At 45.2% G+C, this 257,428-nt stretch overlaps 1 protein-coding gene across 2 annotated transcripts; it reads right to left on the bottom strand.

Moving 5' to 3' along the window:
• Window positions 1–97,466: 97,466 nt before the first annotated feature.
• FGFRL1 (fibroblast growth factor receptor like 1) lies at window positions 97,467–243,049 on the bottom strand. 2 transcript variants are annotated; one of them, XM_043971157.1, is made up of 7 exons: window positions 242,768–243,049; window positions 240,387–240,496; window positions 155,083–155,355; window positions 107,565–107,645; window positions 105,878–106,162; window positions 101,213–101,566; window positions 97,467–100,022 (listed from the first exon to the last, which is right to left on the bottom strand). In XM_043971157.1, exons 2-7 carry the CDS (start codon window positions 240,445–240,447, stop codon window positions 99,592–99,594), a joined length of 1,485 nt encoding a protein of 494 aa, XP_043827092.1. In that variant the 5' UTR covers window positions 240,448–240,496; window positions 242,768–243,049; the 3' UTR covers window positions 97,467–99,591. The 2 variants fall into 2 exon arrangements, with proteins under 2 accessions (XP_043827092.1, XP_043827093.1); XM_043971158.1 differs by lacking the exon at window positions 242,768–243,049 and adding an exon at window positions 240,745–241,004.
• Window positions 243,050–257,428: the final 14,379 nt, after the last annotated feature.

Raw genomic sequence — 257,428 nt, forward strand, 5'->3', positions numbered from 1 at the left:
GATGTTCTTTTGGAGGCCCGGGCAAACTAAGATGACCTTCCTTCCCCTTACTCACAACCTCTGAGCCTGCTGACCTTGTCTCTCCTGCTCTTTGGAGGCAGCCAGCTCTAGAGTGAGAAGGGCTTGGTGCACACAGCTATGAACATGAGAGTGGGAAGGGGAAAGAAGCCATCCTGGGCCCAAAGCAAAGGATTAGTAAATGGCCATTTCCTAGATTGATCGGACTTAGCTGTTCCAACTGGAGCGTCTGAGCCCACCCTCCTCTTCTCCTCCAGCTCCAGTGACCTGTCAACGTAAGGCAACAAGTTCTGCTGTGGTAGAGAATGCGGTCGGCCAATGCTTGCGTGCTAAGCCTTCGTTCAAAGAAAATTCTAGCATTTGGAGCCTTTAGGACTTTGGACTTCATCTAGCCCAACCCCCTCATTTTAGAGAAGAGGCTGAGATTTCAGTGACTTGTCCAAGGTCACACAGAAGGTAAACAGCAGACCTAGAGACCAGGTTCTCTGACTCCAAATCCAGTGATCTTTCCACTATACCATGCTGTTTCACTGTAGGGTCAGCAAATAGTATTAAAGTCATAACTAGTAGTTCTGGTGCTTGTTTGGGTAAGCAGCTCAAAAGGTACCTTCCCATCAGCTTTTTAAATATCAACTCAGTTGAACTGCAAAGGATGGGGGAAGGGGGTTGAGGAGAGACTTTGGACCCTGGGACACAATATTCTTTGGGGGGAGACCCTATCCCACTGTCCTGTATTGGAGAGACAGACTTTAAGAGATAAGGGAAGGGAGGGGGCAACTAGGTGGCGCAGTGGATAAAGCACCGGCCCTGGATTCAGAACTCCCTGAGTTCAAATCTGGCCTCAGACAATTGACACATAACTAGCTGTGTGACCCTGGGCAAGTCACTTAAACCTCATTGCCCTGCAAAAAAAAACAAACCCAAAATCCAAACAAACAAACAAAAAAGAGATAAGGGAAGGGAGGGGGCAGCTAGGTGGCACAGTGGATAAAGTACCTGCCCTGGATTCAGGAGGACCTGAGTTCAAATCTGGCCTCAGACATTTGACATTTACTAGCTGTGTGACCCTGGGCAAGTCACTTAACCCCCATTGCCCTGCAAAAAAACAAAACAAACAAACAAACAAAAGGGATAGGGAAGGGAGCAGTATAGAATCAGGGTAGAGAGAGTTGACCTTCGTTGTAGCTGCCAGGACTGAAGGATAGACAAGGGATATGCAATAGCTTCCTATCAACATTCTTTCTAGAGAGACAATGTGGCATATGGTAGAGAGACATCCTCAGAGACCTCATTCAAGTCCCATCTATGACACATACTGGTCATTTTACCTCTTGTAAAGAAGGTACCTACTTACATTGGTAGAGAGAGTTGCCTCACCTGGGAGTTCTTTATAGTAATGACATCACAAGTCTAGCCCCTATCCTTATTCTTGATAATCAGCTGCTAGGCGCAGTTGTTTCTACTTGCTGAAGTATTGCAAGTGATATTACAAGTGAGGAGTCCCACCCAGATGGGGCTCCTCAGAGTCAGGAAGATCTGAGTTCAAATCCAGACTCAGGAACTTACTAGCTGTGTGACCCTGAGCAAGTCACAAGTCTGCCTCAGTTTCCTTATCTATAAAGTGGTGGTGATAACAGAACCCTTTTCCCAAGGTGGTTGTGGGGATTAAGAGAGATTACATTTGTCAAGAGCTTCATAAAGCTTAAAGTGCTATATAAATGCTAACTATTATTATTCTTGTTGCCCTGAATTTGTCAGAGCTCTTAGGGTAAGTCACTGTTGGGTAGCTTGGCACCCACTCATTCCTAAGGAGAAGCACTGTTCTGTGCACATCATGCCTCTCTCCCTTGCTAACTCTGTGACCTTGGACATCTCGCATCACTTTTCTGGGCCTCAATTTCCTTATCTGTAAAATGAGGTGGTTGGCCAAGATGGCGTCTGAGAAGCCTTCTAGCTCTAAATCTATAATCCTATTAGCCTCTGCCTTTTGAACCCATGATTCCTGCCCTCCAAGAGTCTGAAAGAACAGTGACACATACACACTCATGTAAGCACATTCAAGTCCATTCAACAATTGCTCCTCCATAAATACATATTAATCTTTTTCTTCATGAAGGATGCAAACCAAGCAAGTCTGGCAGGAAGGGCGATTCCCTGTGATTTTTCACACAGAATCCTGGAATCTGAGAGGCTCAGGATGGGAAGGGACAGAAGAGGCCAGTGAGTTCAACCCAGACCTGGTCAGAAATTCCCTCAACAACATCTTCTCTGCTTGCAAACCTTCAGGGACGGAATGCTCGCTCCCTCCTAAGGTAGTCCATTTCATTTTGAAATAGCTCTGGCTTTAAGGGAGTTTTTTCCTTGCCTCGAACTGAATTCTGCCTCTCTTAACTTCCCGTCGTTGATTCCAGTCCAGATTTCTGGAGCCAAGCAGAATTAATTTAACTGTTCTTTCATATGGAAATCCTTCAGGCATGTGATAACTTTTCCAGATGAGGAAACTGAAGCAGAGAGAAGTTAGGTGACTTGTAAGGTGGAATTTGAACTCAGGTCTTGCTAACTCCAAGTCTGGCACTCTACCCATTACTCCACTTATATTCCTGACCAAGTGCTCACTCAGCTCTGATTGAAAATCCCCAATGAAGGGGAAACTACTATGTCCCCCAAGGCAGCACATTCCACTTTGGGACAACAGTTAGGAGGTTTTTCCTTCTGTCTAGCCAAAACCTGCCTCTCTGTACTTTCCACTCATTGCTCCTGGTTCTCTCCACTGGGACCAGGCCAATCCACAAAATCCTGTTAAACCCATAGCCCATTACCCTCCTTTCCACCCACCTGTCCAGTTTAAAAAAAAAGTTTTTTGCTCAATTGCTCCTCTGATGGTCCACTGTGATGTGGAGGTGAGCCTGGGTCCTTGAAGGACAAACCAACAGAGTTTCAGCTCTGGCAAGTCTTACCCAAGCTAGGAAGCCCTTGAGTCCTAGCCCAATGATGGGCTGTTTGTCCATCTTTCTAGGATCAGCTTCACCAAATGTGGAGCTGTTCATCTTCAGAGGTTTGCCACCAAATGATGAATATTTTCAGCCACAACAATTCAGGAAAACCACCTACTACTGTGGAGAGGTTGGGATCTATAATCAGGCAATTAGACTAGATGGTAGGAAGGTATTTTCTTCTCCAGGCTAGACACTCCTAGTTCCTTCAACTTATCCTAAAATAACATAGTGTCCATTTTTCTCACCATCCTAGTCATCCTCTTCTGGATGCACTCCAATTTGTCTATTCCCTCCTAAAATGTGGCTCTCGGGAATGAATACAACACTACAGATGCACTCTGACCAGGGCAAAGTACAGCAGAGCTATCATTCTGTATACTATATGTCTTTCTTAATACACTCTAAGAAATCATTAGTTTAGGTTTTTGGGTTTTTGGAGGTATTTTTGGTTTTGGCTGCCACATCACATTGAGCTTACAATCCACTAAAACATCAAGATTATTTTTTTAAGTCAGACTGCCGTCTAACTATGCTTGCCCTTGTCTTGTACCTATACCATTTACTTTTTGAACCCATCTTAAAATTTTACATTTAGGGGGCGGCTAGGTGGCGCAGTGGATAAAGCACCGGTCCTGGAGTCAGGAGTACCTGAGTTCAAATCCGGCCTCAGACACTTAACACTTACTGTGTGACCCTGGGCAAGTCACTTAACCCTCATTGCCCTGCAAAGAAAACAAAACAAAACAAAAATTTACATTTATTCCTCTCAAATTTTATATTATTTGATTTAATCCAATATTCCAGCCTATTGAGATCTTTTTTAGCCTGCTCTGTCATTTGCTAGGTTAGCTAACTCTTCCAGCTTGTATTGTCTGAATATTTCACACCTCTCCTTTGCTTACTTGCCTCTATCTCATTTCCTCCAATCTCTAATTAACCAAATGCTCCACATCCTTCAAGATACAGGTCTACATCAACTTCCTCCCTGATTCCTTTCTTTCTTTTTTCTTTTTTCGTGAGGCAATTAGGGTTAAATGACTTGCCTAGGGTCACACAGCTAGTAAATGTTAAGTGTCTGAGGTCGAATTTGAATTCAGGTCCTCCTGACTCCAGGGCCAGTGCTCTATCCACTGCACCACCAACTGCCCTCCCCCCACCCCTCAATTCCTTTCAAACCAAAGTGATCTATCCCTCCTCTGGATCCTCACAAATATTTGTGTGTACTTCCATTATGCATTTATATTCTAGCTGACATAATTATTTGCATATGTAATCTTTATTTCAAAGACTCCTTTGACCTACTAGTTTTTAAAAATTCTATTTTCAATTTCACTTTCTTTCCCTCTGCCTTTTCCCCATCTCATCCATTGATAAGACAAAAAACCCAAAACCTTTTATAAATATTTATAAATGTGTAAAGTAAATGTTTGAAAAAGCCATGTTGCTGGGGAATGAGGAGCAAGAAAAATGAATGGTATGACATGTTTCAAACTGCACTCTGAGTCCATCAGCTCTTTTACTATAGGTGAATTTCATGTTTAACTATGAGTCCTTTGAAATTGTGGTTGATCATTATGTTGATCAATTACTAAGTCTTACATAGTCGAATATCTGTATAATATAGCTTTTACGATGTAAATTGTTATACTAGTTCTGCTCACTTCACTTTAAATCAGTTCATACAGTTCATATAAATAAACCATCATATAAGTATATCATCATATCATCAGCAAGCCACAATAATTTTGTTTCCCCACTGCCTATGGTCAGAAAGATGCATTGAATATTTCAGCCTTTCTGCATTTGTTTGTGAGGTTTTACGCCCAAATACAGTCAATTTTTGTGAATTGCCAAGTACAGCTGAGAATAGATATTCTCATTCAATATTCTCCAGAGGTTTATCATATTCATTTCCTTAATTTTTTTCTTATTTTATGGTTAGATTTATCTAGGTCTGAAAAGGGTAAATGGAGGCTCCCCACTATTATAGTTTTACTGTCTATTTCCTTTTAAAACTCATTTAACTTTTTTCCTTTAAGAATTTAAATGCTATGGCATTTGGTGCATATGTATTCAGTACTGATATTAATTCATTAATACTGATATTAATTCAAGAGTCATGCTAACTCTAGGTAAAATGTAGTTTTCCTGTTCATCTCTTTTAATTATTTTTTATTTTGATTTGTCTAACATCATGATTGCCACCCCTACCTGTTTTACTTTGGCTGAAGCATAATAGATTCTGCTCCACTTCTTATTTTGACTTCATGTATATCTGCCTATTTGAAATGTGTTTCTTAAAAACATTTTGTTGGATTCTGGTTTCTATTATTTCTACCATTCTGTTATCCACTTATGTTTTACAAGTGAGTTTATCCTATTCCCATTCACTGTTATTATTGCTGTGTATTTCCCTCCATCTTATTCAATTATACATATAATGGTTTTTTTGCAAGGCAATTGGGGTTAAGTGACTTTCCCAGGGTCACACAGCTGGTAAGTGTTAAGTATCTGAGGCCGCATTTGAACTCAGGTCCTCCTGAATCCAGGGCTGGTGCTCTATCCACTGTGCCACCTAGCTGCCCCTATACATGTAATTTTTAACCCAGTTTTCTCTTTAAGAGTCTGTTTTGCTTCTGACCACTGCCTCCTTAATTTATCCTCTCTCTTATTCTTCCTCTGTGCTTTCTCTTAACTATGTTCGGTAAGATGAATTTCTGTACCCAACTGTGTGTATGTATATTCTTCCCTCCTTGAACTATTTCAGATATGAGTGAGGTTCATGAATTGCCCACTACCCTCTTCACTGTGTGCATGCTCTATTTATGTGAGATAATTTCCCCATTCTTCCTTTCCATTTCCCCCTCTCCCAATGCATTCCTCTTCCCCACTTTTCCATTCTTCTTTTGAGAGCATACAAACATAATAGAATCACAGCCAGGCTTTGTCTAGATTCCCTCTAAGACTCCTGATGATAAGAAAGTTCTGAGAAGTTACATGTATCATCTTCCCCACACAATTTGTAAACAATTTAACCTTATTTATTCCCTTATGATTTCTCATTCATGTTTACCTTTTTTATGCTTCTCTTGAGTCCTATGTTTGAATATCATATTTTCTATTCAGCTCTGGTCTTTTCATCAGGAATGCTAGAAAGTCCTCTACTCCATTAAAGGTCCCCACCCCAGTTTTGCTATATAGGTTATTTTTGGCTAAAATCCTAGATCCTCTGCCTTTAAAAATATCATATTCTAGGTCCTCTGTTCCTTTATCATGATAGTTGCTAAATCTTGAGAGATCTTAACTGTAGCTCTACAATACTTGAACTCTTTCTTTCTGGTTGCCTGAACCTTTGTTTCTTTTCCATCCCATGGCACTGGAATGTTCCCAATCTCACCATTGCTGCCACTATAGTACACTCCCAGTCAGCTCCCATTCCAGTGCCTACAAAGATTGCTCTCTGTCTTTCTAAGCTTCTCTGGGCCATAAAAAGGCTCGCTGTGACCTTTTGTTGACTTTCCTGATCAGAATTCAGTTTGGCATATTTTCTTGGTTGTTGTGGAGGAGGTATGTTGGGAGAGCTAGGCAAAAATGCTGACTCTCATTCTATCATCTTGACTCTGCCTCCAAGACCTGTTATTTATTCGATTTGAGAGTAAAATCTGATAACATCAATGAAGGATGCACCTTAGAAATAGCCATGCAGTAAAGGCCTCATCTCTAAAATATATAGGGAATTAAATCAAATTTATAAGAATCCAAGTCATTCCCCAATTGAGAAATGGTCAAAGGATATGAACAGGCAGTTTTCTTATGAAGAAACCAAAGCTATCTATTCCCATATGAAAAAATGTTCTAAATCTCTAGTGATTAGAGAGATGCAAATTAAAACAACTCTGAGGTACCACCTGACACCTATAAGATTGGCTAAAATGACAAAAAAGGAAGATAATAAATGTTGGAGAGGCTGTGGGAAAATTGGAACACTAATGCATTGTTGGTGGAGCTGTGAGCTGATCCAACCATTCTGGAGAGCAATTTGGAATTATGCCCAAAGGGCAATAAAGCTGTGCATACCCTTTGACCCAGCAATCCCACTTTTAGGTCTTTTGCCCAAAGAAATCTTGGAAGGGGGAAAGGGACCCACATGTACAAAAATATTTATAGCTGCTCTTTACGTGGTAGCAAGGAATTGGAAGTTGAGAGGGTGCCCATCAATTGGGGAATGGCTGGACAAGTTGTGGTATATGAATACAATGGAATACTATTGTGCTGTAAGAAATGATGAGCAGGAAGAGTTCAGAGAAACCTGGAGGGTCTTACGTGAGCTGATGATGAGTGAGATGAGCAGAACCAGAAGAACATTGTACACACTATCATCAACATTGAGTGTTGACCTACTGTGATGGACTATATTCTTCTCACCAGTGCAATGGTACAGAAGAGTTCCAGGGAACTCATGATAGAAGAGGATCTCCAAATCCAAGAAAGAAAAAGAAAGAAAGAACTGTGGAGTATAGATGCTGACTGAACCATATTATTTCTTTTGTTTTGGGTGCTGTTGGTTTTTTTTTTTCTATTTTGAGGTTTTGCATCACTGCTCTGATTCTTTCTCTTGTAACAGGATTAATGCAGAAATAGGATTAATGTTATTATGTGTATATATATATGTGTGTGTGTGTATATATATATCTCTATGTATATGTATAGAGATATATAGATATAACCTATATCAGATTACTTGCTGTCTAGGGGAGGGGGGAGGGAGGGGAGGGAGGGAGAAAAATCTGAAATTGTAAAGCATGTATAAACAAAAGTTGAGAACTATCTTCGCATGTAACGGAAAAAATAAAATACCTCATACATTAGAAATAGCCATGCAGGTTCAAACATTGAATAGATTTTATTTCCACAATAAAGAATACAGAAAGGACTTATATCTAAATGAGAAGATCTTCTTCCCCTCCAGTTGACCAATCCTCCCCCAGGGTCCTACACAGTGTGGTTGTGATTGTGACTCATCTCTGGTGACACAGCAAACAAGTATTGGTACTAAAATGTGAGCCCAACATTATTTCTGTCATACCACATTGTGCACATACACAGTCATTTATTTAGATTATATTGAATGCTCCTCCATAGTCAATGAGTGTATAGTGTCTGTTTGGTAGTAATAGTTCAGAATAGATTCCAGGCTGGGATCTCTGCTGTTTCTGAAGCCTTGAAGTGTTTTATTCTCTGTACCCTCCAGACCTGTGGCAACAATTCCTCACAATAGCTGCTTTCACAAGAACTGGAAGCTTAAACCAGTTTGAAAGACAGTCATAAGCTACAGCATCTGTAGTACTATTAGTTAAATATGCTGCTGGAAGATATATAATGCCTCCAGTTGTCTGCTTAGCAGCGACTCACATGCACAAAAGGAATTAATTACTCAGCATGAGTTTTAGGAGTACCCCTGTGCATCCAGCTGGACCCTAATGTGAGAGAAATAAAAGTGAAAGAGAGTTGGCCCCTGCCCTCAGGGAGCTTGTAGAATATAGGGAAAATAGATCCACCCAGATGAGAGAAAGAATAATCAAATGGTAAGTTTAGATCCAATATTTGTCTAGAAGAAATTGATAGTAAATGTAATAAGAGTTCAGAGAAAGGGGCAGCTAGGTGGTGCAGTGGATAGAGCACTGGCCTTGGATTCAGGAGGACCTGAGTTCAAATCTGACACTTGACACTTACTAGCTGTGTGACCCTGGGCAAGTCACTTAACCCTCATTGCCCTGCAAAGAAAAAAGAGTTCAGAGAAAAAGAATATCAGAGTGATCTGAGGAGGATCCTGGAAGGAATCTTTGTAGAAAGTCACATATGAACATGGTCTTGAAAGATAGTAAGTTATGGAAAAGGGGGAAACATTCTAGGGGAAAAAAGATGAACAAAGCTATGAAAATAGGATTGAATATGTTCTGTCTAGGGAATAGTGAGAAGATAGGTCTATTGGAAGTGAGGTTGCATTTAGGGAAGTAGCAGATCAGGTTGGAGAGGATATTTGGGGCTAGAGTGCAGAGGACCTTGAATACCAGATAGAGAAGTATGGATTTCATTCTCTAAGCAATCAGGAATTATGGAAGTTTCTTGAGTAAGGAAGTAATTGAAAAAGAAAGGAAGGAAGGAAGGAATTTCATGACCTAGACCCAGGAAAGCAAGTTTATTTTGAGAATATGGGCGGTGATCAAAGTAATGTAGTGACTAGAAGGGACTTTTTTGCTTTTTCAAGTGTATGTATTGAATCACCTCCTGTGAAAACTGATTCTTGGACCCTGTCAGTTTTATCTGCCATAGAAGGCCAATATGGTATCTCGAGGGAAGCAACTGGAGATAGAGTCTGAATCCAGGATCTCTGCAATTTACTACCTGTGTGACTCCAGAAAAATCTTGTTCCCTCTCTGAGCCCCAGTTTCCTTTTCTGTTAAATGAGGACATTGGGTTTGCCTGCTTCCTAATAGTTCCTTCAGTTCTAAAATCTCCACTTCCTCTCTCACAACACCTTAATTTCAGTCCTGGCCTGTGACTCCGGTTTAATAAATTCCTTATGAGGAGACTACTTCCACTGACTCAAACCAGACCTACTCTTTAATCTACAATCCTCAAGAGTTACCTGGGAGCAGTGAGGAATTCAGTGACTTGTCCAGGATCACACAACCATTTTGCATCATAGGCAAGAACCAAACCCACATCTTCCTTACTCTAAAGCCAACTCTTGCTATGCCTTGCTTCTTCTCCAAAAGCCTATGATCCTTTGAATGCCCATTTCTAAAATATGTGCCAAATAGGGTGGCCCAAGACTATATATATCACTGATGGTTTATTGTTTAGTATTGGTACCCCACTCCTCCCCCACCTACCCAGTCTTGAATGAGAATATACTACTCAGCTATCCAGAAGCTAGCCACATACAGGTAGCATTCCTTGGGGTTTCTTGGGAAAGACTTTGGGTTTTTCCAAACCCATGTGGGGCTTCTTCCCATACTTAGGGATTAGCGTCAATGCTTTGCTGGGAAGCAGTCAGATGAAGAGTTAAAAATAGAAATTGGCTGCAAAAGTGTTTCTTTACTTTTGACCTTCCAGGGAGTGGGAGAGGACTATTTCTCAGAATGGTAAGAGAGGTCTAGGCCAGAGGCATCATCAGGTGCTCAGCCATCCCATCTAGTCTGGGCTCCAAATAGAGAAGGAAAAATAGCATTACATAATAATGTCCTTTCCAGCCTCTTCAGCTCTGTCCTGTCTGCAGCATGCGCCAGGCGCTTTGGAATGCCAAATCACTTAGCAAGCTGAGTGAGCTGCTACCTTTACCACAGTCCATAGCAGAGTGTTGAGTCTCACCCTGTGAAGAACCCAAGATCTGGGTTCTGTGGCCATGCAGGACATGCTCACAGACTCAAACGGGTCTCAGAGGTCTTCTAATCTATTACATAATGGAATAAGGATGACTTCTATAGCAAATCCGGACAGCTGTTAATCTTGCCTTTTTAAAAATACCTCTGGTGGTGGTAGGGAACCCATCGCCTCCACTTTAGGACAGCTCTAATTATTATTAGGACATTTTTCCTTACATCGGGCTGAAATCTCTCTGAAATGTCTGTTCACACCCTCTGGGGCCAAGAGAAAAAAATCTAAGCCTCTTCCATGAGACAACCCTTCAAAAAAGTCAAGCGTGGCTACCATTCCTACCACATCTTCCCTCCTCCAGGCTCAACGTCCCCAATTCCTTCAGCTTATCCTCATGTACAGTGTGCACTTGAGGCTCTTCTCCATCCCAGTTGCCTTTCTCTTCATGTTCTCCAGCTTGTCCTTCCTAAAATGTGGCACCCAGAAACGAACAATACCCCAGACACAGCCTGACAGTGGCAAAGCATGGCAGGGCTATGAAGCCTCCCTAGTTCTAGGAACTGTGCTTCTCTTAAAGAATTCTGATATAATGTTCATTTATCTGGTGTCCCTCTCACACCTTTGACCCATGTTGAGCTTGTTGTCCATTAACATTCCCAGATCTTTTTTTTAGACAAACTGCTTTCTAGCCATGCCTTATCAGGTTGCACTTATGAAAATGATCTTTTAAGTTAAATTTTATTTTATTTTCATATCTACATTTTCTTCCTTTCATCTCCCCTAACTGAGAAAGCAAGAAAAATTAAATCCCCATTATAAACATGTATAATCTAGCAAAACAAATTCCCCTTCCCACCAAAACAAAACAAAACAAAACTTGGTCTGTAACTCTGAATCTATCACCTTTCTTTTTTCTTTTTTTTTTTTTGTGGGGCAATGAGGGTTAAGTGACTTTCCCAAGGTCACACAGCTAGTAAGTGTCAAGTGTCTGAAGCCGGATTTGAACTCAGGTCCTCCTGAATCCAGGGCTGGTGCTTTATCCACTGCACCACCTAACTGCCCCCTCTATCACCTTTCTGTCTGGAGGTAGGTAGCCTATTTCATCATGAATCCTCTGGAAATGTAATTATTGGTCATTGTACTGACTAGAGTTCCTAGGTTTTTCTAAGTTATTTGTCTTTATCATGTTGTGATTATTGCATAAATTATTCTCCCTGTTCTGCTCACTTTATTCTGCAGCAATTTATATATGTCTCCTAAGGTTTCTCTGAAACTATCCTCTTCATCATTTCTTATACCACAATAGTATTCCATCTCATATATATATGTGTGTGTGTGTGTGTGTGTGTGTGTGTGTGTATCTATAGTTATGTGTATAATTAGGTGTGTGCACACATATTTATAATATGTATGGGCATATATACACATATACATTACATATTCACATGCACATACATATACACATACATATAGATATATACACACATATGTGTATGTATGTGTATACCACAACTTGTTCAGCCATTCCTCAATTGATGCATATCCCCTCAGATTCCCATTCTTTGCCACCACCAAAAGAGCTGCTAGAAATATTTTTGTACATTTTTTAAAAATCCAAATGTGAGATTTTATGTTTATTTCCAACTAAATTTCATCTTATTATAATTAGCCCTGTCAGATTTTGAGAGGATCATGTCTCTGTCATCCAATGAGTTAACTGTTTCTCCTAACTCTTTATCATCTGGAAACATGACAAGCATACCATTTGTACCTTAATTCAAGTCATTGATGAAAATGTCAAGCAGTAACAGGCCAAGCATAGTTCCCTGGGGCAATTCACTAGGTTCAATAGTTAACATTGAACCATTAATGGTTCTAATCTGCCATCTTATCCAGAAGGATGACATGAAAAACTTTTCAAATGCTTTACTGAAATCTAGTTACACTAGGTTCACAACATTCCTCTCAACTACCAATCCAGTTATTCTGACAACAACAACAACAAAATAAAGTTAATCTGGCATAACTCATCCTTGGCGAATCCATGTGGTTCCTTATCATCAATGTTTCTCTTTTTTTTTAATTATTTTATTACTAAATTATAGATAATCTATTTTTTCTCCTTTCTCCCTCCCCAACGGAAAAAGAAAAACAAAATCCATGTTACAAATATGCATAATCAGGCAAAGCAAATTCCCTCATTGGTCAGGTCAAAAAAAAATAATGTGTTTCATTGTGCATCTTGAGTCCATACCCTTTCCTTTAAGAGGTGGGTACCATGTTTCCTCATCAGCCCTCTGGACTCATGGTCGATGACATATTGATCAGAATTGTTATGTCTTTCAAAACTGTTTTTATTCATGTTGTTGTCATTGCATAAGTTATTATGGTTCTATTCATTTCACTCTGCATCAGTTTAGCAAGTCTTTTCAGGTTTCCCTGACACCATCCCTTTCATCATTTCTTATGGCAAAATAGCACTGGGTTACATTGGTATACTGTGATCTGCTCAGCCACTCTCCAGTTGATAAGCATCTAACCCTTCCATTTCTAAATGTTCACAACTGATCTTCTTTATAAAATGACATAGAATTTTAACTCTCATGGTCTGGTGGAAAGAGGCCCAGCTCTGGACTTAGAGGACACGGGTTTGAATTCAGCCTCAGAGGACTCATGATGAAGCGTGCTACTCTGATGGAGACGTGATACACTCGAGGTTCAAAATGAGACATGCTTTTTGGATAAGACCAATGTGGAAATTGGGTTTTGCTTGACTATGCAGATTTGTTTACAAGACCTTTATTGTTGCTCGTTCTTTTTATTCCAATGGTTGGGAGGGGAGAAAGGAAAGAGATTTTAGTTCATTGAAATAAAATAAAAATTTTAAATGCACTCTCTGATACTTACTTTTTTTTTTTTTTTTGCAGGGCAAAGAAGGTTACGTGCCTTGCCCAGGGTCACACAGCTAGTATGTGTCAAGTGTCTGAGGTCAGATTTGAACTCAGGTCCTTCTGAATCCAGGGCCAGTGCTTTATCCACTGTGCCACCTAGCTGCCCCTCTGCTGCTTATTTTTAATAGGAAAGTCACTTAGCCTCCCTAGATCTCAGTTTTTTTATCTGTAAAATGAGAGGGGTTATCCCCAAAACTGATCACTGAGGTCTCTCCTAGTGCTGGATTGATGATACATTCTTCTGTTTTTGCCAAATGAGTGAACAGGCCAGCAGATGAGAAGGGCTGTTTATTCTGTGCTTACTATTGTCCTTGCTCAGCAAACCCCAAATCCCAGTGGCCAGGATCCCAGTCCCTGGGGACTAGTCCCACAGCTCCAAACACATCCGTGTCCCAACCCCAGGCAGAGGCATTTGGCCTGTGTTTGTCATTGCTCAACGAGAGACAGTTTAGGCAGCCTAAAGGAAGCTGCCGGGCATTTTCTTGTTTTTCCCTTCCCCACCTTTAGGTGCCTCCTACTGTCTGCTGGGAGTGGGTCCGTTCTGCCTGGAGAAGAGAGCTTGCTTTCTAAGTTGGTTCAAGGAGGTGCCTTCTGAAAGCCAATCGGGGGAGTTCCCCGGTGCCCTTCTGAATTTTCCATGGAGTCACCGCGGGCTGGCAGTGCTTGCTCTGGCTCGGGAAGCTGGGGGCTGCAGCCGCAGCTCAAATAGGCAAGTCCTTGTGTTGGGCTCGGCCCTTATCCCCCAAAGCTTTCCTTTTTTCCGTGAATGGCTCTGAAGAGCTCCGCTGCTCAGATTACAGGGATGCTTATGGGCTGCCTGACCGGCCTCTCCCAATTAATTTCCCCACGCTTGGGCTGACGAATATTCATAGCCTGGGACCATCAGTGGGAAAAGTAGCCAGGAGCCTAAGAGCCCCCACTTAGCCTTTGGACATTATTTCATAAAAGTACCCACTCCACCATCCAGGCCACAAGATGCACTTGTCTTGGCGGCTTAAAAAAAAAAAATCTCCATCGCCCGGACCTTGGGGAAATCAAGCCTCTTTGTCACAGTTGGAACAGACGGGATTCCTTCAAAGCTGTTCTTTCACCGAGACTCTTGGACAGAGCACACAAAAGCCAAGCGAAAAGATCTTTGTCGGGAAGGAGCTGCACTTGCCCGTCCCTCGAAGGCGTCAGTTACTCGGCCCCAATAATTTACTGCAGAAACGGTAGAAATGAGCACGGCCAGCCAAGGAGTTTCAGGGAAGGAAGGCCCAGTAATAAGGTCCCAGATGTGGGGATTGGAGGAGAAGACCCGGGCTGAAATCCGAGGCTTTGAAAATAAATAAATAAGAAGGCAAGGCCCCAGCAGGGCCAAAGAAAAGTGTTTGATGCTATTGGATCCTGGAGACTGACTCTGCCCTTGCTAACACAACCTTCATTTGCTCTCAAATTGTACATTTTTCCTCACCTGAATTTTTCTGACAATTTTCTGGAAATTGGCTCAAGAGAATAAGGCTGTGGCAGTGACATATTCTTCCTCTGGCTCAGGAAAGGAGAACAAGGTCGGGTACTTTTCTGGAAAGATCCCCAGGGTCTTGCCTGCTCCTCTCCTGTCTTGCCCCATTTGGGCCCTTTTGGTCCTATTGCTTTCATTCTCATTGGGAAATATCCTGGGGACAAGAGGAGGAGGAGGAGGCCCAGTGAGACTTGTCTGACCCAGAGATAGGAAGAGTAAAAGGGGAGCTTAGAACATGCAGCACAGAATGGCAGAACTGGAAGGGACCTTAGAACATAGACCATAGAACGTCAGCATCAAAGGAGACCTTACCTAGAAAGTGAGAACTGTAAAGAACCTTGGGGCACAACCTGAGAGCCAGAAGGGTCCCTAGAACTTAACATGCAGAACGTCAGCATCGCCAGGGACGTCAGGACACAAAATGCTAGAACCTGAAGGAATCTGAGGCAGCAGAACACAGAATGCTGAAGCTAGAACAGACCTTGGAAACCCCGTCATCCAAGCCCTTTGTTTTACAGGTGAGGAAACCAAGGCCCAGAGAAGAAGAGTAGCATGCTCAATGTCACACAACAGAAAACAAATCTGCCCCAACCAACAAATGAAAGTCGCCCCAAATGGACTCCCAGGCTAACATGTCAGTGGCTGGCTCCTGGGTACTAATCAAGAGGACAGGGAGCCTGAGCAAGGAGGGAGGAAGGAGGAAGGAAGGAAGGAAGGAAGTGTCATGGGGAAAATGGGGCAAGGGGGTTAGGGATAAAGGGTAGGGGTTTGGGGTTCTTATGAATTCCTCTTTAAAGAATTACACCCTCGGGGCAGCTAGGTGGTGCAGTAGATAAAGCACCGGCCCTGGATTCAGGAGGACCTGAGTTCAAATCTGACCTCAGACACTTGACACTTACTAGCTGTGTGACCCTGGGCAAGTCACTTAACCCCAATTGCTTCACCAAAAAAAAAAAAAAAAAAGAATTACACCCTCTTGCACACAAAAGCAATTAGAATAAGATGGTAGTTTATTTAGAGGAAGGGGAAGGGAAGGGAAACCATGAAGGAAGTCCTTCAACTTCTCATGGGGAGAAAGGCGTGGCACAGAGAGAGTGGCTCTGAGATACCAATCTCCTCGAGCAGGAGATTGGCAGGTACTTTTATAGAGGACTGATGGGGGTGACCATCTGACTGGAAAGTTCCTTTAGTGAGGGAGGACCATCCCCCACTGGTGTTGGCTGGAGGAATTGGGTGAGGGTTGGCTGCAGATCCCAAGCCATCTCCTCAGGACCCAAAGGAAGCAGCCACACCTAATCTTATCACCCCAGGGTTGAGGGAGACTAGAATGAAGGGTGGGGGTCATGGAGCTAGCTCAATCCAATCTGGCTCCACTTATCTCTTTAGGTGTGTCTGTCTTTTGGTTTAGTTTCTCAAGGAGAAGGTTCTTTGATGTACCCCCAGAGAACTTCCGGGGTGCCCTGGGCCCATAACAGAAGGAAGGAAAGGAGAGAGGGAGGAAGGGAGGACAGGAGGGAGGGAGAAAAGGAGGACAGGAGGGAGGGAGAAAAGGAGAAAGGGAGGGAGGGAAGAAGGGAGGGAGGAGGGAAGGAAGGAAGGAAGGAATAAAAGGAGGGAGGAAGTGAAGGAGGGAAGGAGGAAGAGAGCATTTATTAAGTACCTAGTAAGCACTAAAGTGCTAAGCACTTCACAACTATTGTCTTATTTGATAATAATATATCATATTATTATCAAATATAATATTTAATAATAATTTGATCATCTCATTTGAGCAGCTAGGTTGATTCAGTGGATAGCATGCTGGGCCTGGTGTCAGGAAGACTCATCTTCCTAAATTCAAATCTGGCCTCAGAAGCTTCCTAGCTGTATGGCCCTGGGCAAGTCACTTAATCCTGTTTACCTCAGTTTTCTCATCTGTAAAATGATCTGGAGAAAGAAATGGCAAAGCACTCTGGTATCTTTGCCAAGAAAACCCCAAATGGAGTCACAAAGAATCAGAAATGACTGACATGAGTAAACAACATCCCATTTGATTCTCATAACAACCTTGGGAAGTGGAAGCTGTTATTCCCACTTTACAGTTAATGAAACTGAGGTAGAAAGAAGCTTCATGATATGCCCAGGGTCATAAAGCTAGTCTGAGTCTGAAGCTGGATTTGAACTCAGGTCTTCCTGACTCCAGGCCCAGCACTCTATCCACTACACAACCGAACTCTCCTGGACAGCTTCTTCCACAGGAAAACCACTTAGACATATCCCTAGCCCTAAGTCAGACCTCAACAGAGCACCAGCATTAAGGCCACTGTGCACTTCTATCTCTGGCTGCTTCCTGGTTGCATCCCTTTCCTAAGCCTCAGGACCATCCATGTTCCCCTCACGATTGGGATGTGGCCAGTCCATCATAGTCCCTTCCTTGTTAGGAAGGAAGCACGGAATGTGGGCCCTGTCTTGTTCTCTCCTGAAACTTTCTGCTCCCGACCAACCGCTGCCATTTGACATGACACATCCTCCTTGAACACCTGCTCTCAAATACATCAAATCTTTTCTTGTCCACTTGCGTAATGCCCCCAGTCCTTATCACATCCAGCAAAACTGACACCACCAGCTGCTCCCCAGTGAGTCTCGTGTGGAGTTGGGAGGCCAAAAGGCCAGCCCGTACTTTTGCCCTTGAGTTTATTTACATTGATCTTGAACCCAGCTCCAGCCAATCCTTGAAGCTGAGAGCATCTGTGGGTACTCTACACCCCTGCTATTCCCTGCCACCTCCAGTGCCCAAGCTGGCTAGCCAATTACCTTTAGATCTTCAAAAGTCCATCCCTTTGGGACAAGGCCAGTTGACTTCAATAATTAAAGGGATCCTCTTTCTCTTGATCCCAAGATTTAAGGTTCTAAGGAACTTAGCATCTATCAATTCCAGGGATGCTTTACATGTGTGTATGTGTGTGTGTGTGTGTGTGTGTGTGTGTGTGATGTACCCCTTTGACAGTCTGGTGAAGCCTATGGACCCCTTCTCAGAATAATAGTTACTTTTTAAAATTATAATTGAAAGAAATGCAAATTTTCAATTAAAGATTAGTGAAAATACAGAAATAATTTGTTTCCCATCCAACCTCACAGATCCCCTGAAATCTGTTCTGTGGACCTCAAGTTAGAAAACCTTGCTTTAGTCCAACATCCTCAATTTATTGGGGGGAAAACAGACTCTGAAAAGTTGTGACTTGTTTAAAGTCATACAATAGCTCCTTCCTCAGAGAGGCTAGACTGAATTGTGAATGTTTAAATGAATGAATGATGTAGATGGATGGGTGGATGGGTGGATGGATGGATGGATGGATGGATGGGTGGATGGATAGATGGATGGATGGATGGATGGATGGATGGATGGATGGATGGATGGATGGATGGATGGATGGATGGATGGATGGATGGAACCACAAAGCTATAACACTTCACCTCTTAGTTGTACACACATTCAGTTTTGCTACTGAGACTCAGGACACTGGGAGTGACTTTGGCTGCTAAAAGACTAACTCAGAGGCCACACAGGGTGAACCCATAGGAAGACCAAAAATACCCCTCATGTTTTGTCACTTTCTAGTCATCAGTGTTATCTTCCAGTTACTACCCTGCAGGCACTGATTAGATTTAGGGGGAAAGTTCTTCCTGTCCAAAAAAAAAAAGAGAGAGAGAGAGAGAGAAAGACTAATTTGCACAAAATTATTTATAGAAGCTCTTTTTGTGGCAGCTGAGAAATGAAGATACAAGGGATGCCCATCCATTGGGGAATAGCTAAACAAGCTGTGATATATGATTTTAATGGGATATTATTGTACTGTAAGAAATGACAAGCAGGATGATTTCAGAAGAACCTGGAAAGACTTACATGAACTGATGTATAGTGAAGTAAGCAGAACCAGGAGAACATTGTGCACAGAGACAGCAATATTGTTTGATGAAGAGCTGTGAATGACTTAGCTATTCTCAGAAATACAATGATCCAAAACAATCCCAAAGGACTAATGATGAAGCATACTATCCACCTCCAAAGAAAGAACTGATATTGATGGATAACACACTGAAGCATGTTATTTTTCACTTTCTTTCATTGTTTTCTTTCATTTGAATCTTCTTATGCAAAATTACCAATATGGAAAAATTGTACATGCATAACCTATATCTGATTGCTTCCCACCTCAGGGAGGGGGGAGAGGAGGGAAGGAAAGAGGGAGGGATAGAATTTGAAACTCAAAACTTCAAACAAATGCGTTAATTTTGAAAGAGAAAGAAAGTACTTCCTGGTTCTGTCTACAAGATAGCAAAACCACCAGCTCATTCACTTCCATGATCCTTGGCTGATCTGGTCTCTGGAGAGCATACCCAACCCAACCTTAACTTCTCGCTCTGAGTCTGTCTAGGCTGGAGATTCATTCTACCATGGAGAAGTTTGATTATTCAGATGTTTCACATTTTCCTCAAATGTTTGTCATCACATGAACCAAACCTAGGAATCGTGGCCTGGATTCAAGGTGTTTGGGGCCAGGTAGACTTCAGCACTCTGGGGAATCTACGGTATATCAACTTGAAAGAGCTAGCACTTGGACAGATTGACCTTTGAGTTCCTAGGTCTCTTCTAGAACATGAGAAAGGATCAGAGAAGATCTTGGTTGAAAGAATACCAACTGAAGAAGAACAGCAAGTCGTAGTTTTCCTTGTTGAATGCAAAGGGCTGCTGGGAGGAAGGGGTGTGATCAGCCTCTCCACTTCCATTGTTAGTAGGCTTGTTACAGAACCAACCCATTCTTATTAAAGGTGAGAAAACTGAAGCCCAGAGAGGTTGTGACTTGTCCAAGGTCATACAAATATCAAGAAGCTGAGTGAGAATTTGAGCACAAAGTCTTCCGACTCCCAGGTTTGTCCTCTTGCCACTGAAACATGCTTTGAGCATTGAATTGTAAGGAATGGAATTCCTGTGTAGGCAAAACTCTGTCCATCAGTCTGTACCCTCTAGCAGGGTATAGTCTAAACTATGTGGAAAACTAAAGAGGAGGATGAAAGCTGTATGAAAATAACAAACCACAGAATCACAGAAGCTCAAGTTTGGAAGGGACTCCAAAGGGTGTCCAGTCCAATCCCAACCCAAGTGGAAAGCCTCTCTATAGTATCCCTGAAAATGGTCATTCAGCCTCCACTTGGAGACCTCCAGTGATGGGAGACTCACTACTTCCTGAAGCAGACAGTCTACTCCTGAATAACTGATTTCTCCGAAGTTGTCCCTAATATGGTGCTGAGTTGTGTATATAGACAATGCTTCCATACCCTTTTTCCACCACAGTCATTAAATTTTCTAGTAGGTCAGATAATTTGTTAATCCCATCAACATAGCTGTTGGACAAAACTGACTGACCAGGTGAGCAAAAGCAGCCCAGCAAGTGAGACTTTGCTCTATCATGGAAAAGTCTCTGAGTGATCCCCAAGATATCTGATTATTCAGATGTTTCACATTGCCCCAAAATACTTGACATCATATGGACCAAACCTTGGAATGGTAACCTGGATTCTAGGTGTTTGGGGTCAGGTAGACTCCAATACTGAAGAGGCTCTAAAGTATCCTTGATGTGGGTATACCCTCCAGCCATTCAGATCACAGCCCATCTTTGCCTGCCCATGCTATACTACTTATCCATGTCTTAACATAAGGTCACCACAGATAGTCCACATATAATCAGTGGTCAGCCTAGGAACTCCACTGCCCATCTGCTGTTTTCTGGTCATCAGTGTTATTCTCCAGCCTCCAACTGCAGGCACTGACTTCCTAGCCCAAAGCCACAAAGCCATTCAAATAATTTGAATTCTGGGGACCTCCCGAAATCTACTCAGAGATCCCTTGAAGTGTGGTGGGGGTGAGGAGGGAGGGAGTCTATTGATCCCAAATTAAGGATACCTGGACTAATTGACTTCTAAATTCCCATCTTGGATTCTAAGTTTCTTCAACCATAAAATGGATATAATGACTGACACCACATACCTTATAGGGTTGTAAAGGTCCACTAGAAATATGATAGGGATAAAGACTAGACCCATGGTTTCACTTATCTAGGAACTCCAAGATGAAGAAAATCTCTCCACCAATTCTGGTTGCCTCCCCTGCAACTTGAAGTCTTAGAGAAATGCCCCAAACATTGAGAGACTAAGTGATTTGATCAGGGTCACAGAGCCAATATGTATCAAAAAGAGAACTTGAACCCAGATCTTAGTATCTTCATGGCTATCTACTGTTCTACAATGCCTCCCATTGACTAGATATATGAAATAATTTGAGAATAATTGTGGCAATGTCTTTGAATACGGTTGGTCCCTCTGATCTCTTAACATTATTTCACATGCCACATTTTAAAGTTTGATTAAGAAAGTTTTGGCACTTTTGATTTCATTGATACTTTATAAACTCGGGCAATCAATTAATTATCAAGTATTTATTAAGCATATATACTATATGCCAGGCACTGTATTAGCACTGAGAATACAAATACAAAGTGAGACAGATACTTGCCATAAAAGACTTCACATTACCATATATTAAGGAGCATAATAAATACTTGTCAACTGAGCCAACTGGAAGAAACTACCTACATGGTTCATGATGGGAAAAACAAGACATCAGCCTTGCTTTACTGAAACTCTTAAATTATTCAAAAGATGTTCTCTTGACTGATTATTCTACAAACTTCATAAGATTTTTGAGCTAGAAGGGGATTTTGTCTTGTCCAGTCCCACACATTTATGAATTGATTTGTCTGTGCCCATCCATCCATTCATCAATTAACAAGCATTTATTTAAAAATTACTAATGTGCTAGGTCCCAGGGATATACTATTACAATCCAAGAAAGCACCTAGGAACCTGTATCCTAGTGGGGGAACCAAGCATATGTATACATATATTATATACATATATGTAGATATATACATGTATATACTATATACATATATTGCATAAACATAAAGTGAATAAATTTGTCTTGTTTTTCAGTCATTTCCAACTCTTTGTGACCCCATTTGAGGTTTTCTTGGCAAAGCTACTGAAGTGGTTTGCCATTTCCTCCTCCAGTTCATTTTCCATATAAGGAAACTGAGGCAAATAAGGTTTGGTGACTTTCCCAGGGTCACTCAGCTAGTAAGTATCTGAGATGGGATTTGATCTCATGAAGGAGTCTTCCTAGTTTCCAGGCCAGTGTTCTATCCACAGAGCCACCTAGCTGCTCCAAAGTGAATAAATACACCAAGTAGATAAATACAAGGTAAGTTAGAAGGAAAGGAACTAGTAGTTGGGGTGCAGAAGATAGGGCTTGAGCTACAGTTAAAGGAAGAGGGAGACTCCCCAAGATCAGCTACATTACAGAAATGTGGGATAGCCAGTGCAAAACTTGAGGGATGGAAGATGGATTGGGATTTGTGAGGAGCAAGGAGAAGGACAATTTTGCTGGATCACAGAACATAAGAGGGAAGTGATGTCCAGCAAGGCTGGGAAGATAGATTGGAGCCAAGTCGTGAAGGACTTTAAATGCTAAACAGAGGTTGTTTATATTTTATCCTATGGGCAATAGGAAATCACTGGAGTTGATTGAGTAGGGGTTCACATGGTCAGACCTGCACTTACAGAAAATCACTTTGGCGGCAATGTGAGGTTGGATTGTAGCAATGGGAGACTTCAGACGGGGAGACCAAATTAGGAGGCTATTGTGATTGTTTAAGAAAGGCCTTAACTATGGGCCTAAAACTATGGTAGTAACTATGGAAGGAGAGGGGTGGGTAGGTGGCCCTGGCCCTGGAGTCAAGATGACCTGAGGCAAATCCTGCCTCAGACATTTACTAGTTGTGTGATCAAGGGCAAGTCATTTAACCCCCTTTGCCTCAGTTTCCTCATCTGTAAGATGAGCTGGATAAGGAAAGGGCAAACCACTCCAGTATCTCAGCCAAAAAAACCCCAACAAACCCAAATGAGGTCACAAAGAGTCACAGCAATACCAACAATGTTAGTAGAGAAAAGGTGTAAGAAGCAAGAGATATTGTAGAGTCAGAAATGGCAAGGTTTGCCAACTGAATAGTCGTGAGAAGTGAGGAGTGAGGAGCTGAGCCTAATGCTGAGGTTAGGGCTGGAGGGTGGTGGTTGGACCATTTGGAAAAGGACAGGGTCTGGGGTTGCATGATGATAATAACCAAAATTTACATAGTGCTTGAAAGTTTGCAAAGCATTTTACATGAACAATCTCATTTGAACCTCATGACCATCCTATGAGCTTGGTTTTATACCTACTATTATCCCCATTTTGCAGGTGACAAAACTGAGTCTACTTGACTGGCCCAAAGTCACGCAGTTGCTAAGCATCAGAGGAAGGATTCGATTCATCCTTTCCAAATGCAGGACTCTAGGTCTCCTACCCCACTGCCTCCCCCCGCCCCCATGGGCCTGGGTGCATACACATGCATGCAGGAATGTCTCCGACTACATGTGTGTCTACATGAGTTAGCGTGTTTGTGTGATGAAAGCAGACATTCCAAAAATAATCACGGCCCCAGAGTTCTCAGAATGGAACTCTGCCTTTGTTCACTGAAATGTGTAAAATTTGAAAGCAAAGTGGCATGAACAGTTGACGACTCCCTGCTCCTTTGTCCTAAGGGAGAGGAGGAAGGTTGTGGATTGATCCATTTTGCAGCCCAGCCAGGAGCTATAAATATTCCCCTCCACGCTTGAAGTACTCCATCAATTAGGTTGGGCAGCGCTGATTAGATCAGATTGGAGTTGGCCCTCTTGGTAGCCCTGTAACAAGATAGAACATTTTAAAGGCTTTAAAACTCAGTCTGGAAATTGTACAGAAACGTGTGACTTTTATAGCAACAGTGACCTCAGACATAGGGACTTATTAAAGTTTCTTTCTGCCAAGATCCTGTCAGGGGAACTGAGTTCTGTGGGAAAGACAATGGGAGTCTCTGTGGCCTGAGCCATTTTCAATGGGCTAGGAAGCTGGGAGCCCACGTGGAGAAGCCCCAGGACCCAGGATGCTGGACGGAAGGAGAGCAGTAGAGGGGGAGAGGGAGGAAGGAAGGGGAGAGGGAGGGGCAACTGGAGTTGCCTGAAAAGCAGACAGGCTTCTCAGGGCATTGAGAGACAGTGGAGTAGAGTGGATAGAGTTCTATTCTTGGAGCCTAGAGATTTGAGTTCAAATCCTACCTTTCATACTTATTAGTAGGAGAAATCACCTGATCTCTTTGAGCCTCGGTTTCCTTGTCTGCAAAATGGGCATCATCAGACACATAGTAGCTATCTCACAGGGTTGGTAGGAGGGTCCGGTGATATAACATATGTAATGTGCTCTGCAGACTTTTAAACATTATGCACATGTCACATTTGACTTAAGGGTTAAGTGAGCAGCCTGGGAGGCCTGAGAACCAACTAAGGGCTCAGGCTGGCCTATGAACGTGCTCCTTGGAGTCTGAACTTTTGTCTCCCACAAAAGGAGAAGGGCGTGTGCCCATCCAGGTGAGAGCAGAGGGGACAGGAGGGGTGTGGGGAGTTGGGGGGTTGGTTGGTTGTTATTATTGTCCCAGGGAACAACCAGGGATCAGTTTCCCAGCACCTGGTGCAGTATAATAAGCAGGAAACTGAGCCCTGGAGGAGCCCTGGGAGCCAGAAGGGCTGCACAAAAGGGGGAGGAGTTGGGGGCCCCAACGGCTCAGCAGGAGGAGCCGAACACCCAGCGGAGCCGACGGGGCCTTGGGTCTGGGAGCCTGGCTGCTGGCAGGGAAGTGGGAAGAAGGACGTGCAGACTAGGTCTCTTCCCTGAAACCCAATAGGGGCCGGGCCGAGAGGGATCAGGGGATTGAGAGCTGGCAGGAGCCTCACACATCATCCCGTCCCACCCCTTCTTGTTAAAGAAGAGGAAATTAAGGTCTGGAGGGATTACGTGATTGGCCCTACGTCATACCAGGGGTCAGTCAGGGGGCTAGGAGAGGACCCCCTGGGGGCTGGGGAAAGAGGGGAGGACCACCTGGGGGAGGGAAAAGGGGAGGACCAGCTTTGGGGAGCATGGGGGGGACTCTGAAAAATGCCAGCGCCTGGCCTGGCTGCCAGGCTTGTTCAATGGCAGGCAGGTTGGCAATCACGGGACTTAAAAAGTCTTCATCGATCAAGATTGGAATTTCACAGTGTCACAGATTCCCTAAATTGGGACTGCACAAGGCATCTGGGCCAATCAATGGCTGATTACAGATCCCCACCCCACCCCCCAACCAGAGCATCCCCAAAGATTTTCTGCTCCACGACTTCCCCACGTTGCTTCTATTCCTGCTGTCTTGGGGGCAAACAGAACAAAGAACTCTCCCTCTTCGACCGGGCTGCCCTTTAGACATCTGAAGAAAACCCTCATGTCCCCCCCCCACACCCAAAATTCTCTTCTCCCTGTTAAGCACCCCCAGCTCTTCCAAACAATGTGTCCAGCTTAATCTGTTCAACCTTCCTTGCACTGGGCACCCACCTCTGCTTTTGCTCTGGCTTGCCCATGTCCTTCCTAAAATGTGACACCTCAGACTGTAGATGTCTATATTCAAATCCCTAATAAGGAATGATATACACAATAGGAACAAGGACAGATCCCTGTGGCATTGTACAGTAGACTTCTTTCTTGGTTGGTAAGCCTTTAAGAAGAGGCTCAACTGGGGCAGCTAGGTGGTACAGTAGATAAAGCACCGGCCTGGGATTCAGGAGGACTTGAGTTCAAATCTGACCTCAGACACTTGACAGTTTCTAGCTGTGTGACCCTGGGCAAGTCACTTAACCCTCATTGCCCTGCCCCCCCCCTTCAAAAGTAGCAACTTTGTCTCTCCAGTAGGTCAGTAACACAAAATTGTAGGTTAATTCAGGTGAAGTCAATAAGGACTTCAATTAATCAAACTTAGCAATTACTTCAACTACTTCCATTGGGGGAAAGGAAAATTATACCGGTCTTCAGATACCTCACTCTCCTAATAACTGCTATTCATCATTTCTGCTCTCATAAAACCATCCCCAGATAATTTTTTTTTGGTGAAGCAATTGGGGTTAAGTGACTTGCCCAGGGTCACACAGCTAGTACGTGTCAAGTGTCTGAGGCCAAATTTGAACTCAGGTCCTCCTGAAACCAGGGCTGGCACTCTATCCACTGCACCACCTAGCTGCCCCCCATCCCCAGATATCTTTAATAGGTAAAAGACATGTTTCTCTGGACATCTGCAGAGGCTCCTAACTCTGTGGCAATAATAATAATAATAAGTTTCTCTTTTTTTCAATTTTTATGCTTGGCTTTATTAATTCTCCCAATAGGAGGATTAGATTCCACTAATGAATTGATAATAGAACACTTTTTATAAGAGGGCCTCCAATACAAAAAATGGATTCATTTAAAAGTTGCCAGATTAACTTCGATTGTAACAAAAGATTCTGGGATGCGCTACATAAATACAGAGTAATGAATTTCAAAACAGTGCACATCAAGTAAGATTGAACCTATTTCTACAGGACTTTCAAGTTTGCATATGTTAAGTCATATAAGGAGTGTTCTCTCCATTTAACGGATGAGGAAAACAAGCCTCAGAGAAGTTGAGGGACGAAGCTTAGACATGTGGGAGTCAAGATGCAGATCCTGATCTCTCTGTGTGTCCAGCTTCTAAGTAACAGAGTTGGAAGCTCGAAGTCATGTCTTGTGACTCCCAGGCCAGCGCCTGAGGTCAGCTGGGAGGAAGGGGGAGGCAGCACAGGGTGGGAAAAAGGCTTTCCACTGCCCACACTGCCCCTGAGCTGATTGGAATGTGCACCGCTTCACCCTCTAAAGCTGGCAGACCTCACCATCAGTCTTCTGGGAAACAGCCCCTGGAACTGTCCAAGGGGGCTCGAGGTGTCACCAGCGGCCCCGGATCCCATCTTCCTTTCTAGAAGGCTGAAAGGGCTCCTTGTTTCTTCCAGCAGGGACTCACACCCTGGCAGCCCCACCTTGGACTGAGCCCCTGACCTCAGACGATGGCCTTCCCATCAGCCCTGGACACAAGGACACACCATGGAACTGTCTCCATGGAAGAAGGAAACATTTCTCCAGGGCAGTGTCATATCCAAACATTCCTCTCCTCTGAGTCAGAACCTGCACCGAGGCAAAGTTAGGAACTGCCAAGAGAATGAAGATTGGGAGAGAGAGGAGGGCATGTGTGTGTATGGAGCCGAAGGAAGAGTGTGCATAGACGTGTGGAGCTGAAGGGAGTGTGTGCACATGCGTCAGGGTCTGTGTGCAAAATCTGTATGTTTATGAGACTATGGAGTGTGGTGAGAGAGTATCTTAAATCCTAGTTTAAATCCTAGGTCTGACTCTTAGAGCTGGATGACCTAAAGCAAGCCAGTTCTCTTTGTTAAGCCTCAGTTTCCTTATCTGTAAGACAGAGGTAATAATATACTCCTTATCTGTTAATAATGATAGCTCATGGGGCAGCTAGGTGGCGCAGTGGATAGAGCACGGGCCTGGAGTCAGGAGGACCTGAGTTCAAATCCAGCCTCAGACACTTAACACTTACTAGCTGTGTGACCCTGGGCAAGTCACTTAAACCCAATTGCCTCACTAAAAAAATAATAATAATAATGATAGCTCATATGTATACAACAACTCTAAAGTTTGAAAAGCACTGTTCCTTGATGCATGACCAAGAGATTATTTATAATAACAGGCATTATTAGAGCTTATATTTGTATGATGCTTAATTTAACATTTGCAGAACAGTTTTTGTATACCATCTCTTTTCATTTGCAAAGCCAGCCTAAGCATCCATAGGATCAATGATTTAGAGAGGAAAAGTTGCCTCAGGGGCCATCCAATCCAACCCTCTCATTTTACAGATAAGGAAACTGAGGCTCAAAAATGAATTTCCCATGGTCACATACCTACCAGGCATCTGAATCTGTATTTGAACCCAAGTCTCCTGATTCCAACTTCAGCCTTTTTTCCACTGAACCACACACTCAAAAATGTATGTGGAAATGTGCATGGGAACATATGGGCATATAATATAATACATGACTTTTCCATTGCTCCTTAAGATTTACATTCTACAATCAGTGGGCATCTACTTTGTTTCCAGGATTTTGCTTTTACAGGAAAATGCTACTGCAAATAACTTGGTGCATATAGGCCCTTTTCCTCCCAATCTTCTTTTCTTATCTTTCCCTTGTTGGGATATATGCCTAGCTGTGGGATTTCAGAATTGGAAGGATATGGACATTATAGTAATTTTCTTACCATAATTCCAAAATGTTTTTCCTAATGGTTGGATCAATTCACAGCTCCACCAACAATGTATTAGTCCACCTATCTTTCCTGACTGTTCCTATCTTTTCGAATTTGCTAGGTCTGACACAAAACCTCACAGTTGCTTTAATTTCCATACTTTCATCATCATCATCATACTACAACCTTTCATATGATTACTATTAGCTTTCAATTCTTCTTTTGAGATACTTTAAGGATTAAAAAGAACTGTGTGAATTGTTTCATTTGATCCTCACAATAGTCCTCAAGAGATAGGTAGGACAAATACCATTATTTTACGGATGAAGAAACTTACACAGCATGATACAATGGTATGAGTACCGTTTGGGGGATCAGAATATCACAATTTAAATTCTGACTCTGTACGACTTTGGGCAAATCAATCTTTCTAAGTGTTAGTTTTCTCATCTGTAAAATGAAAGGTTTAGACTAGATGTTCAGTCATTTCAGTCATGTTCGACTCTCTGTGACCCTTCTTGGCAAAGACACTAGAGTAATTTGCCAATTCCTTCTCTGGCTCATTTCCCAGATGAGGCAACTGAAGCAAACACAGTTAAGTGACTTGCCCAGGGTCACACAGCAGTAGATGTCTGAAGCCAGATTTGAACTCAGGAAGATGAGTCTTTCTGAGTCCAGGCGTCTCCATCTATCCATTGCTCCACTTAGCTGTCCCTTAGACTAGATAGGTGGCCTCAAGGGCCCTATCTACCTGTAAATTTAGTATCCCGTCATCCTAGAAAGCAGGTAGGTGGCACAGTGGATAGAGATCCAGGCCCAAAGTCAGGAAGACCTACATTCAAATCTGGTTTCAGACACTAGCTGAAGGGTCAGGGTCATTTAACCCTGTTTGCCTCAGTTTCCTCATTTGTAAAATGTCCTATAAAAGGAAATGACAAACCACTCCAGTATCTTTGGAAAAAAAAACCCAAATGGGGTCGTGAAGAGTCAGACATGACAGAAACAACTGCACAACAAATCACTGTGGAAGGTTTATGGTGGTTAAGTGACTCATCTGTACTTCATCCTGAATCCAGGTCCCCAATCTCTAGGGAAACAAATCCACTCATCTTTGGAGCTCCCATTCTTCGGCGCAGCCCCTTTAACCGGTGACTGAGCATATGCAGACTGGCTCCCTTGGCCCATAATATCCAGTAGATATCATTCTTCAGCTTTAAATCCCATCTAGCATCCACCCAGGCTCTTACCATCTGCCTCCTGCACTGGGCGCATCTACACTCCCTGTCAGCTTTTCAACTCCCCAGAACAAAATTCCCATGCTTGCCTCTATGTGTTGCTCCTTGAGAGCAAAAGTCATCTGTCTTTTAAAAAAATTGTATCTCCAGCCCTTAGCACAATGCTTGGCACATGGTAAGCATTTAATAACTTGTTTTACTCATCGATTCATTCATTCCTTCACTCATTCCATAGCAGAGTTCTGATTCAAGTTCGGATTCTCTGACTCCAAATCTTGTCCATGTACAGTAATGCTGAGGGTACCGCACACAGCTCTAGGTTAGAGCTTGTTTTTGTGGACATTAGTTCTGCAGCCCTATGAGGGAGGCAGGACACAGTTACTAGACCCATTTCACATATAAGGAAACTGAAACACTGAGAATTAAAGTGTGAGTAGCCCATGGTTTCCCAGCTAGTCAGAGGCAGAACAGAGACTCGAACCCAATTCTGCTGACGTCCATGCTGGTGTTCTTTCCATTGCATTGTCCTGCCTTGTGTGTGTGTGTTCACATGTGCGTGCATACATGTGTGCACCTGTTAATGTGTGCACATGCATGCATGTATTTTAATGTATGTATGTACGTGAAAGTATCCATGTGCACACAGTTATGATAGGTAAGTATATGTGAGCTCTTGTGGGGGAGGACGAGTACCTGTGGGAATATACGTGTCTCTCTCTTGCTCTCTCTCTCCCTCTCTCTCTCATTCTCACTCTCGCTCTCTCTCTCCCTCTCTCTCTTGCTCTTTCTCTCGCTCTCTCTCTTGCTTTTGCTCTCTCTCTCTCTCTTGCTCTCACTCTCTCTCTTTCTCTAGCACTCATGCACACACACATACACACACACACACACACACACACACACACACACACACACGGCTCAGACATTTTGAAGGACACCATTGCCTCATACCATGCATGTGATCTGCAGGGATTGTTTCAGACAATTACAGGCCCATAAAAAGGCAGAGAATCCATGGGCCCTTCACGCCCTCTAAGGCTCTCACTAATGCACTTTGGTGAGCAAGCAGGTCCCTTAATAAAGTCCCTGGGATTAGTGGGGAACGTGATACAGAGGACACACCCTCTGAGCCAGCCACCCCCAATCTATGCAGGGACTTCCAGACCTCAGGCTCTCAAGGAGCAGCGGGTCCAATGGAAACATCAAAGGCAGCTCCAGCCCCAGCTGTCAGCTCCTGAGTAGTTCTGATGCAGTGCAAATGGAAGGGGGGCCTTGATGTCCCGGCTTCTGGAATGGCTGCAGGAGAATCCAGACTCAGCCTTCATTCCATTCCTCTTGCCTTTGGTCTGGAAGGAGAGCAGCCCATGGTTCCCACACTGCCCACTCGCCACTCCACCAATGAGGTTGGGAAATACTGGACCCCCACCCCATCCTCCCAGAGATGGGAGCAGCGATCAGATCCGGGCTGTGAGAGATTTGGGAGCTAGACAGATCAGGGAAGGATGAGAATCCTGGAATCTCAGAGCTAGACAGGACTTCACGAGGCTTCTCATCCAGCCCATACCTGAATAGGAATCCCCTCGCCACTCAAAAGTGTGCCCCAAAAGGGGGCATTCACAAAGGAACTTGGCAGAAGCAGCGAGGTGTAGTGGAAACATTGCTGAACTCGAGGGCAGGAGATCTGTGTTCAAATTCTGCCCAACACCGTGCAACTTTGGGCATATCACAATCTCTAAGCCTCAGTTCTAGAATCTGCAAAAATAAAAAATGATGGGAGTGGCACCCTACCTACCTCACACAGTCACAAGGAAGACATTTTCTAAATCCCACAGTGCTACCAAGATGTGTGAGCAAGCATGACAGCCCCTTCTGTATCTGGGCAGTTCGGATACTCAGGAAGTGGTTTTGTGGAGCTAAAATGTTTCTCTTCTACTTCTACCCACTATTCCTAGTTCTGTCCCCCACCAAGCAGAAGAGTCAATCAGTCCACAGGCATTTACTAAGTGCCCACTATTTTCCAGGTACTGTATTAGACTTGGTGGACACAATGGCAAAAAAGAAAGAAAGAAAGAATCCTTGCTCTCAAGAACTGTACATTCTATCAAGACACATGCACCTAAAATATTCTCTTGTTCAGTCATGTTCAACTCTTTGTGACCCCATTTGGGGTTTTTTTGGCAAAGATACTAGAGTATATCCTTTTCCAGCTCATTTTACAGACAAGGAAACTGAGACAAAGAGGGTTAAATGACTTGCCCAGGGTCATACAGCTAGTAGGTATCTGAAGCTATATTTTAACCCATGTGTTCCTGATTCGAGGACAGGCATTCTAGCCACTATACCACCTAGTCACCCTATCCTACAAGCTACTATTCTTTCTCTCCTGCTTTTCTCAACTAAACTGCCGGGGAAAGCTGTCTACACTCATTACTTCCTCTTCTTTTACTTTCTTCTAAACTCTCTGCAATCTGGCTTACAAATTCACCTTTAACAGAAACTGCTCTCCCCAAAGTTGTCGACAGTATGCTACTTGCCAAATATCAGAGCCCTTTCTCAGTTCTCATCCTTGACCTCTCTTCAATTATTGGCTGCCTTTCACCATCATCGTTTCAATATTCTCCCCTCTCATTGTCATGATGGTCCTCCCTCCTGGTTCCCTTTCTGCCTGTCTGATCTCTCCTCAGTTTTCTTTGTTGCTGCTTCATCCACCTCATGCTCACTGATTGTGGATACCCCCCCAAGTCTGTCCTTGACCCTCGGCTTTTCATTCCCTCCACTGCCACTCATCAGTTCCCACAGGGTCACCCATCATCTCTATGCAAATGTCTCCTCAATCTGTATATATCCAACCTCCAGTCTCCCATCATCTATTAGGTATTTCAAACTAGATGTCACTCAGACATCTCAAATCCCAAATGTCTAAGAAAAAGCTCACCTTCTTTTCCCCTCAAACCCACACTTCCTTTGAACTTTCCTCTTCCTGCTGAGGGCACCACCATCCTCTGTCATCCAGGTGTTATCCAACTTTGGTGTTGTCTTTTATTCTTCACTCACCCAACATATCCAGTCAGTTGCTAAGTCTTGCCATTTCTACCCCCTGCAACATTTCTCACATCCATTCCTTTCTCTTATCTTCCAGTCCCCCACCCTACTTCAGGCTCTAACCAGTTTTCACCTGGACTATTGTAATAGTGTCCTAATTGGTCTCTCTGTCTCAAGTGTCTCCTCATCAACAACACCTCCAAAGTGCTTTTCCTAAAAAGTATCAGTAGATTTGATCATCACACACACACACACACACCTCAGTAAACTCCAGTAACTCTTTATGACCTCTAGGATCAAATGTAAAGTTTTCCATTTGGCATTTACACAGTTGGCACTTCCCAACTTGGTACCATCTTACCTTTCCTGCCTTATTACTAATTATTTTCTTCCACAAAATTTACAGTACAGCCAAATTGGCATTCCTTATACAGGTCCTCACTTAGTCAATACTCCATCTCCTATCTCTCTACCTTTATAGTGGCTGCCCCCTGTACCACCACCCCCATGTCAGGAATGTAATTTCTATTCACCATCTTTCTTTCAAGACACATCTCTAAGGCTGTGTCCCATTAACTGCTTGTGCCTCCCCATACCCAAGGTTACCTTGTATCTATTTTGTATATGGTTGTATATATGTATGCAGCCAATCCCTTAAAGATGAGTGCTGGTTCAATTTGGTCTTTGTATCTCTAGCATCCAGAATGCTTGTTTTTGTTTTTGTTTTTGCTTTTGTTTTTGTTTTTGTGGGGCAATGGGGGTTAAGTGACTTGCCCAGGGTCACACAGCTAGTAAGTGTCAAGTGTCTGAGGCTGGATTTGAACTCAGGTCCTCCTGAATCCAGGGCCAGTGCTTTATCCACTCCGCCACCTAGCTGCCCCAAGAATGCTTGTTAACGGAATCCTCATCCTCATCCTTGCAATGGTACTTCCTAGTTTGTTGGAGAAATAATTAGCTTGGGTTTTTTACTATCTGGGTAGATGTTTGAGTCTAAGAGTGAGTAGAGATGTGACTGGTCAAACTTGAATTAAGAAGATTAGTTGGGCAGTGTGTGCACAGTTGACTGAAGAGTGATGGGGACACCAGTTAGGAGACTCCTACAACCATCTGGGTGAAAGGTGATGAGGTCCTGAACTAAGGTGGCTGCAACAGGAGCATAAAGGAGGAGACAGAGGCAAAAGGTACTGAAAAGAAAGATATGGTGAGTGATGGCAAGCAGAGTCAAAGGTAAATCTGGTGACTATAGAAATATGGAGACAGCTAGGTGGTTAAGTGGATAGAATGCTGGGCCTGGAGTTAGGAAAACCTGAGTTCAAATCTAGCCTCAAATGCTTACTAGCTGTGTGACCCTGGGCAAGTCACTTAATCTCTATTTGCCTTAATCCATCAGAAAAGGAAATGGAAAATCACTCTAGTATCTTTGCCAAGAGAAGCCCATAAAGAGTATTGGCATGCTGTGGTCCAAGAGTTGGATGGGACTGAACAATCAATCAATAGGAATATGGTAGTAATATTGACAGGATGGCTATAATAAAGATAATGAGTTGATGAATATGAAAGCACTTTGCAATTTGTAGCCATTGGCATTGGTAGCATGAAGGAATGGAGAGAAATTCAGCCTTAGTGTCAGACAACTATGTGTTCAAGTGCCACAAAGTGACTCACGTCCCAGTGATGTTCTGGTTTGCAGAAATGAAGAGACAGCATGATGGGAGTGCCCTTTCCCTCTCTCCTAGTCCATTTCAATCCTTCTCAGAAAGTTTTCCTTGTAAAATGTTCTCTCTCTGTCTCTATCTCTCTCTGTCTGTCTATCTGTCTGTCTCCTGCATCACACATGACTCATTTGACCCTGATCACATATTGTCCTGCATTTTTGTTATATATTCTAGTATGGGAGACCGGTCTCCTGACCCAGGTGGTAAGCTCCTTGAAGACAAGACCTGAATCTGTTACTTCTCTGGCTCCTCCACACCCTATGTCTGCTATGTACGGGGCATATCGTTCTCTCTACTATGGCCCTTGGAGCTTCCAAAAGGCTAGGAAATGAGAGGCTGAGCAGCTAATCATGAGGCAAGAGAAAGCAAGTAGAGGTCCCAGGATTGCGAAGGGCCTTATATATAAGCTAGTCAATTTGACAGAAAAGGAAAATGACCCCCAGGGAAAGTGAGTGATCTGTTCAAGGTCACATAAAGAGTTAAGTGACAGAGCAGAGACTTGAGTCTCTTCTAATTCTAAATCCATCCTGCTTTTTACTGAACTACATTGTCTGAGAGACAATCCAGCCTGGAGAACCGAATCCTTTTCAGTGACCAAATTGTAAGCAGGATGGATCGTTCAAGGCTTTTCCCCAAGGTGCCCAAATTTAGAGGTTGATAACAACATAGTCCCAAGGAAACTTAGTCTGGCCTCTACCAGCTCCCTCCCTCCCTCCCTCCAAAGACTTCACCCCAGAGAACTTACACTGCCCCAGCCCAAGGGGTTAAAAGCTCTAGTTACAACTCTGAACAACAGAGCCCTGGACAAAGCAAGTCAGCCTCATACCAGCTCATACCATTTCTGGCCCCAGGACCAAGAGGAAGGGGCAGGAGCCAAAGTGGAACAATGCAGACACTGTGTACACGTCTGCAGCTTCGGGAGATGGGGAGGCCCCGTTAGAACAGGAAATGGGGAAACCCTCATAAATCCTGGCCAGGGAACCCTTTTCCTCCCCTCTCTCTTTGAGAAAGTGTATGACTGGGGTTCAGATGCCAAGATGGGGGAGGGTAAGTACCCAAAAAAGTATCTTCTAGTAAATCTTGGCCAACGCAGAGTTTATGGGAGGAGGATCCCATCAGGATGCAGGCGATAGAGCTGGTGTTTCTTACCCCAGTCCTGCCACTTCTAGAGCAGCTTCTCCAACCAATTTCCTGTGCGTTTATCTAATTCCCCTGACCTTTCCAGGGGAGCCCAGACCCTCTCCCACCCCCACCTATTCCCAAGGACTGGTTCAGTGGGCCAGCAGCCAGAAGACAGAAGTTCTTTTGAACTTCCAAAAGACTAGGAACTTAGAGGAGCCATGCTTGAGGCTGGTCATAGAATTGAGAGGGACCTTCTGCTTCTAGTCTAATCCCTTCATTTTACAGATAAGGAAACTGAGGCCAAGGAAAGTTAAGTGATTTGCCTAAAGTCATATAGGGAATAAGTGGCAGAATAAGGATTTGGACTCTCTAGATAGATTAGTGGTCTGGCAGTCAGCATAGAATCATCCTTTCCTCTTCCAGAGAACCCAGGGCAGGGGGCCACACTCTCCTCCACCCTTCCATCCTCAGGGATAAAGGTCTAAGAGGAGTGAGATCTCCCAAGGGCATTGTGGTGCCAGGTAAAGAAAAGTGGACTCAAAGTCAGAAGACACAGGATACAGACCTAGATCTGCTTCTCATTTGCTGAGTGACCTTGGAAAAGTATCATCCCCTTTCTAGGCCCTGATTTCCTCAACTATAAAATGAGAAGGTGGGCTACTTCTCAGGGTCTCTGCCAGTCCTGACATTTCATGGCTATGAACAATTCCAGTTTTGACCACAGTCACATTGCCCAGAGAAGACTCTTAGTGTTCCCGTTCTTGTAATACCTGGAATACTGATTTCATATCCTCTCTTCCAGTAGTGACTCAAGTGTTGATCTGAGCAACAGCCTCCCTGAAGACAGAGGAATTTTCTCTCCTTCCCCCAAACCCAACAGACCTCTAGATCATTGAGCCTGAAGTCCTTTCCTCATCCCCCACCACTTAGACTCATAGTGTCTGCTACTTTTTACCTATGGCACCTTGGCTAACATGGCAGGGTCCTGCGAGAAATTGCCTGTGGTCTTAATGTTCAACCTGACCTAAATCTGGCAAGGGATGCTAAGGAGAATGAAAAACTAGGTGACTTGATTGAGATGAGATAGCTAGTAATAGTCAGGGCAAGGATTTGAACCATATCCACCAAAGGAGTTACTATACCACATTGTTGGACCTTTCCAACCAGATCCAGGGACATAGTCCTCAAATCAGACCATTTGATTCAATTAAATAAATGTTTATTTTTAAATTATCTCTATTCATAGATAAAATGATGGTTTACTTTGAGAATTCAAGCAATTCAGTAGAAAACTAATTTAAATTATTATTTACGGGGACGGCTAGGTGGCGCAGTGGATAAAGCACCGGCCCTGGATTCAGGAGTACCTGAGTTCAAATCCGGCCTCAGACACTTGACACTTACTAGCTGTGTGACCCTGGGAAAGTCACTTAACCCCCATTGCCCCACAAAAAAAAACCAAAATATTATTTACTTCAGTACAGTAGTAGGATATAAAATAAATTAACAGAAATTATCAACCTTTATATTTTTAACGACAACAACAAAAAGCAGGAAGAGATTAGACAGAGTCCATTCAAAATAACTACAGGGGCATCTAGGTGGCGCAGTGGATAGAGCACCGACCTTGGAGTCAGGAGTATCTGAGTTTAAATCCGGCCTCAGATATTTAATACTTACTAGTTGTGTGACCCTGGTCAAGTCACTGAACCCCAATTGCCTCACTAAAAAAAAAAAAAAACCCTACAAAATGGCCAAAATGCCTAGGACTCAATCTATCAAATTGCACTTAGGACTTATATAAACATAACTACAAAATATTATTTACAGAAATAAAGAAAAAGTTAAATAACTGCAGAGATTTTCATTGTTCATGGTTAGGTAAGAAAAATAATCACAGAATCACAAAATTTGAGAGTTGGAAGAGACTTCAGTGGCCATACATTAAAGGAATCCCCATTATAATATGCCAGACAAGTGGTCTTCTAGCCTCTGCTTGAAGATCCCTAAAAAAGGGGAACCCTGGGGCACAGTGGATAGAGCATCAGCCCTGGAGTCAGGAGGACCTGAGTTCAAATCTGGTCTCAGACACTTGACACTTACTAGCTGTATGATCCTGGGCAAGTCACTTAACCCCAATTGCCTCACTAAGAAGGAGGGGAGAACCCACCACCTCTTGAAGAGGTATATTCCACTTCTGTGCCATTCTAATTCTTAGAAAGTTGTTCCAAACACCAAGTCTAAATTTGCCTCTTTGCAACTTCCATTCATTGCTTCTGTCTCTTTTCTCTGTGACCAAACAGAACAAATTTTAATCTCTTCTCCACATGATAGCCTTTCAAATACCTGAACACAGCTATCTTGTCCCTCCCCCTTGCCTTTCAAATGTTCTCTTTTCCAGGCTAAATATACCCAGTTTCTTCAACTGAATCTCATATGACACAGACTCAAAACCCTTTGCTACCCTGATTGCTCTCCAATGGATATTCTCCAGTTTATCTTAAACCCTGGCACTCGGAAAAAACAGAATACTCCAGAGAGGATGCCTGACAAGGGTAGAGTACAGTGGGACTATCAGCTCCCTGTCTCTGGAAGTCATGCTCCATCTTAATACAGCCCAAGACCACATTCATTTTGGGATTTTTTTTACCACCTCATCACCCTGTTGATTCATACTAACCTTCCAGTCCACTCAAACCCCAAGATCATTTTTACACAACTGCTATCTATTCATATCTCCACATATTATACTCATGAAGGTGATTTTTTATAACCTAGTGCCAAATTTTATATTTGTTTCTATGGAATTTCATCTTATTGGATTCAGCCCAATTTAGCTGGTCAAGATCCTTTTAAATTCTGAATCTTGCCATCAAGCATATTAGCTCCCCCTCCCAGCTTTGCATCATCTACAAATTTGATGAGTATCCCATCTATGCCTTTCACCAAAATGTTGATGAAAATGTTAAACAGCACAGGGCCAAACATAGATTTTCAGGGCACTCCACTGAAAACTTCCAACCATGCTTACATTGAATATATATTGGTGGTCACTCTGAGTTCTGCCTTCTAACCAGTTCTAAACCCATCTGATTATATACATCCATATCCCCCTATCTTCTCTATAAGAATAGTATGAGACACTTTATCAGAAGTTTTGCTGAAAATCTAGGTCGCCCTATCCACAGCATCCTTTGTACTTAACTAGTTTCATAATCTTGTCAGAAAAAAAATCAAGGTTAGTTGGGGATCCTCTGTTATTGATGAATCCATGCTGGCCCTTTTAAATCACCACTTCCCTTCCTAGATTTTGTCAGGTACCATACCAACCAGACTACTGCGAGGTTACTTTATAAAACTAAACAAAATCATAATCTGGAGATATGAGAGGTCAAAGGAAATAATGAAAAAAGTGGGAATGAAGGGAAGCCTAACATTAACTGACCTCTAACTATGCTATTAAATGGTAATCATCAAAAGTATTTGGGGAAACTTCCGGGGCGGAGCCAAGATGGCAGAAGAAAGGCAGCGAGCTCTCAAACTCATAACACAATTGCCCAAAAAAACATCCAAATAATACCATAGGACAATTTCTGGAGCAGCAAAACCCAGAGAAGAATGTGTTGAAATCATCTTCCAACCAAGGATAGCTTGGAAGGTCAGAAGGAGGGACCTGCTGTGCTGAGACAGGAGTGGAGCCCAACTCCACAGTCACCCTAACACAGATCCAGTTCCAGGAAGTCCTCACCAGAGAAAGAGACCCCCCAGAGCCTCTGAATCAGCTGCAGCACCAGTGTCATCTGGAACTAAGCTCACAGTCTGTTGAGAGGGCTGAGCCCTTGGCAGGGGGGAGATTACAGGGTTCTATGCTGATGGTGAGGCAGAATTTGGGTTTTTGACCCCTGCTGGGAACCACAAGGTAGGTTTGAGTAGCAGTAGCCCAAGTGGGGGAGGGGCACAGGCTCCTCAGAGCTGACAACCACAACACACAAAGCTGGTTGATTAGCAAATTGGTCTGGGGTCATCTATGGACCAGGGAATAGGCCAGGCAAGTGAAGAACCTGCTCCTCCTTAAATCATACCACCTGGGACCTTCTGAAGTTTGGGATAGTGCAGCCTGGAAACAGTGCCCCACTTTAAGGAGTTAAAAGTCAAGTAAAAGAAAGGCAAGATGAGCAGACAGAGAAAGGTGAGGACCATAGAAAGTTTCTTTAGTGACAAGGAAGATCAAAGTGCACCCTCAGAGGAAGATGTCAATGTTAGGGCCCCTATATCTAAAGCTTCCAAGAAAAATATGAATTGGTCTCAGGCCATAGAGGCACTCAAAAAGGACTTTGAAGATAAAGTTAGAGAGGTAGAAGAAAAAATGGAAAGAGAAATGAGGGTGAGTCAGGAAAGACATGAGAAAAAAGTCAACAGCTTGAAAAGTCAAATTGGCCAAATGGAAAAGGAGGTACAAAAGCTCTCTGATGAAAATAATTGCCTAAGAATTAGGATTGAACAAATGGAAGCTAGTGACTTTATGAGAAACCAAGACACAATAAAGCAAATCCAAATGAATAAAAAAAAATAGAGGGCAATGTGAAATATCTTCTTGGAAAAACTACTGACCTAAAAAATAGGTCCAGGAGAGATAATTTGAAAATTATTGGTCTACCTGAAAACCATGATCAGAACTATTTGGTACAGGTTAACATACAGAAAAGTGGGTCAATGGAATAGACTAGATAAACAGAACCCAAAAGCAATCAAATATAATAAAGTAATATTCAGTAACTCCTGAGACACAAACTACTGGGAAGTAAGGACTCCTAACTCAATATAAACTACTGGGAAAACTGGCAAGAAGCCTTTAAGAAACAAGGTTTACACCAGCATTTATACTGTATAAAGCTCCAAATGTTGATATAACCTAAATGAAAAAGATCATATTTTTAAAAAATTAGAAGAGAATGTGAAGCAATTTGATATAGTGGCAAGAGCTCTGGACTCAGAGGTGTCCTGAGTTTAAATCCCATTTCTGATATTTACTAGCTGTGGATAATTCACTTAACTTGGATAATTCATTTAACCCCTCTAAGCCTCAGTTTCCTTATAAATTGTGCAATGAAGGGATTGCTCTAGAAAGCCTCCACCCAGCTCTGAGTCTATCACTAGAAGAGTAAACCTTTCACAAGTATGGCTAGGGGGAGAATTTTTAACTAAGTGAGTGATAGAAATAATTATAAAAAATAAAGAGGGTGATTTCTCTTATGTAAAATGAAAAGTTTTTATGAATAAAATCAATGCAACTAAAATAAGGATAGAAGCAGTTAATTGGGAAAAATCTTTACAGCAAATATCTCTAATAAAAGTTTGGAGCCAACATACATAGGGAATTAATGCAACTATATAAAAACAAGAATTATTCCCTAAAAATTGGAACACTAATGCACTGTTGGTGGGACTATGAACTGGTCAAACCACTCTGGAGAGCAATTTGGAGCCATGCCTAAAAGGCCATATATAAAACTGTGCATACCCTTTGACCCAGCAATACCACTACTAAGTCTATATCCCAAAGAGATCATTTAAAAAAAAAAAAAGGAAAAGGATCCACATGTATAAAAATATTTATAGCTGCTCTTTTTGTGGTAGCAAAGAATTGGAAATTGAGTGGATGCCCATCAATTGTGGAATGGCTAAACAAGTTGTGGTATATGAACGTAATGGAATACTATTGTGCTGTAAGAAATGATAAGCAGATGGATTTCAGAAAAATCTGGAAATGCTTACATGAATTGATGCTGAGTGAAATCAGCAGAACCAAGAGAACATTGTACACAGTATCAACAACACTGTGTGATGATCAACTGTGGTAGACTTAACTCTTCTCAGTAATACAATGATCCAAGACAATGCCGAAAGACTTAGAGTGGAAAATGCTCTCCACACTCAGAAGAACTATGGAGTCTGAATGTATATTGAAGCATACTATTTTCACTTTTGTTGTTGCTTTTTTGTTATTGTTCTTATTTATTCTTTCTTGCATTTTTTCCATTTTTTTTCCTGATTCTTCCCTCACAACATGACTAATGTGGAAATATGGCTAACACAACTGAGATGTATAACCTATAACAAATTGCTTGCTGGTCTCAGGAAGGGAGAGTGAGAGAAAAATTTGGAACTCAAAAAAATATCTTTACATGTAATTAGGGGAAAATTTTTAAATAAAAATAAAGTAAAATTTAAAAGATTTATTCCCTAATAGGTAAGGAGACAAATGATATGAACAGGCAGTTTTCAAAAGAAGAAATGCAACCACATTAGAGAACGCTCCAAATCAGTAATAATAAGAGAAATTAAAATTGAAGCAAACAAGAGTTTCATCATATATGCATCAAATTGGCATAGATAATAAAAAATGGAAAATGTTGAAGAGATTTTAGGAGATCAAGCAGTGAATAAAGTGCTAGACCTAAGGACAAGAAGACTTAAATTTAAATCCATCCTCAGATTTGTTAAAACATAAAAAACTTTGTTAAATAAAAATTAAAGTTAAAAATGAGTGGTGGGCTTGGAGTCAGGAAGATCTGGCTCGGATACTTACTAATGGCTTGTCTTTGCCAAGTCACTTCTCTCTGAACTTTAAAATAAATCATTATTAATAAAATGGAAGAAAGCACTTTTAAAATATTAAAGTAATATAGACATGGAAATCCTCACTATTGTTTGAAAGTATGTACCCCTAAATCTTCTCTTCTTTAAGAAAATTATTCCTTGGTTTTTCCCAATCCATTTTATAATGTCATGGTTTCCAGCCATCTAATCATCCTGCCCTCGTCTCCTCCCTTTGGACATTCTCCATTTTAATCAGTGTTCTTAAAATGTGGCCCCCAAAACTAAAAGCACTACTCCAGATGGAGCCTGCCCAGACAGAGCACATTGGAACCAAATTATATGTCTGACCATGTCACTGCTCAGCTCCCCAGATTCCAGTACCTCTCTATTGATCAAATAAAAACTTCTGTTGGGTACTTTTTAACATTTTATTTATTTTATTTTTCATTTATGGAATAAAACAAGCATGTTTGGTATTTAAAGTCCTCCACAGTCTGGCTCCAGCTGACCTTCTTTATTACACGTGATTCCCTTTTATGCACTAAACGGCCCAACAGAATTGACTTACTTGCTCCTTACACATGATGTTCCATCTTTCATCTCTATTCCTCTGCAAATAATTTCACCCATGTTGGAATGCAGCCGCTCCTCAATTCCATGCCTCAGAATCCTAGATCAACTCAAAAATGACTTTTTACATGGAGTCTTTCCTGATGCTCATCCCCACCAAAACTAGCAGTGCTTCTTTCTCTGCTTCCCTCAAAATGACTGTTTTAACTTTGTATATCTTTTATATTTAGATATATCCATTTGAGTTGTTTCCCCTGATAAAATGTAAACTCCTTCAGGGATTGTTGCATTTTCATCCTTGTATCTCTGACACCTACTATAGTATGTGCCCAGTACATAGTAGGTGCTTAATAAATGTTTGTTGATTGATTGACTCTAACCTCCCTGATCATAACAGCCTCATGATGCTCTCTTGGCCAGTTGAACCCACTGATCTTTTGGCTCCCAGAAACAAATCTATATAGGACCACCCCATAACTAGGGTGAGACAATGGAACTTCACCCAGATCACTGAAATCTCAAAAGTTACCAGTGTCAATGGATCTCTTAGTGGCATGAAATGTACAGCTAAGCTTAGCACTGAATTAGCAAGAATAATTAGTTGAAATAGGAAGCTCCCAAATGGCAAGCCTCTTCCCCTTAGCCCTCACTCCCTAGTGTGGCTGTGCCCCTGCATCCAGGTGAGGCAGGAGATAGAGCTCTAGAGCTGGAATCAGGAAGATCCGAGTTCAAATCTAGCCTCAGATTTAGTAGTTGTGTGATGCTGGTCATCTTACTTAAAGTTCTGTCTGCTTCAGTTTCCTCAACTATAAAATGGCGATAATAATAGCACCATATCTCACAGGGTTCTTGTGAAGATCAAATGAGATAGTATTTGTAAAGTGCTTAGCACAGTGCCTGGCATATAATAAGTACTTAATAGATACTTGTTCACTTCCCTTTTTCACCCTCAGTGGTCTTACAAATGACCCAGAACCTCTGCCCATGGGAATTGGTATCCTGAGCTATCTCATCTCCCTATCACAGGACCTTATGTCTCAGTGTCCCATCTCATTTTACTAAATGGTTGTATCTTAAAAAGCTGAATTGAGTGGAAACGTTTCCTGCCTAGTACACAAAGCACCAAAATTGTTGATTAAGGCTCTAACCCCAGAATGCCCATGAGCAGCCTTGGTCACTATCACCCAATCCAGAATCTTCCTGATGGTATAGCAGGTTTGGGGGTACTCTGCTTAGAATCTTGTTTCATCGCTATGTTACTTCCCTTTTCTACAACCAAGGTGAAGATAAAGAAACACACATGGGCATGGACATTAGACCCCTAGGATTTAGAATTCATAGGGTTTAAAGCTAGAAGAAACCTTAGCCATCATACACAGTCAAGGACCTCCATTTTCTAAAAGAGGTAACCAGGGACCAAAGAGGGTCACTGAATTTCCCATAGGCACAGAGATAGTAAATAGCAGAACCAGGATTTGAGCTCAGGTCTTCTGACCCCAAATCCAGTGTTCTGGCAGTCTCGTAATCCCAGAATTGTTCAACCCTTGACTCCTAAGTCACACCCAAAGTTTTCCAGAGTCCCTTTCCTTCCAGCTCCTCAGCCCCCAAAGGTTATAATGGAAGACCCCAATCATTCTTCCTAGAGAAGAAAAGAGGAGACTTGGTGGGAAAGGAAGCGTTCCAAGATGAATTCTTTTTTGGCCTCTCCAAGACAAGGCTGAGTAACGAATTAGAGCTGAGTTTCTGCAGACCACTGGCCTGCTGAGGATTGACTCCTGTGGACAGCTCACCATGAGTAATCAGGCTTTGGCAGCAGAGCCAGCTCCCACTGGTCTTCCTGCAGACCTTACTCCAGTGCCTCTTTCCATCAGCCTTTCTTCTTAAGATGCCAGATACATTCCTTTCCATTTCCAAAGACTCTTTCCTTGAAGAATAAAAAAAAAAAAGAAAGAAAAAGGGAGGCCAGTGGGAAGAAGGGTCTGTCACTGCCAAAAAATGCACACTGGAAAATATATTGGTGAAATAGCAGAACCCCAGATTGCCAGGTAGCCGTGGAATGGCATCCAGCCTAGGGCGGCCCTCCTGGGCAGAGACTGAAGGACCAAAAAACCACCAGGGCTGCTTCAAATACTTTCATCACTGTCGCTTTCAAAGCTGATAGAGGTGATCCCAGGAGATGGAATCCAGAAAAATTCCAAGACATGAACTTGAGTCCTCTCCCAGAGTACTCAGCAATCTTTGTGCTCAGCTCCAAACCCACCTTAGCTGGGGGTGAGGAGAGGAGCACAGAGAAAGGATGAATACACTTATGTCCTGCCCTCAGGTAGCTCAAAGTCTGGGGGTGAGAAAGATCCCTGCCCTCGGAAAGCTCATAGAGTAAAGGAGATGAGACGTCCACATTTGGGACAGTGAAAATAAGGACAAAAACAATGAAAAAGAGCAAGTCTTTGAACAAGCAGGACTCGATGCAATCAGAGGAGTTAAGCCAATTCCCTTCCTCCTCTAGTCCCTGATGCTGTGTAACCATTACCCCAATGATCACCCCCACAGTGAAAAGAGCATAAACCTGGGTTGACTACACAGAGAACCTACAACAGCCTATGTGGTATCTTGCTGTGTGTCAGAGGGGCTGCCATTTATTGGGATGATATCAGGATGCATGACCTATGAGAAGCTCCATCCTGGGAATGGCTAGTGAGGCCCACCAGCCCACCAAACCCCACCTGTGGGGTGACCAAGACGCCGGTGTGCATGTTCCACACTTCTGCAGAATGTAAGCTCCCTGAAGACAGGGGCTCTTTCATTTCTTCATATTGCCCCCTCAAACATATGAGGTAAATTAATCAACTGAGTAGTTCTTTGGGTTGGGAGAGAGGGCACATTTCCCTGCCCCTCTGAGTAGCCCTAAGCTTGGTGTGGGCAGGAGCTCTGTTATGACTTGACTTGTATGAGAGGGAAACAGTGTGAACTCTGGACCTGGAGTCAAAGCCACTGAGTTCAGACCCTACTTCTGATATTTACTATCTGTGTGACCTTGGTCAAGTCACTTACCATACCAAGGCCTCAGTTCCCTCCTCTATAAAATGAGGTAAATGGGACAAGATGGCCTCTGAGGTCCCTTTCAGCTAGAAATCTGATCCGTGTATGTACAACTGGCTGTAGGGTTCAGACTCTGCCTGTCCCCAAGCTGTCCTTCTTCACCCCCTGGGGCTAGAGAGAGACCAATTCTTCACTTCCTTAAGGACTTCTCCTTGGTATAGCTGAAGCCTCCTAGAGATTTCCCCCCTCTCCAGCTCTGCCCACCCCCTCAACCTTTCCCAGCTACGGCTCCCCCACAGAGCTGAAGCCATTGACATCCCAATTTAGCATCTTTTATCTTCCTCTTCACTCAATCTTCGGACTTCAGCCTTGGCCAGCTCCTCCCATCTGGGCAGGGGCCAGACAATCAGCCTCTCCAGGCTCGGCTAAAGGGCAACTAGCCCCAGCTGCTCTTCCCTAAGGTCATTTTATTCTGACCACTGCCTCCCAGAGCCCTGGGCTTAGACTTTGGGTGGCCCCTCTGGAATGTCGGAGATCAACATGTCTGAGGGCTGCATACACTAGGACTCCCTGTCAGAGGCCAAAGAATGGTTCTAAAAAATTGCCCCCCGTCTCCCTACACAACCACAGGGAGGCTGTGCCTCCCTTAAGGTTTCCTTTGGGTAAATACAATTGACCTAATCTTCAAAACTTCCCTTCGATGCCAGCTTCTCCTCGTGACTAAAGCTAACTATGATCTTTCTCCTCCTAGGCTCCCTGCCTCCTTCTACTGATTGTCTGGCTAAGCTACACATTTTTCAATCACTGGGCCACTGATTTAAAGCAGGAAGGGACCTCTGAGTTCATCTATGCCAAGTCCTCCATTTTATAGAGGAAGGAACAGGGCCCAGAGAACTTAAGTGACTCAGTCAAGGTCACACAGGCAGGAAGTAGCAGACACTACATTTGAACCCAGGTCTTCCAATTCATTCTTTTTGTTTTTTTTAGTGAGGCAATTGGGGTTAAGTGACTTGCCCAGGGTCACACAGCTAGTAAGTGTTAAGTGTCTGAGGACGGATTTGAACTCAGGAACTCCTGAATCCAGGGCCGGTGCTCTATCCACTGCGCCACCTAGCTACCCCTTCCAATTTGTTCTCATCCCTGAACCATGCTGCACTCAGTTCTATTCTGTTTAGCACATTAAATCATATAGACTGTCTGTCAGAGTAGGAAGGGCCCTTGGAGACCATCTGGTCCAATTCTTCTAAATACTAGAAAATTGAGGCTCAGAGAGAAGAGACCTCCCCACGGTCATAGAAATCAGCCAAACTCAGGTCTCTTGAATGTAAGACCAGTGCTTTCCCCACCATGGTTATCCCCACACTATTTGGCTCTAATAGCATTTTATAGAGAGTGGGGTGAAGCTGTCTTGCTGTTCCAGGTGTGACAGTCCCATGGGTTTTCCAGATGCAAAGCTTCCTCTATGTTCCCCAAACTGTGAGCTCCCCGAGAGTAAAGCCTTGGCTGCCCCTTCTCTACCTCATCCACTCACTCAGGGGTGCTGGGGGCTGAAGGGATAGGGGCCTCATCGATCCAGTTGGAGGTCGGCAGTCTCAGAAGCTGCCCAGTCATTGGCTTCAGAGGGGTGGGTCCTGGGCACAGGGCCCTCAAGCTCAGCCATGAGCACATGCCACCTCCCAACTTCAAAGAGATGCCCTAGCAGGCTTTCTAGTGCAGGGATCAGTGCTGGGGATCAAAGGCTGCAGCTGGCTATCCAGCCCCTGAACATAGCTTAGCTCTGCAGGCTGGGGGAGAGGCGGGGGAAGGACAGATCTAATGCCAACTTGTCTTCAGGCCCACCTTGGGCAGGGGCCCAGATAGTTCCCCTTTGGGGCCACCAGAGTCTGCAGACAAAAAGAAAAGGGAGCTTTACTTTTCTTCCTTGGCATCTCATGCAATGGAAAGAGACTTAGTCTAGTGGGCAAGAGACTTGGGTGCTAAGATTGAAGCCGCCCGGGATGTTTAGCCCAAAGAAGAGAAAAACTGGGATGGACAATATTTGTTTTATTACATATGGAGGGTTGTCTTGTAGGAAAGGGATTAGCTTTGCTCTACGTGGCCCCGGAGGGTGCGATGAGAAACAATGGGTAGAAAGAGTTTACCTTGATGTAAAAACCTCATGGTTATAGCTACCCTCAAGTGGAATGGGCAGGTTTTGGAGGTACTGGGTTCCCCTTCATTAGAAGTCTCCAATAAAAGCTGTATTTTGGTTTTTGGGGGTGTTTTTGTTTGTTTGTTTGTTTGTTTTTGCAGGGCAATGGGGGTTAAGTGACTTGCCCAGGGTCACACAACTAGTAAGTGTCAAGTGTCTGAGGCTGGATTTGAACTCAGGTACTCCTGAATCCAGGGCCGGTGCTTTATCCACTGCGCCACCTAGCCGCCTCCAAAAGCTGTATTTTGTTGATGGAAATTTGTAATCTAGCTTGAGATAGATGACGACAACGATAGATAGATAGATATAGATAGATAGATAGATAGATGATAGATAGATAGATAGATAGATAGATAGATAGATAGATAGATAGATAGATAGATAGATGATAGATGATAGATATAGAAAGAGGGAGATGGGTGGAAAGAGATGGTAGAGAGAGGTGATACAAAAAGACAGAGAGAGATACAGAGAGAGGTGGGGATAGAGAAAGATGATAGAGGTAATAGATGGATAGATAGACAGGTAGATAAAGCATTTATGAGCACTTTTATGTATCAGGCACTGTGCTAAGTGCTGGGGATATAAATACAAGAAAGCAGGCTAACCCCTGCCCTCAAGGGTCTTCCTTCTGATGGGGATCATATAAAACGGAGATGAAATTGGACAGGATAACCTCCAAAGTTCTCTCAAACTCTGAAATTCTTCAATTCTTAGTCCTAGTTCTACCACTGATTCTCAGTTTCCTCATCTGTGAAATGAGGATATTAAGCTAACTGGTCTTTTTTGTTTGTTTGTTTGCAAGGCTACAGGGTCACAAAGCTAATAAGTGTCAAAAGTCTGAGGCCAAATTTGAACTCAGTTTCTCCTGACTTGAGGGCTGGTACTCTATCCATTAGGCATTAGTCTTGTAGTCAAGAGGTCTGGGAGTCCAATCCCAGCTCAGACACATACTCCTTATGAGCTCTTGAATAAGTCAGGATAATAGGATTTGCAACAGAAAGGGACTTGAGAGAGAATTTAATGCGATCCTCTCATTTTTCAAAGGAGGAAATTGAGGAAAGGGAAGTGACTTGTCCAAGGTCACACAGGTAGGAAGTAGCAGAGCTGGGGTTCAAACTCATTTTATCTGATTCCAAATACGGTATTGTTTTTCACGCCACCACACTTAGCCTCTCTAAGTCTCAGTTTCCCTACCAGGTATAAAACAGGGGAATAATACTCATGTTTCCTGCCTTAAAGATAGACTGTGAGATCCTCCAAGGCAGACTGATTTTTTATTTTTGTATCCACAGTTCTTAGCACAGTGCCTGGAACAGGGTAGATGCTTAACAAAGGTTTGTTGATGTAACTTGTAAGCCTTTGAAATCACAGAATAATCTACATAATTATTATTATTACCATATGTAATCACCTTGCAAATTCCTTGAGGGAAGCATGACTAAGGGACGGATTAAGAGCTAAGTGGGACAAGGGCGAAAGGGAAACATTAACAAATTGGAGGGAAATTCAATCATTGTGCAAGAATTTGCTGCACACACACACACACACACACACACACACACATATGCCCAGGCACGTGATCCACACGTCCTTGGGGGCAGGGGGGGGGTTGCTCACTCACCACGTGGTCACTTGGGTAAATCACTTCCCCTCTCTGGGACTCAGTTTCCTCCTCTGTCAAATGTGAGGTTGGACAAGACATCTAAGATCCTGGCTAGTTTTTAATTCTATGACTAATTTGAATAAGAGTCATATCTATAGAACAGGAAGAGAGCAAAGCCCTTTCTATAGGAAACTGTTTGGAACAGGTTACCTACAAGATGGTGTTTGCCAAATAGAGAGAGAGACACACAGAGAATGGGAGAAAGACAGATGAGGGGGAGCGGGTTGCAGGGTGGGAGAAAGAGAAATAGAACAGAGAAGGAGAGTCAGGGTGGGGAAAATGAAGAAAGAGAAGAGGAAGATAGAGAAGGAGGAGGAGATGGCAGAGGGAGGGGAAAAGGGAAGAGGAGGGGAGAGGCAGAGAGAGAGAAGAAAACGAAGAAGGAGAAGGAAGAGGAGGAGGAGAGGGGAGAAACTGAGGGGCAGAAAAAGGGAGGGAGAAAGAGAGGGGGGAGGAGAGAGGTAAAAAGAAAGAAGGAGGGAGAGAAAAAGGGAGGGAGGGAGAGAGGAAGGGAGAGAGGGGAGAAAGGGAGAAAGAGAAAAAGGAGATAGAGAAAGGAAAGGGAAAGTGGGAGAGAAAGGAGAGACAGAGACAGAGAGAGGAAACAGAGGAAAGGGGGAAAGAGGGGAGAGAGGGGAGGGGACGAGAGAGAAAAAAGACAGAAAGAGAGGAAGGGGGAAGGAAGAAGGGAAGAGGGAGAGAGAGAGATCTATTCTGAAGGCTAAAAGAGCAAGCTCAGAAAAAAAGAGTGAATAGGTGAGTAGTTACCAAAGGCTCCCTGGAAGAGGTGGGTCTGAGGTTAGGCCTTGAAGGATGAGTCTAGAAAAGTCATCCATAGGGAAAGGTGAATCCAGGGGCTGGCCCTGGGTTCTACACTGTGGAACACCCAATCTGAACTGCTGGTAGAATAATAAGATAATAACGCTAGAATTGAAAGAGACCTCAGAGTGCCCAAAGAAATCATGGAAGGGGGAAAGGGACCCACATGTACAAAAATATTTATAGCTGCTCTTTATGTGGTAGCAAGGAATTGGAAGTTGAGGGGGTGCCCATCAATTGGGGAATGGCTGGACAAGTTGTGGTATATGAATACAATGGAGTACTATTGTGCTGTAAGAAATGATGAGCAGGAAGAGTTCAGAGAAACCTGGAGGGTCTTACGTGAGCTGATGATGAGTGAGATGAGCAGAACCAGAAGAACATTGTACACAGTATCATCAACATTGAGTGTTGACCTACTGTGATGGACTATATTCTTCTCACCAATGCAATGGTACAGAAGAGTTCCAGGGAACTCATGATAGAAGAGGATCTCCAAATCCAAGAAAAAAAAAGAAAGAAAGAACTGTGGAGTATAGATGCTGATTGAACCATACTATTTCTTTTGGTTTGGGTGCTGTTGGTTTTTTTTTTCTATTTTGAGGTTTTGCATCACTGCTCTGATTTTTTCTCTTGTAACAGGATTAATGCAGAAATAGGATTAATGTTATTATGTGTATATATATGTGTGTGTATATATCTATATCTATATGTATATGTATAGAAATATATAGACATAACCTATATCAGATTACCTGCTGTCTAGGGGAGGGGGGGAGGGAGGGGAGGGAGGGAGAAAAATCTGAAATTGTAAAGCATGTATAAACAAAAGTTGAGAACTATCTTTACATGTAACGGAAAAAATAAAATATCTCATAAAAAAAAAGAGACCTCAGAGGTCATCATTTTACAGATGAAGAAATCGAGGTTGAAGGACTTTCTGTGATTTGTCGGAAGTCACACAGGTAGTTAATGAATTTGAACCCAGGTCCTCTGATCTCATTTTCCTGAGTTCAGATTCAGCCTCAGACACTTCCTAGCTGTGTGATCCTGGGCAAGTTACTTCACCCTGTTTGCCTCAGTTTTCTCATCTGCAAAATGAGCTGGAGAAGGAAATGACATACCGCTCCAGTATTTTTGTCAAGAAAACTCCAAATGAGACATGACTGAAAGGACTGAACAACAACCTCTTATACCAGAGCCAACACTCTTCCTATCATTAGGTCAGGACCCCCAGAGGCAACTGACCAGACTGGAAAGGAAAGTGAGGTTCATTGAGGTTTCAACTGCAACCAGGTGGACATCTTGCCCACCAGCATCCCCTTCTATCTGCCCAAGATCAGCCTGTCTGGGTAGGTGCCCCCTGTAGGCTTCTTTCCTTCTTGTTGCATGCATACAGAAGTACAACCACTGGAGCTGACAAGAAGGGAAAGTGGGGAATGCTGTCTAAATGCCCATAATTCTGGTATCACTACTGTTTCAGAGAGGCAGCACGTGGCAGTAGGTAGAGAGTCGACCTCCAGGGCAAAGTCAAGTTCTCCTCCTGGTATGTCCTGGTTGTTTGATCACCTGACCTCCCCATGCTCCAGCAATTCTCTGCATCTCTAAGTGATAGAGAAGTTGCTGAGCTCCCTTGGAATAATGAATTTGCTCACTAGGATTTCTTTAAACCATTGAATTCATAGATATAGTCCCTAGTTAGTCAATCAATCAATAAACATTTATTAAATGCCTATTATATGCAAGGCATTATGCTAAGTGCTGGGAAAACAAAACGAGGCAAAAGACAGCCCCTGCCCCCAAGGAGTTTATAATCTAACGGGGTGAGACAATTTGCAAGCAGATACACATAAATCAAGCTATATACAGGATAAATAGGAAATAATTAATGGAGGGAATGCACTGGGATTAATGGGGCTTAATTCCAGGGTCATTTAACTAATGAGCATGCCAGGGTCTCTATTTGTTATTGGAATTAACCAAAAAGATCACTCCACCAACTGAGACTAGCCAAGTACCAGCACCCAAAGAATCCAGAAAGAGTTGTCAATCTACCAATCCTTTTTGTGTCTGGACAAGCAAGGTTTCCGGATCCTTATTATTATTTCAGAGGGATGCAGAGATTGTGTTTGGTGTGTATGAGTGAGACATTGGTAGGATTAGGAGAGGAGATCTGGGCACAGAGAAGAAATATTTCTTTCCCTTTTCCTTTCCTTTTCTTTGTCCCCTTCCCTTCCCTTCCCTTCCCTTCCCTTCCCTTCCCTTCCCTTCCCTTCCCTTCCCTTCCCTTCCTTTCCCTTCCCTTCCCTTCCCTTCTCTCTCTTTCCCCCCCTCCTCTCCTCTTCCCTTTTCTCATTCCCCTTCCCCCAATACAAAGTCTCAAATTAGTTACTGTGAAGACAAAAGTAAATAGATTTCCAGATTCTAAGAACTAGAAGGAAACTCAGGGAAGAACTAACCCAGCCTCTTCCCCTGGGTAGAAATTTCTGATGCCCACCTGACCCATTGTCTTCCAATGTCTTCAATGCCTGGAACAGGGAGATAGATTCCTACCTAATGGAGAAACCCTATTGTGCCAGTCTGTTAAGGAGCTCTTATTCTGAGTCAGACCCACTTTTGCAACTGCACACACACACACACACACACACACACACAGACACCCACCACCACCACCACCACCTATTCCCAAATGTTCTTCGTTCTGCCCTCTAGGTTCAAGTAGAACAAACCTGATTCCTCTGCTCTAGGACAGACAGCCTTCAAAATATTTGAATTTGCTGGGATTATGACCCTGCTGATTATTCTCTTCACTTTGCTGACTGTACCCAATTCCTTCCGATAAGCCTCATATGACATGTTTTGAGATCATCAGCAATATAAGAAAAACAATCATTCCACTTCTGCTTGAAGACCTCAAGTGATGAACAGCTCACTACCTCAGCAGGCGTCCTGTCCCATTTGTGAGTAGAATATTAGGTTTTTCCTCATTTCTAATAGAAATCTGGCTCTATGGGGTGGCGCCCCTTAAGGGGCCTCAGTTTGCCACTGGCCTGGACGTCAGGATCAGGGAGTGAGAGTGGGGGCTGGGGCTCCTGAGTCAGCTCCTGCAGCCCTTCTGGGCTCTCCCAGCTCCGTGGAATGCCACATACAGTAGCCAACCACTTCCGGCCCTCTGGCCCCTTCTCTTGCTGGAAGGGCCGATGAGTGTTCCAGACTCCAGGGGATGAAAAACATATGTTCCTGTTGGAAGGCTGTAAACATTTCCAGGTGTTCCTTCCCTCTCTCTGACTAACAGTTATCTGAAGCCTTATTCTTCCTATCTGTGAAATGGGTAGAATAGGCTGTGAACTTGCTTTATCTAAAAAATAATTTTGAAAACTCATTCCAATATAACTCATTTCTTTGATAATCCTATGTGTTCTGTGCCTTTAAAAACCATATTCTGAGAAAGGGTCCATAGGCTTCACCAGGCTGCGAAAGGGGATCTGTCCATGACACACAAAAAAAGTTTAGAATGTTTATTTTAAGAGACTGGAATTCCACCACACAGAACAGAGGCAATATCCACTGCTCAGAATGATGGGAGAGAGATCAGAAGCGAGCCTGGCCTGTGGCCATCTGTCTCTTTTAGCAGCCCTGGGGAAAGCAGGGTGGTACCTTGGGGAGGGCCCTATCTCATGAGGCAGGAGCCTGGTCCTGGTCCCAGTTCTTTCTCTATCTTCCTATGAGACCCTGGGCAAGTCATTTCCTCTCTTTGAGCCTCCATTTTCTCACTTGTCAAATAAATGATATGGAAAATATGCAGAAGGTCAATGTCTACCATGGGCAGCTAGGTGGTGTAGTATCAGGCCTGGAGTCAGGAAGACTCATTTTCCTGAGTTCAAATCTGGCCTCAGACACTTACTAGCTGTGTGGTCCTGGGCAAGTCACTTCACCCTGTTTGCCTTAGTTTCCTCATCTATGAAATGAGCTGGAGAAGGAAATGGCAAACCCTTCCAGTATCTTTGCCATGTATCACTCCAGTCTCTTTACCCCGAATGGGGTCGTGATGAGTCAGACGCAACTGAAACGATGGAAAAAGAACAACTACAGTGTCTGCTGACTGAGTGCCACTAGGTGCACACAAACACAATTTTCTACTACATTATGTGAGAGGCAGGGAAAGGAGCAGACTTGGGGCTTGCCCTCAGGAAGCTTCCAGTCTTAAGGAGGGAGAGGAAGAGAAGAGCTGGGCCCTCCCTTAGAAAACGCACAGTCATACCCTTTGACCCAGCAATCCCACTTTTAGGTCTTTTGTCCAAAGAAATCATGGAAGGGGGAAAGGGACCCACATGTACAAAAATATTTATAGCTGCTCTTTATGTGGTAGCAAGGAATTGGAAGTTGAGGGGGTGCCCATCAATTGGGGAATGGCTGGACAAGTTGTGGTATATGAATACAATGGAATACTATTGTGCTGTAAGAAATGATGAGCAGGAAGAGTTCAGAGAAACCTGGAGGGTCTTACGTGAGCTGATGATGAGTGAGATGAGCAGAACCAGAAGAACATTGTACACAGTATCATCAACATTGAGTGTCGACCTACTGTGATGGACTATATTCTTCTCACCAATGCAATGGTACAGAAGAGTTCCAGGGAACTCGTGATAGAAGAGGATCTCCAAATCCAAGAAAAAAAAAGAAAGAAAGAACTGTGGAGTATAGATGCTGATTGAACCATATTATTTCTTTTGTTTTGGGTGCTGTTGTTTTTTTTTTTCTATTTTGAGGTTTTGCATCACTGCTCTGATTCTTTCTCTTGTAACAGGATTAATGCAGAAATAGGATTAATGTTATTATGTGTATATATATGTGTGTGTGTATATATATATATCTATGTATATGTATAGAGATATATAGATATAACCTATATCAGATTACCTGCTGTCTAGGGGAGGGAGGGGAGGGAGGGAGAAAAATCTGAAATTGTAAAGCATGTATAAACAAAAGTTGAGAACTATCTTTACATGTAACAGAAAAAATAAAATACCTCATACATTAAAAAAAAAAAGAAAACGCACAGTCTTGGGAAGACAGAAGAAAAAACCCAGGTTCTGCCCTCAAGGAGTTTCTAGTCCGAAGGAAACAGAAGATCAGACCCTGCACAGTCTGGCTTGGAGTCGCATCCAATGAGCATGTGAGAGGTCACATGCTGAAAGGAGCTGTTTTAGATTCTTGGAGGAAGGACCCAATGTCCTTTAAGGTCTCTGTCAGCTCTAGCATCATAGGCTTAATTGAATAATGCCATCTTCGCTCCATCTGCCACCTGGCATGGGAATGCCTTGATCTCTGTCCGGTCCCCCATTGGCAAAAAGATCAGAGTGAGGAGGGGCACGAGGGAGGTGGTATCATTCCTATCCAAAATCTCTTCAGATATCGTGCCATCTCCCTCCCCACTAACACCCCTAGGGCCTGTGCCAGGACGCACCCCGGGTGTCACCACCAAACAGACCACCAGGGACAGCTGCAGGTGCTCAAAGTGGCCTGAAGCTTGGGGGGAGGGAATTGAGGGGAGGCTCGGTGCTTTGAAACCCTGTCCAGAGGGTCAGAGCCTTTCTTGTGCCAGGACCTCCCACAACATCATGGGTCTGTGGTCTTTTCATATTTCCGAGGCCACCAGGCTCAGCAGCTCAGCCCCGGGAGGGTCAATGCTGATCCAAAAAGCATCAGAACAGCTAGCCCTGGCTCTAGCCCCTGCCCCTGCCTCCTCTTCCCTGCCCAGGTCTAACCAGCTCGGTATCCAGCCTCCCCACTCAGGGCAGAGTCCAGCTCTGTCTGTAATCTGCACCTCCCCTATATCACATACACACACACAAATGGAGACACACACACACACACACACACACACACACACTCATCACTCTCAAGATCCTAGTAAGATAACCCTAGACTAGACCATCAAAATCTAGATCCTTCTGTCCTTTTCTTTCTCTATAAAGCCCGTCACTGATTAGCTAACAAGACCATAGTAAATCCTATGAGGGAGAAGGAACCTTAAAGACCATCTTTAAGAGATGATTTTTAAGGAAGGAGTTGCCTCCGAAATAGTGAGTTCCCCATCATTTGGAGGTCTTCAAGCGAGGGCTGGATGGACACTTGTCAGGGATGTTGCAGAGGGATTCTGCTAGGATGGAGTCACTTCCAGCGCTTAAGATTCTGTTGCTTTGATCCCAAGGAATCTCAAACTAAGAAGCCAGAACAGCTCCCCAGGCTGGTAAAGGAGAGAGTAGACCCTGGAATCAGTGAGCCCAGGGTCAAAATGCAGCCCAAACTTGTCCCTCTCTAGTGTGATCTTGACCGAGGCTCAGCCACTTCCAACCTCCATGGCCTCCGGCTAGAGGACGCCTCCCAGCTTGGGGATGGAGGAGAGCATCATCCCGAGCACAGACTCCAGAATAGTTATTCACAGAAGAATCCTGCTGGTGAAAGCCCAGAGAATTCCAGCCATCTTTCTCGATGCCCCTACTAGACAAATACGATTGAAGAACTTGAAACAGGAACGAATGTTTAAAAAGAAATTGCAAGTGACTTTTGCCCTGCCACTGGACTTTGATGACTCTGGACGAGAGTGAGGCTGGTGACTCAATTAAATCCAATTCATGTGCAAATCACATCAGCACATGATGTCGTTGGTCCTCTGGGGAAAACCAAGGACGAACAACAAAAAGTCACTTATGACCTCCTCTCTTTTTTTATTTTATTTTATTTTTTTTTTTTTTTGCGGGGCCATGGGGGTTAAGTGACTTGCCCAGGGTCACACAGCTAGTGTCAAGTGTCTGAGGCCGGATTTGAACTCAGGAACTCCTGAATCCAGGGCCAGTGCTTTATCCACTGCTCCACCTAGCTGCCCCTATGACCTCCTCTCTTAGACTCATTTTCCTCACCTGTAAAATGGACATGGTCCTTGCAGGTTTCTTTGCACAATCCATACCCCAAGCTGTTGGAAGCAAAGCTGCAGGAATGGGAGTGATGGCTAGATGGTCTCAGAAGCTTCTTGGCCTGGCCCCACCATGCACCCCAAGCCAACACCACCCCGGCATTCCAGCCCTCCTTCTCCTCTTCCTCCTCCTCTTCCTCCTCTTCCTCTTCCTCTTTCTTCCCAAATGAACTCCAAGGTCAAGTTCCAATCTGGTTGCCTGCTAACCCACCCCCAAATACAAGGGGTAGCAGCCCTTCCCATGAGCCTAGCTCCCCACCTTGCATACTTATAATACCAGATTGCGGCACACAGTCTATACCCCAGAAGTATCTTCATCCAGCTCTCTATTCCCAACTAAGATGTCCCTCATCTGGCCAAAGAGTCGCATCCCTGCCTTCTGGCAGGGGTCACTGAGCCCAACTCCTTCATTTTATAAGTGATGAAACTGAGGCACAGAGAGGTTGGGTGATTTGCCCGGAGTCACACAGCATCTAAGGTACTGTTTGAACCCAGGTCTTCCGGCCCCTGAGTCCAGCATCTTTTCTTCTACTTCATGCTGCCCCGAAAAACTGAGACCTAATAACCCTGATCCTTACTTCCTTCAGGAAGTTCTCCCAGATTATCCCCCCTGATCTCCAACACTGGACTGGAGGTCAAAAGTGACAGTGCTTACATTGGCATTTGTCAGAGGATCTATTTGGCCCTGCCCCCTCCAGGGTCAGCATCCTTCGGATGGCACCTCCCCAGAGCAAAAAGTGGAGAGCGACACCCATGGAGAGGAAGCTCTGCCTGTGATATTCCCAATCGGGATTCTGGGAGGCTGTACCGGCACCCCCAGCAAATGGACCCCGGAGTTGGTGCTTCCCCGATTTGGTGATGTGTTTTCCCTTTAAATATCTACATAGTGGTCACCTTTGCTTTAATAGTTACATTGTTAGGCTGCTTATTTTATTGTGTCTGCATAACTAGTATTTCTTTTCCTGTACTATAATATTAAATAAATCTAATTTTCTTCAAAAAAAAGGTGGAGAGCGAGAGAGTTTCAGTCCCTTCCTCCTCATGGTGCCCTTGTCCTTCCCACCAAAGCCCTCCCAAGCTTAATCTTATATTCCAGTTCCCAGAACCCTGCTCTCAGCTGGCTGCCAACTAATTCCCATTAAGGTGTGAATGGCTACTGAAAGCTGAGTTGGTCAGCCTCTCAGAAAGCTTGGCATTCTTAAAGGGTAACATTTGGATACTGACCAGCCTTCAAGCATCAAAGATGGAAAGTTTAATCATGGATTTTCAGGGGCTATGATGGGTCAGTGAAGGAAGTATTTAATAGGGTTACCTCCCAAAACTCTATGAGCAATCAGTCCTTTCCTACATGTCTTTGAGCAGCTATTTTAGAGTCAAGTCACAAGTCAGATTGCGCCCTATTTCTTCTGGGGAATTAAAGTCTCATAGCTAAAAGGGACTTCAGATGCCAAGTAGTTTAACCCCTGCCTAAACAGGAAGCTCCCGCCTCTAGCATCCCTGACAAGTGGTCGGTCTGCTTCTGTTTGAAGACCTCCAGCTAGTCTCTTAGCATCCATGGGCCTCAGTTTCTTCATCTGTAAAATAAGGGGGCTGGAAAATTGACAAAAAGAGAAAATGACAAATGTTGGAGAAACCACAGAAAAACAAGCACATCGATGCACTTCTACGAGGAGCTGTGAATTGGATTGGCCATTGCATAAAACAATTTTGAACTATGTCCCAAAAGTTACTAAAGTGTACATACCCTTTAACCCAGCGATACCTCTCTCTATTAGGCCTATACCCTAAAGAGATCAAAGAAGGAGAAAAGGGGCCAATGTGTACCAAAAAATATTTATAGCAGCTCTGTTTGTAGTGTCAAAGAACTGGAAACAAAGGGTTGCCCATTAATTTGGGAATGGTATGAATGTGATGGAATACTATTTTGCTGTAAGAAATGAAGAAAGTCTTTCAGAAAAAAAAAAGACCTGCTTGAACTGATGGAGAGTGGAAAAACCAAGGGAATCACAATAACAACATTGCAAAGACAACTTTGAAAGACATGACAGTGGCAGAAACCTTAACAATAATAATAGCTATCATTTATATATCACTTTGAGGATACATAGGTTATCTCATTTGATCCTCAAAACCACCTTGGGATGTAGGTGTTCTTATTATAACTGCTTTACAAATGAGGAAACTGAGACTGAGATAGGTTCATTGAATTGTGAAGGATCACACAGCTAGGAAGTACTTGAGGCAGGATTTGAACTCAGATGAACTCAATTAATTCAATGGTCAACCATGATTTCTGGGAACTGATGATATAGATAGATGATAGATAGATAGATAGATAGATAGATAGATAGATAGATAGATAGATAGATAGATAGATAGATAGATAGATCCCTCTTCTTGACAGAGATATGATGGAATGGTTTGGGGAATGAGGGAGATAATGATACATAGGCTTTGGGTTTGGGTTTTGTTTTGTTTCAAAGCAATAGGGGTTATGTGACTTGCCCAGGGTCACATAGCTAATAATTGTAAAGTGTCTGAGACCTTATTTGAATTCAGTTCCTCTTGACTCCAGGACCAGTGCTCTATCCACAGCACCACCTAGTTGCCTCTGATATGTAGTTTTGGGTTTTTTTTTTAAACATAGCTAAGGCATGAATTCACTTTGCTTAACTGTGTATATTTGTTACAAGGGTTTGGGTTTGGCTTTTGTTTTTTTGTTTTTGTTTTTTCCAATAGGGGCAGGTGGGGGAGAAATGTGAGAGAAAATAAATATTTCTTCATTTTTAAAATATATAATATGTATATAATTTATACATGCATATACACACAATATATATAATTTATATATACAATGTATAATTTATGTGCATATATACATTATATATAATTTATTTGTGTGCATATATACATTATATATGATTTATATATGTATATATGCAATATATGTGTGTGTATATGTCTGTACACACACACACACACATACACACACACATTAAATAAAACAAAGAGGTTGGGCTAGGAAGCTCTGAGTTCCCTTCCAGCTCCCTGTCCATGATCCTTCGACCCTATGCCCATATATAAGGCAGTCCATTGTTCTTTGGGACAACTTTAATTGTTATGAAGTGTTGACATAAATCAAGTCTAAATCTACCTCTCTGCCACTTTCCTCCATTGTTCCAAGTTCTGCCCTCTGGGGACAAGCAGAACATGTCAATAATCCCTTTATATGCTGGAAGGCAGGAATCCTGTGCCTCTGTGTTTGTTTTCCCCCCGGAATTCAGGCAGTTTAGGGTCTCAGTCCCTAAGGCCCCCCGAGGCCTTGAGCAACATAACTGTGAAGGAGCAAATGAGGCTGGCCTCAAAGGCCTCAAATGAGCCAGGGCGCATGCTCCTGTAACCCAGGTGCGGTCCTGCTCAATGGTCAGAGGTCTGAGCCACCCTGGGCATTAATAGGCCAGCTCTAGCCTCATCTCGCTTGGTTCTGAGCCTCTGCCTGCACTTCCTTGACACCTCCAGCTGGGCCACAGCCCATGTACCTCTCCCCACCCCCATTTTCCATCACCCCAAACTGAGCTCTGTCCCCAACGATGGAATGTGAGTGAGTGCAAGATCACCAACCTCACTCTCTCCTCCAGAGTCATCTGAGTCCAGTGGCAAGATATATATCAGTATGAATAGAGATGGCCCCATGATGTTTAAGGCAATTGGGGTTAAGTGAGTTGCCCAGGGTTACAGAGCTAGTAAGTATCTGAGGTGAGATTTGAACTCAGGTCCTCTTGACTCCAGGGCCAGTGTTCTATCCACTGTGCCACCTAGCTTCCCCTCCCAGCCCCTAGATTTAGCTCCAACTCTGGTCCCAGACTGAGCTCCATCCCTCATTGTAGACTCAGCCCTCACCCCCACCCCCAGGCTGACCTTTGGCCTCAGGATGAGCAAGGACCCTGGCTTTGAATTGAGCCGTGATCCCAGTCAAAGACTGAGGCCTCATCCTGACCCCAGACTGAGCCTCAGTCAAGATGGAATCCCGGTCCTGACTTCATATCAAGTCCTGTACATGGCCATAAAGTGTCCTGAGTATGGCTCTAGACTGTTATCCTTCATTTTTGCTCAAACACTTTCAAGGGCTACCTTTCTGGGCTCTTCTCCCCCTGCTGCCCTCCATTCATTTTTTGTTCTGGCCAAACTGGACTTCTCTCTATGCCCTGAGCTTATCTCTCCCTCTACAGCCTCTGAACCATTACTGATGCTATTCATGGAATCTGCAATGACTTCTGTCCTTATCTTCACCTGCTGGCATCTTAGCCATCCTTCCAAACTCAGCTTCGGAGCTACTTCCTCTACCAAACCTTCTCCATCCTCCTCCCCTCCCCCATCAGAAACGAGTCCTTCCTTTTCTGAGCATTTCGCATTTCTCCTGTCACACTCCATCTTGTGTTACAGCTATTTCTGTCTGTATCTTGCTTTTATCATTAGATTGTGAGGCTTTTGAATGAAGAGAATGTGGTTTACTCATCTTTCTCTCCTCAGTGTGCAGCACAGGGCCTGTACACAGTCCTGCAACATTTGCCTCCAAAGGGGAAAGTGCCTTGCTGGGTCCCAGCTTTACAGGGAACACCTGTAAGGGAGAAGGGGAAACTAATTTCCCCAGGAATATAGCATCACAGTGTAGGGATGAGAACACCCCCTGATCAATTGATTAAATAAACATTTGTTACATGGAATTGAATTGAACTGAATGTAGAGCAAGGTGTGGGTATCCCATCCCCAAAGTAGTCTGGGACCCTCCCCCTAGTTCTCTCCCTCCTCCCCCACTAGCCAAGGCCAGAGACTTTAAAAGAGACTTCCGATCTCTGAAGGGTTATCCCAAAACGGAGAGATTAGACTTGTTCTGCTGGTCCCCAGAGGGAATAGAACAAGGAGCAATGTCGGGAAGGGGGACTGGGAATTACAGGGACATAGATTTTAAATGCCTTTATCTCTTCCTAATGGTCAGGATTGTCCAACAGTGGAATGAGAGGACAGACTAAAGATCCCCAATTAGAACTGGGCTGATCATTTGCCCATAACAAGAAATATATATGTGCGTATATATAATGTGTGTGTGCGTGTGTGTGTATTTACATACATATATAAACTTATAACAAATATATAACTTATAATATATATATAACATAACAAATAACTTATATTTACACGGTTGTTAAAAGTTTGTCAAGTGCTTTTTATTGGATACTTACTCTATCCCTGTAAGACATGGAGGTCTCATGTTCCTGTTCCCATTTTACAGAGGAGAAAACTAAGGCTCAAATAAGAGAAATGATTTCCCCAGGATCATAGAGCTACTACTACATGGCAGAGTCAGGATACAACTCTGATTTCAAATCCACTGTTCTTTCTGGTACACTGCCCTGTGGGGAGGAGGTAGATTCCACCTCAGGTGGAGCTAGGACGTGGTACCTTTGAGGTCCCTTCCATCACTGAGATGCTATGAAATCTAACATCAACCGGGTATTCTCCCTGGTCATCTTTTGTCCACTCTTCCCCCTCCTCCCCCCACCCCACTCCCAGCTCCCCAAGGATGGGACGGGTCCCTGCTGAGAGAACAGAGTATCTGTAATGTTTCCTGGAATGCTGGGATAATGGGGGCAGGGGAGCCAGGTCTTGGCCCTCGACCTGCTGAGCCTCAATCCCCACCCCCAAGGACTATTGTTGGGCTGCCTTGAAGTAGGAGCTTCAAGAAAGCAATTACAGCAGCCCATTAGCTTTCTGGGCCTGGACAAAGGCCCAAAGGCCTTCTCCCGGGCAGTGGATCTGAGGGCTCATTGTCTATAGGGGAAAAATAAGTTCGCCAGGAATTCCTCGGCCTTCACTCCAAGTCAGCCCGCCCAGCTTCAAGTGTGCCTTAAGCTTCTTAGCTCCTCTTTTCTCCCCGTGACCCCTGACTGATGGATGGGCCTGTTGTGGTCTGGGCCGGACAGAGGCCTCTCCAACGTCCCATTGGAGCCTGGTTCCCTCCCCAGCTGTTCCCACTCCCTGGAGCCCCTCAAAGAAGCAGAGCTGGAAAGTGCCACATTAGGGGCAATACTGAGCTCTGCAACATTTTCCTCCAGAAGGGAAAGTTGTTTTTTTGTTTGGGTTTGTTTGGGTTTGTTTGGGTTTCAGCACCACGAGGAAACACCCAGGACAGAGAAAGGGAAACTCATTTCCATAAGATCATAGCATTGGGGAGGAGGGGTAAGAATACCCCTGATCAATTGATTTCCCACAACTCAGCTCACAGTGAATAAGAGGCAGAGACAATGAGGTGTTAAATGAAATGCGTATGAATATCCAATCTCTGTTACTTTTCTTTGCGGGGTAGGCAAAAGTTCTTCAGTTAAGCGTGTTGAAATTAGAGATGATTAGGCATTGGTTTCCTGAAGGATCCACCATGCCTCTGGGTGCTCCATTTAAAAAGCAAGATGCACCTTCCAGGAGTCATGGGAGCCAGAGGCAGTTCTGGGGAGTCTGTGTTCTGTAAGTTGAGGTAGGTTATTGAGTTCCCAGAGGCAGACAGGCCATGGGCACCCAGATAAGCAATCTGCCCAGCAGAGATGCTGCACTGAGGGGACATAGGGTGAGGACACCCTGAGCAGGGAAAGGATTCCGCCGGTCCTGAGCTGCCTGATAAGAAAGTTCCTTGTGTGGAAGACTCTCTAACAGGAGAACCCTATGACGTGGAGAAAGCTACTTTAAATTCCTCCACAAGTGATGTTACTGTCCATTCTTCTCACTGCTGTCTGCGGCAAAGTGCACTCATGTTTCCTTGATGCTATAGAGAGACCTTTCCAAAGGGTTTTCCCCAGGATTTTTTATTTTTTAGCACTCAGTAATATTATTTCCTAATATTTTTAGAGAACTGCAAAGGGTTGTTTTTAATATGCTTCCACAAAAGTGGAAGTTTCCATTTTAGAAGAGCTCTAAGAGTTAGGACTGTTGATAACTCCAGGGTCATCATGAGGAATTGGATTCCATTGTTGTGCTGGGATTTAAAAGAGCAGTAATCTTACAAACTATTGAGGTATGAAAAGGATGCTCACTACTGCACTTAGCTCCACATAGTTGTAATTGTCCAGTTCTGTGTCTTCAGCTTTCTTGTCCATTGTCAGGATGGTGGAGCAGATAGGAAAAAGGGAGGAAGTCTGGTCTTTGAGTAGCACTGTATATTTTTTCCAGGCATTCCTTTTTTTAAATCATCAATTATTTGTTTTTTAAATAATAATAATAAGCATTTTTATTTAAAGTTTTGAGTTCCAAATTCTATCCCTCCTTCCCTCCTTCCCTCCTTTCCATATTCCCTCCCTGAAGTGGTAAGCAATTAGATATAGATTATATATGTGCAACTATGTAAAACATTACCTTATTAGCCATTTTGTATAAGAAAACTTAAATAAAAAGAAACGAAAGTGAAAAATAGCATGCTTCAGTCTATATTCAATCAATACCAGTTCTTTCTTTGGAGGTGGATAGTATGCTTCATCATTAGTCCTTTGAGGTTTTCTTGGATCAATGTATTGCTGAGAATTGTTAAGTCATTCACAGCTCTTTATCAAACAATATTAATGTAACTGTGCACAACGTTCTCCTGGTTCAAGCAGCACTATATATTAAGAAGATGTGTTCATGAGCAAGTCCAGAAACTAGAGTCAGAAGAAGCATGATGGGTGGCATTTGAGTGAATATTAACAGAAGGATAAACAGAACCAATACTGTCATCTACTGTTTGTCCTTCATTCTCAAAGAAGACCAATGGCATCACAAGAGTGATATCTTAACTTGTGGGTGAATTGGATTTAAGTGAGGCAGAGCTGCGCAAAGTCTTCAGCCTCACTCTTTCCTCCATAGACCACCTGGGCAGAAGGAGGAAATAGATGAGTTTGGGAAACAGATTGAAAGACTGGAATAGAGGCATGAGGTAGCGAAGATGGGAACTTCATCTCCTTGAAGTCTTCCTCTGGTCAAAGGACAGCAGCTTTTCCCCAAGGTTGACATAATTTCCATCCCAGAAACAAGTTCCTCTTGTTAGTAAGAATTAGATCCAGAATAAATGTTCCTCTCGTTGTTTCCTTCTCCTTTTGAAGAATGAAATTATTAGGCAGCAGTGATTTGTCAAGAACAAGTCATGTGAACTTAACCTTATTTCTTCTTTTTGACAGGGAAACTAGGCTGGCAGATCAGGGGAATGCTGCCCTTTACCTAAATAGTGACAAAGCTTCTTGTGAAATAATATGGAATTATATAAGAAAAATAAATTCTTCGCATACTTTGACTTGCAGGTATATATCCCAAGGAGGTAAAAAACAGAGAAAGGTTTCATATATACCAAAATATTCATCACAGCACTTTTTTGGGAAGAAAAAAACCTGGAAACAACATGGATGCTCATCAATTAGGGAATGGTTGAACAAATTGTCTGATGTGAATGTAATGGAATATTACTACTGTGCCAAAAGAAAAGGCAAAAGTGAGGAATTCAGAAAACATTGAGGATACTTGTATGAAATGACTCAGAGCAAAGAAAAAAAGGAAAACCAATATATGTACAATTACAAGGATATAAAGCAAAAAAAAACCCTACTCTATCAGAATTCAGATAAATTAATAACCAATCTCAATTCCAGAGGACTGATTATGAAATATATTACCCTCCTCTTAATGGAGAGGTGGGTGGAAGAAAAGATGGCTAAGTAGCAGCCAGTCAGTCAGCTAGCATTAATAATGTACCTACTATGTGCCGGTCATAGTGCTAAGTGCTGAAGCAAGAAGTGCAGCTGAGTTCACCTACACAAATCCGCCACAAAAATCCAGAAAATGTACCAGATCAAGTTTTTTAATTTTTTGAAATAATAAACATTTTTATTTATAGTTTTGCATTCCAATTTTTATTCCTTTCTCTCCCTCCCCTCGCTGTTCCCTGAGGCACTTAGCAGTCAGATATGGGTTATACATATGCAATTACATAAAATACTACCAAATTAGTCATTTTGTACAAGAAAACTTAAATAAAAGAAAAAATGAAAGTGAAAGCTAACATGTTTCAGTCTGTGTTCAATCAATATCAGTTCTTTCTTTGGAGGTAGATAGTATGTTTTATCAATAGTCCTTTGGGATTGTCTTGGATCATTGTATTGCTGAGAAAAGTTAAGTCAGTCACAGTTCTTTATCAAACAATATTGTCTCTGTGCACAATTTTCTCTTGGTTCTGCTCACTTCACTATACATCAGTTCATACAAGTCTTTCCAGGTCTTTCCGAAATCATTCTACTTGTCATTTCTTATAGCACAATAATATTCCATCACCATCATATACCATAACTTGTTTAGCCATTCCCTAATGGATAAGCATTCCTTTGATTTCTAATTCTTAGCCATCATAAAAAGAGCTGATATAAATATTTTTGTTCAAAAAGGTCTTTTTCTCTTTGGGGAGATGACCAGATCAAGTCCTGATCAAAAAATCCAAGAAAATAAAATCATAGTGAGACATATTTGTCACCTCAGGTAGGCTTAGGAAGACATACAGAGAAGTCTGTAGACACTATAAATCAAGTCTAGCCAGAGATGCTCTGCATGAAGCATTGAATAAATGGAACTAAAAGGGAATTGAGGCTGTGAACCAAAGCAAAAAGAGGCTCCAGATCCAAACAGTGGGAGCCTGACCTTGTGCAGGATTCAGGAACAGATACCAATGGGTGCTCTGTTGTTCAATACCCAGTTTTAGGTCATTCATCTTGGGTGGACTGAAGAGGGGACATACACCTAGGGGTGCTGTTTCATGGTGAAGAGGGATTGCAGTATCTAGGCTATATAGTGATGAAGGGATGAGTTCAGAAGAAAACAGTAGCTGTATGGTTCTGACCCCAAGAGCTAAGCAGGGTCTCAGTTCTAGCCTCTAGTCTTGTCTGAAGTTTGTAGTGAAATAACTAAAACAAAAATCCCAAACTAAAAGGGAGACTATGTCCCTCTGAACATTCAGAGTTTTCCAGATGATTAACAATATCTGAGTCCAACAGCAGTCTCCTGGGACTTCCAACTGGGGCAAACCCATAGGATGGTTGTGCAGACCCAAACCCAAGTCAGAAACATACAGAGCTCAGAGAGAGCTGATACCCAGAATCAGATCAAGAGGTCAGTGATCAGATTCTTCCCTGGATCATACTTCTTTGGGAGTACTAAAAGCTTGCAGGTACCCAGGCTGAGCTGTCCCTGAGATTCTGGAATAACTCAACACTAAATATCCCCCAAAGCATCAAAAGTACCCAAGAGGACAAAAGTCCAACCCAAATACCTCTCGCCTCCCAGAACTATGCAGAACATAGCCCTAACATGAAGTTTGAAGTCAGACAGTAAACTGGAAGAATAAGGAACCCCCTAAAAAAACACCATAAAGAGCTATTATGGTGACAGAAATGCTCAAGATAAAAACCTAGAAGAAGAGTATGATACCAAAACATCTGCAAGCAAAACCTCACAAGTTTAACTTGAATTGCTAGAAGAGATGAAGTAGAGTTTGTTTAAAAAAAGAGGTAAAATTATTTTTAAAATCAAATGAGAGTACTAGAGGAAAAATTGGAAAAAGAAATGAGAACTATGGAAGATTTGAAAAGAGATATTATCAGCTTAGAATGAGAAATAAAATAACCTTACCCAAGGAACAAACTCCTTGAAAATTAGAACGGAGCTATGACTACATGAGACAATAAGAAATATTAAAATCTGATATTGATTGAACACAGACTGAAGCAGGCTACTTTTCACATCTAGAAAGTAAAAAAAATATAGACTTGCTGCCAAGGATAATGCACCCAACAAAAATGAACATCATTCTCCAGGGGGAAAAATCAGACCTTTAATGGTATACAGAACTTCAAAGCATTCCTGATAAAAAGACCAGAGCTATGAAAAAACTTTTAAATACAAAGATGAGTTCAAAGAATCATAAAAGAAGGTAACTATGAGAGAGCAATCATAAGGGACTAAAAAGGATAAACTGTTGACATTCTAATATAGGGAGATAATATATGTATCCCCTCAGAACTCTATCATCATCAGGGGTCATAGAGGGAGTCTGATTAGACAGAAGGTCTAAGATTGATTCAGTTATGTTTTGATGATCTTTAAAAAAAAAGAAAGGGAAGGGAAAAAAGGTATACACAGGGAAGAAAGGTAGTAAGTGAGAGGAAGGAGAATGAAAATTATCTCACAATATCAGAGTGCACAAGTAGAAGTCTATACAAACAAATATGGAACGGAACTAGTAACACTTGAACCTCACTCTCATATCAACTGGTCAAAATAAGAAAGAATACACACACACACACACACACATACACACAAACATATGCAGTTGGATACAGAAACTATTCTCACACTTCTTGGTCTCAGAACCTCTTTACACTCTTAAAAAATTATTGAGGACTTCAAAGAGCTTTTGTTTATGTGAGTTATATAAATCAGTATTGAAACCTATAAAGGTTTTAAATATTTATTGATTCACTTAAATAACAATAATAAACTTCTTATATATTACCATAAATAACATATTTCATGAAAAAACAATTAGATTTAACAAAACAAAAAAATTAGTGAGAAGGGTAGTATTGTTTTACATATTTTTGTTAATTTCTTTAATGTCTGGCTTAATAGAAGACAGCTGGGTAATTATATCTGTTTCTGAATTTAATCTGTTGTAATATGTTCCTTTTGGTTGAAGTATATAAAGAAAATGGCTTTACACAGATATGTAGTTATAAAAGACAGGAGTATTTTAATAGGCAAATAACATCTTAATATCATTATGATAATTATTTTGACCTCACAGAACCCCTGAAAAGATTTCAGGGACTCCCAGGAGTCTGTGGACCATACGCTGAGAATTGCTGGAGTACAGAAATATATTTGCTTTAATAGGGAAAGGGAAGAAAAAAGAAATAAAAAGGAGAGTAGATTAAAAGAGGGAGTTGCCTTAAGGAAAAAACTCATCTTAAAAGAAAAGAAAGGATAATAGTGTGTTTGGGGGTTCTGGGTGAAGGAAAGAGAATAGAAGCAGGAGAGCAGAAGTAGATTACATCAAACCTAGAACACAGGTTCTGATTCCATTTCTTCTCTCTCACAATCATCTTTTTCTTTATAAAAAGGTGGCAGGAGGGGGCAGCCAGGTGGCACAGTGGATAAAGCACCAGCCCTGGATTCAGGGGGACCTGAGTTCAAATCCTGCCTCAGACACTTGACACTTACTAGCTGTGTGACCCTGGGCAAGTCACTTAACCCCCATAGCCCTGCAAAAAAAAAGAAAAAGAAAAAGAAAAAAGGTGGCAGGAAACAAAGATAATAAAAAAAGATAAAAGAACAAGATAGAGAGAAATACACAATAACCAATCATAACTGTAAATGTGAATGGGATGAACACATCATAAAATATGTCAGAAGAATAGCTTAGAAAACAGAATCCAACAGTAGGTTATTTACAGGAAAAACACTTGGAACAGAAAGATATACACAGAATTAAAATAAAATGCTATGACAAAAATCTATTATGAACCAATAGCAAAATTAGACAACCATAAAAAGTAAACAGGGAAACCACACTTTGCTCAAAAGTGCCATAGACAATGGATTAATATCAATACTAAACATATATGTACTAAAAAGCATATCATCTAAATACTTAAAGGAAAATTTAAATGAGTTATGGGGAGAAATTGACACTAAAACTATAATAGTAGGGAGGACCTGAATTTATTCCTCTCAGATCTAAATAAATTTAAACAATAATAAAAAAGAAGTGAAGAATCTGACTAGAATTTTAGAAAAGTTAGATATGATAGCCCTCAAGATTATTAAATGAAAATAGAAAGTCATAGGCATATTCTCAGGTGTGTATGGCACCTTCACATACAAAAATTGACATTGTATTAGAACATAAAAATCTGATAAACAAATGCAGAATTATTCAGTACATCTTTTGTGGGACACAACGCAATAAAAATAATATCAATAGAGGACCACTGAAGAAATTATTCAAATTAATTGGAGGGGGCAGCTAGGTGGCACAGTGGATTCAGGAGCACTTGAGTTCAAATCCAGCCTCAGACACTTGACATTTACTAGCTGTGTGACCCTGGGCAAGTCACTTAACCCTCATTGCTCCACCAAAAAAAAAATTACTTGGAGACAAAATAACTTGATTCTAGAGAATATGTGAATCAAAGAAATAAGTAATATTAACAATTAATAATTTAGTGAAAGATAATGACAAATATGAAATAACATACCATACATAGGGTGCAGCTAAAGCAGTGCTTTGGGGAAAATTTATATCTTTAAACACTTTTATTAATAAAAAAGCAAATCAATGAATTGGGTACATAACTAAAAAAATCAAACTAGAGAATCAACAAATTTAAAACCCTTAATTAAATACTAAACTATAAATCCTAAAAAAGCAAAGGAAATATTAACAAAGTTGAAAGAAAAAAAAATATTGAATTAATAGATAAAACTAAGAGCTGTTTGTTCTTGTTTTTTTTTAAGTGAGGCGATTGGGGTTAAGTGACTTGCCCAGGGTCACACAGCTAGTAAGTGTTAAGTGTCTGAGGCCAGATTTGAACTCGGGTACTCCTGACTCCAGAGCCGGTGCTCTATCCACTGCACCACCTAGCTGCCCCCGTAACTAAGAGCTGTTTAAAACAAATAAAATAGATAAGCCATTAGTTAACTTGATTTTTAAAAAGAAGAAAACCAAATTATCAACATCAAAAATGAAAATGGTGAATTCACAACCAATTAAGAAGAAATAAAATAATTAAGAACTACTTTGTCCAATTATGTGCCAATAAAACTGCTGATCTAAGTGAAATGGATGAACATTTACATTAAAAAAAATGCCCACATTAACAGAACAAGAAATATAGGACTTAAATAACCAAATCTTAGTTAAAAAAATCAAACCAATCATAAATGAACTTCCAAAGGTAAAAAAAAACAAACAGGAATCCTACCAATTTCCTTCTATGGTACAAATATGATCTTGATACCTAAAGCAGGGAGAATCAAAACAGAAAAAGAAAACTATAGACCAATATCTCTAATGAATGTTGATACAAACATTTTATGTGAAATATTATCAAGAAGATTACAACAACATGTTACAAAGATTATGCACTATGACCATGTTAGATTTATGCCAAAAATATAGGGCTGGTTCAATATTAAGAAAACTAGAAACATAACTAGAAACATATCAACAAGAAGAACAACAAAAACTATGTGGTTATATCAATAAATATAGAAAAAACTCTTGACAAAATATAACATCCATTCCTATTAAAATAACAACTAGTAATTATGGGAATAAACAGGTCTTTTGTTTAATATAAGTAATGTGTTTTGTGAAAACCAAGAACCAGAATTATCTGTAATGAGGTTCCCCTTTCCAATAAGAAAAAGAAATTGAGGAGATAAACATAGGTAGAGAGAAACCAAAATCATCTCAGTCTGCAGATTTTTTCCAGCATTATAGGCTATGGTCCTAATGACCTCATTGAAATTGACCTTTCTGCCACTTCAATACTGCCCAGTATCCCCTCCTTAAAATTGTTACTTTACTGGGCTTTTATGATACCATACTCTCCTGGTTCTCTGATCTCCCACCACTCCTGTCTCTGCCTCCTTCACTGTTTCTTCTTCTTCTCACCTTCTGAATATAGGTCTTTCCCTTAAACCTATTCTCAGCCTTCTCTTTTCTCTTAGACTTTCCTCCTCTATATAATATGTGTTGCAGCCTTCACACGTCCATTGTGGTGAGGCCAAGAAGACAACGGGCCATATAACATCTCAAGCTCTTCCCAACCTGACCTCTTCCCATCTTTCTAGTCTCCTTACATATGACTCCTCTCCTTTCATTCTACAGTCTTGCCTTCCTAGGCTACTCGTTCCTCCCCAAACACATACACAGACACATAAAATGCTCCATCTTCTGTCTTCTTGCCTTTGCGTTGACTGCCCCCCCCTCCGTTCTCTCTATCTCTAAGACAACCTGGTTTCCTTTGAGACACAACTTTTTGCAGGAGACCTTTCCTGGCCCCTTCCTCTCAAATATTACCTTGCATCTACATACTCTGTACACATCATATATATCTATGTGTGATTGTGCTACCTACCCCATCAAAATGTGAGCTCTTTGAAGTCAAGGATTTGTTTTGCTTTTAATCCCCAGTCAAGTGTAGGAAACAATTTATAAATGCTTGTCTGTATGAACACAGGGACTCATTATCTTATTTAGTATAATACCTCCAGTCCATGGTCTCCTACCCAGTAGGAGTTTAATTAAGACTAGGAGAATTTGTTGGATTTGAATTTGCAACTATGAGATGAGAGAATGAACATTTAAAAAAGAACTGAGAAAGGCATGACGAGCCTTACAGATGTAAAGGAACTGTGATTGTTTGGCCCACAGTTAATCCAGATGTTTGGCCCTATGAATGCCAGACATGCAGATGTTTGCCTCCATTTGGGGCTGCCTTGGCCAGATGTTACCATTTTATGAAAACAGGATCAGAGTCCATCAGCACTGTGTCAAGTCTGGGTCCTCCAGGGGCAGATGTTTCCAACTCAAAGCATCTTCTTTCTCCTTTCCTCTCTCTGATGCTAACTCTCTCTCTCTCTCCTTTGCCAATATCATTCTCCCTTTGCTATAGATGATCTCCACATTTTTATCCCAAGTACTGATCTCTCTCTCTCTGAAAATCCAGTCCCACATTTACAACTGCCCACTTAGCATCTCCACCTGAATGTCCCAGCATGTCCAAAATTGAATTTATCATCTTCTCTCCAAACCTGTCCCATTTCACAATCTCCACATTCCTGAACATGATAATTCCAATATTCCCAGGCTCAAAACTTGCTGCAAATCTCCTCTCTTTCACTGCATCCAATTACTTACCATGTTTTGTCAATTCTCATTCTATGATATCTTTCATATTAGCAATTTCTTCTTCATATCTGTTTTATTTATAATATCTCCTTACATGTTCTCTTTTTTTTTCCAGTTTCTTCCTTCTCCAAACCAACTTTCTCCTGTATTCCCCAAATTGTGAGCTTCCTGAGGTCAGGGCTTAGGTCTGTTCCTCCATGATCTTCCTTAGACAATGAGTTCCTTGAGGCTCCCCTTCTGTCTCCTCGGGACCATGAACTTCCTGAGAGCATGGTTTGAGGTCCTTCCTCTTTGATCTCCCCTTATCCCCAGAATAACCTGGCTCACAAGGTAAGCACCTAAAGGAGGGGTGTGAGGGAGAGGGGGCCCAGGACAACTCAGCTGAAATTGACTATAAAGCAGAACACCTTATAAGGAAGGGGAGAAATTCAAGCAGAAATTAGTGTGTGTGTGTGTGTGTGTGTGTGTGTGTGTGTGTGACAGATTTTGAATAAGACTGAACTAACAAGAGAGAGAGGATAGAGAGATAGGTAGATAGATAGGTAGATAGATAGGTAGATAGATAGATAGATAGATAGATAGATAGATAGATAGATAGATAGATAGATAGATAGATAGATAGATAGATAGATGGATGGATGACTAGATAATGAGGGAATGGGAGGAGAGAGAGAGAGAGAGAGAGAGAGAGAGAGAGAGAGAGAGATTGGATAAGCAAGAAGGTAAGTTGCATAGTTGATAGTGTTGGACTTGGAATCAAGAAGAACTAAGTTTAAATCTTGTCTCAGATTGGCTGTAAATGGAAGTCACTTAATCTCTCTCAGTCTCAGTTTCCTTATTTGTAAAATGAGAAAAACAATAGCACTTACTTTTCAGGGTTGTTGTAAGGATCAAATGAGAATATATAAAGTGTTTTGCAAATCTTAAAGCACTATATAAGTACCAGGTATTATTATTATTATTACTAGAGATGGATGGATAGAGATAGATGAATGGATAGAAAGATACAACTATAAATTGATGGAGAGAGAGAAAGAAGAAATTAAGCTCCTGTTATGTGCTAGGCACAGTGCTAAGTGTTAGAGAAACAAATTCAAGCAAACAAGACAAAACCTGACCTCAGGGAGCTTACCTTCCAAATGGGGAATGCAACATATAGGGAGAAACTGTAAGTGGAGCAGGTTGAGCACCATCGTTTGGAGATGGCCAGAAAGGGAGATGGAAGTCTGGTTTCCATGTGGATTTTGTCAAAGCTCACCAGCTCAGAGTTGGTTCCAGGAGCAGAGCTCATTTCCAACAGTAAGCAATAGGAATAATGGCTGGAAAGCAGGTGGAATGGTTTGGAGATGGCCAAGCTTCGCGGGCAACAAACATTTGAGAGAGAAAAAAACTGTCTGGGGCCGGATGGTGCATGGAGGGGGTTGGTTCTCACTGTCATGGAAGCCCACTTCATTGAACATCTTCCTTTCTTATCTTTCTCCAGGAGGCTGTAGTTGACACTACAAGGGCTGAGTAGCAACCCTTGTTCTCCTCCCCTGCCTGATTTTATTTTAAATTGTCTAGTCTTTAAGAAATGAGAGGGGCCAAGATTAGCTGATCAGAAATCCATAGCAGGGAAGCAGAAACACAAGGAAGCTAGAGAGTTCAGAGATCACCCTGTCCAAACAGAACAACTGTATTATAGCTTCAAAGACTTTTAGAAACATTCTCCCCCAACCCAATCATTTCTCAGAGGGAGATTCTGAGGCCTAGAGAAGGAAAGAGACTTGCCCAAAGTCACTCAGCACATGGAACTAGAACCTGTACTCCCTTGGTTTAGTGTGTTTGTGGGCAGCTAGGTAGTGCAGTGGTTGGAGCACTGGTTCTGGAGGATCTGAATTCAAATCTAGCCTCAGATATTTACTAGTTGTATGATCCTGAGAAAGTCACTTAACCACAATTGCCCCCCCCCCAAAATACATAATAATGTGTTTCTGGTACTCTGCCTACTAAAGAACATAAATTTAAAGCTCTTAGAGGTAATTTAAGACTGTCTTCCATCTTACAGGTCAGGAAGGAAAACTGAGGCCCAGAGAGGGGCTATAATGTCATTGTCATCATCAATATATAAATAATTAAGTTCTATGTATTGTGTACTATGGAGTTTTTAATTAATTATTCCAGGTCCCACAAGCAGCAAGTATCAGAAGTGAAATTTGAACCCAGTTCCTCTGAACAAAACCCAGTCCTCTTTCCAATACACCACACTGGCTCCAAACTCAGGAGAAAAGGGAGCTTTAAGAAGCAGGAAGTGGATAGAGTGGAAAGTGTTGGAGTCAGGATGACTGGAATTCAAATCCTGACCCAGAAGTACAGGATCTGTGTGACCTTGGGCAAGTCACTTGACATCTCCTATTCCCAGATCCTCTTTTGTATAATGAAAGGGTTGAGCTAGATCAAGAGTCCTTAATCTCTGGTTCACAGACTCCCCATGGAGCCCCTGCATAGGTTTCAGGAGGTCTATGAACTTGGATGGGAAAAAATTACATTTTTATTTCAATAAAATAGGTTTCCTTTGTAACACTATATATTTGACTCTGTGCATTGAAAAATATGACTCTGAAAAGGATTTCATGGGTTTCAGCAGACTGCCAAAAGGTATCCCCCAAGAAAAGGTCAAGAACTCTTGAATTAGATGGTTTTTCAGAGAGGTACCAGGCTCTAAGTCTAGTCCCATGACAGAGCAGAAATTGGAACCATGGAGAACAGTTATAGGGAACTAGATTTTTGTTCAGTGGAAGAAAACACTTCCTAATATGCAGAGTTATCTGAAAATGCAATGGCAGCCTCATCAGGGAGTAAGTCCCCCACCACTGGAAGCTCCTAAGCAGAGGCAAAATTATTCCCTGAGAAGGAGGCTGTAATGGGAATGCATGCCCTGGGAAAGAAACTGAGTTGGATGCTCATTCATTAGTCTAAGGTCCCTTTTGGCTCTGAGAGTCAGTGATTTGAGGGTGTGGACAAGGAGGGTGGGAACACATCCTAAAGAGACTGTGGGGGCTGAATAACTACAGAAAATCACAGCTGGCCTAAGTAGCTTCCCCAGAAGATCTCTGAGGATCTGCCCCCTTTGCAGGCTGAGCCTATTATTGGGTTTCTGGGGCTCTTTCTAGATATGGAAAGTTCTCTCTGCCACTTCCACCACACCCCAGACCCCAGCACCCCAGCCTGTCTGAATTTGATGAGGCTTATGGGTAAAAGCAAAAAAAAAAAAAAAAAAGAGCCCATGACCCCTAAGGCAGGGAAGCCATCATGGGGAACCTCCCACTAACTGCCCCATCCATGGGGCTGCCCTGCATGCCAGCTGGTAGCCTGGGTGAGGGCTTCATGTCTGCTACGCCCAGTTGCCGGGGGAACTCGAGATGACTTCAGCCCTTGGTGTCATGGTTCACACTTTGCTCACACACATATGCTGCCTAAAGAACACGAGTGTCTCATGGAAACTGTGCTGAGGCTGGCTTTCTGGGCTGCCTGAGGCCTAGGGCCCTGAGCTAACTTCCTGCAGTCCTAGCCTGAGCAATCCTCCCAGTGGTCTGCTGTCATGACATAGTTCCCCTACTCAAGAACGAATGATGACTCCCCACTGCCAACACCACCAAATCTCATATACCAGAGATGTTATGAAGGTCAAGATGGAAGCACTTGACAACTGATTAGTTATGTAAAATGAGAAAAAGTGAAGAGTCAAGGATAATATGTAGGTTGCAAGCCTGAAAGTGATTGAAAGGAGAGTGGGTTTCCCAATAGTGATAGGGAAGATTGGGAAGAGGGAAAGTTTTTGCAGAAAGATAATGGACATATTGAGTTTAAGATGTCTATGACATACCCAACTCAAGGGTCTTGATCTTGGACTATCAAAAGAGAGAGAGGGGCAGCTAGATGGCACAGTGGATAGAGCACCGGCCCTGGAGTCAGGAGTACCTGAGTTCAAATCCGGCCTCAGACACTTAACACTTACTAGCTGTGTGACCCTAGGCAAGTCACTTAACCCCAATTGCCTCACTAAAAAAAAAAAAAAAAAAGAGAGAGAGAGAGAGAGAGATTTTAGGGGCAGCTAGGTGATGCAGTGGATAGAGCGCTGGCCCTGGATTCAGGAGGACCTGAGTTCAAATCCGGCCTCAGACACTTAACAATTACTAGCTGTGTGACCCTGGGCAAGTCACTTAACTCCAATTGCCTCACCAAAAGAGAGAGAGAGAGAGAGAGAGAGAGATCTTGGACTATCCAGGCACTTGGACAGGAGAGAAGTTAGGGAGGGATGAATAGATCTGAGAATCATCTTCATGGAGCTAATTATTGAATTCATGGGAGCTGATGAGTGAAATGTCATAGAGGGAAAAGAGATAATGCCCCAGGAGAGAGCCCTGGGAGATGCCCACAGTGAATGGGTATGACCTGGATAAGGATCCAGCAAAAGAGACTGAGGAGTGGTCTGATGGGTAGGAAGAGAACCAAGTAGGGAGTGGTCTCCCAAAAACCTAGAGAGAAGAGAGTATCAAGGAGAAGAGGGTAAATGGCTGCTGAGAGGTCAAGAAGAATGAGGATTGAGAAAAGGCCGTTAGATGTGGGCACTGGAAGCTCATTGACATCTCTGGAGAGAGCAGTTTCAGTTGAATTAGGAAGTCAGAAGCTGGATTGTAAGGAGTTAACAGGGGAGTGGGAGGAGAGAAAGTGGAGGAATTTATTGTAGATGTCCTCTTAGAGGAATTTAGCCACAAGGGGCAGAGGAGATATAGGATGAGAGTTAGTGGGGATAGAAGGGTCAAGGGAAGGGATTTTTGAGGATGGAGGAGTCATGGGTGTGTTTGAGGCAGTAGGGAAGGAGCGGGAAAGGAGAAGAGATTGAAGATAAGTGAGAGAGTAGAGATAACAGGAGACAGGGAGGAGATGGATGGAATGGGATGAACAAGTAGAGGGATTAGCCTTGATATGGAATAAGAGAGTGGCAGAAGATACCTGAGTGATATGAAATGAGGAAGAGGGGAGAAGAGGGAGCTCTGGGTGAATGGCCTCAGAGGCCCAGAGAGGTGAATAGACTTGCCCAGAGTCACAGCAGTGACTGGGCTGTTGGATCTGCCCCTATACCCCTTCCCCTCATTGTTCTTGGGTCTACCCACTGGGGACAAAAAGAACCTGCCTAATACCTCTTCCATGTACCAGACTTTCAAATATGTTGAGACCATGATCTTTAACTTTCTCCCACTTTCATCTATTCCTCTGGTTAAATATCCCCAATTCCATTAACTATTCCTCGAGTGACATTGTTTTAAGGACCCACACCATCCTCCTTTTCTTTGGATGTGCTCCAGCTAGTTAAAGCCAAAATGTGGCCCTCGAATTGCACACAGTGCTCCAGATGTGATCCTAGGAGGGAGGGCAGAGGCAATGTTCTAGGTGTTCTTTCTCCATTAATATCCAGAAGAAGGGAAATAATTGTCCCAATCTATGGGGCAAAGCCCCACTGAGTCAGTAGAGAGCTATATTTACTCCTTCTCCTATTTGTGTCAAAAGGCACTGGACACACCATCAGAAGTCCTGGCCCTAAACCCTATCTCCACCACTCATTATATGATCTGGAACAAGGGGCGGGGGTGGAGTCAAGATGGCAGAGAGAAGTCAGCAAGTTGCCTAAGCTCTCCTGCAGTTCCCTCAAAAAGAACATTAAATCAAGCCTCTAAGTGGATTCTGAAACTACAGAACCTACAAAAAGACAGAGAGACACAATCTTCTGATTTGAGATAATTTAGAAGACTTCAAGAAAGGTCAGTCTCACTTGGGCAAAAGGGGAGCGCAGCTCAGGTCAGCACAGTACAGCACAGCACTGAGGGGGTCTGGGAAAGTCAGCAGGAAGCTCTTGGACACAGTGGAGCAATTGAGGCCCCTTGATCCTGGCTCAGCAAGCTGGTGGCACAGTGGGCTAGTTGTGAGATCCACCAGCACCAGCTGAGAGGGCAGGCTGCCAGCTGGAGGGCAACCCACAGGAAAGGCACAACTGGGCAGGGTCATCCCAGCTCCTGGAACAAGAGCAGGGAAGAAATCCAGGGAGGTGAGGAATCCACAAAACAGAAAGGCCTCAGAGTAAAAAGCCAGTGACACAACCCCTATCCCCCAGCACAAGAAGCTTAAAACCGTGACTCTTCTATCCCAAGAGCAGACCTCAACTTAAAAAAAAATAAACTACAATATGAGTAAGAAACAGAAAAGGGCTCTTAACATTGAGAGCTTCTGTTGACAGGGAAGAGCAAAACACAAACTCAGATGAGGACAAGACTCTCAAATTGCCTACATGTGAAGCCTCAAGAGGGAAGATGAATTGGTCCCAAGACCAAAAAGCCTTCTTGAAAGAGTTCAAAAAGGATTTTAAAAATCAATTGAGAGAGGTAGAAGAAAAATGGAGAGAGAAATGAAAGCAACACAAGAAAATTATGAAAAAAGAATAACAAAGCACAAAGACTGACTGAAGAAAGCAATTCCTTAAAAAATTCATTTGGCCAAATGGGAAAGGAGGCACAAAATCTTACTGAAGAAACAATGCCTCAAAAATTCAAATTTGACAGATGGAATCTATATAACTGCATGAGACACCAGGAATCAGTCAAACAGAATCAAAAGAATGAAAAAATAGAAGAAAATGTGAAATATCTCATTGGAAAGACAATTGACCTGGAAAATAGATCCAGAAGAGACAATTTGATAATTATTGGACTACCTGAAAGCCATGATCAGAAAAGAGTCTAGACACCATATTCCAGGAAATTATCAAGGAGAACTGCCCTGATATTGTAAAATCAGAGGATAAACTCATCATTGAAAGAATCCACCGATCACCTCCTGAAAGAGAGCCCAAAAAGAAAACTCCAAGGAATATTATAGCCAAATTCCAGAATTATCAGGTGAAGGAAAAAAATACTCCAAGCAGCCAGAAAGAAGCAATTTAAATATCATGGAGACACAGTCAGGATTGCACAGGACCTGGCAGTTTTCAACATTAAAGGATCGCAAGACTTGGAATATGATATTCTGGAAAGCAAAGGAGCTTGGATTGCAACCAAGAATCAACTACCCAGAAAAACTGATCATTATCTTTCAGGGGAAAAGATGGACATTCAATGAAGTAGGGGACTTTCAAGGTTTCCTGATGAAAAGACCAGAACTGAATAGAAAATTTTATCCTAACATACAAGACTCAAAAGAAGTATAAAAAGGAAAACAGGGGGAAAAAGTTATTCAATAAGGTTAAACTGTTTACATCCCTACACAGGAAGATAATACTTATAACACTTGAGAACTGTATCTCTATTTGGGCAGATAGAAGGAGTATACATAGAGGTTATAATATAAATTGTCTTTGATGTGATGATATAAAGAAAATTAAGGGGTGAAAAAAGGAGTATATGGTGAGAAGAGGAAAGGGGAGGTGGAATGAGGTTAATTACATCATATGAAAAGATGCAAAAAAACTATTACAATAGAGGGAAAGAAGGGAGGGGTGAGGATTGTTTCAACCTTACTCATCAGATTTGGTTCAAAGAGGGAAGAACATATATGTTCATTTGAATAAAGAAATTTAGCTTATTCTTTTGGAAAGTAAAAGGGTAAAGGGAAAAGGGGGCACTGATAGAAAAGAGGGCAGAAGCAGGGGAGAAAAGGGTAGCAAAAGAGAGGGGGATGATAAAAGCGAGAGCAGATTGGAGGAGGCAGGGGTCAGAAGCAAAATGCTGGTGAAGAGGAATAGGATGAAAGAAGGGGGGAAAGTACAAAGGGGGTAAATAGGATGGAGGGAAATAGATGGTTGGTAATAATAACTGTGAATGTGAATGGGATGAACTCTGCCATAAAACAGAAGTGAAAAGCAGAGTAGATTAAAAACCAGAATCCTACAATATGATGTTTACAAGAAACACATTTGAAACAGAGAGATACACATAGAATAAAGGTAAAAGGTTGGAGCTGAAGTCAAAAAAGCAGGTGTAGCAATCCTTATCTCAGACAAAGCAAAGGCAAAAAAAGATCTAATTAAAAGAGATAAGGAAGGAAACTACATCTTGCTAAAAGGTACTATAGATAATGAAGTAATATCAATGCTAAACATGTATGTGCCAAGTGGTATAGCATCCAAATTCTTAGAGAAGTTAAATGTTACAAGAGGAAATAGAAAAATTATACTAGTGGAATATCTGAATCTTTCCCTCCCAGAATTAGATAATTCTAGCCACAAAATAAATAAGAAAGAAGTTGAAGAGGTGAATAGAATGTTAGAAAAGTTAGATATTATAGATGTCTGGAAAATAAGTCTCATCCCCTCTCTTAGCCTCAGTTTCCTCCTCCTTCTTTAAGGGGTAGAGTGAGGGGTGAAGAGAGGGGGAGTAGATTATCTCTACTGTTCCTTTCAGCTCTCGGTCCTATAATTCTAAATTCTTCCCAAAGTCTTTTAACATAGAGGTAATCAGATTCTATGATTCTAGCCCATGAGTAGCTTAGCCTCAATGCCTGATCACCTTGATCAGTCAATCCTTCCCTGATACCTCTCCCTCAAGACCTTGTTTTCAGGAATCATGGGGATAGAGAAAGAATGTTCAGTTTGAAATCAGAGACCTTGGTTCCAATCCCTCCTGGTTTTGTTGCTTACTACCTAATTGTAGACTCATCTTCATGAGTTTAAATCCAGCCTCAGATGCTTACTAGCTGTGTGACCTTGGGCAAGTCATATAACCCTGTTTGCCTCAGTTTTCTAATCTGTCAAATGAGATGAAGAAGAAAATTGCAAACCACTCCATTAACTTTGCCAAAAAACCCAAATAGAGTCACAGAGAGTCAGATATAACTGAAAAACAAATCAAACACAAACCTACTTGTAACCTTAGACAAGTCACAACCACTCTCATCTATAAAATGAGAGAGAAGATGGGAGAGAAGGGAGATCAGTGTTGGATGAGATAATCTCTAAAATCCTTTCCAGCTCTAAATCTATGATTCTAAAACCCCGTCAATGTTGTCGCTGACCCCTTTGCCTTTACTCTCACCCCATGACACATGTTCCTTCTGGAGATGATACCTTAAGGCAGTCGTGGGAATTTGGGGTGAATTCATCTGGTGGAGATGGACCTGATTCTAGTCTTCATGTAGGGGACACAATCTCCACCTATTTCTGGGATTAACCCTGCGACAAAGGATTCTCAAGCCCACCTTTCTTCATACCCGTTCTTGAGGCTCTGGTCTTATCTGATCCTAGAGGCTGAGCATCAATCCCCTGTCCTTCCTTCTTAGAGGTTCCCTGAAAGAAGACCACACCGCCAGACCACTCTTCTTGCTTCTTGCTTTGATGTAGAAGATCTCTGAGGGAAGACTTCTTGGAGGAAGCTTGCTCCACTTTGCATCCACTGCCCTAACTGGTTTCATCCCCATGGAACAAGATGCCCCTCCCAGGATAGGCTCATCCCTTCTAAACTCACCACCAAGCTTCTAACTCAAGCCCCAGTTGACACCACCTCCTCAGTCTTCTCTACCTTCTGATTGAAGGGATGGAAGGAGGAGTACCAAACACCTCCGAATGCCTTCCTTTATAGAGGGTAGAAACCGGACTCTCTCAGCTCACTCCACTTCGTGTCTGCTTTCCTCTCTGATTTAAAGTCCACAGAGCATGCTATCCCTTGGTGTCATGTTCTCCCCACCCCACCATTCTTTTCCTGCCTCCTTTTGTGTGTCATCTTTCCCTATAGATTGCAAGTTCATTGAGGGTGTTTCTTATTCATTGTATGCCCAGTGCTTAGCACAGTGCCTATCCACTGTTTATTAAGTAGGAGCTTGATAAATATTGATTGCATTGGTTTAGATTGGGGGGAGACATGACAGAGATAAGCCTTGAAAGGTTGGATCATCAGCACAGTCTGGTTACTAGACTCCTGAGTTTACCATTCCTACTTCCCATAGTCTTCCTCTCCCAATCTTCTCTGCCCAGACCCTTTCCACCCTTCAATGACCACCTCTATCTTACTTCCCCCCCTAAAAAAAAAACCCTCTCCAAATATTCTTTTCTTTTCCCTGAAACCAAGAGCACAAGGTTCAAGGCTTACTTACTAGCTTGTTTAGAATCTTATAGTTCAACTCAATATGCATTTATTAAGCATCTATTATGTGTCAGTCAGTGGACTAAGCAGTTTGTAGACAAAGACAGTCCCTGCCCTTAAGGAGCTCACAATCTAATGGGGAAGACTACATGTAAACAAAAGTGTACAAATAAGCTATATGTTTTTACAGGAGAAATGGGAAATAACCAACAGAGGGAAAACACTAGAATTCAAAGGAATTTTAAAAAGTTTTCCTGTAGAAGAAGGATTTTAGCAGTGACTTAAAGAAGCTGGGAGTGAAAGATGAGAAGGGAGAACAGTCTAGGCATGGAAGTGGGGGACAGATAGAGAAAACACCCAGAGCCAAAAGGAGGCTAGTGTCACCAGTTCCTCTCTTTAAGCCTCAGTTTCCCTATGTTATATCTAGTGAAACTCCCACTGCATTAGGTGACAAGGTCCCTGGATTCTAGCAGTGATTCCACTAATTAGCCTGTTGTGTTACTTTTAAGTCATTTAAGCTTTCAGGGCGCCAATGAGTTTACCTGTAAGCCAGAGGTAATGCTATCTCCTGCCTCCCTTTCTGTCAGACACCATCGCCAGACTTCAATCGCCACTGAAGGTCTCAAATTCCCACAAAGATGACAAGGAGAAGGTGCCAGCAAGTTGGCAAAGGACAAAGTTCCCATGAAAAAGCCCGGGGAGGGTTACAAGACTACAAAGAAGACGTGATCCAAGGGGAGACATCTGGGTCAATAATTTCATTCTGTTTGATAAAACCTCCAGTGACCAATTCTACAAAGTCATTGCCGGCAAACCGAAGATACAAGGAAATATGGCCCTCCAGGGTGCTCGGCAAAGCCTCATCAAGCTGGGTTCCAAACACAGAACCCAAATAGTGGGCTTAGCCCAGGAGTTCCATGAGTGGTGAGTCTCTAGCTAGTGGTAAATGTGTGTAGGGAAGCTTCGGTCATCTCGTCACTTTCCTAGTATTGAGTGGTCATAGGCATGCAGCCGGAAGGGAGCTTCAGAGGTCAGCCTTACCTCCTCTCCAATAGAGCTGAAATGTAATCACTGCAGAGTGCAATAATAAAATCATTGAATCAACAGCAAAAGAGATAACAACTCTGTGCAGCCTATGAACATCTGAAGTACTCGGGATCTGCTCAGTGGCCCGAGAGTGAGCCCCTTATGGACAGGGACGTGGTCATGTCTTGTTTTGTCTTGTTTTGTTTTGAACCATTTTCCTCTTTATTATCATGACTTTGGCAAAGAACAAAAAACGGAAACATTTGTTCACTCAAAGAAGGGGGTGGAGAGAAAGAGGGTAGTGTTTAACCATGCCTCTTACTTAGAGGTGGCTGCATTTTTTTTCTAAGTATATTTCAAATTTAACATAGTCGCTTCCACACTGCCCCACTTGTCCAAGGACTGTATCTTGCTCACCCTGACTCCCCCTTCTTAGCTCCCTACCACAGGGCCTCACACACATTTCTGGTGTCCCACCCCACCCCCCACTCCCACCTCTTGGCTTGTTGGGAGGCTATAATATTCTAAGGGGCTCTGGGAGATGATGACTTTCCTGTCTTAGACACTTAACTGTTCTGATTGTTACTGCAACCTCTGCTCAGCCCCTTCCTTCCCTCAGTACCAAGGTGAGACAAACAGATTTCTGTCTTGGGGAGCAGGGGAGGGAGGAGAGGGATGGAGAAAAATTTGAAACTAGAAATCTTATAAAAACAAATGTTGAAAATTATCTCTAAATGTAACTGGAAAATAATAAAATATTTATATAAAAAAAAGAAGTGGAAACTGGAGACAATTGGAGACAATTACTGGAACTTCAGAGAGAAGTTAACCAGATTTTACAGGTCTTGGTTTCCTAAGATCACAGAACTACACAATATTAGAGCTGAAATATACTTTCTTTTTTTTTTTTTTTGCAGGGCAATGGGGGTTAAGTGACTTGCCCAGGGTCACACAGCTAAGTGTCTGAGGCCAGATTTGAACTCAGGTTCTCCTGAACACAGGGCCGGTGCTTTATCCACTGTGCCACCTAGCTGCCCCCTGAAATATACTTTTAAAATCATCTAGGTGGTGCAGTAGATAAAGCACCAGCCCTGTGTTCAGGAGAACCTGAGTTCAAATCTGGCCTCAGACACTTGACACTTACTAGCTGTGTGACCCTGGGCAAGTCACTTAACCCTCATTGCCTCGCCAAAAAAACCTCATCTAGTTCAGCCCCCTACTCTGAATCAGTGTCCTTATGTGCCCTTTTTTTTTTACAGATGAGGAAACTGAGGCCCAGAGAAGGGATGGAAAACAACCAAGGTTCAAAGAATTGGGAAGAAGTCATGAACCTTGGTCATCTGCCTCCAAGTCTGGGATTTAAACTGGGAAGTTGAGGTATAACAAAGAGAAGAGACTTGGCCTTGCCTGCAGAGGTATCTGTGGTCTCCATTCCTTCCCACAAGGGCAGGAGACAGGAGCTTTACTGATTGTGGAGGGGAAAAGAAAGAGGAGGGGCAGGACAGAGAGGGAGGTAATGTCAGGTTTTTTCCTCTTCCCCTCAGAAGATGGGCCTAAGTAGGCCTTGGGGGGAATGTGAGGCCTCTTTGCTGCCTGTCCTGGGGGTCACCTGGGCAGGATGAGCACAATTGCCTTCTCTCTCCCAGCTCCAATCCCCTCCAACCCAGACCCCCTCCCCTGCTCATCTCCCCTCTCATCCTCACTCACCCTCCTCCCCATGAAATCTGACCTTTGCTGAATCAGGCTACCTCTCTCCAGGGGCTGTCTGAGGAACATCTGTTCAGTCACCAGCTGCTGGGCTTCTTCCTGATCAGTGGCTCTCTTCCCCCCCCCCCCCCCCCCCCGGACCATGTGCAGCAGGCCCTACCAGGATTACAGATCCTAATTCCTCCCCACAGATCTTATTCCCTCGCCAGCCAATTCTTACAGCCAGGGCAGTCTGGAGGGGTCTGGGGCGGGGGGCGGGGAGGGGGTGGGGGGGACTGGAGAAAGGGGTGGGGGGAGCAGCAGGAGAGATTTAATGAAGCTAAGAAGGCTTCACGGCCCTGAATCTGTGAGAAGATGGTCTTCCTTCCCATAGAAGCCTACTATGGCAGCCCCCGTCCTCCCCTCCTTCCACAGTGAGCCGCCAGGAAGGAGAAAGAACAAAGTTTTTAGATTGCGAGCCAGAAAACCTACCCTCGAATCTCTGCTCTGGCTGCCTGTCACCATGGGCAGATTGCTTCTCCCATTTCCTCAACTGTAAAAAAGGGGGTTCAACTAGACAATATCTAAAGCACATTCCAACACTAAAGTCTCCTCATTTCCTCACTGTTCTCCCCTTTTGCATATGGGAAAATCGAAGCCTAGGTCAATTCCCCTATCCAAGGTCACACAGTGATTTTGTAGCAAAATCAGAGGCTCAAAACTGTATCTCTAGACGAGCCAGTCCACCTTGTATTCCTAGAAGACAATGGCTTTGGGCTGTTGTTCTTCAAGATCTCTTCTAGGCCCTAGTCTAGTCCAGCTGAACACAGCTCCCCTTCGCCCATTTATTTGTTCCTTTCATTGTAAAGAGTAAGAGCTGACTTCAGTGGTCTCAATGGATAGAGCACTAGACCTGAGTTCAAATCTAAGGATCTGGCCTTACAAATATCCCAGCCAACTCCACTGTTCAGATTGACTCCTGACTGTCCTGCACTCCCCTTTGACCCCCCATCTGCGTGTCTAACTTTCCTGTTTTCTCAACACAGAGGACTGTACAATTGCCAAATCCTAATCAGACCTCTTGTCCCTCTGTCCCAGGTCTCCCCCAGATATCCCCAATGTCATCTGTCCCCCCAGGTTTGTGGTGCAATGAATAGAGGGCTGGGCTTGGAATCAGGAAGACCTAAGTTCAAATCCAGCCTCAGACACATACTAGTTTTATGACCCTGGACAACTCACTTAACTGCTGTCTGTCTCAATTTCCTCATCTCTAAAATGGGGGTAATAATAGCACTTACCGCCCAGTGTTGTTGTAAGAATCAAATGAAGTCATGGAGGCAGCTAAGTGGAGCAGTGGCTAGAGCACCAGCTCTGGAGTCAGGAGGACCTGAGTTCAAATCTGGCCTCAGACACTTAACACTTACTAGCTGTGTTACCCTGGGCAAGTCACTTAACCCCAATTGCCTCACCAAAAAAAAAGAATCAAATGAAGTCATATTTGTAAAGGGCTTTGCAAACCTTAGAGCACTATGTGAATCTGAATTATTATTGACAAATATTATTATGAATGCTATTATTATTCTCATTCCACTATACCTCATTTAGAGAAGGAGGGGGCAGGACTAGGTCATTCATTGTTACAGTTTCTTTCATCTCTAAATCCCATCATCCCAAACACCTGAGACCTCAGGTGTGGGCTCCTGAGAGAAGCAAGGGGTAGGCCACAGGAGATGTGGCAACAGGTGTCTGTGGGTACCACATATGCTTCAACAACAAACCTATAGGAGTCAGCCATGCTAGTCTCCCCCACACAGACCAGGCTCATTCCTGCTTCCTCCTGTTCTCCCCCTGGCCCTCCTCTCAGTCTATGTGAGTCCTGCATCTCCTTTTGGAGGTCAGAGAAGGGAATCTAGAACTTTGATTGTGTTGGGGGGCGGGGGGGGGGGGACTCCCAGCACAGATGCTCCCTCCACTAGTGTTGATTGGGCAATTCCTCTGTAAGTTCAACAAATATTTATTATGCATGTACTCCGTGCTAGGTTCTGTTCTAAGCCCTGGGGATATAAAAAGAAGTGAACAATGGTCTCTGCCCTTTGGGAACTTACAGTCTAATGGGAGAGACAGCATGTAACCAAATAGAGACAAAGCAAGCTATATACAGGCTAAATTGGAAATAATTAAAAGGAAAGCATGGGGATTAAGAGGGGATGGAGGAGGGCAGCTAGGTGGCATAGTGGATAAAGCATCGGCCCTGGATTCAGGAGGAGCTGAGTTCAAATCTGGCCTCAGACACTTGACACTTACTAGCTTTGTGACCCTGGGCAAGTCACTTAACCCTCATTGCCCTCACAAAAACAAACAAACAAAAAAGAGGGGATGGGGAAGGCTTCCTGGAGAAGGTGGGATTTTAGTTGGGACTTAAAGGAAGCCAAGGAGCTCAGTAATCAGAGTGGACAAGGGACAGTGTTCCCAAAAGAGAACATGCCCAGATCTGAGAGACAGAGTGTCTTACAGTCTTACAAAGTTGTCTGGGGGGCTGAATGGTTGACTGACTCGTCCAAGGTCACAACCCAGTTCTTCCACATGCCAAGGCTACCCTTTCATTCACTATGACAGCCTGCTCTGTCCCTGCCCTTCCTTTGAGGAGCAAGAAAACTTCCTTTGCCTCCAGACAGGCCTTCCTGGCTTCTCAGGCTATTTATTTAAATGGTTAGTGTATGTAAATTGAATCTGTCCTTCAGACTGTGAGGTCTCTGAGAGCAGGGTCTGGCTTGTCTTCTCATCAGATGTCCCCTTGGTAATCTGGCTTAATCATGGGGAAAGCAGGAAAGTGAAGTGCTGGTGAGTGAGAGAAAACAAGGTTTTAACATAAAGTAGTTAGTCTTTTTGCTGAGGGGAAAGGGAAGACATGCCAAGCTGCCAGGAGGGGAGAAGTCAGACCTCTCCTTGGGAGCCTTACCTGTCTTTTTTTCTCAGAGAAAGAATCCTCTGCAGCTATTTCAAAAGTCCTGTCTTGCCTGTGCCTGTACAACCTCAGAAGAGGCCTTATAAGGCAACGAGTTCCACATTACTAAAGGTCTCCTGAGATCTCTTCCAGCTCTAGGCCCATGACATGATCCTCTTAACAAATATTCTTCACACTACCCCATAGTACTTTGACCTTGTGGTCCATTAGCAACCCAAGATCTTTTTTACAACTGTTGTCAACCATACTTCTCCTATCTGATATTTGTGAAACTATTTATTTTAAACCTAAGTTCAGAACTTTACATTTATCCCTATTAAAATACAACGTATTTGATTTAGCCCATGGTTCTTATCACCATATTTCTGCCCTCAGGTTTTGCTTATAAATATATATTCTTAATATATAAAGCTACTCTACTCTTCTCCCCCCCTCCCAACCTATTCTGTTACTTTTGAATAAAACAAACTCTTCAAGTGATAGCAAACTCTGTGGCTGACCAGGCAGCTCATTCCATTTTGAAGGCAGTTCTCTCCATTAGGAAATTTCTCCTTATGCAAAGTGATGACTAGATAACCACTTGTTAGGATGTTTTATATGGGATGCCCTGCTGAGATATGGCTTGGACTGCGTGGCCTGTGAGGCCTGAGACAGAGCAAGGTAGGCTTTAATCGAGAAGACCCAGATTGAGATACCATTCTGTACAACCTCTATTTTTAAGACATGGCCCAGAAATCTAAACGGTGCTTTTATCCATGTGGTAGGCTCATATTGGGCCATGCATATGGTTGTATAGTCAACAGATACCAGCTGGTAGAGATATTTCCCCTGCACTCCCTTCCTTGGGTGGGGCATCTTTGGGGAGTGTTTGTAGGTGTACTGCTGCCTCTGAGGGAACTCCTCAGACCCAACAGAAGCACCCTTGATGTCATTTTCACCTGGGGTTAATGAGCAGCTCCGAGAAGGCTGGAGGAGCCAGACTCAACAAAACCAGCTGCCTGAGTTGAATCTGGCGGGACCCCTGCTAGAACAATACACCACATTCTTAGCCAGCTGTTCACTCCCAATCTGCCTTTCTCTTCTGAATCCCTTTCCCATCAATAAGTGCCAGGGATGAAAATACCAAGATCAAGGTTAAAAATGTTTTCCAGGTTCCTTCTGGGAGCATCTTTGTTCCCATGTGAATCAACTGAAATGTACAATGGTTATCTGTTTGCCAGCTTTTAGGAAGCTGTCCTGTCCTGGATACATTTCTTTTCTTTTTTTTTTCCAGGGCAATGAGGGTTAAGTGACTTGCCCAGGGTCACACAGCTAGTAAGTGTCAAGTGTCTGAGGCTGGATTTGAACTCAAGTCCTCCTGAATCCAGGGATGGTGCTCTACCTACCATGCCACATAGCTGCCCCCTTTTTTGGGGGGGGGGATACATTTCTTAAGAAGATAGGTAGACAGCCTCTTAGTCTCTATCAAAGTACAATCATCAAGGATGAGCCAAGATGACAGAGTAAAGGCAGGGACTGACCTGAGCTTTCTCAAATTCCCCTCCAAACAACTTTAAAATAGTTCCTTAAAATGAATTCTGAAACAGCAGGACCAACAAAAGGAAGAGGTAAATTTTCCAGCCCAAGATAACTTAGAAGGTTAGCAGGAGAGGTCTTTCTCACTGGAGTGAGAATAGAGGGCAATCCAGCATAGCCCATACCTGGCAAACTGGCAGCAGGCTTTGGGGGGTGACTGAATTGCAGTGGCTTCCAGAGCTCTCAGCCCACAGTTGTTCAACTGGTCAGAGGGAGATCACAGGGGACTCTTGGCTGACATTGGGAGCAGGATTCTGTTGCATTACCCATATTTGTTCTAGGTCGCAGTCCCAGGGTGCTAGAGAGAGCAAGGACCCTGGACACAGTTCCAGGACAGAAAAGAGTGCTTGTAATCACTCACAGACCAGAGCACAGGTCAGGAGAACAGTGACCACACCTCTCCTTAGATCATACCACCTTGAAAAATCGGAAAACTTACAAACTCCCAGAACTAGCTCTGAAAACAGCCACATAGAAAACCAGAAGTTTGTGATCATGCCCCTTCTACCCTGGGGGGAAGATCCCGACTTTAAAAGTCAAGAAATAGGCTGGAAAAATAAGCAAACAACAACAACAAAAAGAACCTGACCATAGTAAGTGACTATGGTGATGGGGAAGATCAAAACACAAATTCAGAACATAACAATGTCAAAATGACTACATCCAAAGCCTCAAAGAAAAATGTGAATTGGTTTCATGAACAAAAAGAATTCCTAGAAGCACTCCAAAAAAAAAAGAATTTAAAAATCAAATACAAGAGGTAGAGGAAAAATTCAGAAAAGAAAGGAGAGTGGTGCAAAAAAAATTATGGAAAAAGTCAAGAGCTTGGTAAAGGAGGCACAAAAAATACTAAAGAAAATAATATCTTAAGAACAGAATAGGTCAAATGGTAAAAGAGGCACAAAAATCCACTAATGAGAAGAACTCCTTAAAAAGCAGAATTGACTAAATGGAAAAGTAAGTACAAAAGCTTACTGAAGAAAACAATTCCTTAAGCAGTAGAATTGGGCAAATGGAATCTAATGACTCTATGAGACATCAAGGAACAATAAAACAAAATCAAAAGAATGAAAAAAATAAAAGGAAATATGAAATATTTCGTTGGGGGCGGGGGGGGGGCGGAGAACTGACTTGAAAAATAGATCAAGGCGAGATAATTTAAGAATTATTGGACTACCTGAAAGCCATGATTAAAAAAAAAAAGAGCCTAGACATCATATCTCAAGAAACTATCAAAGAAAACTGCCATGATATTCTAGAACCAGAGGGTAAAATGGAAATTGAAAGAGTCTACTGATCACTTCCTGAAAAAGATCTCAAAATGAAAACTCCCAGGAATGTGATAACCACATTCCAAAGCTCCTGGGTCAAGGAAAAAATATTGCAAGCAACCAGAAAGAAACAATTCAAATATCATGGAGCCACAGTAAAGATAATGCAAGATTTAGAGGCTTCTCCACTAAAGGATCAGAGAGCAAAAGAGCTAGGATTATAACCAAGAATCACTTACCCAGCAAAAATGAGTATAAACCTTTGGGGGAGGAGGAGTATTTAATGAAATAGAGGACTTTCAAGCATTCCTGATGAAAAGGCCAGAGCTGAATAGAAAATCTAACTTTCAAATACAAAACTCAAGAGAAGCATAAAAAAGTAAATAGCAAAGAGAAATCATAAAGGATTCAATAAAGTTAAACTGTTTACATTTCTATATGAAGATGATACTTATAACTCCCAGGAACTTGATCATTATTAGAGTAATTAGAAGAAATATACATTAACAGAGGGCATGGATGTTAGTTGGTTATGGTAGAATTATGTATAAAAAAATTAAATTAAGGGGCGAGAAAGAGGAATGCACTGGGAGAAAGGAGAAGGGCAAGGTAGAATGGGGTAAATTGTCTCACATAAAAGAGGTACAATAGAATTTATACAGTAGAAGGGAATATGGGGGCAAGGGTTACGGATAACACTTAAACCTTATTTGAACACTGGCTCAAAGAGGGAATAATATGCACACTTAGTTGGGTATAGAAATCTAGCTTGCCTTACAGGGAAGTAGGAGGGAAGGGGATAAGAAAAGGGAAGGGACAGATAGGAGAGAGAGCAGATTGGGGGAGGCAGTACTCAGAAGCAAAACATTTTGAGGAGGAATAGGGTGAAAGGAAAGAGAAGAATAAATGGGGGAAAATAGGATGGAAGGAAATACATAGTAATCATAACTGTGAAAAAATTACAGAAAGTTTCTCTAATAAAGGCCTCATTACTCAAATATATAGAGAAATGAGTCAAATGTGTAACAATACAAGTCATTCTCCAATCAATAAATAGTTAAAAGATTTGAACAAGCAGTTTTCAGATGAAATCAAAGCTATCGATAGTCAAGGGAAAAAATGCTCTAAATCACTATTGATTAGAGAAATGCAATTTTTAAAAAGGGAAAATACCTATATATACAAAAATATTTATAGCTACTCTTTTTGTGGTGGCAAAGAATTGGAAATTGAGGGGAATGGCTAAACAAATTGTGGTATATGATTGTGATGGAATACTATTGTGCTATAAAAAATGATGAGCAGGGGGCAGCTAGGTGGCACAGTGGATAGAGCACCGGCCCTGGAGTCAGGAGTACCTGGGTTCAAATCCTGCCTCAGACACTTAACACTTACTAGCTGTGTGACCCTGGGCAAGTCACTTGACCCCAATTGCCTCACTAAAAAAAAAAAAATGATGAGTAGGTTGAAGGCTGATTTCAGAAAAACCTGGAAAGACTTACAGGAACTGATACAAAATGAAGTAAGTAGAACCAGGAAAACATTGTACACAGTAACAGCAACATTATATGATGTTCAAGTGTGAATGACTTAGCTATTCTGATCAACACAATGATCCAAGACAATTCTGAAGGATTTATGATGAAAAATGTTATCCATCTCCAAACTCACCCCCACCCCCACCCCTCTGCCAAAAAAAAAGCCTTATAGAGTCTGAATATATATCGAAGAATACTTTTTCTTTTTACTTTATTTTTTGGCCTGTGTTCTTGTCTGCAACATGACTAATATGGAAATATTTTACATGACTGCACACATACAACCTATATAAAATTGCTTGCTTTCTTGAAGGAAAGAATATGGAATTCAAAAAGTTTAAAAACAAATGTTAAAAATTGTTTTTGCACATAATTGACAAAAATAAAAGTGCAATCATCAGGTTTTGGGCTCTGCTGGCATAACCTTAGAGCAGCCATTATCAAACATTTTGGCCTTAGGGCTCTTTTACACTCTTAAAAATTGAGGAGCTTTTATTTTAATAGGCAAATATGGTGAGTATTATGACAAAAATATTTTTGACCTTGTAGATCCCCTGAAAGGGTCTGGGGGACCCACAGGGGTATCTGCATCACCCTGTGAGAACCACTGCCCTAGAATACCTAGTCACACCAAAAACACATCAATGGAAGGCTAATAACAGCATCAGTTCCCATTTTCATACGCTTCTGTTTACAGACTTGAGTCAAAGTAAGTCACTTTTGCCAACTATGCTTCCATGACCCTCACCAGGCAGATTGGTCGACACTCCTGGTCTGAGCTCCTTAGCACATTGTGCCTGGATTCCCAAGCTGCCTTTAAGTAAAACACTGGTGTTTGTCACCTTGGTACTATTGTGGCCAATGTTGCAATTCCTTTTGCTCAACTATACACATTTGTCACAAGGAGAGGTTGGGGGAGAGAAAGTATAGCAGTAGAGTTGTGCTCTCTTCCCAAAGAAAGAGGGTCATTGAGACATTTTTAATGCACAAAACAGAAATCCAGAATCATGAACAAGTAGGCAGATATGAAAGTTACATGTTGAATGTATTATCTACTTAAATGGAAAAATAAGCTGTATATAATGGATTCAACAGCACAATCTCTTTTTTTGTTTTGTTCTATTTTATATATGGAACCACTCATTTTATATGGCATTTCTTAACTTTAGAATAAACATAATGAACTATTTTTAAATTAAATGCAAAGACAGCATAGAGTGCCAGTCTTGGAGTTAGGAAGACCTGGGTTTAAGTCTTTCCCCTGATACATATTAACTGTGGGAGTTTTGGGCAAGTCACTTAACTCCTCAGTGCCTCATTGACAGATATATGTCAGAAACAAAAAAAGAAAGGTCCCATAAACACCGTCTCAGACAACTCTCTAAAACCATCTGCCCATACATATCAATAGAGGGAATTTCCCCATTGGGAGCTCCAATATGGATGAATTTACAAGTCCAGACGTTTAAAAAGAGGTAGACTCGATTATCTCAAGTATCTTTTATTTTTTAATAATTCTATGTTCTATGATCCCTTTCATCTCTTAGTCTTTTGATCCAATGCTATTATAACTCTCATTAGACCACTGATCCTTCCAGGTGTCACCACAGCAACTTTATGTGGCTGATTTTGTGCAACAGTTGAGTAGGCAGTGAAAACCACACCCACTGCACAATCACAGCCAGCCACTGGAAGATGTCTACTTCATTCAGCATCACCTAGCAACTAGGGAAACAGGCAGAGCAGCTAGAACCCATCATGGCCAATCACCACTTCCATAAAAGCATGTGACAGAGAATATAAAAGATGCTGATGATTTGTTGAACTGACCACTTATAGAGACCAGGTGAGTTAGGGCTCAGCTAAAGCAGTAAAATTCACTGTTTTTGGTCTCAGAAATTCCTTACACTCTGGAAAAAAAGTATCAGAGGACTCCAAAAAGCTTGTGTTGATGTAAGGCATATCCACTGAGGTGCCATATTAGAAATTAAAACTGAACAAAATTTTAGAGCATTTAGCAATTCATTTAAAAATAATGATAAAACCACAAGTTAACATAAATGACCTATTTTTATGAAAAAACACTTTATTTTCCAAAATGACTTAGTGAGAAGAGTGGCATCGTTTTACATTTTTGCAAATCTCTTTAAATGTCTGCCTTAATAGAAGACAGATGGATCCTCATATCTGCTTCTGCATTCAATCTATCTATCACAATGTTCTTTTGGTTAAATATATGAAGAAAGACTGGCCTCACACAACAGATATGTAGTTGGAAAGGGGAGTAGTTTAATAGGCAAATAACCTCTTAGTATCATTATGAAAGTAGTTTTGACCTCAGAGACCCCCTGAATGTGTCTCAGGGACCCACAGGAAGGGGTCTGAGGACCACACTTTGAAAACTCGTGATGTGGTGGGTGAAAGATGAAATGAGGGAGGAAACAAAGGTTTGATCTTCCAAGCATATCGGTTAATTAGGCAATGCATGGCAATTGCTCCACAAACAAAGACCAGAACTCCTCAGCTTAGGAGTTAGGAACCTGAATGGGAGGGGAGACAGACTTTTATACATTAAAAACAATAAATCAAATTAGGCCAATTAATTAAAGGAAACAATACAGTAACCTAATTCCTAATAGGATGAAAGATTAGGGAATTTCCAAGTTGGGAGAAGCAAAGCGAACAGGTGCAGTTCTCTGAATTCAGAAAAAGCAGTGTCCTACTCCCTCCAAGTGTCTGTGCACAATTAAAGGAATATGCAAACATTACTCATTGATCCATACAGGGCCAGTTTTCAGATAAGACATTTGGTTGCTTGAGATGTACAATTTGAGAAAATCCCTTGCATCAATCTTTAGGTCTGACTGGGTTTCTGGTCAGCATAACCTAGGTCTTTGGTTAAGGGAGCTGTGAATTGGCTCAACCATTCTGGAAAAGAATTTGGAGTTTTGCTTTAAAAATAATAATAAAGGAGCAGCTAGGTGGTGCAGTAGATCGAGCACTGGCCCTGGATTCAGGAGGACCTGAGTTCAAATCCGGCCTCAGACACTTAACAATTACTAGCTGTGTGACCCTGGGCAAGTCACTTAACCCCAACTACCTCACCAAAATAAAAATAATAATAATAATAAACAATAATAATGTGATTAATATGTCCATTAGGGCAGCTAGGTGGTACAGTAGATAGAGCACCAGGCCTGGAGTCAGGAAGACCTGAGTTCAAATCTGGACTCAGATATTTACTAGCTGTGTTACCTTGGGCAAGTCACTTAAACCCTGTTTGCCTCAATTTCCTCATCTGTAAAATGAGCTGGAGAAGGAAATACCAAACCACTCCAGGATCTCTGCCAAGAAAACCCCAAATGGGGTCATGAAGAGTTGGACACAAGAAGACTCCACTTATAGGTCAAAGGGCAGAAAAGTCACATACATGCCAAAATATTTTATAGTAATACTTTCTGTACTATGAAAGAACTGGAAACAAAGTAAGTGCCCATTGATCAGGGAATGGCTAAGCAAATTATGGTCTGAAAATGTAATGGAACTTAATTGTGAAATAATCATAGCCATGAAGAAATCAAAGACTTATATGCAGTGAAGTTAGCAGAGGGAGGAAAACAATACACAGCAATAGAAATGAAACCAAAAAGACCCTGGATGTTGAATAATTAGGATCTAGAAGCATGGAGTTGCAGCTGCAGAAGTTCTTCCCTTCTTGGCAAAGGTGGAAGACTATGGAGGTGGAAAGCCACATACACCTCGTGGGTGGCTGGTTCTGCTGTTCTCTTCTCTTTATTGCTCATTACGAGGGATGTCTTGTTGGGTAGGGAAAGGGAGGCAGGGAGGGATCTACTCAGAATGTAAGAACAAGAGCCCTGGATTTGGAGTAAGAACCCTGAATTCAAATCCTGGCAACAAAGCACAAGTCCCTTCTCTTATGGTAGGAAGCAGATGGTGTCCAAATTTTTCTCAATTATACAGATGGGTTAACTGAAGTGCACAGAGGGATAGAAATTTGCTCAGGAACATGGCACTAAGTGGTAGCAACGGGATTCAAACCCAGATCCTCTGACTAGATCGATGTTCTTACCACTACTATACAGAACTGCTTAAGCTGGGTCAGTCCCCTTCAACTCAGTACACAAAGAGCCCTCCCTGCCAGCTCCAACTTCTCCCATAATAAAAAAAAATTACTCTCAAGACCAACATAGCTTCACGCATTTATTGATAAATGTTCAATAAAGCTTTCATCGAACAGGAAGGGGCCAACTGTACACGATTGTCTCGACACGGATGGTGGGACTTACACACACACACAGACATGGATACACACACGTACACACACACATACACATACAAACTCGTTTTAACTTCATGTTTAGGGTGCAACAGATTGGCCAGTGGAGGCTAAGGGTAGCTGATGATCAGACCAAGCTCTGTCTGTCCTGTGGGCTCCCCTCATGGCCTGGACTAAGGGCAAGCGAGACCTGCCTGAGCTGTCCGTGGCTATGGGGAGGGCTTCCTGGACACCCCTTGCCGGCTTAAGCCTCCTGATACATTCTCTTTTCTTGAAATATTTTGGATTAAAAAGACTTATTTCCCCCCTCCCCCATCTCCCATGATCTCAACTTTCCCCTCCCACCTCAACCTCCTACCCCCAAGCCTGTCTCTTTTCAAGGGTTCAGATGCTTAAGTCAGTTTTAGCAGCACCATCCTGAAGCCTGGAGCAGGGCAGTGAGGGGGGTGGGGAGGCTGAGGTCAACAGGAAGTGGAGGCACCATCAGAACGAGCTGAGGTCACATCTACTTTTCTTGTTCTTATACATTTTTTGACACTGTGGAAAAAGCCTGGACCGCGAGGCCTGGTTCCAAGGTTCCTGCAACCAGCAGACTCTATGTGACCTCGCTCCCGCTCGGGGCCTCCACTGCCTTGCCTGTAAAATGGAGAGATTAATACCTACCTGACACGGGGTGCTCTGAGGAGCAAAGAAGTCGATAGATGAGAAGGTGTTGGGGGAAGGTAGCAGCGCGGCTCAGAAGGGGGGAGGGGAAGGAAGAAGCCTTCTCTCTCTTTGGGGTCTGGACTCCGACCTTGCTGGGAGATGGGATATAGCCTGGGGACCCTGGTAGATGGCAGAGTCCCTGCCTTGACTTCAGCAGCATCCCCTTGGGGGGGGGTGGCTTGCCCATGTCGTCTAGCATGTCCTTCTTTTGACCACGTTAAACAAAATAAATTAAAGATACACGGCCCCTGCTCAGACCCGCTCTAGGCTGAGCAGGGACCTTCCTTTGTATTAACGACCAGCTGCAGCCTAGAGCAGAGGTGGGCAAGCAGGCCCCAGCGTCTCTCGAGGGCTCAGCTTTGGCCCCAGATGGGCCGCCCAGGGCTACCCTTCTTGGATCGATCTCTAGGCTGAATGGCCATTCCTCAAGGCATGCACTGAAGTCGGTGCTGCTGACCCTGGAGGGCCCTTGCCCACTCTCAAGAAGGCTCTCCTTTTTATTATTATTATTAATATTATTATTATTCTCTTAATTTCTTAAATATAAATAGCAAAAGGGATTGGGGGGAGGAGGGGAAGGGGAGGTCTGGAGAGCCCAGTGGATGATGGTGCTGTCAGGGGCTAGCAGAGAGTCCACAGTCCACCGGCCTTTCCCAGGACTCCCCACCCCCCACTACCTCACCCCACCCCAGGCACCAAACAGGCCTTTCCTCTCCTCCCTGTCTGGCCCCAGCACAGGACAGGGTGCATTGCTCCATGCAGGGGACCAACCCCCCTCTTTATCGCTGCAACTTTGGCCATGGAACAGGGTGGGGATGAAGGGGTGGGGTGGGGGACATCTTTTGTTTCTTTAAAGCCAAGAACCTTCTGACAAAGCAGCCACCACTTCTGGGGCGATGGAGAGGGGGTTTGAGCTGGGGGTCGGGGGTATGAATAAAGCATCGATCAAGGATAATTGCCTTGGGACAAGAGCAGGGGCAGGGGGAGGATGATCCTTCATTATTCCATCACTATAGATTCACTGCAACGTCACAAAAAAATAGAACTCTTTATATAGATTCTCTCTTTCTGAGGTTCCGTCTACGTCTGTTTCTGGAGCTCTTGGTGTCTCTTCAGATCTCTGTCTTGGAAGTTGCGTCTGCGTCAGTCTCTCCACATCAGCTCCCTCGGCATCCCTCCACATCTCTGTGGCTCTGTCTCTCTGTACCTCCTGCCCATGAGGGGTCTGTATGGGTTCCGGCAGGAGGACCCCCCACAAAGGGGCCTTGCTTACCCACCTGCCGCTATGTAGAGCCAGGCTATTGAATGCCCACTGCCTCAGCCCACACCACCTAGCACTGGTAATGTATGTGCTGGTGAACTTTGCCCTCTACATGGGAGTGGGAGTGGGTATGCGTATGGGTGTGGATGTCTGTATAGAGCTTAGGGTACAGCTTGGTGGTGGGTCCTGGGCCTTGGCCCAGCAGGTGCTGCTGTGCTGGTGGGGGCAGCTGGGGCTGACCTCCCACCCCATAATCTTCGTAGTGTCCTGAGGTCAGGCAGTCCTTGTCTGGCATGGCAGCCAAGCCAGCTCGGTCCCGGGGGGGTGGCCGGTGGCCTGATGCTGCTGGGGGTGGGGAACATGGCTTCTTCTTGGTCTGACACAGCCACAGCAACACAGTGCCCAAGATGAAGACAGCGCCGGCTGGGATCCCAATCACCACTGGCCAAGGCAGACTGCTGGTTGATGAAGGAGCTGCGGGGCCACTGGGGGGCTTGGGATCTGTAAAGGGGAGATGCCAAAACGGAGAGAGACAGCCAGAGAAAGTGACAAAGGAAGAGAGATGGAAATGGGCACAAGGAGAGAGAAAGATTGAGAGATGGGAAAGGAACATATGAGAAAACAGAGGGAGAAGAAACAGGGACAGAGAGGAAGAAACAGGATAAAGAGATGGAGGAACAGAGAAGAAGAAGAGGAGGAAGATGAGAAGAAGAAGAAGAAGAAGAAGAAGAAGAAGAAGAAGAAGAAGAAGAAGAAGAAGAAGAAGAAGAAGAGGAAGAAGAGGAAGAGGAAGAGGAAGAAGAAGAGGAAGAGGAAGAGGAGGAAGAGGAAGAGGAAGAGGAAGAAGAAGAAGAAGAAGAAAAGGAAGAAGAAGAGGAAGAGGAAGAGGAAGAAGAAGAAGAAGAAGAAGAAGAAGAGGAGGAGGAAGATGAAGAAGAAAAAGGAAAGAAAGAAAAATTAAAGGATAAGGACAGGAAAGAGGAACACAAGAGAAGGAAGGAGACACAGCGACAAAATGAGAGGAACAGGGAAATGGAGCAAGACACCAAGAAAGTGAGAAACACAAAATGAGGACAACAGAGAGACAGAAACACAAAAAGGATTTTTAAAAAATCATCATAAGAAGGCAGGGCAATGAGGAATTGATCACTTGGCTTATTAATTTAGGTCCAAAAGGGGCCAGCAGAATAGGGCCTCCCACCTGTCCTATCTAGGAGGGACCATCATGGCCCTCAGAGGGAGGCCACCAAACACCCAAACAGTAGGGTGAGTTTAGGGGGACAGGAAAGCCCTAGACCCTGAGGAATTTTTAAGCCCCCCCCTCCAGGCAGGAAGACACTAAAAAGGGCTCCAGTTGAGTTTGGGGGAGGTCATACCACTGGACCTCAGAATCCCAAACTGGGGAGACATGCTGTCTCAATCAGATACTCCCTGTCAGACAAGGGCTACCTCTTGGGACTTCTTTTTATTCACAGCCCCACCCACGCCCAAACACCAAAGACAGAGCGAGGACTATCAGAGGCTCATCGTAGAAACGGGGCTTGGGAAAGGACACTGGAGACATAGATCCTGGAGGGGAGGGGGCAACAGGGTTTCGGGGTCACAGCCAGGGAAGGAGACCCTGGAGTTGTCATGGACCCAATCCAGGGAGCCAGCCCAGTGTGGATGAGCCTAATGCTCTGGTGCCTCACCTGGCAGCACAGTGAGGAAGGCACTTCGGAAGCTGTAGCCCATAGTGTTGGCTCCCAGGCAGATGTACATGCCTGCGTCCTCCTGCCGGGCACGGGTGATCATGAGCTTATTGAGGTAGGAGCCGTCGGGCCGGGACCACACGTCACCAGTAGGGAGCACCACAAACTTCTGGCCGCCAACGTCAATGGTGGAGTTGTACTTGCTCTCTGTGCCGTACTCCACCCGCTTAAGCCACTGAATCACCGGCTTCACGTCGCTGCGCACCTTGCACTGAAAGGAGGTCGTCCCACCAAAATCCACGGTCGTGTTCACTGGGTGAGTGCCAGTGAGGATGGGCTTGGAGCGGGTCCGCTCTGAAACGGGTGAGCAAACCCTTTGTCAACATCTCTTCTCCCCCTCACCCCACCACTACCCCATCCGGTTCCCAGAAGAATCAAAAGACTTCACCAAAAAAGCAGAAAAAGACTCATCTGTACAAAAAATATTTCTAGCGGTAATTTTTGTGGTAGTAAAGAATTGGAAACTGAAGCAGGTAGGCATTATATGGGGAATGGCTGAACAAGCTATGGTATACGAATGTGATGGAAAACTGCTGTGCTGTCAAAAATTATGAAGGGAGTGGTTTCAGAAAAACCTGGGAAGACGATATTGCAAAAATTAACATTTTGAAAAACTTAGTAACTTTCATCAACACAATGACTAGCCACTCTAGAAGACCCATGATGAAGCAAACAACCCCCTTCCTAACAGAGGTGACAGAACTTACGGTACAGAATGAACTATACATATTTTTGGACATGAATATGGGAATGTTTTGTTTGACTATGCAAAGTTATTACAAGAGGATTTTTTTTCTGGGGCAATGAGGGTTAAGTGACTTGCCCAAGGTCACACAGCTAGTAAGTGTCAAGTGTCTGAGGCCACATTTGAACTCAGGTCTTCCTGAATCCAGGGCCAGTGCTTTATTCACTGTGCCACCTAGATGCCCCAAAGGCTTTTTTAATTTTTAAATTTTTTTTAGTGAGGCAATTGGGGTTAAGTGACTTGCCCAGGGTCACACAGCTAGTAAGTGTTAAGTGTCTGAGGCCGGATTTGAACTCAGGTACTCCTGACTCCAGGGCCGGTGCTCTATCCACTTCGCCACCTAGCCTCCCCGAGGCTTTTTTAAAAATGGGAGTTGGGAGAGGGAGAGAAAAGATTTTTGTTTACTATAAATTTAATTTTTAATAACTAAAGATGAGAACACAAGCTTTATGAAATAGATATGTGGTTTCATGTACAATCTTTTTCTCTTCTACTTTGTATATAAAAAGATCATTTTATTTGGTATTTTTAAAGTTTACAATGTTAAAAATAATTTAATAACCAAAGTGATAATGATTTATTATATGATTTGGAGGGTGTGAAAGTGGTGGGGAGGTCTAATATAGGAAAATCCTGGTAAGAAACCTCCCTCAACCAAATGCAAAGGCAGACCCCTACTGTGTGATTTAAAGTCTTAGAGAGTACAGTGGGTCATTAAGAGCTTAAGAAACTCACCTAGAGTCTCATAGTCATACTAATTGTCAGGGACAGAATTGAACCCAGATCTTCCTGATTACAAGGCTGGCTCTAAATCCACTCCACCACTCTGCCTGTCTGCTTCTGTCCCTATCTGTCTGTTGGTCTTTCGGTCTCTGCCTCTGTCTCTCTCTGTCTCCCTCTCTTTCTCTCTGTGTCTCTCTGTCTCTCTGTCTCTCTCTCTCCCTAAATTAAGTATTAAAATACTTCGCAAAAGTCCTGCTCTAGTGCTTTCTGCTAGCATGGAGGTAAAACCCTTATTCTTGACCTTGACCCTCATTCTGCTCTGCCAGCAGAACACAAGCCGTGGCAATTTCTATTGTTCTGGAAAGACTTCCAGGGAGGTCATGGTCTCTGGCCATCACTCATGCCTGGAAGCTCTGAGTACTGACCTCCCTGGCTTTCTTTAAGTCCCAACTAAAATCCCCTTCCCCATGAAGCTTTCCCCAGACCCTCTTAATTCCAGTGCCTTCCATCCGTTAATTATTTCCTATTTACCCTGTATATAACTTGCTTTGTATGGATCTGTTTGCATGTTGTCTCCCCCATTAGACTGCAAGTTCCCTGAGGGCAGGAACTGTCTCTTGTATCCCCAGGATTTAGCACAGTGCCTACTGAATTGAAAACTGGATCATGAGGAGACATGAGCTGGGAGGTCGTCTGGTTCACTCCCTCAGAAGTGAAGTGACTGGCCCAGGGTCACACAGGCAATTAAGCAGTAAAGTTGACATTCAAACTCAGGGCACAAGACTCTGGGTTCAAAGCTTTTTTTTAGTCCTGGCAAGAGACTGTGTCTGCTGATTGACGACCTACCCAGTAGGCCAGCCACTACGTGGTGAATGCTTTGGCCATGGCAACCCAGGAAACAAAGTAAGATACAAAATAAACCTCATCGTGGCTGGAGGGGGAGTGGGGGAGGGATGGTGGAAGAGTAGGGGAAGAAGGGCCAAACAAATTACAGCACAGAGATGTAAGACAACACTACGGTGCCATGACAACGGATGGTGTCAGAGAGACCCGGGAAGCTTCTTATGAACTAACATAAAGTGAAGGTAGCAGAACCAGGAGAACCAGTTACGCAATAGCATCAACATCCACAGAAAAACAACTTTGAAAGACATAAGAACTTGGAGCCATTGTAATGGCCACCCCTGGTGCCACAGCACTAAGGATCAAGCATCTTGACAGAAAGGTAGATAACATACTCCAGATGCAGAATAAGAAATACAGTTTTGGACACAGCCAACGTGGGAATTTTTGCTTAGAGAAGAGGGCAGCTGGATTGTATCTGTGAAACTCTATCCCAGGCTTCTTGCCTAGAAAAAAAAAAAATCAGTGCTCTTCTGGAGATGCTACTAAGAATGTAAGCCCCTTGAGGGCATGGAGGGGGAGTTGTTTCATTTTTTGCTTTTGTATCCAGGGCACCTGCACTGTCTGGCTCATAATCATTGCTTCATAAATCCCTGTGGATTGATTGATTCATTGATTCATTCTTTCATTCAAACAAGTATTTACGAAGTTCTAGGCTGGTTGGTGAGGGAGAAATAATGACAAAAAACAAAACAAAACAAAAAAACCCAACATTCCTTGCCTTCAAGGAGCTTACACATTCAATCAAAAGACAATCTCTTGATTAAGGCCAAAATGAATTCTACTACAGCCCTTCCTCACTATCTTTTTTCCAGGCTAAATAACTTCTATCTTGCCTCTACTCCTCACCAAAGCAGGAGGGTTGGAACTGGGTCTTATTTAAATTGCAGCTCTCTCACTGTAGAGAAAAGGAAGGTAATGTCCATAGCAGGTACTAAAAGAAGGACCAGAATATAAGAATACCTCAAAGGACCAAGCAAATTTTTGCATCCATTGACATTCACTGTCTTTCTAATGTTTAAAAAAAAACAAATTTGCTGGCAGTTTTTGAAGAAGAAATCAAAGAGATAGATAGATAGATAGATAGATAGATAGATAGATAGATAGATAGATAGATAGATAGATAGATAGTCATATGAAAAAATGCTCTAAATCACTATTGATCAGAGAAATGCAAATTAAAACAACTCTGAGGTACCACCCCATACCTAGCAGATTGGATAATATGACAGAAAAGGAAAAGAATGAATTCTGGAGGCGATGTGGAAAAATTATTGCACTGTTGGTAGAGTTGTGAACTGGTCTAACCGTTCTGGAAAGCAATTTGAAGCTATGCCCAAAAGCCTATAAAACTGTCCACACTCTTTGACCCAGCAATACCCCTACTAGGTCTGTATCCCAAAGAGATCAAAGAAAAGGGGAAAGGATCTATATATACAAAAATGTTTATAGCAGCTCTTTTTGTGGTAGCAAAGAATCAGAAATCAAGGGGATGCCCATCAATTGAGGAAGAGCTAAACAAGTTGTATATGATTGTGATAGAATACTATTGTGCTATAGGAAATGAGAAGTGGGATGATTTTAGAAAAACTTGGAAAGACTTACATGAACTGATGCTGAGTGAAGTAAGCAGAACCAGAACATTGCACACAGTAACAGCAATACTGTATGATGACTAACTGTGAATGACTTAGCTATTTTCAGTAATATAAAGATTTAAGACTATCTCAAAGGATTCATGATGAAAAATGCTATCTGCCTCCAGAGAAAGAACTGATGGAGTCTAATGCAGATTGAAGCATACTATTTTTTACTTTATTTTTATGGGTTTTTTTAGGGGGGGGTCTGTGTTTTCTTTCACAACATGACTAATGTGGAAATGTGTTTTGCATGACTACATACATACAGACACATATATACATATATATGACCTATATCACATTGCTTGCCTTCTTAATGAGGCATAGGGAGAAGATGGATGGAGGGAGAGAATTTGGAACTCAAAATTTTTAAAAAACCAAATGTTAAAGATTGTTTTACATGTAATTGGAAAAAATAAAATATTGTTTAAAGAAGGGAAGATGACCACAGAGGATATTGATGAATTTGAGGAACAGTGGATAAGAGGATGAGGGGAAGTCAGAAAGTGCACAAATTCATCCCATAGGACCCCCTTCTAGCCTCCCAGCCCAGGTTCTGGTTCAGATCTTGGCGGGAGGAGGGGGATGACTCACGGATGACTTCCACTTTGTAGGTGGCGTTGATCTCCCCAGCACGGTTAAAGACACGGCACGTGTACTTTCCACTGTCCTCAGGTTTCAGGTTCTTCAGGTTGAGTGTCCACTTCTTCTTCTTGTTCTCACCAACCTCCTGGGGTGTCAAGGTCTTGTCATCCTTCAACCACATGATGTCTGGCCGTGGGTGGCCACTGGCCACACACTTGAGCCGTACAGAGCTGCCCACAGGCCGAGCAATCACCCTCCGCCGCATCTTGGAGGGCTGTGTGAATCGAGGTCGGGCTGGAAGAGAAAGGATAAGTGAGGGGAGGGCAGGGGGCATACTAGGGTAAGCTTGACTGGGGTAGGAAAAGTAAGTTTCCCATCAGCATGACAGGGGGTAAGGTAGAGAACAGGACTCTGTGCTCAAGAAATTCATGATCTGCAACTGTGATAGACTTAACTCTTCTCAGCAATACAGTAGTCCAAGATAATTCCAAAGGACTCGTGATGGAAAATGCTTTCCACATCCAGAAAAAAGAACTGTGGAATCTGGATGCAGATTTTCTACTTTTTTTTGGTTTTCTTTTTTTTCTTTTTTGAGGTTTTTCCCTTTTGTTCTGATTTTTCTTTCACAACATGACTAATGCAGAAATAGGTTTAATGTGATTATACATATATAATCTATATCAGATTGCTTGTTGTCTTGGGGAGAAGAGAGAAAAATTTGGAACGAAAAATCTCATAAAAACAAATGTTGAAAACTATCTCTACATGTAACTGGAAAATACTAAAATACTTTTATGCAATTCATGATCTGTTTGAGAAAATGAGACTCAGAGCCCTGGACAATTTGGGGGACTTGTTCTTTTGAGATCTTTATCCTGAATGAGTCTTTCCTTTTACTCCTTTCTATGTTCCACTTATCATTTCCAGACCCCCCAAACCCAGTTCCATCTTCACCCTTCCATGAGTTCATGGGGGTAAACAGCCAGATTTCTGAGGTATCTATGTGCTGAACTTGAGAGGCCTGAAGACAATAATCAGCTAGCTTCCCAGAGCCCCAAGCAGCTTGGGAAGAAGTAGAACTAATTCTAGAAGTCAGAAATATGATCTGGAACTAGACTTTGGATTCACACTAGATCTGAGTTCTAGCTCCAAGATGTCAGAGTCCAGCTAGCATCAACCATGAGCTTCAGGAAAAAGAGGAGAGAGAGAAAGTCAGATAGAAAGAAAGAGAAAGGAAAGAGACAGATATAGAGAAAGGAGAGAGAGAGAGAGAGAGAGAGAGAGAGAGGAAGGAGAGAAGGAAGGGAGAGAGCTGAGTTGATGGGGGGTTCTTTCCAGTTCCCCTCCCATTATACCACTTAGCCTTCAGCAAATCTACCCTCTACAAGAAGATTCCCCTTTAGCTAAAGATAGCTACCATGACCCTCCTTAGTCTTCTCTTCTCTTCTCTCTTCTCTGGGGTAAACATTCCTAGTTCTTCAGCTGATGCTCATATAACAAGAACTCCAGCTGTCTTACCCTTCTTCTGCCTCCAGTTTACCAACATCCTTCCTAAAACCAGAACTGAACACTGCCCTGCGCTCTGGTCTCACTGGGGCAGAAGCCAGTAGGGCTATCAATACTTCCCTTGTTCTGGGCACAGAGTTCTAGTCATTAGCAAGGAAGCCCAAGACGAGGCCACATTACAAGCTTTTACCCCATTGTTTGCCTGATGCGTCTTCCTGATCACCATTGGGGCCTTCCGGTCCTGGGCTCTCTTTCCCCACGGTGACATCATCTGTGGAGACAGACAGAGAGGGGATGAGTGGCCAAGGAGGGGACAGCAAGGTGTTTATAGGTCACTGGTCATCCATCAAGAATCCCCTGAGGGCAGCTAGGTGGCGCAGAGGATAGAGCACTGGCCCTGGAGTCAGGAGTACCTGAGTTCAAATCCAGCCTCAGACACTTAACACTTACTAGCTGTGTGACCCTGGGCAAGTCACTTAACCCCAATTGCCTCACCAAAAAAAAAAAAAAAAAGAACCCCCTGAGACCCCACTGTGTCTCCTAGTCTGGGAGGATGGAGGAAGAGCAGACCCCCGCCTGACCTCAGGGAGTTCTCAGGGAAACAAGTATAGGAGTTATACAGACTCAATGAGTGACTAGGGCCAATGTGAGGAGTGACCAGGGCAGAGCAGTGGAGAGAACACCAGATTTCTAACCCATGATCAAGTTCTGCTTCAAATGCAGACCTGCTGTGTGACCCTTGATAAGGCCCTTCCTCTCTCAGTCTTGATCCCCTCCTCATTTAAACAGAGCTAGTACTAACCTAACTCTGAGGGAATGATGGGAGGGAAGTATTCTTACAAAACCCTGAGGAACCATGGGGTTATTATTCATGGGTGCTGATCAGGGAAGGCTCCCTAGGAAGCTATCAATGCATGAGCACAGCCTCGAAGGACAGGAAAGCTTCGGGAAGGCCGGTACCAGATCACACGCAGAAGGCCTTGAAGGCCAGGTTGAAGAGTCTGGATTTTATCCCATAGGAAGCTCCAAAAAGTTTCTAAGCAGAGGGCAGCGCCTTGAAAGCCTTTAGAAGAGCTACAGACATGGGAGAGTTGGGGATTTGGGGGGAGGATCCATCTCTGGGATCCAATTCTATTTGAGTGAACTCTCTTACCCTTGGTGGATCAGCTTCCTCATCTATAAATTGGGTCTAACAACAATGACATTACCTGTCTCACAAGGCTGCTCCAAGGAAAGCCGAGGTGGAACTGAATGTGTTGTGTTATCAACAGCCCACATGGCCTGGGAGTGGAAGTGATGGGGTGTTGTTGGCAGCCATCCAGAGATGGCATCTCAGAGCCCCCTGAGCAAACAGCCCCTAATCTGAGCGGGCGGTACAAAGGCCTGATGCCCCACCCTCCAATGGCATATCACAGTCTGTCCATCCATCTGTCCACAGCCGCTCCCCCCACCTCCTCTCCCCCTCCCAAGCCTTGCTCTCTTCTACCCAGCTACCCCACCCTGCCTCCCCTCCCTCCCTTCCTCCCTCTCTCTCTCACACACACACACACACACACACACACACACACACCAACCGCCTGGCATTCATTCCGGGGCCCCCTGGCATGTGGCCAGGCCTCTGATGTGAGCCGCACGCCCCCCCCCCCAGCCTTTGAAGAGGCGGCCTCTGAGTTACCTACGGGCCTTCCCCTAATGTGGCAGCTCAGGCAGGGCAGGGCAGGGCAGGGAAGATGAGAAACGCCTGTCCGTATTCCCGGACTCCCGTGTAAACATTTTTCTGAGAGATTGGGGGAGTTGGAGGGGGCAGGGAGAAGGGCCTGTTTAGCCAGGCCTGCTTTGATCTCCTTGGGGCTCACACAATGAAAGAGGTCGGCAAGTCCGAGCACAAACAGAGCCATCTGAAGTAAGCAGCTAAGCGGCACATCTGGAGACCGGAGGGGCTCTGTCACCAGCTCACTGTGGGGCTTTGGGACAGGTTACCCCACCCCCTGCACCCACCACACACACACACACACACACACACACACACACACACTCCTGCTCTGCCATGATTTCCTAGGGGAGAGAGGGAGAGAGAGAGAGAGCGAGAGAGCAAGAGAGCGAGAGAGCGAGCAAGAGCAAGAGAGAGAGAGAGAGAGAGAGAGAGAGAGAGAGAGAGAGAGAGAGAGAGAGCGCACTGAATCTGGGACCAAAGAACCCAGGCGGGAATCCCACCCAAGCTACTTGCTACCTATGTGATCCTGGGCAAGTTAATTAATTTCTCTGTGTCCACCCTGTCTGACTGACCCTGGAGGTCTCACTGGGGCACAGACCCCAGGACAGGCAGGCATGTGTTGTCAGCCACCCCTGGGGCTCCCCAAGCAGGCCCTTGGGTCAGACGGGTTGGCTTTGGGTGCCATCTCACTTGTGCGACTGCACAAGACTCTTCAATTTCCTAAGCCCGATTTTCTTCATCTGTAGAATGGGGTAAATTAATAACAGACAGCTAGGATCCAGCTGGCCTGACTCCCCAGCATGAGAAAGAGTCACGGAAACATCCCAAACCATTTTCAGTATGACATGCTTCCAAATTCATATTAAACAGAAGATGCTGACATTCTCCTTATCATGCAAGATCATTGTAAATAACATTTATTACTGCTCTGTGACACATCAGTAACTTTAAGGGTTACTGAAAGGGAAAGGATCATTTGTCCCTGAGCTTAGTGGCCCCAAATTCTTATATTCCTAATCCCTTTATCCTTTTTCTCACTGGTCACTGTCAGGGCTCTTGCCTACGTTGTTCTAATAGCTTTTTAACTGATCTCCCTGCCTGCACACTCCTCCCCTCCCCATCTGTCTTTTCACACAGTCACCCAAGGGGTATCCCTAAAGCTCAGGCTTTCCTGTGTCACAACCCTACTCAAACATTTCCCATGGCTCCTTAGCCAGGCACTAACGGTCTTCCACAATCTGGCTCCAACCCACCTTTCTGGTTTTCTTCCCCACTACTTGCTTTCATCTACTCACAAGAGGCAGCATCCTAGAAGGGATCACTGTTGGGCAGGAAACCAGCAAGATCTGTAGTTAAATAATCCCACCTCTAACATTTATTAGCTGTATGAAAAAGGCTAAATCATATCCTCCTCCTCATCTTCAATACCACCACCACCATCGTCACCATCACAGCCACCATCATCATTATCATCGTCATACTCACTGCTAGCATGCCCCACCATTAGAATGTAACCACTTTCAAGGAGGGATTGTTCCATTACACTTATATCCTGAATGCCCAGCCCAATACCTGACACACAGCAGGTGCTCAATAAATACTTGCTGATAGATGGATTTCCAACTATAAGATCAACTTTAAGGTTTGCAGAGCACTTTACAAATATCCTCTCCTTTCTCATAACAACCCTAGGAGACAGTGATATTATTATCCCCATTTTACAGAAGAGGAAATTGAGACAGGCAGAAGTCAAGTGGAGTGCCCAAGGTCATACAGATAATAAGTATCTGAGACCAGATTTGAACTCAGGTCTTTTAGAATCCAGATCCAATGCTTTGGGTACTACACTACCTACCTCTCTAACCCTCAGTTTCCTCATTTGTAACATGGGTAAAATACCTGTAGTACCTTCCCCCATAAGGCTAAGATGAGGATAAAATGAATAAGCTAAAGAATAGACTCTCAGTGTAGTATAAATGTCAGTAGTAGTGCTAGTAGTACCTAGTACTAGTGGTATCCAGGCAATCTAGATTTCTGGATGTTTTGTAAGCTTGTCCTTATGCAGTTGTGCATTTCTACAGGTTAACTCCATGGCTGGAAGACACTCGACTCCTTTTCTACCCTGGATGAAATCTTTTCAAGGACCATTTCTGATGCCACTCTTCCCAAAGGCTTCCCTCTTCCTCAAGGTGATGTTGCTGCTAGTTGGGTAGGGATAGGGACTGGACTGATGATTTCCTTATAGGGTGGCACATCCTCTGCCACTTCTAGCACCAAGAGCACCAAGAGGTTAAGAGCATCACCCTGGGACACAGGCAGGCAGGATAGTCAATGCAGTCTCCTATTTCTCTTTGTGTCTTTAGCTTGGCTCTCCTATTTTCACATCTGTCTCAGAGAATCCCTTCCCTTCCTTTAAGACCCCACTCAAGCCTCATCTTCCATATGAAGGCTTTCCTGATGCCCCCAACCTCCCAAACTATCTTGCATTTGACTCTTCTTTATTTACTTGTATTTATTCACTTTATATGAATGCTGTATGGGCAGCTGAAAAAAAAAAACTCAGTGTAGTGTTAAGTTATTTATACCTGTTCAAGCTATTCAACCTGCATTGATTTTGGAAGCCCCTATATATGCATACAGTGAGGTTCTGATTAGTACAAATAATAGATACCATGAAGTGGTCATGTGCATTTGAATTCCCACTATTTGAAGTTATAATTATATTAAATATGGCCATTGCTTCCAGTCCAGTGTAAATATACCATGCAAATTCAAATCATGCAACCACTTAAGGAGACTCATGATTTGCACTGTTCAGGACCCAATTGTACACACTTATCCCACCATTAGAATGTAAACTCCCTGGAGTGAGGATTGGTTCATTGTACTTGAATCCCTGAAGTCCAGCTCAGTGCCCACCACACAGAAGGTACACACAAATATTTGCTGGTTGATGGGCTTCTAACTCTAAGGCCAACCCTATCCTTCACACCACAGGAGTCAAATATGAGACCCATGCCACTACTCTATAACACTCAAGTGCCACCGAACCAGATGAAAATGTCACTGGGAAGCATTTAACAAAATAAATAAAACACAATAAAACATAGATAATCTTCATATGTGGTTTTCTAAGTCAACATGTGACCTGCAGGGACTCTGATGTATAATTTAGTGTCCTCCATTTCTACTTGAATTTGACATCCCTGCACTACACTATGACTCTTGCTACTACTGTGTTAAATTAAATATACACTTTAAAAACTTAGACATAACAAAAGTTCAGTTTCATATACAATCCTCTTTTCTCCCCTTCTTTGTATATTAAAACATCCTTGTTTGTTGATTCTTAAGTTATAATAAAAGGGGGAAAATTTTTAAAGAAAATGATCTGTCAAACTTTTTGGAAAAAATAACTAATATTTATATAGTGTTTTAAAACTGCCAACTTTACATAGCTTATTTCATTTGAACTTCATAAGTCTGTGTGTCAGGTCCTTCGGTTGTCCCGATTTTAATTTTACAGATGAGGAAACTGAGACTCAGAGTGACTTGCCCCCAGTCTCAAGGCTAGTAAACAACCGGGGTGGGGGGTAAAATTTAAAACCCAGGTTCTCCCTCACTGCAACCCACAAAACTAATGGAATTTCCTAGTTAAGACTTCAGTACCTACCCAATCCAATCTACACCCAATGTAACCAACACGTGGTCATTCACCCTTCATTTGAAGACCTCTAGGAAGGAAGAAGCTCTCCTAACATGCTCATATATATAGATGAATACACATAAACACACATTTTCTCTCTTTTAATAATCTTATCTCTCATATATACGTAATATTATAATTTATAATTTTGTTATTGAGCCGACAAACCGGCCTTACTGTCACACACAACACCCTGTGTCCCTGAGGGCCTTTGTACTAACTCTCCTCCATTCTTGGAATGCACTCCCTCCTCCCTGACCCCTCTAGCTCATCTTCTACATGAAACTTCCCTGATCCCACCAGCTATTAGTGCCCTTTCTCCATCCCTCCATCCCTCCATCCTTCGCTCTGAACTATTTGGTGTTATCTCTCTCTCTCCATACATATACATATATATACATATATACATATATATATATATATACACACACACACACACAAGCATACCTCATTTTATCACTTTATTTATGCTTCACAGATATTGCATTTTTTACAAATTGAAGATGTGTTGCAACCCCACCTTGAGTGAGTCTATCAGTGCCATTTTTCCAATAGCATGTGCTCACATCGTGTCTCCATGTCACACTTTGGTGATTTTTGCAACATTCCAGACTTTTTCATTATTATCATGTCTGTTACAGTAATCTGTGGTCATGGATCTTTGATGTGGGAGTGAGATTTTTCCCTAACCCTTAGATATAAGTGATTTAACTGTGGTAGTAAGTTAATAATAATATAGTACAGATATTATGTAACTTACTCTTATATATTCTAAATATTCTTTAGTGACATAAGCAAATGCAGTAAGTAGGACAGAAATTATTTAACATGTTCTCATGTACCATCTTTATTGTAAACTTGTTTCTTGACCATCTTAACTGATGTCCCTTTCCATTATGGTTCAATGTTCAACCAAGGTACTAAAAAATAGTATCTTCTAAGTTTAAGGAGCCAATCAGCATTAGAGATCAGTAAACATAGCACATTTGGTAACAAATCACCAAATTAGCAGGCTGCCTGGCAGAACTTTGACCATATTACTGTCCCCATGGACCACATTCATGACTTGGTCACAGTGACTACATTTCAATGTTTCATTTCTGTACCATTTGAATTCTATTATGAGGATGCAATGGGAGGAGTTTGTCTAAAAATAGTAGTGTATAAATACCTTTAAGCCCTGGTTGTGTATAAATACCCTCTCTTGGCGATGCTTGGGGTCTTTGAGGTCCTAGACCTGCCTGAGACCGGCTTTATTGTGAGATAGGCCCTCTCTCAATAAACCCATTTTCCCTGCGGCTTATAGACTTCGCCATTTCTTTTCTTCGTCGGATTTAGAAATTTTCGCAACAGATGTTACTATTGTGATTGTTTTGGGGGGGCCACAATCGTGCCCATATAAGACAAGGAACTTAAGTGATAAATGTTGTGTGTGTCCAGAACTCTCCACCAACTGTCAGTTCCCCCATCTCTCTCCCTAAACCAACTCTGCCAGGCACTCAGAAAATCATGGGAACATGGACCCTCTGGTTGCTTCAGTTTCCTCTGACTTCCCCAACCAACCTTGTGACAAGTTGGAATTCACATCAGTTCCCATCCCCTAAGTTCCAAGGTAGGACCTAGTGCCTGGTGCTGGTGGTCACTGTTATCGAGCTAGAGGGGATGGCTGTTGTAGAAGCTGCCACTCTTTCCTGGAGTAATTGCTATTCTCCAGGGAGTCCTTAGGGGATTCCGGAAATGGCCATCACATTTATATGACAAAGTATAGAAGTTAGAAGGCTATACACCACCCCAGGTGTAATGAGGAACTGTGGGAGTAGAGGCAATGGTTGAGTGTAGAGCTCATTGAAGCCTTGGAAATGGACATAGGGAACTGACGTAAGAGCAGAGAGAGAGGCTGAAAGTGTGGGGCTGAAGGCCTAAGATGGTGGCTGGACATTTCAAGACTCCTGAGATTGGGAGTGGAGTCGGATGTGGGCAATAGCCATGATGAATCCAGAAGCTGCAATGAGTTTCTAATGTAAGCTGAAGATGAAGCACATGCATGAGGCTAGAATTCGTAATTTACTTCCCCAAACCAATGGGGTATTATATTGTATAATGGCTGAATTATATCACCATGGAACAAACTGTGATGAGAGCTGGGAGACCTGATTCTGAATCCATGTGAATCAGGCCCCTCTGAATTTGCCTCTGATTTTCTTAAAGGACAGTGAGTGGGGACATACTGAGTTACCGAACATAGTAAGCTTCTGAGCAAGGTAGGCCGGGGAAGGTCATTCCCTTTTGTTGATAAACTAAGCCCCAAAGAGGGGACTTATCTGTTTTATACAGTGTGGCAGCTTGGGGGCATGGTGGTGGGCATGGAGTTAGGAAGACCTGAGTTCAAATCCTAGCACAGACACTCAGATCCAGGGCAAGTGACTTGACCTCTCTCACAACCAGGTTTCTCCTCTGGAAAATGGGGATCCAATAATGGTACTTACCTCCTAAGGTTGTTGTGAGAATCAGGGGCAGGGGGAGAGGAGGGGAGAGGAAGGAAGGGAAGAGGAGAGGATGAGGAGAGGAACGGAAAAGATAAGAGGGGACAGGAGGGGAGGGGAGAACAGAAGGGACAGGAGGGGAGATCAGGAGAGGAGAGTGAAGGGGAGGGGAGAAGATTCCTTTAGAGGATAATGAGGGTCAAAAAATTGTCTAGTTTCTGCCAATCTTACCTTTCCCTATTCTTCAGTGTTGATCAGTATCCCATCCTACCCCCATTCCCTCTAACACCCTAAAAATCAAAGACTGCTATGGTTGGAAGGGCCCTTAGAGATCACCGAGTTTCACCCCTACCTCTTAAAGCTGAACAAACCAGTTCCAGAGAAGGGAATGACTGCCATAGGATGAGTTAGGATGAGATGAGAACCCAGATCTTCCCAACTCCTCACCTGGGGCTCCTTCCCTTGCACCTTGGGGCCCTCTTTGCTTCCCATCTTCCCCCCACCACAGGAGGGGGTGCTGCTGCCTTTGCCTCCTCAAACATGAGATTTATGGGGGTCAGCAGGACAGCAGCACGAGGATTGGGTCGAGGGCCCCTCCTCAAGTTTCCCAGGCACATTCTCCTCTACAGCTGCCGGGCGTAACTTTAACCAACATCAAGAGAACAGAGCGGCTTCACTGAATTCACATGGCTCACATACCAGCTGGCCAACTTTCCCTTTGAAACCCATCCCCAGCTGGGCTGGGCCGGGTTGGGCCCAGCTGATTGGGAGCCCACAGGACACAGTCTTTCCATACCATCTCTCCACCTCAAAATAAATAAATAAATAAATAAAAGTCCAAGAAAGGAGAAGAGAGTTCAGAAATGCCTCCTGGAATCTCCCTTCTAGGGGAGCTTTCACACATGGTGGGCCATGGGCTGGCTTCCTACCCCCAATAATAATAGTTAGCATTCACATAGTACTTTAAGGTTTATGAAATGCTTTAAACTCATTAGATCCTCACAATAACCCTGTGGAGTAGGTGCTATTATTATCATTCTCATTTTGTAGATGAGAAATTGAGAATTTGAGATGAAGAAGTTAAGTGACTTGACTAGGGTCACACAGCTAGTAAGGATTTGAGACATGATCCAAACTCAGGTCTTCCTGATGCCAAGTCCCAAGCTCTTATCTCCTGTACCACATAGCCACCCACATAATACATCAGGTCTGCTTACAGTGTACAAGGAAGTACATGATGAAGTCACTGAAACATAGAATCCTACTCATAGGATTTCAGAGTTGGAAGGCACCTCAGGGGCCACCTAGTCAAGTGCTCAATTGAACAAACACTTATTATGAACCTACTGTGTACAAAGCACTATGCCCAGGCCTGAGAAGATAAAAAGTTTGAATACAATCTGGTCCCTCCCCTCCTGGAAGGTAATAAGGTGACAAGACGAAAACAACATACACCAAGTCTGTGTGGGTAAATGCCACTGGGGGGATGGATTTTTGTCAGAGGCCAGCATGGATGAATATTGCCTTGCCCAAGGTGAAGAAACAATTCTAGGGAAGTCACCAGCTGCTCATGACAGATCTCGGGATGGGCCTGATCTCTGTGCAGTGAACAATGGCCACCAGGCACCAGGGCCTACCTTGGGACTTAGGGGATGGAAACTGATTTGAATACCAAGTTGTCACAAGGCTGTTTGTCTGGGGAAGTCAGAGGAAACTGACACCACCAGAGGGTCTGTGCTCCCAAAGCTCTCTGAAAGCCTGGCAGAGTTGGTTCAGGGCATTCGAAGAGAAGTTTTTAAAGTTCAGGAGATGGCTCCAGTGCTGGGAAATACTACTTTCTTCACTCAGGATGGGGGGGGGGGAACAGATAAGAGAATGGATAAGAAAGTTCTCTGGAAAATATAAAGTGGGATGCATCAATGATATAGAATAGACAATATTCCAGCCTCCACATCAAAAAGACCCCAGACAACTGTCAAAGATGGAAACAGAAGCCCAAATGATCTGCAAGGGCAGATGGAGGGAGTTTCCACACTGGGAGAGTTCCCTACACCGGACATGTGAAACACACAGCCAGGATGACATTCTCAGGTATGGCTAAACCTGACCAAAATGTAACTGGACCCAGATGTACAAAAATATTTATAGCAGCTCTCTTTGTGGTGGCAAAGAATTGGAAATTGAGGGAATGCCCATCAATTGGGGAATGGCTAAACAAGTTGTGGTATATAAATGTAATGGAATACTATTGTGCTGTAAGAAACAATGAGCAGGAGGAGTTCAGAGAAAACTGGAAGGACTTACATGAACTGATGCTGACTGAGAGGAGCAGAACCAAGAGAACACTGTACACAGCAAAAGCAACATTGTGTGATAAACAATGGTGATAGACTTGGCTTTTCTCAGCAGTACAATGATCCAAAATAGTTTCAAAGAACTCATGATAGAAAATGTTCTCAACATCCAGAAAAAAAGAAGCATGGATTATGAATGCAGATTGAACTATACTGTTTCTACTTTTGGACTGTTTTTTCCCTTCTTTTTTGAGGTTTTTCCTTTGTGCTCTGATTCTTCTTTCACAAGATGACAAATGCAGAAATATGTTTAATGTGATTGTACATATATAACCTATATCAGACTGATTTCCATCTTGGGGAGGAGGGAGGAAAGAGAGGGTGGGAAAAAATTTAGAACAAAAAAATCCTATGAAAACAAATGTCGAAAACTATCCTTATATGTAACTGGAAAATAATAAAATACTTTTATTTATTAAAAATGTAACTGGAAAATATTAAAACAAAAATACAGTAAAGTATGGATAACATTACTTTTTTAAACTAAGTTGACATGTGGCCCACAAGGATCCTTTTGTATGGATTAGTGGCTGCTGGTTCTATCTGAGATTGATACTGTTGTCCTACACCAATGAATCAAATAAAGATATTGTAAAAAACATTTTGGAGTAAAATGCCACAGAGATGGGAAGTATTAAGCATTATTGTTATAATTGTAATCAGAGGATCAAGTGCTAAAAAGGGCGCCTAATCCAACGGAAAACTGGAGTAGGACCCTCCCAATCGCCCCCAACAACCACTGACAATGGATCATCCATCCAAGCCTCTTTTTTTTTGTTTTGTTTTGTTGTTGTTGTTGTTGTTGTTAGTTTTGTGTGGCCATGGGGGTTAATTGACTTGCCCAGGGTCACACAGCTAGTGTCAAGTGTCTGAGGCCGGATTTGAACTCAGGTACTCCTGACTCCAGGGCCGGTGCTTTATACACTGCTCTACCTAGCTACCCCCCAGCCTCTTTTTTAATATCTACAGGAATAAGGCACTCAAGAGATAGTCCATGGTCCTCTTAGACAGCTCTTATAACTCCCTCTCCATTCCCTGGTTCTAGCTCTGCCCTCTGGGGCCAAGCAGAAAGAAATGTAAACTTCTTTTGCACATGGAAATTCTCTCATGAGGATGAAGTCTGCAATGAGAAACTAAGAGAAAGGCCATGTTAATCATGAGGGAGAGAGGACAGGCCCTGAGTAGATGAAGGGTAGAGTGGCATTTAAAGGGTATAGGTGAGAGGGGGCCAGGGAGAAAGAGAGAGAAAGAGGGAGGGAGGGAGGGAGAGGGGGAGAGAAAGAGAGAGGGGGGAAGGGCAGGGGGAGACAGGGAAGGGGAGGGAGACAGGGAGAGAGAGGGGGAGAGAGAAGGAGAGAGACAGACAGAAAGATAGACAGACAGAGACAGAGAGAGGGAGAGAGGGAGGGAGGAGAGGAGGGAGAGAGAAACAAAAACATGCACATTAGCACCTGTAGACACATGAAGAAGACCAAACTCTCAGCTTTCCCTAAATGCTGTCAGTGTCCCCCTGCCCCACTCAGAGACCTCAGATATTAGCTAACCTTGGCTTTCATCAAGGCTGAATGGTCTGGGGCCCCATCCCATTTTTCTACCATGGTCGGGAAGCTTCCAGCTTATCCACAAATTGACAGGGAATGGTGCTGTGATCCAAATAGCGACTGGGAGGTAGTCAAGACCCACAGGTTGGAGCCCTGACTCTGCCTCTTACATTAATCTCAGTGACCTTGGACAAGACACAGCCCCAGGGGTAAAACGAGGGGCTTGCATTCTGAAGGTCTCCACTCCAGCTCTGACATTCTGTGATTCAAAGTGAGCAAGGCAAGATTTAATCTGTCCATTGGACAGAGCAGAAAACACATGGGCAAGTAAACACCGCCCCCAACCAGATTAGAACCCTAGCTTGCTGTCCACAAATCCAGTGTTCCCTTCACTAGACCATGCTTCCTTCCTTCCTCTGTGTCACTGACTGTGTGGCCTTGAGGAAGTCACCTTCCCTCTCAAGAGTTTAGAATCATATTTAGAGTTGGAAGGAACCTCTGAGGTAGAGCCGAAAGTCTTCATTTTACAGATGGAGAAACTGAGGCACAGAGTCAGGTGACTCACTGATTGTTACACGATAGTCCCCAAAGCATGATCAGAACCCTAAATCCTGCTCAAATCTACTCAGATCTACAAATTCAAATCCACAAAAATTCATTTCTAGAAATCCTACTGTCTACTGTCCAAAGAGGTGTCAAACTCCAGTGAGTGCTTAAAATGTAATTGGGAAATGTTGAACAAAATAAATAAATACCATTCAACATAGATAATCTTAATTTATGGCTTTCTAAATCAATATGCACAGGCAGGGATCGGGTTCTGTTTGAGTTTGACACCACTGTGATTAGGCCATGCTGCTTCCCATCTGTAAAAGGGGGTGGGGGAGGACTGTAGATTCCATGATCTTTAAGGTCCCCTTTCTCCTTCTAAAACCCTTTGATCTGCTATCTGAAACCACATGGAAGGAAGGGAAGGGTGCTTTGCACCACCAGGGTTGTCCAGGACTTCTCTCTTCAAGGGAGGTGCTCACACACTGGTCAGGAGGACCCATATCCCCCCCAAATGATGCCGTGATAAGCCCCCCATCACCACAACCAACCCTGGAGAAAATCCCCTTCCCAGTGGGGATGTGCAAACACAGGCACACCATCCAGTGGCTGGCTTTCAAGACAAGTTTTGGGGAAATGTTTCAACTCAAAACCAGAATGTATGTCATCGATAATACATATCCTGCTGCATCGGCTGAAGGGAGAGCAAGACGTAGCAATGTTATTGGTAACAACAGCAGGACCACAGACTCTCTCAGAGCTGGTAGAGATCTGGGAAGCCATCTCCTCCGACCCAGACCAGATCAGGACCTAAGCACAGTTTTGCCTCCTCGACTCCAACAACCCTAATGAGGAGTCACCTACTCTTTCCTAGAAGATCTAAGGAGAGAAAGACGCTGCCACCTCTCCAAGTCACCCCTGTGGGCTAGCTCTAGCTGTTTGGAGGTTCTGCTGACATGGAGCCTCAAGCCATCATGCCCTTGGAAACTTGCACCTGTCACTCTTAGCTCTGACCTCTGGGCCAAAGAAGAAGGAGTCTAACCCCTCTTCCATAGGACAGATTTTCAAATATGTGAAAGACAACTTTCTGCCTGGGCAGACAGAAGGGGTGGTTGGGGAAGAGGGGCGAGCAAGCTAGAAAGGTGGGGGAAGGTCATTCTGTGCCCCCTTTTAGGGTCTAGCACAGGGGTGCTTTATTGTTTGCTAAATGCTTAAAGGAAGTGGCTAGCTTGTTCAATCACAAAATGCTTTACAGACATTAGCGAGGCAGCAAGAAGGAGGGGATGAAGTGGAACCACACTCAAAGCCAGGAAGACTTGGCTTGAGTTCTGCCGATGACACATTCTTACCGTGTGACACTGAGCCTATCACTTAACCTGTCTGCGCTCTAGGCAACTCTGAGAATTTAATTTGCAGAAAAGATACCAACCTACCCAAGCTTAAGGGGCTCACTCACCCCACTCATGAAATCCCAGTGCCAGTTCCTATCTCTTACATACAGTCTTCATTTTGAATACTGAAATCAATCAAAAACAAAAACCAACCAGGGAATTCAGGGGAGTGAGTGCATGAAGGAATCAAAGAATGAGGGAATTCAAGGGAGTGGGTGAATGATTAAACTCTTTCTAATCTAAAACCCCAGAAAGGGGGGAAGACATATCTCCCTTGGTCCCAGCCTGACCAGAGAAACCCAAGCAGAAGTAAGAACAAGAGACAAGAACAGGGAACAGGAAGGTTGGAGGCGGCCGGTGGTGTGGTGCCCAGAGCACCCCCTGCCCCAATTCCCAGCAGTATCTCCCAGAATCACTTGGGGGCCAAGAGCTAGAAACTCAAACCCTGAGATAGCACGTGTTAGAAACAAAAACAACTCTGCTGCTCTTGGAGTTCCTCTTGGAAACCAGGACACCATGGACAGGAGTGTTTAGCTCCTCGGCTTCACCAAGAGAAAAACTGGCTTGAAACCCCATACCTGTTTACACTGCTATTCTCAAAGCTAATAACTCCAGTAAGAGACTCTTCCTGAACTATGAACTGTAGCTATTAACAGATGGAAATGCATTTTAATATCCACAAGCCTGTATGTCTGAAGGTCAGAATATGAGTGCTGACCGGCAGCCTCGACCAGCATCTTATTTATTTCTTTTTTGTTGGCTCTCATTTAAGGCCTTCCAAAATCTGGCTCCAACTTACCTGTTCTGCCTTATTTCTCTCCATTATCTTCTATGTGAGGCCCTCTCTGATCTCCCAATTGACAGAGCCCTTCCTCCCAAATTAACTTGTATTAAACAACTTTTGTATCTGTGAGTATGTATTTGCTTTCTCTTTTTGTTTATTTATTTAAGTAGGATCCTTAAATATGTGTTTGGTGTCTCCCCATGAGAATGAAAGGGCCTTCTTTGTACTGCACGGACATCTTCCGCCTGACACAGAGTCCAGCCCTTAGGAAAGCCCGGCTGGTTGACACTCCCTTTTAGGCTTCTGTATTCTAGCCACACTGGACCATGAAGCTGTTCTCTGACCTCGACACCTCATCCCCGGCCTCTGGCATTGACTTGAACTGCACCCATCCCTCATCTTGGTCTTTTCAGATTTTTCTCTTCCTCCTCCATGACACCTCCCCTCATCTGCCATCCCAGAAGAAAGGGGTCTCTCTCCCCTCAGTTCTCCAGTGCATAGCACTTGGCATCATGCCTCCCTGATAGATTCGAAGCATCCTGAGGGTAGGCAATGGATTTTGTTTCACTTTTGGACGCCCATCATGAGCTGGGAGGTCATCTGGTTCACTCCCTCAGAAGTGAAGTGACTGGCCCAGGGCCTTGCACATAATACTTACTGAATAAGTAGTTAATTAGAACATTAATTGACTTAATTAGAAATAATTATAATATAATAATTATAAAATAATTATTCAATGAACTAACTGAACATTGAATTGAATCCAGGGATGAGCTCTTTCATTAGCATTCCTCACTTTGCTGAAACACTCTTCATTTTTCTAGGGCTCTCCTATGAGTACACCAATCATCTTACCCTATAGAGGGGGGCGGGGTAGAGAAGATATCATCAATTCCATTTTAAAGATGAATGCCCTAAGGGTCAAAAGAATCACGGGACCTAAGGTCACAGAGAGAGAGACAGAGACAGAGGCAGGATTGGAACCCTGGTCTACTGCCTCCAAGTCCAACCAATGGTCTTTCTACCATCACAAGCTGCCTGCAAGAAGACTGGACCCACTGATCCCAGAGTCTCTAAGACAAGGGTTCTTAGCCTTTCTGGGTTGCAGATCCTTTGGGAGTCTGCTGAAGCCCAGAAAACACCTCTCAGGAAACACAGAGAAAAGATGCCCATACTGTCATTATCAGGGATCGGTTACTCCAGCTCCCTTCTTTTACAGAGGGGGAAACTGAGTCTCAGAGAGTAGAATGGATTAGCTCATGGTCAGCCGAGAAGTAAATAACCTCCCCAGGAGAATCAGGAAAAAATCTATGAGTTTTTTTAAAAAGAAAGATGGTGGGTGGGGGAGGGGGGCAGGGAGGGCTCCCTGGAGGAGGTGGCCACGGAGCTGGGCATGGAAGGATGAGCAGTATAGGTAATACAGGAGGGAAAGCTCAAAAGCTGATGGGAGGATAGAAGGACAAGCTCAAAGGGTACTTAATGGGCACTTAGCTTAGCTTGCACTACAAAAGAACTCCCCTTCTATGGTCCATGACACGTCATCTTGCTTCCCTCCTCTGGCAGCTCCTTCCACTTGGGGACAGAGGGTTCTCACAATTACTTACAGCCAGTAAAACTGCCTCCCTGCGAGTCCGCCCCTGCCCCAGCTTCCTCTGCCCCCCGACGCTCAGTGGAGCAAGCGTAATTGCTTTTCCATGTGGCAGTCCTTCCTTCAGACCTTTGGAGGCGTCTATCACTGCCCCGGCTGGCCCCAGCACCGTCATGGCAGCTGACGTTTACAGAGCACTTTCCATTTTACCAAATGTTTGTCCCGGACCATCTCGTGTGATCCTCTAAGCAGCCCTGGGAAGGAGCCGATGTGGCTCTCATCCCCATTTTGCAGATGAGGATACTGAGGTTCAGAGAGGTTACGGCACTTAACTGGCTTCAGGTCACATGGCCAGGACATCTTGGAGGTGGAATCTGAGCCCTGGTCTTCCTGATTTCTGGCCCAGGGCTCTTTCCTTAGGCCATGATGTCCTTCCATGATCCCTAATGGAGAAGGGGTTGTGGATTCTGAGCTGGAAGACCTAGGGTCAAATGCCAGTTCTGTGGCTTACTAGGTTGACTTTGGGCAAGATATTTAACATGTCTGTACCTCAGCTTCCTTATGTGTAAAATAAGGCAATTAGACTTTAAGGTTCCTTCCAACTTTAAGTTCTGGTGTGTTCCTGTGAGCAAGAGGGACTGAGGCTAGACAGACCCTGGGAAGCCCTGAATGCCGGGCTAAACATAAAAGAAAAAAAAAAACAGCTCCTTAGTCCATGCACCCTCTCCCTGTAGCAAAACTGTCCCAGTTATCTCCTAAACTGGGGGGTTGGGGGGGGGCTACTTCCCTAAGGACCAGAGCACAAACCCCTTTAAGCAGAAGCCCAAGCCCCAGGAGCACGGTGAACACTGAACTTTCTCGGCAACATTAGAGGGGGGTTGAAAGGGGACATTGTTTCCAGCTCTGTCTCCTCCCCAGCTCCCACCCCATGAGTACTTGCTTCTCCTTGAGAGTTTCCTTTCTCTGGCCTGAATCCCAGGCTCCCATTCAAGAGCCTGAGCCAACCTCCCGCCCCCCCACCAGGCCCCACCGGCCCTAGATGGATGCTGCTTCGCACAGGAACTATACATCCCCGGCCCCAAAGGGAGCAGGGCACGCTCCCAACGTCCCCCTGCTCCACCCCCAAGAAAACAAAAATACAACCCTGGGGGTGAAGAGGAGGGGAAAACCCTCTCCTTTCAGCCTGGGCCACCCCTGGGAAGTCCTTAAAGATTCCTCCCCTCCCAAGTCAGAAAATAGGAAGAAAGTTGTTCCAGGAACCCTGCCCGATAAGGGGACCTCCTTCCCTCTCGGACCTGCCCTGCCCCCCGCAGGCATCTCTAGTACCTTTATAGAGCACGGCCCTTCAATACCACTAATCCCCAGGCACTTAATGAACTACAAGCTTTCCCCTTCACTGAGACAAAAGTTTCTTTCCTTTCTCGAGGCTAAACGCAGGCAAACTGTCCCCAGTCCCCACCATGAGGTCTGTAGCCCCCCTCCCACTAACTAGGGGGTGAGGTGGGGTGGGGAGAGGGAAGGCAGAGGAAAGAAAATGTACATCATGGAGATGGATGGATGGGTGGGTGGATGGGTGGGTGGATAGGTGAATGGATGGGTAGATGGATGAGTGGATGGATGGATGGATGGCTGGCAGTTCTAAGTGCAATAGTAAAAAACTGGACTTGGCTTCAAAGACCTGGGTTTGATTCTAGGCTCCTCTACTCACTAGCTATATTTGCTCAGGTACAATCTTTCTACTTAAGAAGTTTGTTCAATAAGTATTTATTAAGGACCTGCTATAGGCCAAGCACTGTGTAGGTGTCAGAGAGCAGAACAAAATCATCCTTGTCCTCAAGGAAATGATCTCCTATCAGGAGAAAATGATATGCACATTAAAAATACAGGGGCGAGGGGCAGCTAGATGGCGCAGTAGATAGAGCACCGGCCCTGGATTCAGGAGGACCTGAGTTCAAATCCAGCCTCAGACACTTAACACTTACTAGCTGTGTGACCCTGGGCAAGTCACTTAACCCCCATTGCCTCACCTAAAAAAAAAGAAATACAGGGATAGCTAGGTGGTGCAGTGGATAGAGCACTGGCTCTGGAGTCAGGAGGACCTGAGTTCAAATCCAGCCTCAGACACTTGACACTAGCTGTGTGACTCTGGGCAAGTCACTTAACCCCAATTGCTTCAAAAATAAAAATAAATTTTAAAAAAATACACACCTGTTTCCAGGGGAGAACACCAGCAGCTGGAGAGTTCTGAATGAGTTTCCTGCAGGAGGGAGCACTTGGGCTGAGCTTTAAGCTAGGGGTTCTAAAAAGCAGGGGTGAATGGGAATGAATTGCAGGTGTGAGGGACAGGCTAGGCAAAAGCAGAGACCAGAGATGGAATGTCATGTATGGAGACAGCAAGCAAGCCGACTTGGCTGGACCATAGCGTGTGGGAAGGAAAGTCACGTGGAAGAGAGGAGTGAGGACTTGAGTTCAAATCGCACCTTGGACCTTTGTACCTTCATGACCCTGGGCAAGTCACTTCCCATTTTTGGCCTTCAAGTCCACCCCACACATGCTACTTACCGAGACACAAAAGCTATGCATAAATGTAACATCATGTAGACACACAAGAGTGTACTGCATAGACACACCACATAGATACTGAACATTGCTCATTTTGTGCACACGCCTGCCTCTGACAAGAAAGGTCAACTGGCCCACACCTGGCCCACAGGCTGTCAAGGTAAGGCCCACCCCACCCCTCAGAGTATCCCCAGGTTCTCATCCTCCAGATGACCAGATTTCTACCTTCAAACCCCTTTTTTTCAAGGTCACACCCAGGCCCAAGAACACAAAAGGAATGTTAAGATATTAAAACACCACCATCTGACCAGTTTTTCCTCTTATACCCCAATTCATTACCCATTAATCTTATATCCCAAATCATCTGTAAAACCTTCAGCTGGTAACAGGCACAACTGCCCACTTTCTTCAGCTGGGTTCTAAGCACAGGAAAATGGTCTTAGCACCCTCTAAATCAGCCTTCACAACGACTATACCACCAAATACAGGCACAATTTCTCCCAGGCTGAAAAGATTCTCCAATGCCAGGCTAACGGCTCCTAATCAAGGCAGTAGCCATTAAATGTGGCAAATAAACAAACCATGAGGTTCAGAATAACTATCTCTTTACAAGAACAGAGGAGCAGACCCCTTTGAGGGATCTCATAGTGTGGGGGCAGCGAGGTAATGAAGAGCAGACCCAAGCCCCATTCTTGGGGAGCATACAATGAAAAGTGGAGGGGGGCAAAGGGCAGAAAAGGAGGAGACCAGGACCTTGCCCTCAGAGAGCTCGCAGTCTGGCTGAGAGGACCAGCCTCCCACAAGGAACCGAAAAGAGGACTAGGTGAAGAATTGTACAATGAAATGAGTTCTGTGTTAGAGAAGGTCAGAGAAGGCAAAGTACCATGCAGGGAAGGGTGTGGAGAGGCTTCCTAGAGGGGTAAGTATTGAGAATGACAGACTCTTCCAGTGGGGAGCAATATGGAGGTTATTCCAGCTGAACGCAAGTAACCCCCACACTTTGTAGAGTTCCCCGGGTAAAACAGTACCGGGCATCTCATTCCTCCAAAGGAAAGAATTGGAAGGATCTCTGCTTGTCTGTCTGCCTGTGTCTCTGTCTCTGTCTCTGTGTGTCTCTGGCTGTCTGACTCACTTTCTCCCACACACGCACACACATACACACTCACACACACTCACACAATCTCCCCCACTTTGCTATTTATTGTCCCACAGTCCATAGCCACACAGCTAGTAAGTGTTGGTGGCAGAATTTGAACCCAGTTTTCTCCTCATTCCAAGCTCACTGCATTAAGCTACTCTGTCTCTATCTCTCCTAGATGATCTTAAAGATCCCTTCTAGGTCTACATCCTCTGTAGAGCCGAGGGGAACCACACAGCTAAAAAACAAGAGAGTGCCCCTCCAACCCTGCCCTCTTCACTCTGAGCCCCGGAGTCCCCTCCCCTGCGCCACAATGAACCTAGGCATGGCCCTTCCCATCTCTGGCCTTTGGTTCCCTCCCCTAGAAAATGAGTCCCTAAGGTACCCCTCAACTCTGGCCAAGGCATGATCCTGGAGGCGGGAGAACAAACGGGGCCTCTCTAACCAAATCTGTTTCACCAACAGTCCTTGGCTCTTCCAGATGGCTTAGAACCAGAGAGGGAATTAGAGAATCTCAGGGCTGGGAGTCATCTAGTTCAACCCATGCCTGCAGAAGAGTCCCCTCGACACTGAACCCTACAAACGATTATCCTGCCTTTACCAAAAGACATTCAAGCGTGAGCAAAGAGATGCTCACTCCCAAGGCTACCCATTCCACTTGACCCAAGTTCTTGCTGGCTGTGCCTCTTTGCAAGATCCTCCTGCACCCCTCAACTGTTCCTCAGTCCATCCCATGGGCTAAGCAGAAGGTTAATGTCTCTTCTCGTACCAATCCTTCCCCTCTTCTCAAGAAACCGCTTTACCCCCTCTAACTTTCCCCCGTGTGGCCCATCTCCAGTCATGTCACCCTGCTGTTCACCCTCCCCTGGATGTGTTCTGGTTTACACCCTTCCTAAATTGCAGCGCCCACAAAGGTACACAGACCTCTGGAGATGATCTGACCAGAGCAGAGGACCGGGGGCCAATGATGCCCTCCCTCTGGAAACTGTGGCCCTCCCAATGCAGCCTAACCTGCCCCCGCCTCTTTTGCCTACCGAGCTACACTGCTGATTCACGTCCAGTCAGAGGCCCTTTTCCGGGGCTAGCAGGCACCGTCCCTCTCACCCCGCTGACCCAGCCGCGGCCAGCACCCCAATGGGTGTGCTAATATGGTGCACACAGCTTGTTTTCCATGATAAATCTGACTTCAGAGCTGGCTGGCTGCTCCTTTGCAAATGGCGTAACTGGAGAAAGCCTGTCCCCAGCCTGGGGAGGAATTCCAGAATTATCCACGCATGTTCCCCATGAAATTCACTCTGTGAGGGTATGGAGACGAACTCCCAGACTGCATGCTTTTCCCGGTTTGACAACCACTGGCAACCTCTCCTGACTCTAGAATGAGATGAGGTCTGGAATCGAAAGCCTTGTGAGGCTGGACTTTTGGGAAGAGCCTCTAAGTCGGCTAAGCACCCATCAACTAATCAGTCACTCTCCAAAGCACTTTCCTCCAAACCACCCCCTGAGAAGGGCCATTATATCTATTCTAATACTATTGTGCTGTAAGAATGATGAAAGGGAGTAAAGGAAACCTGGGAAGGTTTATATGAACTGATGCAGAGTAAAGTGAGCAGAGCCAGGAGAACAATTCTGCAATAATAACAACAGTATGTAAAGACAAACATCTTTGAAAGACTTGAGAACTCTTATCAATGCCATAACCAACCAACCGATAATCCTCCAGATTACCCAAATTTGAAATCTCACTTTTAAAAATTTAATATTTTGTTTTCCCCAATTACATGTAACAACAATTTTAACATTATTTTTTTTTCAGATTTTGAGTTCTAAATCTCTCCCTCTGATTTAAAAAATAATAACTTCTCTCCCTCCTTCCCCTTCCCCACATTGAGAAAGCAAACAGTTTGACATAGGTTAAACATGTGTGGTCATGCAAAACCCATTTCCACATAAGTCAGAGTTTCAACACCTCTCTCCACCTTCCACGTCTAGTGTCCACATCCAGCATCTGCATTTCAGCAGCCTCCTCCAACCAAACCCCTTCTTCTCACTCTCACCATAACTCCCTCAGGTTAGGCCCTTCTCACCTCTCACTCGGACTACTGAAATGGTCTAATTGGTCTCCTTCCCTCCCTTTCTCCTCTTTAGTCAGTGGGTCACAAAGTTGGCAATACTATCTTCCACCATAATGCACAAATGTCACCCTGTCCCTCTCCTGCTCAAAGTCCTTCAGGAATTCTCTACAGCTGGTGGAATGAAATACAAATACCTCAGTCTGGCATTAAAGCCCTTCCACGATCTGACCCCAACCTACCGAGCCTTATTTCATTCCACTCCCCATCTTTCTGCTGTTTTTTTTTGGGGGGGGGGGGCAGGGCAATGAGGGTTAAGTGACTTGCCCAGGGTCACACAGCTAGTAAGTGTCAAGTGTCTGAGGTCGAATGTGAACTCAGGTCCTCCTGACTCCAGAGCTGGTGTTTTATCCACCGCGCCACCTAGCTGCCCCCTTTCAGCTGTTCTTTTGCAGCCAAAGCAAACGGCTAATGGTTCCCCTGTCTTGTCTTGCCTACTCCTGACTCCGTGCATTTATACCAACCATTTGACAAACTTCTCTCTCCTGCGCCTTTGAAAACACTAGTCGTCCCTTAGACATCCAAATTGGGTGGCACCTTCTTCAAGAGACCGTCCCTGATGTGCCCAGCTCACAGCGATGATGAATTTTTCTAGAGTGTTTTGTTTGGATCCCTTCTTTACCCCTCATCATATCCCAGTCCACAAACGAGTGACAGCTTCTTTGTGTCCGCGTCATGCACCCTGCCAGCGACTCAGCCCCCGGTTGGGCAGACAAGACGCTCTTTACAGGCGCAGGTTATGTCGTGCTTGCCTTTGCATTCCTGGCACCTAACACAGTGCCTGGCGTATAGACACTTGGTGAAGTTGAGGAATTGGGCAGTCCTTGACCCTGGGATGGTCTAGGGAAGGGGAGGCTGTAAGTAGGTGTACAAGACACAGGTCCTTTGTCTCTGTGTCTGACTCTCCACACCGAAGCATCATTTCCCTGGGTGTTGTCCTGTTCTGTTAGGAAGTAAGCACCTTGGGGTCAGACTGTCTCATTTTGGCACCCGTACCCTCAGCATTCAGCACAGTGTTTAGTAAGCACTTAATCGATGTGTTTTCATTCCTCCATTCACTCTCCTCTTTTCCCTTGTTCTCCTTGCAGTTGGAGCAAGCACATGCCGTGGCTCATCCCCAAGGCTGAGGCACTTTGAGTTCTGTGGGACTTTTACTGGGGGGGAGGGTCTGAACAGGACCCTCAGAGAGCACCAGGTTGGTGATGATGTTACATTCAGCTCCCTCTCTCCAAAGTCTTCCCTCAGCACATGAAGGCCACAATGACCTTTACCACCCTGCAGAAGGACACCCAGCTGCCCTGACTCCCACCCAGCCTGTATCCGGAAGACCTGAGACCTTGGGAATATTCACAACCTATGGGGAGGTGGGTGCCTACCCGGGCACCCAGTGCAGGGAAATACTCAAGTCCAGCCCGCTGCGGGATTGTGCAATCCCTCCAAGCTGTCAGGTGGTGACTCATTGTAACAGCGTTTCCAGGCATTCAGTGTCTTTCATCAGCAGTTGCCCGCCCGCTCTCCTCGGATGTTAGATCACAGCCAGGGCCCTCCCTGCAACTCGGGGCCTTTCAAAAATAGGCTGGAAGTTGGCTATCTCTACAAGGAGAGAGATTGGGGGAAGGTGGAGTATAGGAATAATCCATCAGGCTGTTCATGTCTGCACAGAGAGTGAAGATGACTTCCTGGGGGCCAGCAGATTGGTGCCACTGGGCTCAGAACTGGGGGGCATCCCCAAACCACCCTTAGGATCTTGGGACATTTGGCTGAAAAGGACCCCTGAGACCATCTAGTTCTAGCCCAGAGAAAGGAACTGACAGTAAAGGTCCAAAAGCTAGTTCTGACCCTCTAACAGGCTGCCTCTGGCTTCTACCTGGGATCCCTGAAATGGGAGATCCTGTTGCTCTTTTGACCACAGGGGTAGGGGGGCCAGACAAGACTCTGGGTTGGTCAGGTTATCCCAAGCCCTCATTTCTGCATTCCAAGATGACAATCTCCAACATGTGGCCTTTCCCTGTCCCTATCCCCATCTCACAAGTACTGCCACAGTTATCTCACCAGCACATGCCACGGGATTTGAAGTAAGGAGATCTGGGTTCAAATCCTGGCTCTGACATTTACTAGCTGTGTGACCCCCTCAAAGCATAAACATAGCTAGAGGGGGAAGCTAGGTGGCGCAGTGGATAAAGCACCAACCCTGGATTCAGGAGGACCTGAGTTCAAATCTGGCCTCAGACACTTGACACTTACTAGCTATGTGACCCTGGGCAAGTCACTTAATTCTCATTGCCCCATAAAAAATAAATAAATAAATAAATAAATGAACAAATAAATAAATAAATAAACAGCTAGAAAAGGAAGCAGCAACTGCCAAGAGTGAGCATAGGCTTCATCGAGGCATTCCCATCCACTTTTAAGCATCACTTATGAATTCTCTTCTACGTTAGAATGTAAGCTCCTTGAGGGCAGGAACTGCTATCTGTCTTATTTGCTTCTATTTGTATCCCTGGCACTTAGCACAATGCCTGACACCTAATAAGTGATTAATAAATCTATGTATCTAAATTTTCTATCTATCTATCTAAAAAGTCTAGACAGGCTAGAATGTTTGGACTGAATCAAACAAGATGGAATTTAATAGAGATAGATGTAAAATCTTACACGGGTTCAAAAAAATCAACAAATAAAGATGGGGGAAACATGGCAAGGCAACCATTCGAAAAAGATTTTAGTGAACTGCAAGGTCTGTCTTAAGTCCACAGTAGGATATGCCACACCAGAAAGTGGGTGTCGTTTGAGGCAGCATTGAGAAGAATAGATAGCATCTTGGAATAAGGTTGGGACAGACTCGCTATACTCTGCCCTAGTCAGACAATACCTGGAGTATTTTTATTCAATGTAGGTACCACATTTCAGGAAGGAGACTGATAGATAAGCTGGGCAGAGTCTAGAGAAAGGCATCAAGATCATATCATATGATGCTCAACTGAAGAAACCAGGGACTGTTAGCCTGGAGAAGAGAAGACTTAATTTTTTTTAACATTATCTTTGTTGTATTTTTTATTAATTTTGTTAAAGACTTCTAAATTACATTTCACTCTGGTTCAGGTCACACTCAAGAGTTTTGTGGGCTGGAGTTTGATACCCTTCTCTTAAGTGAGTTAGGATGTGTAGAGACAGAGAGACTTTTCGTTTTTCTTTTTATTCTTTTACATTCATGAACCACAATTTGTTTAATCATTCTCCCAAATTATGGGCACTTACTTTTATTTCCAGTTTGTTGTTATCACCAAAAAGTGCTATGAATATGTATATGGAACCTTGAAAAAGACTGCTTGCTCTCTACTAATACCCTCATTAAAGACAATCTTGATTTATGTATAGATGATTCTCATAAAGATTTTGTATACATGAGAGCGGGCAGATTGATGTAGCTTTAGTTGCATTTTTTTGATATTAATAAGATCTGAGAGTTTGGGGGTTTTTTTGTGCACTTTTTTTATCTTCCCGTTCCTTAAATACCTTATATATCAAGAAGAAAAGACTTTAGATGGAATGAAAGTTCATAGGTATCTTCATGTATGTGAAGCACTTATGTGAAAGTGGGCATGTACTTGATCTGCTTGAACAAGGGAGCTACAAAGAAGCAAATTTAAGGTTGCTACAAAGAAAACCTTTCTCTAACAATTAGCATTATCAGGCAATGGGATGGACTACCTAACCCCTGAGGGAATGAGTCATGGTTGCCTCCACCCCTCTCCCAGAGATCTTCAGGCAAAGGCCAATCCCTACTTTTCAGGTAGACTGTAGAGGGGATTTTTTAATTCATCCAATGCATTGAAACAGGTGGATCCTTAAATTGCTCCCAACTCTGTGGGATTCCATAGTTCTGCTCCTCCCTCCACCCCGAGCCCTGGGGATCCATAGTTAAATGTTCTACAGGCAGCAACACCAACAGCAGGTGACGTGTTGATGATAATTTATGGTTACGCAATACGTCACACCCACGATCTCACTTGAGTACCACAACAACGCTGAGGGGTAGAGAGTGTCTAATTGTACCCAATACACAGATATGGAAACTGAGACCAAGAGACAAGAAATGGCAGAGATAGAACAGAAGATCTTGATTTCCCCATCCCAAATCTAGCGCTCATTCTGCTGCATCAGTCTGCTTCTGAAACCTTGTGTTGTTCGGGGAATTATCAAACTGAGGACAAAAAGCTTTTTAAAAAGCAACTCTCCCTGAATGAGAAGATGCATGAAAAAATCCAAGTCAACTCTGCCAGGAGCAGATCTGTAACTTCCCTTCTGCCAGAGGGATGGGAAAGAGGGGAATGTGGAAAGACAAGGCACAGACACAGATGGAAAGAGACACAGACAGAGACAGCAGAGAGGTGAGGGGGGACATACACAGGTGTCTTTGAGGCAATTCTCTCACCCCTCAGGTGCCTAACCGACCAGATGTTAGCCAAGAGGTGACTGCTTAATCCATGATCCGTCTCCAATTATTCTTTGCAAAATTTTCAAAAGGAATCAGGGGAAATATTTATATTCAACCAAATTAGCCTTTCCATGCGAAGCAGATGGGAACCTCTTAGGGCTCCCCTGTTTTCCCTCCCCAAGTCTCTAGGAGAAATATCACTGGGGGGCTAGGAGGAAGGAGGAGCTGAGACAGTCAGGGAAGCCTTGGCAGCCGTGTGCCCTGTCATATCTCCATTTCAGAAGGGGCTTGGGGCTTAGCCTACAGAGGGTGGAAGAGCAAGATGCAGTCACAGCCTGACACTACCCACTTAGATGGTCATGGAACTCAAAGCTGAGAGGAACCTTTAAGGTGGCTTAGTCCAACCCTCTCATTCTACAGATGGGGAAACAGAGTCAGAGACAGGTGACTTGATTTGACCAGGATAACAAAGGTAGTTAAGTGCCAGGGCTGGGACTCAAACCCAAGTTCTTGAAATCCAAATGAAGAATTCTTTCCCCTGCATTATACCTGAAGGCTGCCAGGATGTGCCATCATAACCCTGGAAATGGGATCGAAATTGGGGCTATCAAGATCATGTTGACAACCGTCCACAATGATGGGAACGCCCTCCCTGATCTGTATCAGGAGGAGGGAAATCTAGTCAGAACCTTGTTACAGGGGCCGGCCATGTGAAGAGAGCATCCAAGGACTTGGGTTCGAATCCCAACAAAGAGGTTTACCAGTTGTGAGGCTCTGGGTAAATCACTTAACCCATTTTTCTGTACCTCAGTTTTTCCATCTGCAAAATGGGGAGCTTGGACTTAGTGTCCTTCCTCCAAGGTCCTTCCCAACCCTAAATCTATGATCCCATGGTAGATAGAGTTCCAGATCTGAAGTAAGGAGGCCTGGGGTTCAAAGCCTGCCTTGGACACTTCAAGAGCTGGACAAGCCTGGACAAGTCACATCTTCTCTTTCCCTCGGGTAGTCCAGTTTCATCTGTAAAATGAGCAGGCTGGACTGGATGGCCCCTGAGATTCCTCCCAGTTCTAAATTTATGATCTTATGATTAAGTATAAATTTGGAGCTTCCTTAACTGAAAGAGGGTGAGCCCGGTACTGTAGAATGGCCGAGAAGGTCAGGTCTGGGCACCTGCAAATACCAAGGGAGCGACAGAGCTGGGGGGGGGGGGGAGTTACAATCGTCCCTCTAAAGGAGCTGGATATGGTGAGGTTCTTTGGCCTGCCAGGAATCATGGGCCCAGCCAGATCCCAGGAACAAAAAACTCCACGAGACAGCTGGGAGAGTTTAGGCACACCTAATCTGGGACTGGCGCGTCTTCTCCTATCTCCTCTCACGGCCTTGCACGGGGCGTTCGTATAAGGACTCCCTTCCCAACGGAGAAAGGTCCTCACACGCATGTGGTCTGGAGCGTGTAGGGACAGGAAAAGAGGGAGCAGATGTCAGAGAGGAGCATGCGATGAGCTGCCAGGCACAGAAGGGGGGAAGGGTCATTTGGGAGCAGAGCAGCAGGCTTGGAGCCCAGGGCTTGGAGCAGGCTTGGGAGCCTCAGGACACCAGGAGGTCCTTAAACCTTGCTCTGCCAGTCTAGCGATGAGGGAAGGCTAAGAAAGACGCAAGAGGCCTGGGTCTGCAAGGCAGCAGCGGGAAAGTGGGTCAGGAAGCAAGGCCTTCCCCTGGATGCGGGAGACACTCCAAAAACACAGGCACAAGGACAGGCTCCCTCTCCACTCTTGCTCTCGGTGTCTCAGATTCACGGCAGTCCGTGTGCATCACCAGGCTGACCTTACTGATGCGCAAACAGAGGTTCACACAACCAGGTGAGGGCTCCAGGGCCACACAGGCCATTTGTAGTGGAGCAATGGTCAAAATGGGGAAGATCTGGCCCAAGCCCAGGACCCACACTTGGGCCATGAGATTTCCCAGGAGAGCTGCCCATGATGGATGCTACTCCACAGGGAGGAATCTCTGAGCTGACCCTTTGTGGAAATAACACTGCTTGCTTTAAACAAGCCCTCCCCAGCTCCCATCCTATCCTATAGATCATACTGATACAATAACACACCAGAATTGGAAAGAGTGCTAAGGTCACCTAGTCCCAATACTGTCGTTTAACAAAGGGGGAAACGGAAGCCTAGAGAAAGGAAGTGATTCACCCAAGGCCACAGAGCCGGTCAGTCGCAAGAGTCAGGCCTCAAAGCAAGGTCTCTTTACTCCCAGCTGGGGCTCACATAGCTTAGTGTCATCAAAGAGGAACTGGGTCTCAATTCTGAGAACCTGTGTTCAAGTTCTGCTGATTCCACTTTCTACCTGTAAAACCTTGCATGAGTCCTTTTACCTCCTTAGGTCTTGGTATCTTCATCTATAAAATGAGAGGATTAGATGAGGGCCCTTAGCAAGGAAGGTAGGTGGTGAAGTGGATAGAGCACCAGGCCTGAAAAGAGGAACACCTGAGTTTAAATCCGACCTTCAGGCACTTATTAGCTGTGTGACCCTGGGCAAGTCACTTAACCCTGTTTTGCCTCAGTTTTCTCATCTAGAAATTGAGCTGGAGAAGGAAATGGCAAACTGCCCCTGGATCTTTGCCAGGCAAACCCCAAATGGGGTCACAAAGAGTAAGACACAACTGAACAACAGCAGGGCCCCTCCTCTTCTAACACTTAACAGAATACCCAGCGCATGCTTAATTCCTTTCCTAAAATGGAAACAAATTTCCAAAAGTTTAGAGAAGAGAGAGACCCCAACTCAAACCCCAGACTGAGAATCGGTCTACAGAAACGCTGGGCTTACAGAACACACTTAGGAAATCACCACTGAAGACTCTCCATATTGTCTAATCCCATAGTATCCATTTAGCTTTATCTGCCAATGGCCCAACAATCACTCTCATGTCAAACCGGCCTCCTCCAGGAAGCCTTCCCTGATAGCATGGTAAAGCAAAAAACAGAGAGACTTGTAGTCGGGAGACCTGGATGCCAGTAGTAGCGTCAACTCAAAGAAGTTTCTTAATTCTCTGATCATCAGTTTTCTCACCTCTAAAATGGGAACAATAATAATAAATGCATTCCCCATCTCCTTGGGATAGTGTGAGAAAAGCCTTTTGTAAACATTACTATGCTCTGAAAATAGGAGTTATGTGTCCTACCCTCATTGCCCTGAGCTCTCATTCTACCCTGTAACCCTAGACCAGGAATGGAATTGTCCCATCCTCCCTCGGGTCCATGGCATACAACCCCGACCAGTCCTTGGGGGCCACTGAGGCAATGCAGAGCAGAGCAGAGCAGCCAACCCCGAGGTCCGAGGGCCTGGATTTGAATCCTCATAGAGTACCTGTGACCCAGCTAGCACAAGTGCCCCAACCTCTCAGGGCTTCCATTTTCCTCAGCTGCTACCCACTCTAAATCCTTCATCTTTGGTTCCTACACTCCCCCCATGGCACAAACACAAATCCTCAGGGGAGAGAGCAGTGACAAGAAGCCTAAGGCTATGGACGGATCAAGGCTGGCTGGGTCATGGGGCACCATTCTCCCAAATGCAGGGTTGCATGGACCCCCATGTGGCTCCTCTTCTCAGAATCATGTCTATTGCCCATGTTCACAACAGAAGGAAATGCTATAGTTCAGTTAATGGCTAGCAGGGGAAATGTAATTAAGTTTTCCTCCTCCCTGAAATCGATCCAAAGAACCTCCTGTCATCATGTCACTCAAAAATGACTGGGTGCTTCCTCTGTACTGTACCCTGTCCCCTGACCCGCCCCATGTAGGCTCAGGCCACCTGTACATGTTGTTGTTGTTGTTGAATCACACCTGATTCTTCAAGACCATGTGAACCACGCTGACCACAGGGTTATCTTGGCAAAGATAATGGAGCGATTTCCCATTTCCTTCTCTAGTGGATTAAGGTAAACAGAGGGTAAGTGACTCGCCTGAAATCACACAGCTAGTAAGTGTCTGAAGCCAAATTTGAACTCAGGTCTTCCTGACTCCAGGCCTAGCGCTCTATCCACTCTATCCACTGAGCCATGAGGCTGTCTCCTATGCATAGCCAAAGCTAACTAACTGACCAATCAGAAGCTGGGTGTTGTTTTTTTTCTGCTGAGGATCATGAAGAGGCAGAGCCCGTCAGTCAGTCAACAAACATTTATTAAACACCTACTATGTTCCAGCCACTGTGCTGAGTGCCTGAGACCTCCCGGGAAACCCCTGGTCTGGTTTATCAGCCATCCATCTCTGAGCTGATTCACCTCCAAGTGCATCCGTTGGGGCCTCTTTCATATAAAGCCCACAACCATCAAAGGCCTTTCTCATCCTACTGGGTACAGAGCTGACGCGCCATCCAGAAAAAGGAAGCAGGCATTCGAGGCCTGGGAGAGGCTTTAAACTTAGAAACTGGCCTAAGAGCCTGAAGTTTCCTGGCAGCTCCATTAAGGTCACCACGTGCCAGGTGTCACCTGGCAAGAGCCCCATGTCGTCACCCGGGAGGAGCTGAGGCCGCGTGCTTCTGGAGCCGGGAAGCTCGGCCAGACAGGCGGGAGGGTGAGCCAGAGAAGAGGCCGTGGCTCAGCTAGGCCCGACTAGCCAAGCAGGGTCCTTTTACTTCTGGTGAAGGCGTCAGCCCAGAATTGGCCGAATCTCAGCAGGGCCCCACATCCCAGGCAACCGAAAATCCCAGGTGGGAAATGCAGAAAGTGACCACCAGTGTCACCCAAAACCTCCTCCAGGCCCCCAAGTCTGGAGAGGAAGAAACCAAGGCCCAAAGAAGGGAAAAGATATTCCCATGATCATACAGGCAATAAGAAGCTGGGTCAGGATTTGAACCCAGGTCCTCGGACTAGAAGTTCAGGATTCTTTCTATCCATTGCCCAATCCTGCCTTATTGTGAAGGAGCTTGGAAATGTGCTTAGGAAAGGAAAACTTTTCTACTCCTTGGGGGTAGAGGCTGAATTGTATTTATCATTGTACCTTCCCCAGCACTAAGTATAGGGCCCTACACACACAGTGGCTTAGCAAATGTTTACAGGAAAAATTAATAAACCTGTGAGGTCTAGAGCTGGACCAGTTAATCTAGAGACAATGGAGCATAACACCTTCATTGGACAGTGGAAGACCCTGAGGCCTAGAAATGAAAAGTGACTTGTCCAAGGTCACCAAGCCAGGCAGTAGCTGAGTACTCAGACTTCTTGATTCCAAATTCAATCCTCTGTCCACAGCACCACACAACTTAGAGGGGATCTCAAAGCTCTGTCATCAAGTCTAGCCCCTTTATTTTATAGCTCAGAAAACTGAAGACCAGAGAGAGGAAGACTGTACTTCAGAGTCACTCAGCAGTTGGGTGGCAACCAAGCCTAGGACCTAGCTATCTGACAGTGGTCAAGGGACAATAGGGTGGTTTGGGAATAGGCAGAAGGAGATTCATGCCGCTGGCCTCAGACTCAACAGTCTTCTCCATTCTCTGCCTCCTTATTCTCTCTCAGACTTTTAGTGAATGCCCCATCTGATTTAAAAACAGATGCATTTAAGGCTCCTGCAATAGCCTATGGCCCATGCCTTTCTCCCAACAAAACAACAGTCTCTGTGTGTGCGTGAGTGTATATGTGTGTGCACGCGTACTGGCGAAAAGAACAGGCTCCCTATTTAATCACCCACTCCCCACTCCCAAATGAGCTCTGTCAGGCAGGCAGGCAGGCAATCAGGGAGGGAGGGAGGGAGAGAAGGAAGGAGACAGGGAGCCCGGCTGGACCTACATGCTACATTCCTGCGAGTCCCAGCCGCCCAGTCCAAGCAGAGCTGGCCCCAGAATTCTTTACATTCTCTCTCTAGCAGCTGCACAATAGCGCGGTTCTTCCCTTCCTCCCTCCCTGGACTGATGCTCTGCAGCAAGAGGAAATGGCTCCTGGGCCAACCCAGGGCCACAGGGCTATTTTTAGGGGAGGTGGGTGGAAAGAAAGAGACAGAGATTGGGGTACAGGGAGAGAGAGAGAGACTAGGAAAGGGAGATGGAGACAGGGCGTTAGTGAAAGCAAGAAAGGCAGTTAGAGACAGAAGAAGACAAAGAGAAGGCACTGAAAGGTCAAAGAAGGGAGAGACAGAATGATGGTGAGAGACAAGAAGCAGAGAAGAAGAAGCAGAGATTATGACAGAGAGATGGGGGAGGGGGAGGCCATCTCAGACAGAAGGGATTCACAGAAGCAGTGGCTTAAGAGGATGGGTAACAGTGGATAAAGCACTGGCCCTGGATTCAGGAGGACCTGAGTTCAAATCCAGCCTCAGATACTTGACACTTACTAGCTGTGTGACCCTGGGCAAGTCACTTGACCCTCATTGCTCTGCCAAAAAAAAAAAAAAAAAGGATGGGTAAAATTGGAAAAACTGGAAAACAATGAAGGGGGCATTGCAGACTTCAGGAGCAGCACCAGAAAAGGCACAGAGGGGAGAAGGGGGAAAACCCCTATGGGTATTTCCAGGACTTGAGGAGTGGGTTCTCCTCTCCTCATGTGTCTCACCGCACTTTAACTGGAGCTCTTCTTGGCCCCTATTGCCCCTCTCCCTGCTCTCACAGGACTGAGATAGAAGAGAACTTGGAGATCTTCCCGGGGGGAGGGGGGGGCAGAATATTTTTTTTTCATAATCCCCAATAGATTTCAGGTGTAACTCGTTTCCATTGTAATCCGATGTATTTTATTTTGTTTATTTAAAAACATAAGTCTGAGGAGGGTGATAAGTTTCACCAGACTGTCAAAGGGGCCCAAGACACCCAAAAAGTTAAGAACCTCTTAACTAACCCAAGCCTCTCATCTTAGAGATTAGGAGAAAACAGATTCAAAAGTTAAGTGACTCTTTCAAGGACACACAAGTGATAAGGATCTGAGCTTGGATTTGAACCCAAGCACTCTGTGACTCTAGCCCCATGTCTCCCAAGGATGAGGTCTGGGCTGCATCTCTCTTTCTGTCCCCAGTATTGAAAATAGTGTATTGCATGAAGTAGGCATACAGTAAAGAAGAAAGAAAGAGAAGGGAAGGAGGGAAGGAGGGAGGGAGGGAGGGAGGGAAGGAGGAAGGAAGGAAGGAAGGAAGGAAGGAAGGAAGGAAGGAAGGAAGGAAGGAAGGAAGGAAGGAAGGAAGGAAGGAAGGAAGGAAGGAAGGAAGGAAGGAAGGAAGGAAGGAAGGAAGGAAGGAAGGAAGGAAGGAAGGAAGGAAGGAAGGAGGGAAGGAGGGAAGGAGGGAAGGAGAGAAGGAAGGAAGGAAGGAAGGAAGGAAGGAAGGAAGGAAGGAAGGAAGGAAGGAAGGAAGGAAGGAAGGAAGGAAGGAAGGAAGGGAGGGAGGAAGGAAGGGAGGAAGGAAGGGAGAAAGGGAGGGAGGGAGGGAAGAAGGGAGGAAGGGAGGGAGGGAGGAAGGGAGAAAGGGAGGGAGGGAGGAAGGGAGAAAGGGAGGAAGGGAGGAAGGGAGAAAGGGAGGGAGGGAGGGAAGGAAAAGTGACATTTTAATAGAATTCCAACCACAGTAACAATGTTGTCAAGCAGCAATTTCTGGGCAGAGGGATCTCCCTGAAAAAGCCTTCCATCTCTCCCACTTCACCTTTTAGACTCTCACCCTCACCCTGTCCCCACATCCTGGTGAGTGTGTCTGGGTCAGGGAGAGACTTTGTGGCTGAACAGCAGGTCCGGGAGAAGGGGGCCAGCAGTGGCTCCCATTCCTTACTCTGGTATTGTCATCAGTAAATTCTCTCTGGCCACGAGGACAGCAAGGAAGGCAACCGGGAGCCAGAAGGAGAGAGGGAAGCCAGGACTGAGGAAATACCTAGTGTTTGCTTAGGCTCCACGCCATCAATGAATCCCAGATGTTGGCTCCAGCTGTCACATTCTGCTGGGTGCCGGCAGAAACCAACCAAGGTCTCTAATCAGGCCAGGCTGTCAGATAAGCCCCAAATTCCATCCCCTGCTGGCGTCTGCCAAGGATGGGGTGTCTCCCCCCAATACTGAGTGTTAGCCTGACATTCAAGGCCTCCCTGCTTTGAGCACCATCCCACCTTCCCAGTCTTATCACCTTCCATTTCCCCCTCATACATCCTATGTGCCAAACAGAATATGCAGCTTGCCACTCCCTCAGAACCTCCTGACTCCTGTCCCTCAGATGGCCCATCAGCCTTCTCTTTTTGCCTGCTGAAACTCAGTTTCTGTGATGCCTCCTCCTGATCTCACCCCAGAGTGGAAGTCTCTGGAGGGAAAGAGCAGAGAAAACCTTTAGAAATCATCTCACCCCCTCACCTAAGGGCCAGAGAGGAGAAGAAATTTGCCCAAGGTCACACAGCTGAGCCATGGAGCCAGGATGGGAAGCCAAGTTCTCTGACTTCAGCAGCACCACGGCCTCCTCCCAAGAAGGACTTACCTGGGCCTCTCTTGGGGGCCTTCACACATCCTGCCTACTACTCTATTTATTTCTGTCCTCACCTTAGGAAGCTCTGAGCTCCCCGATGGCATGGACCAAATCGGAGCCAGCTTGGCCTCTTCCACAGGGCAGCCATAGATCAGACATCAGCACGCATTAGGCACCCTGTGAGCATTTGGGAAATAACTGAATGAACAGGCCACCCCCAGACAAGGGCACCTCCCATACACGACAGGCTCCCATCTCACAGATTCTCCGAACTGGAAGGAACCCTAGAAAGTATCTAACCCAGGGGTTCTTAACTTCTTGTGTGTCGTGGACCCCTCTGGCAGGTCTAGTGAAGCCAATGGAGACCTTCTCAGCACTGTGCTTTGAAATGCATAAAAGAAAGACAAAGGGTTGCAAAGGGGACTAACTGTATTGAATTACAGTGATCAACATATACCAGTGCACACATATATATGCATGCATGTACACAGACATACACACATGCATGAATGCATGCTCAAGAACTCCGAGTTAAGGATCTCTAAGATCCCCAATCTCATTCAGGTAGCACAGTGGTTAGAGCGCTGGGCCTGGAGTCAGGAAGATTCACCTTCCTATGTTCAAATCTGGCCTCAGACACTTCCTTGCTATGTGAGCCTGGACACGTCACTTCACCCCATTTGCCTCAGTTTCCCTATCTGTCAAAAGAGCTGGAGAAGGAAATGACAAACCATTCCAGTGTCTCTGCCAAGGAAACCCTCAATGTGGTCACGGAGAGTCAGATGCTACTGAATAAGGACTGAACAAAATCAACATCCCCTACAAGCGGCTGTCTGGTCCCCAGAGAGGGAGAACCCAGGATCTCTAGAGGCAGTGCAAGCTACTTGGAGATAGTTCTCATTCTTAGGAAGTTCTTTCCTTATACAGAGCCCAAATCTGTTCCCTCTACAGCAAACATGCCTATTCTTGGTTTAACATTCTAAGGCCAGAGGCTGAACACAGGACCTGGTATACAGCAAGTGCTTAATAAACGCTTGTTGATTGGCCAGAACCTTCTCTATGACAGCCCTTCAAACACCCTGTGCCAAGTCACTTCTCCAGCTACTAAAGGTCCCCAGAGCACACAAGTGATTTTTGCAAGAAAGGGTTCTTCAGTCACCTTGCCATGTGGGTCACCCACCTCTGGAGTCACTCCAACCTGTCAATGTCCTTCCTAAACTGTGGCATCTAGTACTTAGTACAATGTTTTGTATGAGCTGTCACCAGGGAAAAGGCAAGACAAGCAGAGGATCTCCTCGATCCCTTTGGACGCTAGGCTTTAATTCAGCCTAGGATGCCACTGGTTGGAGCTCACAGTCCATTAAAACTCCCAGACCAGGGGTCCTCAAACTAACTTGTGTCAAAGACACCACTACCCCTCACCATAGACAGATGAGCCCTATTATTCTCAGGATAATGTTTTTTAAATGCCTAAAGTCAAATACAAAAGAGACCGATTAGATTGAAATATAGTGTTCTAAATTTTTTAAAAAGAAAAAAAAATGTTCTTCCAATCTGGGTTAAGAACCCCTTACTCTCACACAGTTAGTGTCTACCCTGTTCAGCATCTAGTACCATGGAAAGGAGGCAGCATGATTCAGAATTTGGGATCTGAACACTTGACTCTGCTACTTACTGCCTGTGTGACCTTGGGGAAGTCACTCTCAGTGTCTGAGTTTCCTCATCTGCAAAACAAGGTGGGGTTGGACTAGAGGGCCTGAGGTCCTGTCCAGCTCCAGACCTTTGATTCTATAATTGAATTCAGCCCTATAAAATCTCATCATCAAACATGAACCATGTTAGGAGGATGGAAGAAGGTCCTTTCTTCATTTTAGAGGGTCCAGATTAAATTCAAAATTCAAAATTCTGTTGACCAGGATTATGTAACTCAGGCTGACAGTTCTCTACCTTTGGGGAACAGAGTAGGAATCACACATACACACACACGTACTCACACACATATGTACACACACACTGGTCTCAACCACTCGGCCCCTCGGAGCCTAGGGTTCCTTCCTCACTCCGATTACATTTCCCGCATCACTGACATTGCTCCAGTCTCTAAGGACAAGCAGGCCTCCTTCTTGCTAAGGACAGTACCACCTAACACACCTCCTAGACCCTATCTTTCCCCATCTCACTGGGAGCTGGCCCCTTGGATCAGTCTCGTTCCCCCATTCCCCTCTCTTCCCCTTCACTCGTCTCCCGGCTCCCTAGCTGCTCTTGGCCCTGCTCTGTGCAGACAGACCCAAGTCTCTCCCTTCTTGAAAAGCCCTTGACTTGACCTGCCCATCCTCTCAAGTTATTGTCTGCTATCTCCCTTTCCTTTCACAGCCAAACTCCTAGAAAGTTGTCTACACTTGCTTCCATTTCCCCACCTCCCACTGTCTCCTTGACTTCTTATCATCTGTCTTCCAAGCCTACCTCTCGACTGAAGCTGTTCTCTGACGTCTACCAGGGAAATCTTAACTGCTTCATTCTAGGGCCTTTCTTCACTGTCAGTGGGCTCTCTACAGCACTGACCCCGCCAGCTCCCGGATACCCTCTCAAACGAAGGCTTGGCATCTATGACTTCTTCTGGCTTCTCCATTCTCAGGCACATTGGCTCTTTCACGAGCCACCTTGCCTCCTACAATAAGCTCTGTCCTGATCCCATCCCTCCCTTCTCTTTCTCAGTGACTCATCTCCTCGCAAACATCCAATGGTCATCTCTAGGCAGATGGCTCCTTAATCCATACAGCCAGCCCTCATCTCTCTCCAGTCAAACACGCAATTGTCATTGGCCTGCCCAGGATCTCTACCTGCATGTCCCACTACAATCTCAAAAGCATCATGTCCAAAACAGAACTCATTATCTTCTCAAACCGCTCCTCCCCCAGACTCCCCTATTTTTTTGTTGTTGATGATACCAAGCATCCTCCGGGCCAGCCCAGTTAAACAATCTTGGAGACATAGATAACTTCCTCCTTTCCTTTACCCCTACCCCCAAATCCAATCAGGTGCCAAGTCCCAGCAATCTCTCCCCTACCCACATATAAACTCCTTGAGGGGAGGGATTGTTTTGTTTTTGTCTTTACAACTCTGGTGCCTGGCACATAGTAAGTGCTTAATAAATGTTTGACTTGAATTTTAGCACAGTGTCTAGCAGTCAGAGGGTGCTGAATAAATGTTGGTTGTAATATGATGAAAATAAGTGATCTAGGCCTTGTCCTCAGAGAACTCCCCACCTTGAGGAGACAAAGAAGGAAAAGACCCAGGCCCTGAACTTGGGGAGCTCACAGTCTGGAGGGAGACAGAAGGATTAACAAATATGTACAAAACTGACATCACATATTGCTTGCCTTCTCAGTGGAGGGGGGGGAGGGAGAGAATTGGGAGCTCAAAATTGTAAAACAATGCTAAAAATAAAAAAATAAAACTTTAGAGTAGAATGATTAAAAATCTATATTTACAGAGCACCTATTATATACTTCGGGAAAGACAAGGGAGGGTACCAAAAAAAAAAAAAGAACGCCAGATGGAGAGAGCTACAGCTAGTTAGAGCCACTAATTGTGTGACCTTGGAAATGTCATGTGCCTCATCTGGGTATCAGTTTCTACCCCTGTAAAATGAGGGGAGTTGACCTAGATGGTGTCTAAGACCCTTTCTCCTGACTCTCTCTGATTCTTTTTAGAAGCCAGAGCTGTGCCTTTTGTCAGGGAGGGGAGTCCATCTACAGCCACTCAAGAACTTGTAATCCCCCTTCTCAGCTCTGTTTGGCCCATCCCCCCAACAATGCCGGGCCACCCATGCGCGTCATGAACCCCCTCCAGTCTGTGTCCTTGGGATAGCCCCAGGGAAACGTGACATTTTGAACATCAGCCTGCATCCACCATCCCTGGGGCAGCTAGACCCCGAGAAGAGCAGAGATCTGATGCCTAGCCTCTTTTCTAACCTCTGTTACTGCTAGGCTGTCACTGTGGTGGAAGCCTAGGCCAGAGTTGGGGTGTCCTTGTGAAAGGAAAGTGGTGGGCCTCTGCCCCTCCCCTTCCCTCTCTCCTCTACCCTCTCCTCCCCTCCCCTCCCCTCCACAGCCCAGCCCAGCTCAATTCTCCACGGACCAGCAGCCTTGGCCTGTGTGTCTGTTTTGAGTAGGACTGGGAGGGGAAATCAATCACCCTTCTAACCACTGACAAATATTCAGGGAGGCTGGATATTTCAGGATGGGAATTGTTACCCCTCAGCCTGAGAAAAACACAGTTACATAAACACACACTCGGGCTCTCCCACCCAGTCACACCACCCACAAGTGCACTTCTACACACACTCAACAACAGAGCAGTAAGTAATCACTTATGGTGTACCAGGACCTGTGCTAGGCCGTGGGGATCCAAGGACAGACAAAGAAACCAGCTCTCATCACAACCTCGCTACCCTTCTACACCAGAGTAACCTCCCCCAGACCTCCCCTCCTGTCACCCCCCCAAAGAAAAAAATTGCAAGCTGCTCTGAAATGGAGGTAAACAAAATAAAGTCAATATTGATCAATGGGGATGGGAAAGGGCAGAGGCCAGGTCCAGGGCAGCATTGGAGGGTGGGAGCTCCATACGGGGCCCAGAGAGGGGTGCAATGTTCTGTGGCTGTGGTTTAAGAGAAATGGGGACCATGAACTCCTGTCCACACGGGGGACAGAAGAGAGATAAAGTAGCAACACCAGTGCCTGGATGAGTGCATCTGTATGAGTGTGTGAGTGTGAGTGTGTGTGTGTATCTGTGAGTGTGAGTATATCTGTAAGAATGTGTGGGTGTGTGTATCTGTGAGAATGTGTGTTTGAGTGTGAGTGTGAGTGTATCTGTGAGAGTGTATGAGTGTGAGTGAGTGTATCTGTAACAGTGTATGAGTGTGAGTGAGTGTATCTAAGAGTGTGAGTGTGTGAGTGTGTCTGGGAGAGTGTGTGAATGTGAGTGTGAGGGTGTGTATGCACAGCCATGATTCACCCAACTGTGTATCAATGCATGTCTCTGAGTAGGTTTATGGGTGTGTACATGTAACTGCACATGTATGAATGTTGACGCATACGTATAAATGTGTGTTGACTCATTGTACTTGTGTGCGCTACTGTGAATAAATGAGTATGCATGGTTTGGGGATATATGTGTGCATACAGACAGAAAGGGTGCTGTGTCTACGTATATGCATGTCCATAACTGGGACTGTGAATGCGTTACCATATAAGCTCATGAGAATGGGCAATCATGCACATGTGGATGCTGGCATGAACACCCCGTTCACATACATGGTGCTGGGAAGAGGAAAGAAAGAGAACCAGAGAATGGCTATTTGAGGGTGTGTATAGATCTCCATGCTTGAAGGTCTGGAGTTCTTAACATGGTGTCTGTCCATAGATGTATTGTTGTTGCTGCTTATATATACTTATGTATGTATGTATATGTGTGTATGTGGGGGGGGGGGCAGGGCAATAAGGGTTAAGTGACTTGTCCAGGGCCGGTGATTTAGCCATGTTGCTTATATTTTGATAACTGTATTTCAAGATAATTGGTTTCCTTTGTAATGCTATATACATCACTTTATGCATTAAAAACATTATTCTGGGGGCAACTAGGTGGCACAGTGGATAAAGCACCAGCCCTGGATTCAGAGGACCTGAGTTCAAATCCAGCCTCAGACACTTGACACTTACTAGCTGTGTGATCCTGGGCAAGTCACTTAACCCTCATTGTCCCACCAAAAACAAACAAACGAACAAAAACAAAACTACATTATTCTGAGAAAGGGTCCACAGACACCAACAGACTGCCAAAGCATTCCATAACATTAAAAAAAAAGGGGGGGGTTAAGAGCTCCCCCCAAGGTAAGACCTTACATTCAGTAGGAACTTAATAAAAGCTCATTGCATTGGCTTGGCCAAAGGCCTTGGAACTGGGCCTAATTCTGAGCCCGCCCTCTCCCCCAGGGGTGGGTTCTCAGCTCCTCTCCCAGAAAAGGAGGCATCTCATTAAAAGGACTGTTTACCAAATGACACGGGCCAAAGGTTTTATGCCTCTGACTCCCCAACCAAGTAACATAAAAGAGAAATGAGTTTGGAAATAGGACGGAAATATCTTCTTTTCTGCCTGCTCTGATGCAGGAAGAGGATAATCAGATGATATGTTTAGAGCCAGACAGGGCCTGACCCTTTTGCCCTAAGGAAGAGGAAATTGAGGCAGAGTCAGGTTTTGAACCCATATCCCTTGATTTCAAATCTAGCCTTCCTTCTACTCTGGCACATGGCCACAAGTTGCTTCCTGGGCCACAGATATGAAAACCATCTCAGAATGGGCAACATCGTAGAGTGGATAGTGTCCATGACCCGAGGCTGGGTTTGATTTCTGCCTCTGACACTTCTTAGCCATGTGAGCACAGGTAGATCACAACCTCTCTATAACGCTCGGTTTCCTCATCAATAAAATGGGGATAATACCTGTGGTAGTACCCTACAGGGTTCTGATGCTCAAGACTTTTTACAAAACTTGCACGATATATATGTACACACAAAAACATACATACACATGATTATATTTCTCACATATCAGGGGCGATGTTTTTAATCCTGCTCATAGTCATTTCTAACATAGATTACATTATTAAGGCTTGGAAGAAACCTTAAGGATCATCATTTGACAGATGAGAAAGTGAAGCCCAGGGGCAGCTAGGTGGCACAGTGGATAGAGCACCCGCCCTGGAGTCAAGAGGATCTGAGTTCAAATCCTGCCTCAGACACGTGACACTTACTAACTGTGTGACCCTGGGCAAGTCACTTAATCCCAATTGCCTCATCCAAAAAAAAAGGAAAAAAGAAAGTGAAGCCCAACAAAGTCCTATGACTTGCCCAAGGGTCAGAATTAGAACTGCAGTCTTGGAAGTCCAAGTTCAGCCTGTTTGTACCCCATTTTATGTCTATAATTCCAGCCAAAGCCAGCAGCTCAATGCCAGGGACCAAAAGCTCCAGGACTCTGCCCAGCCCAGTCTGAGAGCCTGGGATCCAATGCTGGACTCAGAGCCAGGCCCTGGAGGAGAGATGCCATGCACACACCACTGGAAAAATGACATGCTTATGTCCTTGAGAAATACCCCCGCTTCCTTTTCTCAAAATCCATAGCCTGACATTCAAGGACAGCCAAAATGTGACCCTTCTCTATCTTTTCAGCCTCATCTCCCTGCTCTTCCAGGGTCCTTTCCCAGTTCTGCATTCACATAAACTGCCTCCTAGGCCTGGGAGACACTCTTCCCTCTCCTCTTGAACTCTTCTCATCCTTCAAGACATTCCCTGCCACAGGAAGTCTCCCCTAATTCCATGCAGAAGTGATCTCATCCTCCTCACACCAGCTTAGAGCAGGAGGGGACCAAGATCCTCAGACATAACAGGGCTTTCATCTACTCTCACATGGCTGGGCAGCTCATTTAAAGTATAAAAACCCTCCCAAAGAAACATATCCTTCTGCCATGCCCCTCGATTTCCCTCCCAGGAAATAAAGTCTTCAGGGAAAACCAGGAAAACTGGAAGTCTCCTATCTTGAAAAAGATAAGGCCAAGGGGATACTCTGCCATTGACTTCAAATTCTTTGTCTGTAAAGGATACTAATCAGTTGGGGTCTAGTTGCATCTAGAGACTAAATCTAACCCAACTTCTAACATTAATTTGCTGTGTATCCTTGGCCAGGGCACCTGAGGTGGTGCAGCGGATAGAACACTGGGTCTGGAGCAAGAAAAACTTGAGTTCAAATCTGGCTTCAGACACTTACTAGCTGTGTGACCCTGGGCAAGTCTGTCTCAGTTTCCTCATCTGTAAAATGAGCTGGAGAAGGAAATGGGAAACTATTCCAGTGTCTTTGCCAAGAAATCCCCAAATGGGGTCATTGTCGGACATGACTGAAATGACTTGACAACGACAAACCTCAGCCAGCCTCAGTTTCCTCTTCTGGAAAAATGAGAGGCTTGGCTTGGGTGATCTCTAAGACCCCTTCCAGCTCTAGAACTGATTATGATCCTCTGAATCATTTCTGTTATAAGTCTTAGCTTTCTGCTCTAGAAAATGAAGGGGCCCCAGCAATACCACTTTTGGGTCTTTTTCTCAAGGAGATCATAAAAAAGGGAAAAGGACCCACATGTACAAAAATATTTATAGCTGCTCTCTTTGTGGTGGCAAGGAATTGGAAATTGAGGGGTTGCCCATCAATTGGGGAATGGCTGAACACGTTGTGGTATATGAATGTAATGGAATTCAATTGTGCTGTAAGAAACAATGAGCAGGAGGAGTTCAGAGAAACCTGGAAGGACTTGAATGAACTGATGATGAGTGAGATGAGCAGAACCAGAAGAACATTATACACAGTATCATCAACATTGTGTGTTGATCAACTGTGATGGACTAGATTCTTCTCACCAATGCAATGGTACAGAAGAGCTCCAGGGGACTCATGATGGAAGAGGATCTCCAAATCCAGGAAAAAAAAAAAAAAAGAACTGTGGAGTATAGATGCTGATTGAACCATACTATTTCTTTTGGTTTTGGTGCTGTTGTTTTTTCTATTTTGAGGTTTTTCCTCATTGCTCTGATTCTTCTCCTATAACATGACTAATACAGAAATATGTTTAGTGTATATATATATATATATATATATATATATAAACCTATTTCAGATTACCTGCTGTCTAGGGGAGGGGGGAGGAAGGGGAGGGAAGGAGGGAGAAAAATCTGAAATTGGAAAGCTTTTATAAACAAATGCTGAGAACTATCTTTACATGTAACTGGAAAAAACAATAAAATACTTATCAGGAAAAAAAAAAGATAAAATGCTCTAAAATTTAAAACGAAAATATATGAAAATGAAGGAGCCAGACGAAACAGTCTCTAAACAGTAGTCACTGCTCACATTTCCATAGAGGTTTACAAAGCGCATTCCTTATAACTGCCCTGGAGAAACACAAACTCAGAGAGGTTGAGTGAGTTGCTCATGATCACAGAGAGAATAAGTGCCGGGGTTGGGATTCGAACCCAAATCTCTGAGCTCCGTGTTCTTTCCTCCAGGCTGGGCTTCCTCTCCTCTCACCAGGGCCCCAGGTCTGCCACGGGATGACTGGAAACTTCACCAGCCCAGCAAGTCTGCTGTCCCTATCTCAAGATGCTGGGCCACGGCCCGACAAGTTCACTGGAACACACTAATGCAAACCACATTGTCCCACTGTACGGCCTCTGGGTTTTTTCCACCCACCACTCGCTCGAAGCCCTCAGAAGCGGCAGCGGGAGGCTCTGCGAGAGCAAACAGATGTTTGCTGGGGCTGCCACTCCGGGCGCCTTGTGCAGATCATAAAAGAGGAGAAGAGGGATGATCCCTCTCGTGTAAAACGCTCCCCCAGGCGCCTCGCATCAAATGGCGCTGACGGTAGAACAAGCTGTGAAAAACCTGAAACACCAAAACCCGACCCCCTCCACCCGGCCAGGAAGAGGAGGCCTAGGGGTCCCGGGCGGAAGGCAGGGAAAGGGAAAGCCAGCCAGAGCAGGGAAGGGGCTGGTCCAAGGTCACACAGCCAGCCAGGGGCTGAGCCAGAGGCAGAAGCCAGGCTTCCTGACTCGCCACCCAGGGCTGTTGCCACACGCAGGATGAGCTCCCGTATCTGAACTGATGAGGCCTGAGGAGAAGAAGCAGGAGCATCAGGTGTCCAGAGGGGCCAGGAGGTCAGCTGAGGAGGAGGTTGGCGGACTGCCTCTGGCCTTTAGAGGCTCTCGGGCCTGACACATGAGTGGAGAAGGCTGCAGCTCTCTGTTTGCTCCTTTATGAAATAAGGAACCGGCAGCGAATGATCTCTAAGCTTGAAATTCTATGCTCCCAAGACTCTCTGAGTCCCATAGGGGTTGTCTCCTGGGCCCAGTGACCTGGAGATCCAGAAAGGAGAAAGCGGACTCAGTGAGGTCCAGCCAAAGCTCGGGAACCTTCACTGGCTCCTGCCTGGTTGCAGAATAAACTGGCATTCAGTGCTCTCCACAACATGGTACCACCCTTACTGTTCCAGGCTTATCTGAAACCACTGCCCGCAGAAAGAACTGTGCTCCGGCTGGCCTGAACATACTGCCATCCACTAGGACTCTCTAACTCTCTCTCTCTCTCTCTCCATCCTTCCCTTCCTTCCTCTCTCTCTCTCTCTCTCTCTGTCTCTCACTGTCTGTCTCTCTCTGCGTTCCCCTCTCCCTCTCTGCCTCTCTCCCTCTCTGTCTCTGTCTCTCCCTCCCTCCCCCCCTCTCTCTTTCCCTCTCTGTCTCTTCTCTGTCTCTCTCTCTCTCCCCATCTCTCCCTGTCTCTGTCCCTCCCTTCCTCCCCACTCTCCCCCTCCTCCTTCCTTCCCTCTCCCTCTCTGTCTGTCTTTCTGTCTCTGTCTCTGTCTGTCTGTCTGTCTGTCTGTCTGTCTGTCTCTCTCTCACACACACACACACACACACACACACACACACACACACACACACACACACCATCCTTCACCCTTCCAATGCCTACCTGTCCTTCCGGGTATAGTTAAAGTACAATCTGCTTCATGAAAACTTCCCTGCTCCCCTCCCTAGGAGTGACTGATCCCTTCTCCATCTTCTCGGCCTATTTTGTAAGGATGCTTTTCTCTACAACATATTTGTGTGCACCCTCTACCCCCTCACCACTACCTCCTTCTCGCCCCACTCCCCATATTGGAAGCTCACTGAGAGTGAGAACTGTGTGGCCCATCTCTAGCACCAGTGCATAGAAGTCATGGATTCAGGCCTGCTCTGGGAGGAGCTGTCCAATGATGGGAGAGGCTACTTTGTAGGGTGGAGAAAGATGGCAAACTCCCTGTCACTAAAAATGTTCAAGGAAAGGTTGGATGGACCGCCTGGCTAGGTAGAGCCCTGGCTAGAGCAAAGGATGGATGGAGAGTTAGGAAGATCTCTGTTCTAACCTAGCCTCAGATGCTTGCTCTGTCTGCCTCTATTTCCCCATCTGTAAAGTGGGGATAACAATAGTATCTACCTCCCAGGGTGGTTATGAGGATCAGATGAGATAAAGGTATGTCAAGTACTTCACAAACCAAATGGAGATCTACAAACACTAGCTGTTGTTAGATATTATTATTCTTGCCCTGGGAGAATGCTGGAGCAGATAATCTCAGAGGTTTCTGTAGACCAAACTCTCCCAACTCCAAAGGAAAGAACTCCATAGAATGACAGAATATCCGCACTGGAAGAGACGATAGAGATCAACACATCTAACTCCTTCATTGCAGAGAAAAGGAAACAGCCTGGGAGAGAAGTGACTTCCCCACAGCCACACGGCTATCAAGTATTGGAATCCCTTGATACTCTGATGTAGGACTCCAACAAGAGAGCCTGTGAGCCTCACTTCCTGACAGGACAGTAACATTTCCCTCAGCTGGAGTACCCCAATCTTTTCAAAATGCTTCTGTGCCAGAACCTCAAGAGATAAGTAGTGAAGGTATTAATGTTGAGGCCAAGGAGAGGAAAAGTGACTTATTTAAGGTCACACAGTCATTGAATGTTCAAGCTGGAACCCAAACCCAGGTCTCCCTCATTCCCAGTCCTATGGTTGGAGTTAAAAGGACCATATCTTAAGCCTTCCATAGGGACCTCACCCATAGCATAACCTCCAGGGATGGGAGCTCACTGCCTACTGAGGCAGCCCTTTCTGTGCCACCTCTCAATCAGATCCTGCCCAAATGGCCCAGACCAAAGAAGGATGGGACACCAGTAGGCTGGCCTGGACTGTGCCAGCCAGCACCTGAGCTGAGCAACAGGAAGGCTCTGAGGTCCCAGTCTCATATGGGATAAAAAGGTTTTAAAGAAACAGTGGTGGGGCAGCTAGGTGGCAAAGTGGATAGAGCACTGGCCCTGGAGTCAGGAGTACCTGAGTTCAAATCCAGCCTCAGACACTTAACACTTACTAGCTGTGTGACCCTGGGCAAGTCACTTAACCCCAATTGCGTCACTAAAAAAAAAAAAGAAAAGAAAAGAAACAGGGCGGGGGGGCAGCTAGGTGGCACAGTGGATAAAGCACCAGTCCTGGATTCAGAAGGACCTGAGTTCAAATCTGGCCTCATACACTTGACACTTAATAGCTGTGTGACCCTGGGCAAGTCACTTAACCCTCACTGCCCCACAAAAAAAAAAAAAGAAACAGTGGGGGAGGGGGGCAAGGCTTCAGAATGCCTTCAATCACATATTTTGCTTTCTATATCTTATATTTGCTTTCTCAGGTTCAAGGGAATCAAACACACCAAAATGCACATGCATGAGCACACATGTAAGAGGCTTCCTTGGATCTAGAGAGAGAGGACACCAAAATGCCCTTCTAGCCTAACCCCCTTTTCTTTCTTCAGATATAGAAACCAAGGAAGAGAGAGGGCAAGGGACTCCCCCGAGGTCACACACACATATTAAATGACAGTCAGCACTTGAACACAACTCCCAGGACTCTAGATCTAATACTCTTTCCACTGTGCACCACAGTTTTGTAAATTGCTTGTCCTTGTCTTTGCTTGCTATTTTTTTTTTGTTATCTTGGCAACTCTGAGACATTCTCTGCATGGGGTCTGAGATATCCAGCACTGACCATCCCTCCTTAGGTCCAACATTGACCACATCCTTCCCTCTGGCCACACTCCCCACGGAACAACACATTCCATCCAGCCACATTCCTCCAGCCTGATGGCTGGTACCAAGCACCATCCACCATTTTGTATGGGACTGGTCATCTCCAGCCCTTTTTGCCTACTACCCTTCTACCCACCCAACCCCTTACACTCAGCTCAGACCTGGTGTTTCCCTCTCTCCCACCCTTTCTTGGAGCATGATCACACTCACCCATCACAATGAGCGTGTAATTGACACTCAGGCTGCCGAAGCCATTGGTGGCCTTGCATACATAGGTACCAGCGTCCCCTCGTTCCACTTCCTTGATCTTCAAGCCCTGGGGGAGGACCCGAAAACGGGCCCAGCCACTGTGGATGGTTCGCCCATCCTTAGTCCACATGGTGAGGGGGGGTGGGTCCCCTTCCACAGGGCACAGGAGTTTGACGGTCCTCCCCAGCCTTGCCGACTGCCTGGGAGCCACACGGTCGGAGATCCTCGGAGGACCTACGGGATAAGAGGGAATAGAACTGAGCTGGGCTCCCCTCCAGCAGTCTGATGATTCATCCCCCCTGCCCCTTATACCAGCACTGGCTTGGGAGTCAGGAGACCTCAGATGAATTCCCAGTGTTTGACACCTACTCTTGGTATAACCACGGAAAAGTTGACTCACCTCCTGAGCCTTGTAGACTCACAGGACCCTAGAGATTATTTAAGCCAATCACCTCATTTTATAGAGGAAACTGAGGCCCGGGAGAAGGAAGTGATTTGTCCAAAGTCACACAGACAATAAGTGGCAAAGCCAAGATTCAAAACCAGGTCTCCAGATTCTGGGACTGATGTTTTCCCACCACACCACACTGGCTCCTGAACCTTTAATAAGAATTCATTCTGTGCCCAAAGAACAAAATATACAATCACAACAGCAGTGTAAAACAAACAAAAACAACAATAACTTTGCAAGAAAACTGACTCTTTTAAAAAAGAAGACTGAATCTTAGCAATACAAAGACCAGCCATGATTCTGTTCCTGACAGAGAAGTAATGGACTCAAGGTACAGAAAGATACATCCATTTTCAAACAAAACCAATGTGGGAATTTGCTTTGCTTCACTGTGCGTGTTAGCTATAAGGAGTTTTTAATCCTTTTTTCCTGATTAATCATTCAATCAATAAATATTTGATAAGCACTTACTATGTGCTAAGCACTGGGAGAAAAAAGAAAGTCTAACCCAAAGAAAAGAGGATAAAAGATTTTTACAAATTAACAGAAAAGAGAGAAGGCCAGAAAGAGACACAGACAAACAAGATAGCTTTGAAAGTTACCTGTTGAAATGATCATCTACTTTAAAAGACTAGCAAGGCGGGGCAGCTAGGTGGCGCAGTGGATAAAGCACCAGCCCTGGATTCAGGAGGACCTGAGTTCAAATCTGCCTCAGACACTTGACACTAGTTGTGAGACCTTGGGCAAGTCACTTAACCCTCATTGCCCACCCAAAAAAAAAAAAGGACTAGCAAGGGATCCTAAGAGGCTGGCAGTTTCCCATATAGTCTACTTTCTTCTCCCTTTGACTTAATATAGGGAAATGCTCACTTTAATTCTGAATAAAAATTAAAAAGGAAAGCAAAAGTTCATTCTGTTCTATCCAGCACTATGGTTTCTCCTTCCCCTCAGACTGCCCACACACACACACACACACACACACACACTAACTTGTACCCACCTCCAAGCCCCAGGGGAAGCCTGTTCCTTCCTAGCTCTTCCATGACTGCTCCTCAGATACCCTGAAGCCCGAATGAATACCAGAACAGGCCCTTAAAAACAAGGAGTCCTAATTCCTTCATGCATTTCTAGGTACAGCAGTTCTAAAGGTCATTCTGTGGGAGAATGGCAGAGTGGAAGCAGAGCAGTTGTTGGGGATGAAGAATTTGCAAGATAGCACATTTCTCTACCAAACAACCCGGGATCATCCTTCCCTGTGCCGATTCCACCCCTTGCTGACCTAGCCTCCCTCCCCTTAGGGACACACAGATAAACCTCAGGCCGGATCAACCTTGGATCCTGGACGGAGGGTCTGCTGAGGTAAGATTCCTTGTGTGTCCCCCACCCCAGCTAGCTCCCAGAGCTGGAAGGAGCCAGCTTCTGCTCCTGTTTTAACCCTCCCTCTGGTGTCCCATGGAGCTGGATGTGGGACTCAAAGGGATCTTTCTAAAGGACAGGCTATTTACTGGCCTGTTTGGGGGAAGCTAGACTGCCCTTAGACTGGGAGGCAGGGCATAGGTGTTCAAATTCCAGGCCTGTCACTAATTGGCTGTGGGACTTGCTTAAAGTTACTGGACCTCTGTGTGTGTGTGTGTTGGGGGTGGGGTGTACATGGGTGTGCATACATATACATACACATAAATATATTTTTATGTACACACATGTACGTGTGAACATACACATATATGTATGCATACCTATACCTTTGTTTATATACACCTATATGTATATGTATATATAATTTGTTTCATTACCTATTTCCCAGTTACATTTAAAAATTTTTAACATTCATTTTTTTAAAATGTTGAGTTCCAGGGCAGCTAGGTAGTGCAGTGGATAGAGCACCGGCCCTGGAATCAGGAGGACCTGAGTTCAAATCCAACCTCAGACACTTGAAACTTACTAGCTATGTGACCCTGGGCAAGTCACTTAACCCCAATTGTCTCACCAAAAAAAAATAAAAAATGTTGAGTTCCAAATTCTCTCCCTGCCCAACCCCTTGAGAAGGCAAACACTATGATACTGACTATACATGTGAATGGACCTCAGTTTTCCATTCTGTCAAATGGACATAATCTCTCTCCCCACCTCCCTTAAAGAGCTGCCGTGAGGGGTCCATCAGTGATGAGAAGAATGCTTTGAAAGGATGCCACCTTATCGTTCCCGTTTCTTACCTGCCATGGAGCTGATTATACAAGGCCTGGTCCAGCTGAAGCCCCAATGCTTTCCTGAAACAATCTTATTCCACCCCTGGCCTACAAATTATTTGTCCCTTTCTCTCAGTACCCACTACTCACTCAGTGGTGACAATGACAGCAGCAACAATAATAACAAGGCTTTAAAGCTGGATAGGGGCAGCTAGGTGGCACAATGAATAGAGCACAGGCCCTAGAATCAGAAGAACCTGAATTCAAATCCAACCTCAGGTACTTACTAGCTGTGTGACCCTGGACAAATCACTTAACCCTGTCTGACTCAGTTTCTTCATCTGTAAAATTAGCTAGAAGAGAAAATGGCAAACCACTCCAGTATCTCTGCCAAGAAAACCCCAAATGGAATCACATGACTGAACAACAACAAAAAGTTCAACAAAAGGTCTTCCTTATAAGAGATTTTATAAATGCCTTGTGAGCAAGCCCCAGGTGATTAGGTTGGGCAAGGATTATTATCATTGTACCGATGAGGAAACTAAGGTACAAAAGGTTAGTGATTTACCCAAGGTCACAAAGCTAATAGTTGTCAGAGCCAGGATTAAAACTCAGATTTCTCCTGATTAAAAAGTCCAGTGCTTTTTTGCTATAGCATGTTATCTAATAACAACAATTAACATTTATATACTGCCTACTATGTACCAGCACTTCCCCAAATATTATCTCATTCGATCCTCACAACAACCCTGGCAAGTAGGTGCTATTATTATCCATATTTGATGGATGAGGAAACTGAGGCAAAGAGAGGTTAAATGACTTACCCGGGGTCACACAGCTAGTAAATGTCTGAGGCTGGATTTGACCTCAGGTCTTTCTGACTCCAGGTCCAGTGGTTTATCCACTAAGCCACATAGATGCTCAGCCACTACCTGGGACCATTCTGGGTACTATGCATTTCAGTGCCAAGCAAAAGGGCTTTGGGGGGCAGCTAGGTGGCACAGTGGATAGAGCACCGGCCCTGGATTCAGGAGGACCTGAGTTCAAATCTGGCCTCAGACACTTGACACTTATTAGCTGTGTGGCCCTGGGCAAGTCACTTAACCCCCATTGCCCCACGAAAGAAAGAAAGAAAGAAAGAAAGAAAGAAAGAAAGAAAGAAAGAAAGAAAGAAAGAAAGAAAGAAAGAAAGAAAGAAAGAAAGAAAGAAAGAAAAAACGGGGGCTTTGGATTCAGGAGACACTCCATAAATATTTACTGAATTTGTTGTTGCATTTTGAAAATCCCCCAGTCTTTGGAATCTTGTCTTATTCCTTCATTTCTTGTGTCAGCATCTTGTCTCCTCTACAAGGCTGAGAGTTCACTGAGGCTGAGCAGCCTCTACCTCCTCCACAGAGACCTATTGCATGCAGTAGGCTCAGAAATAACACCTCCCCTGATTTTCCCAGCCAATCCCCGGAAAAATCTTGCTCAAGTGATCTTGTCACTGGTACCTCACTGGTGCGCCCATCAGATTCTAATTTACATGACCACTCCTGACAGACCTGGGTAGCTCAGAGTCCAGAAGGAGACACAATTTCTAGCTCTAGAACAGAAACCAAGACAGTAAGCAAGTAAACTCTTTGCAATAACCAAATATCCCTCTGGATATTGCTTAAAGTCAAGTGATGTTATCTTTACTGGAATGTAAGCCCCCTGAGGCCAGGACTGTTCCTGCTTGCTTCTGTCTGCAACCCCGGCATCTGGCAAAGCACCTGCATCATGGTAAGCACTTAATAAATGTTTTGTCCATCTGTCTATCTTTCAGAAGAATGAGGAACCAACGTTCCTGTTACATAATCCCAGAATTTTCCGTTGAATACGATTTTCCCAATAATTGTCATCATAAAACCTGAGCTGTATGTCTTGGACTTACCTTTGATTCTTCCTTGTTCCTTGCCTTCTACAACCAATCATCGGGGTCTTGTCCCTTCCATGGCTACACCTCTCAAACTAATTCCTTTCTCTCTTCCCTATCCTGATGTGCCACCTTTATCATCACCTGACTGGACAGTAGCTTTCTAACAGGTTTTTCTGCCTCTAGTCTTGTCTTTTACCAGTCTCTTAGAATAATTTTCCTTAGGCGAGCTGTACATAAAAGAGATCTGCAGTCGTGTGACCAATCCTCTTTTTCTCTCCTACTATATGTGAGGAAATTCCATTTTGTTTGGTATTTGTCAAGTTGGAAAATAAAAATGTAAAGCTTTTAAAAACGAAAAATCTTTTTAAAATCATAGATCTAGGGGCAGCTTAGGTGATGCAGTGGATAAAGCACCAGCCCTGGATTCAGGAGGACCTGAGTTCAAATCCGGCCTCAAACACTTGACACTTAATAGCTGTATGACCCTGGGCAAGTCACTTAACCCCCATTGCCCCGCAAAAAAAAAAAAATGAAAGAAAGAAAATAAATTAAATCAAATCATAGATCTAATCGGGTCATTCCCCTACTCTAGAATCTTCAATGATTCCTATTTTGCCCCCCAAGAAAACTTCAAACCCGCTCTACCTGGCATTTAATGCTATCCACAATTCAATAAATACAAAGGAACACAAAATACACACACACACACACACACACACACACCAATGCATACACATTGAGTCTCTGTGTATATTTGTGTCTGTGCATCTGTCTCTGTGTATGGTTATTTCTTTGTGGTGTTATGTGTCTGAATGGGCATCTCGTGGTGTCTTGTTCATGGCTCCATATACACATCTCTGCACATGTCTCTCTGTCTCTCTCTGTCTCTGTCTCTCTCTCTATGTCTCTCTGTCTCTGTCTGCCCTGTATGGCTTTCTATCTATCTGTCGTCTCTTTGTCTCTGTCTCTCTGTCTGTCTCTGTCTGTGTCTCTCTGTCTGTCTGTCTGTGTCTGTCTGTCTGTCTGTGTCTGTCTGTCTCTGTCTGCCCCTCTCTTTCTGTCTGCCTCTCTCTCTCTCTCTCTCTCCCTCTGGGTGCAGGCGAGTGTACACCACACTCCCTTTGTGAAAACACACCATGGGGTACTGGACAATGGTAGAGTGCTCACCATGCTTTATTTGTCTAAATATTTCTGCTCACTTACAGCCAGACAAATATGCTGAGCTATTGCATCTAAAAGGCAGACAGAGTGCTGGGACTCAGGCTGGCCCTGGCCCGGGAAGGGGCAGCCCCACACCTGTCTTCCCCAAACAGCTGGCTCGGTATCCGTTCCCATCAGCTATCCCAGTGGCGGCAGGCTCCTGGGAGGGGTTGGGAGAGATCCTTCTTCGATTCTCCTTCTACAAGGATTCCACCCATCCTCCTACCCCTCCAGTCCCAGATATTGTTCCTCCTCCATGCACAACACCCCTGGATGCCCGCCAACCAAGCGATTCAGGAGGAGGGGAATGCTGGAGGGCAGCAGATTGAAGAGGAGGTGATGGGAAGGGATGGGCTGGACAGGATCCCCTGGGAAGAAGACATGACAAGGGTGGGGGTGCTCCTGGGCTCCATCTTTCTCTCGGAGCTCCTGGGGATAAGGGTCCTTGGGTCAGACTGAAAAGTTCACGGCACTCCCCAAGCTCCGGCCCTGTATTAAAACTTGATTTACGGTCCTTCCGAAACCCACTAGATACTCTCTGTTTTGATAGCAATCGGAGCCTTGGCTAGAGATTTAGCAACACCTCAGAGGGAAGGGAGGGTCAGTTCGCACTCCACATTCCTGCCTTCCCATGGGCGAAGGCTTTTCAGCAGGCAGCTGGCGGAGGGGAAAGAACCGTGGCTGGGGGGGCAGGGGGTGTTGGGAGGGAGGAGAAATCAGGTTCTCATCTCAGCTCTGCTGCGGGTCCCTGTGGGGACCTTAAGCAAGAGACCTCTTGTGAAGCCTCTGTTTCCCACCTGTAAAATGGGGAGAGGGTGGCTGATGACCCTTCAAAGGACAGCCTGCCTATATTCTAAGGTCTGAATGCTCAAGGAGTCTCATTGAATGAGCCTGGGAAAAGGTGCCACTGTTCTCCCAAGTCCAGCCCCTGGCTGAACTCATCCCATAGCAGAAAAATCACCAAAGGGGACTTTATTCATATACTCCCCAGCCACAAAAGAAAAATCACACTCCAAAATGGTTACAAAGAAGGCATTCCTGGGGAGGCCAGGGCCTTGCACAGCCTCTTCTATTGGAAAGAAATGTCTATACCCACACGCCGGATTGTGAAGTTTATAAAGAAATTTGAAAGAAGTTTTAAGCGTCCCGAGGGTTGCATATATTTTATTGTTTAATAGCAGACACGTCCGCATCCCATGAAGAAAAGATTTCTTTGGGAAGGCCCACACTGACTGGAATGGCAGCCCAGCTTCCCATCCAAATCCTGATCAAAATGGGTCTATCAGAGCTGGGGTGGCCCCTTAGAACACAGGAGATCAGAACTGGGGGTTGTGGGGCCCTCACATTTTACAGATGGGGAAACCGAGGTCTGGGGAAAGAACTCACCTAAAGTCAGCCAGCCGGGTAATGGTGACTAAGTTAGTGGGCTGCAAAGTGGGCCGATGGTGATGATGATAGCTAATGTTTATACCATGCGTAAAGGGGTGAAAAGCAGTTTATCTACATCATCTTATTTGAACCTCATGACAATCCTGGGAGAGAGATTACCCCGTTTTACAGAAGAGGAAACTGAGAAGTTAAGTGACTCACCCAGGGTCACACAAGCTAGTTAGCATATGAGGCAGGATTTGAATTCAGGTCTTTCTGACTCCCAAAGCCTATGCTTTATCCACTAAATCAACCTTCACTCCATCTCACCAAGGGAGAGGATTGGTGAGGTTTGTTTAACAATCGGTCTTGAAATTTTACTGTTAGAGTCACAAACCACTTGAAAGATCATGTGGTCCACCCTCCTTTTAAGGCGGGTGGGGGTGAAATTGAAGCAAGAAAGGGGAATACCTTGATTAAGGTCAGGGAACAGAAAACCAGGGGCCTGCTGGAACCACCGGATAACAGAGCCTAGGGAGAGGGAAGCATTGGGCTTGGTGGAGACCAGGGAGGACCAGGGTCCCCTCCTTCCAAAGGAGAGTGGTAATCAAAGACTCCGTGCTGCAACTAACTTTCTATGTGATGCAGAAAAACCCCCCTCTCTCTTTTCTGAGCCCCAGCTTTCCATTAATAAAATAAAGGGGCATGGAACCTAGGTTCAAATCCTACATAAGATTCTGCTGCCATGACCTTGGAAAGTCACTTCATGTCTCTGGGCTTCAGTTTCCTCCTCTGTAAAATGGGGTTAAGAGCATCTGCCTCCCAGGATTGTTGAAAGGATCTAATGAAGACTAGACGGTTTCTGGAGGTGCCATCCAGTTCTGATCTAGAGTCCTATGATGCTAAGAGAAGATCCCTCCTCCTCCCTCCCAATCCAAGTACTTTTCATCATTGGTCTCTGTAAACTCCCTGTATTAAATTAAAGCACAGTTTAACATCTTTATGAGGACTTTCACAGTCATCAAAAGAGATGTTTATATCTGACCTCTGAATTTAAATCAGGAAAGAGGAGTGAAGTCCGGTCGTGGGGGGGGGGGGGTTAGGGGGTGCAGTCCTACAAGGGACCTCCACTCCCACCCCTGGGCCAGCATGGAGCTGGGAAGGAAAGAAGCTCACTGCCCTAAGGGCCCCCGGCAATGCTGGAGAGAACAGCTTCCCAGAGATGAGGACTCAAGAAAAGACTTCTCCGACACGCATCACAATCTGCTTAGAACCCATGTGGTCTTCCTTGAGTAAAGGAAGACAAGGAGTGGACATCTTTTAACTAAAGTCTCCTCCATGAAGTTTTCCCTGATCCCAGCCCTGCCCCACCCCCCATCCCCAGACAATATGGAAGGATGTTTGCCTCCCATTCTAATATCTATTACAGTCCTCTCAGGCCCTAACCAGGAGGCTTCCTGAGGGCAGGCAATACAGGATCCGGTTTCTTTTCCATACATGTTCCATTGCCCATATTTCCAGTTTACAAAGTTCTGCACTTCTTTCTGACAACCCTGGAAGGGAGGGGGAGGAGTTCCAGTTCTTATCAGCCCCTACCCCAGGTAAACAGAGAGAGGGGGATCGGACACGCTGCTCACCTGGGTCTCTGGTGGCCTTCGGCAACTTGAACTTGAACTCAGTTTGCCGACCTCCAGGTCGGTGCTTGGTAATGAATGGATTTGTAGGATTGAATTTAGGAACATGACAGGACCCATCCAATCTCCTCCTTTCCTTCCCACAACTCCTGGTTCCCACAGGACAGGCACGTGTGTGTAAATACAGAGTCTCTCCCATCACCCCTCCGCCCCCGGTGGCTCAAGAAGCCATGTGGTAACCCACTTTCAGCACACCCTGGTTTAATAAATAATTAGCCGCTTCCCTCAGAGACAGACACTGCCCGCCAGGCTCCCCAACAGGAATTCTAAGTGTCATTGTTATGTCTGCAGGGAAGGAGAGAGAAACCACCACAGTGAGGAGCTGACTGGGAGCCAGGCCCTGGACCCGCCTGGCTGATATTTGTAAATAACTGACTTAGTGGAGTGTGGCCACAATGGAGGCCTTCTTCACAGGAGATGATTGCAGGAAGCCTTGCAACTGGAAAGGTTTTGACAAACATGGAAGCTATCGTTCCTCCAGAACCCTCTCATGGGCTTCAGCCACAGAGCATGATGGTGGGATAGGGCCCTGGGAAGCCATCTAGTCCAACCCCTTAATTTCATAGGGTAACTGAGGACCCAGAGAGGGAAAGAAACTTGTCCCACATCACACACCTATGGCCATGGGTTCCCCCCCCCCCCCCGTACTAGAACAAACCACGCCAGATAGAAGATCGGGCACCTGTGGAAGAACCAAACTGATCAAGCGCCATCTTGATCTGTCCAAGGGACCTTGGAAGTCATTGGTCTAATGCCTTCATTTTACAGATAGGGAGACTCGGGTTCAGAGAAAGGATTTGCTCAAAGCCACGTGGGTAAAACAAGTAGCAAGGTGAGATTTTTCTACTGGAAGAAAACCAAAGAGGCTTCCCCTTCTTTTCTTCAAGTCAGGAACATGGTGAATAAGTGACAAAAGAAATGGATTTAAAGTCAGAGGACCTGAATCCAAATGCTACCTGTGGTGTGCCTTGGGAAAAGCGCTTCTGCTCTCTGGACCTCCATTTCCTCATGGTAAAATAAAGGAATTGGACCAATCCTGAGCTTCTTAATGGTTTCTATGTCTTGGACACCTTTGGCAGCCTGGTAAGGCCTATGGACTCCATCTCAGAATAATGTTCTTAAATGCATTAAATACATAGGAACCAATGGAAAACCAATTAAGTTGAAATATAGGTATAAAAAAATTTAACCCAAGTTCACAGACCCTGAATTCCTGGACTCCATGCTCTCTAAAGTTCCCTCCATCTCTAAATTCTATGATCCCAATACTTGTGGAGTAGTGGAAAGAATTTGGCATTGAGGATCTGGGGTCCCAGGCTCTGCCACTAACTTGCTCTGTAATCCATTCACCTGTAATTTTATTTGGCTTTCCTTCTGTTCTCTTCTCATTTGAACCTAATCACATAATTAGGAAGGAAGGAAGGAAGGAAGGAAGGAAGGAAGGAAGGAAGGACGGAAGGAAGGAAGGAAGGAAGGAAGGAAGGAAGGAAGGAAGGAAGGAAGGAAGGAAGACAAAACTCTTGTAGTAAATATACATAATCAAGGCAAACAAATTCTCACGCTGGCCATATCCAAAAGTGTATGATTGGCATAATTTTTAAAGGAGCCAGGGCCTGATTTTTAGGTTACCCCAACAAGAAAGGGAAATTTCTAAAAGAATAGTGATCACAAGATGTATTAAGACCCCCAAAAAGACAACCAGAAGATATCAGTAACTACCAACCCACATGCCTACTCTGTAATATTTTTATTTTTTAAATCCATGCACATATTGAGAGTATTCTTTGGGGGGGGGGGCAGGGTAATGAGGGTTAAGTGACTTGCCCAGGGTCACACAGCTAATAAGTGTCAAGTGTCTGAGGCCAGGTTTGAATCCAGAGCTGGTGCTTTATCCACTGCACCACCTAGCTTCCCCTGAGAGTATTCTTAGCAAAAATATGAGCTAGGGAACAGGCCGCCTTTTACTTATGATTCTCTGTAGCAAGCCAAATCTTCAGCCACATAAATGACTGAAAGGTGTAGAAAAACGTACCTGCTTGTTGATTACTCTCCCCAAAACTCCAAAACAACAACCACAGCATTACAACTTGATGGCTATCTTCCATGTACCTCCTATACATGACTTTATTGCTAACAACATATCCATAGTACTTAACACCTTAGAACATTCCATTTAATATAGCTGACCACAGAGAACTTGTTTTCATTGACTCTGCTCATCAGTGTTAGACGAGCAGGGTTTTGCCACGATCTTAGGGCATGTCCTGCATAGATTCCAAATGGAAGGATGGATTTCTTTATGAATGTCAAATTTCTTCAGATGCTCCCATTTGCATATGACATTTTACTAATTGCATTAAGCCCAAATATACTGAAGAGACTTCTCAATGGATTCATAGACATTCGGAAGAAATAAGTTAGTATTCTTACACGGGAAAAACACGATGGCTGAAGGATGTGTACCGGCCATAGGATGACATGCAGTTGGGTGTGTCTTGGACAGACACACTAGATGGGTGGACAGAGAAGAGTAGGAGGAAGAGAGTAAACAAGATAACAATCTGAGGGATTAGCAAGTGATTCACCTATCTCAAATTGTTCACTACCTGCCTAAGCATCTTTTTAACTCTAATATTCTCCCAGAAATGCTATTTGGCTCCAGATCGTGAAGCAGCAAAATCTGGAAAGCATCACAATTGTAGGAGACCCAAAGGGCAACAGAAGACACATGGTATAGATAAGTAGACTACAACATGTTAACAAAAATGACTTGTACTCAAAAACGATATAAAAGATTTTAATAAAGGACAGGTTATGACTGGAAAATGAGATGGATCATTCATGCATCGAGACCGAGGGATAACAAATGGACCTGGACTGCTCAGCACTAGGTTGATACGCATGAAATCCTAGAAGAATTCTAGGTAAATCTTCTACAGAAAATTTATGAAAGGAAATGGACAAGAATCATAATGTAAAGGTGTAGAAGTCTTGCAACCTATAGTGTTGGAAAGAAAATCATCAAAGTAGGAATCAAACAACTAAACATTTTTATTAAGCAGTTGTTATGGGCCAGGCATCGGACCAGAGAGGCACCGGGCAACGAAAGACAAAGGAGAAAACAGTCCCTGCCCTCAAGAGGGCTTATACTCTATAAAGGGAAGATGACATCAATTCATAGAAGTAGATACAACATGTGTGTGGAACAAATACAAGTTCATTTCAAGGGAAGCCCACCCTTCTGCAGCAGCTGTGGAGAATCAAAAGAATGGTCTTCTATAGGAAATGGCATTTAAGTTGATTCAAATGCACGAACATCCTTAGCAGGTGGGCTCCCTGTGGGAGGCAGCATCAGCCCCTGGGCCCTGGGATGCTGCTGTGTGAATTGGCCCATCCGGTGCAACCAGAGCCTGGGGCACAGCCCAGAGTCACCAGGAGCTCAGCCCAAGAGTTCTCACATCACCTCAGCCGAGGAGCCTAGGTGGATTAAGGGTCTCGCCAGCCTAGCTGCCAATTCCTTACCCTTTCCTGAAACCGAACCCTAATCCTCCTGAACAGAGAATCCGTCTGGAGGCTCACCTCTGACCAGCTTACCCTCATCCCACTTAATAGGATGGGAAAACAGAAGTAAGAATCAATTCTCCCCAGTTCAGGCCAGTTACAGTTCCCTCAGCCAACAACTTCTCTCTAGCTGGTCTTCTTGCAGATGACCATTCACTCAATATCCGCTCTCCAAATCCATCTATCTCAGGACTCCCTCTACCAGTGAAGACCCCAACATCACTATGTCTTTGTAGGTCCTCATGAGCTGCTGTTGTCAAAGAAAGAAACCGTGGCAAGCTGTATTTCTGAGTTGAGCTATGGTGATGGTGTGGAAAACACTTTGGAAATGGGGGCTTGAATCCTGATTTGATACTTAGGGTCATAGCATCAGGGGGATGGAGCTGGAAGGAATCTTAGGGGTCATCTAGCTGAGGCAGTGCGGTACTGTGTGAAGATAACTGGACTCAGAAAGTGGAGAAGAGTTCAGACCCACCTCTGCCATTTACGTGCATCACTGTAAGATGCTCGAATTTAGAGACAGTCTCCCTCCAAAATGTTCACATGGGCCATTTGTGTCCAACCTATGGTAAAAGTATTCCCAAGTTCATGTTGGTCTGATCAGCACTAGTCAGACACAGTGAACGCTAACCCCAACACAGTGATGTCATTTTGGTCCTCTTCAAGAGGTAAGGGCAACCACCAACCAGCCAATCTCTATATTATACTCATCTGTATGACCTTAGGCAAGTCATTTCACCATATGTCTCAAGTCCCTTCCAACTGGAGATCTTCACTTTGTGGGTGAAGAGATGGAAGCCACAGAGGTAGGCAAGACTTATACAGTGTCCTACAGATAAAGTACATGGCAGAGAAGGTTTCACACCTGGGTTCTCTCACTCCAACTACGGGTGCTTAGTCTACTGGGCAAGTCTCCTTTTCTTCCCCTCTTCTCTTCATCTCAGTTTCCTCATCTGGAAAACAAGAATAATGATCCCCCCCCATGACCTGCCCATCAGACTCTTGCAGGAAAGTTACTTCCAAAAGTAACTGAAATGAGGGTTTATGGCTAGTAGTAGAGAGGCTGATCTTTCAATAGTAGAATAGTAGGATGCATGGTCCATCCTGTAGTTCAGACTTAGAGCCTCTCTGACCTGTGAAGACATGCCAGAGGGTATCTGTTCTCCCGGTGCAATAGCCAAAAGTTCAGGATTATCTCCAAACCATGATAAAGCATCAGAAGAAGACTTCGGGGCGGGGAGGAGAGATAAATCAATAAATAAATACACACACACACACACACACACACCACCCAGGGATGTTTTTGACAGAGGACAAAAGTCCAACATAGTCATGGTTGGAGAGGCTGTGGAAGGCAAGGCACGCTAACATACCACAAGTGAAGCAATATTGATCCAACCATTCTGGAAAACAATAGGGGTCACTTTGGCCATGTCACTCTACTACAATGTACCCTTTGATCCATCGGTACCACTATTAGTCACATGCCCCAAGGAGGTCAAAGTTAGACACGATGAAATGACATGGACCCAGTATTTTTTATAACACCACTTTTTGTAATAACAAAGAGCTGGAAGCAAGGTATCCAGGGAAGGGGAATGGATAGCTGGACAATTTGTGGCTTATTAATGTAATGGAATATTATTTTGCTGGAAGAAAGGAAGAATATGAAGAATTTCGAGATCCCTGAAAAGACCTGTATTTTAATATTACCAAGAATGCAAAGGATAACAACATTATAAAAATGAGAACTCTGATCAATGAGCGGATCAATTGTGACTTGAGAAGAAAGATGGCGAAATGCCCACCACTGCACCTGGTAGAAAGAAAGCAGTCGGGGCAGCTAGGTGGCACAGTGGATAGAGCACTGGCTCTGGAGTCAGGAGTACCTGAGTTCAAATCCAGCTTCAGACACTTAACACTTACTAGCTGTGTGACCCTGGGCAACCCCAATTGCCTCACTTAAAAAAAAAAAAGTGGTCTGAGTGTTTGCTGATTGACTGATTGAGGCACGCCTCCCTCTCTGTCAGAAAACTGGTGGGCTAGAGGTTTGTGATGAGGCATACATTATCAGGGAAGGCTGAGGGATTAATTTGTATTGCTTTGAGATGAGGGAGAGTTCTGAGATGGGACAAAAGAGTCGTTATTGAGAAATGACTGCAAACTCCACACCCCACCCCCAATCAATAAAATATTTTTTAAGGACCTAATTATTCACTTCAGGTATAAGGCCCTTGCCTGTACACTTGAATGCCTACACCCCACTCAAATACTGTCCAAGGCTCCATTGTAGCCTACAGGATAAAGTCCAAACAGGTTAACACGACATTCAAGGCTTTCTACAGTAGGGCCCCAATTTAACTTTTCCCATATTCTATTCTCTTTTCCAAAACACTCCTTCCCTTCTAGCCAATGGGGCCAGTCTCCTAACTATCCCCCCTCCCCCCAACACAGGCAGGCCTCATTCCTACTTCAGAAGCTTTGCTCACGCTGTTCCCACCACCCAGACTGCCCTTTGGTTCAAAGTCTTACCCATTCTGCATGACCTGGTTCCAAGCACTACCTCCCCATCCCAATCAGTGCTTTCTCCCAGTAATACCTTGGCCTGATAAAGTCTGACCCACTCTTTGAAAGACCGGCTTGACGCTGCCTCTGCCATGAAGCCTTCCTCCATCCCCACCACCAGTAGCAATTATCCCCTTGTGCCCCTTGGCCTCCCTCGGCCTTTACCTAGCACCCTATTTATGCCTCTCTGGTGCACTTACGTTGTAAGGACAGCATGTCATAGCTATCTGGAGTAGGGTCTTGACCCCTCCTACCCTTGAAACTCTTTAAGAAATAGCCGGGGCAGCTAGATGGCGCAGTGGTTAAAGCGCCGGCCCTGGATTCAGGAGTACCTGAGTTCAAATCCGACCTCAGACACTTGACACTTACTAGCTGTGTGACCGTGGGCAAGTCACCTAACCCCCATTGCCTAAAAAAAAAAAAAGAAAGAAAGAAATAGCCATCTATTGTACAGGGTATCCCAAAGCCTTAGTGCAGCACAAAAATTTCATAGCTTAAAAGCACACTAAAAATTTGGGACACCCCATATAAGTTCTGCATCTCCCCCAGCCCAGAGTTATCTGTAGCCCACACTTCAGCACACCAACTACCTGTCTTGTCTTATTCTCAATCTCTTCCCAGCATTTAAGAGCTGTGTCCCCCAGACTATAAGCTGCCTGAGGGTAGATCCAAGGCTCCTGACTCCTATTTCCTACACAACACCCAGAGCTCTTAGCCTCTGACCCCTCAGTACAAGAGGTACTGAAGGAACAGGTAGGCAGTTTGGTGCGAAGGAAGGAGTCAGAGGCTCTCAGTTCAAATTCCAACTGCTACTTCCTCCTTCCATTTTCTCATTTGTAAAATGAGGGGGTGTGAGGTGAGTGTCCAATGAGTTGATCTCCACAGTCCCCTTCAGCTGCAGGTCCGTGATCCCATGACCCCGTGAAACCTTTCTCCCCAGCCAAGGAGGGTTCCTGTTTGGCCACTTGGGCCACTAAAGCAGACACAGGCAGCTCTTGACCCTTTGCTCTCCCTCTCTCTCCCCTCCAACGCAGCCACTTAAAGCCTGGAGAGGAGCAGACCCTTCCCTCCCCCTCTGGCCTGTGGACTCAGCCCGGACAGCGAAAGACCGCCTGCTTCCCAGAAGAGAGCAGGAGGGTGAGGACCCGCGGGTCAGAATGGAACTCCTCTACATTAGTCTCCTGCCTCTAAGCAGACAGACCCCATTCTGCCTGTGGGGGGAAGGACAGATGGGGTCTGGCCCTCCTATCTCTCTCTGAAACCACACGGTCACATAGGGCCCCCTCCAACAACAGGCTTCAGGCCTAATGTAAAATGGTGCTGGGGATCCCCTTCAAACTGCCTGAGACAGCTGCCCCCTTTTGCTGTAAGCCACTCCACCCCTGGTTCTGCCTTCCCAAGGACTTCCACCATCCCCCGTTTTTCAGACACATCCTTCTCGGGGTTCTAGAAGCAGGGACTGCTGCAAGGCCGAAGCCTTGGCAGGGTCTGTTAAGAGCACCCACTCCCACCTCTGTTCATAAACAATCTTCTTTCTCTGAGCTAAGCATTGCTCTCATCTCTAGACTCTTCCCTGAGCAAAGCAAGCCAGGATGATGGCCCTAAGCCCCCAGCTCTTCCCATCTAGCGAGGGAGGAGGGATCTCAAGAGAAACTGGGCTGACTTCACCAAGGATTGACTTGGGGGTGGAGAAGGGGGTGGGAAGGGGAAGCACACAATTCTACCCAATGCCTAGTTCTCCATTAATCACTCCCCACGGACATCTGGGAACTTCAGAAAGTGAGTCTACCTTGGCGCATCCTGAAGGTTGTCGGGGCATCATCCAGGCCACGTTGCCCCGACACACACCCCCATTCCCTTGACTGCTCACCCAGGCTCCCCAGGGCCCAGCCAAGCAGGAGTCAGGGCCAAGAGCCCAGCCAGGCTGGCAGGGTGGGGTAGTGTCTGTCTGTCTGTAACCAGAGCCCCACATTCCAGGGCAGCTGTTTGGGAAAGGAGGAAACCATTGAGGGGCCATGGTGCCTTTTTTCTACAGCAGCTAAGGGGCTGGGAGAGAAGAGAGAGAGGCCCCGTAACAGCCACGATCACACTCGGGCGCAGCCAGAGAGAGGCACAGGGAGACGCAGAGTACAGAGACAGAGACGCGCAGTACCTATGTGGAGAAATGCAGAAATGTCTACATACAAGACACTGGGCCACATAGGGAAATGTGTGGGGACACGTGCATGCACACAGGTACACGGATACTGAGAACTACACACGCAGAGAGAGGTAGAGGATCATTCCAACTTCTCCTACACACACACGCACACACACTCATGTGCAAGCACACACACATTCACATGCACACACACTCATGTGCACATGCACGCACATGTACACAGGCACACACACATGAAAACCCCAGCCACTCCAATTCCCAGGGATGATTATGGAACAAAGTGGTTGTAAAAGAATGGACGAGGGTCCCGGAACCACTACAAACCTCTGCAAATCCTTTCTCACAGGGCTTAGAGAGTGTCTTGTACAGCCCTGGGCCTGCACTGGATAGATGTTCTCCAAGGCCCATCCCAGCCCTGACATTCCTTGGCCTTCTAAGTTCCAAGGTCCCTTCTAACTGACATTCCACATCTTCGAGAGATTCCTTCCAGCTCCGACAAGCAGAGTCTCTGGAGCTTCATCTGGGGGAGGGGAAAGTGAGGAGAAAAGGGCTAGGCTATCTTTTCTAAACTTCCATTCCAGCCCCCAGAAAGCAAGCAGCAAAGGGGGCCCGGGCCCCCACAGGGGTCAGCACAGGATTACAGAACCACAGACTCGGGGCTAGAAGGGACCTTTGGGTTCAGCCCCTTCCGTTTACAGATGAGGAAACTGAGGCTGCCAAGTGGAAGCACTTTCCTGCTTCCCAAACAAGCAGGCAGGGGCTGAAACACGCTCCCCCAGCCAGGGCCCCCAGAACTTCTAGACCTGTCAGAGGGCACCATGTAACGCCTCCCTTTGAGATATGGGACGGTGAGGCCCAGGTGTTTACATTTGTTCACTCAGCAAATATTTACTGGACGCCTATCAAGGCTGCTGGTGCAATCCAGCCAGCCCAGGGCAAGGGGGCAGGCCTGGCCTTCCTGCGGCTGGCCTCTGACTCCCTGTCCTCTGGAGTTTGTGATCAGGGCCAGGCTAACAATTGAGTATTCCCCCTCTCCCGTTCCCCCTGCCCTCCCACTCCCAAATCTGAGGAATCCCCTGTTGGGCCCCTCACACTCTGAGAGGATTTATTCTTCAACATATCAGTCCCAAGGGGGAATCTTTGTCCTGGGGTGGGGGGAGGAATTCCCCTCCTAAGCTCTCAATACTCTAGAAAGTCTAAATACGTGTGGTTCCAATCCTGGAGACACGTCGGCTCCTAAACCACTAAGCACGGTCAAGATGAATAATCTGGTCATACCTTGACGGCTCGGCCAGAACCCTTGGACCCTTGCCATCCCATTCCAGCAGTCCTCCTTGCCACCTCATACAAAAATGGCAGCTCCAGTCTCCAACACCTCTCTTCCTTCATCCTCCGCTGTGTCCTGTTTCTAAACCTTTTCTAAACCACCATGGGCAGCTTCTAAAATTTTATTTTGCAAGGAAAAAGACCACGTCATGATCTGTCATCAGTGGGGGGTTAGGGCTTAGTCGGGAGCCGAGGTCATGGGAGAGTTAGAATCCAGAGGCCTCAACCTGCCTAGAAAACTGGGTGTCCCCATGGGGGGGGGGGCTAAGCCCCATCCTTTCTCCTCGCCCGCCACGGGATCGCGATGCCAGCAGCCACCCTTCTGCAGAGCAGAGCAGAGCTCTCAGCTAGGATCCCCAAGCTGACGCCTCGTCTCTGCGGGCCTGTCTGCGCCACAGGCGACAGTAGCCGTGTTATCTCCCAGACCTCATGTGTTGGCTCCGCGTGAGGAGCTAGGAAGCCCAATGAGAGGCAGGGGCTTCCCCGAGAGCCTTCCGTCTGGGATCTGTCAGGGAGATGGACACGAAGACGGCTGGGGTTTATCAGTGACCCTCGCACGGCTCTTTCGGAAGGATGGCACCGCTCCAGAGAAGAAGCCAATTCCTAATAAGCACCAGATGGATTCAAACAACGCGCCCACCCCGCTGGTGTTTTATATGACGTGCTGCATTGACAAGTCAGACATGCGTTCCAGCAGAGTGAGCCCGGCTCACTTTCCCCTTTGGGGGGAGGCGCTAGGGGAGGAGAGTCCCAGGCTAGGAGGCAGCAGAACTGGGTGCTGGTCTGAGCTTGACTACCAACCTACTGGGCCTCCAAACAAATCCCTTCCCATCTCTGAGCCTCAGTTTCCCCATCTGGAAAAATAAGGGCCTTAGAGCAGAGGTCTCTAACATTACAGCCTATGTTCTAAGTTCCCTCCTGGCTTTGACCTTCTGTGATCTAAGGTTCTTGGTCTTTCCCAGTTCTGACACCGTCAATTTATTCTGAGGTCCCTCTCTGCTCAGAAATCCTATATTTTAAGATCCTTCCCACCTCTGACATTTCATATTCTTAAGATCCCTCCCTACCTCTGACATCCCGTGTTCTAAGATGCCTCCCACCTCTGACATCCCATGTTCTAAGATCCCTCCCACCTCTGACATCCCATGTTCTAAGATCCCTCCCCACCTCTGACATCCCATGTTCTAAGATCCCTCCCACCTTTGACATCCCATGTTCTAAGATCCCTCCCCACCTCTGACATCCCATGTTCTAAGATCCCTCCCATCTCTAACATCCTATGTTCTAAGATCCCTCCCAGCTCTAACATCCTATATTCTAAGATCTCTCCCAGCCTGACACTCTCTGTTCTGAGGTTCATCTCAACTCAGAAATCCTGTTTTAAGATCCCTCTCCACCTTTGACATCCCATGTTCTAAGATCCCTCCCATCTCTAACATCCTATGTTCTAAGATCCCTCCCACCTCTGACATCCCATGTTCTAAGATTCCTCCTAGCTCTGACAGTAACACTCTAAGGTCCCTCCTGGCTCTGATATTCTATTCTATCATAAGGCCCCTACCAGCACTCTAAAGTTCTAGGTTCAAATCCTAGCTCTAACACTTCATAGTTGTGTGATCCCCCCTCTCTGAGCCTCAGTTTCTCCTAACTATGAGAATAATAACAGGTACACTACCTCCACTTCCTTAGGGGCTCTTGTGAGGAAAGCGCTTGGTAACCTGTAAGGCCCTCCAGAAATGGGAACCTCTCCTCCAGTCAGCAGAGAGGCTGAAGCCCAGCAAAGAGGCAAGAACTCACTGGGCTAGGGAAGTGAGAAAAGGCTTCCAGTAAGGCCATGAGATTCTAGCTACAGTTTATGAAACAGGAGGGATTCCAAAAAGAAGGGGAGAGTATCTACCTAAAGCCATCAGCAAGTATTATATGCAATGGAGATAAATTAGAGGCCTTCCCAATAAGATCAGGGGTGAAACAGGGATGTCCATTATCACCCCTATTATTTAATATTGTTCTAGAAATGTTAGCTTTAGCAATCAGAGAAGAGAAAGGAATTAAAGGAATTAGAATAGGCAAGGAGGAAACAAAACTATCACTCTTTGCAGATGATATGATGGTATACTTAAGGAATCCTCGAGAATCAAGTCAAAAATTACTTGAAACAATTAACAACTTTAGCAAAGTAGCAGGATATAAAATAAATCCACATAAATCATCAGCATTTCTATACATGACCAACAAAGTCCAGCAGCAAGAGATAGAAAGAGAAATTCCATTTAAAGTAACGGTAGGTAATATAAAATACCTGGGAGTCTACTTGCCAAGACAAACCAGGAACTCTATGAACACAACTACCAAACACTCTTCACACAAATCAAATCAGATCTAAATAATTGGAAAGATATCAATTGCTCATGGATAGGCAGAGCTAATATAGTAAAAATGACAATACTGCCTAAATTAATTTACTTATTCAGTGCCATACCAATCAGGCTACCTAAAAATTATTTTATACAGCTAGAAAAAATAATAACAAAATTCATCTGGAAAAACAAAAAATCAAGAATATCCAGGGAAATAATGAAAAAAAATTCACAGGAAGGTGGGTTAGCGGTACCAAACCTGGAGCTTTACTATAAAGCGGCAGTCATCAAAACTATCTGGTACTGGCTAAAAAATAGAGTGGTAGATCAATGGAATAGGCTAGGCTCAGGAAATGCAGTAGTAAATGACACTAGTAATGTAGTGTTTGATAAACCCAAAGACTCCAGCTTCTGGGATAGGAACTCAGTATTTGACAAAAACTGCTGGGAAAACTGGAAGATAGTATGGCAGAAATTAGGCTTAGACCAACATCTTACACCTTATACTAAAATAAGGTCAAAATGGATACATGATTTAGACATAAGAGGTGATACCATAGGTAAATTAGGAGAGAAAGGAATAGTGTACCTATCAGATCTTTGGAAAGGAGAACAGTTTTTGACCAAACATGAGATAGAGTATATTATAAAATGCAAAGTGGATGATTTTGATTATATTAAATTAAAAAATTTTTGTACAAACAGAAGCAATGCATCCAAAATTAGAAGGGAGGCAGAAAGCTGGGAAACAATTTTTGAGGCCAGTGCTTCTGATAAAGGCCTCATCTCTAAAATATATAGGGAATTAAATCAAATTTATAAGAATCCAAGTCATTCCCCAATTGAGAAATGGTCAAAGGATATGAACAGGCAGTTTTCTGATGAAGAAACCAAAGCTATCTATTCCCATATGAAAAAATGCTCTAAATCTCTAATGATTAGAGAGATGCAAATTAAAACAACTCTGAGGTACCACCTGACACCTATCAGATTGGCTAAAATGACAAAAAAGGAAGATAATAAATGTTGGAGAGGCTGTGGGAAAATTGGAACACTAATACATTGTTGGTGGAGCTGTGAGCTGATCCAACCATTCTGGAGAGCAATTTGGAATTATGCCCAAAGGGCGATAAAGCTGTGCATACCCTTTGACCCAGCAATCCCACTTTTAGGTCTTTTGCCCAAAGAAATCATGGAAGGGGGAAAGGGACCCACATGTACAAAAATATTTATAGCTGCTCTTTACGGGGTAGCAAGGAATTGGAAGTTGAGGGGGTGCCCATCAATTGGGGAATGGCTGGACAAGTTGTGGTATATGAATACAATGAAATACTATTGTGCTGTAAGAAATGATGAGCAGGAAGAGTTCAGAGAAACCTGGAGGGTCTTACGTGAGCTGATGATGAGTGAGATGAGCAGAACCAGAAGAACATTGTACACAGTATCATCAACATTGAGTGTTGACCTACTGTGATGGACTATATTCTTCTCACCAATGCAATGGCACAGAAGAGTTCCAGGGAACTCATGATGGAAGAGGATCTCCAAATCCAAGAAAAAAAAAGAAAGAAAGAACTGTGGAGTATAGATGCTGATTGAACCATATTATTTCTTTTGTTTTGGGTGCTGTTGTTTTTTTTTTTCTCTATTTTGAGGTTTTGCATCACTGCTCTGATTCTTTCTCTTGTAACAGGATTAATGCAGAAATAGGATTAATGTTATTATGTGTATATATATATGTGTGTGTATATATATATCTATATGTATACGTATAGAGATATATAGATATAACCTATATCAGATTACCTGCTGTCTAGGGGAGGGGGGAGGGAGGGAGAAAAATCTGAAATTGTAAAGCATGTATAAACAAAAGTTGAGAACTATCTTTACATGTAATGGAAAAAATAAAATATCTCATTAAAAGAAAAAAAAAAGAAGGGGAGAAGGCCTTCTGGGCTGGGGGACAGTGTGAGCAAAACCCCAAGAGGCAGAACTAGGCCGGGCAGTCACAGCCTACAGATAAATGGCCTGGGGACCGTGCTGGCAAACCACAGGAATGAAGTTAGGAGGGAAGGCAGGTGAAGGCCCTGAATGCCTCCCCTTGCAGGGAGAGGCAGAAGATGTTCATAGGCTGAACGTCCACCCTCCCACACCCGTGTGGAGCACACGTGTCCTCCCAAGCTCCCGAGACTTGCTCTCAGGCCTCATCCCACTGGTCCTGGGAAGAGCAGAGCCCCCAGATCCCAGACCTGAGGAAGACCGAGTGTTAGCCTTGACTCTGGAAAAGATCTTAGAAGCAGGACCTTAGGGTACATCAAATCCAGACCCTTCACTGTACAGATGGGGAAAGTGGCAAGTAGCAGGCAAGAGAAGGGCTGGCACCCAGGTCCTCCGAGGACAAGGCTTGTGCTTTTCCTAGAACACTCAGATGAGAAGAAGTCCCCATTCTCTGTGCTCCCAGCCCCAGAGGAGATCAGGAACTCACCCTGCTGGCCCTGGGAAGGGCAGAGGCAAGGGGATCCTTCTGGGGATGCCTAGTGGGGGATGCTGGGAGGGATCTCCAAAGCTCATGTCTGGAGCTGATAAAAATCAGACGTGTGTGGGGCAGCTAGGTGGCGCAGTGGATAGAGCACCAGCCCTGGATTCAGGAGGACCTGAGTTCAAATCCAGCCTCAGACACTTTACACACTTACTAGCTGTGTGACCCTGGGCAAGTCACTTAAATCCAATTGCCTCACAAAACAACAACAACAAAAAATCAGACGTGTGTGTGTGTGTGTGTGTGTGTGTATGAGAGAGAACAAGTATTTATTAAGAGCCTACTATGTGCCAGGCACATAAAATAGAAATATCTCATTTGATCCTCACAACCCTAGAAAGTAAATGCTACTATTTTCCCCATTTTGCAGCTGAAGAAACTGAGGCAGAGGCAAAGTGATTTGCCCAGTTACACAGCTAGTTAAGTACCTAAGGCTGGATTTGAACTCAGATCCTCCTGACCCCAGGGCCTGTGCTCTATCCACTGGACCATCTAGCTGCCCAAGAAATCTCAGAGTCTCATAGAAATGTGTCATTATTATTACAAGGAAGGGACTACAGGCAGTGGGATACCCCATTGCAGACTCACCTGGGTGTATGTACACATATAGAGTCACCATTTTACAGAATCATAAAATCCCAGCACCAGGAATCACCACCAAACAGAGGGTTGTCTCCATAGTCCTAGGACCTGAAATCAAATCCTGCCACCGACACATACTACCTTTTCAGAATTTGGGCAAATCACTTCACCCATCTAGGCTCAGTTTCCTCATCTGTCAAATGAGGGGGTTGGACTCAAGGGCTTCTGAGGGTGTCTCCTAGGTCTACCTTTAGTATTGTAACCCGTTGTTCTAATTTTACAGAATAGAAAACTGAGGCCCAGAGAAACAAAGCCGAGCAATGTCAAGGATGCTGGGCACTGGAAAGAGAGGACTGGGCTTTTATTTAAATGAAAAAAAGAAAAGAAAAGAGGAGCCACACAAGGGGAGACTGAAATCCGCTGCAGGTTGAGTCGGGAGAGCTTGGGGTTAGAGCTGATGTCATATGCCACTTCCTACAAATGAGGAACGGAAGGGAGAGACCTGGGGTTAATTACAGAGAAAGGCCACCCACGGAGGCAGGGGGAGGGCAGGGGAGCACACAGGCTTACTGTCTGCTGGGAGATCCTGATGCTCCTGGGATAGCCTCCCTGAACGAGGAGATTCACCTTTGACTAGCAGCCCTTTGAGGAGACAGGTAGACCTGCCCATTGGACCGAGTGTGCACATGTGTGCTTATTTTTATCTGTGAGCTCCCCTAAGCAAAAAAGCAACTGAGAACACCCTGGGACGCATTGTGTGGGTCTGTGATTATAAATGGGAATTCCTATGTGGGTTACAAGAGCGTATTCATGTTCTCATGTCTGTGTAACCCTAGGGAAGCCCGAGTGTGTGAGTCTGTGTGTAAGTCTGTGTGTGTGAGTCTGTGTGTGTGTCTGTGTGAGTGTGTGAGTCTGTGTGTGTGTGAGTCTGTGTCTGTGTGTGTGTCTGTGTGTGTGAGTGTGTATGTGAGTCTGTGTGTGAGTCTGTGTGTGTGTGAGTGTGTCTGTGTCTGTGTGTGTGAGTGTGTGTGTGCTCGCGCACCACAAAGGGATGAACGATTGGATCTAGCAAAAAGACAACCTGGTTTTGAGTTGGAGGATCTGGCTTCTCCTCCCACCTCTGACACCAATTTCCTGCGTGACCCTGGACAAGTCATTTTACTACTGCTGGCCTCGGTCTCGAATAAATAAATACACACACATAAAAGGAGAAAGGTCATGGAAATGCAAATAGAAAACCCAGCACAGCCTGAGGCCTCGAGGCCCCCCGGCTGATTCTGGGGTTTCTCTCTCAAACACCCTCATCCTTACACCCAGGAGGGAGGCTCGTTTTCCCCTATTTTTAGAAAGTGAAGGAGCCGGGTCTCTAACTCCACCCCGATATTTCTAAAACCGACCACAGCCTCTATATTTAGAGGCATAGAAAGGGAAGCATTGTTTGTCAGAAGTGGTGGAGAGGGGGTGGGGAGAAAAGGGGGCCCACGAAAGCCCCCCTCTCCCAGGCACTGCTCCTCCAGGGCCTGCAGGGACTGACCAACTTACTGCAAAGCCCTCCCGATGGATTACAAGGTAATTATGGGTTCTCTCTCTCTCTCTGTGTCTCTCTGTCTCTCTCTCTATCTCTTTGTCTCTCTCTGTCTCTCTGTCTCTGTCTCTGTCTCTCTGTCTCTCTGTCTCTGTCTCTCTCTGTCTCTGTCTCTCTGTCTCTGTCTGTCTCTGTCTCTCTCTCTGTCTGTCTCTGTCTCTCTCTCTGTCTGTCTCTCTGTCTCTGTGTGTATCTCTCTGTCTCTGTCTGTGTCTCTGTCTGTGTGTGTGTCTCTCCCTCTGTCTCTCTCTCTCTATCTCTGCCTCTCTCTCCAATTAGTGAGAGAAAACAGGAGGGCTCATTCTCAGCAGTTTTAGAAACTTAACTTTGGAAACTGTTGGAAAAGGGGCGGCAGGGAGGGGATATTGGGGGATAGAATTGGCTTCTTCCAGACTGATGATAATAAATAACACCTTTACTGATGCAAAAGTGTGGTCTCATCTGTTACTTTGTATGATCCTCACAACTCCTTTGGCAGGGGAAGAATTATCCTCATGCCCATTTTACAGATGATAAAACCAAGGCCCAGCAAAGGTGATCGACCTTGTCCATGGTGTCGACAGAGCTGGTGAGAGACAAAGAATGGCCTCGGATCCAGGACATTCTATTCTGAATCTCAGTGGTGAGGAGGTTCCCAGCAAAAACTTGGAGGGTCTCCGTACGGCAGGTCCAGACATCCAGCCTCAACCCTGACACCCCTAAATTAGTGCACATGCCCACAGCGAGATCAATCAAGTATAATTCCTGTGAAGACAGGTTTTCTCTTCCAGGACATTCTATTCTGAATCTCATTGGTGAGGAGGTTCCCAGCAAAAACTTGGAGGGTCTCCGTACAGCAGGTCCAGACATCCAGCCTCAACCCTGACACCCCTAAATTAGTGCACATGCCCACAGCGAGATCAATCAAGTATAATTCCTGTGAAGACAGGTTTTCTCATCTGCAAAATGGGGACAATGTCCAACCCTGCCCATCTCACCGAATCACTGCCCAGAATCATCTCATGTGTGTGAAATAGGAGTGGGGTCTGGAGAGGACTCCCAGATGAGAAAATGCCCTCCACCAATGCCACCCTTCTCCACTGCCTAGATCACTGAAAGGCCCAGTGGCTTGCCACTGGCCACAATACCACAGAGTTGGGCCTACTGACCTCCTCCTGTGATCACTTGGAAGGTCCTTCCTTCTCCCTCTTATCTACTCATTAAAAAATAACAACAGGGGGAGCTAGGTGGTGCAGTGGATAGAGCACCAGCCCTGGAGTCAGGAGGACCTAAGTTCAAATTCAGCCTCAGACACTTAACATTTACTAGCTGTGTGACCCTGAGCAAGTCACTTAACCCCAAATTCCTCACCCAAAAAATTTTAAAATTAAAATAACAACTCACAACCCTCTGCTCCTTGGCCCTGGACAGGCTTGGGCTGGGAACTCACTCACTTGCACCTCTCACCCCTGGTGAATGAAGCCTGTTTTCCTTTCCCATTTGGCTCATCACAAATCAGCACAGACAGGGGCCAGGGCTTGGGACACGTACAGGATGCTCCCTGGGCCCAAGGCGAATAAAATTTAGAAGAGACTCCATCCTTCCACCTGAGAAGGAGCGGCCACTCCTCCCCCTCTGCCCAGGCCTGACCTGACCTCTCCTTTAACCTCAGCTAATGACCAAAGCTCTAACTCACCTTTACTACCCAATTCTTCATTTCTCCACCCACTTTTTCACACGTACACACACCCCAGCACTTAAACCATTTGGCAACTGCACCCTTCTTCCCCCACCCTATATCCCTCCCACCCCCTACACACAACTATCTAAGAGTCTTCTAAGAGTTACCAGTGTGCTCCTTCTTCAGGGAATGGGGCGGGGAGGGGGGGGGCAATTTCCCTCTAGGCCTCAATTTGCTTAGCTATAAAATGGGTACACTTGTCTACCTGCTTTATAAGGTTGTTGAAAGGAACTCACATTATCAATACTTCAAGGCATTATGGAAATGTGAACAATTACCATCATCATTGTTATTATTCAGAGGAGGAAATTACCTCAGTTCTTGAAATGGCACAAAATGCCAAATGGAAGGATGGGGAAGAGCTGCTTGTTGGAGCCTGAGTCCTGTCCCCAAATGCCCCAGTGAGGCGAGGGCCTGAGGCCTAAGCATGGTGGTGGGAGGCTAGAGAAAGATGGGTAGGAGTGAGGTAGTCAGCTCCACTGGGGGAAGAGAGGGACCAGTGAGAGTGGGTGTGAATGATAGCAAGAGCAGTTCAGTTTACTAAGAGTCAGCACATCCCTTGTGAAGGGGACAGATATTCCTGGTTAGCTGGGGTCAGGAGGAAGAAGGAGGACCAGGGCACCTTGGGGAGAGATGGTGGCCAACACAGCAGCAATAGCATCAGGGTCCCTGCTATCAAGAAAGAGGGGAAGGGCAGCTAGATGGCATAGTGGATAGAGCACCAGCCCTGGAGTCAGGAGGACCTGAGTTCAAATCTGGCCTCAGACACTTAACACTTACTAACTGTGTGACCGTGGGCAAGTCACTTAACCCCAACTGCCTCACTAAAAGAAAAAGAAAGAAAGAAAGAAAAGAAAGAGGGGAGGTGGGGTCTAGTGCCAACTAGGTTTGTCTATAACTGTGCCTAAAACTGAACTGGTCCCCTTCTCTCCCAAATCTGCCCTTCTCCCAGACTTCCCTATTTCTGGAAAGTACTGCCTCTTAACCCCCAATAACCCAGGGTCCAAACATCCCAGTCATCTCCATCTGTAACTGAGAGGAATCAGGGAAGGATTCAGTTAGGAGCTAACACCTGAGCTGAGCTTTGAAGAAGCAGAGGATTCTGAAATTCAGAGATGAAGGAGTAGTGTATTGTGGGTATGAGACCCAAGGGGTCAGTGGGGAGTGACAAGTGGTGTTTAAAAAAAAAAAGATGAGGTACCACCTCAAACCTATCAGATTGGCTAAAATGACAGAAAAGGAAAATGACAGATGTTGGAGAGGATGTGGAAAAATTGGGCCACTAATGCACTGCTGGTGGAACTGTGAGCTGATCTAACCTTCTGGAGAGCAATTTGCAACTGTGCCCAAAGGGCTATGGGGCTGCGCATACCCTCTGACCCAGCAATTTCACTACTAGGTCTGTATCCCAAAGAGGTCAAAGAAAAAAGAAAAGGACCTATATGAACAAAAAATATTTATAGCAGCTCTTTTTGTGGTGTCAAAGAATTGGAAATCATGACGATGCTCATCAGTTGGGGAATGGCTAAACAAAATGTGGTATTTGATTGTGATGGAATACTATTGTGCTGTAAGAAATGATGAGCAAGATGGTTTCAGAAAAATCTGGGAAGATTTACATGAACTGATGCAAAATGAAAAGAGAAGAACCAGGAGAACATTGCATTATTGTATGATAACCAACTCTGAATGACTTTTAGCTATTAGACAATTCCATAGGACTCATTGAAAAATGCTCTCCACCTCCAGAGAAAGAACTGATGGAGTCTGAATGCAGACTGAAGCATACTTGTTTGCTTTCTTTATTATTCTTGTGTTTTTTGGTCTGTGTTTTCTTTCGCAACATGGCTAATATGGAAATGTTTTGCCTGACTGCACATGTATAATCTATAATAAACTGCTTGCCTTCACAAAGAGAGGGAAAGGGAGGGAGAAAACCTTAAACTCAAAAAAAAAAAATTTAAATGAATGTTTAAAATTTTTATTTACATGTAATTGAGAAAAAATTAAATGCAAAGAAAGAAAAGGGCATCCATAAAACGAATGTTTTAAACATGATTGCTCCACCAGTAAAGAAAGCAATTAATTGCAGCAGTCTTAATGCCCTGGCCTGGTTCAGTCTCTGCATACAAGGGTTAAGAGGGAGGAGGAGGAGGAGGAGGAGGAGGAAGAGGAGGAGGAGGAGGCAGCCTGGCTGTCTCTGAGCAGGAGTTTCCCTCAATCTCTGTGGGACACCTGTAAAAACACCAGAATGGGAAGGAATGAGGGGGGAGGAAAGGACAACAGGCTCCTGGCCAGCTTCTCCCCAGGATAGAGGCCTGGCCTCACATGACATCCATCGGTCTTCACTATTTTCTCCCAGGGGCCCTGCTCTGAGAGGCGCCAAAAGGGTTCTGTGATCCAATCTGCCCTGGTGACTGTCTCATCCCAGTGAGCTCCCTCAGGAAATCCCCCAGGGCCACTTCAGCCATCCATCTTGCTACCTTCCTTAAAAGCAAGAAAAGTGGCCCCAGCCACGAAGAACCCACTGGTTCCTGGAGTCCTGACCCAGAAACAAGCAGGGAGCAGCAAGGTACCCTAGGAAAGGGTCTGGATTTGACTCCTGTCTCTGCCCCTTAAAACATGCAGGAACGGGAGCAGCTAGGTGGCACAGTGGATAAAGCACCAGCCCTGGATTCTGAAGGACCTGAGTTCAAATCCAACCTCAGACACTTGACACTTACTAGCTGTGTCACCCTGGGCAAGTCACTTAACCCTCATTGCCTCACAAAACAAATAAACAAAAACATGCAGGAAATCACCTTCCCTTTTCATGGTTCAGTTTCCTCCTCTGTTAAAGTGGGAAGAGGAGGTGTTTGGATATATCAGGGTTCTTAACCATTTGTATGTCTAGTGAGACCTATGGACTCTATCTCAGAATCATGTTTTTAAGTGGGGGCGGGGGGAGAGATTACAAAAGAAAGCAAACATTTTTTAAGGCATTCATGGATGTCAGGTTAGGGTTCCCTGGATGAGATGACTTGAAGACCCTTCTCAGTTCAGTTGCATCATCTATAAAATGAAGGGATTGGACTAGATGACCACCAAGGTCCCTTCTAGCTCTGAATCTATGATCCAGGGATTCTTTACTTCCTCTGTGGTCCGGTCAAACTGGCCTTGCCAGTTCTCACACACCACACACTCGATCTCCTGTGTGACCTTGGGCAAGTCACTTAACCTCTCTGGGCCTCACTGTAAAGAGGCTATCTTTACAATGAGGGGGTTGTAGATGACCTATATTCCAGATAGAACCCTGTAGTCCCCGGGGAGCTGATGACCTCTCTAGTGTCTGGCTTTTGACCTGAGTGTCCACCATGACTAGAATTCACTCCCTCCCTCCTCACTTCCATTCCATAGACTCCCTTGTTTCCTTCAGAGCTTGATTCCAGCGCTGCTTCCTACATGAAGCCTTTCTTGATCATTCACCTCTCCCCCAATTTCCAGTGCCTGTCCCCCTCCCAAAACTGCCATTTGAAAATATTCTGTATCCTTCTTTATTTAAATGCTAGACAAAAACACTCTAAGCTTCATTAAGGGAAGCCCAAGTATAGGGATCGACATTGGGCGTGGGATTTAACTGGCACCTTCTCTGCAACTTATAATCACAAGAGAGTTACCTGGAGCAAAGGTGTCAAAGAGACAGCCTGAGGACCATCGGTCCACAACACTCCTGAGTACAGCCTGAACCAGACTGGCTGATTTTAATGTGCTGATGTAGTCATCAAAAAAAAAAAAAAAAAAGGAGAGAGGAGGAGGAGAAGAAGAAGAAGAGAGGGAGTGAAAGAAGGAAGGAAGGAAGGAAGGAAGGAAGGAAGGAAGGAAGGAAGGAAGGAAGGAAGGAAGGAAGGAAGGAAGGAAGGAAGGAAGGAAGGAAGGAAGGAAAAGAAGAACAAGAAAGGAAGGAAGGGAAGGAAAGAAAAAGGGAGGGAGAGAGGGAGAAAGAAGGAAAGAAATCTACATGTGGTTTTGTAAGTCAGTATTTGGCCCATGGTGATCTTTATGTATGGCCCTGATTTCCATGAGTTTAATACCACAGACCTAAAGCACCAAGAGGTGAGGTAGAGATTAATACAGGATCTCCCTGCCAGCATGTCCTCAGAGATGGTGCCTGATCCCAGGTCCTCCTGGCTCCTGGACCATCACTCTGTTCACTATGTGCTCTGCAGCTGCCCCTTGAGAGGCTCAGTGTCCAGAAGAGGAGAGGGGAGGGCTCTGCTCTCTTGTGCCCACATCAGACCCCATATCAGGCATAATGGTCAGACCAGTTCAGTTCCAAGTCCCGTATTGAGGAAGGACATGAACAATCTAAAGCATGTCCAAAAGAAGGTGATGAGGCTGGTGAAGGACCAACAGATAATGCCACGTGGAGATGGAGAGTAGGACCTGGAGAAGGACATGTCTATTATCTGGAGGGCTATCTTGTGGAAGAAAGAGTGCTCACTCTGAGAGACTTGCCCTGCGGAAGCCCTGAGGACAAGACTAGAGTAAAAGATGGAAGACAAAGAGAGGCAAAAACAGTCTGACATAAATAGGAAAAACAATTAGAACTGTCCAAAAAGTCTTCATGGGTTGGCTAGATGACCACTAGTGGGAGGAATATTATAAAAGGGATTCCTGCTGACCGCAATCTACCATGTACACCTCACACTGTGCCGGACGTCCCACCATTAAAGTTCCATTCCCTTGACTTATAGTAGACCCCTAACAGAACTGAAAATCCTAGGAAAAGGACATCTAATCCAAGAATGGACCGACCATTCACTTTGAAACAGAGTATTTAGATTAGAAAGGATGCAATTAGGGGCAGCTAGGTAGCGCAGTGGATAGAGCACTGGCTCTGGAGTCAGGAGGACCTGAGTTCAAATCCGGCCTCAGACACTTAACACTTACTAGCTGTGTGACCCTAGGCAAGTCACTTAACCCCAATTGCCTCACCAAAAAAACAAAAACAAAAACAAAAAAAAGAAAGGATGCAATTCATCAAACATTTATTAAGTACCTACAGAATACAAAACATGATACTAGACTCTGAAGATACAATGACCAAAAAAAAAAAACAACCAAGCTCCCAAAGCTTATCAATGAAGAACTACATAAAATAATAGTCAGCATTGATATAGCATGTTAAGGTTTGCAATACACTTTACATACATATGTTACCTCATTTGAGCCCCCTATTATTATCCCCACTTTACAGATGAGGAAACTGAAATTGAAAGAAATAAGCTATTTTGTTCAGGATCACAGAGCAAGTAAGTGCTTAGAGGCAGGATTTGAACTTAGATCCTTCCTGACTCCAGATCCTTAGAAAGCAAAAAAGAAATCCTGGCCCCCACCCCTCCCCTCCCCCCCAAAAAAACAAGCTTAAGGAAAATTTAATGGAGAAGACAACACGTGAAGCTGGAAAGATCAAGGCAGACTTCGTAGGGCTTCTGGAGTTAGACTTGAAAGAGAAAAAGAAAACTCAAACTGGAGGAAGAGTTTAATAATCTCAGATGAATAATAGGGAAGAGAAATATGAACTAAGGCTGAAAAGGGAGGTTCCAGGCACACTAGGGAGGGACATAAATGCCAGGCTGAGGACTTTGGTACTTTATTCCATAAGAAATGGGGAGATACTGAAGGTTTGGGATTTGGGGGGGCGGTGCAATGAGGGTTAAGTGACTTGCCCAAGGTCACACAGCTAATAAGTGTCAAGTGTCTGATGCTGGATTTGAACTCAGGTCCTCCTGAATCCAGGGCTGGTGCTTTATCCACTGTGCCACCTAGCTGCCCCCAGGTTTGGGATTTTTGAAAGGGGAAGTGATGTGGTCAGACTTGTATGTTATGAAGACGACTGATTTTGGAAACTGTGTGGAGGGTGGATTAGACTGGGAAAAAGAGTAGAGGCAGGGAGACCAATTAGGGGACTATTGCAAAAATTCAGGCAACTGACTAGATCCAGGCAGAGCATCTTCCAAACGGAACTATCAAAGAAGGTGGTACTCGGTGCCACGTGAGACTTTTACAAAAACTGGCACAGAAAGAAGTGCAAAAAGGCAGAAATAGTAAAAACACATCCTTATCAGACCATAACGTGCTAAAAATAACGATCAGTTCAGAGAGCACAAAGAAAAGACAGAGACCCAAATGCAGGCTTAAAAAATGCAATCCTGAATAATGAGTAGGTCGAAGAACAAGTTGTAGATGCAATTAATAATTACGGGAAGGGAAATTATAATGATGAAGCAACATATGGGCTAAAGCTAAAGCAGTCCTTGGGGAGGGGGGAAAATGAGATCCTAAAAATATACATTAGTTTTAAAAGAAATGTATGGGGCAAGGGAAGAGTCAAACATGACAGTTTTTCAAACAAAAATAAGGAAGTTTGCAAGTGGAATTTGGGATAACTTGCTTTTGTCATATTTGGAGTGACAGAAAGAGACCCCCATTGTCTAAGTGACTTGGGTCTGGAGTTCAAGACAGAAATAGGGACTCAGTGATTTAGATAAAGGCACTCTCTGGGTGAGGTGTCCCTGGATCACTGAGACACTGTAGAAAGGGAAGTGGGCCCTGAAAGAATCCAACGCCTAAGTGTTGGGAGCCACAGAGCAGTGATAAGAATGATGGGCTTACAGTCAGAAAACTTGGCTCAGCAGGCATGACTGTGTGACCTTGGACAAGTAGCTTTCCTTCTCTGGGCCTCCATTCCCTCAGTTGTTGAAAAATAAATGAATGAATGAATAACTAAATAAATGAATGAATGAATGAATGAATGGATAAATAAATGAATCAATGAACAAATAAATAAATAAATAACAGGGTTGGACTGAAATGATTTCTAGAGTCCCATCCCAACTTTGGATCCTTTCCAGTTTAGCCGAAGCTTTCAGGACTTGGGGGTGGGCGTGGGGGTGGGGGTCGATAACAACGCTGCTAATTCATAATAAGCTTTCTGTACATTATCTCATTTGGTTCTCACCACAACTTTGCAAAGTCCAGACAAATATCCCCATTTTATGGAGGTAGAAATTAAGATTCAAGGAAGCTTGCTTACACAACTAAGGAGAGTCAGAGGCAAGATTCAAATCCAGGCTTCTCCTAATTCCAAACTAAGCTTCCTAGAAGGGCCTTTTGCCCCAGGGAAATTAGCCACCAAGCAGGAGCCTGAAGGAATGGGAAATTGGTGGGGATGGAGGTGATTGGTGGAGGCAGAGATGCAGTGGAAGGACGAGAGCTGCCAGAGGGTAGCTGGTCACTTAGAAGTTCTCAGAATTCTCTCCAATGACATAAAATGGGGGGGGGGGGATGACCTCTAAAGTCCCTCCCTTCCAGCTCTTAATCTAGGATTCCAGGGCATGTTGAAGGGAGATAGAGGGACCAAAGACCACATTCTTGGAGCCACACAGATATGGAGGAGAGCCTATCACTGGCTGAGGGTGAGGGATTTTCCAAACCCCTTTCTGAGCCCACTCCAGTAGCCCAGAGAGAAGTGTTTTCAGGACTTCCTGCCTCAAAGGGTGGGCTTATCTAGCCCCAGGGGAGCAGCTGCCCCAGCCAGGCGGGCAGGGGGGCAGGCGTCTGTCCCACTTCTCTCACACCTCCCTCTTATCTCCAAGTAGTCCAGGCCCTCAGGCTTAAACAAGGAGGCAAGGCCAGCCTCATTACCCTTTCACAGGCCTGGCCTGCACGCCACCCTCCCCCCAAAATGATCCTGGATTACCCAGCAAATGGGCAGAAATCCCCTTTCAGACTAAATACGTGTACACAGAGAAAGCAGGAGGCGGAAGGCCCCAGGTCCTGAAAATGTTGGAGAGTTCCCATATAGAACGGGGGCGGGCGGGGGGGGGGGGGGGGGGGGGGGGGGGGGGGTTGGTCCAAACCTATGGTTCTCCTGTTGAAGGCAATTCCAGGTAAGAAAACCCCCTGTACCAATGCAGACTGGCAGCCAGTTCAGCAACTTAGTCTTGATGAGTTTCCTGGGCCAGAGAGAGGGTGAGGGCCTGGCCTTGGGACACACAGCTAGGATGGGACAGAGGCCAGTACTTGCGAATTTCTCCCAGATTCTATTGCAGCTCCTTATCCACTGGGCACCCTGTCAGAGGAAGAGCTAGACAGTGCAAGATAACAACCCAAGGCCACATTAATGGAAACCCAGATGTCCTCCCAAGGACGTAGCTGTGCAGAGCTGCAAGGGCGCCCACGCGCACACACACAACACACACACACACACACACACACACACACACACACACCATTCACACAAACACAGATGCACACACCCACAAACACTAGCACATCCAGCAGCACCACACCCTGAGCCAAAAAGGTTCTCAAGCTCCCGGTGCTCCTCTGCTCCCCCAGGGGTTTGTTTTGTAAAACAAGACAGTGCTTGTAATACAAGCAGAGGGGGGCCCTCCCCTCCCCTCCCCAGGACCTGCCCCTGAGGAAAGACGAGGAGGCTGGGCTGGGCTAGGGGAACCCAGCCCTGGGTCCCCCTGGAAAGCCTAGGACTACACCCGCTGCTTTCCCATACACCTGCTCAGCTTTGGAAGGGACCCTTCGAGGGGAATCAGTGGAGATAGAGCCAAGCAGAGCCCTACCCTCAGGGGGTTCCCAGTCTGGGCGAGACAGTGAAGCAGGGGGACCAGCTCAGCGCCTGCCAGCCCTGCCAGGGCTCGCCTCTCCCTCCCACCTCCTTTGAGATACCAGGCCGTCCCTGGAGAGAGCTCTGGTTAATGGCTAACCCGGACTCTCCGGCCTCACCTCCTACACAGGAATCCCTCTCTTGGGTCCCCAGCTCCCCTGAGAGGCCGAACAGCAGCAGTCAGGCTCCCCAGAGACTCATGCCTGTTGCCTCTGGGCTGTGGCCAGACACTCGTCCCTGGAGAAGCAGAGGCTGGGATGGGGGAAAAGACAGAGTTGGTTTGGGGTTTGGGGGTTTTTTTGGGGGGGCATCTAAAAATAGGTCCTTTTACACCTTCCTCACCCTCACCCATCCAGTGACACAGGCCTAGAGAGTCCTCAAACAAGACACAGATCTCCCGACTCCTGGTGTTTTCCTTGGCATGCCCCCAGGCATGGAATACTCTCTCTGTCATCTCTGCCTCCTTCCTCACTTTCCGGACTTCCTTCAGCCCCAGCAAAAAGCCTGCCTTCTACGGGAATCCCTGCCCCACCACCCTTAATTCCAGTCCTGGCCTTCCTGTCGAGAGTTTGTGCACATATGCTCACATGTTGTCTAACCCTCTAGCCTTGGGGGCATCTAGGTGGTGCAGTGGGTAGAAGTCCTGGAGTCAGGAAGGCAGAAGGGTTCAAATCCAGCTTCAGACACTTACTAATGGTGAGACTTTGGGCAAGCTCTCTATGCCTCAGTTTCCTCAAATGTAAAATGGGGAAAATATTAAACTCCCAGAGTTGTTGTGAGGATGCGATGAGATAATATTTGCTAAATACTTAGTACTGTACACAGCACATAATAGGTGCTTTAATAAATGCTAATTGACAGACCACCTGAGGAAGGTGGAGTCCACTTTACACCTAAGGAAACTGAGGTCCAGAAAGGAGGCAACTTAAGATGAAAGAAAATTACTGTGTAAAAAAAAATCGTTTTATTTGAAACAGAAAAATTAAAGAATCGTTTATGTAAAGCTATAAGGAACCTAGCCCAACAGGCGAGGAAAGTGAACCCTGGAAAGGTTAATTAACCACTAAGAAGCGTCTATGGATTTTAACTGAGGTCTTCCTCCCACCCCATCCACAGCACGACACCATTGAGCACCCAGAGTTAAGTGATAAAGTCACGACTGGGGTTCGAACCCGGGTGCTCAAATCTCAGACTCCAAATTCCGAAGGGCTCTCCTACACAGTGCACATGATGTTGACAACGATCACCTGAAATGCTGGTTGAGAAGGGAACAGAAAACTGTCAGGGAAGGAAGTCTGGAAAGTCTGGGGAGGATTCTGGGAGGCAGAGGCATGGAAAAAGGGCATTCCAGGCAGGAGGAAGAGCCCCAGGGCAAGTCTCCGTTTAGCACCTGAATATACACTGTCCTGTATTGTTCTCTAATTGTCCTGTGTGTGTATAAATCTTGTCTCTACAACTAGACTTTGAGCTGCCCCAGGGCAGGGGAGCCCAGCCAGGGGAAGGCGTTGGGTACATAAGTGATGAAGGAAGGAGTGAATGTCAAGCCAGGAACCAATCGCCTTCCTCTCTCTTTCTCTCTCCTTCCTTCCCTCCCCCTTACCACTGGGCCAGGCACACAACCCAGGAAGCTCTTAGCTTGTGTGACCTGAATGTGATTTTCAAGACTGGGGAGCCAGCCCTGGAACAAGGAACTCCAGCGTTTCTTACCACCCACACCTTCCCATCCCATCCTCTCTTATTCAAGTCCTCATGCTCCCATAAATCCCCCAGTGGTGGGGTGAGGGAGGGCCTCCCTATCTGGGCTCTTCTTGACATTAAGAGATAAGGAGTGAAGGATCCCTTAGGCCTAGCTCTAATAATTAGGCCTAGCTCTCATAATAACTAATAAGCCTAAGTAATTATAATTATGAGACTAATAATAATTTCTTGCTGTTTCTCACACTCCCTCCCTATGCTTCCTTCAAGACTGATGAAATTCCACCTCTGAGAGGCCTTTCACAGTCTTCATCCCCACTCCTCCCATCCACACTAGTGCCCTCTTCTCAAATATGATCTTTTATTTGCACTGTGGGTGTGTTTATAGGCACACATTTATGCATGTATAATACACCTATACACATACACACACATATAAGCATATATATTTATATATATATTCAGAGAATATGTATATAGTTGTTTCATGTCATCTTCCCCGTTTGATTCTAAACTCCTTGAGAACAGGACCATATTTTTACTTTCTTCTTATCCTCAGACTTCAGCAGTGCTTAGCACACACACAGGAAGCACTTAATAAATGCTTGTTCACTTGTCTACAAAGTTGCCAACAACTAACTATGGAAGAGACTGCGCTGTTATCCTCTTTTTCCTAACACAAAAAACTGAGGTTGAGATGGGCAAAAGAGCATGCCCCAGGGTCTTACAGCCTCCAAGGGCTGAGATTCTAACCCAAACCTTCTGCTCCCAAATACACTGGCTCCTGGTCCACCACAGCTGGAAGCCTATCTAGCTGAACCACCCACTCCTTAAGGCCTGGGAAGTGCACAAAGTAGGGGGTTTTCCCCCTCATAATCTCCAGAGAAGGGATGAGACTTGCAACAGGAGCAGAAGCCAAACCAGTCTGCTGACTTTCAGCCTGGTGTTCTTTTCCCTACATCTCCTGGGAGGGCTGCCTGCCCTCTAGCCAGTGAAAATCTGAGGTCATTCATTACACTATGTGGAAGAAATAATGAATATTTTCAGGAAAACACGTGCTGTCAACCCTCATTTTATAGGTAAGGAAATGGGAGTCTAGAGAGGGAAGGGCACTTAGCTAAAGTCACACAGACAGTAAAAGGCAGAGCCAGGATTTGAACCCAGATCTTGAGGCTACAAGCCTAACACACTGTAACGATTGGAATGACGCCACCTGCTGGATACTTACTGTAGAAGAGTTCTGCCCATGAAGCAAAGGTCTTTGAGGGCAAGACCAGGAGTCAGGAAGTGACGCGGACTAGTGGGAGGAGGAAGGAAGAGACTGGCGCTCAGTCTCGCGCTCTTTCCTTTGGACTCTGGTGGAGAGCGGAGCTAGAAATGTGCTCTCCCTTTAATAGATAGGAATCTAGGCCTTTCTCTCTCTCTTTACCAAATTCTTGTTTTCCTTAATAAACGCTTAAAGGTCTAACTCTTGCTAAAGCTTATAATTTATTGGCGACCACTCATTAGATATTTTAGACAGACTAGCTAGAATTTTAGCCCTTAACAGTTTGGCGACCCCGAAGGGACCTTAAGGACCCTCCCACCCTCCCTAGTTTGGCCATAAGCCGGCTAATTCGGTGGATTTTCCAAATACCCCCCCCCCCCCCCCCCCCCCCCCCCCCCCCCCCCCCCCCGCGGACTGTCCCTTTGTCTAATCTCCCTTAAAGACTTTAAGCCTCTAAAAGTCTTGCTTTAAACAGAAAAGCCAGCCCAGTTTAAAGGGCAAGATGCTCGAATATTCTACCATCCCTTTGATTTTTCTCATCGGAATGTATTGGGACAGCATAACATCCCGACTTAGAGGAATAGTTTATTCAATGGTCCTTCATAACATTATTGGTTTTTTCCTCATTCAGGCAGCAAAAAGTTTTTTGTATAATAGTATACGTGAGAATCTTTGGGAAAATACGTTTAATATAAGTAGAAATTTTATGCCTGCAATTGAAATACCTTTTAATACCACATCCATAGTTCATACGACTAAGGATTTTATTTTTTTTTGTTGTTTTTTTTTTTGTTTTTGTTATTATCATTGTTTTTGTTATTATCATTGTTATGATGTGGGGGAAACTCTCACATATGGAGAGAGACCTCAAAATGGCTGTTTCTACTAGAGATGATCCAAGTTCAGAATCAGATCAGCAGAAACTACTCCCTCTGCAGGAAGCTATAGAACATAGTAAGAAGGGAGTGCCAATTCAAGTCAGAAAATATAGCCCCTTTAGACCAAGTGACTTGAGCGCATGGAAATCAATCATCCCTAGTTTTGAGAAAAATCCAAACACTGTAATTTCACAGTTAAGGACTATATTTAATGCATATCAACCCAGTTGGGCTGATGTTACTTGCCTTTTGGAAACTTTACTGTCCCCAACTGAGATTACAGATATTATCTCAGCAGGAAATGCCCTTGTTGCGAAAGGTAAGGCCGATGTGGAATGGCCTCTAAAGGATCCAGAGTGGAATTATAATGATGATAGGGATTTCCAAAGATTAAAAGATGCTAGAGAAACACTTCTGAAGGGAATGGAATCTTGCTCTAGAAAACCGGAAAACTGGCAGAAATTTTTAAGCCTACCTCAGGAGGCTAATGAAAGACCAAACAGATTTTATGATAGACTTTGTGAGGCCGCTAGACAGTACACCAGATTGGATCCAGTAGATTTAAGAGATTCCTGTATCATTCTCAACACATTTGTTTATAATTCACTGCCAGAAATACGCAGATACTTTCTGAAACAATGTCCAGACTGGAGAAATCTCTCAGTAGATAGAATTAAGGAACTTGCAAATTATGTCTTTGACTCACGTGAGGAAGCAAAGGGGGGAAATGTGGTAAAATATGAAAGTTTTTAACAGTCGGTTAGGATAAGTGAAAGACGCCAGTTTTTCAAGGACCACCCTTTTGGGGAGGAGATGAACAGTCTGCCTGCTGCGCATGTCAGACTGCCTGCCGGGTACAGTCCGCCTGCTGCGCATGTCAGACTGCCTGCCAGGTACAGTGCGCCTGCTGCGCATGTCAGACTGCCTGCCGGGTTTTTTTGACTTCCGGGGTGGAGAGAACGGGAGTAGCCTTTTTTGCCGGCTTGGCGGGACTCCGGGCGGCGCGGCACAGACGGTCTGACTCACTCCAAAGGTGGCCTAAATCGGTTTGGTGAGTTTTTATAAGGAATATAGACAGCCTAGATTTAAGACGATTTGTACTGTATTTCTGTTTTCCTATCCTTCTAATCAACAACACCTTATATACAATAAAGGCTCTATCTAGAAAACCAGAAGCTTCTTCCATTTACTAGTCTGGGAGATGAATTAAGGGAAGGGTTAAGTAGGGGAGATTTATGATCTAATATCCAATTTTAAATCTCACAACTCTTAACAGCTTCTCCTGGTTATCTTTTCAGGCATGAAAGATGCAAGATAATCTTGGCAAATAAAACTGAGCTAAAGTCCCACGGTTCAGCCCTCATCCTAACCTCCACAGACACAAGCAAGATGGATGGAGGGGGTGGGACCCCCAAAGCTCTCCTTGGTAGACCATTTCTGAGGATATATTCACACCTACTAATCCAGCCTTCTCATTTTCCAGATAAGGAAACTGAGGCCCAGAATGTCTTTCCCCTATGCAGGTTGTCCCTCTAAGCCATCTCTGAAATCAAACTAATGGACGCCATTCTGGTAGAGTCAGAAAAACTGAGACCGTGGCTAATGCAAGGGTATCCCTGGCCCCCACCCCCCACCCCCCTCCCCACCTATCTCCTTTGGTTACAGGGATTCCCGGCTGGTGCTCTCCGCTCTATATCCCAGGTCCTCCCAGTTCCAATCACAGAGGCTGGGGTGGGAAGCACCTCCAGAGAGTTCATGAACAGGTCTGAGAGCCATGTCAGCATCAGCTGGACCACCCCCGGTAGCTCCATTCCTGAAAACCAAAGACTAGGTCTTGTGGGTAGGGAGAGGATAGGAAGAAGTCACCTACAAAGCTTCCTGGACAAATTCACTCTGAAAAGCCATCAGCCCTCTTTCTTCTCTCCCAAAGAAGTGAAGAACCTTTCAGTTCTAACATCTTTGATCACGAGAGTGATGGGACATAGGGACGGGAACCGACAGTATTTGGGAATTGAGATTGGTGTGCTGGATCCACAGTTTGGGGCTGAGATTGGGGCCCCGGATTCAGTGCTGGAATTCAACACCCATCCCACCAGAGAAGCCAGAGGTGGAGCTCTGGGGCCAAGGGTTAGAAAGATGATCCAAGTTAGGACTGAAGTCATGGTTAAACCCTTTATTGGGGTTAAAGCTGGGATGAGAGGTTGAGTTAGGATTTGAGCTAGGGAGGACAAATCCAGGGTAGGATTGGCAGCAGGGGGATAGAGATAGCAAGTTAGGAATGAGGAAGAACTAAGATATTTCTTCTCTTCCATGTTCTGCCGGATAGGTGAGAGGGAGGCAGATATCTGCTCAGTTCATCCTAACAGAAAGCTTCCTAAGGACTGTAGCCATCAGCCCACAATGGGCTGAGCTTCCCACAAGAGACGTTTTTGAGTGGAGGTTGGCAAAGGCTCCTTGAGGAATGTCATAGAGGGGATTCCTGCCCTGGGCGGGGGCTATTCTGAGGTCTCTTCTAGATCTGAGAACATGTGATTCTGGCTGGCCTTGTGTGGCTCGAGTTAAAACTCAACCCTAGAGCTGGAGTGAGGGGCCTCCCCTCCTGGCAAGCCCATCTCTGTCTCTGCCTGTGTCTCTCTCTCTGTCTTGCCCCCACCATCCCCACAAGCACCTGATGACAGGGGAGCCTCAGCAGCCCATGGATGTTATCTGAATGAATCTGTCAGCAAGGCCCCATTGTACATCTCACTCTGCACAGCCCAAGATTCCCACCTCAGGGGACCCGGTGGGGAGTGTCCCAGGGGCTCCCACTGCCTCCAGCTACAGTCAAGCCTGGGCTGAGTGGATGGGAGGCCCCAGGGAGAAACAAAGCCCTTTCTCAGACCTCGGGGCCCATGTTTTCAGCGGTTCGTACCTCTGTTAAAGTAGTCGTTTATCTGCCTGATTGAGAAGGGGGGGGTTGTTTTCAGAGCCAAACCCAAGCCCCCACCCCCCCCACCCCAGTTGACCTCAAGAAGAGGGAATTGGGTTTCCCGAAAGCTGTGTCTGTCGGAGTTCTGACGCCTGCCGCCCTCCCAACCAGGCCTCACCAGCCAGCCAGGCCGATTATCTCGGGCTTGGCTCTGTTTTCTGTCTCCCTAGAAAAACATGCCTCTTCTCTCTGGTTTTCTATTTAAAAACAGGCTACAGGGGGTGGGAGTGCAGGGCTTCCAGATCAACAGGTTGGAACTATTAACATGGGGGGGGGGGGAGGGTCCTGTAGCCCCTCTGTCAACATCTGGACCAGGGCAGCCTTCATCCAGAAGTTATTTGCGTATCAGCAGGAGACTGGTTTGTTTATTTGCTCTGAACTTTGAAAGGGAAAAACTGAACTGCTTCCCATCCCAGAGCCTGCTCTCTCCCTGCTGGGCTGAGACTAAATGAAATCTACATGAATCCTCCAGAGGTGTCCACGCACATATACAAACCTCCACCATGGTGGGTAAGGGCGGGGTGCCCTGAGCCCTGACCCTCTGTCAGTAAACTCTAAGCGGCCCGGACAGCTGAAGGGACAGACTGTACTGCGCCATCCACACTCCATCCCCCAGGGGGGTCACCAGGAGCCAGTGGCACCACTGGGATTGAATTAGGAATCATTGCCCTAGTCTATGATACATGCTAACATTCTCGGGTATTCCCCCCCCCAAAAAAAGAGCTTCTCCCAGATCATAATGTTAAAGATTCAGAGCTCAGCGGTTATCTAGTCCAAATCTTTCATTTTACTGATGAGGAAACTGTGGCAAGGTTAAGTGACTTACCTAAGGCGATACAGTAAATAGCATATGGCAGAGATGTAATGGAACTCTGACCCAATCGGCAACAATCTCAACTCTTTGCTCTCTCCCTGCTGAATTTGAAATCCTAACTTTACACACACACATACACACACACACACACACACACACACACTCTGTCTCTGTCTCTCTCTGTCTCTGTCTCTCTTCTATTTTACTAAGTGGGAATTCTCAAAGATCACCAAATCCAAAGGCTTTTTGACTTCTACTTACCCTAAAGGGAAACAAGAAAGGGATAGATAGAAAGGGGGAAAAAGGCAAAAGGACAGAGGAGGGAAAGGAAGAAAGGAAGAAAGGGGGAAAAGGACAAAGGGAATGGGGCAGATTGGGACATGACATTCCCTACAATCCTGACCCAAGGGTCAGACCCTGATCCTCCAGAAAGGCCCAGGCACGGGTGAGTATATGAGCTAAAGTCTATCCTCTGTAATTAATTACTCAGAGCCAACAGCGGGGTCTCCCGTCAGAAACAACCATAAAACCCTAGTGTTTGGGAATGGTGAGACCAACAGCACCCTTCAAGACCCCACCAACACAAAGCCCAAGTCCATAGATCTTGGAGTCACTTAAAGACTCAGGGAAACATGGACAGTACAGGCCCTGATCTTTGCATTCAAGGCCCCCATTGTCAGGTATAGCCACCCCTTTTGCCCTTCCTCATCCCTCACACCCAGCCAGCCTACTCTCCTTTGCCCAGCCGAATCTCCTTCATCCTTCAAAGCCCAGGTTAAGGGCCATACACTTCAGAGCAGGGCTTCTTCAACTTTTTCCATTCGCGACCCCTTTTCACCCAAGAATTTTTACGTGACCCTGGGTATACAGGTATATAAAATAGGTTTACCTTTTACTGTTGCCAAATTTTTCACAACTCCCACATTCAGTGACATGACCCCGTAGGGGGTCGCAACCCACAGTTTAAGAAGCTTTGCTCTACGGGGCAGGTGGGTGGCGCAGTGGATGGAGTACCGGCCCTGGGGTCAGGAGTACCTGGGTGCAGGTCTGGCCTCAGACACTTGACACTTACTAGCTGTGTGACCCTGGGCAAGTCACTTAACCCCAATTGCCTCACTTAAAAAAAAAAAAAAAAACAAAACAAGAAGCTTTGCTCCATAGCAAAGACTATGGATCTGGGATTTAATGCCAAAAAGGATCTTAGAGAGGCAACCAGGTGGTAGAGTGGATGGAGTATCAGACCTGGAGTCAAGAAGACTCATCTTCCTGAGTTCAAATCCAGCCTTGGACACTTACTAGCGATGCAACCCTGGGCAAGTCACTTCACCCTGTTTGCCTCAGTTTCCTCATCTGTAAAATGAGCTGGAAAAGGAAATGGCAAACGGTTCCAGGATCTTTGCAAAGAAAACCCCAAATGGGGTCACAGAGAGTCAGACACAACTGAAATGACTGAACTACAGTAAACAACAGGATCTCGGAGGCCATCCAGTCTAATAAGACCCTCATTTTACCACTCTAGCCCAAAATAATTCCTTCCGTCTTTCCATGTCTAACTGGATTCACATTGTCTTTTGGGGAATCAGAATCACAGAATTTAGAGTTAGAAGGATCCCTTAGAGACAATCTGGTATAACTCACTCATTCTACAAAGAAAAAGAAATGGAATTCTAGAGAGGGGAAATTACAGACAGCCAGGATTCAAACCCAGGGTGGCTGGCTTCAATCCAATGCCCTTTTGAATACATGGCATTACTTCTGCCAAAGCTTTCTTCTCCCCCTGGTCCTGCCAGGCTTAGAGATCTGTCCTCTTCAAAACCGGGCAGCAAGAGCTGGGGGAAGACAGGTTGTCAACCTTCCCGCTCAGAGTTAGCGGAGGGCAAGGGCCCACACGCCGCTCTTTCTACTCACTATGACACACTCTTGCTCTATTTCCGTTCCCTGCTGGGTCCGTGTCAGAACTCTGCCCTGGACCTTTAAGGGAAAATGATTCCTTTTCCCAGCCCCCACTGAAAAACAAATAAACCTCAGAGTCCTCCAAATGCTTCTCAGAAACCTTCAAGGGCTCCAGGAAGGGTTGGGAATGAGAAGATTTGGCTTCCAATTGCTAGTTCTGTTTTTCACAAATGGGAAGAAGAACCCCTCTTGGGTCAGTTTCCCTTATCAAACCCTCAGTTTAAATCATAGGGTTTGGAGTTAGAAATGACCTTAAAACACATATTGTTAAAGCTGGGAAAAAACCAAAGAGATCCTCAAGTCCTCTTTTGACAGAGGGGGAAACTGAGGCACGGAGTGGAGGGACCTGGCTCAAGGTCCCAGACAGAATGAGTTGTTACCTCCAGTCTGGTGACCCTTCTCAGTCTCACCAATGTGGGTATTCCCTCCGCCAATACAGATTGCAATCCATCCATGGCTTCCCGTCCCACACAACTTTCTCCTGTCATCCTCTAATTCCGCCATGGTATCTCCCTAACATGTTGGGAGACTTCCTCAACTTCTCTTAACATCACATTTTATGTGTCTTAAATTTCATTCTCTCAAGCAAAGAGTAAAAACTAGGTCACATCTTAACTCTTTCCCCAAACCAGCTCATACTGGCTTTTCCTATTTCTGTGAATGGAACCAATATCCCAGGCTTAGAATCTTTGTGTTGCCTTTGTTTCTGACCTCTTCCTAATTCTTATAGCTCCTTTGCAATATCTCTCCAGAGACCAGAACTAAGGGTTAGAATCCAGGCCTCCTAACTTCTGGTACAGGCTACCCTGGGTTAATTTCCCTTTGGCCTGGGAGGGAGCCAGCATCTTCCCTGTTGGCTAAACAACCAAAGAGACCTAGGAAGTGACAGGAAGTGGGAGGAAAGAAACAAAGCTGGCTGGTCAACTCCGGCCTGTGACTTTAGGCAAGTCTGATCCCTTTTCTGAGTGTCAGTGCCCCCCCCCCCCCCGCCCCCGCCCCCATCAAATGATGGTCCCTTACAGATTAACTGTTCTGTGAAGTATGAAGTCCCAGCCAGGATAGCCATCCAGCTAGGAGCAGAAGTCAATCTCCCTTCCTGCCACTCTCTCCTGCCCCACCCCATCCCAAGCTGAGAACTGCCTGTTCTCTACTTGTCCCAAGGTTGTGGTGTCCCCAGGGCCCTGCGTCCATTCCTTTCCGAAGGTCACCTCACAGGGGCAAAGGTCATGAAGAGTTGGGATGGTGTGAAGTTTCAGCCAAAAACTCAGGGATCAACAAGTTTATGTTGAGGCAAAGGACTGTGTCCACCCCTTCCCACCTCTCACCTCTGCCTCTGAAAATTGCCAGTGCTCTATAGTCTGGTTGGGGAGACTGGACATGAGTAGGGAAAGGTCCGCTCTAAAGCCTAATTATTAGGGGAAAGTAGGCATAATGGAGAGAGCAGAGAGATACAAAAGAAAAGGGCAGAGCGGGGACAGCAGAATCACAGAAAGGACATCTGGAGATAGGAAGAGTGTGCGAGCGCCTCAGGAAGAACAAGGTTTCAAGGCAAGGAGAGCTGGGAGTTTGTGGAATATATTTCTTTCCCTCTGGTCTGGAAAAATCTTAATCCTGCTCTTTTCAAAACCTCTTTTCTTTCTGAAACTGCCAACTCTCAGATTTTTGCAAATCCCAAAGGAATCTCTCCCCATGACTCAGTGGCTTCCCAAACACCAGGGCTTTTCCCTCCATGGGAAACAATTCCTGGCTCCTCCAGCCCAGCCTGGCACCGTCTGGTGTGGCTCCAACCTGTGATCCAGGAGGACCGGGGAAGATTCAGTCATTCGGGCACCCAGCTACAGGTCGAAGCCCATAGACCGGTCTCCTTCTAAAGCAAGCTGGGATCCTTGAACTTTTCAAAAATATTTTGATAGGGGGCAGCTACGTGGCGCAGTGGATAAAGCATCGGCCCTGGATTCAGGAGGACCTGAGTTCAAATTCGGCCTCAGACACTTGACATTTACTAGCTGTGTGACCCTGGGCAAGTCACTTAACCCTCATTTGCCCCACATAAAAAAAAAAAAAAGGATAACTCGATTTCAATACAATTGGCTTCTTTTGCCATCTTGTCAGTCGGTTAGTCAGTCAAAGAGTATTTATTAAGTCAGGCATGGAGTGCTGAGAATACAAATATAGACAAAGGGAAAGAGGGTCCCTCCCCTCAAGGAACTTACATTTTAATGGGGAAGACAACACATAAAAGTAAGATGAAACAGGAGGCGGGGAGGTACTTGGCAGGAGAGCATGATGTCCAAGGACAGCCTTGTTGGAAAATGAAAAGATGGCTGGTCTGGACACCTTGGAGGAGCCCCAGTCCGAGGGAGGGGCCCCAGAGGCAAAGGGGACTCTGTATTTTAAAATCCTCTGTATTTTATTTGCATTTAAAAACATTATTCTGAGAAGGGGTTCTCAGGCTTCACCAGACTTCACCTAAAGGGGTCCATGGCACAGAAAAAAAGGTGACTAACCCTTGCTTTAGAGAGAAAGCAAAGTCAGACCTCCAAGAAGCCTGCCGAGGTAGTCAGAACCTGATGAGAACTTTCCACCAGTTCCTTCCAGGCTGCCCCAAGGGCGATGCCCAAGGAAGTCTGGGGGACAGGTGGGGTTCTCCATCTGATCTCCAGCCCCAGGACTGTAGCTCTCTCCAAAGCCCCTGACATAGCATGAGAGATGTCCCAGAGTTCAATGCAAAGCTGACAACTGCGGATAGGACGCCCAACAGGGCAGCTCAGTACAGAAGAAAGAGCCTTGGCCTGCGACTCAGGAGAACTGGGTTTGAGTCCTTCCTCAGCCACTTAGAGGTTAAGGATCCAGGTCCTGTCTCTCGCTAGTCTTCCGTTTCCTCCTGCTTCAAATGAGAGTTGCTGATCCTCACAATAACCAACCACGGGAGGAGGGAGGGAAGGAGGATGGGAGAAAAATTTGGAACTAAAAATCCTATGAAAACAAATGTTGAGAACTATGTAACTAGAAAATAATAAAACATTTTTGTTTATTAAAAAATTAATTTAAAAAATAACAAACCACAATTTCCAAGGCCTAATGATGAAACAGGCTGCCCACCTCCTCTCACAGAGAGCCGGCAGGCTCGGTACAGGCTGAGGTATCATCTTTTTTTATATAGCCAATACGAGAATTTATTTTTTTAACTATGAAAACAGGGCTTGCTGTTGTTTTTTCTTGCTTTCTCAATTAGGGAAGAGGGTAAAGGTGAGAGAGACAATAGGCAGATGTTTGGGGGTGGGGGGAATTTTTATTAAAAATAAATAAATGAGAGCTGGACCAGGAGATCTCAAAAAGCCCCAGTATTCCTGGTGGTCTCTTGAGTCTATGTGTGCCCTAAGGCCCAGTCCCCTGGTCCCATGTAGAAGTCTGGTTCCTTCCGGCCTTCAGGGAGCTCACAGTCTGATTGGGCAGAAGGACACACCCACGTGAACAAGATGAGAAATTATCAAAAGCCTGGCTCCGACCCCAAAGGGCTGAAGGAGTTCAAAGCTTGGGCATCCCATCCCAAAGAAGGAATTTCTGGAGAAGTGACCTAAAGAACAGACAAAGATGCAGATGGGGACTGGGGGAGTGAAGATGCTCGGCAGGGAAAAGGATATCAGTCTTCACAATGAACTCCCTCAGGGCTCACCTGGGAATGGAGCCAAAGGAAAAAAATGTCCCCCTCTGCTTCCCAGGGGCCTGGCTTGAGGCACGTGGACTTGTATATACACACACACATACACACGCGCATGCACACACACACACACCCCAGCTCTAGAGGTAGCTACAAGGACCAGAACAAGCAAGGTTTTCCAAGGTTGATTAGACCAAGCTGAGGCTGACACTGACTTTCACAAGCTTCTTATCTGCAGAAGAAGACAGACAAGGACAGGCTGTCCACCTCAAGCAGGCCTCCGGCCCTCCCACCCTCACCCCAGTGACACCCCTCCATTTTCACCCCAGCCCCCAAGCCCCACACTGTTATTGTTTCTTGCCCTTTCCAAGGACAATTAGCAAGAAGGTCTATACACATACACATATAATTTCATAATGCCCACAAACACACAAAGAAGCATCCAGACACAACTGGATGCACATGCACACACACTCACACACAGCTAAGAATCTAGGAGGCAGGTTTCCAGGCCTCCAGGCTTGCTCGGACATGCCATCCCAGCTGGGGGTAGGCCCCCTTTTAAAATACAACTCAACCTCCACTTGAACCACTTGTGAGCAGCACTAGTCCAGACACCTAGTGCCCAGTGGGTAGGGATTGGGCCCCTCTGGTTTCTGCTGACACTGGAGGGCCAGCCTCCTTCAATAACACCCTCCTCCATTTACTGGTGGCAAAGTTTTCTGGCTCAGGGCCACCCAGGGAGGGAAGCAATCTCAGGTATGGGTCACAGACACTGAGACCTCCCAAATCCTTTGCCTCAAAGTGTGGTATAGGAGAAAAAGTCCCAGTCTGCAAGTCAAGAGGCCTGAGTACTACTAGGTCCCATTGTCTCACCATGTGGCCCTGGACAATGCTCCTCCCTCTCTGAGCTTCCTAGGTGAGGAAGCAACAGGTCCCACGGTGAGACATCCCTTTCTCCCACTCCATACCCTCACCAGCTTCCCTGGACAGATCTCATTTCCTTAGACTACCCGTAACTCCCCAAAAAAGGCAGGACAATGAGGGAAGTCCTATTATGTGTTGCCCTAGTCAGGTCCCATCTGAGTGCCAATTGGTCCATTTCTAGAGTCCACTTTCTGTGGTAGAAAAAGAAGAAAGACTAAGATGGCAAGAGGATTGAAAACTATGCAAGGATCAGTTGGGAAAAGTGGGGGAGTAAAGTCTGGAGAAGAGTGGGCACCCAATGGCTGCCTTCAGGTATTACAAGGGCTTTCCAGAAAAGGAGGAAGACTTGTTCTGCTTGAGCCCAGAGGGAAGAATTAAGAGTGAGGGACAGAAGTTACAGGGAACCACATTTCACTGAGGAAACAAGTAGAATTATCCAGAAGCGGAAGGGACCAAGCGACGTAGGAGATGGTGAGTTGCCCATGTTGGAGTTTTTCAAGGAGCAGCTAGATGAGATTTAAAGAACACCCCTGCACAGGTGAATGAGAGGACCTCTGGGGTCTTCTTCCACTCAATCAGCCCATCAACAAGCATTTATTAAGCCCCGGTCCTATGCCAGGTGCTGGCGTACAAAGACAAAAAAATGATATCCCTGCTCTCAAGGGGCTTCTAATCTCATTAAGGGAAACAACATACAGATGGGAAGAAATATAAAAAATGCACAAAGGCAATTTCAGGGGAGGAGAAGGCAGTAGTAAGAGCTGGGGGAGGGACAGCTAGGTGGCGCAGTGGATAAAGTACTGGCCCTGGATTCAGAAGGACCTGAGTTCAAATCCTGCCTCAGACACTTGACATTAGCTGTGTGACCCTGGGCAAGTCATTTGACCCTCACTGCCCTGCAAAAAAAGAAAAAAAAAAAGAGCTGGGGGAAAAGGAAAGTAAGGCTTTGTAATTGGTGGCCCTTGAGCTAAACTTAAAAGGCCCAACACTCCATGCATTGAACCATCCAGCTGCTTCTGCTAGTTGGAACCAGCTTGTGAAGAGACTTTAAACACTAAATAGAGAAATTTGTATTTGATTCTAGAGGCCAAAAGTTGCTTCTTAAGCAGGGAGATGGACAAATCACACCTGTGTTTTAGGAGCATATATCGGCTCCTATGTGGAAGTATTGGAAAGAGGAGAGTCTGGAGGCAGGAGACCAATGAGGAGACTCTGTCAAACCCAGAGATCCCTCCACTACACAATATTGCCTCTGTCCATTCCCTCTCCCCATCATGGTCAATCAATTAAGAACTAAGCACCTACTAGGAAGAGCATCCAAAGGATTCAAAGAAGTAAAAGCCGCTAACTGAGCAACTTATAACCCCAACCAGAGGGAGGCCTTCCCCCAAACTCCCACTCCTGAGATATGCTCAGCTCAGGAGAGCCCACAGTAGGTAAGTCAGAGAGAACAGACCCAAGCACTAACTTCTAGGAGCTCTTAATCTGAGAGAGGCTAAGAAGGAACAGATCCTGCCAGTAAGGCAATTCATTTCATTTATCATCATAAAGCCTGACTATGGCCATGGCACAGTGTTAGGCCCTGAGGATACAAAGATGAGAAATAAATAACCCACTCAGTCCCTAATGGCAGAGTCTCCATTCTTTTTACCATTCTACTTAGAGAGGTCAAACTCAACAAACCTGGCCAACAAGATTCCCACTTGAGGTGTCTGAGCCATAGATGAACATGATCAGATCTATGCCTCAGGAAGTTTGGAGGGGAAAAGACCAGGAGGGCAACAATTAACACGTAAGCGGTGATAAGGAAAATTCGAAAGTAGGATGGACAGGTAAGTGGAGAGAATGGGAGGAGGTAAATTCCATAAGGTTTGGCAACTGGTTGGATATTAGAGTGGAGACTGAGAATGAGGGAGAGTCCGGGATCACTTCCAACATTATGAACCAGAGTTACTTAGGGAACTGTGGTACCCTCAACAAAAACAGAAATGTCCAGAAGAGGGGGCAGGCTTGGAAGAAAAGACAATACATTCCACTTTGGACGTATGAAATCGGAGACATTGCTGGGACCATCCAATCCAGGAGAAGACCTCCAGTCAACAGATGATGATATGCAACTGACTTTATGAAAGAGATGAAGAAGGGATAACATAGATTTGGAGGTCAGCAGCATAGAGACGCTATTTGAACCCAAGACGACTGATGAGATCACCAAAGGGAGCCAGAACGTAGAAAGAAGGAAGAGTGCAAGACGAAGCCTTGGAGATTATCCAGGTATATGAGGGCAGAGTGAAGGAGGCAGAGAAGGAACTATCAAGAGGAAAAACAAGACAGGGCTATGACCCATAAGGCAAGGGAGGCCACCAGTGTCCCAAAGGACAATCACACCAAAAGCTACAAGGACTGAAAAAAGGCCACCCAATTTAACATTTAAGAGATCGCCAGTATCCCTGGAGACAGAAATTTCAATCGAGGGGGTAGTTTGGAAGCCAGAATGAGGAGAGTTGAGCAAAGATTAAGTAGATGTCCAGGGAGTGTACATGATTCTTTCTAGGAATCTTTAAGTCAAATGGAGAGACATACAGGACCACCATTTGAGGATATGACAGGGTCATGGGAAGGGTTTTGGGGGTTTTTTTGAGGAAAGAGTAGACCTCAACATACTTTTGGGTATCAAAGAAAGAACCATTAGCTAAGGAGGAGACTGAAGAGGATGGATGGGAGGAACAAAGAGAGGAGCTGACCCTAATCCTCAGAGTCAAAAGTAAAGTGGGGGATGTGCAAAGACAAAGCAGGGTTTGGGGCATAGGGTAGAGGGGAAGAGGGGGCTCGAGAAGGATGGCCCTTATTTTCTTCTGAAAGAATTGGGCAGATAAGAAGACTTGAGCAGAGACAAGGAAGTTTGGAAGAGATGTTAGCAAATCAATCAAAGGTGAATAAAAATGTTGTTGTCCCCCCCCCCCCTCCCCGGAGCAGGGAGAGAGCAGCTAAGAGTAGGTAGCGTGAATTATTTGCAGCAGACTTGTTTGGCAAAATGGCAGGATTTCTTCCAGCCATTGAGATTGGAAGAGGTGCTCCGGAGTTGCAGGTTGGCAAAGTTGGCACAGCAGGCAGATGGCAGTATATGTCACAGAACTGGTCAACTACAGGATCCAGACAAGAGAATCGAGTGAGGATCGGGGTGATAAATCAAGGGAACGGGGAGAGATGGAGGAACTTGAGGTTGGGGTGAGGACTAAGATCAAATTTAGCAGGAAAGAGGCCAAGGAAGAAAAAGACAAGAGATTATGGTAATATGTAGGAATTTGGGAGCTCAAAATACTAGACAATTATTCATGAAAGTGAGATTTAAGATGACAACCCTGTAAGGAGCTGAGGCAGATAAAATTCAAGATCATAGGAGGTTTTTTTATATGGGATGTCACTCTTTCTTCATTTTTGAAGAGGACCAGTGATAGCATGAATTGATGTCTTGACTTCCAAGTGAATTGGATTTAAGTGAGGCAGAGTTGCACAAAGTCATCAACCTTCCTCTCTCTTTCTGAGGCACTGAAGTCTAGTAGTAAGACAAAAGTCAGGACGCCTGAAGATGGGCCAAGATGCGGTGGACGACCTTGGCATCAATGTCTGACCAAGCTCTTCAGACACTTTCATGGCCATTGGAACAAATCGTTCTCATCTGCCCATTACTCCAAGAGAAGTCTTCACATGCTTGGGATAGCCATCCCCCTAACTCACCAACAGGTTTGAATCCTGTCAATTACCCTCCACCTGGTTTAGCCTCTCGGCTGAGATGGTTTGCCTATGCATGCTACGGCTTCTTGGAGCAAGAGTTGGGTAAATCAGGCAGACACCAGTATCAAAGTCCTCAAGGGCAGGGGTTGGATTAGAGGAAAGGATTGTGAGCCTGGCTCTGAAATCCTTGAGAAAGGAAGGAGAGTTACCTAGAAGCAAGAGAGCCCACAATCTGAGGCTGGAGGAGTGGGACGAAAGGAGAAGAGATAGGGAGGCACAGACCCGGTCCCTTCACTCAGTGAAGGTCTCTTAATTGGGAGAAAGACAATGAGCTCCCCAAAGGGCACTTTGACTCAGTTAGCCTTGAGGAGATCAGTCTTAGAGATCAGAGAGAGGACAAAGAGAGACTCAGAGAGAAGAGAGGATGAATGACAGACAACAGGGTACATTGCTCGGGCTATAAATGCTACCTATAAATGCTGAGAACGGGCAGCAATGTGAGTCACAGTAGTCAGGGAATAAAGGCTTCTTGAGGGAGGTAGAGATGGATCTTGGCTCAGAGAGATGGGGAGGGTTTAGAACAGCAGAAGGGAGAAAGGTTTGTTCTTTTTATATTTATCATCCCTACTTGATTCCCTTAACACACCTAAGGATGGAGGAAGAGGAGGAAATGAAGACCTGAAGGAAGACCTGAAAAGATCTGCAGCCTCGATTTGGGTCCCCAGCTCCCATTTTGACCCTCTTTGTGCTCTACCATGATGTCTCTCCAGTGAGGTCCAGGAGGGAAAACGAGAGAGAGAGAATATAAGTACATGGAATGGAGATGGGGGAGGGAGGGGGGCAGGGGAGAGGGAGAGAGAGGAGAGAGGAGGGAGAGAAGGAGGGAGAGAGAGAACAGAGAGAACATGTTCTGGGTTTCTTTTTTCTCAGGCTGCAAAGTCACAGAGAAACATTTGACCATAAAAACCTTTGGTGCATAGCTGTGCGTGCCCAGTGCAGACTCACTCAGGAAGGGCTTCAGGGCTCCCAACTGACCCCTGAGCCACTCCAGTGCCAAAGCCAAGTTCAGAACCATGGACCCTGGGAGAGGGGAATGGAAAGGGGGCAAGAAAGGGGTAAATGCCAGCTCTCCTGGCCTAGGGAGGAGTGTCTTTGCCCCCAGAGAAGTATTTTGGGTAGAGACTTCTTTATCCAACCTGCAGGTTGCCTCAGCCATGTCTAAAACCAAGTAAACATAGTCAATTCTCTATGTCCACAGCAGATTTTATCAGTTTGGGGGGGGGAAGAGGGCAGAGAAGAATTGAGATATTGGGAGAGAAGGAGACCTGAAAAGAGACAACAGAAAACAGGTGGCAGGAGAGATAGAGAGGAAAGAGAAAGGGAAAGAAGAGAGGGAGTGAGGAAGAGCCAAAGGGAAAAGTGGAGAACAGAGAAGATAATGAATGGAAAGGTGGGGGCAGCTAGGTGGCACAGTGGATAGAGCACCAGCCCTGAAGTCAGGAGGACCTGAGTTCAAATCCGACCTCAGATACTTAATACTTACTAGCTGTGTGACCCTGGGCAAGTCACTTAACCCCAACTGCCTCACCAAAAAAAAAAAAAGAAAGAAAAAAAGAATGGAAAGGTGGAAAGAGTTAAGAAAGATGGAGAAGGGACAGGAACCAAACAAAAAGAACACTGAAGAAGGACAATGAAGGTAGAAAGACAAGATCAGGGAGAAAGAAAGACAGGAAAGAGGGAAAATTTGGAAAAGGGAAAAGGGGAAGAATGGAACAAGGAGCAGCTGGAACAAAATGGTGGCAAAACTGGAGAGTATGGAAAAAGAGATCTATTCAACCTGATAAATATTTATTAGCCCCTTAATAAGTGAAGAAGTGAGAAAAGCAGAAAAGTCAGAGGGTGGGAAAGAAGAAGGAAGACAAAGTCTTTTTCAAACCTTCAAGTACTATATTAATGTGAATCATTTCTATTATCATGAGGATAGGCATGAGGTGACACAAGAAGAGAATACTTACTAGTGAATTTGATAAAGAAACATGGAGAATGGATGGGGAGGGGAGAGGAAGAATTTGGAACTGAAAAAAAGAACTTAAGTGTCTGTTCTTTAAAAAGAGAGAGGAGCAGCTAGGTGTTGCAGTGGATAAAGCACCGGCCCTGGATTCAGGAGGACCTGAGTTCAAATCCAGCCTCAGATACTTGATACTTACTAGCTGTGTGACCCTGTGTAACCCTCATTGCCCCACAGAGAGAGAGAGAGAGAGAGATAGAGAATAAGAGAGAAGAGAGGATTCAGAAAACAAGAGAAGGGAGAGAAATGAAGAAAAGAGGGGAGAGAAGATATGGAAGAGAGAGAAATAACATCAAGAGAAATGGAAGTGAAAAAGAGGAGCCAGGAAATTGGGAGAGAGGAAGAAGAAAGAAGGCAGCCAAGTTGGAACAATGCTGTCAAGAGGCAGGTAAGAGGTGAAAGAGGATGAGGAAGAGGAGGGGCAGGAGTTGGGAGCCTTCCAGCTGGGGCAATGAAGGCTTAACATCCTCCTTACTGGAGACCTCACAGCAAACAAGGAGAGAAACATGATGGGGGAGGGGGGGATTCGGAAGGGGGGAGGGGGGTGCAGACAACAGCTGGCGGGAATAAAGGGCCAAGTCATTCATTCCCCACTAGGCAAAGACAGCGTCTGACGGCTTCTGCACAAAGCACATTTTTTAAAGATTAAATGACAGAAAACGTGTTCCTTGGCCCGACAGAGAATTTCATGGCACCACAACTTAGGCTGGTGAGCCATCCGGAGTCTCAACAAGGTCCTGAGACACCCCACGCGAGGCTGGTGAGGCTGGCAAGGGTGGCTAGGATGGCTCTGGCTCACGTGAGAGAAGATGGTCCTTGAAATCTGTCTGGGACTCAGGTGAGAGCTCCCTCAGCCCTTCCAGGGGACCCAAAGACACTTGATTCTTGGGAGACAGGCTGGGCCTGGGCCTGTTCCCTTCCTCCCATAAAACAGGTGTGCCTTCTCTCCTATAACATGTGAAAACCTTCCCTTACAAAGGGATAAAATCAGGGTGTGGGGGGAATTACTCACATTACAAGGGCATTCTTTGCTTTAGTATTTTCATTACTATTATTATTATTAACTCACACTTTTACAACACTTGAAGGGTTTACAAAGTGCTTTCCTGGGGGCGGTCAGGGATGGGTAGAGCTAATGTTAATAATCCATGTTTTACAGATGGGGAAACCTAGATTCAGAGTAGGGAAAGGAAGTGGTCTGGGTCAAACAGCTAGTCAGAATCAAGATGTACACCCAATTCTCTTCCTGTCCAAGGCACATCCCTAGCTGTTCACAGAAATGATTGTCAATGACCTAACAGGCAGAGAAACATCAGACTAGAGATCAGAAACATCTGGGCCAAGGGAGCATCTATCCAAAATGATGAATAGGCAGACAAAGACTATTCCATTCACACAAAAATGTCCCCAAACACACACTCTGAGGGATAAACCAAAGTCCACCTTGCCAGCACCTACTCAGGCTGATGTTGACCAGGGCTAAAGCCTCTCTTCTGGGCCTCTGAAGTTCCTTGAATTCAGGAGTGTGACTCTAAATATTTAACAATCATCCCTCCATGGGGCAGTTAGGTGGCACAGTGGATAGAGCACTGGCCCTGGATTCAGGAGTATCTGAGTTCAAATCTGGCCTCAGAAACTTGACAGTTACTAGCTGTGTGACCCTGGGCAAGTCACTTAACCTTCATTGCATCAGAAAAAAAAAATCAGCCCTCAAAAAAAAAAGCATACCCAAGATGCACTTTTAAGTTTAACATGCATTATCAATATTTTCTACATCACTTTTGAAAGTCTAGACAATCAAACAAACAATAAAACAAGCCCTGATTTGTAGCAATGAGAGGTTAAGTGATGGTCAACATCAGAGGCAGGATTTGAACCCAGATCTTCCTGGCTTTGAGGCTGGATCTCTGTTCTTAAGATGCTTCATGCAATATATAATACAGCAGGGGCATCTAGGTAGCACAGTGGATAAAGCACCAGCCCTGGATTCAGGAGGACTTGGATTCAAATCCAGCCTCAGACACTTGACACTTACTAGCTGTGTGACCCTGGACAAGTCACTTAACCCTCATTGCCCTGCAAAAGAAGGAAAGAAAGAAAGAAAGAAAGAAAGAAAGAAAGAAAGAAAGAAAGAAAGAAAGAAAGAAAGAAAGAAAGAAAGAAAGAAAGAAAGAAAGAAAGAAAGAAAGAAAGAAAGAAAGAAAGAAAGAAAGAAAGAATATATAATATGGCATATTATCCTTATCTGTGGTTAGGCCTTATTCCCCCTACTAGACTGCAAGCTCCCTGAAAACAGGAATGGATAGGATAGTAGATTTAGAGCTGATGGGGATCTAAGAGGCCATTTATTCCACCCCCATTTCATAGATGAGAAAACTGAGGCCTAAAGAGGCTGTCACTCCAGCAGTGAATAGCAGAGAAACGATTTGAACCTTGGTCCTGACTCTAAAGCCACCATACTATACAGGTTCTCACCTAACCTTAAATCGCTTCCCTAAGCTCTACCTCCCCCCAACAGCAAGCACACAGCAAAGCGGGCATTTCATCAATGTTTGTTGATGTATGTCATAGAGGCGATTTCTGCCGCCCCCCCCCACATGTGCTGGGCTAGATGCCATCAGAGGTCTATGCCCATCCTAGGATTCTGTGAGTTGTCAGGGCAGGGCGTTCTAGACCCCAGGAGAAGAGTTGAGGATAGGGAAGGGGGGAGGGGGTTGAGCTAGAGGAGGGAAGGAGCTGAGGGCAGGAATGAGCATGGCTGGGGAGTCCCCTCTGGCCCCACCCCTCCCCTCCACACTTAGGCCCTCGAAAACACCACTCCCTGCTGCAATCGACTAATCTTTCCTCATCTCACTAAAACAACACAGACTGTCTGTCTCCAGGGATGCCTGTCACCGGATACAGGGGCGGAATCCATCATTCCTAACGCTCGGAAACCTAGCTCCCACATGTCAGGCGCCCGGCTTTTGTTCTCTCTCTCTCTCTCTCTCTCTCTCTCTCTCTCTCTCTCTCTCTCTCTCTCTCTCTCTCTCTCTCTCTCTCTTTCTTTCTCCTATAAAGTTCAGGGCCATGAAGCTCAGAGCCCAGACCCTTTCTCCTTAGCTACTGGATTTCTCCAGGCAGCCCAGGGAACAGATCAACTGACCTGCTGATCAGCGGCCTCGAAGAAGCCTGGCCCTGGACAGAAGGAGACCTTGCCTAGACTTCCTGAGCTGAGATGGCCCAACATTCCCCTCCTGGGAGCTGAGTTCAGCCAAGAGCTGACAAAAAATCTCCTGCCCAACCTATGCTAGTCCACTCACCCAGCCAGCCCCACCTCCCCAACTTGGGGTACATTCTGGGAACGATATTTCTAAAAAAGTTGGACTACCATAATTAGGGGATGAGAGATGAAGGACATCTGACCATGGGTCAGGAGGCCCAGGCTCCAGCCCCAGATCTGACATTAGTGTGATACTAGGCCAGGCCCTTTGAAGCCCTGTTTCCTCATATGGAAAATGGGGAGAACGATTTCTGATCTAGCTACCCACCTTCAGCATTAGGGCAGGCCCTCCTTATCCCATCCCCACCAGCCTCATTGGTGCCCTCTGACCCTTTTTACTTTGCCAGAATTCCCTCCTTCTTACCTTCCTCTTCTCAGCTCCACAAATCAATCAATAAGCATTTATCAGATGCTAATTCTGTGCCAAGAACCATGCTAGAAGGTGTGCATGCAAAGAGAAAAAAATCAAACAGGGCTTGCCCTCCATGAGTTTCCATTCTATTGGGGGAGAGGGATAGAACAGCACGTGCTCCTATAAGTATCTATGAAATATGTGCAAAGTCAAAGCAAGGGACTAGCTCAAGTCCCAGCCTCCTCCAGGAAGCCTTCTCTGCCTTCTCTTCTAGACTACAAAGGCCAAGGGGGGGTTGGGGGGGGGCTAGGTGGCTCAGCGGATAAAGCACCAGCCCTGGATTCAGGAGGACCTGAGTTCAAATTCGGCCTCAGACACTTGACACTTACCAGCTGTGTGACCCTGAGCAAGTCACTTAACCCCCATTGCCCCGCTAAACAAATAATTAATTAATTAATTAAAATTTTAAAATAGATTACAAAGGCCTCTTCCCTCTCCTGGTACCTACAGCTCAGGTTCTATACATTACTATTACTCTCTCTTCCACATGATAATTTTTTCTCCCCAGTCAGACTGTGGGCTTCCAGAGGCAAGGCCTTTGGTTCCCATCACAATATAGCCAAGCACAAGGACTAGACACAAAGAAAAAGGAATCACTGAACAATCACTGGCACAGTACTAGCTGGGGGAAATGAGGACAGGAATCCAGCATGGGCCCACAACCAGAAAATAATAACCTCTGGGAATTGGAAACCTTTCCACCTAAACCAAAACCCTGAAGAAGCACAGAATCTGGAGAGAGAAGGAATTTAGTTGGGGTCTCAGAACTTATTTTTGTGGGGTTTTAAAAAAATATTTTGATAAATATATTTCAATATGTAATGTGTATAATTTTATAATATACAATTATACAAAATTGTATATTATTTATATATATGTATATGTGTGTATACATATATGTGTGAGTGTGTGTGTGTGTGCGTGTGTGTAGCTGGCTTCCCTTTCCTGGTAATCCTATGTATTTAATTCTCTTTAAAGCATTTGTTAGAGAAAGGGCCCACAGGCTCCATCTAACTGGAAAAAGGGAGGGGGGCCATGATGCAAATAAAGGTTAAGAACCACGGATCTAGCCCAGCTCTCTGATTTCACTGGAGGGGATATAGAAATAAGAAGTGACTTGCCCAAGAGCACCCAGGGCTAATAAGGGGTAGAGTCAGGATTCAAACCCCATCTCCAAATCTGGTCCTCCCTTCCACTATGGCATGTGACAGATGAAGCCAGGCCGTCCCAGGCAGTGCCTGGGAAGGGCTGACCTGAAGCTCATGCTCGGGGTAAAAGAAGGCTTTTTATTTATTTACTTATTGCAGAGGTAGATTAAATCAAAGAGGTGTCTGCTGTTGCCTGGGGCCTCTCTCCTAAATCTCTCTGCTTGGCTGCTTCGGGTTTTTCCCAGTAATCCTTAAACCTCCACTCTAATTGCATCCAATCTTTACAGCAGTTCTCAGGTTTTGTCTTGTAACACCCCCCAGCTGTCACTCAGCTATGGGGAAGAAGAGCTTTCGAGGGGCAGAGGTGCAGGTGGCACATGGAATAGTCACTGGGCAGGGAAAGGTTAAAAGCCTTGTTCTTGCAAAAGGGAGAGCCTGCCCCATGCCAGGGTAACCTGGGAAGTTCATTAGTCTGTTGCTTGAAGTCAACTTTTAAAAAAATGAATTTCAGGAAGAGAGTCCCACACACTTCACTCCCCACACCAGCATTCTGGGCCTAGCTAAGGGGCCTTTGCGTAGGGGAAGGACCTTGGCCTGGTAGCCAAGAAACCCAGCTCTGGGACTGACTAACTCTGTGACCATGGCCAAGTGCCTTCCCCTCTGTGGGACTCATTTTCCCCATCTCTATAGTGAAGAGCTCTAAAATTCTACATACACATGCCCATTCTCCTCCATGAGGGCCACAGAGAGGAAGGGTAAGGAGAAGAAAATAAGCATTTAGATAGCACCTACTATGTGCCAGGCACTGTGCTAAGCTTTACGACTCTCCTCTCATTTGATCCTTACAATAACTCTAAGAGGTGGTATTATGATCCTCATTTTATAGTTGGGGAAACTTGAGACAAACAGAGGTTATGTGACTTGCCCAGGGTCATACAGCTAGTAAGCATTCTATGCTCTGAGCTACCTAGTCACCAAGGGGAGGTGGATCATTGCCAAGTAGAATGGACAAAGAAGGGTTTCCAGAGTAGATAAGAGAGTGTGGTGAGGGTTAAAAGAAGGAATTAGAAATGAAGTGAGAGCAAGGAGCTAGAATCAGCCCTGGGCCAGGAGAGAGGCCAGGCTTCCAATCCCAGCTCACCGTGGGTGTGACTTTGCATAAGGTCATAGTCCTCTCCCTGGGTCTCAGATCCCCCATTTATAAAACATGGCAGCTGAACCTAGACAACCTAGATCTCAGGCCCCTTCCTTTCTATGTTCTAACATCCTTCCCAACTATGTCCTAGGTAAGGACTTTTCGGGCTCTGACATCCATTACAGTAATAAGGACTATGTTATAAGACCCCTTCCATCTCTGATGTTCTGGATTCTGGGTTCTAAGGCCCCTTCCAGCTTAGACAGCCTGTGTTCTAGGTTCTAAGGCCCCTTATAGTTTGGATATCCTATGTTCTCTCTTCTAAGATCCCTTCCAGCTCTGACATTTTATGTTCCATGTTCAAGGCCCCTTCCATCTCTGACATTCTGGGTTCTGGGTTCTGGGTTCTAAGGCCCCTTCCAGCTCAGGCATTCTGTACTCTATGATATGGCATTATTCTAAATTCTATGAAATGGATAAAGGAATAAACAAGTATGGGATAGGGGCAGGGGCAGGGGAAGGGACTGGGCCTGGGCCTGCATGGTTAATGGGGAGCTCCCAGTAAGGAATGCACTGTCCCAGGACAGACTGGTATCTTCTATGAAACTTACAGTCTCAGAGAGCTGCCTAAGAAGTACCTGACTTGACCAAGGTCACACGGCCAGGATGCGTCAGAGGCTCATCTGAGAGCCCAGATTTCCTGGCTCCAAGGTCAGCAATCTGTCTTCCAGGACCCTACGCTGTGTGTCGCTGCATGAGAGATCATTGTTCCTGCTCTGTAACCCACAGATGGTTCTTTTAGGCCTCAGAGCAGAGCAGAGCCCCCATCCCAGCCCTCAGGTAGCTGGTGATGATAAAAATCCTTTGTCAGACATGAATTGCAGAGAATGAAATGGAAGAAGAAAGGGGTGGTGGGGAGGGGAGAAGAAGGCAGGCTAAGGTTCACTTTTCAACAACTCATTTGTAACAGGGGCTGATGGAGGCAACAGCTGGGAAAGAGGGTCTGGTTGCCATCAGGAGGACCAGGAGGCTCCTGGACAGGACAATGGAAAGGAAGGGGCATGCAGGATGCTGGCCTCTTCCCACCCTCCTCACAAACCTCGGCCAGCAGAAACCTCCCCCCACCAACTCCAAGCCAAAAGCTGGGGAATGGGGCGGAGCCAGAAAGGACCTTACAAAACATCTTGTTCAATCTCCCCTTTCAAGGAAGGGGGAAACTGAGTCCCAGTTTTACCAAAAGTTACAAAGCAAGTTAGTAATAAGCAGCGGGGTCTAGAACTTGGGTCTCCTGAGTTAAATTAAATCCCACTACCTCAGCATCTGTTCAAGTTTTCCTCTTTATAATCAAAGGGCCAAACCTGCCGGGCATTCCTCACACCAAGTCCACGGGGCAGAGTGCCCTGCGTGCGGCCTGCAGAAGGAACCAGCAACCTCGAAGGAGGAGGTCTGTGTGCTGGGATGGGACGAGGCACAGACAGGAGGGAAGGCGGGGGAGGACCAAGGTCCTGGCCCCTGGGAAGTAGGAAAGCAGATCTTGGCCTGGGGAGCTCTGCTCGGAGAAAGACAAAGCAGGGGCACAGAAGGCAATGCTGGGAGACACGGGGTCAAGGGCTGGGGTGGGGGGGAGAGACTAGAGCTCAGAGAAGGGACTGAGCTAGAGGCTGACGAAAGGCAAAGCAAGGTGTGCGAGAAAGCGCCCCTGGAATGCCAGGACACCTGGGTCCAAAGGCCAGCTCGGATATTTCCCAGATACCCTCATCTTAAGCAAATCACTTGGCTGTGCTGGGTTTGAGTTTCCTCATCCAGAAAATGGAGATGTTAGCACTAGCCATCCTCACCAGACGACTAGGCAGAATGCCCTCCATCAACCTGAAACGGCTCGGTAAGTTCTTCCAAGATTCCCTGGAGCAGGTAGGAGGTGAGCTGAGCCCTTCAAGGAGGAGGCTGCTTTGGAGAGGGGAAGATGGTGGCATGAACCCGACTTGTGCAGAGAATCAAAGAGACCGGGCAGGCTAAAAAAGAAAGCCCTGTATTTGGGAGGAGCAAGGGGTGCGGCTGGAGGAGGACGATTCAAGATTTCCCATTCACTTTTACAGAAGAGAGATGCTAAGGAACTTAGACCCAAGGCCAAACACAAGACAAGAGCGGGACTTGAACCCAGGTCCCCCAGCTCCAAAGGCAAGGAGACCCCTTCCACTGACTGTCAGGCTACCAGAAGACACACAATCTCAAATGCCGGGTCACAAGAGCTAAGGGAAAGAGGGAAAAGGCCGTGTTTGTAGAACTAAAACTTCCCTCAATGCCCCAGTGTTCCAGGTCTTCTTTGCTTCTGGGGCCACATTCCAGGTCCTTCCATAGAACCATGCACATAATTAAATCCAGACAGAGGGAGTGGTATATCTCCTGACCCTCACCCACCCAGCCCTCCTCCTTCCCCACTCCTGAGTGTTTGTTTGCTCACTTACTTGCCACCAGGTAGGGTTCTTTTGGCCAGAACCATCTCTGGGTGCCTTCACTGACAACCAGGCTGCAGTCCTGGACCCTCCCATCTTCCCCCATTAATCCTAAGTACTGCGTTTTTATAAATGGGAAGAGATGACATATAACAATAAACAATTATAGCTGATCAAATGGGAGAAGGGAGGGAACAAGCATGAATTCAGCACCTATGATGTTGATGCACACAACAACCCTGGAAGGAAAGTGCTGTTTATTATTATCCCCCTTTTACAGATGAAGAAACTGAGGCAAACAGAGGCTAAATGACTTGCACAGGGTCACACAGCTAGTAAGAGTCTGAGGACAGACTTCCTAATCCCAGGTCCAGCCCTCTATCCACTGTGCCAAAAGGTTGGACTGGATGGCGTCTTTTCTTTGGGGGGGGGGGGGGCCAGGGATGAAGGTTAAGTGACTTGCCCAAGGTCACACAGCTAGTAAATGTCAAGTGTCTGAGGTCGGATTTGAACTCAAGTTCTCCTGAATCCAGGGCCAGTGCTTTATCCACTGCACCACCTAGCTGCCCTTCAATGGTGTCTTAATGAGGATTCCCTTCTAGCTTTGCCTCTGTGAGTAGTAATCTCTTCATCCCTAGAGGCCTTCAAACAGGATAGATAACTACTTCTTGGGGATAGTATGGAGGGAACTCCTGTTCTCTTCTAGTGCAGCTTGGATCAGAGGACGTCGGAGAACTCTTCCAAGTCTTGCGATTTCGTCATTCTAGAGGAGGTAGATGCCAGACCTCCAATGTGTCCTTAAAGGAAGGGGGAAAGCAGAGCGTGTTGCACTGGACGGACCCCTGGACTAGAAGCCAAAAAGCCCAAGCAAGGCTCTTAGTGGTCCAAAGAGGAAGGTTTACCAAGCTGTAGGAGAAAAGTTGGGACTGAATGGTGTGAGACCCTTTCCAGTTCCTAGAATGCCCAGAATAGACCAGACTCCACTCACTGTGCATTCAGAGATACTGGAAAAACTCAAGAGAAATATTATAGTAACATGAAGACAGCCCTGAACTCTGAGAGTCAGGAAGGCTAGATTTTAGTCCCATTTCTCTCCCAACTTCACCATGGGGACCCCCCACTTAGGAAAAGGTCCTTCTACCTCTCTGAACCTCGATGTCGCCATCTACAGAAGAACAGTGTGTAGCATAGAAAGAAGGTTTCACTCAAAAGACAGGAAAGACATGGGTTTAAATACTGCCTCCCATACTTAATCACTATGAGACCTTAGACAAGTCAATTAAATCCTCTTAGTCTCAGTTTCTTCATCTGTATAATAGGAATAACACTGGAAAATCCTCCTCACACTGAGCTATAATGAAGATCAAATGAGATGATGCATGTCAAGCCCTTTGGATGCCTTTAAGTGCTATAAAAATGTCAGGTATAATTATAGTTGTTTTTTAAAGAGAGATAACTTGGGGGCAGCAAGGTAGCACAGTGGATAAAGTACCAGCCCTCAATCCAGGAGGATCTGAGTTCGAATTCAGCCTCAGACACTTGACAATTACTAGCCATGTTACCCTGGGCAAGTCACTTATCCCTCATTGCCCCACAATAAATAATTAAATAAATGAATGAATAAGTAAATAAATAGATAGATAAATAGATGAATGAATAGATAGATAGATAGATAGATAGATAGATAGATAGATAGATAGATAGATAGATAGATAGATAGATAAAAGAGGGATAACTTTACAGTCTGGACAACAGGTAGTCTTCATCCACTTAGTTTTTCCTCTGTGGATGGTTAGGCAGAACTCTAGAATAATTATGGAATTCACCTAAGAGACTCAGCAATGTTCCAGCATTTGATGCAATTAGCACCATGTCATCTGCAAGCAGGAACATCTGGAGGACCTCAGCATCTACAGAGAGTCTCTTCACTTTGGACCAAGCTGAATAACAGCATGGCATACACCTATGCCTCCATCTTTTTATGTCTTGTCTGAGATAATCAAAGGCCAGAAAGACGAGAGTTCAGCTCCTGGCTCTGACACATCATCGTGGCTGTGTGATCCTGGGGAAGTCACTTAACCTACCTCTCAGTGTTCTAGACAACTCCCTAAAACTCTTAAGCTGTAGAGAAGTTGGCAATCTGCATTGATGGAGGGAATTTCTTCATTGGGGAGTTCATTATACCAATGAAATCACAGAGCCAATCCCTATCTCTTACTATCAGAGCATCATCAGATGAAGTTCTCTGTTGCTACAATTCCCTAAGAATGATTTATTTGTGTTGCAGAAAAGTCTTTAAGGCAGCATTTAGTCCTGCTAAGTCAAATCCTTTGGTGCAATGGTCAGCTCCTAGACATGGTCCATCAGCATGTCTTGGCAGGACACTGCAAATAGCCAATGATCTGAGCCCAGAATTGAAGAGGAGGCAGAGGAGAGTGGGTTATATCTTCTTTCAGAAATTATATGGTACTTTTAATGACTCTAAGCTCCTCCCTGCAATGGAGATACCTCTTTTTAAACCCAATATTCTCCCAGTGACGATAGAAGGACAAGCCCACATCATGTCCAGAAATCTGGAGTAAGGCCCCCAGGACAACAGGTAGACATCCTCACCTCACACATCCCAATGAGGATTTATGGAAAGACATGGGCCAGTCTCACGGTTGAGGAGGCATGGATGGGTTTCAGTCTTACAATATCCACATCCATGAGATTAGAAAGTCATCAATGCATACACTATGGACTCCCCAAGGTCAGGGACTTGGTCTCCCCTACTCTACCTCCCTCTTGCTATTTATTGACAAAGACAGTTTACACTGAATCAAATAATATGGTATGGGAAACTGAGGCAGCAGTAGGAAGGGTTCTTAAGACATGAGTCCATGAACAATGAAAGTGAAGAACTTAGAGAAAGATGGGAAGACTTCTCTAGGCAGATGCAAAGTGACATAAGCAGAATTCGGGAAAATAATAAATACAGGCACTAAAACAATATAAATGGAAATAATTTTTTAAAAAAGAAAATTGAAACACTGTATAATTATAATAAAGAAATGAGAAAACACACTTCATTTCCAAAACACATTCACCTCTGCAGAGGAAAGGGACTATGGGTACAGAATATTGTATATACCATCAAACAAAGTAAATGTGTTGGTTGACCTTGCTAAATAAACTGTTTTAATACCTTTGGGGTTTTTTTCGATCTTTATTATCAGAGATGGCTCACTATGTAGGAGAGAAAGATATATTTGGAAATGAAGATAACATTAAAAAAAAGACAACAATTTTTTAAAATGACCTGATTTCACATGTATAACTGATATATGGCTGGGTTAGGGCTGGAGGGAGGGAGAAATATATATATATATACATATAACCTGTTAAAAATAATTTTTTTTAAGATAGGTGACTAAAAAGAACCACCTTCCCTAGCTCTTTAAGGAAACATGGTAGCAGATTCAAAAGAACACTTGCAAAAACAAAACAAAAAAGAACACTCACTTTGGAATGAAGGGAACCTATCTTGTAAGTCAGAAGATGCTGTATCAGTGGAGGAAGGACCCCAGTCCCTGGGACCATCCTCTCAATTCCCCACATCCCTCTTCACAAATTCAGAACTTCCCAGAAGCCCTATCTCCAAACCCTTTCCAAAATACTTGCCTAACAGTTTACATCATCATGACCACAAAGACCAGTGGTCTTCCACCCTGACCTGGAGAACCACCCCCTGGCTCAGCGGAGCCACCCCACTGAGGGATGGCCACCCCCAACTGTTCCACTGTTTCTATGGGGCAGAGATTATAATCTTCCTCCAGATGAGTCCACTGAGCCTCAGGGAGGTTCCATGACTTGCCCAACAGAGCTGGGACCAAAATAAGGCTCCTTCCACTTGACCTAACCCAGCAGGGATGGGGCAATAGGTCACAGTCCATCCCTGCACAGTCAGTGCTTCCCAAGAGCCCCAACTGGTGTGGTTGGTTTTGAGGACATGGCCCTGGAGGCAAGAAAACTCCGGCTTCCTCTTTGACCAGAATCTTACAGGCGATCGATCGTCCTTACTAGGAATAAGCCCCACACTCGGGGTCAGGAAAGCCAGGTTAAGGACACTCCCCTGCTACTTGAGAGCTGTGGGAACTGAAATCGGTGAGCCTCAGTTTCCTCACATTTAAGGCAAAAGGGCTGGACCAGATGATCTCCAAGCTCCCCAGCAGTTCCAAACAGTAGGATCCTGGACACTGCTTCTGTTCCTTGCCCTGGGTAATTAGACTAACAGTCCTACAAAGTCTTGCAAGCTCAGGGCAGAGGAAAAGGCTCTGGGCTAAAAACTTCCGCCCAGAACAATGCCCCTGGCCGGGGTTGGCTGTACTCCACTCTCCTTCTGCCACCCCTGCACCCCGGCCCCCGCCCGCCCCATGTTGTGCTTTGCTCCGATCTGTTGGTTAGAAATTCCCCCAGAAACAAAACAGGCTTGAGCCCACAACTCCCCCCCTTCTCCCTCCCAGCCCCCACTGCTGGTCCCTTCCCAGGTCGCTGCCTGCCCCCCTCTCCCTTGCAGCCCACAGCCCAGCTCCATAACTGGGGCATTGTTCTCCCCCAGGGCCCGGACTGGAAACACCCTGAACACCCCGACTGGGGGGAAAGGGGAGGGGGGGCGGTGTTCACAATGTGTCTTGTTTTAAAAACAGTAAATTATGTTAATTCATTTCCTCTGGCCAGGCACGGTGATAAACTGGGGGGGAAGCAGAAAGGATAAGTAAACATCCGTCAATCACTTAGGGGGACGGGAGGGGAGGGGAGGAGAGGGGGAGAGGAGCTAGAGCCCCAGTGAACTGCAAACTCCCTCTCTTTCTTTCGTACACACATTCCTCCCTCCCGGGCCAGGGTGTCCGGAGGGAGCCCTCAGGCCAAGCCACCTCCCCGCGCCACCCCCCACCCGCCCCAAGTGAGGCCCAGGAGAACGAGCCAGCCGCCCAGCCTCGGGGCTCTCCTGGGCATGTGACCCCCGCGACACTGGCCTGGGCCCGGAGCCAATCAGAATTTTGTAATTTTCTACAAGGGAAAAAAATCATTTTTGCTTAAGCTGCCCCATAACACAGGGACTCACAATCCTCTCTGGCACCATCCAAACGTCTGTGGACATGGTCCTAAGTAATGACTTCCCTAACCCCAAATTTATTCAAATTATCTTCAAGGCGGATAGAACCCAAATCCCTTGGAAGTCCACACTGAACCCTCCCTGGATTTATGAGATCTTCTAAGATGAAATCAAAATTAGATTCTAACCCGACTTGGCCAGTCTCACATCTTCAGAAAAGCATGTTTGCTCTCTTCCTTCCCTCAGGTAAAGAAAGCCCTCTGGACTAGGGGCCAGGGGACCCTGCTGGTTGTCCTTGGGCAAATCACATGTCCCTCTTTCTGCCTCAGTTTCCCCAACCATAAAATGAGAGGTTAAACTTGGTTACTTCTAAAGTCCCTTCCAGCTCTCTCACACAATATTTGGATTCTACAAAATATGAAGATAACGACCACACCTATTAGAAGTCACTTTGCAATTTCCAAAGTGTTCTACATTTACCTTAGTAGACCAAATGTGGAGATACAGCTGAAGGTCAAAGGGATCTACAGGGCCTGTCCCTCTGTCTGGGGCATCCCTGGTGGGTGACTGAAGGAGGATAGATATAAAAAATTACCCTACCACCTCTTGCGTCCTACATGTACTGCTTCCAGAAGTGTGTGTGTGTGTGTGTGTGTGTGAGTGAAACACATCTTGAACCCAGGGCTTCTTAACTTCTGAACTAGCTCTTGAGAGGCAGGTAATACAAGTATCACACTGCCCTCCAAAAGGCTCAGAATTGCCAGAACTTGCTCAGTCTCCATGCTGGGGATTCTTAGAGTCTGGAACAAAACTCAGGGTCTCCCAACCCCAATGCCAGCACTTACTTTTTTTCTTACTACAAGAAATTCGAGAGATCCCCTAACAAGAAATTCAACAAGCTTTTATTAAAAGCACCTACTATGTACAAATCACTGTGGCAGGTGCTATGAATCCAGAGACAAAAAATTGGACAGACTCTGCCCTCCAGGACTCTACATTCAAAGAAGTGAGATTAACAAACCCCAATAAATACACCAGGTCATCTGAACTGGGGGAGAGAACTAACAACTGGGGGAGGAGAAGATTGAGGAAGGCTTCAAAAAGCACCTGGGCTGAGCCTTGAAGAAAAAGGAGGATTTTGAGAGGCCCAGGTAAGGAGGAAGGACATTCAAGGCACAGAAACTACCCAGATTAAGTGAAATCACCCAGTAGGAGAATAGCTTGTAGGTAAATTTGTCTAGAATATTGAGTACAAGAAGGGTGCAAAGGGAGGTTGGGAGCCAGCCTGTGCAAGATTTTAAATATTAGAGAGCCTACTAGAGGTAATAGGGAGCCATTGGAGATTTCTGAGCAGGGGAATAACACAGATCCAGCCTCAGAAAGATTATTTTGGTAAATGTATGGAGGATACAGTGCAGAGGGAGCCCAAAGAAACCTCCACCTCATCTTGGGAAGAGCTAAGAAACATGAGAAAGTTTCTAACTTCAGCCCTAATCCTGAAAAAAGAGGCAAAACAGGACCTGGAGGCCAGATAAGTCTCTGCTGGAACTTGGGGGCCCAACCACAACCTTCCCAGTGTCCCCCACCTAGCCCTAGGAAACACCCCTTCCAACCTACAAACCTAAACACAAGGCCCCCAAATCCAGACTCCCATCCTGTCCGGGGAGGGGGCGGGAAAGGGGGGAGACAGAAGTGGGGAGGGAGGAGGAATGGTCACAGACAAGGAGCTGGACAAGCAAAGGAGCCGCTTGGTTCAGGAAGGAACTGGTCTTACTAGTAAAACAAGTAATTGCCTCAGAAACCATGACCTGGTTATCGAAAAGGGGAAAGTCAAGGCTGTCTGTCTGTCTATCTGTCTGTCTGACTGTCTGGGACTAGGAGGAGGAAAGGCCAAGCCTCAAAAAAGGAATATTCACTCAACAAATATTGAGAGAAACCCTAAATATTTGCAAATTTTAATAGAAATGACACAGGGAGCTGGAATCATTGAAGCTATAAGCCTGCAATGTCCTCCTCCTTTCTCCTCCATCCCATCCAAAAGTCTCACCTCTCCTAGGAAGCTTTCCTTGGCTCCCCGCTCTCTCCCACCTCTAAACTCGTCCCATACCTGGAATCTAACCAGCCTAGACTGGACCTCCTACATTACTGAGATCAAAGCTGTCCAGAAGTAGCTTCCTCAGTCCCTTCTTCCCTTCTTCCCCTCTGGTCTCAGAAGAAGTAGCTCTCCCCCTGATCCAGACCAAGGCTAACTCCTCCATCTGTGCCCTTCATCTAGGGCTGTACTGGGGCCAGCTGATCATATAAAAGGCTGCTGTTAAATTTTCAGTGTGAGCATTTCAATCTCAGAAATCAACAAAAAAGCTAAAATCAGGGCTTGATTTACTGTTTAGATATTTGTCTAGACTTAAGAATGTGATGGAGAAAGGAGAAAATGTCAATAATGAAATTAAACTTAAATTTGCCCTGCTTTGTCAGAGTGCTGGTTGTTACCAGCACACACCCCTTGCCTTCATCCCATTGTCTCTAAATGGATCTTGGTCCAGTTAATTCCTTTCTCATCTGCTTAAAATCATACTTGTTCATCCTCAATTCTTTGGGTTGGTTTTTTGGAGGAGCTTTTTGGGAAGTAATTGGAGTTAAGTGACTTGCCCAGGATCACACAGCTGGTAAGTGTCTGAGGCCAGATTTGAATTCAGTACCTCCTGATTCAAGGACTGGTGCTCCATCCACTCTGCCACTGACTGCCCCTCCTTCCCTCATTTCTTTTTTTTTTTCTTTTCTTTTTTTTTTTTGCAGGGCAATGGGGGTTAAGTGACTTGCCCAGGGTCACACAGCTAGTGAGTGTCAAGTGTCTGAGGCTGGATTTGAACTCAGGTCCTCCTGAATCCAGGGCTGGTGCTCTAGCCACTGCACCACCTAGCTGCCCCCCTCATTTCTAAAAAGAGACTTTCCCTTGACCCTTCTACCCCTTTGAACTGCCATCCTATTTTGCTCCTCTTCTGGAAAGATTACCCTACAGTCACCATCCCTACTCCTCGATGATACCATCTCCTCCCATCTAATCTTATTCTTCCCGACTCAGCTGAAACTCTTCTCTCCAGACACCAGACCCAATGGCCTTAGGTCAGTCCTCTTCACCCCTGACCTTCCTGAATCCTTTGATGCTGGTCATATTTTGTTCTAAAATATATTCTCCCTATTCAATTTCCTTGATCTAAGCTCCATGAGGGCAAGAAAAAGCCTTGAAAGTAGAAAAGAAATCCCAAGAACTCAAACGGCTGCTAACTCAGAATTCATGACCATAGAGCAGAGAAGAGTGGCTGGAGTAGAATTTTCCTTTGTCTTATCAACAAAGACAAAAAAAGTTATTCAAATAAGCAAATTTACAAAGTCGGGAAGATCATGGATGGAAAGGCCAACCTAGTGAAGAAAGCAAACTTTTCCAGCACTTTTATCAGCATCCATCTGCCACCAAGCAATCATCAGGTTATTGCAAATAATCTTTCTCTACACATGAAGCAACACCTCTAACAGATAACAGCTTGTTAAATAATACAAGTTAAGTCAGAAATTTGCTTTCTTAGGGCTGGAAGGGACATGACAGATCAAGCCCAACCCCTTCCTTTTATAGATGAAACTGAAAGGGTAAAAACAGGAAAATGACTTATCCAAGGTCACAGAGCAAGTCAGTGCCTGTCAAACTTGGAAGCCATGCCTCCTTTTGTCTCCCAGGCTTTCCAGTAGACTGGATCACAATGGAAAGTACTTAAAGTAGGAATTCTCTTTAAAAATCCTGTCACTAAGCCTTCTCATTCATTTAACCTAGCCTCTAGGAGAAAAGCTGTGAAAAATATATCTCCTTACATTGCAGAGCCAGGAGACCATGCGTATGAAATGATGTTCATGATGACAGATGTTGTCTACATGTTGGTTTTATTGAACTTTTTTTTCCTTTTCTTTTAAATCTTTGTTGCAAAAGAAAGTTCAATGGACAGAGGAAGAAGGAAATATTTGGAAATGAAAGTTATATAAAAACAAAAAACCAAAACTAGTGAAACCCCTAAATCACAGGGTCTTCCTGTACACCAAGTGCCACATACACTAAACCAGAGTAAAATTCATTCTATTTAACTAATGGGATATGAATTTGGACTTGGCAGACCTGGATTAAATTCCTTCTCTGCTACTTGCTCCCTGTGTGACCTCCAACAATCACTTCTCCTCTCAGAGCCTCAGTTTCTTTACCTGTAAAATGGGGACAGTGAATTGGATGATATCCAAGATCCCTTCCAGTTCAAAGTCTGTGATCCTAAAAATACTTGAATTCAACCAAAGTTTACTAAGTGATCACTAGAGATTAACTAAAGCATAGCATTAATCAACACAAATCCCTGCCCTCAAGGACAAGCTCTCTTGCTAAAAAAAAAAAAAATGCTAAAAAAACTTCTGTCCTTGTTCTCACTGGACCCAGGATTAGTGGTAAACACCAGAGCTGAGATTCAAACCCCTCTGTACCTGGCACTCCTCTCCTCATCTTCGAAGCATGACCAGGGAAGGGGCTGTGCTGGGAAATGGTCAGTGTAATGTCTGATGCCCAGTATGGGACCAGAGAGATAAGGTGGCATCTCACTGCCACCAACCAAGCCACATAGAAATTCAGTCACTTGCCCAAGTCCCAGGTGAGTGGAGCTCAAGAGGTAGATGAGAGAGGTTTCTGATGGGTTCCATTCACCCATTAACTTTTTGGGGACCCCTGAATAGCTCCAAATGTATCCAACATTGCCAAAGTCAGAGTCTCAGCCAGCATGTGGCACTCCCTCATTACTCACTCCTCAGCTGCTTGACAGGATACCCAAGATGGTATAAATCTTTCAGGAAACAAATTTACCAGGCACAGGAAAAGTGAGTTTGTCTCCTGCCAAGATGCAAAGTGCTCTGATTTCAACAAGTCCGGCAGGGGCAAAGGAAACATGGGGAGGAGACAGTGGGAAGTGGGGACAGACAGGAAGAAAGGGGAGGTGAATAGAGAAGGGAGAGAGTCCAAGAAAGGGGAGGGAGGCGGGAACAAGCCATAGAAGGGGGAGAGACAGATGGAAGGGTGAGACAGATAAGAGACAAGTGAAAAGATTGACATAGAAGAAGGGATGGAATAGAAGAGAGAAGGGGACGGGGAACTCAGAACAGTAAAGAGACTGACTGAAGAAAGAGAAAAGATGTATACAAAAGGGGCCAGAAAAAATGTCACTAAGTCCTCAATCACAATACAGTCAAAATCCACTCAATCAATCCACACAAAATACTATTAATACACTCAATCACAATACAAACCATAACTCTGGTCTCCACAATTTGCCACAGTGAAACCCCACATGAAGTCTGAACACTTAATGGAAAAAGTAGCCTGGAGTCATTGGTTGGAATTCATCTTCAAAAATTGGAGTAATTTCTTATGAAATAAGAACACAGTGTTTCCCTGAACAAAGTAGAGACAAAGGGTAGAATTTGAGTGAGAACAGGGCCACCAGGGAAGATCCTGTCCAAAATATAAATGGATGGATGGATGGATGGATGGATGGATGGATGGATGGATGGATGGATGGATGGATGGATGGATGGATGGAAGGAAGGATGGATGGACAGCCATGGGAGAAGTACAAAGCTCAGATGATGAATGGAAGGGAACTCAAAGGAATGCTCAGTGGGGCCCCCTAGCTTCTTGACCAAATTTCTTGCAAGGAAAAACATTCTATCCCTCCAATATCTCCCCTCTCTGACAGGCTTAGCTCATAACAACCTAATTTTCTTTAATTCTGTTCCCTTGTCCAAAAGATTTGATTTAGAGTCAAAATACCTGGATTAAAAGACCTGCTCTGTTATTCACTACTTGTCTGACCATAAGCAAGCCACCAATCTCAGACTGATTCCTCATCTGTAAAATGGAGATAATGGCTCCTCACTCTTCACAGGGATTTTGTAGAAACTAAATAAGAGAAAATAAGGTAAGAGTTTATAGCCATTTAAAAAAAAAAAACATTTTAATGGCCCTTTTTTTTTCTTTTCCTTTTTTGGGGGAATCTCACTTTGACTAAACACCCACTCTTCCCAAAACCCACTTTAAAAAAAAAAAAGGGGGGCAGCTAGGTGGCGCAGTGGATAAAGCACCAGCCCTGGATTCAGGAGTACCTGAGTTCAAAGCCGGCCTCAGACACTTGACACTTACTAGCTGTGTGACCCTGGGCAAGTCACTTAACCCCCATTGCCCCACAAAAAAAAAAAAAAAAAAAAAAAAGGAAAGGAAAAAAGAAAAACCTAATAGATAAGTATTGTCAAACAAAACAAATCTAGTGGCCACAATTCAAGAAAAAAAATTTTTTTCTCTTTCTGCATGCTGAGTTTATCAGCCAGAAGGTGGACAGTATGCTTCATCATTGGTCCTGGTTGGTCACTGACACACTCAGCATTCCAAAGTCTTTCAAAGTTGTTTTTCTTTTCAATGTTATTACTATGTAGAGTTTTCTCATGAATTCAGGAAAGACCTCTGTTCCAATAAAAGGTTCATGTTTTCCCCTGTAGAATTATACTGAACTTTGCAGGATAAGTGATTCTTGCTTTAAGCCTTTGTCTTTTACGTTTTGGAGTATTGTATTCCAAGATCTTCTCTCTTTCATAGTAAAAAACTTCCATATCTTGCATGATGTTGACTGCAATTCCTTGGTACTCAAATTGCTTGTTTCTAAACACTCAAGGTATTTTTTTTCTTTGTTGTAGGAACCCTGGATTTTAGTTATAATGTTCCCAGGATTTTTACTTCAAGGCTTTCTCATAGAATTCTTTCTATCTTGACTTTGCTTTCTGGTTCTAATAAATTTGAGCAACTCTCATTTATGATTTTTTAAAAAATAAGTGTCCTCGGTTGTTAGGTTGTTGTTTTTTTTTTAACATAGCATGGTTTTCAAGGAGTCCAAGATTCTTAAATTATCCCTGTTTATGACCTGTTTTCCAAGTTGGTTTTTTTATATCCAATATCTTACATTTTCTACTATTTTCAATATTTTGATTTTGTTCTTTAACCACTCTTTGCTATCTCAGGTAGTCAATTTTTGTTTGGTCTGTTCTAGTTTTAAGGGAATCTGTTATTTGGACAAGATTTACCACGTTCCTCATCTTCCTCATATTCTCCTTCCAATTCTTTACTCCAAGGTCTTTTTCTTTTCTTTTCTTTCTTTAAATCTCCTGCTTCATTTCTTCTAAGTATTCATGTAGCCCATATGGAAAATCCACTTTTTCCTTTGAGTAACTATTTGTCTTTGTTGTGAAGTTACTCTCACTTTCCTTTGGGTGATTTCTAGATCCTTACTAAATTGTTATACTAATCAGTGTTTTCTTTTATTATCTCTCCAACTTTCATTCTTGAACTGGAGCTTTATGGACATGGAGGCCAGGCTCCATGACTTGCTGTATCCTTTAGGTAGAGTGGTCTGCTCAACTGTTCTAGACCTGTGTCACCTGGGTCCCTATACTATCCACCTCTCTGCGTATGTCTATGCTAAGCATTAGAGTTTTTTGACACCCCTCCCTGGATCTTTGAGATTCTGAGTGATAAATATTCAAGGTCCTCTACAACATCTCAGGACACAGCATTGCAGACCCCAGAGCAAGAAGGGGCTATTCCTCCACTCTAATATTTTCACAACTGATTATTTCCTAAACATTGCTTCTTGTCCTTCACCCTAACTGGGTCCTGTGTTGAGGGGCAGTGGAGGGGATGTGGAGAGGGGACTGAAAGATGGACGGTAAAAACTGAAAGAAGCTTAGAGGTCATCTATTACAGTCTGGAGGGTGGAGGTGACCTGCCTGAAGTCTTCTAATTCCAAACTCAGTTCTTCCCATTTCACCAGAAAAAGAAGAGAACCAGGCCTCACCCTACAGCCTGGAAGAGTAGACTTAGACATTGTTACCTCTCCCTTTCACCCTCTCAGAGCAGCATGTTCTAGGGAGTCTGGGATACAAACTGGAACAGCAAAGATCACAGAACCATAGAATGCTAGGTGTTAGTCCCAGAAAAGACCATTTTACCAATGAGGAAACTGAGGCCCAAAAAGGCTGACATACCCAGGGTCAAAAACAGTGTCAAGAGCAAGGACATAAGTTTCCAGGTCATTTCCACTATGTCAGATTTATAAGATTGATTATGGAGTTGCAGACCCCACAGCCTAGAGGGTATCTCACCTCCTTGGGAAATCCTTCCTATATTCCACCTTCCCTAAGTAGACATTCTCTGAAGCCACCAGCCCCAGCTGGTCAATGCACTTAAAGCTGCCCCCCAGCTTTGGAGTTCATGCCCCACTGCACACTTGCACAACTGATGTCCCCTGGAATGCTTAATCTTTTCACCCCTCCCTCTCTTCAAATCTTCCTCATTCTTCGATTCTCAAGTTCTACTTCCTCCAGGAGACCTTTGGTGTCCAGCACAGACCCCAATAAATATTTCTCTTCCTCTGACCTCCCACAGTGCATGTGGTCTGAAGCAAAAGTCTAGGCACCTGATCACACATGACCCACTAACATATTACTGGAAATGTTCTTTGTGTCTTAGCTCCCCAACTGGACTGAGGATACCCTGACATGACGCCCTATCTCCTACACTGAATGCCTGGACAAGAAAAATTCAGTGATGTGGGGTAACAGAAAGAGGATTGAATTTATTGTCAGTGGGATCTGGCTTCAAATCCCAGCACTACTAACCAGTGGGACTTGGTGCCATTCACTTCTCTTTTCTGTAAAAAAGAGAAACTTGGGTTCAAAGAAGTCTAGGATTCCTTCCACCTCTAAATCCTATGGTCCTGTGGCTCCATTCCCTTAATGAGAGATGAATAAGGCAAAGGGCAAAATTAAATACAGGCCACCTTCAGGTGGTCTATAGGTATGAGAAGAAACCCTAGCCTTAGAGTTTGGAGAATTACATTCCTAATTCCTGTTCTCTCTCTCTCTCTCTTCTCTCTCCCCTCTCTCTCTCTCTCTCTCTCTCTCTCTCTCTCTCTCTCTCTCTCTCTCTCTCTCTCTCTCTCTCCATGGTTATGTGGCTAGTCGTGGCTCTGGGCCTCAGTTTCCCCATTGGGACTCTCTGGTCTCTAAGGTCCCTTCCAGCTCTGGTGTTCCAAAATAAAGAAGCTCAGAGAATAGCCAAGAATTCTGCCCAAGACACAGCTGCAAATCCCAGTATCCCCAGCCCACCCTGACTCCAGCCCCAAGACACTGAGTGCCCTTGCAAAAGCTGCTTTAAAAACCAGACTTCTGTCTTCATCTGCCCAACAGAAGCAGCCACAGAATTAATGAGGTGCTCGCCTGTGAGGTGCCCCAGGCCCCCTGGGATGAAAGACCCTGTGGATAAACACAACAACCTAGTAGCCCCACCACAACAGGATCCCAAAGCTAACCCAGGGAAGGCAGAGGCTCAGCTCTCCATCACAGCAAACCAAGTAAGACCACCTCCACGGATCCATGCCAAAGGAAAAGTTTACTTACACCTCTTTTCAAAGAGAGGCTATAAGGGGTGGGGGATGGGGGGAGAAAAAAACAGAAGAGTTAAGTGATTCCCCCAAGGTCACACAGCTCCCCAGTCCTGACATAAGGGAACTGGATTGTCAGACTAGGGTCCTAGTTTTCATTAGACCCACAAAGACCCCTAAAAGCATCCTTAGCAAAAAATGACAAACCTAGGGAAAGCGACAGAATGGGACAAGTGGTTTATTAAGTTAAAAGAAGCAGGGAGAAAAAAAATATTTCCACTGATTACAGCAACACTGGGACTCCGTGTGAAAGGGGAGCATTGAAGGGCAGGACTTTCAAACACACTCCAGATTCTCACTGGGGCCGACAGCCTAGGGAGCAGAGAAAGCACCATTGATTCTCAGCCTGCGCAATGAATAAAGGAACGGCCTCACATTTATTTTTTCCAGACCGGGCAAAAGAAGACTTTTGTTCAGGGCTCTTTCCCCTCCGCCCCTCTTGGTGACAATGATTTATTTACCGTTTCCAGGAGCCAGGGCCAAAATGGGCCAAGAACATCATCTCGACTCCATTTATTTCCCCAAGCACCAGAAAAGGCTTTCCTCCCACAACCCAGACTGTACAAACTTCTGTTCAACAGTCCCATACCCCGATGTTTTAGCAGGCCCTGAAGCTGAACCTTCCCTCCCCTTGGGCCACCTCGATCTACCATACAGCCTCCAGGCTAAGAGATTGCTCCCCACTGAAATCTGTCCCCTTAGAGGGGAAAACCCTTCCATTCTCACATCGCAATGTGGTATCATGGAAATAACACTAGACTTGAACAAGAAGACCTGAGTTCAAATCCTGCCTCAGACACAACTTAGCTCCATGACCCCATCCAAGACACTTTGCCTTTTCTCAGTCTCAGTTTCCTCATATGTAAAGTAGGTATAATAACAGCACTAATTTCATAGAGTTGTTATGAAGCTCACTTGGGGTAACATTTGCAAAGAACTTTGAAAATCTTAAGAGTGCTAGTTATATCAATGCTAGCTATTATTGTTGCCATTAATAAACATATCTGCTCAGTCAACACTGGAACTAGCCACTGAAGATAAGCATTGAAAGCAATAAAAATTCAAATGTGACATGCATTTGCTAAGGGACTTATTGTGTGCCAGCTCCTTGGGGAATTAGGAAATCAAAATGTAAGCCCCTCCTGGAAGGCAGGGCTGTTTTGTTTTAGCTTCCACATCCCTGACAAGCAGAGGGCAATTAATTAAACACATGTTGGGTTGAATTAAATTGAAATAGGGCTCAATTCCCACTCTCAGAGAATTTATAATCTAAACTCATAGAATCATTATTTTATAAAAAGGTCTCCTCAAAAAAAGTCTTATAACTAAGAGAATCTTCCCACAATGTTTCATCTTTGTCCTGGAAGACCATGCCAGTTAAGGGCCAAGTCTGGCCAGCCCTACCATTCGAAAAGCTTATCACCAGGCAGATGGCCCCCAGGAGTGAATTTTTAGATCACAACATATCGAAAACCATCACAAAACGCAGAAGGGTTGGACTCTAGGTAGCGGGAAGGAAGACCCACATAGTTGAGGCCAGAGAACCTTAAGAGACTGCTAATAAAGACAGCACCATGAAATCTGGGAGATAGATGCCGCTTTCACAACAGATAGGAAAGGCCTATTTTAATCTACTTTAATGAACTATGACACCCTATAAAATCAGTCAAAGTGGTGGCTTGAGTCCTTTTGTGAAAATGGAGAAGCCACTTGCCATTAGGGGTTGGAGCAAGAAAGGTCCTGTGTGAGTCAATGAAAAGAGAGAGCACCTACTTCTGTAGTGAAGGAACTCAGGTGTGAATCCTGCCTCTGATAATTACCACCTGGGTGATCCTGGGCTTCAATTTTCTTATGTATAAACTGGAAATCTAGGATTCTTTATAGCCCATGATTCCAATGGCTACAGGTACAACTCAGAGAAAACATCCTTTTGTCCTTGAATGCAGAAAGCAGAGGAGGCCCCCAAAGGGTCAGAAGCGGTCAACAGGAAAGGTTCACACCTTGGAAGCACTTCCCAGAATGCAGTAGAAGGAACACCTTCTGTTTTACCAATCTCCTTGCAAAAAATTTTTGGACTGAATCTCTCCAATCTTCTCTACAAGAATGGAAACTGGAATGCATCCAAAAAAATGAAAGGAAGGTAAATACTGGAGTATTTTAAAGTTAAAGTTGGAGTGTTTTTTTTTAATTCACAGTTTTGTAACTTGGGGAGAATTTAGGGAGGGTGGTTGTTGGTTTTAGTGTTTTGTTTTTAAATTAAAAATTTTTGAAAGCAACAGCCTCTCTCTCTCTCTCTCTCTCTCTCTCTCTCTCTCTCTCTCTCTCTCTCTCTCTCTCTCTTTCTCTTCTCTTCCCCCCCTCTTTCTCTCTCTCTTTCCCTCTCCCCTTCCCAGTCCCCTGCCCAACCCCGGAAGAACAGAAATCTGAAGAAAAATTGACAACATGCAATACTTATTTTCTTAGTACCTCTTTCCAGGTCTAATGACACTTTGTTGGTTTAAGAACATGTATGACATACACAACTTGGCCCACTCACAAACTTAACACATTTGGGAAAGAAACATGAAGGCCTTGGGGGAAAAAAAGGCCAAGAAAAATCAAGAAAAGCTGATTCCTTCCCACCTTCTTTTCTTTTCTCCCCATTTCTGGGAGAAACAGTAAAAAAAAAAAAAAGATAGAAAGAAAAAGAAAAAAATTCCTTCCCAAAACCTTTCAGTTCCTTTTCAGGTATTCCCTTGTCTATGTCAGACTCTTCAACTCAGGAGAGCTTGGAATTAAGAGAAGGATCAGACGAATTCTGAGACCTGGCATGCCCAGGGAGAGGTAGGCTTGTGAAAAGAAGCCTAGTCCCCAGAAGAGGGGTGAGGGGAAAGGAAGATGGCAAGACTGCATTCCACTAGCTTTAAATCAGAGTCAAAAGCCAGGTAAAGGTAACAGGGAGTCTCTGGGTCATTCAGAAAGTGGACATTGGCCCTTCCCTAAGTCTCTACACCTCAGAATCTTACTCTGTCTCCCACTAAGGTCAGTCTCTTGTGTGAATTAAGGAGATCTGAAGATAGGCTGGAACTTTTCTCACTGGGCATGACCCTGGGGGCACATCTGTTAAGCTCTACGGGCTTCAGTTTTCTCATCTGTATAATGGGATTACTAATATACTCCCTCCTATAAAGGTTATCCTGAGAAAAGTGCTTTGTAAAATCTTAGTGAACTATAGAGATGAGAGTGATTATTATTATCCTAAAAAATGAACGCAGGAGAAGCCTGGCCACTCAGGCTCCTCATTTGCCCACCAAACCCTGGCCCAGGCCCAGTGACACTGAATAACTCCCTCCTGAGCAGCGAGGTTTGAATTCCAACCCTGAAACTCCCACCCACTGCCCTCCCCCCATAGAGGGGCTTCTCCTGGGCTGGCCACTGGACAGGACCTTGGTGGGCTTCCCAACTGGCCCGTAATGAGAGAGGGCACAAGGGACGAGCCAGATCAAAGAAGATGAAAGAGAAATCAAAGTCCAAATCTCAGTGCCAATTCGGGTGGGGGGGGTGGGGGGGGAAAGGGGGATTAACCCATTCCCTTCCAAAGGAATATCAATTCCCCTACGCCAAGACACCAGAGCAAACCCCTTGCCCTGTCTGGGTGGCGCTGATCCCAAACTCGTGGGCAGCCCCCACCCACCGGACTAGTCCCTCCCTGGGCAGGAAGGAGGGAGCAGGGACGTGTGTGGCATTGGGCCGAGGCTGGGCCATCCTGCTGGACCTGCTGCAGCCCGACCCAAACATTGCCATATACGGTCACTCAAGGCGCAGGAAGGGCTAGGAAGCCGCCGCTCCAATTGGAGGGGGCTCTGAACCACAAGCCAGGAAACGGTGGGGTACGAGAGGAGGCAGAGGGTGAGCTAACACTAATCCATCCCCCTGACCCAGGGAGCACAGAGCCCAAGGAAAAGAGACCGGGGGATGCCAGCCAGAGTCCAGCTCTTCTGCCCAGCTATGCCTCCCAGGAGCCTCCAAGCCAAACCTGGGATCCAGTCCTCTGACCCAGCAAATTGCAAACCCCATTTGCTTGCAGAGGACCTATACCGCTGGGACACACACGGCCGGTTCTCAAGAGAGATTTCTTCCCACCCCTAAAAATACTCCATGTCAGCCTTTATCCACTAGTCCAGCCAGGGTCACTCAGTGATGCCCTCCCCCACACTCAAACAGCAGCAGGACCCTGCTATAACACTGTGCATTGCAACAACAGCTCCAAATAAATTGGGGCCCAACCATGCCAACAGTTCAAAACCTACTGTTCCATCGCTCCAGACATGGCATTGGACAAATCATATCTATTCCGTGCTTCTGGTCAGATCCCAGCTCCACACATAGAGACATGCCACTGGTCTACCAATCAGTGCAGGGGAACGGCTTGCTTTCTCTACGAATGTGGTCACCTTTGCAATTTTCCTGAGACACTTTCTCCAAGACGGGCTATGAAACCAGCACACAGGAGCAGGAAATAGTTTCCCTGCTGTCTAACAGGCTCAGTCTACGGAATGGGCATGACTGGTGTCTCCACTTCCAATAACAACACCTATCGTCAGCACTGATGAGCTATTTCCCCCTCCTCCCCTGAGGATAAAATGAAGAAGACGTGTTATGTTAACCTCCACCCTCCTATCTGGGTTTGTTCGGCCCCAGAAGCCAGGACTCAGCGGGTGCATTCCCTCGCTTTCTCTCTGGATATACATGATATTTTTATCTTTTGGAGAAAGAACTGCAATTTTCATCCATGAGGTCTTCATGCAGCCCTAGCCAACTTCCGCTAAAGTGAGCTTTTCCTTCCCTTGGGCTCCAGAATCTCTCGGAACACTCCAGTTCTCCCGTTTCTGCCTCTTTACCAAGGCTTCACCTCTGTAAACCACTCGCTGTAACTCAGACACCCACATCCTCTCTGAACCAGATGAGCCCATGACCCCCAAAGACTGGAGAATCCAGCCCAGAGCAGAGGGAGCATATAGGTAAGGAAGATTTAAAAAATACCTCTATTCTGCAGGCCCCAAACCCACCGAGGCTTGAGGGCTGAACTTCTCCCCCATACAATCTGCTCCCCCCCCCTTGCCCAGGGCCCTTGGGACCAGCTGCAAGAATAATATACATCCATGAGGTCACCTTCTTCCCTCCATTCCCCACAAAGGAGGCGGGCCCTATCCACACTGGAATCCAGACTTTTCCGACCGCCTCCTCGTACGCCTGGATGCTGTTCCCCCCCCCCACCCCATTCATCTCCCAGACGCCTGGCCTTCGACACACTCTGGCCTCTAAGGAGGCTGAGCCTCAGACCTCTGGCTGCCTGAAAGGAAGTATGCTTTTGCAAACCCATAGGATGATGCTAGCTGGTCTAAATGAGCCAAGCAAAAGACCAAGAGAGAAATAAGTATCGAATGGCTAATCCAAGCCACCATGATTTCTTCATGATCCTGCCCCACAGCCTTGTCTTCCTGCCTGGTTGGGGGGGGGCTGCCAACCCGAATCACTTCACTTTACTGCAGTAGAGAGCCCCTTCCTTGTGCGAAATGAACCCCGCAAAGTAGGCCACTGCTTCCTCCAGCCTTTTCTCCTTTACAGTACTGGTATTCCCGCTTCGATCTTGTCATTGTTTTTTTTTTTTTAAACTCTTGTCTTGGGGGTAGGTTGGCAGGGTCACCTGCTTATTGAAATCTGAGTGCCTGGCCTGGGGTGACCAGAGCTCAAATATGCAGTAGCTGTTGAGGACTGTCACAGGTCTGTCAGCTGGGACAGGCCATGGATGTGTTTGTTTGGTCAGCTACTGGGAAGACACAAGGGGAGGCCTGGCAGGGCGGGGAAGAGGGGGATAGGGAGGCCCTGCCGGGCAGCCAGGAATGCTATTGTTTGCTTTCAACCATGACACCCAAATTCTGGAAGCTGCTTAACCAAAGCTTCTCCCCTACCCCTCACTAAGCAAAGCCATTCCCTAGAACTCACCTGTAGCTCTAGTCCTCTCTTAAAAAAGAAAAAAATAAAGAAAAAGAAACTGCATTCCAAAAACCAAAAACAAAGAGAGAGAGAGAAAAAACTAACTGGTGTCTTAATTAATGATGTCACACGGTACAGCCCAGAGCCAGGTGGGAAAATGTGTGTAGGCAAGAACATGGCCTGCTTTTATGCATCGGTGCCCAAATCTATATGCCTGCAGTGGGAACGAAGAACCAATCCGGGTAAGAGACAGAAAAAGAGATAGAAACACACAGACATTTCCGATTTGGGGAAAGGAACTCCAGTTTACATACAGACAATGAAATCACTAGGTAAGCCAGCAGCTGCCCCAAGCTGCCTGCCTCCTGCGAGCTCAGTCTACTCACCTCGGGCAGAATCAGACATTGAGAAAATCCCCAAGAAGAGGAAGGCAAACCAAAATTCCATCTCTGGGCTTAGGTCCTTCTTATGCACAAAGGTTCTGTGGCCTCAAAACCTGTAGAAAAGAAAAAGGGGAGTGGGAGATGGGGAGGAGAAGGGAGAAGAGAAGACTCAACACCTTCCAGAGTGAATCCAGCACCACAAAACAAAGACTGAAGTCAGGGCTCCCCACCCCCCCCCAACATCCAGATCTCGTCCTCTCCAGATCTGCCTCCCCTCCAGAGCTTGCTCTGCCCTAAATCTGGGCTTCCACTGACTATCCACAGGTCCCTAAGAATGAAGCCGGAAGGCTCCTTCACTTACAAGGCGGCAGGCAGGCAGGCCCAGGTCTCTCCTCTGTCTGGGCTATTAAAAAGTTGACAAGTTCTCAAGACTAATCAAAAACAAACAAACAAACAAACAAAAAAATCCAACCAGCCCCAGAAGCAGTTATAGATCAAGGAAGTCTTGTGAGAAAGCCCAGGAAGCCAAAGCGAAGAACTAAGTCTTCCCATTCATCTTGGGTCGAAATGTTCTGCCCAGGGAGGTACTATCGAGCCCCCATGCGCAGGCTGGCTCCCGGCTGCATTATCTGAAGGTTGAATTATTCTTAGCAGCCGCTCGCAGCCTCGCCTCCCCTCCCCTCCCCTCCCCTCAACCCCCCTCCCCTCCCATTATTTAAAGTTGCACTTGCTGCTAGCTCCTGTCAGAAAGGAAGTTGGGCTCCTGTTTCTTCAGGGAAACAACAGAAAGAATAGGAGAAGGGAGATGGGGGGGGGGGGAATCTTTCTAGGTATCAGAGCCAGACAAAGGGTTTACATTAATTACACTCTGCCCCGCACCTCTACCTCTCACTCTCTAAACACTGTCTGAATTCCTGGCCCTTGTAAACTCCCAGTTGTAAGCACTCTGTGCCCTGGGGACACACAACACGGAGGCAGCCCGTCCAACAAGGAGAATAATCGCACCCGGCCATTAGCTTACAAATTTGCACCACAAGTTCTTGAACGTGGAGAAAAAGACTTGGGGGGGGGGGGAGGGAGGGGGAATATTGGGAGACTCTGCCTCCAGGCCAAGGGCAGACCTAGCCCACGTGGGGGGGGGGAGCAAAGGGAGGGGGTGCAAGAGGATGTACACGGTTTTCAGTCATTGGACTGGAGGAAGAGGCGAGTTTGAAAAGGTGGGTTAAAAAAAAAAAGTACCATGGAGATTCCTGAGCCTGCGGAGTACAAGCTGGCTCAGTGTGGGGAAAGTGGATTTCCTTACTCCTCAGAAAAGACCCCCTCCCGCTGCCCCCAACACACACACACACACACACACATACACACACACCTAAGTTTCTTAGAAAAGCTGTTCCTGGGAAAGTCGGGACTAGCTTCTGAAGAGCAAGAGCCTGGGGAGAACCCCTAAAGAGGGCACGGTTACAGCCCCCCAACCATACCCTCAAGGGGAATTGCTGCCCTTCCAGAAATACTCCCCAACTCAGGAAACGACCACCGACCACGGCTGGGTTTTGGTTTGGTTTTTTTTTTTTTTACAAGAATGTTGTTATCATCCACACGCATCACTCCCCCACCCCGCCCCCTAACTAGATAGCGTATTTGAGTTGATTATATCTAAGGGAGAAGGAGACAGGCAGATGTTTTCAAGTTTCGTATTATGGTTGGGGGCTAAAGCTAGGAATCAGAAAGTGGCCCGGAGCCAAGAAAAGGGTGCAGACTCTGCTTTTTCCAAAAGTAAGGGGTTCGTTTGCCCAGCACCTCTTCCCTCCTGGCTCAAGGAATCGCTGCCCCACTGGGCTCTCTGGTCTTTCCCAGTTTCCTTGCTCAGAACCACCTGCCATCAGCCAAGGCCCGAGCTGTTCGGCTATGTGGGGAGAAGCAAGGGTCTATAGTGGTTAGGAAGGAAAGCATTTGGGGAGAGCCCAGAGACCCCTGACTGAGACAGGGGTCTGCCGAGAGTAGGGGAAAAAATAAACCCCTCACCCTTTACTGACCAAGGGAGACCTCCCACTAAGAATCCAAAATCCTCACTAAGCAGAGGAATTCTGCAGGCATCGGAAGCCCCCATTCACCAAGGAGAACCTCTGCTCAGGGGTCCGGGGGAGAACCCAGGACCCTTCCCATTGACAAGAGGGCACCTGCCTGGGCTGGAGAATAAACGAGAGCCTCCTCCTGGTCCAGAGGCTGCCTGGGAGAGTGGAGAATGGAGAAGCCCCACTTATCGGGGGAATGAGACCTGCTTGGGCTGGGAGAGCACCGAGAGCTCCCACAGACTACAGAACGGATCAATCTGCCCGGGACCAGGACCCCAGAGGCGGGGAACGGGGTGGGGGTGGGGGACTCACCTCAAGCTGCTGGGACGCCCGGCGCTCTGCTGCTCACAGACTTCCGCCGGGGTGTCCGTCCCCGTTCATTTCTGGGGCTTCTTCCCACCCTTCTCGCAGTAAATCCAGCCTCCTCAGTCTCTCCCGGCGGGCAGCAGGCTCCTCATTGTAACCTCAGTCCTTCCGCCCTCCCGAGCTGGGCTAAGGCAGGCGGGGCGAGCAAAGGAGGGAGGGCGGCGCAGCGGGGGCACTACCTGGCGTACTCCGTCCGCTCGCTCGCTCGCCTGCCGGCCTGCCTGCCTGCCTGCCTTTCCCTCCCGCGGGGCCGGGGCCAGGGCTGGGGCCGGGTCCGAGGGGGCGGGGGCAGCAGGCGGTGGGAGCCCAGCTCCTCCCCGGCGGGGGGTGGGGACGGGACGGGACGGGGCGGGGCTGGGCTGGCGGAGGGCAGGAGCCCCCAGGGCGCGCCCAGAGATACCTGCGGCGGCTGCGGCCGTGGCGCCCCCGGCCAGCCCCGAGCTCTCCGCCCGGCACAGGCTCCACACCGCGCGGGAGTCTCCCCGCCCGGAGGGCGCCGACTAGGTGGAAGAGTTCGCGGATGGGCGGGGGAGGCTCCCCTGGACCGCGGGACACGCACGCATGCACCGGCCACCCTGTCCTGCCCTGCCCAGCCCTGCCCAGCCCAGCCGCCGGGCCCCGGCTTCCCCCACGGAGCTGGCCTCGGGACGGATGTGGCGGGGATGCCCGCGCGGAGTCGGGGTGGGGGGTGAGGGGTCCCGCAGCTCCGAAGAGGGAGAAGAGGAGGACTTAGGGCTCCGAGCCCTAGGGAGAGGGGGCAGGCCGGGCCGGGGAGCGCTGGGCAGACGTGGGGAGAAAGTAGGGAAAAGTTGGAGGCGCGCAGCGGGCCAAAGGCGACCTTCCCTGCGGGGCTTTGTGGCTCTGGCCGAGCGCGACCGGGCCCCGGCGCCCGCCCTGCCCCGCCCCGCTACAAAACTTTCCACCAATCGGAAGACGCCGCCCCTCCCCTCTTTCTCTCGGACACTCTCCGTCCTCCCTCCCGCAGGTTAACCCTTGTAGAGCGGGGCAGGCAGTGCGGCAGGTCCCCCCAGTGCAGCGCAAAGGCGCAGGTCACCCCCTGCTGCCCGGAGCTGGCCATAGCGCCCTCCCGGGTCCTGTCAGCCAGAGCTCACAGGCGGAGGAGGAAGAGGAAGATGGGAAAGAGGAGAAAGTTGGGAAAGAACACTAGCTCCGCCACTTACTTGGGAAACCATTCTCTCTCTAGGCTTCAGTTTCCTCGCCTATAAAATGATAGATTTGGACTGAATGACTTCTGCGGTCCCTTCTAACTCAAAATCCTATCACTGAGGAGTAAGAGGAGAAAGGAAAAGAGGGTAAATACCACTTTAAGGCTTGCAAAGTACCTTGCATATAATCTCTCCACAATCCAGTGAAGGTAGAAAATTCTGTTGCACAGGTATCATCATCACCACCACCATGTCCTTTTTACAGATGAGTAAACTGAGATTCACAGAGATTGCTTGACTTGCTCATGATTTCCTAGCTAGTAAATGGCAGGGGGAGGCTTTAAACTGTCACTGACCCAAATCCAGCACTCTTCACCCTAACAGCGATCTCAAAGTGAGATTCCGGGTCCTCGAGGTCAATACTAATTTCATAATAATTCTATGATGCCATTTGCCTATTAAAATACTCCCTTTTTCAACTACACATCTGCATGAGACTGGATTTCTTGATTTATTTTAGCCAAAACACATAGCGATAGAGTGACTGTAAATGTGCGAATCCAACGAAGCCAGACATTAAAGAGATTTGCAGAAATATGTAAAACAATGTCACTTTTCTCATTAAGTTGTTTTGTTTTGGAAATTAAAATTATTTTTCCATAGAAATGTGTTATTTATGTTAACATGTAATAGGTTTATTTTAAATTAATATTTTGGAAATTCATCAGTTTTCATTCTAACATGATGGATTACCCATAGATATAGCCTGAATTAATAAAAGCCTTTTCAAGTCCTCGGTAATTGAGTGTAAAGGGGTCCCGAGGGAGAAGCCTGGATCAGAGACTTTTCACTCGGCCCCAGTGAATGACCCCAAGAGTTTTCTCTACTCCCCAGTCCTGAATCCCTCTAATCTCCCAGGCTCTCTCTCCCTCCACATCCCTACCAAGCACATGAAGGTTCCTGCATGGCATGGGAATCAGGAAACCTCAATTGCAGTCTTGGTTCTGACAAATAGGAGCTGAGAGACTGGCTAGATTCCTTCCCCTCTCAGAGCTTAGATTTGTTTCTCTGTAAGAACAAGACAATTATATCCACTTTACTTCATGGGGTTCTTTTGAAATAATTCTTAAATAGCAACATTAATGGAGCTATTATGATGATGAATCCCAGGGACTACAACAGCATTGATGCAAGTTACATGTAAATTACATGTAAATGACCTACTTAATGCAAATATTCATGCTTCTACCCCCTGTGGCCTGATGGTTAAGAAGAGCTTTGTGGGATGCCCTAACTGGTGTGGAGAGGAATGTACAAGAAGCAGTTTAAGTCAGGAGGCCGAAACTGAGGTATAATGGAAGGGACACTGAATTTGAAGTCAGAAGAGCTGAGTCACATCTCTTGCTACCTGTATGACTTTGGGAAAGAGGAAGGAAAGACATTTTTATTAAGCACCAATTATGTACCAGGCACTATGCTAAGCATATTACAAATATCTCACTTTTTGCTCACAACCGCCCTGGGAGGTAGTTGCAATTACTATCCCTATCTTACAATTGAGGGTACTGAAGCAGTTGGAGGTTAAGTGACTTGCACAGTATCACCCAACTAGGCAGTGTCTAAGGCCAGATTTAAATCCAGGCCCAGCACTCTAATTCACTGCACAACTCAACTGCCTTTGGGTATGTCATTCAATATCCTTGGGCCTCAGTTTCTTCAACTGTAAAGCGAGGGTGTTGAACTAGATGGCCTCTAAGGTAACTTCCCAACTCTATGAACCTATGTGTTTCTAATCATTGGACTGGCAAGGATTTTGTGCTAAATATCACTCAGACTCAAATACATACAGTCAACCCATAATTACCACCAAGCCACTCCAACCAAAACAAACAATTTCCCAGCCCCCCAACAAGGGCATCGTGGTATAACGGAAAGAGCACAGGATTTGGAATCAGAAGCCCTACTTTGAATTGCTATATATTAACCTCTCTGCCCTTCAGTTTCCTCACACAAAATAGAGAGGGGAAACCATGTTGAATTATAGGATCACTGAAGGTCACTTTCCATTCTAGAGTCTTTTTTTGTTTGTTTGTTTTTGGTGAGGCAATTGGGGTTAAGTGACTTGCCCAGGGTCACACAGCTAGTAAGTGTTAAGTGTCTCAGGCCGGATTTGAACTCAGGTCCTCCTGAATCCAGAGCCAGTGCTTTATCCACTGTGTCACCTAGCTGCCCCCTTTCCATTTTAAATCTTTTAAATATGTCCCACAATTCCCTGCCTTGACCCTAGAGTTTCCCCTGCCCCCTTCCTGTCCAGCACGTGGCATGTGCCTGGCACATGCTATTCAGTTGTTTTTCAGGCACGTCTGACTCCAATTGGGGTTTTCTTGGCAGAGATACTGGAGTGGTTTGTCATTTCTTTCTCCAGCTGGTTTTACAGATGAGGAAACTGAGGCAAACAGGGTTAAGTGATTTGTCCAGGGTCGCACATCTACTAAGTGTCTGAAGCTGGATTTGAACTCAGAAAAGTTAGTCTTCCTGACTCCAGGCCCCACATTCTATCCACTGCACCACCTAGCTTCCCAGATTGTAACCTAGGGTTCCCTGTAAATTGCAGTTATTGTTATTCTTAGCCTTCAAAATCCAGTTTTGTACTTTAGTTATTGGTAAATGGGTTCCGTCCACAACCACATCCCCACAACTAGACTCTAAGCACCCTGAGGGCAGGGATTCTGATTTCTCTTTATTGTAAATATATTAGATTTGGAGCAACGGGGAAATTTTAAAAGTAATATAACAAAACTCCCCTTTTCTCCCCAGCCCTCAGAACCCAAGGACTTTGTAAAGAAGCCTTTCCTGGTGGGAAAGGGACAAACAAACAAACAAAAGCCCACCTGGGCAAATGGGTCACAGTTCACTGCCATTACATTTTCCATACCTGAGTTAACTTTTCCTGCCCAAACCCCACTCACTCACCCCACCCGCTTACACCCACAGGCCAGTCTTAGAGAAGTCACTGCCCCTTGTATCAGCAGCAGCAGCAGCCTGGTTAGAGTGGCGCCATCGCCATCTTTTGGGGTGGGGAGCAAGGCTTCATTTGGCACCATCTCTGGTTGCCCTCCTGTCTATGGAGAGGGAGAGAGATGGGGAAACCCAGCCAAAGAAAGAGATCGGACAGAGATGAGACACGGTTAGGTTTCTGTAAAGGGACAACATCTCAGGGCCCAAGTGTTCATTCATTCCCACCTTTGCCTCCAAAGGCAGACTCTGGAGATGGGGTGTGAAGTTAATTAATCTGAACTTCTTAAAGAAGATGAAGAAACCAACAAACAAATGAGAACGTTTTCAGAGTTTGGCATCTCCCTCTGCTGTTCTGCATCGCTTTCAGGGTCATGACCAAAAGAAGGACAGTTCTTCCTTTCACCCCTACGCTTCCCCATGCCAAGTCTGATCTCTCCAATTCAGCCTCTCTGTAATGTTGTATAATATAGGTCTGGGTATCTGTAGGTGTCTCTTTCCCTACCAGACTGAGCTCCCAGAGGGCAGGCACCTGTTCCCCTTAGGTCTCCATTCCCCGCCCCCCCCCCATCTCAGACTGTAAGCTCCCAGAGGGCAGGCACCTGCTCCCCTTAGAGCTCTACTCCACCCTCGGTAAACTGTGAACTCCCTGAGGGCAGAAGCTGGCTTTGTTCCTTCTCTTGCCCCCTACATGACACAGGCCTAAAATCACTTAAGGCCTCAGTAAAGACTGTGGAATAAACCTAGATGATCTTTGGCCCTTTCCTTCCACTTTCCCTGAAAAGAACCCGACCATGGAAATGCAGGGGTTTTCCCCCGGCTATTCCCAGCCCAAGAAGGCATTACTTCCTGCAGCCTTTGTTCACTTCAGGCAACTCTCCTGCCAAGCCACTCAGTGCTGCATTTAGCACGTTTCAGGAATTAGCAGCAATTGAACTTGTCTGCCCGCCCGGCTTTGCTGTAGATTTAAGGGCGTTTTCTGCTCTGGACTGGGGAAGGCCAAGGGCATCATGTGCAAAGGACCCGAAGGAATCGAAACTGCCTCCCTCCCTGCGCTCCCCAGATCTGCCCGAACACGAGGGGCTCCAGCCTTCCTTTGGGCTTAGGAAGCTCCAACCACACAGCCTTCCATAAGACGGTGGCAGAGTGGGAAGAGCCCTGACCTCAGAATTAGGAAACCTAAGCTACACCACCAGGTTATCACGCATGTCTCTTCCATGTGTCTAGGCCTCAGTTTCTTCGTCTGTAAAATGATGCGAACGGGAGACACCAGCACTCCTGAAAGGTATCATCTATGCAAGCCTGCATTAGAGAAATCCGGATACTAAGCTGTCAGGCCCTGGTCCTTTGGATGACAGCAGATTCCTACAAAAGTGATATCCAGAGAAAAAGGCGTCCTTAAGGAGGAACAAGCATTATTAGGAGAGTGTATTGAGTGATGGTGTTGTTATTGTTCAGTCGAGTCTGACTCCTCATGACCTCATTTGGTGTTTTCTTGGCAAAGATATTAGAGTGCTTTTGCCATTTCCTTCTCCAGCTCATTTTACAGATGAGGAAACTAAGGTAAACAGGGTGAAGTGACTTGCCCAGGGTCACACAGCCAGTTCCTGAGGCCAGCTTTGAACTCAGGAAGTTGAATTTTCCCAGCTCCAGAACAGGCGTTCTATCCACTGAACCACCATTGTGTAACTTTATACATTTTAGGTAACCTCTCTAAGCCTCAGTTTCCTCATCTAACAAAATAAGGGGGCCAAACTGGATAGACCCATCCTGGTTCTAGATCTGTGTTCCTCTGACCCTTCCCCATCCTGTGCTCTGATGTCATGCCTTTTCTCCAGAAGGCAGGTCACCTACAAACCACCATGAGACAGCATGGGTCACAGTGGAGGTGTGACTGAGCCCAAGACTCTTAGCTGACACTGTATCACTTAGTTGTCTTTTATATCTTCCCATAAGACCTTCACAAAGGGTCCAATCGGTGTACTGGGAGCCTGTTTCAATGGATCTGTGATATCACTGATGGGGCACTCTCCTCAGTGGTCTACATCAGCAGCATCCAAAGGAAACAGGTGCTAATAAATTATACATAAAGATCCCTGTGGCTACACATTGATTTTGAAAAACACATATTGGGGGCAGCTAGGTGGCACAGTGGATAGAGCACCAGCCCTGAAGTCAGGAGGACCTGAGTTTGGATCCGGCCTCAGACACTTGACACTTACTAGCTGTGTGACCTTGGGCATGTCACTTAACCCTCATTGCCCAACCAAAAAACAAAACAAAACACATATTAACATTATTCATGTTCTATTGTATATTTTGTTAAATGTTTCTCAATTACATTTTGGTTTTTTGTGTGGGGCAATGAGGATTAAGTGACTTACCCAGGGTCACACAGCTAGTAGGTGTCAAGTATCTGAGGCTGCATTTGAACTCAGGTCCTCCTGAATCCAGAACCAGTGCTTTATCCACTGTACCACCCACCTGCCCCCTCTCAATTACATTTTTTTTTTGCAGGGCAATGGGGGTTAAGTGACTTTCCTAGAGTCACACAGCTAGTAAGTGTCAAGTGTCAGAGGCCAGAGTTGAACTCAGGAACTCCTGAATCTAGGGCCGGTGCTTAATCCACTGTACCACCTAGCTGCCCCCTCTCTCAATTACATTTTTTTTTTTTTAGTGAGGCAATTGGGGTTAAGTGACTTGCCCAGGGTCACACAGCTAGTAAGTGTCAAGTGTCAGAGGCTGGATTTGAACTCAGGAACTCCTGAATCCAGGGCTGGTGCTTTACCCACTGCACCACCTAGCTGCCCCCTCTCTCAATTACATTTTAATCTGGTTTGGATGGTATTCAACAGAGATTTGAACTCAAGTCTTTGTGACTGAGCCCAAGACTCTTAGCTGACACTGTATCACTTAGTTGTCTTTTATATCTTCCCATAAAACCTTCACAAAGGGTCCAATCGGTGTACTGGGAGCCTGTTTCAAGACCTCTGGACACTGAGTGGAGACTACATGGGCTATCAGTTACCTCTCACTCTCAGTAAACATCTGGCCCACTTTCTTCTCTCTGACGAAGTGATTCTTCATTATGTACACGCCACAATCTACTCACACCCTCCCTCATTATTCTTTGGGTGACCTGCAATTTGAATTCCTCAGAGAACTGTGGTATCCCATGACTCACATCCAGCCTGTCCTCAGAGCTTCCCATCTTGGAGTGTAGCGAGAAAGAAGCTGATTACCCAGGGAGGTCATCGAACAGTAGAGAAGTACTCTGTCATCAGGCCTATCCCCCAAACCTTCTCAGCTTACTAGTATCTGCCAAGGCTTATGCTCCGCTGACACAGTCTTTGTGAAGACAGAGTCACCTCCATCCCACAAGGCAGTGCCAGAAGGAGGTCTTCAGGTGGGGACTACTTGAATATTTCTGTGGGTCCATGCTTTCATCAATGTATATATCGCCACCAACACAAATGGTAATTCGTTCACGCCCTCTCCTCTCGGACAGTTATGGTCACTGCCCCCCTATAAATCCTTGAAAGAGGTCCATCCAATGTGCTAGGGGCCTTTCTCTAGATCTTATCATTACACAGATAGCATCAGTTATTCCTCATTCCTATTCCAGTCACACATCGGACATCCTGTGTACCATTTCTCCAACTTACTCACATTGGCTATGTGCCTCCCTATTGCCCTTTGGGTGACCCACAACTTGAATTCGTCAGAGACTGTGGTGTTCCATGACTCATTCCATGTAGCATCACCAGAAGCATTTTAACACTAAAAAGATGGACTTTTGTTTTTGAGAGAAGCTCAAGATCCTTAAAAGCACTGGTCAAAACCCTGTTCTGTTCCAGATTCATTGTTTATGCACAACATTTGTCTTGGTAATATCTTGATGGACAAGCTCTAGAGGCTGTTCATCCAACTGCCTATCAAAAGATAACAAATATTCTTCATCCACTTGGTTTTTATTCTGTGAAAAGTTAGACCACTCATTTGGGAAATTATTGGTATCACCCAACAGTTTCTACAATATTTCTAGCTCTGATGCAAAGAGTACAGTGTTATCTGTAGATAGACACATCTGGAGAACCTCCCAATCTATAGGACACCTTCTTTGAATGGGACTCTGCCCTGAACACTATGTAACAACCTGTAGAGTGGAAACAAATACCTTTTGCAAGCATGCAACTCTCACTTTTATGTCCTGCCTGATGTCAATGATTGGAGCATCATCCAAATTATTTCTATCACTATATCTTTTTTTTCATTTACAGTATTTTATTTTTCCTCCCAATTACTTGTTTTGGGTTTGGTTTTTTTGCAACAAACATTTATTTTATTTTTTTCCAGTTACATGTAAGGATAGTTTTCAACATTCATTTTCATAAGATTTAGAGTTTTATCACTATATCTTTCAGGGAAAATTTTTGATATATTCATGAGAGACATCCGTGCTGGGAGGGAGCCAGTAAAGGGTTTTTTGTTTTGTTTTGTTTTGTTTTGTTTTGCTGGATTGAACCAAGTGCTTTTTTAAAAATCAATAAATAATAATCACTATGGCCTCTTCAGTTCATTTTATGTCTATCAAAATGTAGTCTGCTATGGAATACATCATTGATGGAGAAAACCATTTATTATGGTAATTCTTGACAAATTTTCCATTTTTTCATTTAGAGGCAGAGTACTCTAGTGAAGGGCTTCTTAAACTTTTTCTACTCATGGCCCCTTTTTGCCCAGGGAATTTTTACACTACATTGGGTGGCATATAAAATAGGTATACAAATCAAACATTTACTGCCAAATTTTCCACAACCCCCACATTCAGTTACACGACCCCATATAGGGTTGAGACCCACAGTTTAAGAAGCTTTACTCTATCAGATAGATTCTAGGATTTAGAATTAGGAAAACCCAAATTCAAATCCCAACTTTGACACATACCAGCTGTGTGGCCATGAGGCTGTCGTCTACTCGCTATGAGTCTCAATTTCCTCATTCATAAAATGGGCATGATACACTTGTGGTGCTCATCTCAAAGGGTTGTTGTGAGGCAAAACTAAGATAATGTACGTCGAGTGTTTTGCAAACACTGAAGCACTGTACAAATATCGGTTGTTAATATTTCAGGTTAAAATAGTATCTGTTGACCCTAGCATAGAAGGCCAGACTGGGGGGTTGCACCCTGGCTGTCCCCCACGCCCACGCCAGTCCTCATACCCGCCCCTGCGGTAGGTGCGAAGCAGCTTTTAGAGTAGTGTGCATGAAGAGACCATTTCTGCTTTAGAGGAAGGGAGAAATAGGAAGACTTCCAGGAGACAGTGGTGTTTGAACTGGTCCTCGAATGATGGAGAGGATGTTCACAGGAATAAAGCTAGTGCGACGGTGGTGGAGGGCAATTCAGGCATACCGTGGAGACAAGCTGGTTGGTGACCATGTGAGCACCTCCCTCCCCTTTGCCCTGTTTAAAAGTTTCTCCCACACCAAATGAGCAAAGCAAGTTTTCCCTCTGGAGCCGCTAGGAGGCACCGTAGTGCATAGAGTCGGTGAATGCTCATTTTCCTGAGTTCAAATCTGACCTCAGACATTTACTAATTTGTCTGAGCCTGGACAAGTCATTTAACACTGTTTGCCTCAATTTCCTAATCTGTAAAACGGGAGGATTGGACTAGATTATCTTCAGCGTCGGTTCCAGTCAATTCTCGTTGGCCTTTGAAATAAAAGACCTGGATTCTAACCCTTACTCTTAGGCCAAGTCACTTCTGCCTCAATTTCTTCCCTAAAATTTATCTGAATGGGATTAAGAAAAAAAATCTCTGGGTCAGCTAGATGGCGCAGTGAATAGAGCACCGGCCCTGGAGTCAGGAGTACCTGAGTTCAAATCCAGCCTCAGACACTTAACACTTACTGGCTGTGTGACCCTGGGCAAGTCACTTAACCCCAATTTCTTCACAAAAAAAAAAAAGAAAAGAAAAAGAAAAAAATCTCTAACATCCCTAATGGTTCTGTTGGTCTGTGTCCTGAGGTCTTTTTCAGTTTTGTTGCTGTATTTGAGACAGTATGTTGGGTTCGGATCCCAGCTCTGCCGCTTAGTTCATTCTCTGGCCCTCAGTTTTTTCATCTGTAAAATAAAGGGAATTGAACGAGATAACCAATAAGGTCACTTCCAACTCAACTCTGTGCTCCCATCACTCTCAATGCTTAGAACTTTCCACACTCTGTGTTCTAAGGTTCCTTCCCAGCTCCAACAAATTACCTTCAAGTTTTGAAAGTTTGTTCTTTTAGACAAATAGTAACAAAATATTTTAAAGGGAGACACTTAAAAGGCCGGCAGGCAGGCAGGCAAGCAGGCAACCAGCATCTATAAGTATCTACTATTTGCCAGGCAGTGTGCTAAGCACTAGAGATTCAAAGAAAGTCAGTCTCTGCTCTACAGTGAGGGTGGGGGAGGGGGGATGCTCAAACACAGCAGTGGTAGATGTCAAAACTACAATGTTAGAGAAGCATAGTAGGCCAAGGGTCAGCCTCAGAGCCAGGAAGACCTGGGTTTAAGTCCTGTCTCTTAGGTACATGGGCGCCCTGGCCAGGACACTTACAATCTCAGATGTTCCCTAGGCAACTCTCCCAGACTTTAAGATGCAAAAACCTGTGCAAACCTGCATTTGTAGAGGGAGTTAGTCCCAGCTCTGATTAAGCATACATAGATGTTGCTATTGGACTAAAGGAAGCCCTATTTCACTGAGGAGATCAGTTTCCCACGCACCCACTAGAGTTGCTCCATGAAGAATCTAAGCCTCAGCTCATTTTAGAGATGCCAGCACCAGAACAGACAGTCCCTCTGTGGTAGAGGGTTTGATCCAGCCTGGCCTAGCTTGGCTTCACTGAAAGATAAAAGCCAGGCGAAAGAGCTGGGAAAAGGTATAAACTCAGTGCCCACACCTAACCTACCCAAAGGCCTGCCCCTTCCACTGAGCTATCCATGCCTGCCAACTGTCTGGAGATAGTCATCTATGCTGGGAGCACCAGGGCAGGTGTTATCTGCCATTCATTCTCCCCATGACCTGGAGCAAATCACTTAATTGTGAAAACTTGTAGGCAGGAGGAACCACTTTCACAGGAGGTGAGGGGTTGGGAAAGCTTCCTGGAGGAGGCAGCAGGGGGCCTTGAGAGAACAGAAGGATTTCAGCAGAAAGAAATGAAGGACAAAGTGATTCCACTGGAGGTAAGGAGGATGGCATATAGGTCAATTCGTGTGGTTTTTTTAATTATAAAAGTCTTTTATTAATTTTCAGTTACATGTAGAGATAGTTTTCAACATTTGTTTTTATAAGATTTGTAGTTTCAAGTTTTTCTCCCTCCCCAACACAGCAAGTAATCTGATATAGGTTATATATGTACAATCACATTAAACATATTTTGGCATTAGTCATATTATAAGAGAAGAATCAGAGCAAAAAGAAAAAAGCATATAGGTTAATTTGACAAGAATGTGGAGTACACAAAAGGGAATTACATGAGATGAGGCTGCACATTGTGACTCCACCCTGCCTTCCCAGCCTCAACTTACCCCATCAGTGTACAGTTCCATTTCTGCTGGATAAACCACAGCAGTAACTAGGAATCAGCTGTAGAAAGGAACAAGCCCTGAGCTGGGAGCCTTTTACCTGGTCCTGGATCCACTATGTTCCACCCTGCTACAGACCCACGCTTCAAACCTACCCTCCAGATCATGACCATGAGGAGTTTATGCATTCAGCTCTGAACTCTTCGGGTGATATTCGTGCCACCCAAAGGTCCCCACCCTCCTCCCGTTGCCTCAGGAATCCTAAATCAACGGATTAAACAACAATTCCACTTCCCTTTCCTGAGACTTCCCAGACAAAAACTTCCCTCCCTAGACACTGCTCCCCTAGACTCAAGTCAACAAGCATGCATTTATTTACAGACTTGCTTACTATGTGCCAGACACTTAATAAAGGAGCTCACCTGAGCTCCCTAGTCCCAAAGAGCTCATTCTGTGTGTATATATGTATATTATGTATATATAGATAAATATAACATATATATTCTAGATACACATTGCATATATACATTGTGTTTGTATATAGCATGCATATATAGTATTGCATGCATGCATATATAATATGTGCATGCATGCATATGTATGTGTGTGCATACACACACACAATGAGCCTTTTGTAACTAGGGAGCTCTGATGAGCTCCTGTACACACACATGCACGCATATACATACACATATGTGCATGTATGTATATGTGTGTATCCTGTGTATATATGTTTATGTGTGTATATTAAGCTAATATATTGACACACTCATATTATTTATATGAGCTTATATATTAGCTCATATATACACACATACTCATATGTACACATGCATATATGTGTATATGTACATAAACACACACATATGTATATGAGATAACCTGGAGTTAATCTCAAGGGGACAGAATGAGCATTAAGGGAACTGCTAGGAAAGGCTTCTTGCAGAAGGTCAGATTTGATCTGAGCCCTGAGGAGATGAGGAGGGAGAGCTTTACAGTTAGTGAAAGTGCATTGCTTTCTCCCATTTGAAAGTAAGCTCCTTGGGGCAGCTAGGTGGCGCAGTGGATAAAGCACTGGCCCTGGATTCAGGAGGACTTGAGTTCAAATCCGACCTCAGACACTTCTGTGTGACCCTGGGCAAGTCACTTAACCCCAATTGCCTCACCAAAAAAAAAAAAAGAAAGAAAGAAAGAAAGAAAGAAAGTAAGTAAGCTCCCTGAGGACAAGAATTGTGAGATTTTGAAGTCTAGATCCTCAATCCTTCGTGCTGCGCTGGGCACACAGTTAGAACTTAATAAATGCTTTTTCTTTCAGTCATTCATTCCCTTCTTTTCTCCTTGGGAAAGTGAGTTAGCCTATCTGCGTCTTATCTACAAAGTGGGTTTAATGACAGCTTTCCCACACTCAGGTTTGCTGTGAAGATCAAATGAGGCAGTTTAAGCACAGTTCTCAGCAGCGATCAGAAGGCTACTGTTATCTCCAGGAGCTCAGAATGTAGGTTGAGAGAAGGTGGCGTTCCTCCAGGCCAGGGGAGGAGATGGGGTGGGGGACCCTTTGGTTTTGTAGGTTTAATAGTTCATTTAGACTTTGAAGGATAGCTAAGTGGTGTGATGATTAGAGCACTGGACCCAGAGTCAGGAAGACTTGAGTTCATATCCAACCCCAGACTCTTATTAGCTTCTACTGGAAGTCACTTAACTTCTGTCTCCTTCAGTTTCCTCATCTATAAAATGGGTACAATAACAGCGTTTACCTTGCAGGATCAAAATATGTACAGCACTAAGGGACTATATAAATATGAATTATTATTATTAACTATTACTAGAAGCCTGCCAAGACTGTGTAAAATGAAGGTATTGTTCCCCCCTGCCCTCCAATGGAGAAGGGCAGGAGCACTCTGCTCGTGAGAAGAAGGCATGGAAGTAGAGGAAAGAAGTTTGGGAATGGAAGTCAGAAGACCTGGGTTCTTGTCTTATTTCTGCCTCCCAACTTTGGGATCTTAGTCTAATTATTTCTCTCTGAGCCTCATCTTCCTTACCTATAAAATGAGAGTTCTTGACTGTTCCAGTGATTCGAGGCTTGTCCAATCATTAGAGTTATTTAGAGCTCTTAAAGCCCCTGGGAGAAAACTCCAGTTTACTAACTGCTACAAAACTAGGAGCATTTGTAATTATTATTTCTAGATAAAACTCACCAGAGAGGCACAGGTGGAGTAACGGAGAAAGAGAACCACTCAGCAAGATCTGGGTTCTACCCCTGACACATACTGGTTGTGTGCCTAATGTGGGCTGGAGCTCACACCTCTGATCCTCAAGAGAGAGACAATTCGTTCAATTTTCAGTGTGAGCCATGTTGCCTCTGAAATCAGCACATTCTGTCCATCCAGGCTTTGTGGACTGCCTAGACCTAAGAAGGTGAGGAAGAAAAAGTTAATAGTGCAGATTGTACTTAAAAGTTTATCGGGGGGCGGCTAGGTGGGGCAGTGGATAAAGCACCGGCCCTGGATTCAGGAGTACCTGAGTTCAAATCCGGCCTCAGACACTTGACACTTACTAGCTGTGTGACCCTGGGCAAGTCATTTAACCCCCATTGCCCTGCAAAAAAAAAAAAAAAAAAGTTTATCGGGTGGGGTAGCTAGGCGTTGCAGAGGATAGAGCACCGGCCCTGGATTCAGGAGGACCTGAGTTCAAATCCGGCCTCAGACACTTAACACTTAACTAGCTGTGTGACCCTAGGCAAGTCACTTAACCCCAATTGCCTCACCCCCCAAAAAAAAAAGTTTATGGGGTGGGGCAGGGCAGCTAAGTGTGGCAGTGGATAGAGCACTGGCCCTGGATTCAGGAGTACCTGAGTTCAAA

The sequence above is a fragment of the Dromiciops gliroides genome, chromosome 6 (assembly GCF_019393635.1).
Source record: "Dromiciops gliroides isolate mDroGli1 chromosome 6, mDroGli1.pri, whole genome shotgun sequence".
NCBI lineage: Eukaryota > Metazoa > Chordata > Mammalia > Microbiotheria > Microbiotheriidae > Dromiciops > Dromiciops gliroides.

Coding starts and splice junctions, on each gene's coding strand:
- FGFRL1 (XM_043971157.1), bottom strand. CDS start 240,447: ATGGAATTTTGGTTTGCCTTCCTCTTCTTGGGGATTTTCTCAATGTCT. Junction 155,356..240,386: donor AATGTCTGATTCTGCCCGAG/GTGAGTAGACTG, acceptor CTTATCCCGTAG/GTCCTCCGAGGATCTCCGAC. Junction 101,567..105,877: donor CTACAAAGTGGAAGTCATCC/GTGAGTCATCCC, acceptor CACCCGTTTCAG/AGCGGACCCGCTCCAAGCCC.